The sequence below is a fragment of the Moschus berezovskii genome, chromosome 9, assembly GCF_049115385.1.
Source record: "Moschus berezovskii isolate FMDL1 chromosome 9, NW_MosBer_1.0, whole genome shotgun sequence".
Taxonomy (NCBI): domain Eukaryota; kingdom Metazoa; phylum Chordata; class Mammalia; order Artiodactyla; family Moschidae; genus Moschus; species Moschus berezovskii.
Window position 1 is genome coordinate 758946 of NC_142468.1, and position 288358 is coordinate 1047303.

A 288358-nucleotide genomic window follows, 5' to 3' on the forward strand; every position below is an offset into this window, starting at 1 on the left:
AACACATGAAACCAGAAATTGTATGAGTTAATCTTGGAGTGTTTCATGGGTAGCAGGCTCTGTGTCAGTCCAGAAATGTATCCGATTTTCAGAGGATGAGTTCAGTAAAACAGTCCCTTGACCATTGCTAACCCTTCCCTTCCCAGTGGGCCAGCTGTTTTCCCAGGAGGCGCAAGGAGGGAAAGTCCACCCAGTAAGCGGAGCTGTCATCAGAGCCAGCCCCAGGCTGAAGTCGTAAGCTGTGATCCTGGTGGCTGAAGAATTCAGAGACATGAGCCAGAGGGAGTGCCTACCCCAGCAGAGCCCTCAGGGTGGAGACCCAGAGCTTTCCGAGGGCAGACGGGATTCTCAGGAGAGCTGTGCTCAGTCCCCAGGTACTTCTGAGAAAGCCCAGAGCCCTGATGGCACACAGCCTGGCCGCTGACTGGCGGTCCTGGGAGGAATGGAGTGCGGGGCTCACTCCAGTTTTCAGCAGTGCGTTGTTCCACTGCTTCAGCGGGCTCCTTGTGCAGTTTCCCTAGAAGGCAAGGTGAAGACCTCACTGTCTCACAATGTGCTCACCACACGCCTATCATCAAGCTGTAATGGATTGCATTTCTAGGTGTGTAGAAAGTACACAGCCTTCTGGGCAGCACTAGTGGTAAAGAACCCACCTGCAAATGGAGGAGACACAAGAGACGTGGGTTCGATCCCTGGATTAGAAAGATCCCCTGGAGGAGGAAAAGGCAACCCACTGCAGTGTTCTTGCCTGGAGAATCCCATGGACAGAGGAGCCTGGCAGCTACAGTCCATGGGGTCGCAAAGAGTTGGACACGACTGAGGCAACTTAGCATGCACCAGCGTATCAAGCATCTGCAATTCCCATCATCTCTCTGAGTTAAGACATTACCTCCGGATGGTACAGGTGAGGCTCTCGTGGGGAGGGCCTGAGTGGAGCAGAAGGACAGCCGTGCCTGTGGGTACAGTGGCTCAGGTCAGGGTCTCAGGCCAGCAAGATTTTAGTTTGGGAGGCAGAGCCGGATCCGCATCCATGGGTCATTGGGACCTGAGGTTTGGGTTGCGGAGGCAGTGACAGTTCTAGGTTATGAAGATAAGAGGGTGTGGGACTTGCCTGGTGGTCCAGTAGCTAAGAGTCTGTACTCCCAACTCAGGGGGCCCGGGTTCAATCCCTGGTCAGGGAACTGGATCCTGCACGACACACTGAAGACCTAGTGCAGACAAATAAAAAACGAATAGGTAAATATTAAGAAACAAAAGAGAAGAGGGTATGTTTGGGGGAAACATGGGCCCAGATGAGAAGCTGGGGAGGGCAGTGTGAATCAGTGGGGTTGTCCCACTGATGAGATCCAGAAAGGAAAGGGCCCAGCATGTAAGGAAATACCGGGGCGCGTGTGCTCCCCCGCCACGCCCCGTCCCTTCAGCCCTCATTTTCTGCTGTCTCCACGCCCGCCCTTCCCGCTCTACGAATAACTGCCAGGCTTCGTTCTTTGCCTTTGTTCTCCAGCTGTTGCCATATTTCTGAACTGAATAAAGCCTCTCTTTTGAAATCCACAAAAGAAATTGATTGAATCACGTGTATTTTTGATGAGAGGCTTGATTTCATTAGGAAAAAAAAAAGGTACTCCCTGGAGAAAGAAACAGCGTGGAGTTTCCTTCCTGCGGATAGAGGAGCCGCGAGCCCACTCTTGCCTTGTCCCGGGGAGGGGAGGTTAGGTGTGCTCTGGGGAGCTCAGCCCACGGCCCGAGAAGCAGCCTCACCTCCTCCTCTCCCTGCAGGAAACAGTATTTCCCACCCGGGCGTCTTGGAGGCTCCTCCAGCAGCGGTGGATGGATTGCTTAGGAAGGCAGGCAAGGAATGCCATCTGCTCTTGGCTGCCAGGAAGAGTGAGCGTATGAACTAGGTGCTGTCAGGGCCAAGGCCAAAGGATTGGAGGGGATCTCGTGGAGCCATCAGGGAGGGGAGTAGGTGGTGGGGATGGGGGAGGGGGAGGGGAGAGGGGAGGGGGAGGGGCGGATGGGGGAGGGGAGAGGGGAGGGGAGGGGAGGGGGAGGGGAGGGGAAGGTGTCTTGAGTTTTGTGAGATGAGAGGTGACCAGTGACCAGGCTCAGAGTGAATGGATTTCATTCACTACAAGTTGTGGTGGGTGCTTGTACAAAATTACGCATCCTTTATATCATGCCCAGATGACAGCCCAGTCTCCTGAGATCACGGCTTGAGCTCTCACTACCAGCCTGAAGAAATTCCAAAGCACTCTCAGCTGTGTCTGTAAGCTTCCAAACGGCTCTTTGCAAATGGTCGCCCCCGTCTCTGGGATCCTGGTCATGGGCTGTTGTTGCTATTTTTTTTTTAATTGTAGTAAAGGTAGCTCAGCAGTAAAGAAATCCACCTGCCCGTGCAGGAGACGTGGGTTCAATCCCTGGGTTGGGAAGATTTCCCTGGAGAAGGAAACGGCAACCCACTCCAGTATTCTTGCCTGGGAAATCCCATGGACAGAGGAGTCTGGCTACAGTCCCGAGGGTTGCAAAGAGTCAGAAATGACTCAGTGACTAAACAACAACACAATATTCATAACATAAAATTTGCCACTCTTAAAGTTTCCAATTTCAGTGGCTGTCAGTGTGTGCACAGTGTTGTACAACCACCAGCACTCGTCCCAGAGCTCATCGTCTCTCCAGATGAAAGCTGTGCAGTGACTACGGAGCACTCCACACACACACCTGCAGCTGCTGCTGCTGCTGCTAAGTCACCTCAGTCGTGTCCGACTCTGCACGACCCCATAGACGGCAGCCTACCAGGCTTCCCCATCCCTGGGATTCTCCAGGCAAGACATACACGCCACTAAATATAAAATAAGTCAACGGCAAGGACCTAACGTACAGTGAAGGGAACTCTGCTCAACGTCGTGTAATAACCTGTCCTGGGAAGAGAAAGAATAGATATGTATGTATAACCAGATCACTTCGCCGTACCCTGGAAACTGACACAGCACTGTGAATCAGCTATACTTCAATGGCAACAAAAAAAGCACCTCCATTCCGCTCCTCACAGCACCTGGCAAACACTACTCTGCTTTCTGTCTCTACAGATGTGCCTCCTGGCTCTTTCACGTAAATGAACACACACGCTACGGCCTTTCGTGTCTGGCTTCCTTCACTTAGCGTCCTGCTGCAAGGTTCCTCCTGTTGTAGCATGGCCTGCCTTCCTTCTTATGGCTGAGTAATATTCCATTGCACAGAGAGAGCACATTCTGTTTACAGGCAGTTGCTGCTTTAAATTTCATCTACCCAAATGCAAAGCGTGGCCTCTTTCCGTATTTCCAAACAACCCCATTCACAGTCTCCTTGTGGAACTAATGCCGGTTCACAGCATTCTGTGAGGGTTAAATCATGCACAGTAGATAAAGTAACCAAAGGCACCCAGCAATTAGCGCTCAATAGCATGTTATTACGGAGAAGGCAATGGCAACCCACTCCAGTACTCTTGCCTAGAAAATCCCATGGACGGAGGAGCCTGGTAGGCTGCAGTCCATGGGGTCGCTATGAGTCGGACACGACTGAGCGACTTCACTTTCACTTTTCACTTTCACACATTGGAGAAGGAAATGGCAACCCACTCCAGTGCTCTTGCCTGGAGAATCCCAGGGACGGGGGAGCCTGGTGGGCTGCCGTCTATGGGGTCACACAGAGTCGGACACGACTGAAGTGACTTAGCAGCAGCAGCAGCATGTTATTAATATTATTATCATGACCGTATGAATTCCTCTAACCTCTTTTTTGTTGCATCCGTCCATTTGTTTTATAAAATACCTTAAATGCAATCAGGGCTTCACAGCAGCCCAGAGAAGATGCCTGGGTTAGGTACTTGCAAGGACTGTGTTGAACGCATACCCCAGTGGTTCCCACACTGGGTGCCATGAAGCCATGGGGTCTCTGCTATAGAGTTACAGCCAGGAGTTCCTGAGCTGTATCTGCTGCAAGCATTCTCCAGCACTCTGTGGCCACTCACTCCCCCGAACATGTAGGTGTGGCTGTTTCTCAAATGTGTATAGTTGTTGGAATGAACAAAAGGTTCAGTTCAGTCCACAGTCGTGTCTGACTCTTTGCAACCCATGGACCACAGCACGCCAGACCTCCCTGCCCATCACCAGCTCCCAGAGTTTACTCAAACTCATGTCCATTGAGTTGGTGATGCCATCCAACCATCTCATCCTCTGTCGTCCCCTTCTCCTCCTGCCTTCAATCCCTCCCAGCATCAGAGTCTTTTCAAATGAGTCAGCTCTTCGCATCAGGTGGCCAAAGGATTGGAGTTTCAGCTTCAGCATCAGTTTTCCCAATGAATATTCAGGACTGATTTCCTTTAGGATGGACTGGTTGGATCTCCTTGCAGTCCAAGGGATTCTCAAGAGTCTTCTCCAGCGCCACAGTTCAAAAGCATCAATTCTTCGGCGATCAGGTTTCTTTATGGTCCAACTCTCACATCCATACATGACCACTGGAAAAACCATAGCTTTGACTAGACGGACCTTTGTTGGGAAAGTAATGTCTCTGCTTTTTAATATGGTGTCTAGGTTGTTCATAACTTTCCTTCCAAGGAGCAAGTGTCTTTTAATTCCATGGCTGCAGTCACCGTCTGCAGTGATTCTGGAGCCCAGAAAATAAAGTCTGTCACTGTTTCCACTGCTTCCTCATCTATTTGCCATGAAGTGATGGGACTGGAGGCCATCATTTTAGTTTTCTGAATGTTGAGTTTTAAGCCAACTTTTTCACTCTCCTCTTTCACTTTCATCAGGAGGCAGAACAAAAGGTAGGTCGTGCAAAAGCCTTTCCTCATCCTGTGTCTTCGTGACCCAGCGACACTCAGCCCACCACTCACTGCATGTGGCAGTGCTCAGAGAGCAGAAGGTTAGAAACCACCAACGGACAGCACAACTAACAGAAGCCAAAGCGTCTCATCTCAGTGTGGAAATCGAACCGTTAACAAGAGTTCACTGGATTCATACAGCGAGTTTGGTACTACCTTAAGCACCACTTAGGATAGTGGGGAGTAGGGATATGAACGCACAGAAGGCAGTTTCTGTAGCTGAGAAACTACTGGATCTGGGAAGATTAGACCTGTGGACCAGTGTAATCGTAAAGAGTGTGTCCACATCAGGGCTTCCCTGGTGGTCCAGTGGTTGAGCCTGCTCTGCAATGTAGGGGACATTTGTTCGATCCCTGGTCCTGGAAGATCCCACATGCAATGGAGCAACTAAGCACGTGTGCCAGAACCCCTGAGCCTGGGTGCTGCATGCAGCAAGAGGAGCCACCGCAGTGAGAAGAGCCCCACACTGCAGCTGGAGTAGCTCCCACTGGCCACAGCCAGAGAAAGCCCTCGGGCAGCAACAAGACCCCATTGCAGCCAAAACTGGATAAATAATTAAATAAAATTATTTTAAAAAATGTGTCCACATGAAATTGATCATTAAATTAGTCATATGGATAATAAATGAAATCAATGTGGATAGAAGTCCTCAGGAAAGCTTCAAGGAAGAGTCTGTCTTGAAGGACAGCAAGTTAGAAAGGGGAGGGGCTCCAGGCAGGGACTCCAGGCAGGGGACTCCAGGCAGGGGACTCCAGGCAGGGACTCCAGGCAGGGGCTCCAGGCAGGGACTCCAGGCAGGGGCTCCAGGCAGGGACTCCAGGCAGGGACTCCAGGCAGGGGACTCCAGGCAGGGACTCCAGGCAGGGACTCCAGGCAGGGACTCCAGGAAGGGGACTCCAGGCAGGGACTCCAGGAAGGGGACTCCAGGCAGGGGCTCCAGGCAGGGACTCCAGGCAGGTAGAGGCAGGGATGAATGAGGAGAGCAGGGTGACGGCGATCAACCTGCCTGGCGGCCGGTGGAGGCCTCCTGCACTGCAGGCGGCTTCTCTACACGCTGAGCCACGAGGGGAGCCCTCTACTTGGGAGACATGGCAGTCGGTCAGAGGACAGGGCACTGGAGTTGCAAGGGTGCCTGATGGGGCCAAAGCCACTCAGGCTTCAGAGCAGAAGAGGGTTGAATGAAAGTTGTGTCCAAGGAAACTCAGCCTGGCTGAGGCCAGAGCGCCTGGAGCCTGGGGACCCGAGGGCATTTATTCCGCAGTGCAGTCACTACATGGACCCCACCAAGGACGGAACAGAGGTCTAAACTGAGAGTGGTCTCTCACGACAGAAGCTGGGTGTCTTTATCTTCTGCCCTGGACACGCAAATCTGAGTTGTCCAGGCAGGCTGTGGACCTTTGCCAAGCTGCCAGAACTTTTTGCACGATTTCCAGGTTCAGGAAAAGGCCTCTGCCCTCTGGAAATGGACACGTGGACTGGAAATTTACCAAGCCGGTTTAACAGATGTCTTCCCACGCTCAATACTCCTTAAAGCAAAAGCCCCTCGTGTGGTGAAGTCCACACTGTCCCTACCTTCCTCCCAGGCTCACTGAGGGCAAAGGGTAGAGGACTAAGATGCGGGGTTGCTTAGAGAAGCCAGAGTCATTGGTGGAATTACACCAGAGGGTGCAGCCGCCGGGGCTCACCTGGACCAGTCCCTGACAGCTCACCCTCCCTGACCCTGGAGGATGTGTGCACACCCCCAGCACATACACTTCCTGGGATTCTAGTGAGGACAGCCTGGCTCCATAAGGAGGGCACGGGCACCTCCCAGGATCTCCCTCATGCCCACTGTCCTCGAGGACTGACCTGAGCAATTCCCCAGCGACAGCAGATGTAGTCTCAGGGCTGAGTCATGCACCCCAGCACCCGTGGACTCTCTGCAGTCAACAGCCTTGCCAGTGGCTCCTTGTCTCCTAATTAGGACAGACCTCCCCCCAGAGACCAGGCAGGAGCCGCCACCCGACCTTCAGGACCTCCTTGTCACCCTCGGCTCAGACGAGAAGTCAGAGCTGATGGTCCAAGGAACTGGGAGGCAAGGTTTCAGAAAGGCAAGGCAGGTGGTGGCTCACGCAGCATCTGAAGCGGAGGGCCGAGGCTTGGGGAGGACAGTGTGGTCTCCCTCCGGCTCCTGCCCCTCAACGTCTGCTGTCATGGGAACTGGGGTCCAGAGGGAGTGAGTGGTCTTTCCCAGGACACACGGCTTGGGCAGAACCAGGCTAGCTCCCAATCTGCGAGGTCCCCTACCCCCACAAGCGATTTCAGAAGGCGCTGGACTTAGGGCTTCCCTCTCCAAGCTGAGTGAGTGTGGTCCGCAGTGGGGAAGGATGAAGAGCCCCTGGGGACCCCATCTCACAGCCCCCCTGCACTCCCACAGGGACTTCCGGCATCACCGATCGGTGGGCGTGAGCAGGGCGAGCAGAGTCCCCGGCTTACACTTGTCGTCCCCCTCAGTTCCCACCATGGGGTGTCATTCACCTGGGGGTGCGGCCCTGGAGACGAGGGGTTCGGAGGGCGGGGGTCCCAGAGTGCATGTGTCCTTGGATGAGGAGCCCCCCGCCTGGGTGTGCCTGGGTGTGCACCCACATGCGTGCGTCTGTATTCACGGGGCTGAGCTCTGGGGGCTGAGGTCCACTGTGACCACAGAGTCCCCGCTGGGTGTGACCCTGCTGAGCAGGCCTGCCCTCATCCCTGGCGGCCCTCCCTTGCGCGCTGGAGGCGCGGCCTGCCTCGGAGGGGCCCTACCCCAAGCGCCCACGAGCACCAAGGTGCTGCCCACTGGTCACAGCAGGGACACAAGCCCCCGGGGCTCCTGCTCCCCAGAGCCGCAGAGTCACCGTGGCTCCCAGGGACCCGCAAGGCGCTGGGGTTGTGGGCTTGTTGTGGAAGGAGATGCCCCCAAAGGGAAGAAATGCACCCTAAAAGCAGTGGGCTGGGGCTCAGAAGGAGACCAGATTGTCATTTTATGAAGTGCCTGCCCACCCCACGGGGTCGTAAAGAGTCAGACACGACCGAGCCACTGAACTGAACCGAACCCCACCCAAGTCAGTCGGAACACAACGCGCAGATTGTGTTTCTGCACTTTTCGCAGATCTTTTACTGTGAATTCCTCGTGGGCAGGGTCCTGTTTTCCACTCTGCTGGAAGCCTGGAGCTGGGAGCAGCACTCGGCACACACGTGCAGCTCTCAGGTCATTACTAGCAGCTCCGGCGGGGCCTGGGCTCCCTGGCTTCCCGCTCGCCGTCTCCTCCCAGGCCCCTCGTTTACTCAACTCCTCCTTGTCCTTGGAAGCCACTCAGAGGTCCCCTCTACCCAGGTCGCCCTCTCGGACCACTGGGCTGGGTCAGAGGCTCCGCCAGAGCTGGCAGGAGGTGCAGGCCTCTTTGCCCCGCTGTGACTGTGGGTACAGGTCCCCCCACACTGGGCAGGGGGCATCTACATGCCAGTGCAGATCAATAAACGCTTTCTGAATGGATGAAGATGATTTTGTAAGCAATGTTCTAGGCACAGATCAGATGAGTAAGACACCAACCAAGTCCCTTGAACTTCTTTGGAGCATAACCTTCTTGACCCATGAAAAGGACTCAAGTAAGACTGGCTTGCATTAACACTGTCAAATTGCTGGAGCCCCTCAGAGCCTCTGACTTTCAAAGGTGGCCCCCAGGAACTGCAGCCCCCTCTTGGTATAGCCCTGCATTGGACCCTGGGACCAATCCTGCCCCCGGTCATGGGGAATTGAAGGAAACCTAGGTTTATGACTTGTTTAAAAAGTGTTTACTGAGGGGGACTTCCCTGGTGACCCAGTGGTTAAAAACCCACTTTGCAATGCAGGGGACATGGGTTCAGTCCCTGGTTGGGGAACTAAGCTCTCACCGGCCACGGAGAACTGACCCCTGAGCCTGCACCGCACCACTGGGGCGTCCGCACGGTGCTGGGAACGGTCCACATGGTGCGTGGAAGACCCCGCGCGCAGCTGACACCCAGCGCAGCCAAGTAGATGCTTAAAAACGTTTACTGAGTTTTACATTCCAGTCCTATAATGAAAAGGACATCTTTTGGGGGTGTTAGTTCTAAAAGGTCTTGTAGGTCTTCATAGAACCGTTCAACTTCAGCTTCTTCAGCGTTACTGGTTGGGCCATAGGCTTGGATCACCGTGATATTGAATTGTTTGCCTTGGAAACGAACAGAAATCATTCTGTCGTTTTTAAGACTGCATCCAAGTACTGCATTTTGGACTCTTTTGTTGACCATGATGGCTACTCCATTTCTTCTAAGGGATTCCTGCCCACAGTAGTAGATATAATGGTCATCTGAGTTAAATTCACCCATTCCAGTCCATTTTAGTTTGCTGATTCCGAGAATGTCAACATTCACTCTTGCCATCTCCTGTTTGACCACTTCCAATTTGCCTTGATTCATGGACCTAACATTCCAAGTTCCTATGCAATATTGCTCTTTACAGCATTGGACCTTGCTTCCATCACCAGTCACATCCACAGCTGGGTATTGTTTTTGCTTTGGCTCCATCCCTTCATTCCTTCTGGAGTTATTTCTCCAGTGATCTCCTGTAGCATACTGGGCACCTACCGACCTGGGGAGCTCCTCTTTCAGTATCCTATCATTTTGCCTTTTTGACCCAGATAATCATGATGGTGCGATCACTCACCCTAGAGCCAGACATCCTGGAATGTGAAGTCAAGCGGGCCTTAGAAAGCATCATTACAAACAAAGCTACTGGAGGTGATGGAATTCCAGTTGAGCTATTTCAAATCCTGAAAGATAATGCTGTGAAAGTGCTGCACTCAATATGCCATCAAATTTGGGAAACTCAGCAGTGGCCACAGGACTGGAAAAGGTCAGTCTTCATTCCAACCCCAAAGAAAGGGAATGCCAAAGAATGCTCAAACTACCGCACAATTGCACTCATCTCACACGCGAGTAAAGTCATGCTCAAAATTCTCCAAGCCAGGCTTCAGCATTACGTGAACCATGAACTTCCAGATGTTCAAGCTGGTTTTAGAAAAGGCAGAGGCACCAGAGATCAAATTGCCAACATCCACTGGATCATGGGAAAAGCAAGAGAGTTCCAGAAAAACATATATTTCTGCTTTATTGACTATGCCAAAGCTTTTGTGTGGATCACAAAAAACTGTTGAAAATTCTGAAAGAGATGGGTATACCAGACCACCTGGCCTGCCTCTTGAGAAACCTATATGAAGGTCAGGAAGCAACAGTTAGAACTGGACATGGAACAACAGACTGGTTCCAAATAGGAAAAGGAGTATGTCAAGGTTGTATATTGTCACCCTGCTTATTTACCTTATATGCAGAGTACATCATGAGAAATGCTGGGCTGGAGGAAGCACAAGCTGGAATCAAGATTGCCGGGAGAAATATCAATAACCTCAGGTATGCAGATGACATCACCCTTATGGCAGAAAGTGAAGAACTAAAGAGCCTCTTGATGAAAATGAAAGAGGAGAGTGAAAAAGTTGGCTTAAAGCTCAACATTCAGAAAATTAAGATCATGGCATCTGGTACCATCACTTCATGGGAATAGATGGGGAAACAGTGGAAATAGTGGCTGACTTTATTTTTCTGGGCTCCAAAATCACTGCAGATGCTGATTGCAGCCATGAAATTAAAAGACGTTTGCTTCTTGGAAGGAAAGTTATGACCAACCCAGACAGCATATTAAAAAGCAGAGATATTACTCTGTCAACAAAGGTCCGTCTAGTCAAGGCTATGGTTTTTCCAGGAGTCATGTATGGATGTGAGAGTTGGAGTATAAAGAAAGCTGATTGCCGAAGAATTGATGCTTTTGAACTGTGGTGCTGCAGGAGACTCTTGCGAGTCCCTTGGACTGCAAGGAGATCCAACCAGTCCATCCTAAAGGAGACCAGTCCTGGGTGTTCATTGGAAGGACTGATGCTGAAGCTGAAACTCCAATACTTTGGCCACCTCATGCAACGAGTTGACTCACTGAAAAAGAGTCTGATGCTAGGAGGGATTGGGGGTGGGAGGAGACAGGGACGACAGAGAATGAGATGGCTGGATGGCATCACAGACTCGATGGACATGAGTTTGAGTGAACTCCGGGAGTTGGTGATGGATAGAGAGGCCCGGCGTGCTGTGATTCATGGGGTCGCAAAGAGTCGGACACGACTGAGCGACTGAACTGAACTGAACTGAGTTTTACAAACTGAGTGTTTGTGCCCTCCCTCACCCCCAGATTCAAAAGTTGGAGAAGTGCTGTGGGGAAATAATCAAGATGGTGGGCCCCTGGTCTGATGGGATTCGTGTCTTCACAAGAAGAGAGCTTTCCCCTTCTCTCCAGCCTGTAGGACACAGCAGACAGCGGCCTCTACAAGCCAGGAGGAGAGCCCCCACCCAACCCCAGACCTGCTGGCACCCTGGTCTCAGATTTCCAGCTTCAGAACTACTAGAAAACAGACATCCGGGTTTTTTTGGCCATACCACATGGCAGGTGGGCTCTCAGTTCCCCAACCGAGGACTGAGCCAGTGGCCCCTGCGCTGGAAGAGAGCACAGGCTCTGAGCCACCCCCGGGAGCGCCCGAGGGACCCAGAAAAGACACGTCTGTTGTTTAAGCCATTAGTGCAGCACTCTGCTATGACAGCCTGCGCTGACTAGGGTTCTGAGTGCCTTGCCCTCATGCACCCCACAGTCTGATGGAATCTGAACCAGCTCAAAGTAATGACCCATCAGAGCTGTGGATGCCCTATGGGGCTTCAGGGGTGGGCAGTTCGCTCTGTGGGGAAGAGGAGAAAGGTGGGCAGGCGTCACAGGAGCGGCCTTTGACCTGGCCCATGGAGAGGACTGGGAGGCCGGGAAGGCGCGTCCACATGGGGAGACACAGAGGAGTGGAACCCGTGACCTGTCTAGGAGAAAAAGCAGCTCACCCCTCTCTCAACTTTTAAAAGCCACACCCTCACCTCCTCAATGAACACAGAATCTCGGGCCCTCCCTACATAGCACTTGATGGAAAAAATGAAATATTTTGAGTACGGAACAGAGCAAAGCTGGTGGGAAAACCGCTGCTTTGCTTTCAGTCTGAGCTCTCACCCCCAATTCCAAGGTTACCCCAGGGTACCCCTTTTCTTCCGTCACACTGGAAATCAGCCCGTGGGTTTAGGGGGGAATGAAGGTGGGCTATACACGGGGGAGCAGCAGGCTGCGGTGCAGGAGGGACCCTGGGCAGCAGGTAGGGCAGACTGCAGCAGGTAGCCGGGGAGCCCGCAGCTGTCTCAGGAGCTGAAGGCTGGGGCCGCGTGAGGGAGAGCGGAGAGGCAGAGATGGTCGCAGACAGGCCCGGAGGACAATGGTGCGCTCGGCCCTGGGGGGCTCGGGGCGCAGGGGTCGGGCGCTCAGCCAGCCCTTGTCATCAGCTCCACCGTGCGCCCGCAGACTGCGCTGAGCAGCGGGCACACACAGGAAGCTCCCTGCTTCCGTGGAGTGTGCACTCCAGAGGGGGAGACGGGCCGCAAACAAGCAAGCAAGTGTGTGAACACGATCACGTTAGCCAGTGGCTCTCGCCAGGGAGGCAGCAGAGAGGGTGAGGAGCTGCAGAGCGAGGCGGTGGGCCGGAGGAAGGCTCGGGGTGGTGGGCGTGATTCTACATGACAGCTGAGCTGCACCCTGAATGGGAGCAGGCCAGGGAAGATCTGGAGACAGGCAGGTAGGAACACATGTTTCTCACGTGCTGAAACGGAACACACACACAGACGAACACGGCTGGCATTCCCGTTCTTAAGACGACGGAACGGCAAGGGGGTGCTCCCGCTCCCGGGGAGGAGCGTCCGGGCTCCCGCGCACGCAGTGCGGCTCCTTGCTCTCTTGCTCGCCCACAGTAGGGTGTCGGGTGGGGCCTGGACGCCCACCGTTTCCGGGTCTTTGCCTCTTTGCTCTGCACGTGTGAGGCAGACCACAAGCCTGCGTGTGGCGAAGGTGTGAATGTGCTCGGGGTGGGGGGCCCCACGAGGAAGGCCCTCTCCCCTGTTCTGCTCCTCAAATGGAGGTTCCGTCGAAAGCGGCGACGAGGCATACAAGGCCTGCAGATCTTTTCAAATAAGCACAACCCGTCCCTGTAACCGATCCACAGAAGGCCTGTGCTGGGGACAAAGAAGCCTGTACTGAACACGAACTTCCCTGGGCTCCCCCAAGTATGTTAGAAATAAAAAACATAGGAGAAAATCACTAGGAGAAAACATTCCAAAATAGTAGCAGAGGCTGCCCTTGGATGGCTGGATACAAGGTTATTTCCTCCATTTCTTCATTACTTCTCTGTACTCTCCAGTGTTCTTCAGAGAACATGCTTTACTTTGAAGACCAAAAACCAAAACCCCCAAATGTTGAAAACCCCAGAACTTCAGTGTGGCCCAGTTCTTGCTTATTTGGGGCTGTCACACCCTCCAGGGTGTAGGTGACCTCCTTTCCTAACAACTGCTACTCGAATCCTAGCTGTTGAGGTCAATCTAGTGTTTTCGAAAAGAGGCATCTGTTTGTTGGCAGAAAGGCAGACTGACCAGTTCAGGGAATGAATGGATGAAAAAGATTGTCAGAGAAAAGGACTCAGAGGAAGAGACCCACAGGGGCTGGAGAGGGTTGGTGGGAGACAGGGCAAGCTGTTTCATTCTCCCCACTGTGGCCTCACCATAAAAAATTAGGTTCTAAAACACTTGTTTTCATGTTCAGGATAAAAGCAGACAACCAAGTCCCTTGAAAGTAAATGTAGGTCAGCGTTATTAAATTCGGTTTTCAAGGGGAACTGAATTTAATTGCTCATTAGCATATCCTTCAAAGTAGCTTTTATTGACATTGATATTACCTTTAAAATTAATTAAAATAGCTTAGTCTTTTAAGGCTCGCCAATGTTTACGGTAACCAGAAAGGCAGTAGAAACAGGCTCTGTTTGGCAGGATGTTATGAAAAAGAAATTTATCTTATTCTGCCATCCGTGGTTTCCCAGCTTCTGGGGGGTGACCCTGGTCCTGTGACCTAGCACGTGTCTTCTCCGCCTGCAGCCTTGCTGGCTCCGGGCATTTGCAAAAGCCTCAGGCTGCTCTGCTGTCTCCCTGCTTTTGCCCTCAGTGTTGCCTTTCCCTGGAATGCCTCCTCTGTCCCTTGCCTCCTCATCTTCCAATCTCAACCCAGGTGTCGGCCCCTACCTCTCCCAGTAGAGGGACGTGCCTGGTTTTGCCTCTGTCAGGCTCTAAACCTAAAAAGGCTGACTGCCCAAGAGCTGATGCTCTCAAACTGTGTGCTGGAGAAGACTCTTAAGAGTCCCTTGGACAGCAAGGAGATCAAACCAGTCCATCCTAAAGGGCATCTACCCTGAATATTCATTGGAAGGACTGATGCTGAAGCCCCAATACGATGGCACCAGAAGAGCTGACTCATTGGAAAAGACTCTGATGCTGGGAAAGATTGAAGGTGGGAGGAGAAGGGGACGACAGAGGATGAGATGGTTGGATGGCATCACCCACTCAATGGACATGAGTTTGAGTGAACTCCAGGAGTTGGTGATGGACAGGGAGGCCTGGCATGCTGCAGTTCATGGGGTCACAGAGAGTGGGACACGACTGAGTGACTAAGCACAGCACAGCAATCACTTTTATTTTCTATCCAACTGGATTACCAGTATTCCTCGGACATTTTCTGGTTTCTCCTGAAAGGTCTGATGAAAAGTAGAACAAGCAGGAATCAAGAAAATCTGGGTTCAAATGTGGATTCCTTCCCTTTACAGTTGTATGCTTTTGGGCAACTGATTTAATCTCTCTGGCTCAATTTCCCCAGCTGGATGTAAACTGGTTTTCAAGTCTCAACATGCTGTGGGCAGAGACGGAGTCACCGGTTTGCCTAGTGTTCGTCCCTACCTTCTCATTGGCCCTTGTTGTTGTTGTTCGGTTGCTAAGTCGTGTCTGACTCTTTGTGACCCATGCACTGCAGCACGCCAGGCCTCCCTGTCCATCACCAACTCCTGGAGTCTACCCAAACTCGTGTCCATCCAGTCGGTGATGCCACCCAACCATCTCATCCTCTGTCGTCCCCTTCTCCTCCCGCCTTCAATCTTTCCCAGCATCAGAGTCTTTTCCAGTGAGTTGCTCTTTGCATCAGGCACCAGAGTGTTTCTTACCAAAACTTCCCTCAGCGGCTTCTGGGGTCACGCTGGGCACCCCCATCATCCAACCAGGCATCATGGCCTCTCGCTGATGCCCTGAGTCCAGACCCCACCCGTGATCAGAGCGGTTTGGTCAGTCGTCTGGATGGCTTGGCAGGGAGGTCAGCTTGTCCCGTCCACAGTTCACTGTTAGCGGAGCGCCGAAGCCATCCACGTCTGGCCCCATACGGGAGAGCGTTTCTGGTAAAACGAATTCTCTCGTGTCAGCCTCCGCCCTGTAGAGCTCAGGGAGGATATCACTGGGGGCTGAGCCAGAAAACGCCTCAAGGCTCCAGCCAGGAGACCAGCGTCAGAACTGCTCAGCTTCTCGGATGACCCTGACATTCTTATCAGGGAAATCTCTTTGTGCCTGGCTGGGCTGCTGCTTCTCCTGGGATCTGCACTCCCGAAGGCTCTTTAGCTGGCCCTGAAAACAGTCCTCTGTTGAGACGTTCCAGACCATCAACTCAGATTTGCAGTAAGACCGTCCCCCACCCCCGGCCCCACGACAAGTCCCAGGGTCAAGAATAAAAGCAATGACTCAACTCAACTTTCTTTTGCACTAAAGGACATCTTAAACTCAAGCTCACAGAACTCGGCTTCCCCTGACACACAGAACTGAGCTCCTTCTGGATTTCATTCCACAGTGACCTGGTTCTTCTCACTCGAGATGAGAGTCGCAGACGGGGACTACATCCCCACACGTAGCCTTCTCGGAAAACATGCACGAGTGGCTTCTGGGATTTTCCCAAGTGCAGGTGTGTGAGGTTAGGCAGTGTCTGTGGCATCCACTTCCCCTCGAAGGTGGCAGCTGTGTCTGCCGCTGTGAACAGCCAGCCCTGCACAGCTGTGCTGCAAGGTTCAAAGTCATGCTCCCATCTGGTTTCAGCTGGCTTGTCCTGGGAGAAGGGGGTACACCCTCGGTCCAGGTTAGTACCACCACATCTGTGCCGTTACCATTCCCCAGTGCGAATCACTCTGCAAATACACTCGTTAATAGCTGCACAACCCTACATAATAAAAATATGATTTATTTAACCATTCTATTGTTAAGCAAATACGTCATTTTCAAAGGGTTTGCTCTTATAAAAATCGCTTCTATCGTATTTGCACAGGAACCTTTGAACCATTCAGTATGAAATGTACACAGGAATCAGGAAACAGTGATAAAGCCGACCCTGCCTGGGGAGGAGGCCATAATCCCTCAACCGAAAGAAACTTAGAGGTTCCTGGTCTTCTGACAGCTCAGTTGAATTAGAACTTGGTGTAACCTCGATGCCACAGCTCTCCATCAGTTTCCCCAAAGATTGTATGGCCTAAAGGGGATTTTTCTGACCAGCACATAAATGGAGTTACTGAAAACTAAGGAGGATCCATGTCTTCTGGAATTGTTTCCTCAGGTCATCCTGGGAGGATGACGGAGTCGGGATAGAGGAGTCATCACATACCCAGGCTCACCTCCTTTCTTGATATTTTAGGTGTCTTGTTATTTAAATGTGTTTAATAAAACAAAATAAACTGCAATCCATTGTGTCAGACGGAATGACATCAACCCCAAAACGCCTGGCAGGCAATTTCATCACGAGTAACCTTGGGAGAAGGCAATGGCAAGCCACGCCAGTTCTCTTGCCTAGAAACTCCCATGGACGGAGGAGCCCGGTAGGCTGCAGTCCATGGGGTCGCTACGAGTCAGACACGACTGAGCGACTTCACTTTCCCTTTTCACTTTCACACATTGGAGAAGGAAATGGCAACCCACTCCAGTGTTCTTGCCTGGAGAATCCCAGGGACGGGGGAGCCTGATGGGCTGCCGTCTATGGGGTCGCACAGAGTCGGACACGATTGAAGTGACTTAGCAGCAGCAACCTTGGGATATTTCTAAGGCTTGTTTCCGGTCCCTACCTGGTACCATTCAAGTACATCCTTAATCTCTCCAACCGAGGCGACAGTTTATTTGCAATCACAATGCCACCCCCTTGCACATTACTTCACTTGGTTCTTGGAACACTACTATGACGTACAAACAACTGTTTCTATTATCTCAGTCTCACAGAGGCAGAAGCTCTGGCTCAATGACGTTACGTGGTTTCTGGCTCCAGGGAGGCCTCTGGCTAAGTCTGCTGCCTTGTCCCTAGTCCTTGGGGTTTGGGAATGCAGCCTCCCTCACCACCCTCGCCAAGGCCAATATCGAGTGTTCACGAACCTTTCTGCTGTGCTGTGGGCTCTGTCAACCAAAAGGAGGAAGATTCTTTTGAGCAAACTGACTTGAAAGAAGAAAAGGAGAGAAACTAGCTGGCCTGGGCTCTAAGAGAGGCCATGGGGCTGTGAGTGTTAAGAGGAGTGGAAACTGCTCCTGGGTCGGGCTCCCAGAGCACCCAGGGCTCAGGAAGGCCCAGCGCCTGGCGTGGTCTGCAGTGGGCCTCTGTGACTGGTGGGACCCTGCGCTGGGTTTCGCTTAAGTGCGATGTCTAGAGGCAGCAGACTGGTCACTGCAGTTGGTCTACAGTCACAGCTGAATTATTTGCCAACATTTCACCTCATTACCCAGTAACACCTATTACTCAATAATCTGAATTTTGATATTTCTTGGAAAATTGGAAGGTGAAGCTAAGGCTGGCTAGCATGCTTGTGTGGCAGCAACTGGCCATGGCTGAGGAGTGACGGCCACCTTGAACGAGGTGGGTCCTCCTCCGGCCCCCCCTTTATTTCTCTAGCTTATGTTAAGCATTTGAGCTGGGAACCTTCAAAGAAACGAATATGATCCTCAGATACTATGAGCACTTAAAAGCAAACAAATGTATTATCATGTTTGTTGAAAAACAGGCCCAGGTTTCTCATCCTCTTTCTTTCCTTTAAATATTTATCTAGCTACACAGGATCTTGGTTGCGGACTGTGGGATCTAGTTCCCTGACCAGGGATGGAACCCAGGTCCCCCGCGTGGGGAGCTCGGAGTCTTAGCCGCTGGACCACCAGGGAAGTTCCTCTCTTCCTTCCCGATCGACCCTAACCACGCAGTTGCTAGGATGCTGTCGTGAGTGCAGGGACCTCGGCTTTGGAATTCAAGGGAGGGTTTGTGTCCAGGCTCTGCATTCATTGGCTCTGTGACTCCAGGGAAGAAAAAGTCAGGGTCTAGATGCATGCCACAAACCACAGAAGCGCAGGAGGCTCGGGCCACAGTCTGGAGGGCACAGAGGGCCGCAGGTGGGGCGGCTGGTCTTCCCAACCAGATGCCAGCGAAGCTCAGATGCAGCACCATGGGAGGCAGCGGGTGTGAGAACAGGGCGGTTAACTGCAAGTCTGCATATGGAACACGGTCCTACCCATCTCACCCCATCCCTCAGGCGAGGTCTCTAGCACCCAGGAAAGTAGTCAGACTGCACTCTCAAAAAAAAAAAAGGACCTCCCTGGGGGTCCAGTGGTTGGGCATCTGCCCACTAATGCAGGAGACGCAGGTTCGATCCCTGGTCTGGGATCCCACAGGCCTGAGGGCAACGAACTGTGCCACAACCACGGCCTGTGCTCTAGAGCCACGCTCTGCAAGGAGCAGCCCGCGCGGCCACTAGAGACCCAGCGCAGCCACAAATACGTAGTAAACATTAACAAAGAGTATCTACGGAGTGGGGAGCCAGCACAGCCCAGTACTCAGGACTCCCAGGCACTGCAGCCTTCCTTCCAGTCAGCCAGCCCAAGCACACAGGGCTCCAAGTCATGTTTCTGGGCTTCATTGTTAATTAGAGACGGACAATGGAGAGTCTCTGGGCATTTCAAGAGAAGACTTACAATAAAAGAGAGGGACTAAGGTAAAGAGGGGGAAGAAAACCCAGGCCTGGAGGAAACAGTTGTTTTGAGGAAGAGAACCCAAAGTAAAAGCATACAAAATGAAAGCGGTCCAGTTAATTTATTCAGAAGGACTCAAGAAGCAATTTCATCCATAAAAGAAGAATAGGATCCTCTGACAAAGGACACAAGATAAGCTCTTCTAAGTTAAAAACACAACAGAGTTACAAAAGGATCAACAAAAATTTGGAAGATAAAAAAATTACGGCACTCTGTCTGAAAGTAGAACCAAAAAGCAAAGAAATTTTTAAAAGTAGAAAATAAGATGTAGAAAATAGAGAAGTTCTAACATCCAATTAATAGTAGACATAGAAAGAGACAGGAAGGAGTACCAATGGAGAGGACAGGGTCAGAGAAAGGCCACGAGAGCTCTGCAGCACTGAAGGGGACACGGCTCCAGACAGTGTGTCCCCTGAGGGGTACATGCAGAGGTTGAAAAAAAGACCCACCCAGTCACATAATCTGATTTTAAATACCAAAGAAAAAGAGAACAATTTTAAAAACTTGCAATTAAAAAAAAAAGGTCATTGATAGAGCAGTGAAAATAATAATGAAAATAAAATAGACTTCTCGTTAGCAGCACTGACTGTTAGAAGGTAAGGGTGTGGGGGATTCCCTGGCGGCCAAGTGTGAGTGCAGAATAAAGATCTTTTGGGACAAACAGGGCCCCAAAAATTGACCCCTCATACATCATTTCTTAGGAAGGTACAGGAAAATGTGCTGCAGGAAAAGAAAGGTATCATCTAAGAAATGGGGGAACGTGGATCTTGGAAAGCCTGGAAACCCGTGGAGGCAACCATGGAGGAAAACCCCATCCCATCAGCCATGCTGTCTGCTGCAGGAGGATATCCGGCCTCAGAAGGGAGGGCTTACAAGCTCAACAGAACGCCTGCTTGGATGAAATCGCAGGGGAAAATGAGCCATGGCAAAGAAAAATGTAACAAGATAAAAGAGAAGCAAATAGAAAGTTCAGGGGAAGAAACTGCATCATAAGAGCAAGGGCAAGCTTCATAAACATTTGCTTCTTCAGAGAACAGTATGTACTGAGTCGCAATGTAAACGCTATTAATTTTCATTGTTTAGGATCTGTTTGTGGGAGAGTTAGTTGTAATTAAGAGTAGAGTGTATCTGTTCTTATCCTTAGAACTGTAAATGGCAGAAGTTGGGAGGCAGATGTGGAAGTGAAGTGTGGAGATGCTGTGACCTTCACCTTAGAAAGTGAGCAGTCAGGAGACACAGTCCTCGTTAATGGGGCAGGAAATAAACGCCTAACACTGTAACACAGGTGACCTATAGAAAAACAAAGGAGTCACACAATTGTATAAAGAGAGGGGGGGTCCTGGTGAACATGACCTGCTGCTGCTGCTAAGTCGCTTCAGTCGTGTCCGACTGCGCGACCCCATAGATGGCAGCCCACCAGGCTCCGCCGTCCCTGGGATTCTCCAGGCAAGAACATTGGAGTGGGTTGCCATTTCCTTCTCCAATGCATGAAAGTGAAAAGTGAAAGTGAAGCCGCTCAGTCATGTCCGACTCTTCATGACCCTGTGGACTGCAGCCTACCAGGCTCCTCCGTCCTTGGGATTTTCCAGGCAAGAGTACTGGAGTGGGGTGCCATTGCCTCCTCCAGAAAATGACCTAAATCTCTATTTATCATAAGGAAAAAAATAATATATGAAACCAATCATAGTGACACAAGCATATTATTTACAGATATAGAGATAACCCCAGAAGAAATATCTAAAAGAGCTAAAATGATTGTTTCCAAGGGATGGAACTGGGAGAAAAAGATTGGGTGGGGAGGGCTATTTTCTAGTTCTTGTCTACTGGCCTCCCACCACGTTGCTTTCCTACCCACTACCCTGTGTGTTCCTAAGCCCTCCCCTTCACCTCCAGCTTCCTGACTCAGACTTGTCTATTTATCCATGTAAAACCAAATTTTTGTTTGTTGTTTTCAAGTCAACTGGTGCAAAAGGCAAAATCTGATCCAATGCTTCCACAAACATCGAATCCCAAACTGGAGTTTTCTGGCCATCGTACAAAATGGTCCATTTCTCACAGCTCATGTGGGGCTTCCAGAGGTCCTCTGAGCTCTGGGGATGCAAAGGAAGGCCCTGCAACAGAGTGAGGATGGCATGGGGATGGGTGGGGCTGAGGATGGGGACTCTGACTCTGTATGTGTGGCATAAACATGCACTACTTTTATTTGCTTTGCTTTCTCTTTTTAACAGGAAGTATAGCGGCTTTGGGTTCCCCAGGTGGCTCAGTGGTAAGGAATCCCTCTGCCAATGCAGGACATGCAGGTTCGATCCCTGTGTATGGAAGATCCCCTGGAGGAGGAAATGGCAACCCACCCCAGTATTCTTGTGCGGAAAATTCCATGGACAGAGGAGCCTGGCAGGCTACAGTCCATGGGGCCACAGAGAGTCAGATTTGACTGAGTGCACACAGACACACACACAGCTGCTTCACAATGCTGTGCTGGTTTCGGCTCTACAGTGAACTGGATCAGCTCTGAGTACATACATACACGTCCCCTTCCTCTTGCACCTCCCTCCCACCCCCTTCCCCCCTATTCCTTCCATCCAGGTCGCCGCTGAGCACCAAGCTGAGCTCCCTGCAGGTTCTGAGCGATGTTCTACACAAGGCAGTGCTACTTTCTTCATTACTGTGTAACAGATGACCACAGACCAGCAGCAGTTATTCTCTCATGGTTCTGCAGGTCAGCACTTGCCAGATCACATGGGTTAGGGTCTCACAAGGCTGAAATCAAGGTGCAGGCCAAGCTCGGATTCTGCCCGGGGGCTCCGGCAAAACACCTACTTCGGAGTTCACTGAGGCCGTGGGCAGAGCTCAGGTCCCTGCAGTCCTAGGGCCGAGTGCCTGCTTTTCTTGGTCATGGTTGGCAAGGGCTGCTATCGGCTTCAGGAGGCTGACTCAAGGCAGGGCCTTTTCAGGTGCCCGCTTCCATCTTAAACCCAGCATCAGGATATCTACTGGCATTGAAGCCTTTCCATTCTTTGAATCTTGTCTCTTCTGCTACCAGCTAAAGAACACTCCCAGCATTTCCGAGCTCACACGACTAGGTTAGGCCCACCCTGCTCACCTCCCTCCCAGAGTTAAAGTCAACTGATTAGTCACCGTAACTGCATCTGTGAAACTCTTTCTTGCCATGAAACAGACCCTAACCACAGGGGTCACACCTCAGCACAAAGGCCACGGGGGCCGTTTACTGTTCCACCACACTGCTTGGGAGTGACCACACTGCTCGGGGAGTGACCACACTGCTCGGACAGTGATCACACTGCTCGGGGAGTGACCACACTGCTCGGGAGTGACCACACTGCTCGGACAGTGACCACACTGCTCGGGGAGTGACTACTACTTTTATGTGTCATGTGTTTTCTGATAAAAATAATGCAAAAGTACAAAGAGGAAGTTGTTTTAAAAAACATGCCCCAAATCTCACTTCCTAGAAACACCACCAACATTCGGAAAACATCATCTCAGCGGGTCTATGTGCTCAGAAATGGAGGAGAGAGAACAGCAGACGACAGCAGGGAGCACTGGAGAATCGATGCTTTGGAACTGTGGTGCTGGGGAAGACGCTTGAGAGTCCCTTGGACTGCAAGGAGACCCAACCAGTCCATTCTAGAGGTCCGTCTAGTCAAGGCTATAGTTTCTGCCGTGGTCATGTATGGATGTGAGAGTTGGACTGTGAAGAAAGCTGATCGCCGAAGAATTGATGCTTTTGAACTGTGGTGCTGGAGAAGACTCTTGAGAGTCCCTTATACTGCAAGGAGATCCAACCAGTCCATTCTAGAGGAGATCAGTCCTGGGTGTTCATTGGAAGGACTGATGCTAAAGCTGAAACTCCAATACTTTGGCCACCTATGAGACAAGTTGACTCACTGGAGAAGACTCTGATGCTGGGAGGGATTGGGGGCGGGAGGAGAAGGGGACGACAGAGAATGAGATGGCTGGATGGCATCACCGACTCGATGGACATGGGTTTGGGTGGACTCCGGGAGCTGGTGATGGACAGGGAGGCCTGGTGTGCTGTGGTTCATGGGGTCGCAAAGAGTCGGACATGACTGAGCGACTGAACTGAACTGAAAATGATGAAAATTAATTTTCTAGGAAAAAAATGAAATAAAATTGAAGGAATTGCTGAACTTTGGCTAAACGTTTCTATACCACATTCTTGAGGTATCCCCTTGAAAGATAAGCAACATTAATATAAAAATCACCAAGAAGTTGGAATCACGCTTGCTGAAAAGGCTGCAGTTCATGCATCCCAGTTTTTAGAGTGACAATTTCCTTGCCATTACAGATGAGTGAATTTACATACTTGTAAGTTCTCCCACTGCCTTTTGTCCCAACATCCACATTTTTCTTATATAGTTATTTTTATACTGTAAGCGTTTGGAAAATTTACATTTTTCTCTTAACCTTCAACCCCATAGCTGCTGAATCAACTCCACAATTAAAATCATTCAAAACTCATCTTCAGCAGTTTTTCTCTATCCTCAGTTCTCGATTTGATTCATTTTTCAGTTAACTGGGTTTAAGTATAAAGAACTTTCAAGAATGTGCAAAGCCTGAGTTTCTCATGTGCAAGAATGACTGCCAATAGCCTTTATACTTAAAGGACGACTTGGCAGAATATAAAATTCATGAGTCACATCTTTATGTTCTTGGCTTCCGTGGAGTTGCTTTGTTGTCATTAGTAGGTGTTGCTTTTGATTTTTTAACCTGATATGTGCCATCACTGATCACTTGGTGACACAGTGTGAGCTAGATACATGCTGACTCAATTCTTTCTTCCAGTTCAGTTTCTTCTATTGCTCCAATTATTCTGAGTGCTTTTCCAGGCATGCCAATTATTCATAGATTGGGTCTCCATTGTTTATTTTCTATAATCGTCAAGTTTCTGAATGATGTAAAACATTTCTCTGTCCTTTTTCATATTGTTCTACTGTGCTTTTACTTGTTCATTTTATTTTTGGTTGATTCTAAAGCGGCTTTCCACTCTATTCTTTCTTGAGTTCTGCCACTTGATTTTATCCTCTTTTGTTGCTATGTAATTCCTTATTTGTACCTTGGAACCTCCTCTTTGGGACTTCTAAAAAATTCTGTTAATTTCTCCAATGAGATGGAGAATTACTTGTTAAAGAATAGCATGGGACGGTAGAGAATCTGTCTGCAATGTGGGAAACACAGGTTCGATCCCTGTGATGGGAAGACCCCCAGAGAAGGAAATGGTTACCCGTTCCAGTATTCTTGCCTGGGAAATTCTGTGGACAGAGTAGCCTGGTGGGCTACAGTCCATGGGGTCACAAAGAGTTGGACATGACCGAGTGACTAACACTTCTCAATAGCATGGGAAGAGGTAGAAGAAGGCCATAGAGACACTTGGTAGCTTTACTTTGGTGTGATTCCAAGTCTGTTCATTTCCTTTCATAAAGAATGTCTCTTGGGTTCTGGTTTGGGTGCTGTGGAGGCTCCTGAGACCCTCAGCAGGGCCCTCTCCATCTAGACTCTTGGCAACCATCTAGCAATTCCCTCTCCATCACCTTCACCTTCTGCCCTCCAGGAGATTTCTCTGGCTTTGGAGGCCAGGTCACATATAATAGAAATAAGTAAATGTCACCCTGGTTTCTCCTTAATGTCAGCCTTCTATGCTATCATCCTGCTTTTGCTTCTGTAAGAACACTACCTGTTCATTCTGGGGCCCCTGGATCTTGTTGAAAGAAAAGAAAGACAGTGAAGTCTCTCAGTCGTGTCCGACTCTTTGTGACCCCATGGACTGCAGCCTGCCAGGCTCCTCCGTCCTTCGGGTCTTGTCACTCAAATGTAAATCTCAGTCATTGGAGCATCACTTCTCAGTTTTAGCCTCATCTGCACATCACCTGTTACAATAAACGTTCTTCTTTGAACCAATTCCCAATTCTTACTTATTTAAAATGGAAGCATACCATTATCATAAATGGAAAGCCAATATCACTGGCTGTAAATAGGAAGTAACTATCATAAGGCAACGAAAACACAGCAAAGACAGTAAGTTCTAGCTAGATACACGTGTCTGAGGTCTATATTTTTCTAGTTAGAAAGAGAGATTAGTACAAATGAGAAATAAGTTAAAGGCCATTGGCACCAAACCAAGACTGTCTTCTTGATATAATCACAAATGAAACCTAGCTCTAAATGAATCACTTTTTCATTACACCATTCGATATAATTAAATGACTCTCCATGTATCACCTAGACTTACCTCCTGTTCCCCCAGTAACAGAAGATCCCCCTTGGCTTTGGGAAATCCCACCCCAATTCAAGGATCAATGATTTGGTCCCTTGGGTGTATGACACCAACATCTAAGAAAATGTGTTTCCGGCTCAAGGCTGGAGGCAGTGTACATAGGCTCTCCACATTTCACCAGTTTCAGTGCAGAACTCTACAGTGTTTGGCAGGCACACTTCACGGTTTGTGGTTTGAGGTTTTGAGAATTTCCTTCTTTCATTAAAAGTGGGGCTTTTTCTGTGCTTTTGCTTTGCTTTGCTTTTTGTTGCTTCCGGATTTGGGGGTATGTGTATGAGCAGGAAGGGAGTGAAATGTCCTGGCTAACTTTAGCTGGATCTGTTTGTGATGTGCGTGCCTCTACGGCCTCTCCCAGCTGTGCATGGGTTGGCACAGGTCCACACAGTCGGATCTCAGACCTGATCCTCACATTCAGTCAAGGGCTCCGTAGTGGCCTCATTCAGAGGGTTCACTATGGGTCACCCGGAAGTAGAACGAGAAACTGTCTAAATGCTCTTCCCCCATCACAGGATCTCCTTCCTAGCTGTGAACTCCAGGGGTGTGTGGCTTCGCAACCTCCTTGCTGAGAACAGTGGCAACATATCCATTCCAGTGGTGGATGGCTGACTTCTGAGAGTATGAAAGTCACACTGCCTGACTCTGTTGGCCTCTGCGCGTACAGAGAGCCCCTTAAATGTCCTGAGTCTACGTCACACAGGGAGGTTCTGACAGAGCCAAAAACAGAATCGAGATGATGACAACGCCATTTTTTGTTTTTGTAAAGAGGTTCTTCCCAGGTGGTGCAGTGGTTAAGAATCCACCTGCCCATGCAGGAGGTCCCAGAGACGGGGGCTCGATCCCTGGGTTGGGAAGATCCCCTGGACAAGGAAACTGCAACCCACTCTAGTGTTCTTGCCTGGAGACGTCCACAGACAGAGGAGCCTGGCGGGCTACAGCCCACGGGGTCATAAAGGGCGTGAGGTGGTGAGACTGGAGAACCCCAGTTCTTACAAAGTCAAAGATGATGAGCTTGCAGCTCACACCGCGTGAAAAAGGGCTCACTAGCTCTCGGGGGCTTACACAAGCCAGGCCCTCCGCCGCCGCTGCGCTTCAGTCCTCCCCAGAGCCCTGTCTAAGGGTAAGAGGCCCACACGGCAGGATGCCATGGATGCAGACCCACGAGACAACCAGCTGAGCGGGGAGCCCCATTCCAGCACCGAGTACCAGCAAGCCTGGTGGAAGGCCATTCCTAGGGGGGACAATCCTGTTTTCAAGCTTATTCCTCTGTCACTCTTCCCAGCCTTGGCAGAAACTTGACTTTCTCCTGGATACCCTGTCCTTCCCAGCCCTGTCATGGACGGACCTGCTTTCCCTACTTGTCCGTCTCTCAGGGCAGGAGGGAGAGCTACACTCAGAGCCCTGCCCACCCTCTCACTCCTCGTCAGCGTGCTTCCTCCTTTGACTCCAACCATCTGCTGACCATGTGAGTGTGCCGAGTCGCTCAGTTGTGTCTGACTCTGCAACCCTATGGACTGTAGCCCACCAGGCTCCTGTGTCTGTGGGATTTTCCAGGCAAGAACACTGGAGTGGGTTGCCACTTCCTCCTCCAGGGCATCTTCCCGACCCAGGGATGGAACCCGAGTCTCCTGTGTCTCCTGAACTGGTAGGTGGATTCCTTACCACTGAGCTGCTTATGAAGCCTCTCACGACGCTGCCTCATCAGGAAAACCCCACCCAACCACTTTATTTGGCATTTTCAACCACTGATTTTTAATTTTCCTTCCTACTCTGTCTGGCATCATCGCTATTTGTGAAAAGTTCCATTGTTTCCAAACTTCAACTTGTTCTTACTTACCATCCTCTGCTCTAATGGCTGCACGTTAGAGTTGCACGTTGCAAAATTGGTTCTACATTAGAATCATTCGGGAGCTTATAAAAAAGTAATAGTAAAGTCCAGGCTCTGCTTCAGACAAACTAATTCACACTTTTCAGGGATGGAAATACATACATGTATTTTAAGTATCCCAGCTGACTCCAGTGTGCGGCCAAGACTGGGAAGCGCCGTCTCACTCCTGTCCGTCAGCTCCGGCTCCTGGACTCCACCTTGTGCTCCCAGGTGAGCAGTTCAGCGCTGGCTGCACTGCCCTCTCAACCAGCTTGGGCCCCAGGGTCACTCATCTCAACCAGGTTGTCGCCCAGCTGCTCATCTCCAAACCCTGCCTGAGCCGCCTGGGCTGGTCAGCGGTCACCCAAGCTGTCCCACAGTATCTACTGCTACAGTGACTGCTCCAAACTGTTTCCACTATCCTTAAATCCCAAATCCATCTCATCCCATCTCCCCCACCCCTCAGCACAGGGCTGGACGGTCTGAATTGTCGGTCTGAGATTTTTGCTACATGTGTGTACGTTTGTATAGTTTTTAGCTATTTACAGGTGGGATCAGCTCACAGAGTCTATTCCTGCTTCACTGAGATTATATCCACAATTAGAGAGCCTTTTTATACCTACTCTTTATTTTTAAAAATTTATTTATTTTTAATAGAAAGATAACTGGGTTTTCTGACAAACATCAACACGAATCAGCCACAGTGTACCTACTCTTTAGAGGTATGTTTCCTGCTTTCTCTCTTATTCACTTAACAAACATTCACTGAAAACCTCCGTTGGGTTTCAGCCAATGTGAGATGTCAGGGACACTGAGATGAGAGGACCGAGATGCCCTCAAGTCCACAAGCTGGTCCAGGCCTGCCTCTAGCCCCGCTTCCCTCTGCCTGCCACAGTGAAGGACGTGACACCTCCTCCCATCAAAGGCGCACCTCACAGAGAGCTCAGGCTCCAAACCCCGTCCACTCTTAGAGAGATTTTCTTTATTGGTTCTCCAACCTCTCCTCCATGACCATCCCACCACCATCCAAACATATTCCAGTACTTTTCATCTTAAAATACAACTGAATAGAAAATTATCAATAGACTATCATAGTCATAATTGCTATAAGCAATGTCTACCAAAAGATGTTAAAATCAGTGGGCAGAGGTTTAAAGAGAAACTGGATATTTGGATAGTCTAAAAGTATCTCACTCACCCTCCCAATATTTATTAATTACAACAGGAAAAGAACAACTTCAGAGAAATCTGGCAAACACCACCCTTAACTAAGTGTTCAAGGGTGACGTCACAAATAATAAGAATATAAAGTTCTTGTACCCCTGATTGGGCTTTCTTGGTGGCTCAGATGGTAAATAATCTGTCAGCAATGCAGAAGATTCAAGTTCGATCCCTGGGTACCCCTGATATGATGAATTGACACAGCAAGTCCACCTTGGTGGGACTCTTGCCAAAAATGTGCAACCTCAATTCAACTATAAACAAAACATCAGATAAACCCAAATGGAAAGACATACTGCAAAAATACGTAACCAGTAGTTTTCAAAAGTCAAGGTCATGAAAGGCAAGAAAAGACTAGAGTCAAGACTTGGACAGCAAGGAGATCCAACCAGCCCATCTTAAAGGAAATCAGTCCTGAATATTCACTGAAGGACCGCTACTGAAGCTGAAACTCCAATACTTTGGCCACCTGATATGAAGAACTGACTCACTGGAAAAGACCCTGATGCTGGGAAAGAATGAAGGCGGGAGGAGAAGGGGACGACAGAGGATGAGACGGTTAGATGGCATCACTGACTCAATGGACATGAGCTTGAGTAAACTCCGGGAGTTGGTGATGGACAGGGAGGCTTGGTGTGCTGTAGTTCATTGGGTCGCAAAGAGTCGGACACAGCTGAGCGACTGAACTGAACTGAACAGATTGGAGAAGACAAAGAGCCAGGACCACTAAATGTAGTGTAGGAAAATGGATTGGATTCTGGCACAATGAAATATAAATCTCACATAATCTTCCTATGTCATGGCAGTCCCTTCTTATTTTAATTCTTTTTCAATCATTAAAAAATATGGAAACCGTTTTTATGAAAAAAGTGAAATCTGCAGTCTATAGTGTATTTAACAATATCGTACCAATGTTAATTTCTCAGTTTTGATGACTGAATTATTGCATGTAACATATTAATCTCAGGAAAAGCCAGGTGGAGGGTATGTGGAAACTTTGTAATATATATATATATATATATTTTTTTTTTTTTGCAAAGAAGTGAAAGTGAAAGTCGCTCAGTAGTGTCCGACTCTTTGTGACCCCCACGGACTATACAGTCCATGGAATTCTCCAGGCCAGAATACTGGAGTGCTGTTCCCTTCTCCAGGGGATCTTCCACCCCAGGGATTGAACCCAGGTCTCCTGCACTGCAGGCCCCCGAGAATAACCGGAGTGCGTAGCCTATCCCTTTTCCAGCGGATCTTCCTGATAAGCGATTTGCAATTTAAAAATTATCTGAAAATAAAAAGTTAAAAAAAACAAATAAACTCCCTGGATCCCTCCAGCGAGGGTCTTCCTTATCTCCCTTCAGAAGCAGGTTCCTTGAAAAACATGTTCACGCGCAGTTTTCACTCCTTTACCTCCCATTTGCTTTACCAAAACTGCTTAGGAAATTGTCACCAGTGGTACTCAAGCTGGCAAATTTATGAAATCTTTCCCAGATTTCACCTTATGTGACCGCTCAGGGCATGGAACCCACCTGACCACTCCCTCCTCCTTGAAACACCTTGGCTTCCAAGATAGAAAGCTCTCCAGGTTCTCCTTCTGCACTTCCGCCTCGTGCTTTTCAATGTCGGTGCTGCAATTCCTAGACTTCAGTCCTGGGCTCCTCTTCTCTTCCCTTCACATTCTCTCCCTGCTTAATCTCACTGATGCCTCTGGCCTCAAATACCTACAGGCCAGTGACTCCTAACTTTCCACCTCTGCCCTAGACCTCTCTGCAGAGATGCAGACTCACACAGACACATAGCTACGTACTATAGGCATTGACTGTCTCAAAATTAAACTCTTTTTTTTAAAATTAGAATTCTTTATTTTTTAAACTGTGGTAAAATACACCCAGCATAAAATTTACCATTCTACCTATTTTAGGCGTACAGTTCAGTTGCACTACCACATTCACACCGTCGGGTAAGCGTCCCCACCATCCATCTCCAGAACTCTTCATCTCACAAACTGAAGTGCTGTCCCCGTTCAGCAATAACTTCCTGCCCCTCTGACCCCAGCCCGGTGACCACTGGCCCACTTTCTGTCTCAGTACCTCAGATAAGTAGAATCATACAGCATTTGTTCTTTTGTGACTGGCTGACTTCACTTAGCGTAGTATCTTCAGGGTTCATACACGTTGCAGTGTGTGTCAGAATTTCCTTATTTTTCATTAACTAATTTTTATTTGCAGTATGGTTGCTTTCAAAATTAAACCCAATGTTTTCTCTGTGTGCCCTTCCTTTAATTCACCCCCTCACTACACAGTACCACCTTTCTCTCCCATCCATGCTGTTGCACCTGCTAGAAACTTTGATGTCATTGCAGACATCCCTTTTATCCTTGTCAGTGAAATCAATCCTCCATGAAGTCTAAGATATGTATCTGGACACCTTCCCTTTCTTTTCCTTCTCTACAGCACCGGCTATCATCTTCCACCCCAACTACTGTGATAACTTCCTAACTGGTCTCCCTGTATCCCTCCTAATCCCTCCAGCCCACACTCCAAATACTACCTTGTGGAAATACTTCCTCAACTCTGTCACTCCCCCTTTTGACTTTACATAGGAAAAACTCCCAAATTATTAACAGGCTTGCCACAAACTTTACCATCAAGTCTCTTTCTGCCTCCCTCACCTCATCTCTTGCTTACCATGTCAAGTAACACCCATTTGCCTTCTCTCAAGTTCTAGAATACAACTGGCTCTTTGTCAGTCTCAGAACTTTGCATCTGCATCTTCCTTAGAATGCTCTCCCCGTAGTGATTCCCTTCTGAAATTGTCAGGGTAGGCTGGCTTCTGCTTTGGGAGCAAACAACCCCATCATCTCAATAGGTGATGCCTAAAAAGATTTCCTTATTGCTCACGTCTCAGTCTGACGGAGATCAGGACGGCTCTTCTTCAAGTGGAGACTCAGGGGTTCGGGGCTGGTCTAAATTGTGGAATGCCCACAATTCAGTTGCTGTGTAAAGAGAGTAGAGCATGAACAACTATGGATGGGGCCAGGACTGGAATGGCACACATCATATCTGCCCACACCCCACTGGCCAGATCATAGTCACATGACCCTAGCCTCACTGCAAAGGGAAAAAAAATACACTTTTCCTGTGTGTCTAGGAAGAGGAAACGAGATTGGTGAGCATCAGGCTAGTCTCTGCCACATCCTGGTTAAAATCTACTCATCGTTAAATAATTAGTTTAAAAGATACTTCCTTATACAGGCCTCCAAGCTCCTCTAACCTAAATAGGTCCCCCCAATGTACTCTATTGTAGCATGCTATAATTTTCCTTTATAGCATGATTGAATTGGAAAGTTTACATTCCTTTATGTGATTATTTAACACTCATTTCCATTTTCAGACTATATGCTCTATGAGAGCAAAGACTGCATCTGTTTGGCTCCCCTTGTGTCTCCAGCATCCATCACAGAACTTGGTTCATAACTGGCGTGAAAGTTGCTGAGTGAACAAGTGAACAGTCGCACAGTCATTTCCTGGCTCCAAAGAGCACACCACGGTGGGAGAGAAAGACAAGTAAGCAGACAGTCCTGTTTTAGTGGAAGGAGTGTTCCATGCAGGTAAGCCCGGGAGCTGAGGCAACCACCCGAATGAGCTCCTGAGGCGTCTGCAAACTATGGCCTGCAGGCAAATCTGATTTCCTAAGAGCCAAGAATTGTTTTTATATTTTTGGATGTTTGAAAATAATTAAAAGAATATATAATCATGTGAAAATTATGTTAGATTTAATTACAGTGTCCATAAACACAGTCACATCCATTTGTGTGCTTGTTTATGGCTGCTTTCACACTGAAAGAGCAGAGATGAATAGCTGTGAAAGAGACTGTGGCCAGCAAAGCCTAAAATAACTACTTACTATTTGGCTTTTTATAGAAAAAGCTTGCTGACCTCCTAATCTAATTTCTGCCTGGTTTAAAAGTCCACTTTTATGTGAATCCTATCTAAGTGTCCATCTTTAATTCCCTCCTTTTCCTATTCTCACGCCCACAGCCAGAAATCCAGGTAAGCGCTAACCTTGAGACAGTATTCTGCTGTGCCACATTTCTCCTCCTCCCTCAGGCCATCTTCTCACTATGACCGAAGCTAACGTCCAAGAGAAGAGCTCTGGCATCACAGATACCCTTTGAGGTTCCTCATCCTGTCCTAAACAAAATCTGCCCTGCCTAGTATTGTAGCCAAGATTCTCCATTATCTTGCCAAGGCTTATCTTTTCAACTATGTTCCTAACATCATACCCCCCCCAGCATTAGCAATCATAACCCACCCTTGTCTTCTCCACTTCCAAGCCTAGCTCACAGGTACTATCTCTGTATGAAATATCTGCAGCTGGTGCTTCTATTTCATCCATTCTTTAAGTCGGTTATCTCAAGTGCCTCAGTGCCCTAAAAGCCTTCCTCAGATCTTCTATGGAGAACAATTATTGGCATCTGTGCAAGTCTCTAGGGTTGTATATTTGTATATTTGTTTTATTTCAAATCCTGCTTTAAAGTTTCCTGTGTATACACACAGATTGTTGCTCATGTTCTACTGGAAGCTGCTAAGGGGCAGGACTTGTACTCTATTTCATTAATTAATGAAGCCTTTTGGTGCCTGAAAAGAAAAATTGTTACTTGCTCAGTCGTGTTGGGGACTCTGTGCAACCCCAGGGCTACAACCCGCCAGACTCCTCTGTCCATGGCATTCCCATGCAGGAATACTGGAGTGGGTTGCCATGCCCTTCTCCAGGGGGATCTTCCTGACCCAGGGAACGAACCCAGGTCTCCTGGATTGCAGATCGATTCTTTACCATCTGAGCCAGTACAAAATGAAAATGTTTATCCACTGCAAAAGTCCTCAAGGAGAGCTGGGATTGTGAATTTTTGAAATGTCTAAGAATTACCTGTACTCAAGCACGAACTCCACCTAACTTTGTTCAGAACTCACTAGGACGAGCAACATCTTTTAGAGACACACCGTCGTCCAGCGGGCGCACACCTGGGAACGCTTGGGGTCTTTAGGTTCGAACACCTGCAAACACGTGCGTGAGAGGCGCTTTCTTCCAGGCTCCGCCTCTGTCCATGGTGATTGGCGGACCAAACAGTCCAATCAGCCCTCCCCGCCTCTTTCGGCACCAGCCAATCACAGGCCCCGAGCGCCTAGAGCCTACTAGACTGTTTACTAACAGATCGGAGCTGGGGAATAAGGGGCGTGGCCGTCCTGGGAACGTCGGGGACGGGAAGGCTCCGACCGCGCGTGCGCAGCAGCGGGGGTGGGCGGAGCAAACGCCGGCCTCACCAATCGGGTCGCTGGCGCTCGTCCCTCGCCTGCCGCCCGCCGAGCAACAACAGTTGGAGCCGCGGGGCGGGGCGGCTCGCCCGCGTCAGAAGGCGCTGCCCAACGAGGCCCGGCGCTGGCGGCGGCGCGCGCCCCGCGCCCAATCGGCGGCGGCGACTCGCGGGGCCGCCGACCTGCGGGCTGTGGGCGGGGCGGCCCCGGGGGAGGCGGGGAGCGCGCGGAGTGGCCGCGCCGAGCGAGCGGCGCCCGCCGAGGGGACGCGGCGGCAGCGGGGAGGCGGCTCGCCGCGGCGTCCGGGCTGCCGAGCGGCCGCGCCCCGGTCCAGGGCCCGCGGCGGGGCCGAGGGGCCGGGCGCCCGGGAGCAGCCCGCGGGCTCGGGCGGGCAGAAGATGGAGGAGACGGGCGGCAGCGGCGCGGCCGCCGGCGGAGGGCAGCTCCGCGTAGTCAGGCACGAGCTGCGGACGGGTGAGCGGCCCGCCCCCTGCCGGCCGGGCCGGGCGCGGGGTCCGGGGCGCGGCGGGCGGCGGGGCGCGGGGTCCGGGGCGCGGCGGGCGGCCGGGCGCGGGGTCCGGGGCGCGGCGGGGCGCGGGGTCCGGGGTCCGGGGCGCGGCGGGGCCCGGCGGCGGGCGTCCGGGGTCCCCGGCGGCCGGCCCGAAGTTCCCCGGGGTGAGCGGCGGGCCGGCGGGGCCGCGGGGCTGAGCGACCCGGCTGTGTTCGCGCGCCGTCCCGCCCGGGGACGCACCTGCCCCTCAGGCGTCTGTGAGGCGCGCCTTCCCCGCTGCGGGGCCGCGACGCTGAGCCCGGAGCGCGGCTCCCCGCCCCGCCGCCCTGGAGGGGCCCCGGAGGCGCCGGCGCCCTGGGCGCGGGGAAGGGGCGGCTGTCCCCGGCCGAGCGGACTGCAGCCTCAGCGCTGCAGGCACCGAGGGCTTCGCGTGCCATCACAGTCAAGTTCTGCGCCTGGCCTTGAGTCTCTTTCAAAGGTCTTTTGAGGAGGCTCAGTAAATTCGAAGCTCCAGGTAAAAGCGGCTGACTAGCCCCCTTACGGCGCTCACGCGCTGATTGTGGGGTCTCTCGAGTCGACTCAGCTTTATACTTGTTACTTTATTCCTTGTAGGTCTGGGTTGTTACTTACGGGAAACGCTTTTTCCGACTAATCAGTGTAGATTGGGTTTATATTTGTGGAGTCCAGTCCCCTGTTAGAGATCCTTTTTCATTTCTGAACAGATAATACATTTTAACGACTTGTTCATTATTTGCTATTAAATATTTCTGTGACTGTTTGTGAAGAATTTCGATTCAGCTGCTTTGACATCTCGGGATATTCTTTTATTGTGCGGGGACAGAGCTTATGTTCAGATTTCAGGTGTGTGCCTAGCACACCTTGTTATAATCTTGAACAGACTGCAGAGTTATACCTGTCACTGGTTCTTTTAGTTTTTGGTATTGCTGGTTAGCATTCCATTGAGCGCCAGTGTGGTGACTGAAGAGAGATGTCAAATGCATGTTTGCTTATTTCAACATTAACATTGGCTTAAAACAAAAATTTTTTATTTTTTGGTCAATATGAGTTTATTATGTATCTTGAGCCAGTTACTCCATAATTTTTTGGAGTTCCTAATGTAACTTGTGTGGGCTTGTTTGGTTTGGTTTTCCTCTCTCAGTTTAATAGACAACTGATGTTTTCAAAGGGCTATTCAATAATTTGTTCCATAAACATTTCATTTGTGTTAATGTCTGATCTGTGCCAGGCTCAGTGTCAGGTGCTTTCTGGTGTGGAGATTTTGAATTTCTTTTCCTTTTCTTACATAACGATTCACTGATTGACATATGTAGACTAGTGCTGTACAGCGAAAGCTGCTCAAAGTCGTGTGTCCTCCGCCACTGACCATGGTGCAATAAGCAGCTTTTTGCTGAATGACCAAGGAGCAACCTACTTGATTAGTAGTCAACCAACTGCTCAGTTTCTGGGTTTTGCAAACAATGCTAGTTTTGTAGAAAACAATGAGTACTGCTTTATTTTCCCTTCTCTACTAACTGTGTGAATCATCAGCTTCAAGTTTGCATTTTTAGAAATTTTTCTGATGGATGGTGAGATTATATTGAATTCATTAGTACTGTTAACTGTGAAAGGAACAGAACAGTCACTTTGATTTATTGCTGAATATTGAAACAACTGACCGGATACAGTGGTCAAAAACACTTAAAATACAACTTGAGAGATTCAGTCATCTTCTGCCAGCTGGGCTCCTGTCAGCATACACTGCTGTAAAAGGTGCTGCAGTAACTTGATCTGCCGCGGTCCCTTGCTTCTCAAGATGTGGACAAGCATATAGTCATATCAGGTCAGCAGTTGGTGATTCCTCGATTGTGCTCAACACCGTATTGTCTGCTGTAGGATGAACAGAAAGGCAATACAAGTCACGTGGAAAGACACGGAAAGTGCCTCAGTGGTGTAGACCAAGTGGCATAGCACAGCTGGATGCGGGATTGGAAGGAAAGACTCTGTGCTCAGTCGTGCCGCCTCTTTGGGACCCCGTGGACTGTAGCCCACCAGGCTCCTCTGTCCCTGGGATTTTCCAGGCGTGAATACTGAGAGTGGGTTGCCATTTCCTCCTCCAGGGGATCTTCCTGACCCAGGGATCAAACTCAAGTCTCCTGTGACTCCTGCACTGCGGGCAGATTCTAGACTTTGTTTTAAATCTGAGCTCTGCTAGTTACTAGCTGTGTAGACTTGGGCAGGTCACTCACTCTTTCAGACTCACTTCTCTCACCTACAGAATATGAAAATTGAAGGAGACTGTTGGGAAAGTGGTAAGCAGTTTGCTTGGTGCATCATAGGCTCTCAGGAGCTGTTGGTTCATGTAGGTCCAAAGATCACCCAATAACAGCATCTTTTCTTGAAGCGTGAAGGTTACTCCAGTGTCCCAAATCCTCATGTGGCGCTTGCCCTCTGCTGTGCTGCTCGGCTGTCAGCTCTTTCTGTAATGTCTTGCTGAGTGTAAACCCCTGTGATCCCCACTGCTTAGCAGTCTGTGTGTGTCTCTTCAACAACATTTAACACACAGAGCTGTAATAATTTGTCTGTGCTGGACTGTAAAGTCCTACCGTGTCCTTTATCCATTTTCAGCCCCTGGCATATAGTAAGTACTCACATGTTGGGTGAATTCACTGAATGCATGAAAATCCAGAACAAAATCTAAGTTTATTGTAGTCCCAGTATCCTGTAGATGTTCAGTTCAGTTCAGTCGCTCAGTCGTGTCCGACTCTTTGCGACCCCATGAATCACGCCAGGCCTCCCTGTCCATCACCAACTCCCAGAGTTCACTCAAACTCATGTCCATCGAGTTGGTGATGCCATCCAGCCATCTCATTCTCTGTTGTCCCCGTTTCCTCCCACCCCCAATCCCTCCCAGCATCAGACTCTTTTCCAGTGAGTCAACTCGTCACATGAGGTGGCCAAAGTATTGGAGTTTCATCTTTAGCATCAGTCCTTCCAATGAACACCCAGGATTGATCTCCTTTAGAATGGACTGGTTGGATCTCCTTGCAGTCCAAGGGACTCTCAAGAGTCTTCTCCAGCACCACAGTTCAAATGCATCAATTCTTCAGCGATCAGCATTCTTCACAGTCCAACTCTCACATCCATACATGACCACGGGAAAAACCATAGCCTTGACTAGACGGACCTTTGTTGGCAAAGTAACGTCTCTGCTTTTTAATATGCTATCTAGGTTGGTCATAACTTTCCTTCCAAGGAGTAAGCGTCTTTTAATTTCCTGGCTGCAATCAGCATCTGCAGTGATTTTGGAGCCCAAGAAAATAAAGTCTGACACTGTTTCCACTGTTTCCCCATCTATTTCCCATGAAGTGATGGGACCAGATGCCATGATCTTTGTTTCCTGAATGTTGAGCTTCAAGCCAAACTTTTCACTCTCCTCTTTCACTTTCATCAAGAGGCCTTTGAGTTCCTCTTCACTTTCTGCCATAAGGGTGATGTCATCTGCATATCTGAGGTTATTGATATTTCTCCCGGCAGTCTTGATTCCAGCTTGTGCTTCTTCCAGCCCAGCGTTCCTCATGATGTACTCTGCATATAAATTAAATAAGCAGGGTGACAATATACAACCTTGACGTACTCCTTTTCCTATTTGGAACCAGTCTGTTGTTCCATGTCCAGTTCTAACTGTTGCTTCCTGACCTGCATACAAGTTTCTCAAGAGGCAGGTCAGGTGGTCTGATATTCCCATCTCTTTCAGAATTTTCCACAGTTGATTGTGATCCACACAGTCAAAGGCTTTGGTATAGTCAATGAAGCAGAAATAGATGTTTTTCTGGAACTCTCTTGCTTTCTCCATGATCCAGCGGATGTTGGCAATTTGATCTCTGGTTCCTCTGCCTTTTCTAAAACCTGCTTGAACATCTGGAAGTTCACGGTTCGCATATTGTTGAAGCCTGGATTGGAGGATGCCAGTGACCATGAAAGCTAAAAATGAAGAGAAAGGGATTGATTAGATCAGTTAAATGCACATTTCCTGACACTCTGTTTTCTAGGCTAAATGGTACTAATACAAAAAAATGAGAAAATATCTTGCCCTCTGCTGGTCGGGGAGGAGGCAGTGTAAACCAGTAATTAGGATATATTGTCATACTATAGTAAGGGAAGGACGTACAAAGTATAAAGATAGCGAAGAAGAAGTTTAGGGCTTTTAGGTTTCAAATAATCAAATCTAACTGTCGAAGAACAGCAGCACAATAGAGGGATTATTATTGGAAGGATATTGGCTTATCTCATTCATGTATTCCTTATTTCATTACCTCTTAGGTACTGAGTTCCACATTATGTACTGGGGTTCCAGGACACGTGTGGTCTTCCCCCTGAAATGACAGGGTTGCGTCAGACATCGCTGGAACCAGGGACTGATGTTGCCTCTGTTGTCTGCATCTTGAATCTTTGCTTGTCTCTAGGTAATGGCTTCACTGCTGTTCTCCCTTTTCCACGTGGACAGAAACACAGCTGTTGACTGACCCTAAGTTTTAGGTCTTACAGCTCTAGGTACTGGAGAGACTGCCTTTTTTAATCAGCTTCAGGTATACAGATCTTAGGGAAGGACTTCAGTAGCCTGGCTTTGGTCAGCTGCCTACTTTCGGATTGTTCAGCTAAGGCCAGGGAACGGTGTCCTGATCTGCTAGCATGACAGCTACTCCGGGGAACATATGCGTGGGGGTGAGACTAGATTCTGACGTTTCCTTAGATGTTCATCGCTAGGAGAGAGAGCCTAACACTGAGGAGAGAGTCGGGAAAGGGGTATTAGTTATCTCTTGCTGTACAATAAGTGGTCCCAGAACTCAGTGGCTTAAAGCACCGGGATTCCGGTGGTTCCGGAATTCAGGAGTTCCTTAGCCTGGTGGTGTTGGCTCGGTCTCTCGTGAGGCTGTAGTCAGGGTTTTGGCCAGGACCGCATTCACCTGAAGAATCGTCTGGGGCCGGAGATGCCCTTTCGAGACTGCTCACTTGCATGTTGTGGGCAGGACGCTTCAGGTCCTTGCTCTGGCCCTCCCTGCGCAGCTGCCTGAGTGTCCTGCTGAGTGACAGCCGGCTCCCCTGGGACAGGTGATCGAAGGGAAGGAGCAGTGTGGAAGCTGCAGTGTCTTTTTTGTCGTTCTTGTTAAACAGCTTTTTTTGAGATATAATTTACGTACTATAAAGTCTACTTGTTTTTAGCGTACAATTCAGTCATTTTAAGTATGTTTATAGTTATACAGCCACCACCACAGTCTAGTTTTAGGGCTTCCCGTCACTTCCCGCCGCTCTGAAAGGAGACTTCTTACCCATCGGCCGCTCCATGTTCTTACCACCAGTCCTCCGTCCCGGGCGTCCGCCAGTTTTGCTCTCTGTCTGTGTGTTTGCCTAGGGATAGTTTATATTATGGAATACAATATCATAAAGTGTGATCTTTTTTAAAAAAATGTGTATTCGCTTGTACTTGGCTGTGTTGGATCTTCGTAGCTGCCCCGTCTTTCCTTTAGTTGCGGAGAGCGTGGGCTTCTCACTGCAGTGCCTTCTCTTGTTGCAGAGCTCTGGTTCTGGGGCACGTGGGCACACAGGCTCTAAAGGACAGGCTCAGTGGTTGTGGCGAATGGGCTTGTTGCCTCGTGGCATATAGGACCTTCTTGGACCAGGGATCAAGCCACATCCTCTGTGTTGGCAGGCGGAGTCTTAACCGCTGGACCACCAGGGAAGCACAGTGTGTGATCTTTTATGACTGGTTTCTTTCACTAAATGTGATGTTTTCAAGATTCATCAATTTCTAGTGTGTGTCAGCACTTCACTTTTTAAATTGACAGATAATATTCCATTGTATGGATATATCTTGTTTTATTTGTCCATTCATCACTTGATCGACATTTGGGTTGTTCCGACCTTTTGGCCGTTGTGAATAATGCTGCTGTGTACATTTGTGTACAGATTTTTGTGTGGACCTGTGTTTTCATTTCTTGGGTAGATATTAAGAGTGGACTTCCTGGATCACGTGGTGAGTCTCTGTTAAACTTTTAAGTTTTTCACCGTGGCTGCCCTGCTGTCCAGTCCCGCTCGCAGTGGACGAAGGTTCTGATGTCTCCACATCCTTGCCGTCACGTGTTTGTCTTTTTGCTTATAACTGTTCTCGTGAGTGTGAAGTGGTGTCTCCCTGTAGTTTTGATTTGTGTTTCCTAATGACTAAGGATGTTGGGCATTGTTTCATGTGCTTATGAGTGCTTTGTATATGTTTGGAGAGATGTCTGTTCAGATCCTTTGCCCATTTTAAAATTGGTTAATTTATTATTGAGATACAAATTCTTTATGTTTTGTAGATATAGATCACTTATTAGTATAGTTTAAATATTTTCTCCAAGTTTATAGGAGAAAATTATCTTTTTTTTTTTGGTGATAACCTTAGAAGTAGTACAGTCTCTTAATTTTGGTGCAATCCAACTTTTTTACTTTGTTTCTTGTGCTTTTGGTGTTGTATCTAAAAAATCATTGACTAAGATTACAAAGGGTTATATGATTTTAGCTATTGCATTTAGATTTTTGATCTATTTGTTGAAAGGCTGTTCTTTTCCATTTTATTTTCTCGGCACTCTTATCAAAAATCAATCAACTGTCAATATATGGATTTCTTTTTAGACTCTCCATTCAGTTCAGATGATTTTTTGTGTCTGTTCTTATGCCATCACCACACTGTCTTGACTATAATTTTTTGCTAAGTTTTGAAATTGGAAATGGTCATTTTTCCAACCTTGTTCTTTTTCAGAATTATTTCGGCTATTTTGGGTCCCTTGAGTTTCCATATGGATTTTAGAATTAGCTTGTCAGTTTTCATAAAGAAGCCAACAGTAATTCTGGTAGGGATTGCCTGAAATCTGTAGATCAATTTTGGGAGTATTGCCAACTTAGCATATTGAATCTTGTGATCCATGAACATGAAATGTTTGTCCATTAATTTAGATCTTCTTTCATTTTTTTAACAACATTCTGAAGTTTTCAGAGTGTATATTTACACTTCTTTTGTTAAATTTATTCCCACATACTTTATTTTTTTTGGTGCTACTGTAAAAATTATTTTCTTAGTTTAATTTTTGGATTGTTCACTGAAAACATATAGAGATACAACTTATTTTTATTAATCTTGTATCCTGCAACCTTGCTAAGCTAGTATATTAGCTTTAGTCTTTCACCATTAAGTATGAAGTTAGCTGTGGGATTTTCATAGATACTTTTTGTCAGATTGAGAAAATTCTCTTCTTTTCTTAGTTTGGGTGTGTTTTTCCTCTTTCCCAATGTAGCTTAAAAAAATATTTTTTTTAATGAATTTTTATTGGAGTATAGTTGCTTTGCATTGTCGTGTGAGTATTTTTAATCATGAAAAGGCATCTGTTTTTGCATTTATGGAGATAATTGTATGTTTTATTTTGTTTTATTGATAAGGTATATTAATTTTGGGGTGTTAAGCCAACCTTGTATTCCTGGGATAAATCCCACTTGAGTAATGTGTATAATTCTTTTTATATACCACACTGGATTCAGTTTGCTAGTGTTTTGTAGAGGATTTTTGTGTCTGTATTCACCAGAAGTATTTGTCTGTGTGTGTGTTTGAGAGAGAGCGAGCGCGATGTCTCTCTGGTTTCCCCAAAATGTGTCTGATTGGTTTCTGCCACCCGTTAAAGATTTTACCTATTTGGTTGCTGTCATTCACATTTAGAGCCTTCTAAGTAAAGGCTAAGAGAGGTCGAGTAAAGGTGTTCTATGGAATTTCTATGGAAATCTTGGTATAGACGAAAGTCAGGAGTGGTGATTTACTTTAAAAGATAATTCTGTTTTGTCAGAGGACTCATGATGGAATCCCATTGAAAAATAATTCTCTGATGCTCTTTAAATATGATTCCATTTATAATGATTTAATTTATACTTAGCTTTTTAGGAACATAATGATTATCTCCAACAAGATACTTTAAAACATTTGACTGACAGTCTTGGTAACCTGTGAGAACGGTGTGGCTCTCCTTCTGTATCATAGGTGTGTAGCTATATATCGTGCTTGTGTGTCCATATGTTTTTGACAGTACTTTCCCTCCACCTTTTCTTTTTTTTTAGTTTCCTCAACTTAAGAAGAGTAGGCATAACTTGTGCTCTATCTTTAGCTTTATGGGGATACATTGGGAAGGTCAGAAGTATAAATAGGATATTGATAGTACCCTAACTTAATTCCCTGGAGCTTAGACCTTACAAGAAAATCTGTTCTTAAGTTTCTATCACGAGTTTTAGAGACTAAGAAAATGATCTGTTTGGGCAAAGGAAGTGGAATCTCATTCCTTAAGTCTGGGGGGCTTCCAGTGTATTTTGTATTTGCGGGCCATAGGGAAAACCTTCTTAGGTGGCAAATCAGCTGTTGTATCAGACCTACCATTAATCTGTATACTGCAAAGCAGGAAAGAATCCTGAAACCTCAGATTCCTGGAGACACAAATGATCTGGTGGGCAGGATTGAATTCCTCCCCTGAAAAAGAAGCTGATGCTTGGTGAAAATTCCTCTGGGGGAGATCTGGCATAGTAACATCATGTGTTGACTGAAGCTTCACAATTAAACACGCTTTTAAGAGATGTCAATCCCAAACTGCAGTGGGAGGGAGGGGTTGTCACAGCTTTCTCCTTTGAGCTCCTGGAATGATTTTCAGACCTTGGTGCACCTCAAAGGTAGGAGTGCTCCTACATTGCTCTTGTTTTTCGGGGAAGATGAATTGAGTCTAAAATAGAACCTTGCCCTCACTATGTTTGTCTGTCGCAGTGCCCCTCTGGGTTCAGCTGTAGCTGTTCTTCCGAAAATCAGGAAAGTTCTCTGGACTTTATACTTCTTAAAGTTGTGAGTGAGCTGGCTGTCTCACTTATTTTTTTTTTAAATACTAAGTAGGCATCCTGCCCTGTGGCAGCAGGAGAATAGGGAGGTGAAGTTCCCAGATTTAGCCCAGGACTTGGTATTGCAGTTTTTAAATTTCACACTCAGGTTTTGGTATAGGTGTGCCTCTTTTTATATAGTGTGTTCCTGACAAAAAACTGTGTAAATAATATTTTTATATATCAAATTATTTGGAAGATGGGTGAACTTAGTACTTAAAACAATTCTATGATTAACTTGAAATTAAAGAAAAAACTTTTGAGTTTTCCATTTGTGGTTTTACTGTTCCTGTGTAAATTTGGTCTTAAAATGTTATTTTTCTGACACCATCACTACAGTGTGTAAATTGCCAGTAGCTGCAAACAAGTAAATTGATGGAGTCTTGTGTGGTAGACTGAATTAATACACCTCCTCCCCCTAACCTGCAAATATGTTTCCTCACATGACAAAGAGACCTTGCAGACTTAGGGGTGGGGAGTTCTGACGTGGGCGCAGTGTGGCCATAGGTCCTTGGGAGAGGGAGTAGGTGGATCCCAGAGAAGGTGTTCAGTTCAGTTCAGTCCAGTTGCTCAGTCGTGTCCGACTCTCCGCGAGGGTGGAAACAGGCGGGAGAAGGAGGTGTGGCAATGGCAGCAGAGACTGGAGCCGTGCCACTGCTGGAGGGGCCGGAGCCCAGGAGCACAGCGGGCGCTCCGTGAAGGACAGTCAGGCCCCTCGCGTGTCCAAGAGGGTGCAGCTGTCTGTCACCCGGCTGCTCTGGGGAGGCCAGCTTGAGACTTCTGAGCTCTGGAGCTGTAATAAGACACATTTATATTGTTCATAAACCATGAAGTTTATGTAATCTTTTACAGCAGCAATAGGAAACCAACACATCTTGCTTAAGACTGGATGAACCAAGAGATAATTTTGCCCCAGGCTTGGGTAACTGAATAGGATAACAGTGTGAAGCAATCAGTCATTTAAACAACCATTTAGTAGAAACTGGTAACAAATGTCTACACTTCTTAGAAGAAATCGGATGGTGTCCCCTCTAGGGAATCCCCAAGAAGACATTCCTTTCTGATCTGTTCTGGTTTTCTTGGAAGTGCTGTGAAGTGGACCCCCGGGGCAGGCCTCTTCCATCAAGTTGGTGGCTAGAAAGCTTCACTTCTCAGGGCTATGCCACATACAGCTGTGGCCTAGCGTGCATCTCGAGGCCTCTTCCTAGCGTCATCTTCAGCCTTCAGTCTTTCTTCCTTTCTTACACTTTAGTTACTTTCAATAATTTGTCCTGAGTCTTTTCTGGACCAAATTAGGTAAATATCTAATTAAATAAATGCATTTATATACAAACCATGAATAACACGGACAATGTGGAAAGACATTTGACTTTCTATCCAGTATTTTGTTTCTTAAATCTTTGTCATGTGCTGTTTGTGCTATTTTTATCTTTCTCCTAAGAAGGAAGAATTAGGTCTCTCATTAATTAATGGCATTTTAGAGTTTTTGAAAAGTATGTAGTGAGAAATCAGTAAAATTGAGGCATACTTTAAAAAACAAATGTTATTGGCAAAATGATGGAGGTCGTACACAGGGCTCTCTTTCCTATGTTAGTGGAATATCCCCTCAGTAATGGGAAAATTCAGGCCACTGAAGCAGTCTGTCCTCTAACCACATCAATACTGGATTGGAATGACATGTTTTTCCTACAGGAAAAACTATTTACAACATGCAATAAGGAAATGTCCTTCATATCTGAATGAATGATGTTGCATTGAAAGGGTGTGAACACTGAGTCTGAGCGGGAGATTTGCATTGACCCTTTCCCTGTGAATGTGCTCCTGCTTTTTTTTTTTTTTCCAAGGTTATAGATATTGTTTTATTTCTTTTATTTTTCCCTTGTTGTGATTTTCTGTTCCAAAAGTGCTAACTTCATTCTCACTTTCCATTCTCCCATTTTTCACTATCTCTTGCTCTCTCTTTCCTGGTTTCAACTTTCTCTTCATCTGAGCAATGTGTAAATTATTTTTCTTAGGTTCTAGATATCTGAGTATTTTTTTAATATCTATTTGAATTTTTAAAGTTACTGTATTGTGATCTTAAAGTATTCTCTATAAAACTTCTGCTCTTGTGTTTATAGATATGATTTAGTATGTGATCTTTTTTTGTTTGTTTGTTTATAGACCAGGTATATATACTTCAAAAGAAAAAGTAATCCATATTTGTGGATTACGAAATTTAGTTTAAGTCTGTTAGATGGACTGCATTCATTGTGTCTCGTTTTTTTCTACATCTTTATTTAATCTCTGTCTACTTGAATCTGTAACAGACTGATAAAGCTAAATTACTTTCTTCCTCTCAACAAAAACAAAAAAGCTTGTCTTTTTTTCATTTCTTGTGTATTTTTATAGTTTTTCTCTTTATGTGCTTGCAAGTCTTAGGTAAAACTTCTACTTAACACTGTGCTGTCCAGAATTAATCTGACTATTCCTTGGTTTGAATTTGACAGGTGTTTTCTGGTCCATGAATTCATTTTTAACTTCTAGAATCTTTCTGCTGAAGAAACATATCTTATGGGCAACTTAACAGAAACTTTAAAAAAAAATACAACCTTTAGAGAATTCCCTGGCAGTTCTGTGGTTAGGACCCTGCACTCTGCCATGGCCTGGATTCAATCACTGATCAGGGGACTAAGGTCCCACAAGCCACATAGCAGGGCCAAAATGAGGTGGAAAAAACACTTAAATAGCTTGGTAGGCCACTTCTTTTTTTGCCATGCCACGATACATGTGGAATCTTAGTTCCCCAACTAGGGATTGAACCCATGCCCCCTACATTGGAAGCATGGAGCCCTAATCACTGCACCGCCTGGGAAGTCTCTACTTACATCCATTTTTATAAACACCACACTGTGTTTACCGTCTGTCATCCCACTTTATGTCTGCTTGTCCTCCTTTTGATTTTTGATGTGTGTTTTGATAAATAATTGTTTTATACTTCATTTTCTGTCTTATAGAATTTTAAAAAGTAACTCTGATTCTTAAAAACTCATTTACAATCAATGACTGAGACATTCCATAAACCTTCTTAAAGCTACAATCATCTTTTTTTTTTTTTTACAGTTCATAACTTTTATAAATAAAATAAATGTACAGTGAATAAGTTCTCTGAAATATTTCAATATTTCTGCAGGTTTAGTAACATTGTAAAATACATTTCAACTAAAATTCACAAATCTAAAAACCTGTTAGGCATTTTTAGGCATTTTAAGATGGAAATGAAGACCAATGTTACATCGTAATATGCCAATTACAAATAGTACTTCAAATAGCAAATACTACAGTTTGTCCCAAACTTTAAAAACTATTCATGAACTCAACACTGAACTATTGATGGCTATGAGAATTGTTTCCTAGCCTTTTTGAAAATTTCAACCCATTTACGTTTAAGGTAATTATTGATAAGTACGATCCCGTAGCCATTTTCTTTATTGCTTTGGGTTCAAGTTTATACACTCTTTCTGTGTATCCTGTCTATAGAAGATCCTTTAGCATTTGTTGGAGAGCTGGTTTGGTGATGCTGAATTCCCTCAGCTTTTGCTTGTCTGTAAAGCTTTTGATTTCTCCTTCATATTTGAATGAGATCCTTGCTGGGTACAGTAGTCTGGGCTGTAGGGTATTTTCTTTCATCACTTTAAGTATGTCTTGCCACTCCCTTCTGGCCTGAAGAGTTTCTGTTGAAAGATCAGCTGTTATCCTTATGGGAATCCCCTTATGTGTTATTTGCTGCTTTTCCCTTGCTGCTTTTAATATTTGTTCTTTGTGTTTGATCTTTGTTAATTTGATTAATATGTGTCTTGGAGTATTTCGCCTTGGGTTTATCCTGTTGGGGACTCTCTGGGTTTCTTGGACTTGGGTGATTATTTCTTTCCCCATTTTAGGGAAGTTTTCAACTATTATCTCCTCAAGTATTCTCTCATGGTCTTTCTTTTTGTCTTCTTCTTCTGGGACTCCTATGATTCGAATGTTGGAGCGTTTAACATTGTCCCAGAGGTCTCTAATATTGTCCTCATTTCTTTTAATTAGTTTTTCTCTTTTCCTCTCTGTTTCATTTATTTCTACAATTCTATCTTCTAGTTCGCTTATCCTGTCTTCTGCCTCTGTTATTCTACTGTTTGTTCCCTCCAGAGTGTTTCTGATCTCATCTATTGCATTATTCATTGTATATTGACTCTTTTTTATTTCTTCTAAGTCCTTATTAAATCTTTCTTCCATCTTCTCAATCCTTTTCTCCAGGTTATTTATCTGTAACTCCATTTTGCTTTCAAGATTTTGAATCATTTTCACCATCAAAATTTGAAATTCTTTATCAGGTAGATTCCCTATATCTTCTTCTTTTGTTTGTGTTGGTGGGCAATTATCTTGTTCCTTTACTTGCTGGGTATTTCTCTGCCTCTTCATCTTGCTTATATTGCTTTGCTTGGGGTGGCCTTTCCCTCTTCTTGCAGTTTGTGGAGTTCTCTTTATTACGTAGTTTCTTCGCTGTGTGTGGGGTTGGATGGGTGACTTGTCCGGGTTCCCTGGGTAGGGAAGCATGTGTCGGTGTTCTGGTGGGTGGAGCTGGATTTCTTCTCTCTCCTTTAGAAGACAATGGGCTGCTTTTCTGGGAGCCTGATGTCCTCTGCCAGCATTCAGAAGTTGTTTTGTGGACTTTGTTCAAATGTTCTTTTGATGAATTTGTGGGGGAGAAAGTGGTCTTGCCATCTTATCCCTCCGCCATCTTGTTTCTTCCTCCCCAGAACACTGGATTCTTATATTCCACTTGGTCGTGGAGTATCTCTTCCCAGCTGCTCCAGCAAGGCGCAGCCGCTGTACCTTACCTTGGACGAGGGGTATCTCCTCAAAGCCGCGCCTCCTGCTTTGAATGTAGATCAGCTCCTCTCGGCCCTCCTGTGCCCAAGCAGCCACCGCCTCCTGAACGTGGTACAGCTCCTCTCGGCCACCGCCCTAACCCTGGGTGCGGGGTAGCTCATCTCAGCCACGATTCTGCACGTGGTCGGTTGTGCCGGAGCCGGGCGTCTCCCGCGTCTGCGCCACCGGAGCCGGGCGTCTCCCGCGTCTGCGCCACCGGAGCCGGGCGTCTCCCGCGTCTGCCTGCCCCTGCTTTTCCTTTATACCAGTGTCCTTTGTAAGGAGACATCATAGTTAGGACTGGAGTAGGACAGATCTAATGGATGCATAAATCAGATGCATAACTGTGATGTGGTTTTGTTGTGTACAAACTGGGCAAACCAGCCGCAGCTTTATGCATCCATTAGGGGCTTGCTGCTCCTTGTGTGTCTGGCACTGTAACAGATGCTGGATTTTTGCAGGGAAGAAATTAGACACAGCTGCTCCCCTTGTTGAACACATCTAAGAGACAGACCTTCCCCTCGTAACCACGCGGTTGACCATAGGCTTGCAACTGTGATAAGCCATGAGGTCGTGCGGATGCTGTGAGAGGGTCTGAGGGCGGCCGGCCTCCTGCGGGGGGGAGCGTCTGTGTGTCGGGAGTGTCCAGCCAGCCCTGCTGTCGTGTGGCGCTGCGCGAGGGGCGGGCAGCGAGGTGTTTCTGCCCGAGGCAGCGGCAGATGGCCCTGGAGCGGGGAGGGCTTGCAGCCCAGGTACCAGACGGAAGGCCGTTGTGGCCCGAGCTTGTGTCCAAGCAGTAGAGCCGCAGGAAGTGCGCTGAGAAGGTATCTAGGCCGGTGGGCGGGCTCTGTGGGTTGTTCAGGTGTCACCCTGACTGCAGGGCGAAGCTGCTGAAGGATTTTTCAGTGGTTAGTTTTGCACTGTTAAAAAAATGGCTTCCTCGTGTGAGGAGCATGGTAGGAAAGAGTGTCTGAGGGGAGACCAGTTTGGAGGCTCTTGCGGAAGTTCAGGTGCAACTACAAGTTGGGATTGGGTAACGATTAGAAATTAAGAATTGTGAAAGTATTTGAGATATGTTTAGCAGAATATATCAGCAGAACTTGGTGTGGTATTGATATGAGATTTTCGGGCTGGAACAAACATATGTTTGAAGGCACGGTTTGTTCAGATGGTGTATTAATTTTCAGTTGCTCATGACATATCACTACAAACTCAGTGGCTTGTAATAGCACTCGTTCATTAGCTTACAGTTTGGTAGGTTAGAATTCTCCACGGCATGGCTAACGTCAAGATGACAGGCAGATGGGACTTGCTGGTGGTGCCGTGGTAAAGACTCCACCTTCTCATGCAGGGGGCACAGGTCCAGTCCCTGGTTCAGGGGCTGAGATCCCACATGCCTTGTTGCCAAAAATACCAAAACAGAACAGAAGCAATAGTGTAACAAATTCCATAAAGACTTCAAAAGTGGTCCACATCAGAAATCGTAAAGGAAACAGATGGTAGCCAGCCAGAGTTCTTGTCTGGAGGCTCTAGGAAGAGACCCACTTCGAAGCTCGTTGCCGTGGTCAGCTGCCTTTGCTCCCGGCGTCTGCAGTCTGCAGTTGCAGTGTCCTCAGTGGCGTCAGCGGGGCCTCTGTCAGCCGCAGAGTCTGTCTGCACCCACTCACCTGGCCCCGCATCTTCAGGCCCCAGAGCTGGTGACACGCTTCCGGCTCCGGCACTCTGACGTCCAGATCTTCTGTCATCTCTAGGCTTCGTGTAATTAGGTCTGACCTCCCTGAACAATCTTCTGATTGTTCAACTGATTTGGAACCTTAATTACATGAGCAGCAAAATCCCTGTATCCCAAGAGTGGTGTCTCCTTATGCTCAGGCACTCAAGGGGAGGGACTGCACAGAGGGCCACGGAGGCCTCCTTGGGCAGAGGCCGCATTGGAATTCTTCCTTAGAGCTCACAGAAGGTGAGCCGGGGTGATGCTTGTGGGTTGGGCGGAAAGGATAGACCCCAGATGTGTACAGATCAAAGTTTCAGATGCCTCTGACATACTCTTGATAGACACACGTGGCGATAGCAGTCGTGGGTAATGAAAGCTTGCTGTGTGCTGCCGAACTGGTGCTTTTATCAACTCATTCAGTCCACGCGGTAACCTTATGAAGTCAGTACCATTTTTATTATTCCAGTTTTACAGATGGGGAAACTGAATCTTAGAGAGGTCACCGACTTGCTCAGGATGACCCAGGAAGTAAATAGAAAAATTAGTTTTGAAACCTGAGCGGTCTGGCCCCCAGGCTCACCTCAACTGTTGTGCTTTCATTCATCAGTGGGATGTGGACCTGGAGCTTGGTGAAGGTGTCTGGGCTGCAGGTGACAGTTCTAGCATCACTGGCATGTGGATGGCTTTGGAAGCCCAGCTGTGGCTGAGGTCATCTCAGGAGAGCTTGGGGAATGGAGAGAAGGGGACTTGGAGCTGAGCCTGACGAGCTCTGGAATGCAGACGATGGGCGAGAAAGGAGCAGCTAAGCAGGAGTGCAAAGGAGGGACGCCCGGCGCGGGTTGGGTGGGAGAGACCCTTGAGAGCTGTGGCGCTGGGGAGGCAAGCAGAGAAAGTACGTCAAGGGGCCTGTCAGAGCCGGCTGAGCAGCTGATGACCTTATCAAGAGCAATTTTAGTGGAGGTTTGAGGGGGAGGCCAGATTGCGATGGACTGAGGCGTGGATGCAAGTGAATACTTACAAAAAAATTTTTTTTTTTTACATGTACAACATTGCTTTATTTATTGATTTAATTTATATTTGGCGGTGCTGGCCGGGCTTTCCCTCGTGGCACAGGCTCCTAGAGCCCGGGCTCAGCAGCAGTGAGGCACAGGATTCATTTCTCCGCTGCACATGGGCTCTTCCCGGGCCGGGATCACACCTGTGTCCTCTGAATTGGCAGGCGGATTCTCCTCCATTGTGCCGCCAGGGAAGTCTGCAAGTGGAGCCTTTAAAGAGGCTTGGTTCCAGAGGGGATTAAAGAGAGAGCCTTAGCCAGAGGGGAATGTGGGGTTCCACTGGGGCAGGGGCAGCTATTCTTTGTTATTTTAAGAGGAGTGATGCTAGCATACGTTCAGTGTGAATCCATTACAGGGAGAGAGCGGGAGAAAGAGAACTGTTGAAAATACACAAAGAGGGGGGTAGCTGCAGGTGTGATAAGAGAAGGCCTGTCACTTCTTCTTTTTTGAACAATTTCTTTCTTTCTTTGGCGATGCTGGGTCTCAGTCGTGGCACCCACGGTCTCTGTTGGAGCACACGGGGTCTTCAGTCTCCATATGTGGGCTCTAGTTCCCTGACCAGGGATTGACCCCGCGCTCCCTGCTCTGGGAGCACAGAGTCTTAGCCACTGAACTGCCAGGCAAGCCCCCTTATTGCTTCTGTTATTATGAGAAGCAGGAACGGATACAGATTCTTTTGTAGATTTGGTGGCAGGAAGATATGGGAGTTTCCAGTCCATGCTTTTTTTTTTTTCCCTTCTCTATGAATTGTAAAGAAAGGCAGTTTTTATTCAAGAAGAGAAAAATAGTTTTATTGTTTTAAAAATTGTTCTTTTGGTCTTTAAAAATTCTTAGACCATTCTTTTTGCATGGAAAAACATGCAAAAAGTAGAGTTCACATGCTTAAGATGAAGGTTTATTGGGAGCGTTGTGGAAGGACACACAGAAAGAGCTTTTGGATGCAGCCACTGACGTGCTTCTGTGCTGTCCACAGAGGTCATTCCCTGAACGTGTTTTCTGGATCATGCCAGAGTTCTTCGTAAGCATAATGTTCTTTTTCTTCTTTTTGAAGTGCTATATTTAGTTCCGCTCTTCTAAGTTAAATTTATTTGGTACACGTATTGGGAAAAAAAGGCTGTTTGTTACTGCTTTATAAGCATTTGTTTTCTTACTTACTCAGTTTTCACTTTGGCTCCATCGTGTAACTCCAGAATCAGCTGGATCAGTAAACACTGCTGTCTTAGACGCTGAAAGCACACCGAGTCGTCAGGGTAAGTGACCCCGGCAGTGAGAGAAAAGTGGGCAGCATTGTTTCACAGCACACAGATATTAAATATAACTTTGTTCTGCCTCCAGCAGAACGTTGTCCAGAGAGATGGTTTGAGGCCCAACCACAAATCTAAACAGCTTCAGAACAGCTTACCACCTGGCACTTAAAAGGAACCTAATGTGCTAGCTGTTCAGCTTAGTTGCCAGCTCTCACATCGTCCCCAGAATCAGACTACTCGACTCTACAGACGAGGGGTCAAGATATTTAGGTTTCAGAGTTTTTTGCATGCTGGACACCCCCAGAATTAGAGTTTATCTGGTAAATTGTTGTATAAATAATTTATTTCCCCTTGACAAAAAGAAAAAGAACCGAAATAGCAGAGAACAAGTTTTTTCTCACTGCATACAATTGTCACCTTTTGATTGAAGCTAAATTAGGCCAAGAAGCTTATGTTTTTGCAACGTTGAGTAAGAAAAGGCAAGGTTTTACAAGAAAAGTTCTTTTACAACTTCTTCGGTCTGGTTGCAGTGAAATAGATGCTAAATCTGTGCTTCTCAGTTGGTAGATCAAGAACAGATCCAGGCGTATTGAGTAAGGATGCTTGAGTCGTGGAGCTCTCATGCCTCTGTTTGAGATACTTCACTTCCTCAGAGAACTTGCTCCATTTTCCCCATCTTCCCCGGTCCTCAGGCTCCTCTTCCCACAAACATAGTTGAACCGTCTTATCGGGGGAAAAACATTCCTCTGTGGCCCTCTAGTTTTTGCTGTCTTTCCCACCAGATGTTGAAAGAGCAGTTTATGCCAGCTGTTGCTGCGGCTTTCTCTCCTGTTCAGTCTTGGATGTCCTCCAGAAGCGTGCCCTCTGCAGTTGCTCATGTCCCCTGTTCTCCTAATCTGGGGAGAGCCTCCGTTTAATGCTCCTCGGCCCCATTAGGGCCGTAGGTGCGCGAGTGTGGGCTCGGTGTGGCCTCGCTCTCCCTGGTCCCGCCTGCCCCTGACCGCCTCACCGCCCTCTTGCCCTGGCCTCCATGCCTCTGCTTGTCCCTTAAGTGTTGGTGATCTGCCGTCAGCCCTCTTTCCTCTAACTCTGCACAGTCTTTCTGGGAAATCAAGTATCACGGCTTGAACTACCAACAGAGTCTCTCTCTTACGCTTGGATCTCTTTCTGGGGTTCCTTACCAGTTACTCCCAACCGCCCCCCGAGCAGGAGGCAGCTGGGCAGCCCTCGGGGCCCACTCATGCTCATCTCGGAGGCTGCCTCTTCCTCCAGCTGGCTGTGGTTTATTTAGGGACATTTCCCACCTGCCTGGACCCCGGCTAGAAGCATCCTGGACGTCCTCTGCCTTCGGTCCTGCCCACCTACCGGTTCCTTCCCCCAGTGTGTCAGCTCTGTCTCTGCAAGGGTGCCTTCGTTTCTGGCTCTCTGATGCCACTGCGGGGATCTTAGTTCAGTGTCTGACTGAAGATGGTGGCTGTCGTTTACCGAGCTGTGTTGGGTCCTTTGCTGAGCATCTTAAGCGTCCCATTTGGTTCTCACACTGTGTGTGTTTGGGATCGTTTCTGACCTCTCTGGTCGCCTCGCTTCCGTTGTCTGCCCCTCGCTGGAGTCTGGTGTGGCGGTGACAAACAGTTCCTGTGGGCCTCAATGCCCTTCGAGTTGGTGGCATCTAATTTCAGGCATGGGTGCTGCACATTTTCACTTTCTGCCCCAGGCTTCTGACTCCTGCTCACGTTTTAGCAGCCTGGTGGGAGCTGGCTCGGCGAGCATGCAGACCCCAGAGGCGAGAGGCGCAGTGCCCCACCGGGCAGCTCTCGCTGGAGCAGGTGGAGCCGATCTCACAGGCGCCCCGCGTGCTCGGGAGTCCCAGCGTGTCTCTGGGACTCCGATTTCTCTGCTGCTTCCCGTTTTGTGTCCATTCTTCCTTTGCAGCTGCCTGCCCTGCAGTCCTCGGGCTCAGCTCCACGTGCTGACACGGCAGTCTTACACAGACTTTGTGCGTCTCAAAGCTGTGTGAGGTCAGCCGCCTGTCTTGACGTTTCAGGGCTCAGCCTCTCTTGGACCCCCTCGGGAGGTGTTCAGAATTGAAGCCCAGGCCCCAGTGAGCAGAGAGCCCTCAGACGGGACACCAAGTGCAGGAGCCTGAGAGTGCCGCGCCCCAGAACCCCCGAGTCCTCGGGCCAGGCAGGAGGAGTGCAGCCTGCTCGTTCGGAGCTTATCCGGTGGTCCCTCTGGGGTGGACGCCTCTCAGAGTGGTTCCCGTCCTCCTCAGACTGTCCCTGGAACAGAAACTAGACACACTCGTGGTGTGGTCTAATCAGGGCGAGGACACTCAGGCAGGTAGCCCGGGATCTGGCTAGTGTGTGTCCACGGGGCCAGGAGGGGCACTGGGGTGCCGGGGGTCTTGAAAGGGTTGGAGTGGGTGTGACAGAGTAGTAAGGCTAGAGAGGGGAGAATTCACTAACGTGGGCGCTCCAGTCACAACTCAGGACTTAACATCCTGGCAGCCTCCTCCGAACATACTGCTGGGATGGTTCTAGAAGTTTGGACGTGACTGTGACCTACACAAGTAGGTAAATAAGCAGGAACTTTCTTGGCAGAGTATTGAGATCAGAAGTTTCAGAGAAGAGAGTGTTGGAGTGGATTTATTTTATGAGGCTGGAGAATACACTTTTTGACTTTTGGATCCTTTGGTTCAGTTCAGTTCAGTCTCTCAGTCGTGTCCGACTCCGCAACCCCATGAATCACAGCACGCCAGGCCTCCCTGTCCATCACCAACTCCCGGAGTTCACTCATAGAAGGGTCCAAACAAAGCCTCTCCTTGCAGGTGGTTCAGAACGCCCCGGTGAAAGGATGCTGCCTGAGTGTGGTGGGAGAGGCCTCTGTGGGCCTGGGTTTCCTTGTGTCCATGGGAATGGGGGACTCTGGAAGAACATGGGCCACACAGTGTCACCGTGTAACTGTCACTGTCACTGGGCGCAGTGGGTGTAATTACCGCCGGGGGCCAGAGTGGCATTCAGGGTGCCCTGGCTCACCCAGCCCTGGGGTGCTGGCGTATAGGTGATGTTATTGGCCTTGTATGATTTAAACCGTCATCTCTGAGGGAGCTTCGCCTTAGGTTGCCTTACCCTGTTGGACAGTGGCTGCTGCAGATGCTACTTTAGGTCTGTTCACTAGGTGGGCAGCAGCAAGAACACATCCAGTAAAGCCCTCGAGCTCCGAGTAAACTCTCCCCTGCCACTGTTAGGTAGCAGCCGCGTTCTCTCCTTCTCGAGGACTCAGTGACCCATTTATTTATTTTCCAGCTTTACTGGGCTGTAATTGACGTATAACATGGTGTAAGTTTCAGGCGCACACATGAGCTGTGTGTCTTTGTTCAGTGACTGATTTGACGGCAGCAGGAGGCGTCTGAGCGTCCTTCTGTCAGCGGCCCATGAAGCGTCACTGCGCACCCTCTCCCAGCTCTTCTGTTCTGGCCTTGACTCCCTTCACTGGACAGGGTCTGCCTCAGCCTGCTCCCTTTTCCTCTAGTTTGCATTGCTTCCTTTTGGCTCCAGGGCTTCTCCAGAGTCTACCCTGGGGGAGATACAAGTAGAAGGGTGCTGCGGCTGGTTCAGCCGGAAGTTCGTGCTCCCCGAGGGCGGCCCTAACCAAAGAGGGGACATGTTTCTCGGTGTCCCTGCAGAGAAACGCTTCTCCCCGGCTTTGCAGAGACGGGCTCGGCGCTTTCCGGTCATCCCCGAGTTTTGGCGCCATGGAGCTCAGTTGCCTGGCAGTGGTGAGCGTGTCAGTGTCCCTGCGGAGGTGGGCGTGTCAGTGTCCCCGCAGTGGTGAGCATGTTCGTGTCCCCGCGGCAGTGAGTGTGTCAGTGTCCCCGCGGAGGTGGGCGTGTCAGTGTCCCCGCAGTGGTGAGCATGTTCGTGTCCCCGCGGCAGTGAGTGTGTCAGTGTCCCTGCGGCGGTGGCCGTGTCAGTGTCCGCGTCCCCGCGGCGGCGGCCGTGTCAGTGTCCGCGTCCCCGCGGCGGCGGCCGTGTCAGTGTCCGCGTCCCCGCGGCGGTGGCCGTGTCAGTGTCAGTGTCCCCGCGGCGGTGGCCGTGTCAGTGTCCGCGTCCCCGCGGCGGTGAGCGTCCCTGCGGCGGTGGCCGTGTCAGTGTTCGCGTCCCCGCGGCGGTGGCCGTGTCAGTGTCAGTGTCTGCGTCCCCGCGGCGGTGGCCGTGTCAGTGTCCGCGTCCCCGCGGTGGCCGTGTCTGTGTCAGTGTCCCCGCGGCGGCGGCCGTGTCAGTGTCCGCGTCCCCGCGGCGGTGGCCGTGTCAGTGTCCGCGTCCCCGCGGTGGCCGTGTCTGTGTCAGTGTCCCCGCGGCGGCGGCCGTGTCAGTGTCCGCGTCCCCGCGGCGGTGGCCGTGTCAGTGTCCGCGTCCCCGCGGTGGCCGTGTCTGTGTCAGTGTCCCCGCGGCGGCCGCCGTGTCAGTGTCCGCGTCCCCGCGGCGGTGGCCGTGTCAGTGTCCGCGTCCCCGCGGCGGCGGCCGTGTCAGTGTCCGCGTCCCCGCGGCGGCCGTGTCTGTGTCAGTGTCCCCGCGGCGGCGGCCGTGTCAGTGTCCGCGTCCCCGCGGCGGTGGCCGTGTCTGTGTCCGCGTCCCCGCTGCGGTGGCCGTGTCAGGATGGTCGGCTTGCCTTGTCCTGCCTCTTTCCAGTCTCTGCCTCTTAGGTCTGTTTCTTTTCCTTCCGTGCCGTGACTTGTTTACAGGTCCTTTGCGGATGCTCTCCTTTTGGGAGGTGCTAAGGCTCAGGCAGTGGCACCCCACTCTAGTACTCTTGCCTGGAGAATCCCAGGGACGGCGGAGCCTGGTGGGCTGCCGTCTGTGGGGTCGCGAAGAGTCGGACACGACTGAGCAACTTCACTTTCACTTTTGACTTTCATACATTGGAGAAGGAAATGGCAACCCGCTCCATTGTTGTTGCCTGGAGAATCCCAGGGACGGGGGAGCCTGGTGGGCTGCCGTCTCTGGGGTCGCACGGAGTCGGACACGGCTGAAGCGACTCAGCAGCAGCAGCAGGCCCAGACGAGTGCAGCTGTTGTGTTGGGGGGTGTGTGTTTGTCTGGCCGTCCGTCCGTCTGCCTGTTCACCGCCCGCCTGCCCCAGGATGGTAATGCGAGTTGCTCAGCTCAGCCCTCCTTAGTGGTGGGGTCTGAAGCCAGAGCAGCTTTCTTCCCCCTTGATGTGCCGCCTTTCCCCTCTGAAGATGCCGGCAGCGGGCCTCAGGGGCTTGTCCGGCCTCGGCCTCCGGGAGCTGCCCCTCTGCAGTGAGACCCCGTCTGCGGCGTGCGGGGAGTGCACCCCTCTGCTGTGCGTCCTCCTTTCCCTGCGCCTCCCTCGCTCTGGGGCGCTCCCCTCACGGCCTGTTATGCAGAGTGTGTCCTTCTTGCTGCTTTTCTGAGTTCAGGCACCTCTTGTTGCCTTTGCTCCTTTTTTGGTTGTTTGTTTGCTCATTTCTGTTCTTTTTGTATTTCTGCTTCAGGACTTTTTTTTTCTCTCCTCATATCTCAAATACTTGTGTGAAGATTTTAAGTTCAGTTTGGAGTGTTGTGTTACTGTTTTCTTCAGCTTTGTGGCTTTTCTTTTGGAGGGGGACGGGTTCGTCCGTGGCAGTGCTTTTATTAGCAGTTTCTGATTTTTTTCTTAAACAGTAGTCTCTGTGTCTGTGGCCTGCTTTTTGCATTTTTGCGTGCCTGTCCACCCCTTCTTAGAGGGTTCCATAGTACCGTCCTCCCTGCTTGGTGGGAGGTGCTGGGGGCGGGGAGGGTGCGTCCTGTTCTCTGTGGGACCCTTGCCTTCCCTCCTCTCGGCCCCTTTCCCTTGACTGCAGTTTCAGAGGCGCCCCCCCTTCCCCAGCGGGTCTGCCCTCAGGAGCTGTGCGTGCCTGATTTCTGTCGGATCCGCTGGCTCTCAAGCCTCTTTCCCAGCCAGCCCTTTACAGCACCGAGTGCTGGCTGTGTGCAGCGCCCCAGCCTCGTCCTTGGGCCCTTTCTGGTGTGATTCTGCTTTGTCTGCCCCTGCTCCTTTTCAGTGGCTCTCACATGTCCCTCCCACTGACTCTCAACCTGCAGAATTTGCTCTGTTTTTCAGTCCCAGGTCATTGGAAACTTGTAGAATTCTGTCTCCTGATACTGCTCCAGGCGTGGGTCATGTGTGGTTTCAGTTCATCTTTGTTGATTTTGTTTATTTTTTATTGTGGACCTGTTTTTAAAGTCTTTATTGAATTTGTTGCAGTATTGCTTCCATTTTGTGTTTTGGTGTTTTGGCTGCCAGACCTGTAGGCTTCTAGCTCCACAGCCAAGGATCAAACCCACACCACTTGTGCTGGACGGCCAAGTCTTAGCCGCTGGACCGCGAGGAAAGGCCCTATTTTGTCTTTTTTGTTTATTTTTGAGGGTAAATGAGAAAATTTGAAATCTGGTGCCTTCATTGTCCCCTTAACCCAGAAGTTTCTCTGTTCTTTACAGACTCAGCTCAGGCTTCACCACCTTCTCTTCTTTGACGTTTTCCAGTTCCCATGCTCTGATATTTGCTACTTCCTTGTGTTCCTAACCTTTTCCCTCTCTCTAATTGCATGTGTTTTATTGCATTGTAATTATATACTTCTCTCCCCTCCCCCATCAAATTGTGAATGTCTCTTCACAGCAAACCTTGTATTTCTTTTTTGTGATAGGTAGTGGCGCCCACTGCTTGGATTAATTTACTTAAAACAGAAGCACAGTCAGTGGATGAAAGTCAGCTCTGTCCACTATGAATAATGTGAATATTTTTGGATCATCAAGTAAAGAAATATGAATAATGATCAGGTTTATATTATAATCATTCAGTCGTGTCCGACTCTGTGTGACCCCATAGACGGAAGCCCACCAGGCTCCCCCGTCCCTGGGATTCTCTAGGCAAGAACACTGGAGTGGGTTGCCATTTCCTTCTCCATTATATTATAATCAGTTCAGTCGCTCAGTCATGTCCGACTCTTTGTGACCTCATGGACTGCAGCACGCCAGGCCTCCCTGTCCACCAACTTACAAAGCTTGCTCAAACTCATGTCCATCGAGTCAGTGATGCCATCCTACCTTCTCATCCTCTGTTGTCATAATACTAAAGTTTAAGATAATAAGATTACCACTTTTTCCCACAGAGCTTAGAATGTTAATTGACTTTTGAAAATAGAAATATCTTTAATAAATACTTTTTCTAATATTGCTGAATAGTTAAAAGTCTAGAATCTGAAATGATTCATGGTTTCTTTTTGTTAAAAAAAGTGTGAAAAGATTCTGCAAAATCAGTGGGTTTTAAAATTTTTTTAAATTATGAAACTTTGATAATACGTTTATAGGAGGTTTGGAAAATACAGAACAAGATTCCATATAGTTCAACTATATATTACAATTATTTCTTTAAGTAGATAAGTTAAGATTTTTAGTTGGAGTTTCAATATCAAACTCTCAAAAATTAGTAGAATGGATATACAGAGAAGTAGAAGAATATAGTTGACCCAAAATTCCAGTTTCTAATGGATCATTTTAATGTTCAAGTGACTTTCTACCTTTCTGCTATGCAAGATGTGTTTAGGTGCCATGTGGCTGAAATTCCACGTGCTAGTGGGAAAGACAAAATTGCATTCCTAAGTGCAAAGTGCTGAGTTACCTGATTGAGTTTGGAAATAGGAGTGTCAAAATTCATCTTCTGCTCGGTTTTTGCTAGTTTTTAGCTCCGTGTAAAGACCTTGATTTTGCTTTTTTTTAAAAAAAATTATTTATTTTTAATTGAGGGATAATTTCTCTGTGCTTTTTTTTAATTGGTTTTGAAATAAAGAATTTGACAATATGGGTGTACATCCTTAAGAAAACTAGGTATGTGAAAATGAAGACCCTTTCCCTAATAATTAGTAAGTATTCTAATGATACACATTTGTTCTTTTTTCCTGCCCAACTGTAAACATTTTTATAATGAGGACTATTTCTTCTCAGACCAAGAGATTCACTTAACCCATGTGTTCTACATTTGGTATTATGGGCCATGATTATTAGATACAAAAATCAAGTAAGATTTTGAAGATTAACAAAGAGATCTATAGGACTGCTTTGTAGGAATTCCAAACAACCCGTTTCATTCAGAATTCTCTGTAGAGAGGTATTGCTGTAAACAGGCGTTGGTCAGCATGGTGCTGCGTCAGTTCACTCATGTACAGGGCAGAAGGGAAACTTGCCTCAGTAAATGCGTTTATTCAGAAAATGGATTTGTTGTTTTTTATATTCTGAAACTAAAAAGGAAGAAAGACAAAGGGAACATAATTGACAGTCATCTGATGTTTGTGTGCCGTAAGGAATAGTATTCTTTTCAGTGTTTTAATCGCAAGATCATTTTCTTTAGTTCTCTAATTGTGTGATAATTTTTGAATTGTGCTGGTCTGTACTTTGACTAATGTATTTGCTCTTTTCAAACGAAATGCTATGCAAGCCACATGGCCCTAGAACTATGGAGTAATTTCTTTGGAAACGTTTTGATTTCAGGTGGACATTACAAGAAGGCATTTGACCCTACTCTTCTTGGCAGTGCTCCCTGTAAGCCATTCAAAAGGTTGTGAGCACACATATGGAGAACAGACCAGTGGCTCCCAGTGCGGAGAGGGATGGGGAGGGGCAGGAGACGGGCATCGGCCTTAGAGGTGCAAGCTGCTGTGTGTGGAATAAAGCTTCAAGGACGCATTGTACAGCACAGGGAGAACATTGATAGTGTTTAATAATAAGTGTATATGAGTATAATCTAGAAAATTTTTGAATCACTGTGTTGTACACTTGAAATTAAATCAATTATGCCTTAATTAAAAAATGTAAATAAATATGTATCCATCTTATTAAAAATTTTTTTTAAAGATTTGAGAGCAGACCACTTCGATCTTGAGGCCGGTCCTGAGACTTCGATGCTTCAACTCAGTTATGATCACTGTTCAGTTCAGTTGCTCAGTCGTGTCCGACTCTTTGCGACCCTATGAATTGCAGCACACCAGGCCTCCCTGTCCATCACCAACTCCCGGAGTTCACTCAAACTCATGTCCATCGAGTCGGTGATGCCATCCAGCCATCTCATTCTCGGTCGTCCCCTTCTCCTCCCACCCCCAATCTCTCCCAGCATCAGACTCTTTTCCAGTGAGTCAACTCTTCGCATGAGATGGCCAAAGTATTGGAGTTTCAGCTTCAGCATCAGTCCTTCCAATGAACACCCAGGACTGATCTCCTTTAGGATGGACTGGTTGGATTTCCTTGCAGTCCAAGGGACTCTCAAGAGTCTTCTCCAGCACCACAGTTCAAAAGCATCAATTCTTCGGTGCTCAGCTTTCTTCACAGTCCAACTCTCACATCCATACATGACCACTGGAAAAACCGTAGCCTTCACTAGATGGACCTTTGTTGACAAAGTAATGTCTCTGCTTTTTAATATGCTATCTCGGTTGGTCATAACTTTCCTTCCAAGGAGTAAGCGTCTTTTAATTTCATGGCTGCAGTCTGTTAGCAGTAGTATAAATTCAGGTGGGTGCTTTACCTGTATGCTCTGTTAAACCGCCAGAGACCCTGAGTGGCAGCGCTGCTGTTTCTGTGTGCCGCAGACTGAGAGGAGTCCAGGGTGAGGGGCTTCGCGCTAGTTCACACGTCTTGCAGGTGGCAAAGTTGGGTGTGAACCTAGATATTTGCACTCCAGGAACTGCCCTGCCTAAATCTTTGTTTGTTTGTGACTGATTTTTCACCCTGCCTGAGAAGAAGGTGCCTATGTACTTGTTCTTTTATTTCCCATTGGGGGGGTGTAAGGACAAGGGCGATGACAGTGAGGGTGGCAGCTGAGGAAGAGAAGCGAACGCTTTTTTATTTTCAGCTGTTGTCAGATCCTTTAGTTGTTGAAGAGGCCAGTTTTAAAAGCATGGGTCTTTTTCTGGTGTGTGTGGAGAGCAGACATCCATGAACCTACCCGCCAGTGCTATCTGATCTTACTATTTTGTGATACTGGGTTCATATCTGTTTCTCCTTTTTTTAAATGTATGTATTATTTGTTTATTTACCTGCTTAGCTGTAGGTCCTAGTTGAGGCATGAGGGATCTTTACCTTTCTTGTGGCATGAGGGTCTTCAGAGGCAGCATGCGGGACTTCAGCTGAGCCGCACACACTCTGCGGTGCGGCGCGTTGGCGCTCCTTCCTCCACCTGGACCACACCCAGGCTCCGTGCACTGGGAGTGTGGGGTCTTAGCCACTCACCACCGGCAAGTCCCATGTTTTTCAAGAAGTTGTTGCTGATTCGGTGGTGTCGCCACTACCCTGAATGCAGTTTTTGTCGCCCCAGTTGTGCTTTTATGCTTTCACAGCATCCGTGCGCGTGCGCAAGCAGCAGCGTCTAATAATACTTGGCGTGTCTTTCTCTTTACATGTGTGTGCTCAGTCTGTCGTGTCCAGCTCTGCGATCCCATGGGATGTGGCCCACCAGGCTCCTCTGTCCGTGGGGTTTTTCCAGCAAGAATGCTGGAGTGGGCTGCCATTGGCTCTTCCAGGGACCGCTTTACATAAATATGGCATCAAATGATGCACACAGTGAACACATGCAGGCCTGTTAACGTCTATCCTTCACTGCTACATTAAAAGTGAGTTGTTTGTATGGCCATCTATAACTTTTATCAATTTATTTTCATTACTCTGTGATGTTCCATTGTATGATTATATCATAATTTCTTTATTCATTGTCCTGTTAATGGGTATTCAGGGTTTTAACTTTTTCTGTCATGCAGTGATGTTGTCTGTGGCATTGTTTATGTATCCACTTACATATCTGCAAGTTTCTCTATAGTGTATACCTAGGAATAGAATCACTGCTCTGTGGGTATGCACAGCTTTTATTTTATTCAGTGTTGCCAAACTGCTTTCCACATTGATTGTACTGGCTCATATTCCCACCAGCAGGACGTGAGAGTTCCTTTTATTTGTCGCCTCTTGGTTTTACATTTTTAAATTGATTTGATAGGGGTAAAGTTGTCTCTCTTTTTGCAGTGTCATTTCCCTGAATGCTGATAGGCTTAATAGAATTCTTGAAAAATGTAAATAAAAATGAGACAAAACAAAAAAAATATAAGATTTGTTGACCATTTGTTTTCCCTCTTTTGTGAAACTGCCCTGTCATTTACCCCCTTACTTAAATTTTTTTAAAAAATTGGATTGCTTTTCTTTGTTTGAAAGGAGCCCATTTCCTGTGATTACATGCCCTGTGTCCCTAACTTCTTAGACAGATATAGTTTAACCCTTTTAAAAATGACGGTGAACAACATTACTGTGCTGTTCAGATAGCAGCGCGGAAGGTGTGTGAGACTACTGGTGGTCTGGTCCACAGCGGCTGGACTGCGGAGCCTTTTAGAATTGTTGTTTACTTTCGTCAGCACTTTCTCTTCTTCTGTTTCCCATCTTGATGCCTCCAGTGCATTTCGTTGCTTCTCTGCTGTCTGGTTTTAGATAAAATTGTCCGAGAGAGGCTCCGAGAATTGTGTTGTCTTTTGGGAAGTGAATATGCTGTGATGCGCTACTGTCCTCATATCTGGAAGACCCCTGAGGTTAGTCCCAGCTGTGTGTGGGCTTGTACTTGGACTCTGGGTGATGTACTTGCTGAGCAGTGACCTCTGGGTTAGTGTGAGCATGGCTCCATTCTGGCAGAAGTGATGAGCTTTTGAGACTGGCATGTATTACTGTAAATCCACATGAAAATTATCTTTAAAAATTCTAGATTACAACTTTCCAGAGTAAAATTTTTTTTCTCTTTTGGGTTTCTCAGTGTTGCTAGAGCAGTATTGAAATCTTTCAGACGTTTATGTATTTGGTTGGGCCTCCACTTTGCTTAACGTTGCTTGTTAAGTTTTTAATGTTCCCACTGGCTAATCTGAAACTTTTTTATTCCCCTATTGCTTTGGCATTAAAATTCTATGAGGACAGAGATTCTGTCTGTTCTTCACAATTGTATCTGATCACCTAGAGTAGTCTGGAACATGATAGATACTCAGATATTTGAGGGAATGCACAGTGGAGTGAATTCCACTTTCCTTATTTTTTAGTAACAAGCCCAGTTCAGTTCAGTTGCTCAGTCGTGTCCGACTCTCCGTGACCCCATGAATCACAGCACGCCAGGCCTCCCTGTCCATCACCAACTCCCGGAGTTCACTCAAACTCATGTCCACAGAGTCGGTGATGCCATCCAGCCATCTCATTCTCTGTCGTCCCCTTCTCCTCCCACCCCCAACCTTTCCCAGCATCAGAGTCTTTTCCAGTGAGTCAACTCGTCGCATGAGGTGGCCAAAGTATTGCAGTTTCAGCTTCAGCATCAGTCCTTCCAATGAACACCCAGGATTGATCTCCTTTAGAATGGACTGGTTGGATCTCCTTGCAGTCCAAGGGACTCTCAAGAGTCTTCTCCAACACCACAGTTCAAAAGCATCAATTCTTCAGCCATCAGCCTTCTTCACAGTCCAACTCTCACATCCATACATGACCACGGGAAAAACCATAGCCTTGACTAGACGGACCTTGGTTGGCAAAGTAATGTCTCTGCTTTTTAATATACTATCAAGGTTGGTCATAACTTTCCTTCCAAGGAGTAAGCGTCTTTTAATTCCATGGCTGCAATCAGCATCTGCAGTGATTTTGGAGTCCAAAAAAACAAAGTCTGACACTGTTTCCACTGTTTTTCCATCTATTTCCCATGAAGTGATGGGACCAGATGCCATGATCTTTGTTTTTTGGATATTGAGCTTCAAGCCAACCTTTTCACTCTCCTCTTTCACTTTCATGAAGAGGCTTTTGAGTTCCTCTTCACTTTCTGCCATAAGGTGGTGTCATCTTCCTATCTGAGGTTATTGATGTTTCTCCCAGCAATCTTGATTCCAGCTTGTGCTTCTTCCAGCCCAGCGTTCCTCATGATGTACTCTGCATATAAATTAAATAAGCAGGGTGACAATATACAACCTTGACGTACTCCTTTTCCTATTTGGAACCAGTCTGTTGTTCCATGTACAGTTCTGAGTGTTGCTTCCTGACCTGCATACAGGTTTCTCAAGAGGCAGGTCAGGTGGTCTGGTATTCCCATCTCTTTCAGAATTTTCCACAGTTGATTGTGATCCACACAGTCAAAGGCTTTGGTATAGTCAATGAAGCAGAAATAGATGTTTTTCTGGAACTCTCTTGCTTTCTCCATGATCCAGTGGATGTTGGCAAGCCCAGTTAGTTGACTTAAAAAGATTAATAAGATTATTTTATATTTGTTTCAGTTACTTTCTTTCTGCCTCAAATTATCTGCCTGTTTTTCTGTCTTTTCTGTTTTGTTTTGTTTTTTGTACTGTGTTAAAGGAGGAATCTGATCCAGAGTGTACCCTATGTGGTTAAAAAAATTATGGAATAGACTAAAAAATTAAAAAGTGTATGTAAAGTATCAGGAATAATACTGCAACAGTCATCCGAGAACGTCTGTCTTTTTATCACAGGTATTGGGTTGGCCAAAAACTCTGGGTTTTCATAAGATGTTGCAGAAGAACCTGAAGAAACTCAATACAGTATCTTCCCCAAGGTCACAAATCTGGTAGTGTATGTGCTTGAGATTAGAAAATAGGTCTTTTTAGCTCAGGGGCACTTGCTTTACTTGAAAATTCTCTGTACTTTCCCTTCACGTTTGCTTGTACTGTTTCTCTTTTGTTAAATTGAGGTATAGTTGATTTGCACTATTGTGTGAGATTCAGGTGTACTGCATAGTGATTCAGTACTTTTTGCAGTTTATGTTCCTTTCTGGGTGATGACGAGATACTAGGATAAAAGTCCCTGTGCTCTAAGGTGTGTCCTGATTGCTTATGTGTTTTATACCCAGTAGTTTGTATCTGTTAGTATTGGCATTGTTCAGTCACTAAGGCACGTCTGACTCTTTGAGACCTCACGGACTGTAGCCCACCAGCTCCGCTAACCACGGGATTTCCCAGGCAAGGGTACTGGAGGGGTTGCCGTGTCCTTCCCCAGGGCACCTTCCTGACCCAGCGCTCAAGTCTGTGTCTCCCTCATTGGCAGGTGGGTGTCTTGCCGCTGAGCCGCCAGGGAAGTCCGCATCAGTTAACCCCTCCCCTTAATTCGTCCCTCCTTTCTTCCCTCTCTCCTTTGCTGACGATGAGTTTGTTTTTCTCGTCTGTAGAGTCTGTTTCTGTTTTGTGTGGTAGTTCTTTAATGTGGAAGGAACATTTTTGTTAAAACTCGCCCAGTTCTGCAGGGCCCATGGCAGTCAGTGGAAGCCGTCCCGCGTGTTTCGGCTAGATGTAATCTCTCCTTCCTCTGATGTCCCCACATTTTGATGGCAGTGCGTTTTACTGGGTGTTATGGTTCTTCTTTCGCAAAGTTTACTGTTAGATAATAAGCTTTGGGGGAGCTGTTTTCTTCGTCTTGGTTTCCTAGTGCCTATCATAATTAGCATGAGAAGACTGGTTCCCAAGTCCTCTTGTAATAACTGGTAAGAGAAAACTCAGTGTCAGTGGTTTAAGTAAAGAAGATTAAAAAGAAGACACCATGTAACGAGGACTCTGGGGCCAGGCAGCCTGCACCCCTGCGGGTCCAGGCTCCTGCTTGCTGCTCTGCTGGCCTCAGTGTGTGACTTCTGTACTCAGTGCTGACAGCTGGCATTGACTGTCCAGACTCAGACAGGAATGTGGGGCAAGAGGAGAATACTTTGTCTGCGAGGTGTTTGCTTCCTATGTAGGATTTGAAATCCTCCTCAGGAGACATTTTTGTATGTTTTCAGCTTTGGCTACACAGTGTCATGTGGCCATCCTTTCTTTGCAAGAGCGGCTGTGAAATTGAATGTGTATTCTCAGCCTCTCAAGACAAGTAAAATGGTGATTGAGGATAGTGGTGAGTGGACTAGTATATAGTATCTGCCATAAAGAGGACTTGCTGAATACTCTTTAGTTAATTTAAAAAATTTTATCAAAAAAAATCCATGTATGTACTTAGTCAGATTATAGAGTAAGATCCGAAGCCCCTGACCCTTGTCCGCCATTCCATCTCTGGTTTCTGCTTTCTTCTATCATACCATGGCCTGCCAATTGAAAAATGGCACTGTACAGCTCTTCAGTCAGCAGTTTTAGACTTCCTTTATTTATTTGTTCATCTGTTTAACAGGCTTCCCTGGTGGCTCAGGTGGTAAAGAATCTGTCTGCAATGCAGGAGACCCACATTCTTTCCCTGGGTCAGGAAGATCCCCTGGATAAGGAAATGACAACCCACTCCAGTATTCTTACTTAAAGAATCCCATTGACAGAGGAGCCTGGTGGGCTATAGTCCATGGGTTAGCAAAGAGTCAGACGCGACTGAGCGACCAACACTTTCACTTTCACTTAATGAAGTTACAGTTCTGGTTGAATCCATATTCAATCTTTAATTCTATCTAAATATTCATAGCTGAGCCAAGTATTTCTTTTTTGTTTTTGTTTCCTTCTTTGTATAATTTTTTTTCCCAGAGTTAAATTACCCGTCTTTCCGTTCACTTACTTTTCTTTGAGTCTCTAAGTGCGCCCACCTGTTTCAGCAGCTCTGTGAATTCCTTTTCTGTGTGATTTTATGTAGATGAGACAACCCTTTTTGCTGGAGACTTTCCTTCTGAGCCCGCTGCCCTCTTCCATGTGGACTAGTTACTCTCAGCTACTGTGTGATTGTCGTCGTGGGACTTCCCTTCACTGTCATCTCGAGAATGATGTGCTTAATCCTTGTTTTTTCTAGATCTTGTGGCTTTTCCTTAACGATTTTCTTGATCTTCGGATGTCTTGATTATGTTCTCGTATGTGTGGTAACATTACTTGTCTACCTGCTGTTTGGGAGCATGCTTTTATTTTGGAAGACTCGGGTATGGGAACGTTTTTACTCTCGTGGACTTGGGAATCCACGGATGATTTCTTCCCAGCGGCTTCCAGCAACAGTTAGTATACGTATCGTGCACTTACACTTGTGCTCAGTCGCGTCCGACTCTTGAGACTCCACGGCCTGTAGCCTGCCAGGCTCCTCTGTCCGTGGAATTCTCCAGGCAGGAGTACTAGAGTGGGCTGCCACTTCCTTCTCCGGGGGATATTTGTGACCCAGGACAACGAACCTGCATCTCCTGCTTTGCAGGTGGATTCTTTACCACTGAGCCACCAGGGAAGCCCTGTGTGGCATCATTCTAAGTGGTATACATTCATTGTCTTGTTTAATCTGTACAGTATCTTGTTTGGACCAAACATTGCGTTTCCTAAGGATTTTGAATTTTTTAACTCTTTTTATCCCCAGAGCAGCTCCTATAGGGCCAGTACTATTGATGTCCTCACTTTATAGATGTAGGTTCAGGGGTACAGAGAGAGGAGTCAGGCACCTTGTCTGAGACGGCACAGCTGGAGATGGTGCCTGAATTCTAACCTACACAGTGAAATTCTAGGCCACCGCTGTTCTAGATAACTCTACGCAGTGCCTCCATGTAATTAGAACTGGTTAGATATTTGTAGAATAAACATTTTAAAGTACACTCTGGGTTTTCATTTTTTAAATTAAAATTATTTTTAAAGATTTACTTTCTTGCTTAACTGTTGACTACTTCTTTTCTTTGTGAAATTTTAATATTTTTTATTTTCCCATTATTTTCAGAGTCAATTTCAATATAATAAATGAGGACAGCTTCATAAAGTGGAAATCTACTTTTTAAAAGCTAGTATGTTCTCATCCACATTTTAATGGTTATAGAAAATGGAAGGCAATAATAAAGCAAATACTGGGAAAGCAAAATTGAATTTTTTATGTCATTTCCCATGAGGAACATATGGGTGTTCAGTTTTTTTATTCTTGTAATATTCCTTTAAAAGGTCCTCTTACAGGCATACAACAAAGAACAAGTAACTCTTTTCTATGGTTAATCTTTCACTATGGATGTCCTTGAATTTTTAAAAAAATGATTATGCTTATCAGTGTACTATTGTTCAGATACTATAGCTACTTTAAAACTTGCCTTTTTATCTTCCAGGTGTATAAGCCAAGTTAGAGAACTATGATAAATACAAATTAAATAAGTATCCTACTTTTTACTTACCACCTCATCACCTGTGCTGATGTATTTGTGCTAAGTAAGAAAGTAAATTCAGTTCAGTTCAGTTCAGTCTCTCAGACGTGTCCGACTCTTTGCGACCCCATGAACCGCAGCACTCCAGGCCTTCCTGTCCATCACCAACTCCCGGAGTTTACCGGAATTGAGTTGGTGATGCCATCCAGCCATCTCATCCTCTGTCGTCCCCTTCTCCTCCTGCCGCCAATCCCTCCCAGCATCAGGGTCTTTTCCAGTGAGTCAACTCTTTGCATGAGGTGGCTAAAGTATTGGAGTTTCAGCTTCAGCATCAGTCCTTCCAATGAACACCCAAGACTGATCTCCTTTAGGATGGACTGGTTGGATCTCCTTGCAGTCCAAGGGGCTCTCAAGAGTCTTTTCCAACACCACAGTTCAAAAGCATCAATTCTTCTGCACTCAGCTTTCATCACAGTCCAACTCTCACATCCATACATGACCACTGGAAAAACCATAGCCTTGATTAGACGGACCTTTTTTGGCAAAGTAATGTCTCTGCTTTTTAATATGCTATCTCGGTTGGTCATAACCTTCCTTCCAAGGAGTAAGCGTCTTTTAATTTCCTGGCTGCAGTCACCATCTGCAGTGATTTTGGAGCCCCAAAAAATAAAGTCTGACACTGTTTCCCCATCTATTTCCCATGAAGTGATGGGACCAGATGCCATGATCTTAATTTTCTGAATGTTGAGCTTTAAGCCAACATTTTCACTCTCCTCCTTCACTTTCATCAAGAGGCTTTTGAGTTCCTCTTAACTTTCTGCCATAAGGGTGGTGTCATCTGCGTATCTGAGGTTATTGATATTTCTCCCAGCAATCTTGATTCCAGTTTGTGCTTCTTCCAGCCCAGCGTTTCTCATGATGTACTCTGCATGTAAGTTAAATAAGAAGAGGTGGCAAGAATACACAGAAGAACTGTGCAAAAAAGATCTTCACGACCCAGATAATCACGATGGCGTGATCACTCACCTGGAGCCAGACATCCTGGAATGTGAAGTCAGGTGGGCCTTAGAAAGCATCACTACAAACAAAGCTATTAGAGGTGATGGAATTCCAGCTGAGCTGTTTCAAATCCTGAAAGATGATGCTGTGAAAGTGCTGCACTCAATATGCCAACAAATTTGGAAAACTCAGCAGTGGCCACAGGACTGGAAAAGGTAAATCTTCATTCCAATCCCAAAGAAAGGCAGTGCCAAAGAATGCTCAAACTACCGCACAATTGCACTCATCTCACACGCTAGTAAAGTCATGCTCAAAATTCTCCAAGCCAGGCTTCAGCAATACGTGAACCGTGAACTTCCAGATGTTCAAGCTGGATTTAGAAAAGGCAGAGGCACCAGAGATCAAATTGCCAACATTCGCTGGATCATGGAGAAAGCAAGAGAGTTTCAGAAAAACATCTATTTCTGCTTTATTGACTATGCCAAAGCCTTTGACTGTATGGATCACAAAAAACTGTGGAAAATTCTGAAAGAGATGGGAATACCAGACCACCTGATCTGCCTCTTGAGAAACCTGTATGCAGGTCAGGAAGCATCAATTAAAACTGGACATGGAACAACAGCCTGGTTCCAAATAGGAAAAGAAGTGCATTAAGGCTGTATATTGTCACCCTGCTTGTTTAACTTATATGCAGAGTACATCATGAGGAACGCTGGGCTGGAAGAAGGTAAATTAACAACATCTAAATATATATTTGGACCTCCCTGATAGCTCAGCTTTGTAGAGAACCCACCTGCAGTGCGGGAGATCTGACTCCCAGAAACGTCTGAGTTTGTGAACATAAGCCTAAGTGTGCACATGTTTGTTGTTCCTTTCATTAAAATCCAGGCTTTCCTGGTGGCTCAGACGGTAATCCGACTGCAGTGTGCAGACCAGCTGTGATCCCTGGGCCAGGGGATCATGTGTGGATGTGAGAGTTGGACTGTGAAGAAAGCTGATTGCCGAAGAATCGATGCTTTTGAACTGTGGTGTTGGAGAAGACTCTTGAGAGTCCCTTATACTGCAAGGAGATCCAACCAGTCCATTCTAAAGGAGATCAATCCTGGATGTTCATTGGAGGGACTGATGCTAAAGCTGAAACTCCAATACTTTGGCCACCTCATGCGACGAGTTGACTCACTGGAAAAGACTCTGATGCTGGGAAAGGTTGGGGGCGGGAGGAGAAGGGGGACGACGGAGAATGAGATGGCTGGATGGCATCACCGACTCTGTGGACATGAGTTTGAGTGTACTCCGGGAGTTGGTGATGGACAGGGAGGCCTGACGTGCTGTGATTCATGGGGTCGCGGAGAGTCGGACATGACTGAGCGACTGAACTGAACTGAACATCCTCTGAGAGACTTGCAGACCAAGCTGGAAACTTTGTTTGCCTTGAGGACTTTTTGTTGTTTTTTTTGAAACTCCAGAAATGATACTTTAACAGTGAACAAGAATAGATATTCTCTGTCTGGTAATGACAGTTGCCTGATTCCAAGTCTCCATATACCCCCCACCCCCACCCCCTCTAATCCCCATATCAGTAAGAAACTCAAATAAAGCCACCTGTGAGTGCACCTCTGACTTTGCTGGGAAACGGAGAAGCCGTCATCTTGAGGTTACGTCACAGTCAGGTGGGAAAACAGCGAGTCCCAGTGGAACCCCTGTTGCTGCAGTCCCGTGGGGCATGGAGTGGGGGAAGGTCATCTCGAGAGACTCTTGAAAGAGAAAAACGGGCACAGAAAACAGACAAAACACAGGCAAAAGGTAACCCTCACAAAGAGAAGATGTCAACAGCATGTGCAAAAATGCTGCTTCCCATCCTGCGACTTTATAGGCCCTGGCTCTGGCTCAGAAAAAGGGCTTGAAAGTGAGCAGGATCAGAAGGGCAGTGTTAAAGAAGCTTTGCTTCTAGAGGAGAATAAATATGGAAAGGTTAGTCACCTTGGGAATGTGGCCAGTGAAGAGAAAAAAGAAATGGAGAAAATTACAGATCTTGCAGAAGCAAAAGTTGCCTACAGTCCCTTCCTATCATCGATGAAACAAAGTGATCCTCACTAAGCTGGTTGAGAAAACCTGTACCTGAAATACATCGGAACTGAAAAGAGGAATACAAAGCTTCTGTGAAAATAAAATGCAAACTAAATGTCCAGATGGTGCAGGGTCCCCCCTAAATCCATATTATAAAATGCAAACTGAATGTCCAGATGGTGCAGAGTCCCCCCTAAATTCACATTATGCAGAAGGAAATTGGGGATGAGCACTCCCGACTGAGGAAATGGCTTCAGAAAAGCACCAGGGGACTTCCCTGTGTGTCCAGTGCAGTTAACATTCCTGCTTCCACTGCAGGGCCAGCTTTGGCTGCCGGTTGGGGGAACTAAGATCTCACACGCTGCACAGCACAGCCAAAAAAAAAAGCCTTGGTAATGTTGAAAAAATACCTTGAATCAAATATTCAAAAATTAAGAAAGAAATGGACCAGAAAACAGAAAACAGGAAGTACAGTGAGAGTTGATTGAACTCAGGGGGAAAAATGAAGAAAAAAACAGAATCTTGGCAGAAATGAAGACTAAATAACCAAGTCCTCAAGGAAGACTAGATCACAGTGAAAATTTAATAAGTATTAAAAAAAAGCAAGGAAGCAGATTTTTAAAGTTAGGTACAGAAAGAAAAAGGGGCCTGAGAGAAAGTAGTTGAAGTGCAAGACAAAGTTGTAACATGTACAACTGGCGTTCTTAAAGATAAAACTAAACCATATAAGAAACATAATTCCAAAAATAAAAGAAGACTGGAGTCTACACACTGAAATGACCACTGGGAACTGGGAAAAACTGATCAGCTCTGAGACATATCCTAGTAATACCATTACACTTTAAAGATACATGCTCAGAACTTCAGTCCAAAAGATGAACTGAATCGTACAGCGGTAGGAATGTTCAGTTCAGTTCAGTCGCTCAGTTGTGTCCGACTCTTTGCGACCCCATGAATCACAGCACGCCAGGCCTCCCTGTCCATCACCAGCTCCCAGAGTTCACCCAAACTCATGTCCATCGAGTCGGTGATGCCATCCAGCCATCTCATTCTCTGTCGTCCCCGTCTCCTCCCGCCCCCAATCCCTCCCAGCATCAGAGTCTTTTCCAGTGAGTCAACTCGTCGCATGAGGTGGCCAAAGTATTGGAGTTTCATCTTTAGCATCAGTCCTTCCAATGAACACCCAGGACTGATCTCGTCTAGAATGGACTGGTTGGATCTCCTGTTCGTGGTAGGAATGTTAGCTGATGTCAGACTTCTCAAAAGTGGCATCAAGGCAACACTGAAACAACTTTCTTTACTTTTAAAGGAGCTTAAGGAAAGAAGGTGTGAATCAAGAATTATATTCAGCTTTAAGATTAAAACTATAGAAAAGTTTTGAGTATTCAAGAACTCAGAAAAAACCTTAGATAGGGAGTCTTCCTGAGGGATGTGCTGGACAGTGGGTTTCATCTAAAGAGAAGGAAAAGGCTCTGAGTAACGAGTCCTTCATACTCAGTCATAGAGCTGCGACTGAATCAGAGATGGGAGCCACAGACGGAGTGGCTCGCAGGCCCTGATTACACTGTTTACGTCACACTTGTGATTTGTCTTGCGTATGCAGGCTTAGACCGCACGTATGTGTGACGGAGCGGCTAGCAGGCCCTGATTACACTCTTTATGCCACACTTGTGATTTGTCTTGCGTATGCAGGCTTAGACCGCACGTATGTATGCATGTCTGTTCCCAGTTTGAGATTCAATTTCAGTTTCACTTGAGGTCACAGTAAAAATACAGTTCTTTGAGTTGTAGCAGAACTCAGAGCCCCTCACACCATGGAAGCATGTGCCAATGAGCTGTAGCACAGAGAAGTGGAGCTCAGAACCCCTCACACCATGGACACGTTCGCCGATCCTAGCCTTTACTTCCAATCGTAAAAGCTGGTGGGAAAGTGGTATAGGACCTGATTCCTCAAATTTCTTAGCCTCTTCTCTGCTTCAGCTGCCACCAAGTATCCTGTAGTTGCTGACATCCCGATATTTATTGGAGGACACAGGGAGGTGAGTTGACGGGTTGTTTGAGGACAAGTGGCTCAGTGATGGCATGTCAGTCATCTGGGGACGTGGGCATCATTGATGTGCTTCCCATTCCATCCGTTCAACACTGACACTTGGGTTTCATCATTCAGCGTTAGGTCACTGCTCTTTTACTTCCTGTAAGTTGACTATATGCTTTTTGGTTCTTTGTGGTGACTTAAACTAGCTTTTGAACTGTGGTGTTGGAGAAGACTCATGAGAGTCCCTTGGACTACAAGGAGATCAAACCAGTCCATCCTAAAGGAAATCAGTCCTGAATACTCATTGGAACGACTGATGCTGAAGCTTCAATACTTTGGCCACCTGACGCAAAGAACAGACTCATTGGAAAAGACCCTGATGCTGGGAGAGATTGAGGGCAGGAGGAGAAGGTGACGACAGAAGGATAAGATGGTTGGATGGCATCACTGACTCGATGGACATGGGTTTGAGCAAGCTTTGGGAGTTGGTGATGGACAGGGAGGCCTGGTGTGTTGCAGTCCATGGGGTCACAAAGAGTCAGACACAACTGAACAACTGAACTGACTGACTGAAACTGGTAAATAAGAAATAAGCTCAAATAATTTCACTTTTAAATAATTCTTGCAGTTGGAGGTTGTAAGGAAATGATCATACACCAGTTGAATGAAGAATCTCTCACAATATTTTGAAACACACATGTCACACATGTGTAAAACATAAGTCTTTGTACAGTATAAGTTCTTATAGAGTGTATTTGTGCAGCAGATTAAATATGTGTGTATATCCATATATATCAAATGGTATAAGCATTTATTTCCTAGTTCTGCTCATGAAAGAGCCCAGAAGGCCAGAGATTCAGGAGCAGTGAGCACAACTGACACCCCGATCTGGGTCTCTCACACCGTGCCCATTGAAGGGGGTCGGGGCTACTTAAGAGAGTGCAAGCAAGTGCTTAAAAGGGAGGAGAGAAAATGAAGGAGTTGTGTCTAAAGGGCAGAGAAGCCAGCTTGAAGCTGTTTCCACTGACCAATTATGGGTCAACAGGGCAAGAATGAATTTTTAAGTCATGGAAAAAACAGTAATCCATGAAGAGTCTTGGTGATAGACAGGAAGAAGGGAGGATTCTTCTCAGTCTGCTGCTGACTGATAAGTGTGGAAGGAGTAGAAGGGTGAAAACTTGTGATTTTGTAATGATGATAGTGTGCAGGTCAGGAAGCGACAGAACTGTACATGGAACAACAGACTGGTTCCAGATAGGAAAAGGAGTGCGTCAAGGCTGTATATTGTCACCCTGCTTATTTAACTTGTATGCAGAGTACATCATGAGGAACGCTGGGCTGGAAGAAGCACAAGCTGGAATCAAGATTGCCGGGAGAAATATCAATAACCTCAGATATGCAGATGACACCACCCTTATGGCAGAAAGTGAAGAGGAACTCAAAAGCCTCTTGATGAAAGTGAAAGAGGAGAGTGGAAAAGTTGGCTTAAAGCTCAACATTCAGAAAATTAAGATCATGGCATCTGGTCCCATCAATTCAGTTCAGCTCAGTTGCTCAGTCGTGTCTGACTCTTTGCAACCCCATGAATCATAGCACGCCAGGCCTCCCTGTCCATCACCAACTCCCGGAGTTCACTCAAACTCATATCCATCGAGCTGGTGATGCCATCCAGCCATCTCATTCTCTGCTGTCCCCTTCTTCTCCTGCCCCCAATCCTTCCCAGCATCAGAGTCTTTTCCAATGAGTCAACTCGTCGCATGAGGTGGCCAAAGTATTGGAGTTTCAGCTTTAGCATCAGTACTTCCAATGAACACCCAGGATTGATCTCCTTTAGAATGGACTGGTTGGATCTCCTTGCAGTCCAAGGGACTCTCAAGAGTCTTCTCCAACACCACAGTTCAAAAGCATCGATTCTTCGACGATCAGATTTCTTTACAGTCCAACTTTCACATCCATACATGACCACGGGAAAAACCATTGCCTTGACTAGACGGACCTTTGTTGGCAAAGTAACGTCTCTGCATTTTAATATACTATCTAGGTTGGTCATAACTTTCCTTCCAAGGAGTAAGCGTCTTTTAATTTCATGGCTGCAATCAGCATCCTCAGTGATTCATGGCAAATAGATGGGGAAACGGTGAAAACAGTGTCAGACTTTATTTTTCTGGGCTCCGAAATCACTGTGGATGCTGATTGCAGCCATGGAATTAAAAGACATTTACTCCTTGGAAAGAAAGTTATGTCCAACCTAGACAGCATATTAAAAAGCAGAGACATTACTTTACCAACAAAGGTCTGTCTAGTCAAGGCTATGGTTTTTCCAGTAGTCATGTATGGATGTGAGATTTGGACTATAAGGAAAGCTGAGCGCCGAAGAATTGATGCTTTTGAACTGTGGTGTTGGAGAAGACTCTTGAGAGTCCAGTGTACTGCAAGGAGATCCAACCAGTCCATCCTAAAGGAAATCAGTCCTGAATATTCATTGGAGGGACTGATGGTGAAGCTGAAACTCCCAGTACTTTAGCCACCTGATGCGAAGAACTGACTCATTGGAAAAGACCCTGATGCTTGGAAAGTTGAGGGCAGGAGGAGAAGGGGACGACAGAGGATGAGATGGTTGGATGGCATCACCAACTCGATGGACATGAGTTTAAGTGAACTCCGGTAGTTGGTGATGGACAGGGAGGCCTGGCGTGCTGCAGTCCATGGGGTCACAAAGAGTCGGGCATGACCGAGTGACTGAACTGAGCTGAGCTGAACTGAGGGTACCTTAATGGCCCCAATTGTTACCTGTATAATGGAGAAACTGGACAGCTCCTTGACTAGGTGAACAAAAATAACGTCACCGGTGAGAAACAGGCTGACCGCACATGCTTCTGGTCGTGATACCTGAGAAGCGCACGATCTAAGTAGTGTCCTGGTTGTCACACAGAACTTGAATCATGAGGAAGTATCAGTCAAACAGAAGGTTCTATTTAAACAAACACCTTTGTTCTTCAAAAAGTCAGTTATAAAAGACAAAGGTTGAGGACATCTTCAAGATTAAATCAGATTAAAGAGACAGATAAAATATGTGATTATATACTGGACTTTGTATGCAAGAAAAAAATGCTATTAAAGGATGTGTTAGGGTTCTCCCAAAAACAGAGCTAATAGAATGCGTGTACACAGAGAAAGAGATTTATCATAAGGAACTGGCTCATATGACGTGGAGGCAAATCTAAAGTCTACAGGGTAGGCCAGCAGGCTTGAAATCCAGAAGAGGCTCTGTTCCGATCAGAGAATTCTCTCTTCCTTACGGGAGGCTGGTCTTTTTTGTTCTATTCAGGCTTTTAGTTGATTGATTGAGACCCATCCACATTATGGAGAACAGTCTGCTTTACTCAAAGCCCATTTTAAATGTTAATCAAAAACATCATCATAGAGACGCTCAGAATCACGTCTGAATGGCCAGATATCTGACATTAGTGTGTCTCCTTAAACCAGGCTTAATCCCCAGATGGAACAATAGCAAGGTCACACTTGCTGCTGCTGTTTTATACCTGTCCTGTGTACAATGAAAACACCAGAAACCTTTCCTCAGAAGAGGATTCAGAGTCCCTGCTGCTGCTGCTGCTGCTAAGTCACTTCAGTCGTGTCCGACTCTGTGTGACCCCATAGACGGAAGCCCACCAGGCTCCCCCGTCCCTGGGACTCTCCAGGCAAGAACACCGGAGTGGGTTGCCATTTCCTTCTCCAATGTGTGAAAGTGAAAAGTGAAAGTGAAGTTGCTCAGTCGTGTCCGACTCTTAGCGACCCCATGGACTGCAGCCTACCAGGCTCCTCCATCCATGGGATTTTCTAGGCAATAGTACTGGAGTGGCTTGCCATTGCCTTCTCCGTCAGAGTCCCTGAGTGATGTTTATTCTACTCCTTGCCATCCTGTAACTTAAATACTGTGAAATTAATACATATTACATAAAGGGGTTAAGAGAGGGAAGAGAATAAAGATACTTGTTTTATACACACACACTTCCCCACAAACATGTTATTAGCAGGATAACGAAACAAGAAACAACATATTACTAATCAGAGAACAAAACAAGACTGACGATTACAGTCGTTATGTCTGTAGCTGGTCACGTGGTCTCATCACCACTGCCTTAAGTTGTGTCCCAGAAAGGAGCCGTAGTGTTTTTGTGACTGTCTGTATGGCACAGAACCATCTGTAAAGCAGGCCTGAGTCTTGTGTTCTCTGTCTGCTGATCTTCGGGGGCTCCCCGTGGGCCAGCGCTGCAGGCTGAGAGAGAGGGTGGTGGGGCAGGAGGGGGACACAGGCGTGTGAGCTGCCTCGTCACAGAGCATAGCTGTGCCTTCAGCACCTGCTCAGTCCCAGTTTCACGCTTGTCACTTCCTTTTGATGATGGGGTGCTGCTGTGCGCTCGTAACTTTATGAAGGGCAAACTGCTTTACCCAGAGTTTACCGGTTTAAATAGTAATCTTATTCTCCAGCACCGTCACAGAAACCCTCGCAGTAGCGTTTGGCTTAATATCTGGGCGCTCCATGGTCCAGGCAAGTTGACACATAAAATGAGCCATCATAAAGGACATCAGACGGTTGACACACCAGGAAAGGGACCACGCATGCATGCTCAGTCACTCAGTCGTGTCTGACTGTGCGACCCCGTGGACTGCAGCCCGACAGGCTCCCCTGTCCGTGGGGCTCTCCAGGCAAGAACACGAGTGGGGAGCCATTTCCTCCTCCGGGGGTCTTCCCAACACAGGGATCGACCCATGTCTCCAGCATTGGTAGGTGTTCTTTACCCCTGAGCCATCTGGGAAGCCCAAAAGGACCGTAGATTATTTTATCAATATCAAACTTTCTGAATTTGATAACTGTACTGAGCTTACTTAAGAGAATTTTTAGGAAAAGCACTCTAAACTACTAGGGTTTACTTGGTGGCTCAGACAGTAAAGAATCTGCCTACAGTGCAGGAGACCTGGGTTTTATCCTTGGGTTTGGAAGATCCCTTGGAGGAGGGCATGGCAACCTGCTCCAGTATTCTTGCCTGGAGAATCCCGTGGACATAGGAGCCTGGTGGGCCACAGCCCGTGGGGGTCACAAAGAGTCAGACATGAGTGAGCGACTGACACCTTTTTCACTCTGAACTACTAAAGTGTAGGGTGCATGATGTGTGCAAACTACTCTGAAGTTGATCATAAAAGAATAAGTTGTGTGTGTGTGTGTGTGTGAGAATGTATGAGAAAGAAGACAAATGTGGCAGAATGTTAAAAAGTAGTGATTATGAAAATGGGAATTGTCTGTTTTTGCAGCTTTGGATTTTGAAACCACTTTAAAAGCAAAAATTTAAATGATAGGGTACATTATTAAGAAGCACAAACAATCTGTACCTTTCTCATGGCAACATAATTGTGGTCATACCCTTGTCATAATTGCTCAACTTGGCATCAGGAAAATAGGATACACACTTCATCGTTGAAACAAAAAGAGGGGACACAGGGGCGCACCTGCTCTCGACCTGTAGTGTATTTGAGTACCTCCAGAGCCCTCCAGGACCTTTCTTCCAAATCACAGACGTAGGGTCAGGGCGTGGCTGTGTTGAAGTGAAAGCTGAAATGGAGGGAGGCTGGGCCAAGGCAGGATGACTTTAGTTTCTTTGATCTCCAGTGTTCATGGCATTAAATTAGACAGTTCATTATGAATTAAAATTAACATTTTTAGAAGGTGGGATTGTGCTTGAAAAATGAGTTGGCAGCAGCCCTGTGAAAGTTTATAGCTGTAAGCACAGATTCCTGCAGTCTGATACGTGATTCAAGGCTGCTGCATTTTAAGTGCTAATGGAAACCAGATTGGCACTCTTAGCAGCATGTAGTCTGGAAAATAGAAAAAGGAAAGGTGTTGATAAAGTCCTTTCTCACAATAGAATTAAAAGCAGAGGTGATAGTAGACTTCTCCAAAGATGGAGAAGCTCTAAACAGTCAGCAGAAACAAGACTGGGAAATGACTGTGACTCAGATCATGAACTCCTTATTGCCAAATTCAGACTGAAATTGAAGAAAGTAGGGAAAACCACTAGATATTCAGGTATGACCTAAATAAAATCCCTTAGGATTATACAGTGGAAGTGAGAAATAGATGCAAGGGATTAGATCTGATAGAGTGCCAGAACAACTATGGACGGAAGTCCGTGACTTTGTACGGGAGGCAGGGATCAGGACCTTCCCTAAGAAAAAGAAATGCGAAAAGGGAAAATGGCTGTCTGAGGAGGCCTCACAAATAGCTGTGGAAAGAAGAGAAGCTAAAGGTAAAGGAGAAAAGGAAAGATATACCCATTTGAATGCAGAGTTCCAGAAAATAGCAAGGAGAGATAAGAAAGCCTTCCTCAGCGATCAGTGCAAACAAATAGAAGAAAACAATATTTTGGGAAGGACTAGAGATCAAGAAAATTAGAAATACCAAGGAAACATTTCATGCAAAGATGAGCACAATTAAGGACTGAAATGGTATGGACCTAACAGAAGCAGAAGATATTGAGAAGAGGTGGCAAGAATACACAGAAAAACTATACAAAAAAGATCTTCATGATCCATATAATCACGATAGTGTGATCACTCACCTAGAGCCAGACATCCTGGAATGTGAAGTCAACTGGGCCTTAGGAAGGATCACTACAAACAAAGCTAGTGGAGGTGATAGAATTCAGCTGAGCTGTTTCAAATCCTAAAAGGTGATGCTGTGAAAGTGCTGCACTCAAGATGCCAACAAATTTGGAAAACTCAGCAGTGGCCACAGGACTGGAAAAGGTCAGTTTTCATTCCAATCCCAAAGAAAGGCAATGCCAAAGAATACTGCACAATTGCACTCATCTCACACACTAGTAAAGTAATGCTCAAAATTCTCCAAGCCAAGTTTCAACAGTATGTGACCGTGAACTTCCAGATGTTCAAGCTGGATTTAGAAAAGGCAGAGGAACCAGGGATCAAATTGCCAGCATCTGTTGGATCATGGAAAAAGCAAGAGAGTTCCAGAAAAACATCTACTTCTGCTTCATTGACTATGCCAAAGCTTTTGACTGTGTGGAGCACAACAAACTGTGGAAAATTCTTGAAGTGATGGGAATACCAGACCACCTGACCTGCCTCTTGAGAAACCTGTGTGCAGGTCAGGAAGCAACAGTTAGAACTGGACATGGAACAACAGACTGGTTCCAAATCGGGAAAGGAGTATGTCAAGGCTGTATATTGTCACCGTGCTTATTTAACTTATATGCAGAGTACATCATGAGAAATGCTGGACTAGATGAAGCACAAGCTGGAATCCAGATTGCTGGGAGAAATATCAATAACCTCAGACATGCAGATGACACCACCCTTATGGCAGAAAGTGAAGAACTAAAGAGCCTCTTGATGAAAGAGGAGAGTGAAAAAGTTGGCTTAAAGCTCAACAGTCAGAAAACTAAGATCATGGCATCCAGTCCCATCACTTCATGGCAAATAGATGGGGAAATAGTGGCAGACATTATTTGGTTCCAAATGTTGGTTTGGAATACTGGTTCCAAATATTTGGTTCTAATTTATTGGTTCCAAAATCTCTGCAGATGGTGACTGCAGCCATGAAATTAAAAGACACTTACTCCTTGGAAGGAAAGTTATGACCAACCTAGGCAGCATATTAAAAAGCAGAGATGTTCCTTTGTCAACAAAGGTCTGTCTAGTCAAGGCTATGGTTTCTCCAGTAGTCATGTATGGATTGAGAGTTGGACTATAAAGAAAGCTGAGCACCAAAGAATTGATGCTTTTGAACTGTGGTGTTGGAGAAGACTCATATAGTCCCGTGTACTATAGGAGATCCAACCAGTCCATCCCAAAGGAGATCAGTTCTGAGTGTTCATTGGAAGGACTGATGCTGAAGCTGAAACTCCTATACTTTGGCCACCTGATGGGAAAAGCTGAATCATTTGAAAAGACCCTGATGCTGGGAAAGACTGAAGGTAGGAGGAGAAGGGGACGACAGAGGATGGTTGGATGACATCACCGACTCAATGGACATGAGTTTGAGCAAGCTCCAGGAGTTGGTGATGGACAGGGAGGCCTGGCGTGCTGCGGTTCATGGGGTCGCAAAGAGTCGGACACGACTGAGAGACTGAACTGAACTGAACTCTGCAGGTTCCCAGACAGGCCGTGCTCTCCATCTTCCTGGTAGACTGTGTGCTGCCCATCGGTGCCTGGCCTCCACAGGCGTTGAGCTGGGGGAGGTGCTCCCTCGTGCTCCTCTGCTCCTCTCCCTGCCTCTCATTACTCTGCTGGGTCTGGCACCCTAGGCTGCTCCACCTGCCCGAGTGCCCGCACTGGACCCTGTGCTCCTTGATTTCAGAGTGGATCTTCTCGCCGGGCTTTGTACAGTATTGGCTGCAAATAAACATTCAGAGTGTTTCTTCAGTTAGCAGACTGTGAGATCCCCTGGAGGAGGGCATGGCAATGCATTCCAGTGTTCTTGCCTGAAGAATCCCATGGACAGAGGAGCCTAGCATGGGGTCACAAAGAGCCGGACACACCTGAAGTGACTTAGGACACAGGCACTCACAGAGTGTGGTGCCTGCGTGACAGCCTATGAATAAGCAAGGAGAAGAGAAAGGTCTTGCAGTGGGCACCAGCGTCCTGGGTGTGGCAGTGAGTGCCCTGAGGTCGCCTTCTGGTCGGGCTCGCCAGGGCTGTGAGTCGGGCTGTTAACCGGGACCGAGGGGTTCAGAGTGGAGGAAGCTGCCTGATAAGAGACAAGGGGCCCGATTTGTTGGTTTTGTTCCTAATGAGGGAGGAGCAAGAAAAGAGAATCAGAAAGCTGATGTGAGACCAGGGAACAGGTGAGATAATGGCCTCCCGAGGGGTGGGGGTGGGAGGGATCCAGGGTGTTCCTGCTTCCAGTTCCCTCTCTGTTGCTGCCATGCTTGCTGTCCTCTGCCTTCCCCAAGTCTTTGCTCAAGTCTCTTGTGCTAAGGAAGGCTTTTTGTGTGTGTTTGGGTTTTGCTTTTGTCTTTCATTCCCTCGTGACGGTAAAGCATCTGCCTACAATGTGGGAGACCCAGGTTCCATCCCTGGGTTGAGAAGATCTTCTGGAGAAGGAAATGGCAACATACTCCGGTATTCTTTTTTTTTTTAATTTATTTATTTTAATTGGAGGCTAATTACTTTACATTATTGTATTGGTACTCCGGTATTCTTGCCTGGAGAATTCCATGGACGTAGGAGCCTGGTGGGCTATAGTCCATGGGTTTGCAAAGAATTGGACACAACTGAGCGACTTCACTTTCACTTTTGTCTTTCATAAAATGCAGAAAAGGACCCAAGCCTTGCTTGGTTGGTTGCAGTTACAGAACTGCGATGACCCTCAGTGCCTCGGAGGAAGCTGAGGGTGTCTGCTGAGGACCTCATGGAGCCCTGGGCCAGGGGGCATCTGACTTGCACAGGCTGAGAGTCTGCAGGAGTCGAGCCCGTCGGTCTAGATTCTCAGGAGCTGGCAGGCCCCTGCTGGTAACGGGGATACCGCCATACACCAAAAGAGCAGAAATGAACACAAAATGTGAGTAGCTAGTATTAGCATGGTGGGGTTACAATCGTCCCATCCCTGAGCCTTTCTCTGTCACAGGTCATAATAAAAGAAAAGTTGTAAAAAGAGGAAGGTGCCCACAATGTTGTGATGTGATCTTGCTCTCACTGGTGCTTGGAAACTAGAGATGAATGTTGATGTCTTTACTACTGAAGGTGCTGGAAAGGGGAAGGCGAAACTAATTATTGAGGAATAGGGAATTTGTGCCAGGTCTGAAACTCCTTTCTTTACCAAAAACAGGAACTTTTTCATTAACTTGTTAGTTTTTGTTTCCCTCTTTTTTTTTTAATGTCTCACAAAAAAAAATCAGTTAAGTATCTGAAAATTGGCAAAGTTTTGTGTTGACCATGTTTAAGTTGTAGAAGTTGATAGTATTCTGTAGATCATAGATTTATAACAAATTATAACTTCATTATTTGTTTCATCTGCAGTAGACTAGAAGTTTCTCTGCTTCCTTTTGCATTCACAACTAAATATCAACTAAATGTTGCTTTTTATAATTGTTTTCCTTTTCTTCTGAAATGAGAAAAAGTCAGAAACCGTTGACAGGGGCATGGTATACCACTGCTGTGTCTTGTATGAATGACTGTTAAGTGTTCCTTGGCGGCAGATAGGATTCAATGTTGGATCTTTATGCTGTTTGTGTTTTCTCTTCATTCTTCGATTTCGTGCATGTAGTTGTAGTTTTAATCACAGAAGCCTGATGTAAACCCCGGTGACATTTTACCAGCTTACAGTGGGCATACAACTCAACAAGTGTGTGAAATATCTGTGTGTCCTTAATTAGTGCATTTTTCTTTTCGGGTAAAGGTATCAAGTGAAGATTGGTTTGCTTGGGGCAGCATGGAATTAGGAAGAAAGGGGAATGGTTGTGTGTTCTAATAGCTAAAGACAGAAAAGCTCAAGAGCACCACACAGCCACCTTGAGGATAGGGGTGTTCCTTCCTTGGGAGCCTGGTGTTGGAATCTGTTGATCAGGTTGTTCACAGGAAAGTGCTGGAAACCACTGCCCAATCCGGCACTGCTTTTCGGTTTTCATTTTGTCCAGGCTCTTTCTTTTTTTTTCAGTCTGTCTTTGTTGCCCATTGTTTAAACATTTTAGTTCTTTTGATTGTCGTGTGCTGTGTTCAGTCGTGCCCAACTGTTTTGCCACCCCACGGACTGCCGCCCGCCAGGCTCTGCCCGTGGGATTTTCCCAGCAAGAAGACTAGAGTGGGTTGCCGTTTCCTCCTCCAGGGGATCTTCCTGACCCGGGGACTGAACCTGCCTCTCTCACATCTCCTGCGTTGCAGGTGGAGTCTTTCCCTCTGAGCCAGTGGAGAAGCCTTCAAATCCTTCTACCCTACTCACAGTTATTTTTCGTAGACCTCACTTGATTGTCTGTTGTACGTTCTAGCCAAGCTGATTTCTGAGGCTTTTGACTCTTGTTTGAGGGCACTGCTTCTCTGGCAGAGGCCGTTTGTATCCGTTAGGAGGCTACACGCGGTCTTTGTTCCCAACCATAGCGCCTGAGCATGTCCTGTCTTCACCTCTGTCCTTTAGTCCTTCTCTCTGACCCTCTCTGGCCAGCATCCCATTGTTGATCACTTTCTGAGGACCTGCTCCCTAAAACACCCCCAGCCTTTCCCGTATTCCCTTTGTCCTTGGGCTTTCTCATTCATCTGCCTTCCAACCTGGAAAAAAGTTTCATAGGATTCTTTCCCATTTGCTCGATCCCTTCCCTTTATCTCCATTTCTTGACTAAAACTATCTGTATCCATTACTTTTCAGGATATTACTGTGTTTCTCCATCCCCACCTTTGTACCTTGACCTCCTGTGCAGACTGGAGGCTCGATTTATTTGTTTTACTCATACATCTTTCATTTGTTCATACAGTGGCAACTCAGGATCACAGGGAAGAGATTCGATGGGCTGGGTATTTGGAATGGCGGAGGTGCTGGGAAGTGTGGAACTTTCTAGAACTCTCAGGGAAGACTGCTGTCCCAGCCGCTGTGTGTGTGCTTCAACCCAGAAGCTCTCTGACCCTCAGGCCCTGTTGTTTAGGGGTCTTTATGGACGTTTCTTTACCGGCATGCTGGATTGAATAGTGGCTGTTGGTGATTAACTGTCCAGCCCATCTTCCCTCCTCTGGGGTGGGAAGGCGGGCAGAGGGTGGAGGGTGGGGCGGGGAGTCTCTGGTGTCTGGCACCAGCACCATCCCTCAGTAACTTACAAGAGACTCTTATCACTCTCAGGAGATTCCTAAGCTTTTAGGACTAAGACCAAATATATATATTTATCAGTGTATCACAGCGTGACTACCCTGATGATCAGTTTTCAACTGACATTTGTCTTTCCGTGGATTTTACACATGGTTCGTTTTCTAGCCCTTTCTCTGGCCCTTTCCTCCTTGTGTCCTAACTCTTGGTTATCATCAAGACTTGCCCTCTTTTTGTGATCTCCTGAAGCGTTTTCTTCTTAAAACTTTAGCCCTTGTCCCCTTCTAAAAACCTTGGGCATTGTAGGGGAGGAAAGAAAAATACTTTTTTCTTTATTCTTCTGAATTCTCAGCTTGGATTCCTGTAACAGAAGACAGTTAACAACAGAGAAGTATATAAATTGATTTCATGTAAGTTTTATGTTACTTGGCGGCCTTCATGAGGAAATAAAGACTTAGAGAAATGGTTAAACCTGAGATTTTTAATGTTAGGTTTGATGAAAAATGGAGCCTCATGGGAAAAGGGTGTGTGGGTAGTGAATTGGGGGAAACTTGGCAGATCCTGTTTGTTCCGATTCCTCTCTGTGTCCCTGACTTGAAAGGGAATGATGCTCCTTTCCTCTGGGTATGGGTGGAGGGCGCCCTTGCACAGGAGGGTCTGTGGCTGACTTCAGGGGAAGGTCAGAGAGTCCTTGCATGCGCTGTTTCTCAGATTCCTTCAGCTTAAAATATTCACTCTACCAGGGAACTGTGCTTTGGGGTAGCACGTGCTCTCTGTGCAGAGCTGCGGTTCCTTGTCTAGAGCTTCCCACATGATGGCCCTTGGGATGGCATGCCGTAACTTCAAAATCAGTGTTGAAACCCCAAACCTCTCCTTCCAACTTTCCCTTTTAACTTCCCCTTTCAGCAAGATGCCGTCAGTAACTACCATTCACCATAGTTTCTTATACTTTAGATACGGGGCCACCGGGGGAAAATGGAGCAGAAGTTCAGTTAGTTTATCTCTGAAAGTGGGGAGCCCTGTCCTGTTTGCTTTTGTAGCCTCAGCTCCCAGGTCAGGTGTTCAGCAGCTGCTTCTTGAAGGGAGTATTTCAGTGATTCTTTGTACACACACACTATTTTACTTGCTTGTTTTTGACCGTGCTGGGTCTTCCTTGCTGCGGGCTTTTCTCTAGTTGCGGTGCGTGAGCGTCTCATTGCCGTGGTCTGTCTGGTTGTGGGCCACGAGCACCAGGGCCCAGGGGCTTCAGGAGCTGTGGCTCCGGGGTGAGTTGCTCTGCGGCAGGGGTGCCCTCCCGGACCAGGAGCTGAAGCCTGTCTCCTGCGCCGGCAGGCGGGCTCTTCACCACTGAGCCGCCAGGGAAGCCCTGCCTCAGTGAGTCTTGGGCTCCTTTCGGTTTCTGTCAGCGCTTGGTGGGTCCTCGTCGGCACACACCGCGTCTGTTGCAGCCCCCCAGCTTTCCGCACTCGCCCCCTGCTCTGTCCACACGACAGCACGCTGCTGCTGGGTGATTTCCCTGAAGCCGCACTTCAGTCTCCTCAAGAGCTTCTCCTACTTACTGATTCAGTATTTTTGATTTAGTTAAAACTAGTCTGGCATTCTAGGTTTGGAATCGGCTCATTTCTTGTATCTATTTTTTGTCATGCTTTTATTGTTTTTCACACATGTTTCTTATAGCTAATATTCTCTGGTAGGAAAATACTTATTCCTACTTATGCTTTTGTTCCACCCCTTCTTCTGGTCCAGAATCTCCCAGCTGGTCTCTTGTTTTGGCTGGTTTAAGTTCTGTACTTGTTGACTACAGACCTAGCACTTGGTTCAGGTGTGGGGGGCACTTGGTACACGTTTCTGCAACGAGCGAGTGAGGACCGGTAATTCTCAGTAAGGCAGCTTCACGTGATGCTGGTATTCCCTTTAACATCCACAGACTCTGTAGTCTTTTCTATTAAATTCCATTTCACAGCTTATTGCAAATTTAATAAGTAAGTAATTCACTGAATAAAATCTAGTATATGAGTGCCTTAGTCGTATACCGAGAAACCGACTTGAATTGGCTTCAGAAGCATTAGTCTCTTTATTTCTACTTTAATTGTAAAAGTGCTTTTAAATTAAGCCTTTCACTTTAGCATAAGTGAATCATTGGATCTAATAAAATGATTTCAGCACATGCTGTGTGCAATTACATGTGTGCAGCTTGGCAGAAACTATGGCAACAGAATAAAAAAATGTGTTGTTACTGATTCTTTTCCTCTGTGAGAGTGGGATGTTCCAAGTTAAATATCTCACAACCTAAAAAAAAAATTATAGATTATGTGCTTTACAAATTACATTTGATAATAGAATTGCCTAGAAAGTTAAGAAGCATTTATCAATCGTTTGTGGCTAAAATCCTAGAAAAACATGCCAAAGATTAACGATAATTATCTCTGAATGGTGGGACTGTGGGGGGTTTTCAGGGTCTCTTTAGGCCTATTTATACTGTTTGTCTTCTTAAACTTTGAACATGGATTATTTTATAGTTAAAAAGAAACAAAAATGCTCTTTGAATTTGGGAGAAAAGACAATGATCTTTTTAGTCTAAATTTATTATTTTAAAAGTTAGTCATATTTTCCCACAGTGCACATATCTGCATTAATATTATAGAAGAAGCTGGAGGAATCCACTTACAGTGTAAAGAATCAAGTATTTTATAGTCATTGTATAATATAAGGTTTTTCCTTTAAGAACTATTCATCAAACTTTTCTAAAGAGAGTTTTTCTATTGAAATTTATTAGAGTTGCAGCAAACATATTTTTGAAAAATCCATTGACTTCTTGTAAAGGGTTTAGTTAAATTTAGTCTTAAAAGTGATTTCCTAACCAATAAGAATACATTATAGGATAATAACATAATCAAGAAGGAAAGGATTTTCTCTTTATAAATTTATTTAGTTTATCCTCACTATGTCTTGCAGGACCTTTCATTGTGGTGCAGATTCCTTAGTTGTTGCACGAGGCAGGTGGGCTCTTAGTCCCTCACCGGGGACTGAGCCTGTGTCCCCTGCATTTATAAGGCAGATTCTTAACCCCTGGGCCACCAGGGAAGTCCCAGGAAGGGAAGGATTTTCAGTGGGAGGGTTCCCAAAATTTTAATAAGAAAAAAAATGGTTAAAATTGTTTTGTTTTGAAACATTAAAATTATTCACACCTGTCCTTTCTAAATGATTAATGTTGTATTAATGTAAAACATCTTCAAATTCTTTTGATGCGTGAGACTACCTAAGCTGATTAATAAGAGATAGGCCTAAAGTAGACCTTGAAAAGCTTAGAAATGTTTATTGTTTTAGTGGACGTTTGCTAATATTTAATAACTCCTATGATTTGGGCATCAAAATGGACTGCAAGGAGATCAAACCAGTCCATCCTAAAGGAAACCAGTCCTGAATATTCACTGGAAGGAATGATGCTGAAGCTGAAACTACAACACTTTGGCCACCTGATGCGAAGAAATGACTCATTGGAAAAGACCCTGATGCTGGGAGGGATTGAAGGCGGGAGGAGAAGGGGACGACAGAGGATGAGATGTTCGGATGGCATCACTGACTCGATGGACATGAGTTTGAGCAGGCTCCGGGAGTTGGTGATGGGCAGGGAGGCCTGGCGTGCTGCAGTCCGTGGGGTCGCAGAGAGGCGGACACGACTGAGCGGCTGCACTGGGCTGAATGAGCGATGGTGTGACCACAGTACGCACCAACTAAGTAGCTCTTCACTGCAGTTTTGTGTTTGTTGATACTGTTTGTTGTTTTATGTATTTGTGAAGAGTTTCCATAGGCAGTGTTTCTGTGGGAAGGTAATTCTTTTACGTAGGATTTAGGAGCTGAGGATGAGATTTTGGTAATTAAGCTATTACAGCTGGAAATCCAGAAATGCCCAGAGTCTGCTCAGTCATGTTCCTTTTATCCCTCAAGAGTCATGAGGGAACTGTCTGCAAGGAACAGTAGCTGGTGGGACTGACTCAGTACCACATTGTCTGTAAAAGCTGAGCAAGCTTCCAGCAGGCCAGAGCAGAACTCTTCTTAAAAACGGCTTTGGTGCGTGTTCTTTACTAAGTGAGAACTCCTACCTCCCTCCCAGACCTGTCTAATCATAACCAGCACGTTGAACTGTGTGACTCCGAAGGTTTAGAGGGGGAAACACACAATGAGTGAACACCAGGTCCCAAGGGAACCTCCACATCCACTTGGTAACCATTATATATAGTGAAAGGAGGCCTGCAAGAGAATGGCCTTCTCAAGAGGCCAGGCCAGGAGTTTGAGGCAAAAAAGGAAGAAAGAACAGGGCTTGGGTGGAGACTGTTCTTAGCACAGAGACTCCGCTTGCTACTGCCTGTCCCCAGTCAGAGTTTTTGACTCTTGAATAATGAGTAACTTCTTTTTATCTTCAGGAAGAGCTAGACAGTCAGGCAGGGGCGTGCCTGGCACAGGTAAAGCACAATAAGAACCACCTCCTTTCGTACATGAGGAAAGGCAGTGGACAGTTCTGTCTTTGTCAGGTACAGGTCTGTTTCTGGTACAGTCTGGTCCCAGACATCCAGGTGGCCTCAGGTCACCTGACTTATCACTCTGGACTTTGCCGAGGCAGGTCGATGACTCAGAAACACAGGTTCCTTTAAGGGGCTGCTGTTCATTGCGCCTCTAGGAGGAAGTAAAATGTGTGAATATTTAAGTCTTGTTCTAATGAATGTTCGTAGCATTGCTGGGAAGGTTGAGCTCTTGCTCTTAGGTTAACAGTTTAATTAAGAGAAATATAGTTTATTTTTAGACTCTGATGCTCAAAGACTTCTGATCACAATGAAAAATAACAGAGAAATGAGAACCATTTAGACTCTTAGACTCACACGCTTGAATATATGTTTGTCATTGCTTGGATTCTGTATAGCATCATATTTTTGCTTTTATGTGTTTTGTCAACACAATGAAAAACATCTTTTTAATTAACAGTATTCCCCAATGCCTAAACGGGATAGAACCTCCAGTAGATTTGCTTCCACATGTGTGCTCACTTACCGGGTCTAACAGATATGATATAAAAGATATGAAGTTCATGATCCCTGAGATGGGCCTATATTGTATCACCTTTAAGATTTTATTTGCTCTTTGAAGTTAATTTCCAAGGGTAGTAGTTGAAGTGAAAATCAGAAACTGCTATTTTATTTGAATGTTGACTTAGGAAACCATCACTTCTTGTAGTGTCAAAATAAGACCACCTACTAGAGAATTACTTTGCAGAAAGTAACTCTGAACACTGGACTTAATAGAAAAAGCAATGTTTAAGGCACTTGAGAGCGGACAGAAACAGGCTCTTAGGGAGAGTTCACAGTTGGAGGAGGTGCCTTTTCACTAATTTTAGCTTCAGGGTGAGTATAGGTCATATTCTTTGGACTCTGATGAAAAAACAATAGTCTCTCTGGTCAGAGAAACTGGGAAACTAAAGTCAGAGAACCTTGGCCACTGAAGATAGTGGAGGAATCCCTGAAAGAGAGGAGCTTCAGAGGAGGGAGAGTCCTCAAATTTTGTGTACGAAAATTTGTGCATTTACTTCTGAACCATGCATGAATACAACAGTCTCAGAACAGCTTGACTTAAAAAATAAATCTGAAGTGGCCTAGAGCTGCCTTCTAAGAAACTGATTTGTAATTCAAGTCAGGCCAGGGAAAACCAAGATATTTGCCGGCTAAAACAAAAGAAACTCTTGCTGGAGAAAAATAACAATCTTAGAGTTTTCACAAGTTAGCATTTAAGGGTTAATGTTGAGAGTACAATAAAAATTATCCTACATAGGAAGGATCAAGAAAATGGAACGTATCCCAGGAGGAAATAAAAACTGAATCCCAGCCCGAGATGCACGAGATATTGGCAGTAGCAGACGAGAATTTTAAAGCAGCTCTTAAAACATCCTCAGTGAAATAAAGCAACATGTTCTCTGTGAGTGAAAAAGTGAAAAATCTTATCCAATAAATAGAAGCAATGAAAAAGAACCACATGGAATTTCTAGAAATGATAAATGCAATGTTTGAAATGTAAACATCTATTGGATGGAGTTAACAGTTGAATAGAGATGTTGGAAGGAAATGTAAGTGGACTTGAAGATAGAACAATGGGAATTAATGTGAAGAACAGAGAAAACGTTAGAAAAAAATGAATAGAGTCTCAGGGACCTCTTGGTATCAAACAGTCAAACATACGTGCAGTTGGAATCTTAAGAAAGTGAGGAGAAAGGGAATGGGATAAAACAAACATTTGAAAAATTAGGGCAAAAACTTCTCAAATTGGATGAAAAACAGAAACTCACAGGTATAAGATACTCTGTAAATGCCAGGTTGCTGTTGCTGCTGCTGCTAAGTCACATCAGTCATGTCTGAGTCTGTGCGACCCCATAGACGGCAGCCCACCAGGTTCCCCAGTTCCTGGGATTCTCCAGGCAAGAACACTGGAGTAGGTTGCCATTTCCTTCTCCAATGCATGAAAGTGAGAAGTGAAAGTGAAGTCGCTCAGTCATGTCTGACTCTTCGTGACCCCATGGACTGCAGCCTACCAGGCTCCTCCGTCCATGGGATTTCCCAGGCAAGAGTACTGGAGTGGGGTGCCATTACCTTCTCCGAAATGCCAGGCTAAGTGAACCCAAAGAAAGTTATATCATGTCTGGAAGCAACCTAAATGTCCATCAACAGAAGAGTGGATAAAGAAGATTTCATGCATATTTATAATGGAGTATTACTTAGTCATAAAAAAGAATGAAATAATGCCATTTGCAGCAACATGATGGACCTAGCGATTTTTTCAGGCAGAGAAGTACAAATATTATATGATATCACTTGTATGTGAAATTTAAGAAAATGGTACAAATAAATTTATTTATAAAACAGAAACAGTTATAGGTGTAGAAAAAAATCTTATGGTTACTAGGGGCAAGAGGGGGAGGGATAAATTGGGAGATTGGGATTGACATACACAGACTACTATATATAAAATAGGTAACTAATAGGATCTGTTGTATAGTACAGGGAACTCTATTCAATACTCTATAATGACCATTATGGGAAAATAATCTTAGAAAAGAGTTCAGTTCAGTCGCTCAGTCATGTCCGATTCTTTATGACCTCATAGACTGCAGCACGCCAGGCCTCCCTGTCCATCACCAGCTCCTGGAGCTTGCTCAATCTCATGTTCATTGCGTCGGTGATGCCATCCAACCGTCTCATCCTCTGTCGTCCCCTTCTCCTCCCGCCTTCAATCTTTCCCAGGATCAGGGTCTTTTCCAGTGAGTCAGTTCTTGCATCTGGTGGCCAGAGTATTGGAGTTTCAGCTTCAGCATCAGTCCTCCCAATGAATATTCAGGACTAATTTCCTTTGGGATGGACTGGTTTGATCTTCTTGCAGTCCAAGGGACTCTCATGAGTCTTCTCCAACACCACAGTTCAAAAGCATCAATTCTTCGGCTCTCAGCTTTCTTTACAGTCCAGCTCTCACATCCATACATGACTACTGGAAAAACCAGGGCTTTGACTAGATGGACCTTTGTTGACAAAGTAATCTCTCTGCTTCTTAGTATGCTCTCTAGGTTGGTCTTAGCTTTTCTTCCAAGGAGTAAGTGTCTTTTAATTTCATGGCTGCAATCACCATCTGCAGTGATTGTGGAGCCCCAAGAAAATAAAGTCTCTCACTGTTTCCATTGTTTCCCCATCTGTTTGCTGTGAAGTGATGGGACCAGATGCCATGATCTTAGTTTTCTGAATGTTGAGCTTTAAGTCAATTTTTTCACTCTCCTCTTTCACTTTCATCAAGAGGCTCTTTAGTTCTTCTTCACTTTTTGCCATAAAGGCAGTGTCATCTGCCTATCTGAGGTTATTGATATTTCTCCTGGCAATCTTGATCCCAGCTTGTGCTTCCTCCAGCCCAGTGTTCCTCATGATGTACTCTGCATATAAGTTAAATAAGCAGGGTGACAATATACAACCTTGGCGTACTCCTTTTCCTATTTGGGACCAGTCCGTTGTTCCATGTCCAGTTCTAACTGTTGTTTCTTGACCTGCATACAGATTTCTCAGGAGGTAGAAAAGAGTAGTTATGTGTATTTGTATCTGATTCACTTTTGGGTACAGCAGAAAGTAGCACAACATTGCAAATCAACAGTACTCCAATAAAAATAAAAATTAAAATAAAAAGGACACATCATGGCAAAACTGTTGAAAGCCAAAGATAAAAGCAATGTCGAAAGCAGTAAGAGAAAAATCACGTTTCAGACAGAGAAGCAATAATCCCCGTAATGACTAACTTTTACTTTATAAACCAGAAGAGTGGAAGGACATGTTTAAAGTGCTGGAAACAAAGGGAAAAAAGCCTGCAATGAAGTATTCTCTGTCAAAGGAAAATATCCTTCAGGAATGAAGATGATTCTGGTGGTGATGATGGCACAACCTTGTGAACACACTAAAAACCACTGAATTATATTCTTTAAAAGGATGAATTTATGATATGTTAATTATGTTTCAATAAAAATTTAAATCAAGGTAAAAGAATGTCTCTTTCAGATAAAGTAAAACTCAGAAAATTCATCACTGGCCCTACAAGAAATGTCAAAGGATGTCCTTCAAGGCTGAAGAAAAGTGGTACCAGATAGAACTTTGAATCCTTGAAAAAGAAAGGTCATCAGAAACTATAAGTATCTAGAGAAGTGCAGAAGCCTTTCTTGGTATTCTTTATTTCTTTATAAATTATATAAGCAAAACTCGTAACACTGTGAAGTTTGTAACATACGTGGAAGATATTATAAATCCCATATGATGTGTAGTGGCTATACCAGGAAGGATGTTGAAAGTTTGTGTATTTCATGTGAAATGGCACTTTTTTCAATTGCCAGAGATGTGTGAATAGTTAGAGATATATATTGTACTCCTTAGAGCAATAACTACACAAATAATGAAGAGAAGTAAAGCTAAAATGTGAGTGTGAGTGTGAAAATTGAAATGAAATTCTAAAAAAGATTCAAATAGTTTTTTCAAAAGTCAGGAAAATAGAAAAACGGAACCATACAGCAAAAGTGACAAGTTAAAAATTAATAATAAAGTGATAGACCCAAACCCAACCATATCAATAATTATATTAGATTGTTAATAGATTGAACTATTAACCCACTAGTTTAGATGAAAATAAGTGTTATAGATTAAACACTCTAGTTAAAATCCTAGCAGACTTTTTGGGGTAGAAATTGAAAACCTAGTTCTAAAATTTATAAGAAAACACAAGACAATCTTGAACATTGTCTAGACTGGAGCATTTGCATTGCCTGGTTCAAGTCTTATGGTGACTGGGGCAGTGAGCTGCTAGCATAAGACTGCACACAGAGCCTGAACAGAAAAGAGTCCTGAAATAAATCCACACGTAAATAGCAAGCTGATTTTTGACAAATGAACCAACCTAAAAAAAAGTTTGGTTTTTTTGTTTGTTTGTTTTTAAATGGTACCAGAACAATTAGATATCTTTATGAGAAAAAAATGAATCTTGAACTTTACCTCACATTAGACAAGAAAGTTAACTCAAATTGGATTATAGACTTAAATGGAAGAGCTAAAACTACTAAATTTCCAGAAGAACATTTTAAAGAACATCTTTGTGACATTGAGTAGGCAGAGATGTTTTAGAATCCAGAAAGCATAGACTATAAAAGAAAAAATTTACAACTTGATCAAAATTTTAAAAATTCACTCTTAAAAAGGCACAGTTAAATAAAAAGCCAAACTATAGAATGGAGAATACCTTTGCAAAATGTGTGTCTGGCAAAGCACTTTTACTTAAAATATGTAAAGAACTCTTACAACTCAACAGACAAATAGTGCTACAAAAAATGGGCAAAAGATTTGGACAATTCACAAACACAGAAAATGCAAATGACCAGTATATCCATGAAAAGGTATTCAACATGTCATGAAGAAAATGCAGATTAAAAGCCTGTTGAGAATGTGGAAAATTTGAAAAAAATCAATGTTAACAGCAACAACAAAGTCCCTCCAGAAACTAATAAGCAGCTACAGTTTTATTACAGTTTTAGGACACAGGATTAATATCCAAAAGTCATCTGCTTTCTACCAGCAATAAACACGTCAGATTTGAAATTTAAAACAATACTGTTTAAATTTGCACACACACACCACAAAATGAAATACTTAGGTATAAATCTAACAAAACATGTATGACACCTCTGTAAGGAAAACTTCAAAACTCTGTTGAAGGATACCAAAGAAGAGCTAAATAAATGGAGAGATATTCTATGTTCATGGATAGTAAGACTCAATATTGTTGAGATATCAGTTCTTCCCAACTTGGTCTACAGATATGGTCTATAGATTCAGTGCAGTTGCTGTCAAATCCAAGTATACATTATTTTGTGTAGATCAACAAACTGATTCTAAAGTTTCCGTGGTTAGAGAAAAGACCCAGAATAGCCACCACAGTATTAAAAGGAGCAGCACAGTCAAGAGACTGACACGTGCACTACTTTAAGGCTCACTGTCAAGCTTACAGTAACCAAGACAGTGTGTTATTGAGGATGGAATAGGCAGATATAGCAGTGGAACAGGCTGGAGAGCCCAGAAATAGACCTATATAAATATAGTCAAGTGGTCTTTGACAGTGGAATAAAGACAATACAGTGGAGCAGTAATAGTCTTTGCAACAAATGATGCTTAAACAGCTGGACATCCACATGTGAAAACTGAATCTGGTGAGACACCTTCCATCTTTCACAAAAATTAACTCAAAGTGTATTATAGACCTAAATGTAAAACATAAACCTTTTTAGTCCTAGAAGATAGCAGAGAGACAGCCTCGACGGCCTCGGGTGTGGTGTTGACTTTTAAGGTGCAACACCAAAGGCATGACCTGTGAAAGAAAGAATTGACAAGCTGGACTTTGTTAAAATCATTAAAATCCAAAAATTCTGCTCTGCGGAAGACAGTGTCAAGATATGGAGAAGACAAGCACTGGAAGAAAATATATAGAAAAGATATTATCTGATAAGGGACTTATCTGAAACATACAGGAACCTCGCACAACTCAACAACAAGAAAATAAACAACCTGACTTTTAAAAATGGGCCAGTAACCTTGACAGACATCTCACTGATGAAAATACACCCATGGCGAGTGAGCCATGAAAAGTTATGAAAAGTTATACCACATCATGTGTCATCAAGGAAATGCCAATTAAAAAAACAGTGAGATAACTGTCGCACAACTGTTAGAATGACCCAACCTCAGAACACCAAGAAAACCAAATGTTAGTGAAGATGTGAAGCAACAGGAGCTCTCATTTGCTGCTGGTATACACGCAGAGGTGATCCAGCAACTCTGGAAGGCGGTTTGGTGATTACTTTTAATACGAAATACACGTCTTCCACGTGGGGCGTGTCGTCTCCTGCCGAGGGTGGTGTTTCTTGGGTGACCGTGGCATTGCTGATGGAGCTGCTTGCTCTTTTCTGGTTTCATGTTGGCTCATTTTAACAGACGGAAGTACCTACATTTGTTGTAAGGTATATGTCACTGCGTTAGCTTCATGGTCTGAAGTGTTTAGCTATAAAACAGATCCTTTAATAAACCAAGTCTTTTGTCACTGGAGTGTTCTGAAGTGTATACCTTGGTGTTAAACACTCATTAAAGCAGCTTTTCATCTTCTGCGATCTACTCTTTAAACCTTTCATCCCCTGTAGTTGCTGACTGCATGTGCCAGGCCTCTAGAAATGAAGTGTGTTAAACTGAACCACCTTGATGGGAGTCCCTGTCCATACATCAAAGTGAAAGTATTGGTCACCATACATCAAGGTGAAAGTGTTGGTCACTCAGTTGTGTCTGACTCTTTGTGATCCCGTGGGGTGTAGTCTGCCAGGCTTCTCTGCCCACGGTATTCTCCAGGCAGGAATATTGGGGTGGGTTGCCATTCTCTTCTCCAGGGGCTCTTCCTGACCCAGGAATTGAATCCAGGTCTCTTGCATTGCAGGCAGATTCTTTACTGTCTGAACCACCAGGGTTGTCCATACATAGGGCTTGTTTTTCAAAGAAAAGTGTTTCAGTTCAGTTGCTCAGTCGTGTCCGACTCTCCGCGACCCCATGAATCACAGCACGCCAGGCCTCCCTGTCCATCACCAACTCCCGGAGTTCACTCAAACTCGTGTCCACAGAGTCGGTGATGCCATCCAGCCATCGTATTCTCTGTTGTGCCCGTCTCCTCCCGCCCCCAACCTTTCCCAGCATCAGAGTCTTCCAGTGAGTCAACTCGTCGCATGAGGTGGCCAAAGTATTGCAGTTTCAGCTTCAGCATCAGTCCTTCCAATGAACACCCAGGACTGATCTCCTTTAGAATGGACTGGTTGCATCTCCTTGCAGTCCAAGGGACTCTCAAGAGTCTTCTCCAACACCACAGTTCAAAAGCATCAATTCTTCGGCGCTCAGCTTTCTTCACAGTCCAACTCTCACATCCATATGTGACCACGGGAAAAACCATAGCCTTGACTAGACGGACCTTGGTTGGCAAAGTAATGTCTCTGCTTTTTAATATACTATCAAGGTTGGTCATAACTTTCCTTCCAAGGAGTAAGCGTCTTTTAATTTCATGGCTGCAGTCAGCATCTGCAGTGATTTTGGAGCCCAAGAAAATAAAGTCTGACACTGTTTCCACTGTTTTTCCATCTGTTTCCCATGAAGTGATGGGACCAGATGCCATGATCTTCATTTTCTGAATGTTGAGCTTCAAGCCAACCTTTTCACTCTCCTCTTTCACTTTCATCAAGAGGCTTTTTAGTTCCTCTTCACTTTCTGCCATAAGGGTAGTGTCATCTGCCTGTCTGAGGTTATTGATATTTCTCCCGGCAGTCTTGATTCCAGCTTGTGCTTCTTCCAGCCCAGCATTCCTCATGATGTGCTCTGCATATAAGTTAAATAAGCAAGGTGACAATATACAGCCTTGACGTACTCCTTTTCCTATTTGGAACCAGTCTGTTGTTCCATGTGCAGTTCTGACTGTTGCTTCCTGACCTGCATACAGGTTTCTCAAGAGGCAGGTCAGGTGGTCTGGTATTCCCATCTCTTTCAGAATGTTCCACAGTTTATTGTGATCCACACAGTCAAAGGCTTTGGCATAGTCAATGACGCAGAAATAGATGCTTTTCTGGAACTCTCTTGCTTTCTCCATGATCCAGCGGATGTTGGCAATTTGATCTCTGGTGCCTCTGCCTTTTCTAAAACCTGCTTGAACATCTGGAAGTTCACGATTCACATATTGCTGAAGCCTGGCTTGGAGAATTTTGAGCATGACTTTACTAGCGTGTGAGATGAGTGCAATTGTGCAGTAGTTTGAACATTCTTTGGCATTGCCTTTCTTTGGGATTGGAATGAAGACTGACCTTTTCCAGTCCTGTGGCCACTGCTGGGTTTTCCAAATTTGCTGGCATATTGAGTGCAGCACTTTCACAGCATCATCTTTCAGGATTTGAAATAGCTCAGCTGGAATTCCATCACCTCCACTAGCTTTGTTCGTAGTGATGCTCTCTAAGGCCCACTTGACTTCACATTCCAAGATGTCTGGTTCCAGGTGAGCGATCAAACCATCGTGATTATCTTTGTCGTGAAGATCTTTTTTGTACAGTTCTTCTGTGTATTCTTGCCACCTCTTCTTAATATCTTCTGCTTCTGTTAGGTCCATACCATTTCTGTCCTTTAGAAAAGTGTTTAGAGTAGCAGAATTATAAGCCTGTCCAGACATGTTGTAAAGCCCTTGAAAAAGTAACTCAGAGCAAGTATTGTGAACAGAAATGTGCTCAAGTCACATTCTGCTTTAAAAGTTGTAACAGATTCAGATGAATTTAAAAAAAGAAAACTTGAAGGTGCCCTTACACCATGACCCAGCGGTTGTACTCTTTGATATTTACCCAGAGGAGTTGAAGTCTGATGTCTGCACGGAAGCCTGCACGGAGGATTTTTAGGACAGTAACTACTCTGAGTGACACTGCATACTACGCAGTGGACACATTTGTCCAAAGCCATAGAGTGAATATACACCGAGGATGAACCCCAATGTAAGCTGTGAACGCTGGGTGAAAACCCCATTGCAGTTCCATCTGCTTGGGCCCCAGTGGAGGTTAACACAGGACAGGGGAAAGCGTTTTGATGAGCTTGATCTCTGGTCGTTACAGTGACTCCTTGACCTGGGTGAGCTCCCCTGGGCCACGGGGACTCTTCTCTGAAGCAGATATTACCTCTAAGTTTGTTCACTGGAATCTGAGCATTCTTAGTTAAGGAAAGGCCAGGAAAGATAAATTCCCAGAGAAACTTAAGGTGGATGAAGTATGTTATTATAAGCCTAGGGCTAAATGCTTTTCAATAACCTCAGATATGCAGATGACACTACCCTTATGGCAGAAAGTGAAGAGGAACTAAAAAGCCTCTTGATGAAAGTGAAAGAGGAGAGTGAAAAGGTTGGCTTGAAGCTCAACTTTCAGAAAATAAAGATCATGGCATCTGGTCCCATCACTTCATGGGAAATAGATGGGGAAACAGTGGAAACAGTGTCAGACTTTATTTTCTTGGGCTCCAAAATCACTGCAGATGCTGATTGCAGCCATGAAATTAAAAGACGCTTACTCCTTGGAAGGAAAGTTATGACCAACCTAGATAGCATATTAAAAAGCAGAGACATTACTTTGCCAACCAAGGTCCGTCTAGTCAAGGCTGTGGTTTTTCCCGTGGTCACATATGGATGTGAGAGTTGGACTGTGAAGAAAGCTTATCGCTGAAGAATTGATGCTTTTCTGTGGTGCTGGAGAAGACTCTTGAGAGTCCCTTGGACTGCAAGGAGATGCAACCAGTCCATTCTAAAGGAGATCAGTCCTGGGTGTTCATTGGAAGGACTGATGCTGAAGCTGAAACTGCAATACTTTGGCCACCTCATGCGACGAGTTGACTCACTGGAAAAGACTCTGATGCTGGGAGGGATTGGGGGCGGGAGGAGAAGGGGACGACAGAGTATGAGATGGCTGGATGGCATCACCGACTCGATGGACATGAGTTTGAGTGAACTCCGGGAGTTGGTGATGGACAGGGAGGCCTGGCGTGCTGTGATTCATGGGGTCGCGGAGAGTCGGACACGACTGAGCGACTGAACTGAACTGAACTGAATTGCTTTTCAAGCCCGGCATTGTTGGGTTTTTCTAGAACCTGGGGCTTGAAGTGTGAGGGAGGGGAGACCCTCTCCCAAGTTTCGCCTTAGCTCACCAGGCACACAAATAGTAAATAAACTCGTCAGCAACTAAGCCCAAAAGAGGGGATTCTGAAAAGAACATCCCTTGAAGAAGCAGAGCTGACCTCCACCTCGTGGGGCACCTTTATCACGGTGACCACTCCTCCCCAGTTCAGAGGCATCTGTGGCGTTCATTCATCTTGAGCTCTGTCAGTTCCTTTTCCCCCAGGATTGGAGACTGGGGGGCCTTGAGCCCTCTTTGCAGGCAAAGTGTTAATCTCTGTCAGAAACCAAAGAATAGAGACAGTCGATTACGAATAAAAACAAGCCTTCACAGATTATCTGAACCATCTCTGTGAAAGATCAGGGTGTCCTGGATGGTATGCTTTGTAGAATTAACTAATTAATCTATGATCTCTTCTGATTTCCTATGAGAAAAATCCTGTGTTTAGTGAAAAAAAGGCTGAAGTGACTGTGTATCAAAAGATAGTTCCTTATCTCCCTTAGTCCAGCTACAAATACAGATATGGGAGAAATAGTATATGTTTTGCAGGAAGGGGAGCCCCTTCCAGGGCCCGAAACTGGGCTCTTGTCTAACACTCGGAAATGAATTGTTCGAGGAGACACATGTGCTGACCGTGCAAGAGATTTTGTTAGGAAGGGGCGCCCAGGGGGAGAGCAGCAGGGTGAGGGGACCCAGGAGGTCCACTCTGCCACATGGCTTGCAGGTTTTACGGTAATGGGATTAGTTTCCGGGTGGTCTTTAGCCAATCGTTCTGACTCAGAGTCCTTCCTGGTGGTGCATGATGAAGGCCAAGGAGAAGGATTCTGGGAGGTGGTCGGACATGTGGTGTCTCCTTTTGACCTTTCCCGAACTCTTCCGGTTGGTGGTGGCTTGTTAGTTCCGTGTTCCTTACCAGGACCTCCTGTCGTAAAACAACTCATGCAACATGTGACTCTTTAATAATGTCTTCAAAATTTTTTGAATAACAGAACTTAACATTCAGTTAAGCAATAAATAACAGAACTTTTATTGTTCATTTTCAGCCGAGTCATAATTTCAGAAGTGATGGTTTCCTGCGAGCCTGCTTTTTCTGTAGTCTGTGTGACATACTACTGGAGGTTATGCTATTTTATTGTATTGATTTTAAGATACTACCTGTATTTTGGGCGTTCGTTCACTTTAGGTTTATAAGGAAGCCAGTGTGAACTTGAGGCATGGACCATGTACACTGTTCTAACTGTGAAAGTATGCGCTAATAGACTCTCAGGAACTGAAAATGGGATGGTGGTTTCCGGAAGTCTGGAAGAGAGGGAGAAGAGTCATTGTTCAATGAAATTTGTTTTGCACAGTGAAAAAATTCTGGAGCTCTGTTGTGAACCATGTACCTAGAGTTAACACAATAGTACTGTGTTGTATGCTTGAAAATGGTTAAGATGGTAAATTTTGTTCTGTGGTTAACTGTGACCACAATTTAAAATTTTTTTTTTAAGTTAACACATTTAGTTAAACTTTGGAAGGATGCTGAAATTGCTTTTCCCTCTGAAACTTTTAATTCTAGTTAAGAGTTCTTAGTCTAATTTTTTTAAAAATTATAGTCCCAGAAGTGAAAGTGAAAGTTGTTCGGTCATGTCCAAACCAACTCTTTGTGACCCCATGGACTGTAGTCCATGGATTCTCCAGGCCAGAATACTGGAGTGGGTAGCCTTTCCCTTCTCCAGGGGATCTTCCCAACCCAGTGATCGAACCCAGGTCTCCTGCACTGCAGGCAACTTCTTTATCAGCTGAGCCACCAGGAAAGTCCAGTAGTCCCAGAGCATAAATTTACTTACAAACACTAATAGTCTTAGTTGAACACAGCAAATACTGTGTGAATTAAGCTCACAGAATCATCACAAGGCCTTATTTTATCATTTGCCATTTTATTATGAACATTTTCTTTTTTTTTTTTTGAACAGAGGAAAATTTATGCGTCGAACCTGGACTGGTCACTTATGATAATATACATGCTACAATTCCATTCTCTCCAATCATTCCACCTTCACCCTCTCCCACAGAGTCCCAAAGACTGTTCTAAATGCCTATGTCTCTTTTGCAGTCTCTTATACAGGGTTCAGATTACCATTTTTCTAAATTCCATATATATGCGTTAATATACGGTATTGATGTTCTTCTTTCTGGCTTACTTCACTCTGTATAATTGGCTCCAATTTCATCCACCTCATTAAAACTGATTCAAATGCATTCTTTTTGATGGCTGAGAAATACTCCATTGTGTATATGTACCAAAGCTTTCTTATCCATTCATCTGCAGATGGACATCTAGGTTGCTTCCATGTCCTGGCTATTATAAACAGTGCTGCAATGAACATTGGAGTACATGTGTCTCTTTCAATTCTGGTTTCCTCGGTGTGTATGCCCAGGAGTGCGATTGCTGGATCATATGGCAGTTCTATTTCCAGTTTTCTGAGGAATCTCCACACTGTTCTCCATAGTGGCTGTACTAGTTTGCATTCCCACCAACAGTGTAAGAGGGTTCCCTTCTCTCCACACCCTCTCCAGCACTTATTGCATGTAGACTTTTGGATAGCAGCCATTCTGACTGGTGTGAAATGGTATCTCATTGTGGTTTTGATTTGCATTTCTCTGATGATGAGGGATGTTGAGCATTTTTTCATGTGTTTATTAGCCATCTTTATGTCTTCTTTGGAGAAATGTCTGTTTAGTTCTTTGGCCCATTTTTTGATTGGGTCACTTAGTTTTCTGGAATTGAGCTGCAGGAGCTGCTTGTATAATTTGGAGATTAATCCTTTATCAGTTGCTTCATTTGCTATTATTGTCTCCCATCCTGAAGGTTGTCTTCTCACCTTGCTTAGAGTTTCCTTTGCTGTGCAGAAGCTTTTGATTTTAATTAGGTCCCATTTGTTTATTTTTGCTTTTATTTCCAATATTCTGGGAGGTGGGTCTTGGAGGATCCTGCTGTGATTTATGTCGGAGAGTGTTTTGCCTACGTTCTCCTCTAGGAGTTTTATAGTTTCTGGTCTTACATTTAGATCTTTAATCCATTTTGAGTTTATTTTGGTGTATGGTGTTAGGAAGTGTTCTAGTTTCATTCTTTTACATTTCAAATATAATGCAGAGAATTTGAAAGAGTTGTATGTTGACCACCGTTTTACTCACTGTCTAGATTCTGCAGTTGGCATTTTATTGTACCTTCGTTATCACATGTGTGTGTGCTCAGTCACGTCTGACTCTTTGCGACCCCACAGACTGTATCCCACCAGGCTCCTCTGTCCATGGGATTCCCCAGGCAGGAACGCTGGAGTGGGTTGCCGTGCCCTCCACCAGGGGGTCTTCCTAACCCAGGGATCAAACATGCGTGTCTTGTGTTGCAGGTGGATTCTTTGTCACTGAGCCACAGGCAAGCCCTTCTTTATCGTGTATTTATCCATACCTGTATTCTCCCATTAATCCATCTTTTTAAAAATACATTTGAACGTAATTTGCAGGCACCAATATGCTTTGAGGGCAGGCATTTTTTTATTATCACCATTTTACAGTAGAGGGATCTGAAACACAGAAAAGTTAAGTAATTTGTTTAAGATTACAGAGTTTTTAAGCGGTAGAACTAGGATTTGAACTAAGCCTTTCTTAATCATGTCTTTCTAATCTGCTGGTTCACACAGTATGGATAGGTATTACCATAAAAAGTAACTTGTGGCCCAATAAATTTGACAGTTGTAAGTATCTCAGTCTTGAAGATCCACGTGCATATTTTCACGGTGTAGTACTTGTGAGGTTCGGCATTAAAGAAACTTAGGAAACTTTAAGCTAACTATTTCCAGGTTGGTTCAGCCTGAGCACTCCTCCCCACCTTCCCCCAACATCACACTTCTTAACTTCTCGTAGAGTGGGACCGGAATTCAGTGGGGTACACTGGAAGATACTCATTATAAGCTATCCTCATTTTGTTTATTCCAGAATGTGTTTTTGAAGAGTTTTTCTTTTTCGGCTTAGTTCTAGAATTTTAGACTGGTAGAGGTCTTAGACTTCACCGAGATCAGCGCTTGCACGTCAGGGATGAGGGGGCTGAGGCTCAGCATGGTCAGCTGCCAGTGCAGGCTGCTCGTGTGCTTGGGGGCTGCGGTGGGAGTGGAGTGCAGCCTGGGGCCTTGGAGGGGCGTTTGCAGACGGTAGATGCTTGCTGAGTGAATAAATGCATCTTCTGAATGTGTCCAGCTTTCTTTCTGCAGATCTGTCTACATGTTAGAATTGGTGTCCATTTTCAGTTTATTTGGTCAGTAGAAAGTCATATAGGGCTTCCCTGGTGGCTCAGAGGTTAAAGCATCTGCCTTCAATGCGGGAGACCTGGGTTTGATCCCTGGGTCGGGAAGATCCCCTGGAGAAGGAAATGGCAACCCACTCCAGTATTCTTGCCTGGAGAATCCCATGGATGAGGGAGCCTGGTGGGCTACAGTCCATGGAGTCGCAAAGAGTCGGACACGACTGAGCGACTTCACTAGAAAGTCGTATAGCACTTCATTTTTTTGGTTGACCTTCGATGCAAATGATATATAGTAACAAAACTCTAAAAAAAAGTTGTAATATACGAGATACAGAAAATTACATGAAGCATACCTGTGCTGTTGAACAGTGATCAAGTGAATCCTTATTTAACGTTCCGACAGAGGAAGCACTGCAGTACACCAGAAGCCCCGTGGACTGCCTCCTGTTACTCATCCCCTTAATTGTTTGTTTTTTCTCTTTCTTTTTTTAGCTAATTTAACAGGACATGCAGAGAAGGTGGGGATTGAAAATTTTGAGCTCCTGAAGGTCTTAGGAACTGGAGGTAAGTCTTAATTCTTTTTTTTAAGAAGAAAAAGGAAAAAATCATACCCCATGACAAAGGATTGACATCCCCAACATAGAAATCATTCAAATTTTAAAACAAGAAAGAATCCATTAGGAGAACTGTCAGAGAATGTGAGCAGAGCATTCCTAGAAGAAACGCGCGGTACAGATGCCCTTATTTGCAGAACAGATACAGAGGCTCAGGTGTAGAGAACAGGCGTGTGGATGCCAGAGGGGGAGGAGGGCGCAGTGGGCCTGACAGGTGTGTGTGAGACAGGCCTCTCCTGAGGACCTGCTGTGTAGCTGAGGGAACCTGCGCAGAGCTCCGTGGTGACCGCAATGGGAACGGGCTCCAAAGAAGAGGGGATATGTGTATACGTATGCCTGATTCACTTTACAGTAGAAACTAAATTAAAAAAGAGAAGACATACAAAAGGCAAAATTTAAAAGAATTGGTAAGGATCAAGAAAAAATAACTCCTCTTACCCCGCTGTTGGGAGTGTAGATGAATTCTGTTTTTACACAAGACATAATATTTTATAAAACCACTAACGTTTATGGAGAATTTGTTACTTGCCAAGTACTCTGTGAAATGTGGTTTGTACTGATTGATTCATTCAGTCCACACTCAACTTTATTGATAGTCCATGCTCATCACTTTTAAAAATGAAAAACTCAAGACTCTTCAGAAACCTAACAATATGAATTTGCTTAAATGACCGTGTACCTGTATGTTCTGTTATCTGTACAATAGGATTGAAGTGACCTGTATTTACTGAAGTTTTTGAAAGCTCTCCATAATATAGTAAATTTGAAAAAAGACTATAGAAGAGAATGTATATCATTTCCATAATATAAAAATTGTGGGACTAAAATATCTACATGTAAATATATAGACAAATTTCTGATCTCTGCATCAAAATGATAAGTGTGGCTGTCCCTGGGTGGGAGATGTTTCTTGGTTTTCTGATTTCTACTTCCGTCTGCCTTCAGGATTTTTACTCTCACTATCCTGGCTTATCTGAGGTCAGGGCCTCACGGGCATATGACTTGTGCAGGTGCAGAGATCCTTACACTAGAAGAGCCTCATGTTTGATTTCATGCTCTACTTTCACCCTTCTGAAATTCTAAATAACTTGTGAACAAGGCGCCCCGCATTTTCCTTTTGCACTGAACCTGCTAGTTACGTGGCTCATCTTTTCAGCATGTAAATTTATCTGATCAGAATCCCAGAAGGAGCCAATAGAATGGGGAGAGGTAAATATCCAAAGAGGTAATAGCTGAGCATTTTCTAAGATTGATTAAATATACGGATTTGTAAATTTCGGAAACGGAAAATCTCAGACAAGTGTTACTATAAAGGAATTCTTACACAGATACAGGAGAGAAGCTGATGAACACCAGAGACGGAGAGACACCCTAAAAGCTGCCAGGGAGAGAAGACTGACTTTTGGAGAAACAATGAATCGATGAACAAATGACTTTTCAGCAGCAACCACGTGAACACTACAGACGTGTGGAAGGGTATCCACACAGTCCCCAGAGAGATAACTGTCAGTTTAGAGTTAGATTCCCAGCAAAGCTATTTTACAGAAGTAAGGGCAAAATAGACATTTTCAGACTTAAGAAAGCTGGATTTGGTGTTTCCCACCAATGCATCCTCGCTAAAAGATAGAATTTTAGGGAGAAGGAAAGTGATCTCAGGAGAGACTCTGAGATGCAAAAACTGTTGGTGAATAAAGATCTAAACAGTGTTGACTGTGTAAAACCGTAGTCAGAATGTCTTAATCTGTAGGGTTAACAACCAGAAAACTGAAATATTGGACAAAAGTGGCACATAATTTGGGAAGTGATAGGAATTTAGTGGTCTGAGGTAGTGTTTCTCCAGTTTTTACTCGCACGTGAATCTTGAAATGTGTAAAACACCAAATTGATTGAAGAAAGAATAGAAAGCCTGAGTAGTCCATTCTTTAATCCTTAAAGAAACTGGTCAGTGAGTAAAAATCTTCCTGCTGGGAAGACACCTGGTACAGTTTTTATATTTGTTTGCTCACTTCTGTGTGGCTGCTCTGGGTCTTCACTGCCCTCTCCAGTTGCAGCAGGCAGGGCTCCTCTCTGGCTGCAGGCCGTTGGCTTCCTGTTGCCGAGCGCAGGCTCTGGTGCTGAGGCTCAGTGGTGGGGCGCACAGGCCAGGTTGCTCCGTGGCACGTGGGAATCATCCCAGACCAGGAATGGACCCCTGTCCCCAGCACCGGCTGGCAGATCCTTAACCACCGGACTGTCAGGGGAGTCACTTGGTAGTTTCTAAAGTGAGTTCTGCCAAACATTCAAGGCATAGATAATGCTGACCTTTCACAGATTCAGAGAACAGAAACTGGAATTATTTCTTCCAACTCATTGTATAAGGCTAGCATTACCTTGATTCCAGAAACACACAGAGTATGAAGAAGAAAAATTATAGGCCAGATTTTAAAACAAACTTTGGGTGGATTTTCTTTCAACATATTTAGTGCTTTGTCTCATTATTTACCTCGGTTTTTTTGGAGCAACTTGACGGTAGACAGGTCTTAAGATAATTCTGCAAAGGTGATAAGAGAGTTTCGTGTAATGCTTTACTTGTGTTTCCACTTGACGCTTCTTCCTGGGTAACACAGTTACTGGGCTGTGTTAGCCGTGGCTTCTGCTTTTCCTTTTTGTCAGCTGACCGTCTCCTGCTCTTGGGAGAAGATGGAATCACTGCTGAGTGTCACTGTAGGTATTTCTGTATTTAAAATCACAGTTTTGATGACTAAATGGAGTAGGTGTAAACTTTTATTATGATTATAATAAAATCTCAATTTTTATTCAAAAATTTTACCACTGATCTTTCAGTTTCATTACCTTTTTAAGATAATTTTTCCCCAGAACTACTTAGGATAATAGAAAAGCCTCATCAGATGCTTTTAATGTGTCCTGTCAGGCTTTCTTTGGAAGTGGAACTGAGAACTCTTGTGATGATTTAATTTTTATGTACTTTGAACCAGGAAAAATTCTATTCATCCACTATCTTGAAGACTTCGTGGAATATTGGAAAATGAAAGATTTACTTTTTGATCTCATATTTAAATACATGTGATATTTATGAAAAAAACAAAACAAAACTTTTACTCAGAGGATTGATTTCTGTTTTCAGCTATCTTATTTCTTTTGATCTATTGCTAATCTGCTGATCGGTATCCTAAGCTAGAAACTTGCAAATAATACTTGATCCTTCTCTATTTTGACTTTTTTATTTCTTATTTCTCACAAAAATCCTGTAATTTTTCTTTCAACATGACCCTTGTGTTTACCTTTTCTGTTCTCAGTGCTCTGACATATATTACCTTATACATGGATTGTTGATAAGGTTTTTTTTTAAACTGGACTTTCTGCAAGTTCTCTCTCCCATTTTATGCATTTTATACATATCCTGTTATAAATAATGTGCAGCCTCATTGAAATTCAACATTATTGTGCTATTCTTCTGTTTCAGAGCTTTTAGTGCCTTTTTTTCTAGTTAATTATTCATGTCCAAATTCTTTTCTTGCTTTCAGGCTTAGCTCTGTTTTCTCCTGTCTTTTTCTCCAGTTACCCCGATATTCCCCCTACTTACAAGTCTGTTTGGCTTTTTACTCCCCTACAGTTATGTGTCTTTCCCGTTCCCTGAGGCCCTGCCTTACCTCCTTCCCCACCTTGGTACTTTTTCTCTCTCCCACCTGTCCAGAACCTGTGCAGCTGCTTCCTTCTCCGAACTGTGGCCCTGGAAGTCCTTGGTAGGGAACACGGCCCTGATCCGTTCTCTGCATGTTCGTTCACGGCTGCTGTTTTTCTTCTGGATTGTGGACTCTTTGGGTCATGTCGTCTGTTTCCAGCCCTGTGGCCCTGCTCCCTCCCGGCAGTGGGCGTTCACCCAGCGGAGTTCAGCAATAGCCTAGTAATGACGCCCTCCATGTGTTTGTTTCTGCTGTTCTGGAGATTGATACTTCCAGATTCAGGAAGTATCTTTGTTTCATTGTTTAGAATTACTTTGTTTCATGATGAAGTTTTGGACTGTTTGTGGGAGTAGTGATTGTAGTTTTTCTTTTTACCTTTTCTTCTGCCTTCCTTTTGACAATTTTGCTCCATCCAAGTATAGAAGAAAGTCTTAAATGGACTCACTGTGCATTGTTAGTCATTCTGGTGTTTAATGAAGTGGAGCATGTATTCTTTTTGAATTTTCTTTATTCATCATGGATGATCTGTATTTCAGAGATTTTTTGTCATTATGGCAAAAGATAAATTTTGTCATGTAACTATAAAGGGTACATTTGAATTGATTTCTAATTGTGGTGCATTCATAGTTGCTAGGTACTTGGCTATTAATGATGACTTGGAAGACTCAGGTTTGAATCTTGACCTAACTGTTGCCTACTTGTGTTCCTTGGGTAAATCATAAGAACTCTGTGAGCCTAAGTCCCTATTGGCCAAAGTTAATGGTACCTATCCCACAATGCTGTTACAACATCAGTGAGATAATCAATATGAATCGTCAATTGCCAGATAACCGCCAGTTATGATTATTTATTCAACAGGGGATTCTACTGTAAAGCTGTACCCTAAATTAGAAAAACAATTTTTTGGGACTTTCTTCGTAAGGACAGATTATTAGTTCTTTCTTGTAGTCACTTTGTTAGCATATCTGGGAGTAATTCCAATTAAAGTTATATTTCTAATACTAAAAATCTAACAACAAATATTTCATAAATGTTATTGGTAGTTGAAATTTTATTAGCATTTCTAAAGAGTTGATTTGTGTGTTGTGTGTACATGTGCTTAGTTGCTTAGTCGTGTCCTACTCTTTGAGCCCCATGGACTATATGCCCGCCAGTCTCCTCTGCTCATAGAATTTTCCAGCAAGAATACTGAAGTGGAGTGCCATGTCCCACTCCAGGGAATCTTCTCAACCCAGGGATTGAACCCATGTTTCTTGTGACTCCTTAAAAATAACATGCCAAATGAAGATTGTGTTTCTTTGTTTTCTTCTTTAACTTTTCAAACATTCTAGGTTCTGAACAGCCCCTCTGTATGTTAGGTTAACAGTATTGTGCTAAAATATGCACATGTGTTCAGTTGCTCAGTCATGTCCGACTCTTTGTGACCCCATCAACTGTAGCCAACCAGGCTCCTCTGTCCAAGGAATTTTCCAGGCAGGGATACTGGGGTGGTTGCCATTTCATACTCTAGGGGATCTTCCTGACCCAGGGATCGAACCTGAGTCTCTTTCATCTCCTGGATTGGCAGGCAGATTCTTTGCCACTGTACTACCTGGGAAGCCCCAAAATATGCATAAAATATGCATAAAATGAGTAGTAAAACATCTAGATTGCCTGATACATAGTAAATGCTATATAAACTATATATGTATCTGAAAGGGAAAGAAGCCTAGATTCTAGAAGAGCTAGTAGAGTGCATTATCAGTGTCTCAGATTAGTTTGATATATAAGTGATTGTCATCTCTTAACAAATACTTTATTGTGAAACCCAAATTATGTCCAGCAATAAATAGGGACACGTAACCACCAAAAGATCTTCAAGTTTCAGTCTGTGCTTTCCTAGTCTTTCTCTGACTACAGCCAGAGTCTTCTTTCCTAAGTGTAAGTTTGATCATGTCACTTTTATATTCAAAACCTTTCACTTCATTCCCATTGCTCTTGGGGTTCATTCATTCACGTGCATTTGTTAAGAGGCAGGTACTGTTTTGGGGGCCGGGAAAAGAGTAGTGAGCATTTTTTAAATTGGAGTGTAATTGCTTTATAATGTTGTCAGTTTCTGCTGTACAACAGAGTGAATCAGCTATATGTGTACATACATCCCCTCCCTCTTGAGCCTCCCTCGTGAGCATTTTTTTAAAAAGTTATATTACGTACAGACTTGCAAGTTGAATAAGGTGATCTTCATTTAATGTTTGTTTCTGGGTTTATAAGATCTTCAAATGAGTGCTGACTGAGTACAGAGATTGAAAATGCCTTGCCTCCAGTAATATCTAATGAGCAGCATCCATTTCTGTCTTCCTCAGTCCCTGGCGCCTTCGTGAGAAGGTTGCTTTTCTCTTTCACTTTTTCTGTTCTGGGGGTGAGGGGTGGGTGGTCTTACAGGCTGTCCTGTGGGAACCGTCCTGTGGACAGACGGCTCTGCGCTGTTTACGCAGCCGTCAGTGCCGTCGCCGGATGCTCACGCTGATCGTTCTTTGCTCTTTGGTGTCAGACTCCGGGCTTCCCAGGTAGCTCAGTGGTAAAGGATCTGCTTCCCAGTGCAGATGTGGCGACCCCTGGGTGAGGAATATCCCCTGGAGAAGTAAATGGCTACCCAGTCCAGTGCTCTTGCCTGGGAAATCCCATGGACAGAGGAGCCTGGTGGGCTCCAGTCCATGGTGTTGCAAAAGAGTTGGACACGACTTGGCAACTAAAACAACAGACAAAACCCAGGCTCTGTGAAAGTCATCCCTAACAGGATAGCCTTGTAAAATATATAGGTATTTATATTTTTTTATTGCAGACTTTTCAGAAACACATCTCATTTATTAAATAAGAATGCATTTCTTTTTCTTCTGGGTAATTTGCCACTAGATGGTGCTAGGAATTGCCCCAGGCAGCTTGAAGACACAGCTACTTTTTGGCCATATGATGCAAGGGAGAAATACTTGATTGAGTCATGTGCAGACTGTTTCAAAAGTGATGACTGAGTCATCGTTTGTCATTTAGTTCCCTTTAGGTGTTTGGAATGGCACCCCACTCTGGTGTTCTTGCCTGGAGAATCCCAGGGACGGGGGAGCCTGGTGGGTCACACAGAGTCGGACACGACTGACGTGACTTGGCAAGTGTTTGGAAAGTATTTCTATCAAAACAGTGCTTTTAAAAGCCTGCATTCGTTAAATTGTCAAATCGTCATTTGGAAAGTTTATAATTTTGCGTCTGTGTCTGCCCACTGTTCCTTATGTTTCACTGTAAGCCTGCGGTGCTTAAGGAAATCTTAGAGGTTAAATATTTGTGATGTTTTATTCTAAAATCAAAAGATGGCTCCACTTAAGGATGTTGGTTGACATTATCTCCCTAGTGTAAATACAGTTTGACTCATTACTGATGCTGTCCTTGGTCACGTTTGCTAGAGGGGAGTGCGCTTGACTTCCTGCAGGAATGCTCAGAGAAGAGTGAGGGGGCGGTAGGGGCAGATGAGGAGCCTTGGCAGCGTGTGGCCAAGGCTCGCTCGGGTCTGGGTTCAACCTGAACCCGGGACATTTTGGAGCAAGAGAGAGGAGGCAAGCGTTTTAAACCCAAACAGCTCATTTGTGGTGATTTCCGGTATTTCCTTTGAGTGGGTCCTTTGGCAATCAGAGTCCAGGGGCAATCAATTCTAGTCCACGTCTCACAGTGGAACATGGCTTCCTTTGCAGCTTTTTCTCCTTTCCTGGGACCCAGGCATCTGGGACCAGGGATAAGAAATGCCATGTGCTTTACACGGGTCATCCATAGGAGATAGTCAGGAGATGACCACGCCACATGCTCACGTGCGGGATGAGTGCCCATGGTGTCGAGTGCTTTCTCTGATATTAAAAAGTGCTTATCTAGCAGATATCATGCACTCAGCCTTTATTTATTCAAGCTAATCCAGTGTGCATAAATGGAATCCATAGATGGTCATTCCTGAAACTATTTTTTATTGTCAACTTTCTCACATATTAAGTCTCCTTTTTAAGAAGCTAACACCATCCATGAGAAAATGCATTGGTTTTGTGGTCTTGATTTCAGCTGCGCAACTGTTTTTGACCATTTAAAGTAATTAACTAAATGAGTCATATTTGACCCTGGTTAGTTTAAAAAAGTAATTGGATTATATGTAGAATGCTGTTGCTTTTATTGTCTTCCAGGTTGTCGGTGTTTTATATCTTCTAGAGAGGATATACAGGTTTATACCTAAAACAAATAGCCTATCTCAGTCTCTTGCACAAAAAATGACTGCCTATGATTTCATGTGCTTTTACCATGTATCATGTTTGCCTTTAGCATCTGTTCATGTGTGCAGGCATGTTTTGGGTTTATAGCTCTTTGTATGTTAGAAGAAAAATCTGTTTAATCAGTCTGCCTTTATTAGTCTTAGACATTTTGTTTTTATTTTAAAAATCCTGGCAACAGTGACTAACTTTAAAAATGATTGCTCAAATTCTCTGTTTCTATTTTAGAATTATGTTGAAATACTAAGTTTTATAGTTGCAATATTAAGTTTTATATAGTTATGTGTTTTTTAATATTTGGAATTTAGTGTGCAAATAAGGTATCTGTTCTATAAAGGAATTTAGGAATCAGTGCTTCTGTTTGATAAAAATGTAAAATCAAGTGCATTTTATTTTAAATGTATCTTAAAATATACCAATTTTCAAATAGAGATTTAAGGGTATTTTCAAAGATAGAATAAAAAAATAAGGAACTTAAAAGATGAAAATAGAGCAAAAGTCAGATAACAGGAAAGTGAAATAGATGATGTGGAAATCTGGGCTGAGACAGTCATCGTGACTGTGCCTTAAATTTAACCCTGAGGCTACTAAGAGATAGAGAGGGAAAAGTCTTTGGCCTACATAATTTGTATTTTTTTTTTTTAATGAAAAGCATGTAAGTTCATCTAGAGCTGTAGCTTTCAAGCTTTTTGAACTATTATGCATAGGACAAAATAGGTACATTTTTGTATGGCAATTCAGTGTGTGTGTCTATGTATGTATATAGACACAGACACAGTATACACTGACACACACACTTTCCGCACTGACATCTGTGCTTATTTGTTATCTGCCAGGGCTTCCTTTGAATCCTTCCCTTAATTTCTTTAATCCCCAGACCATATGGTGTGAGAACTGTTACTGTCCCTAATGACGGAGTTTAGGCACAGTTGTTGTTACCTGTCGTGCCCAGGGATACACAGTTTGGGCTTCCCTGGTGGCTCAGATGGTAAGGAGTCTGCCTGCAGCGCAGGAGACCTGGGTTCACTCCCTGGATTGGGAAGATCCCCTGGAGAAGGGAATGACTACCCACTCCAGTTTTCTTTCCTGGAAAATTCCATGGACAGAGAAGCCTGGCGGGCTACAGACCATGGGGTTGCAAAGAGTCAAACATGACTTAGCCAATAAACTTTCACTTTCTTTCACACAGTTATTGAACGGCATCAGTTCAGTTTAGTTGCTCAGTCGTGTCCGACTCTTTGCGACCCCATGAATCGCAGCACACCAGGCCTCCCTGTCCATCACCAACTCCCGGAGTCTACCCAAACTCATGTCCATCGAGTTGGTGATGCCATCCAGCCATCTCATCCTCTGTCGTCCCCTTCTCCTCCTGCCCCCAATCCCTCCCAGCATCAGGGTCTTTTCCAGTGAGTCAGCTCTTCGCATCAGGTGGCCAAAGTATTGGAGTTTCAGCTTTAACATCAGTCCTTCCAATGAACACCCAGGACTGGTCTCCTTTAGGATGGACTGGTTGGATCTCCTTGCAGTACAAGGGACTCACAAGAGTCTTCTCCAACACCACAGTTCAGAAGCATCAATTCTTCGGCACTCAGCTTTCTTCACAGTCCAACTCTCACATCCATACATGACCATGGGAAAAACCGTAGCCTTGACTAGACGGACCTTTGTTGGCAAAGTAATGTCTCTGCTTTTTAATATGCTGTCTAGGTTGGATATAACTTTCCTTCCAAGGAGCGTCTTTTAATTTCCTGGCTGCAGTCAGCATCCGCAGTGATTTTGGAGCCCCCCAAAATAAAGTCTGACACTGTTTCCCCATCTATTTCCCATGAAGTGATGGGACCAGATGCCATGATCTTAGTTAGGAATCAAAGCTGGGCAGTCAGGCATCAGAGTCTTACGTTCTTAACCATTGTTCTGTACTGCCCTCTTTTTCCTCTCTCATGTCCTTAGACTTGCTTACATTCACGTATACCTAACACAGTAACCTCAGATACGCAGATGTCACCCCCCTTATGGCAGAAACTGAAGAAGAACTAAAGAGCCTCTTGATGAAAGTGAAAGAGGAGAGTGAAAAAGTTGGCTTAAAGCTCAACATTCAGAAAACTAAGATCATGGCATCCGGTCCCATCATTTCATGGCAAACAGATGGGGAAACAATGGAAACAGTGAGAGACTTTATTTTCTTGGGGCTCCACAATTACTGCAGATGGTGACTGCAGCCATGAAACTAAAAGACACTTGCTCCTTGGAAGAAAAACTATGACCAACCTAGGTCATATTAAAAAGCAGAGACATTACTGACAAAAGTCCGTCTAGTCTAAGCTTTGGTTTTCCCAGTGGTCATGTATGGATGTGTGAGATGGACTATAAAGAAAGTTGAGTGCTGAAGAATGGATGCTTTTGAACTGTGGTGTTGGAGAAGACTCTTGAGAGTCCCTGGACTGCAAGGAGATCACACCGGTCAATCCTAGAGGAAATCAGTCCTGAATATTCACTGGAAGGACTGATGCTGAGGCTGAATCTCTAATACTTTGGCCACCTGATGTGAAACACTGACTCATTGGAAAAGACCCTGACGCTGGGAAAGATTGAAGGTGGGAGGAGAAGGGACGACAGAAGATGAGATGGTTGGATGGCATCACTGACTCGATGGAACTGAGTTTGAGTAAGCTCCAGGAGTTGGTGATGGGCAGAGAGGCCTGGCGTGCTGCAGTCCATGGGGTCACAGAGAGTCGGACACGACTGAGCGACTGAACTGAACTGAACTGATACGTCCACATGTTCATGAAACACTGTTTAGTATACTCAGTTCTTTTTTTACTACTTTAGTTTCAAAATGCCCATTGAACCCAGTCAATTGGTATCATCCACTAACAGGTCATAGCCCACAGTTGAAAAGAACTGGTCTACAGAGACTGGAGTGGGGAAGGCAGGTGGATTGATTGTCAGTGTCTGGGACATGTCACATGTGGAAAGGTAGAAATCTTTTCTCAAATCACATATGAGGAAGGGATGGGGCCAGGCATTGTAGTCAACTCTTATGTATTTGAGACAGGTTACAAAGCAGTGGCCAGAGAGAGATGACACCATGTTAAGATACTTTCCTTTTCCACAGTGGTGGCAGCTAAGTTTCTTGAGCTAGTGTCCCTAGGGAATGTTGTCAGGCGTCATATGTAATCCCCACCTTAAAAAGACTGGGGATTTCCCTGGTGGCTCAGACGGTAAAGAAAGTGAAAGTGAAGTGAAAGTCGCTCAGTCGTGTGCCGGCTCTTTGTGACCCCATGGACTGTTCAGTCCATGGGATTCTCCAGGCCAGAATACTGGAGTGGGTAGCCTTTCCCTTCTCCAGGGGATCTTCCCCACCCAGGGATTGAACCCAGGTCTCCCGCATCGCAGGCGAATTCTTTACTAGCTGAGCCACAGACGGTAAAGAATCTGCCTGTAATTGAGAAGACCCAGGTTCTATCCCTGAGTCAGGAAGATCCCCTAGAGGAGGGCACGGCAACCCACTCCAATATTCTTACCTGGAGAATTCCATGGAGAAGCCTGGCAGGCTGCAGTCTTCAGGGTCACAAAGAGTCAGATTTGACTGAGTGACTAACACTGCTTTCTTTCCTCAAAGTGATTTCTGTGTGAAAGCCCGCTCTTCCCTCTCAGGGGAAAGGGTTGGCGCGCTGTCACTCTGCAGTGGACTGGCACTGTTGGTTTCTCTCCCTGAAGACTCCCTTTACCTTTGGGTCAGGATTGCTGACGGGGAAGGGTATCTGGCCGTGTGCTGCAGGGTTTGCTTTGTTTGCTCTCTGTTTTCGTTTGTCACACATTCGACGCTGAGTTTCTCCAGTGTACCAGCTCCAGAATTTGCTAATGATGCAAAGTGAGCAAAACCAGACATAGTCCATGCATTTGTGGAATTTGCAGTCCAGTGAGAACTACACAGTGAGGCAGTCACACAAATAAATGAAAACTCTTGTTTCTGACCATTTCTGTGACAGTGTTAGGAGAGTTTAACATTAGAGGAGCTGTGCTGGTCTGGGAAGTCAGGAGAGGCTGTTACGTCTGAAGGAGAGAGTGAATGATGGTGAGAAGTGGAGAGCAGGGAGGCAGGTGGTTCAGGCGGCATTAAGGATTCTCGTTACCTTAGGAGCCGTAGGAAACCACGTGTTTTCAGCCAGAAGGGTTATCTTTTTTAATCAACAATTCAGATGACAACACAAAAGGCATGTTTGCCAGATGAGGATGAATGCGGACTTAGAGGAGGAGTTGGTGTGGTTGGTGGTTAAGTCACCGTCTAGCAGGATCCAGTGTTCTGGAAGAGGGAGAGGGGTGAACTCCAGGAGCACGGACTGTGATCGTCGAGTTAGTGGGATCTTTCTGTGATTACATCAGTGGTGCTTGTGGTTAATCAGAAAAAGCCTGTTCAAGTGGAAAATCATTTTAAAAGGATATATAAATATGTACTTTGAACATACTACTTTCCACTTAAAACATATAAATACATATTCATTTTGCGTGCAGGCACAAGAATCTTTGAAAGTCAGTTCTTATACAATGCTTTTCATAAACCACACTCATAATGCATCATCTAAAATCAAGTCTCCAGTTCTTTAAAGTGAAGTGAGAACCAGACAACAGTTGAAGTCATCTGGGTACAAAATTTTTTCCCTTAGCCTGTTATAGTTGTTTCACCCATGCCTACTTTTTTGACAGTTCTTTGGTTTTTTTCCCCCCCACGTGTCTTGCTTTTTTGTAGTTCTTTCAAAGCTTTTAACCTCATTTTTTCCCCTTTTCTTTCACATTTACACTTCCATGGCTTATGTAATATGTGATTAAATTATGTAAGAACAACTTACACCGCAGGCACACACCAGTAAGGCAGTGACTGTCAGGGGCTCGTGGGAGGCAGAGCAGCACTGCAGACGGCAGTGCATGGAGAGCTGGTTATGGGCGTCGGGCCGCAGAGCTGTCTTACGGGTGGAGAGGCAAGCGCCACGAGTGTTGGGAGCTGTTTAAGTGGGAGTCACCAGGAGCGCTTCTGCCATATACGTATATTTTTTAAAGCAATAGTTCCAGTACAGAAGTTACAAGATTGAAGTAAACCCAAAGTGTGGCATGACTGGTCAGCCAGAGTGTACAATGTATAGGGTTTAAAGCAGCGTTAATAGAAGTTTGAGTGGCAGAAAACAGTGATCTCACAGAGGGCAAGCATTCGGATCCCAGTGGGAACAGTGTGTTCTGGGTGAGCATGCGACTGAAGGAGTTAATCCAGAGGCCGTCTAGTTCTTAACCGTTTTCTCCAGAACAATGCACGTAAACATAGACAGATTCTCCTTGCATTTAATCATACGGCATTGTAAACTGATTGCAAAAACAGATGGACCATAAAAATGTTTCTTTCTAAAAACAAATTGATCACATTTTAATGCCAATACTTCATGAAAAATTTTAATGAATTCAGATTTTACAAATAAAGTGAAGAGAGCTGTTTAATTGTGCTCAAGATAAATTTCAGCAAGAAAGCTGCTTTTGTTTAGCTTGAAAAAGTAGTTGAATTTATGCAGCAGCTTTCGATGTGACAGCATGCATGTCATCTTGTTTTAAAACCATCAGTCTGCTTTAACTTCTGTTTGTCATGACTCATGCCAGAAGCCTGCTTCATCATGACTACTGTGGCCAGTGGAGTCAGAGTCACACCTGTGGAAAAGCAGACTGAAGCCTAGTCTGGGGAACTAGATGTTCCCCTCGACACTGCGCTTAGTTCATCTTGCATGATTCCCTTTATCATCAAGCAGCTGAGACCTTTGTCAACAAGGTTTGCAACATTGTACTGTCTGTGTCTGGTAGAATAGGGTGCTGAATCCATATTTCAGTTTGAGCAGAAATGACCTTCATAATACATCTGTAGTTTGCCCCCACGGAGAAGGCAATGGCAACCCACTCCAGTACTCTTGCCTGGAAAATCCCATGAACGGAGGACCCTGGTAGGCTGCAGTCCATGGGGTCGCTAAGAGTCGGACACGACTGAGCAACTTCACTTTCACTTTTCACTTTCATGCATTGGAGAAGGAAATGGCAACCCACTCCAGTGTTCTTGCCTGGAGAATCCCAGGGACGGCGGAGCCTGGTGGGCTGCCGTCTGTGGGGTTGCACAGAGTTGGACACGACTGAAGAGACTTAGCAGCAGCAGCAGCAGTTTGCCCCCAGCCTATGGAATTCCTCCTCCAGCTTGGAAGAAGCTTATGTGGTTGTCTTGATCCAGTCTTCTCCTTGGAAACGGCTACTATAACCTGTCGGTATGGGAGCACATAGCAATGTCTGTCGAGCCTTGAAATGAAAGATATACCTCATTCATATGGTCATAGGTATCTGTCAAGCAAAGACAGGAATTAATCCTTGTCACTGTTTCTTTTTTTGACCATGCAGCTTGAGACTGAACCCAGGGCCTCAGCAGTGAAATCTCAAAACCCTAACCATTAGACCACCGGGGAGTTCCCATTCCTAGTTGTCATCTGTCTTTTGAATGTAGTTAGTTGGTTGGTGTAGTCTCTCAGTCGTGAGACTCCTTGCAAACCCGATGGACTATAGCCTGCCAGGCTCCTCTGTCCATGGAATTCTCCAGGTAAGAATGCTGGAGTGGGTAGCCATTCCCTTCTCCAGGGGATTGTCCCAACCCAGGGATCGAACCCAGCTCTGCCACATTGCAGGCAGCTTTTTTACCGACTGAGCCACCAGGGAATGCTTTTTAGAGTTTGCTTTCCCTCAGTCTAATAAGTAGAACTTCAACGTCGTCTCATCAAGCGCTGCTAGACTTGATCTCTGGAAAACCAGTGAACTCCATGTCTTCTTGTGCTGACATGTGTTGACAGAGTATCTTGGAAAGGCCCTTTCACTGGAGAAGCTGATAAGATCAGAGCACTGCACAGGCTTCTGTGAAGATTGCTGGCAGGGTATCTGAAGCCGTTCCATGCTGATGCAGAGATTAGAGTTATGCTGAAGCCTGAAGCTTTGTCTCTTGACCCAAGCTGCAGATTCCAGCTGTGTTGCCAAGCATCTGTTTTAGGGGCTACATCTGAGCAGGAAGTACTATTGTTTACCTTTTTTAGCCAGAAGAGTTTTTGCCATTGGTTGCTTTTTACAGTTTCCAAAAGGTGCTTTCAAAATAGGCTTCACTACAGGGCAGTCATTCATCTCACTGGAAACTAAAAGGGAATTGATATTACCACCAAGTTCAGTTGCAGTGGCCACTCTTAAAACACTGGAAGACACATAGGCGGTTCTGGACTGGATAGCACTCTTCCATAGGAGGACTCCTTCCCTCCCTTCCTCGGCACTGCAGGACCCACTCAGTCAGGGTAGGTGGCTTCTTCAAGGTCTCTCCAGCAGTGAATGTTTTCTTCCTCCTTTGCAATGTGATCGGCAGCCTTATGGCCACTTCAGAAAGCAGGGCTGTTTGGAGGCAACTCTATTTTTCTTAAGCAGCCTACTCAAAAATAAGATCCTGTTTGCCTGAAATATTTGTTGTTTGAAACATTGTAAGGCACTTCTTGAATTTTATTGCTGTAAGCATCTGTTGTCACGTAACATGTGATAGAAGGACCATAGCTTTAATTAATCATGGCAGTTATAAAAGTAAAAACTGAAGACTTGTGAGCATCAGCATACTTTTTTCCCCTGACAGTTTCCTGATGGATTAAAAATAATGCTAATGGCAGGATATGTCTTTAACTCATTGGAAAACTTCTGGATATCATCACATGGCAAGGAGGATGACTGTTTATTATTTGACCATGCAGTGTATAACGTGGCATTAAGGATGATTTTATATTATTTGCCCACCTACATTAGTATCCGATGCTATCTCACTTTTATTTGAAGTGAAATATGACATTGTTTAAAGGAACAAAAAAAAAAAATCAAAGAAAAATTATTTGCTAATTCACAGTACACCTCAAGGGAACCTCCTAGTGGTACAAAATCTTAACATCATTTACCTTTAGATTGGCTTAGCGAATAAGGACATTTTGCTTAGATGAGATGGTATGACTGTATTTTTAAATATTTAAAAGATTATTTTAGAGAAGATGAATAATATTCTGTTTTGTAAGTCCAGAAGGTATAAGAACTAACTGATGAATATTGTAGAAAGGCCTGTTTCCACTCAAAGTAAGGCACATTTTTTAATATTTAGATCCCCCTATCCACAAAATGGTCTACTTTACAAAACTTCCTCCACTTGGAAATATTAGTACTGTGTCTTTGCCACCATGCGAACAGCTGACCTGTGTTGTGACTTCTGTTTAATGTCTGGTTCCTCATTTCTTTGGCTGTGAGCTCATTCACTTTAGGGAGGTGCTGGAGCGCTGCTCGGAGTAGGGTCTTAGGAGTCGGGCCAGAGGGGCGGCTGTGACCTTGAGCCAGGGGCCCAGTTCTCTGTGCTCCATTTCCTCACCTGTAAAGTGGGGGTCACCCCTCACCCCCTCGTGGGGGTGCAGTAGGGATCTCAGAGTTTGTCTCTGAAGTGCGGACCCTCTAAAGTGGGGCTCACCCCTCACCCCCTCGTGGGGGTGCAGTAGGGATCTCAGAGTTTGTCTCTGAAGTGCAGACCCTCTAAAGTGGGGCTCACCCCTCACCCCCTCGTGGGGGTGCAGTAGGGATCTCAGAGTTTGTCTCTGAAGTGCAGACCCTCTAAAGTGGGGCTCACCCCTCACCCCCTCATGGGGGTGCAGTAGGAATCTCAGAGTTTGTCTCTGAAGCGCACTCTCTCTAAAGTGGGGGCACCCCTCACCCCCTCGTGGGGGTGCAGTAGGAATCTGAGTTTGTTTCTGAAGTGCAGACCCTCTAAAGTGGGGGTCACCCCTCACCCCCTCGTGGGGGTGCAGTAGGGATCTCAGAGTTTGTCTCTGAAGTGCAGACCCTCTAAAGTGGGGGTCACCCCTCACCCCCTCGTGGGGGTGCAGTAGGGATCTCAGAGTTTGTCTCTGAAGTGCAGACCCTCTAAAGTGGGGGTCACCCCTCACCCCCTCGTGGGGGTGCAGTAGGAATCTCAGAGTTTGTCTCTGAAGTGCAGACCCTCTAAAGTGGGGCTCACCCCTCACCCCCTCGTGGGGGTGCAGTAGGGATCTCAGAGTTTGTCTCTGAAGTGCAGACCCTCTAAAGTGGGGCTCACCCCTCACCCCCTCATGGGGGTGCAGTAGGAATCTCAGAGTTTGTCTCTGAAGTGCACTCTCTCTAAAGTGGGGGCACCCCTCACCCCCTCGTGGGGGTGCAGTAGGGATCTCAGAGTTTGTCTCTGAAGTGCAGACCCTCTAAAGTGGGGCTCACCCCTCACCCCTTCGTGGGGGTGCAGTAGGGATCTCAGAGTTTGTCTCTGAAGTGCAGACCCTCTAAAGTGGGGCTCACCCCTCACCCCCTCGTGGGGGTGCAGTAGGGATCTCAGAGTTTATCTCTGAAGTGCAGACCCTCTAAAGTGGGGCTCACCCCTCACCCCCTCTTGGGGGTGCAGTAGGGATCTCAGAGTCTGTCTCTGAAGTGCGGACCCTCAGGCAGGTGCTCACACCCTGCTGTTTGCCTTGTTGGCAGCAGCTGGGCTGAAGGACACACATGAGCACTGGGAAGGAGTTCATGGCTGTCTTCCCGTGATGTTGTAGAAAGATTTTCTTTGTTGGAGAAGACAGATGGGTAGCAATTTCTAAGCCCCATAACTGTCTGGAGATAGGAATCCCAGAATAGAAATTTAGGGCAGGTGCCTTGTGTGTGTAGGGGAACACAGAAACCTTGCACTTGTGGAGGACTACACTAGACTTTCTTCTGGATTTCTGTGGAACCTTATTCCATGGAAGGGTTAGTAAGTACTCTTTGTTAGAGTATTTTCCAGCTTCATTTCACTGCTTCTGAATAGATGGTTCGGTTCAGTTCAGTTCAGTTTCTCAGTCGTGTCCGACTCTTTGCGACCCCATGAATCGCAGCACGCCAGGCCTCCCTGTCCATCACCAACTCCCGGAGTTCACTCAAACTCATGTCCATAGAGTCGGTGATGCCATCCAGCCATCTCATTCTCTGTCGTCCCCGTCTCCTCCCACCCCCAATCCTTCCCAGCATCAGAGTCTTTTCCAGTGAGTCAACTCGTCGCATGAGGTGGCCAAAGTATTGGAGTTTCAGCTTTAGCATCAGTCCTTCCAGTGAACACCTAGGATTGATCTCCTTTAGAATGGACTGGTTGGATCTAGGTTCTAACAATCCTTTGACTTTTTTTTTTTTTGGTTCACTTCTGCCTTACTGAACTCTCACTCTGTAATCATTTTATTTTCGATACCAGACACAACCCATTTGTTAACTGTTTCCACAGTCCAGAGTATGTTCAGTATGTGTACGGTGTAGATTTTATTAAAATCCACGCCATCCAATCTCTAGTGCTCATGAAGAACGTCTCTCTTTAAAAAGAAATCACTTGCAGTTAATCGTGTAGTCCTCGGGGTCACACTGCTTTCATTTGAATCAGTTCTGCCACTTTTACCCAAATACTGTGGCCACTTCCTTTTGGTAATTCCATTTTGCACTTCCATCTGCAGAATGGGGTTACTGAAAGTACCAACCTCACTGGCTGTTTGAGAAGCGAGCGAGCCACTGTGTGGAGTGTGTTTCGCACAGAGCCTGCATCGCCTAGCCCTTCGTGCGTGTTCTCCCTCCCCTCAGGACTGTGACCACCACGCTGTCCGTTGTAACCCGTAACGCCCACGGTGTAACAGCCCATCCCTTTGCTGCTGCTGTTCAGTTGCTCAGTCGTGTCCGACTCTCTGTGACTCCATGAACTGCAGCACGCCAGGCCTCCCTGTCCTTCACCATCTCCCAGAGCTTGCTCAGACTCATGTCCATCGAGTCAGTGATGCCATCCAGCCATCTCATCCTCTGTCGTCCCCTTCTCTTCCTGCCTTCTGTCTTTCCCAGCATCAGGGTCTTTTTCAATGAATTGGCTCTAGCATCAGGTGGTCAAAGCATTGGAGCCTCAGCTTCAGCATCAGTCCTTCCAATGAATATTTAGGCCCTTCCCTTAAAACTGCCTTATTTGTGGGTAGGTTAGAACAGGATTATATGCTAAACACTGTTGAGGTGTGTGCAGAGTCTGAGGAAGCACGGGTCTGGTTCAGAACTCAGACCGGCTCCAGAATGGTCTTGAAAGCACTTCAGAAGTGGGACTGGTCTCAGCCATCCCAGGAGGTGTTTGCATTTTGAGAAGGAAAGAGACTTTATACCTTGTAGGGGTGAACTGGGGACCTGCTCCTTTCCTTTATCAGTTTTTTGGTCTGCCTTCTTCCTGCTCCTTCCTCCTGCCTCTACCTGGCCTTTCCCAGCTTCTGTAGGTAAATAAGCACAGATATCTGCTCTGGGCACAGTATCCAGTATGGCCCCAATGCCTCCACCTAGAGCGGAGTGGCCCTGTACACAGGATTTTCCCAGCTGAGCGCAAACTTAGGGAACATGCAGCAAGGTTCACCTGCTAACTTGTGAACTGCTGTCCAGAGCTGTAAAGGGGATTCTGTTGGTATTGCTTGCTGTTTAGAGTCTTTTGCATGTTTCTCTGGTGGCTCCGACGGTAAAGCATCTGCCTGCAATGCAGGAGAGAGACACCCCGGTTCAACCTCTGGGTCGGGAACCTGAAGATCTCTCTTGTTTGTACAAGGTCAGCTTATGTTGCTTTAGACTTTTTAGAATAAGTATAGAGGAACACTTGAGATCCATGATTCATATGTGTGTATGAGGTTTTTTTTTAGATTCTCGTTAAGAACTATTTGTATTTGTTTACAGCAGTAGCAAAACCTAGAGGTTTTATGCGATGTCTACAACGTCCGGGTTATTCAGAATTGGACTGTGGTTAACTGGCCGTGATAACAGTAGTTTCCTACAGCTAAACATACTGAGGCGAGAAGAACAGTAAGAGGGTGAAAGCCTCCGTTCGTCAGCAGTGGTGGGATGCCTGCATTTGAGGGTTAGACCTCGAGAGACGTCTGGCATGATCCTGAGGAAATACGTGAGAGCAAGAAGCAGCACTCAGGTGCTTCTTCGTCCAGAGAGTGCTCCTCTGTGCGCTGTTAACCTTCAGTCTGCACTCAATTATCACGCTGCCTGGGGCGCCTCTTAATAACTCTTCCGATTGTTTTCTTTCCATTTTCAGCTTACGGAAAGGTGTTTCTCGTGCGTAAAGTAAGTGGCCACGATGCTGGAAAGCTGTATGCCATGAAAGTTCTGAAGAAGGCCACCATAGTCCAGAAGGCCAAGAGCGCGGAGCACACGCGGACAGAGCGGCAGGTGCTGGAGCACGTCCGGCAGTCGCCCTTCCTGGTGACGCTGCACTACGCCTTCCAGACGGAGACCAAGCTCCACCTCATCTTAGGTGAGTGTGCTTCTCGGCGGCTGCGGCTCGCCACCACACTCTGGGCCTTGAGTTGTGACCTACCCAAAGGGCGGCACACTTCAGACTTAGAAGACTGGAGTCTTGGGACTTCCTGGTGGTCACGTGGTTAAGACTGCCTTCCAAACAGGGGGCGAGGGTTTGACAAACCCTGGTCGGGGAACTGAGGTCCCACGTGCCTCACGGCCAAAAAAACAAGGACATGAGCAACAGAAACGACATGGTGACACGTTCAACACAAGCTTTAAAAATGGTCCTCATCAAAACAAAAAAATCTTCAAAAAACAAAAGAAGAGATGAAATCTTTTGACTTCCGTTCTTCTCCCCTTGGTGGCATTTCCTTGAACATCTGGAATTGCTCTGGATTTGGGACCTCCCGGCCTGAAGAAATTTGTGTGCCTCTTTTTCACACTCCTTTTTAATCTTGAACACAGGAGTCATTTGGGTGGCTGCTTCCCTGGGCGGTAAATTCCATTCAAATGTGAGGAGCTGAATGGGGAAGTGGGCCACAGTTCTGAGGAACATACAGGTTTGGGCCAACAAGGGTATATTTATGGAAATCAGTAATTAGGAGAAAGAAAAAAAGATTTTTCTTAGAGATGCTTTGCTTTTCTGGTGAAAAGCCTGGTTTTAAGGGAGATGCCCACGAGTCAGTCAGTACTCTGCTCACTCCCATTCCCACCCACAGACGCTATCTGAATCCTTTCCTTCGTGGACTGCAGCCTGCCAGGCTCCTCTGTCCGTAGAACTTTCCACGCAAGAATACTGGAGTGGGTTGCCATTCCCTTCTCCAGGGAATCTACCCAACCAGGGGATTAAACTCTGGTCTCCTGCATTGCAGGCAGATTCTTTACCACTACAGCTGCCGGGGAAGCCCTATCAAATAGATTTTGACTGCTGTGAGTATGTGGACTTCATGAATGTCCTCTGTGCAGATTGGAAATCTGGCCAGATTTCTTTTCGGAAAAGTTGTACCGTTCTCTCTTCTACCGTTCTGAAAGGTAGTTCTTCCAGTGTCACGCTCCTCCATCAGAGAATGTCTTCTGCCCCAGTGTTAGTCCATGCTTGTGAGCACTTGCGCTATGTGTTATAGTACCCTGGTGCTGGCGTCTTGCAAGGATTCGGTGAGGTGGGCTTCCACACGCGGCACCCTGTGAGCGTTCGCTGGCCCTCCGCTCGATGCTGCCCAGTTGTCCGCAGCCCCCGCCGCAGCACAGCCTCTCTTCAGAGGTGGCGAGGCCCTGGGAGCTGCGCTCCCTGCAGTCGCCTGTCCTGTGAGAATGAAGGTCGGAGCTCAGACCCGCATCGCTGCAAAGTCTGCCCTGCGGTGCCCCTGGTTTTCTCTGGGTGTCAGTGGCACAGACAGGCTCCAGTGTGTATTTGCAACTGTATCAAATGCTCTCACTTGGAAATTATACTTGTATTAATGCTGCTTATAACTGCATTCATTTTTTGAGGCCCAGTTTGCAGTGCTTAGCATCTTCTAGTACTCTTGCCTGGAAAATCCCATGGATGGAGGAGCCTGGTAGGCTGCAGTCCATGGGGTTGCTAAGAGTCGGACACAACTGAGCGACTTCACTTTCACTTTTCACTTTCACGCATTGGAGAAGGAAATGGAAACCCACTCCAGTGTTCTTGCCTGGAGAATCCCAGGGACGGCGGAGCCTGGTGGGCTGCCGTCTGTGGGGTTGCACAGAGTCGGACACGACTGAAGTGACTTAGCAGCAGCAGCAGCATCCTCTAACGATCCCAGATCTTCTGTACACATCGGCCACAGTCTCCCTGTCTGGTCAGGGTCCCAACTCAAGTTACCGTCTGCCTGGTGTCTCAGGCCTTCATTCTCCTCCTGTGTGTATGTGTTCAGCTTTGTTGTTTACTGATTTTTAAATACAATTCCTTCTGTATTTTCCCCTAGTAGCATGTAGTGGACAGGGCATCGTAATACAATGGTTTCAACATTTTTAGCAGTGGAACCCTTCCCTCAAGTGCAGGTTCAGTTCAGTTCAGTTCAGTCGCTCAGTCGTGTCCAACTCTCCGCGACCCCATGAATCACAGCACGCCAGGCCTCCCTGTTCATCACCAACTCCCGGAGTTCACTCAAACTCATGTCCACAGAGTCTCTGATGCCATCCAGCCATCTCATTCTCCGTCGTCCCCTTCTCCTCCCGCCCCCAACCTTTCCCAGCATCAGAATCTTTTCCAGTGAGTCAACTTGTCGCATGAGGCGGCCAAAGTATTGCAAACCTTCAATTGGAAAACAGATAGAAATGAGGAGCGGTGCTTGAGTCTTAGTTTCAGGGCACCAAACCCTACAGTTTATTTCTGGTCCTCCCCCAATCACAATTGCCATGGAAGCCTCAGGGAGTCTAGGAAGACTCGCTATAAATGATTCTCTTGTTCAGCGAAGAAGATTTTACAATAAACTGGCTCATGACAGTTAAATCAGATGCCTGAGCTCATACAACCAGTGCGAGCCCTGAGCAGGAGAGCCGGACTCCTGGGCTCTGCGCCCTCTGCTCGCGCCCCTGCCTCTCCTCTGTTCCCTGGCCGTGCTGTGCTCCATCTAAGGTGTTTATTGTAAATAGTGCAGTTTTTATAAATAACACTTTTAACCTCAAAGTAGAGTGGAATATTTTGGTTTTGATTAAAAACAGTCCTTGATGACGCTGCTCTTTTAGTTGTTGCTGCTTTGTTGCTTTTGCTCTGTGTCATTGGCCCACAGATAAATAAATACAACCCCAAATGAGAAAGCCCATCTTTCTGGCCTCTCAAGAGTAGAACGTGGGCTGGACCATGGACTTGCTCCCTTGTGGGTGAGGCAGGCGGTGCGTTTGAAAGGCCTGCCCTCTGCCTCCTGCTTGTGCGTGTTTGTGGTTGCTATTTGGCTTTAAAGACAACACTTTTCAGAAATCACGAAAGGGGCTTTGTTAAACTGTTCTTTTGTTTTTTCTGGTTGAGTTGTTTGTTTGTGGTGCTTGGGACACATGCTAGGTCAGTCCTCCAAGTGCTGTCTCAGTCTGCCAGGGCCGTCATGATGCAGTGTAAGACCAGGTGGCTTATGAAGCGGGAGTTGCTTCCTGCTCGGGTCCGGTGCCTGGGCGTCCAGCACCACGGCGCCAGCGGGAGTTTGCTGTGTGGGCCGTGAGGAGGGCCTGGCCCAGCCTCGCCCCGGCTCGCGGAGGCCCTCTGACCGCCTCTGCGCATGGCTGACCCTCTGCAGTCACACCTCTAGTGTTGCTTTCTGTGTTCAAATGTTCTCTTCTGGTGAGGACACGAATCAGATTGGATTAGAGCTTACCCTAATGGCCTCATTTTAATAACGTAATTACCTCCTTAAAGGCCCTGACTACCAATCCAGTCACATTCTGAGGTTCTGGGGCTAAGACTTCAATATGCAAAATGTGGGGGAGACAGTATCAGCCCCTAGCTGTCTTTAAAGGTGTATTGATTAACTTTATCTAGGTTTTGTGTACTCTTAGAGATTAATAGCAAGAGTTCGCATGTCAAGCAAGCTTTTCAGGGATCCAGCTGGCTGACCTTTGTTCTGATGGATAAACAGACATTACAGACTGTTGTTACTACAGAAGCAGATATATGCACACAGAATCTGTAGCAAAACAAAACCAAGAAGACATGTTCAGGACCCCGAGTTTGCTTCATGACACCTCCCTCTGTCTTATTACCTTAGTATATTCTTCCAGACCTTTCTGTCTGTGCATCTTTATTAAGATGAAGTTGTCCTGTACAGAGGATTGGTAACCAGCTTTTTTTCCTTTCGGTATAGTGATGATGTCTCTCTTTCGTGGTTAATGAGTTTTCATTTCACTTAATATCTGGTAATACTCATTGTCTGTTGCTGCGTAACTCTAAAATTTCGTTGCTTAAACAGTAACGTGTTCTTTCGTGATGCTCTGGGTTGGCTGGACTTGCTCACGCGGTAGAGAGTGGAGGGCTGGCTGGGCTTGAGGGCTGCGCTGGTGTCATTCCTGTGCCTAAAAGTTGCTGCTGCTCTGGCTGAGACCCTTTCTTCCTCTGCACGTGGCTCTCACCCCCCAGCTCAGCAGATCAGCTTCTTCCCATTGTGGCCGCCTCGGGGCAGCTCGTGCAAGCTGCCAGGAGGGTGAAGGGAGGGGTCGCAAGGCGCTCTGAGGCCCTGAAGCTCACACAGCCTCACTTCCAGCACAGAACCAGCCCAGGTCTAATGAGTGGGGAAGCAGACTCGGCTTCTTGTCATGTCTTTTTTTTAATAATATTTTCTTGCACACATATATATAATTTACATACAACATTATATAGTATATATTATAATTGGCATACAGTATTACTGTAAATTAATTTCAGATGTGCAGCATAATGACTTGATATTTGTATGTATTGCAGAACAGTCACCTCAGTAAGTCTGGTTAACACCCATCACCACTCATGGTTATAGAATTACTTGTTGTTGTGACGAGAACTTTGAAGGTCTTCTCTTTTAGGAACTTTCAAATAGGCAATCCAGTGTTATTAACTGTAGCCACTGTGCTGTACATTGCATTCCCATAACTGATTTATCTTATGACTGGTGGTTTGCCCTTTTGACGGCCTCCACTCGTCTCACCCACACCCCAGGCTCCCACCTCTGGCCGCTGTCAGTCTGCTCTTGTTTTGTTTCTTCATTTTGGACTCTGCATATAAGTGAGACCATGTGGTAGCTGTCTTTCTGTTCGCCTTATTTCACTTAGCATAATGCCCTCAAGATTCATCCATGATGTCATAAATGGCTCGATTTCATCTTTATGGCCAGATAATGTTCCATTTTATGTACGTGTAGAAATACATGCAGACACGCACACACGCACAAACTGCATTTTCTCTGTTCGGTCATTCATTCGTTAATGGGCACATAGGGTGTGTCTCTGTCTCCTGTTACAAGTAACACCGTGGTGAGCATGAGGGCACATGTGTCTTTTCAAGTTAGTGCTTTTGTTTTCTTCAGATGAACACTCAGAAGCGGGGTTGCAGGATCATATGGTGGCTCTGTTTTTAATTTTTTGAAGAACCTCCATACTGTTTTGCATCGTGGCTGCACCAGTTTACATTCCCACCACCCGTGTACAAGGGTTCCCTTCTCTCTACATCCTCAGTAGACTTTGCTTCGTAATGTGGCGACTACAAAGAATTTGTGGCCATCTACCACACAAGTTTGTATTCACATTTCACTCATTGTCCCGTAAACTCCTTTGCAGCTGGTTTGTTCAAACAAGGAGCACTCACTCGGTTGCCTGCTTGAAGTCTCTTAATCTGGAATGCTCCCTTTTTTATATCCTTGGTTTATTAATCTGAAAACATGTAGTGACTTTAGCTTATTCCTCTGCTGAATTCCAATATTTGGGAAATCGGAGCTCAAGTCTTGGTAAATGGACATTAGATATTTTTGCTGGAACACACCGTATCACAGTGGAGAAACCGACAATCTGGTTGTTAGTGATGCTCAGACTAAATTACAGAGGTGATCATCTGATCTGTTTCAAATAGAATTATATTTTTTTCCCTTAAAAGTGAAAATAATCTGTGATGTTTTGGTACTTTATGGTTTTAACATTTAGCACTTAATAACTCATTGCTTAAATCAACTGTTTCATTGTGAGTTACAGAATTGTTTGTTGTGATGAAAATGTTAAAGGCTTACTCTCTCAGAAACTTTCAAATATGCAATCCAGTGTTATTAACTGTAGTCACCCTGCTGTGCAATATATCCTCATGACTGATTTGTTTTATAATTGGAGTTTTGAATCTTTTGACCAAAGGGTGATTTTTCTAAATCTGTCATTTTTTCTACATCTGTTAGTTGGCATTCTTCTGAAAAAGTACAGCTTTGTTTCATCCAGTGTAATTTTTTGTTTACCCTGAGATCCTGAGATAGTTTCTAATGGAAAGATCAGATGCAGTCCCTTTAATTGCCAGTATTCAAAGAAAGACGTTAAGAACAAATTCAAGTGGTACTATGTTTTAGGATCCCTGATAATCATTTGTCTTCAGTCATAACCAGAGGTAGCCTGCTCTATATACTCTTCTGACGTTTCTTGTTTTCACTTAACAATGTATCCTGGGGTTTGCTGCTACTGCTAAGTCACTTCAGTCGTGTCCGACTCTGTGTGACCCCATAGACGGCAGCCCACCAGGCTCCCCCGTCCCTGGGATTCTCCAGGCAAGAACACTGGAGTGGGTTGCCATTTCCTTCTCCAATCCTGGGGTTTACTCTTTATTAATTTGTGAAGATCTTCCCCATTCTTTTTTATCCCTGCATAGTTTTCCATTCCATTCCATAGCACACCTAATCAGTTCTCTAGGATTGGATCCTTGGGTTGTTTCCAGTCTTACGCTTTGATGATCCAGAGTACACAACTTGTCCATGTCATTTCCCACTTGCACAGAAAAAAAAACTAGCCTTAATTCATGGGAAGAGGTTGCTCGGTCTATATTTTTGCCATCTGTAATTTCACGTATACCTTCCCACAGGGGTTGTGCTATTTACAGTCCCACTAGAATTGTGTTAGAGTGCCTGTTTCTCCACACAGCATGTTCTCAACTTCTGGATATCTGTTTGTCTCATAGATAGCTGGTGTCTCAGTGTAGAGTTAATTTGAACTTTTTAGTGAGGGTGAGTACATTCTCTTATGTTTGAAAGGCCGTTAGCCTGTTTCTGCAAACTGTCTGTGCCCCTGCCCATGTGTTCTCGTCTCAGTTCTCTAGAAGCGTTCAGATCAGTCATGTGTAATGTTCACGGTAAATCCTTCCCTGTTTTCCACTTTCCTTTTGACTTTATGATGTTTTACCATGTAAAACTTAATTAAATTTATATGGAATAGAATTTGTTTAAAAAGATCTTTATGGCTTAGGGAGTTTAAGTCATAGTTAGAAAGATCACACATTCCTGAGGTTATAAGGAATTCACCGGTGTATTTTAAGTGCTTGTATGGTTTTATTTTTTGCATGGAGAACATCCCAACACCATATACTGAAATGTCCAGGTTTACACTGACTTGAGGTGCTGCCATGATGGCCACTCCGAAATGCAGTACTTGGATGCAATCTTAAAAATGACAGAATGATTTCTATTTGTTTCCAAGGCAAACCATTCAATATTACAGTAATCCAGGCCTATGCCCCAACCAGTAACGCTGAAGAAGCCGAAGTTGAACAGTTCTATGAAGACCTACAAGACCTTTTAGAACTAACACCCAAAAAAGATGTCCTTTTCATTATAGGGGACTGGAATGCAAAACTAGGAAGTCAAGAAACACCTGGAGTAACAGGCAAATTTGGCCTTGGAGCACGAAATGAACCAGGGCAAAGGCTAATAGAGTTTTGCCAAGAGAACGCACTGGTCATAGCAAACACCCTCTTCCAACAACACAAGAGAATACTCTACACATGGACATCACCAGATGATCAACACCGAAATCAGATTGATTATATTCTTTGCAGCCAAAGATGGAGAAGCTGTATACAGTTAGCAAAAAGAAGACCAGGAGCTGACTGTGGCTCAGATCATGAACTCCTTATTGCCAAATTCAGACTTAAATTGAAGAAAGTAGGGAAAACCATTAGACCATTCAGATAGGACCTAAATCAAATCCCTTATGATTATACAGTGGAAGTAAGAAATAGATTTAAGGGTCTAGATCTGATAGATAGAGTGCCTGATGAACTCTGGACGGAGGTTCGTGACATTGTACAGGAGACAGGGACCAAGATCATCCCCATGGAAAAGAAATGCAAAAAAGCAAAATGGCTGTCTGAGGAGGCCTTACAAATAGCTGTGAAAAGAAGAGAAGCGAAAAGCAAAGGAGGAAAGGAAAGATATAAGCATCTGAATGCAGAGTTCCAAAGAATAGCTAGGAGAAATAAGAAAGCCTTCCTCAGCGATCAATGCAAAGAAATAGAGGAAAACAACAGAATAGGAAAAACAAGAGATCTTTTTAAGAAAATTAGAGATATCAAGGGAATATTTCATGCAAAGATGGGCTCAATAAAGGACAGAAATGGTATGGACCTAACAGAAGCAGAAGATATTAAGAAGAGGTGGCAAGAATACACAGAAGAACTGTACAAAAAAGATCTTCACGACAAAGATAATCACGATGGTTTGATCGCTCACCTGGAACCAGACATCTTGGAATGTGAAGTCAAGTGGGCCTTAGAGAGCATCACGACGAACAAAGCTAGTGGAGGTGATGGAATTCCAGCTGAGCTATTTCAAATCCTGAAAGATGATGCTGTGAAAGTGCTGCACTCAATATGCCAGCAAATTTGGAAAACTCAGCAATGGCCACAGGACTGGAAAAGGTCAGTCTTCATTCCAATCCCAAAGAAAGGGAATGCCAAAGAATGCTCAAACTACCGCACAATTGCACTCATCTCACACGCTAGTAAAGTCATGCTCAAAATTCTCCAAGCCAGGCTTCAGCAATATGTGAATCGTGAACTTCCAGATGTTCAAGCAGGTTTTAGAAAAGGCAGAGGCACCAGAGATCAAATTGCCAACATCCACTGGATCATGGAGAAAGCAAGAGAGTTCCAGAAAAGCATCTATTTCTGCGTCATTGACTATGCCAAAGCCTTTGACTGTGTGGATCACAATCAACTGTGGAACATTCTGAAAGAGATGGGAATACCAGACCACCTGACCTGCCTCTTGAGATACCTGTATGCAGGTCAGGAAGCAACAGTCAGAACTGTACATGGAACAACAGACTGGTTCCAAATAGGAAAAGGAGTACGTCAAGGCTGTATATTGTCGCCCTGCTTATTTAATTTATATGCAGAGTACATCATGAGGAACGCTGGGCTGGAAGAAGCACAAGTTGGAATCAAGACTGCTGGGATGAAATATCAATAACCTCAGATAGGCAGATGATACCACCCTTATGGCAGAAAGTGAAGAGGAACTCAAAAGCCTCTTGAAAGTGAAAGAGGAGAGTGAAAAGGTTGGCTTGAAGCTCAACATTCAGAAAACAAAGATCATGGCATCTGGTCCCATCACTTCATGGGAAATAGATGGGGAAACAGTGGAAACAGTGTCAGACTTTATTTTTTGGGGCTCCAAAATCACTGCAGATGCTGATTGCAGCCATGAAATTAAAAGACGCTTACTCCTTGGAAGGAAAGTTATGACCAACCTAGGTAGCATATTAAAAAGCAGAGACATTCCTTTGCCAACCAAGGTCCGTCTAGTCAAGGCTATGGTTTTTCCAGTGGTCATGTATGGATGTGAGAGTTGGACTGTGAAGAAAACTGATTGCCGAAGAATTGATGCTTTTGAACTGTGGTGCTGGAGAAGACTCTTGAGAGTCCCTTGTACTGCAAGGAGATCCAACCAGTCCATTCTAGAGGATATCAATTCCGGGTGTTCATTGGAAGGCCTGATGCTGAAGCTGAAACTCCAATACTTTGGCCACCTCATGCGACTAGTTGACTCACTGGAAAAGACTCTGATGCTGGGAGGGATTGTGGGCAGGAGGAGACGGGGATGACAGAATGAGATGGCTGGATGGCATCACCGACTCGATGGACGTGAGTTTGAGTGAACTCTGGGAGTTGGTGATGGACAGTGAGGCCTGGCGTGCTGTGATTCATGGGGTCGCAAAGAGTCGGTCACGACTGAGCGACTGAACTGAACTGAACTGAGGTGCTGCCTTTTACATATCTTAAATTCTATATATATTCATGTCTTTCCTGACTGACTGACTGACCTGTTTTGTTGAATCATATGCCATTACCACACTGCTTAGTTTATCGAAGTTTTACAATATGTTTTAATACTCAGAAAGGCTAGACCCCCCTTTGTCTTTCGTTTCTGTTATTTTTCAGAGTTTTGGGGGGTTCCATCGTGCTTGTTTACTTTTGATGTGAACTTTAGAATCAAGTTGTCTAGTTTTGGAGGGGAACTTGTTCGGGTGTTTTTAATTGCAGTTGTCTAAATTTTAAAAAAGTAATTTTGGGAGAATTGGTATTTGTATGGTATTGGTTGTTCCTGTTCAGGAACATGCTGTGTCTTCTCGTGTGCTGGAGTCTACTTCTGACACCTTCAGGAGTGTTCTGTTATTTTTCTCCTGTGCACGTTCCCTCCGTCAGCCTGTGACAGTCCGTCAGCTGCTGCTGTTGTCAGGAGGGCCTTTTTTCCCGCTGACTCTTCCAGCTGTTCACGCTCACACGCTCGTCAGTCTCTTGGCTTTTAGCTGTGTCTGTGCCCCTGCCCATGCTGTTTCTCCGCCTGCATGCAGCGTGCTGTCTGGGGGTGTGGGCTTTCTTAGGCTCGGAGTTTTACTGAGGGAGTAGGTCGTGGAGATTTACAGTCGTTCTTTCTGTTCTTTATGAAGTTTTGGGAGCAGACATGGAAATTCAGGTCGAGGTTGCCATCATGCTCCTACTAGGATTCATGGCTCACTGGAGATTACCAGGCATGTTCCTTTGGGATAAGATTTGTCTGCTTGGCACAGGCTTCTCGAAAGATAGGATTATTAAACGTTCGTGTCATCTTGACGGATGCCGTTGTTGGCCTTTGCCAGATGTGGTGCGCAGCGTTTCTTTCTGCACTGCCCTGTGCCTTGTTTCCCACAGTGCACTTTGCTTTCTTGTAATTGCCTTCCGTCCGTTTGTACGTGTGCCGTCCTCTAAATAAGGGCTCATTTGGTCTCTGGACTGTAATTTGTTGACCCCTGCAGTAAATGCATCTAAGTCACACCTGTGTTTTTTCTTTAAATTCTACATCGTTAATACCAGTTAGGCTTTGTTTTAATTTGTGTCTAATGGCATCATATAGATTGATGGATTTTTTCTTTATATTTTTTTAGCTTCTCCAAATCTTACAACATATAACTTTTTCTTTATCTCTCTCTGCCTGCTTACAGCAAGAAATATAAACATATTTTCATCTGTTCTCTTTCTCTCTCTTAAAACTCATATTCATTTCAGCTGTCAGTGGGAGGGAATTCTATGTAGAAAATAATCTGGGAAAACAATTTTTCTTTGTCAGTTAGTTATAATTTTGTCAAAACAGCAGCTGATCTGTGACTGTGTAAACTGTCAGATTAATCAGTAGCATTCACAAGGCACTGAAGAAGCAAATCACGAAGGTCTTTATAAAGGTGATGCCCAGGAGCATGCTCAGGAATGGACGCCCCCTCCCCCACTGCTTTCCGATAGTTCTGCCGCTGTGAGTCACCCTTTCGACAAGAGCTCAAAGGTATTTAAAACGTTAAAGTTTCACTTTCGAGTATTTATTTCATCTCAGAAATTGCAGGGGTGAGGATACTTGCTGAGATGGTGACAGTGAGAATGGTTCACGATCCACTGCCATCTCCAGCATAAGCAAGACAGACGGTAACTGAAGGAGCTTCCTCACTAGATATGACTGACTCATAGCACTGATAAATAGCTATGCCTTCGTCACAGCGTTATAGTGATCTTGATGCCCTGGAATGCATTTGCAAGAGGTAGCATTGGAATGTTGAGCTAAAACCAGAAGACAAACTGAGCTGACTCCGGCATGACATTAAACAGAAATTGCCTTCGTCTGTGTGATACCTGGCCAGACGCCTGCTCCTGAGAGTCAGGGGGAGTGAAAGGAGCAATCAGGCGCCGTTCGGGGAGGAAGCGCAGGGGCAGTGCGGACCGGCCGCGAGGGGTCCCAAAGGAGGAAGAGAAGCTGCATGAAGAAAGAAGAAGGTGGAGAGCAGGGCTGGGCTGGGTGAGGAGGCCCTGAACGATGGGGGATGCGAAGTAATGGCAGTTGGCTCCTTGGAAGTTGCTCCCATAAGAAATATGAACCAAAGAAGTTCTGAAGAGAATTTGAGATGAAAAGGCTAGATGACTGGAGATGGGTCAGAGCATTACTAGGTTTAAGTAGGTGTTTGGAGGGTGAAATGAAGCAGAGAAGCTTTCTTTGGCCGCAGGAGACCCAGGATTTAGCCCTTCTTTCTGTTGGTTTACCGGCCGCTTCCTTTCCTGCCAGCACGTTTCCATGCGATCGGAAAGCGGGCCAGGACCTTCCCTGGTTACCCTGTGTCCTCAGTGGAGAATGATGGCATCAGGTCGTGTCTGCAGTAGTCAGTGACACTCCAAGGCTCAGTGTCTCCAGTGGGCTCCGCTTTCTCCATCTGTTAACAGAAGCACGTGTAACTGACAGTAGGGCTTCCCTGTTGGTCTGGGAGTTAAGAGTCTGCCTGCCCGTGCAGGGTCAGGGGTGCATCCCTGGTCCAGGAATGCACTGTATCCACTGACCCCGCATGCTACAACCACTGAGGCCTGAGTCTGGGGCCCATGGGCCGCAGCAGGAGGAGCCATCATTCACCACAGCTAAGACCCAGAGCAGCCAAAAATAAATACGTTAAAAAAAAAAAAGAACCACGGCCAGTAGAGAGGTTCAACATGAAGTCAAGTTAGATACGCAGAGGTCTTAAGTAGCTGAAACTATCCTCAGCTAACTAACAATGTATGTTTCTTCTCGATAAAGTGCATTTTTCCATGTTCTTAATGCCCTAATACAGTGATGTTAATAGTGTGATTAGAAAAAGTTGTTGCAAATACTTACAGGTGGCTTTGAACTCCTAATATTTTGTTTTGAAATGTAAATAATATGTACTTTAAAATCAATAATTTTGATTGGAAACAGATGTTGTTTGTCCTAATATTAATTCCATAAGATATATTTGCCTTAGTCCCTTGGACTGCAAAGAGATCAAACCAGTCCATCCTAAAGGAAATAAGTCCTGAATATTCATTGGAAGGACTGATGCTGAAGCTGAAGCTTCAACACTTGGGCCCCTGATTCGAAGAATTGACTCATTGGAGAAGACCCTGATTCTGGGAAAGATTGAAGGCAGAAGAAGAGGGGGACGACAGAGGATGAGATGGTTCAATGGTATCACCGACTCAATGGACATGAGTTTGAGCAAGCTCTGGGACTTGGTGATGGACAGGGAAGCTTGGTGTGCTGCGGTCCATGGGGTCTCAAACAGTTGGACACTACTGAGAGACAGTGCTGAACTGATATTTGACATGTTATGTTAGTTTAAGGTACCCAATTTTGTATATGTATATAGGGCTTCCTAGGTGGTAAAGAACTGGCTTGCCAGTGCAGAAGACATAAGAGACGCGGGTTTAATCCCTGGGTCAGGAAAATCCCCTGGAGGAGGGCATGGCAACCCACTCTAGTATTCTTGCTGAGAATCTCATGGACAGAGGAGCCTGGTGGGCTACAGTCCATGGGGTCACATAGAGTCAGATACAACTCAGCAACCAGGCACGCATGCCTGCAAGGCAGGTCATACAGGGTCTTTAGATACCAGACTCAAATGGACTTGGATTTAAATTTCAGCTTCATCTCTTAATAACTGTGAGATCTTGAGCAAGTCACTTGGTTACAAGCATGATCTACAGATTACTGATGTATCTGTTGGCCTTTTCCGCATAACAGACTACCCCAAATTAAATGGCTTTGATGTAGCCGTTTATGGGGACTCACTCCTATGCTGGACTTCTGAGGTGTCTGCTGTGCTAGTCTCACTTTGCTCTTCTTGCAATATCCTTTCTCTTGGTTTGCAAACTGAAAAATGTTTACTTTAGTAACGTAAGGTTGTTTTAAACCCTAGACTATGCTGTTATGGGGGTGGAAGTTGCACTGCTCTGTTCAGAAGTGATGGGAGGCTCTGGTAGGCAGGATAACAGCCATCCCAAGACACTGAGATTCTCTTCTCCAGAACTTGTGAGCATGTTGGGTTACATGACAAACAAATTAAGAGAAGTAAGGTTGCAGATGGAATTAAAGTTATTAGTCAGCTGACCTTAGAATAGGGAGATTATCCTGGATCATCTGGGTGGGCCCAGTGTAAGCACAGGGTCCATAAAAGTGGAGAGGAAGGGAGGAGAGGAGTCAGGTGGAGATGTGCCTGCCGGAGGGGTTAGAGTAACACTGGGCGAGGCATGATTCAGCCACCTTGCTTGCTTGGGCGATGGAGGGAAAGGGCCGTGAGTCAAGGCGCGGGCCACCTCTTCAGTGCTGGGAAAAGCAAGGAAGCAGACTTTCCCCTGAACTCCCAGAATAGATGCAGCTCTGCGGGCACCTTGATTTTAGCCCAATGATACCCACACCAGACTTCTAATGTACAACATAAAATAATAAATGTGTCTTATTTTAGGCCACCAAGACTAGTAATTTGTTATAGCTGCAGTGGAAAGAGAACAGAGAGTCAGCAGGGAGCGAATTAGACATGTAGACCACTCTTTAAAGAACTTTTACCGGGAGAGGAAGAAGAAAGAGAAGACATGATAATGCGGGATTTAGGGAGGATGCTCGTGTTTTAAAGTGAGTGAGATTTTGTGACTTTGAATTTTTACACTATTTATGTGATTTCTGTGTTATTTTTATGCTTCTTAGAAACACACTCCAGCTACTGTCACATAAAAATCTTTAAAGGCAATTTATTTGCATTTGAATAAAAGTAAGCTATCTCTGCAATTTGAAAACTTGAGGATTGCACTCTTTTGCTTAATACTGACTAAAACTAATTAGACCCTGTAGTACTTTCTAGAAATATATGTTAAACATTTATAAGCTTTGAAATTACGCTTACATTGAGAGAGCAGAGGTCAGGACACCATATATTTGAATTTAAGTTATTATAATTAAATGTCATTGTTTTTTAGTTCTATAAATTGTAACTTAGGTCTGTAAATAATAACTGTAGTTAATAATCATTTTTAAAAAAATGCTCACTGTATGTTTGGCCCAAGTTTAACTCTTAAATAGCTCATTTAATCCCCATAACAGTCTTATGTGTGATGGAATTATTTGTATTCATATTTTATAGATACAGAGTATGAGCCATTCTACATATAAAGATCATCACTTAGCAACTACAAATGAATTGAAATATAATCATTTTCATATAGGAAGTTCCCTTTAGTTTAATCAAGGGACCAGTAGTCTGTATAAGCATCATATAAGGTATTCCATTGTATGGGCTGTAAATAAATCTCAGTATAATTTTAAGTTGGTAAATGTTATATAAAAGTTACCTTGATGAAATGTGCCTCACCGCTCCAGAGAACATATCATATTTATTCACTGGTTTATTTATAATTATTGTCACGAAGACATGCTGTTGATGGTCCCCTTCTTTTCTTCTGTTATGAACAGAAGGTATTTTGAGACTTATTCTGAACTTTTCTAGGAGGGAAGAGATCAGAATTTAAAGAGAGAGATTCAACAGGAAATGTGTTTTTACCATATGATTGTTGTTGTTTAGTTGCTAAGTCATGTCTCTCTTTCGGGACCCCATGGACTGTAAGCCCACCAGACTCCTCTGTCCATGGTATTTCCCAGGCAAGAATGCGGGAGTGGGTTGCCATTTCTTTCTCTAGGGGATCTTCCCAACCCAGGGATTGAACCTGAGTCTCTGGTATCTCCTGCGTTGACAGGTGGATTCTTTGCCCCTGAGTCACCAGGGAAACCCTGTAAAGTTATTATCGGTTCTGTTTTCCTTTTCCAGGACAGTGGTCCTGTCCACTGGTCCATCTAAATTTCAGTTTTTGGCTATTATAATATGTAACTCTTTCTTTCTACTTTTCCTGTTAATAAACTCAAGATGAAAAATCTATCCTCATTCTCCTGTGTGGCTACAGCAGCCCGTCAGCAGAGTATTGCATGTTTATTCAGTTCCTGCAACCAGTATTAATGAATGCTTGATATTTGGTGCCTGGCAGTGGGGAAATTGCCCTGGGACTTTGACCTGTCTCGTTGATACTAGGTTGCAACTTTGGTTTCTGTCAGGATACACTGAAATTAGCTTCTAGAATGAAAAGTAAAACACGTCGTTCAGTCGCTCAGTCGTGTCTGACTCTCCGTGACCCCATGAATCACAGCACGCCAGGCCTCCCTGTCCATCACCAACTCCCGGAGTTCACTCAAACTCAGGTCCACAGGGTCGGTGAGAAGTATGAATCTATTTGTGGACCATGCTCTCTATAAAGCTTAAGTTTGTATGAGTGCTATTTTAGAGGCTTTGGAGGTTTTCTTTAAATATCCTCAGGGTTTTAGAATTATTCTTCCCCTACTTCACCCTCATTCCTTCCCTCATCCTCCTCTGCTAACCCCTCCATTGTGCTCTGTGAATAACCCCCTGTGCACAGGCTCCCCAAATCTTAACTAAGTGTGCCTTATTTATCTAAAATCAACCCTCCTGTCCTTGGAGGATGGCACTTCTCCAGCAGGCCCTTTCGCAGAAGACCATCCACTTCCCCATCCAAGTCCTTAATATTCAACCAAGTGATGATAGTCAGACGTCGTTTAAGAGTTAACTGACTCCTGGACACACGCTTGCCTTTTCCAGTGATTTATTCATCAGGTTTCGCTTGTCTTTCCTGCCGTCTCCTGCCATCCTCTCCACAGTTTTGGGAACTGAGTTGATAACCAGTTCCTCACCGTGCCAGAGCTCTTTTTAACAAACGCACTTGTCTCTGGCTGTGCCGGTCTTTACGCACGCTTTCTCCAGTTGCCCCGAGTGGGGGCTGCTCTCAAGCTGCGGCTCGTGGGCTCAGTTGCCCCACGGCATGTGGGGTCTTTCCGGACCCGGGATTGAACCCGTGTCCCTTGCGTTGCAAGGTGGGTTCTTAACCACTGGGAGCCTAACCACACATTGGGCCGTATCACTCACACCAGTCGCCCTTCTAAGACCTCATAGTCCGATGTCTGCCTTGACTGTCGTCTCCATTGCTCTCTTCTCTCACACTCCCTGAGTCTGTTCTCCAGCCCCCATTGACTCTGCCTTCCCTTGAGTCTTTCCTGCCAGTTTTCCAGCACCACCTTTGGGTGGTGGGCGCGTCCTTACTGGCCTGAGGTCTGCCTGGTCTGGCACACCAGCGTCATTTGCTGAGTTACCCTTCCTCCTGCCTGGTCTGGAAGTTGCTTTTATTACTCGGCAGATTTTTTCCCAGTGCCAGCTTTCTAAGCTTTCCTCATGTGTCTCCAAACTGTGTCAGCGGGGCCTGGCGCAAACTTCATGCTTCTGTCTCAGCAGACTCTCACGGGGTCAGCCGGGGTCACGCACCCCTCCTGTGTTTCCTCGCCTCCCCCACTTCCCAGCCCCCCAGCCCCTGCCGCCGTCCCCCTGTCCGCGGCTCCCCCCTGTCTGACTGACACCAACAGGGATCAGGGCTGTCTGCTGCACATGCTCAGGTTTTCTTCCCCTCTCCTTCTGCACCTTCAGGACTTCTGTATCTTGGAGTATGCCTGTCAGATTGGTAGAAATTAAAAATAACTGTACTATTAAGAGTTGATGAGGGACTTCCCTGGTGGTCCAGTGGTTCAGACGCCACGCTTCCCGTGTAGGGGACGTGGGCTTGATCCCCAGTCAGGGAACTAAGATCCTGCGTGCAGCGCAGCCAAAAGTAATCATAAAATAGTGTTTAAATTTTCTTTTTTCAATAAAGGTCAGTTTTAACAAAAAGAGTTGATGAGAACTTTGTTTTCTAAGGCATCCATTTAGTGTTGGTGGGGAATATAAATAACCTTTCTGAGGAAAGTGCCTGTAACAATTGGCAGCAATTATTAAAATTAAATTGACTTAGGGTCAGAGACTAAAGCGCTCTGATATCTAATGTATGTGTGATCAGAAGCCAGATCCCGGGCTGAGGAAGAGTAGTTACAAACAGCATTAGTGGGGCAAGTGACAAATTTTGAATAGAGAGTATAGATTATAGTATTTTTATCATTAAGTTTCTGATATTGATAATTGTCCTGCAGCTATGTGAAGGAGCGTTCTTCTTCTTTTTTTTTTTTTTTTTAGTATTTGCACCTTGAAGGATTTAGGAGCTTGATGTCTCCAACTTATCCTCAGTTAGTTCAGGGACATTATGTGCGTGTGTAAAAACACGCAGAGAACGCTAAAGCAAATGAGCAAAATGTGAACAATTGATGGCATTGCGTGATGGACACATAGGGATTCCTTTTGCTGTTCCTGCAAGTATTTTGTGTAAGTTTGAAGTCGTATCAAATATTTAAAAAATAAAACCCACAGGGAATGCTTTATGGTCGAGGAAAAGCTTTATAAATCAGGCCCAGATATAATGGACAATCTTTACCAGCCTTCCTTGACCAAGAATGTAATTCCAAGTCACTCTTCCTTATGATGTAAGCCTCTGGAACAATATTAGAGAATAACTTTTCCAAAACTGCATTATCCAAGTTTATACCTTTGTGTGCTGCAAAGTTTGCTCTTTGTCTCATCATTATAGTGTAGTGAGAAAGATACATAGATTACGTTTATTGTCCTGTGTATGTTATTTCTCACAATTGAACATATGAGATTCGGACTGCACACAGTTGGAGGTTCTACCCTCTGGCAGGAACCTAGAGTGTAGCTCTTTGTTGCCAAATTCAGGTCCATCTGCTTTAACTGGCAAAAGGAGATGGTAACTGCGGGCAAGGGAGGCCAAGGACTTGTTTGGAGAAAACAGGCCTGGGTCTGGTCCTGCTGCCGCTGCTGCTGAGTCACTCCAGTCGTGTCCGACCCTGCGTGACCCCACAGACGGAAGCCCACCAGGCTCCCCCGTCCCTGGGATTCTCCAGGCAAGAACACTGGAGTGGGTTGCCATTTCCTTTTCCAATGTGTGAAAGTGAAGTCGCTCAGTCGTGTCCGACCCTTAGTGACCCCACGGACTGCAGCCCACCAGGCTCCTCCATCCATGGGATTTTCTAGGCAAGAGTACTGGAGTGGCTTGCCATTGCCTTCTCCGGGGTCTGGTCCTACAAGATAGCAATTGACTTTCTTAAGTTCTGTGTCAGAAGTATATCAGTGATAATCTTAGCTTGGCACGTTCTCAAAAAAGGTTGAAACTCATTGTTTACTGTGGCCATTGAAAAGCAGTCTTACTACAGACTCCTAGGAATGTCTCCTTTTGAGTACTGTGACATTCCAAAATTTAACCATGAAAAGCATGTAAAATGGAGAAATTTTATGACCAAATATATAGAATTATGGGACCCTAAACCTTTTATATATTTGAAGGACAGATTGGGTGATTTAAGACCGTTTTTCTGACAGTGATTAGCAATACCAGTTGCCTGATGGGGCTTTCCCTAACAAATGACGGTAAAAACCATATCAGGAGGGAAAAGGGCAGCTCTATGTAGCATTTGAAAAAATTCCTGTTTTTAGATATAGAGAATAGACTTATGGACATGGGGAGAGTGGAGGAGAGGGCAGGATGCAAGGAGAGAATAACACGGAAACTTACACAACCGCGTGTAAAACAGACGAGAATGTGCTGTACAGCTCAGGGAACTCAAACATGGGCTCTGCACCAACCCAGAGGGGTGGGATGGGGAGGGAGGTTCGAGAGGGATGGGACACAGGTGTGCCCAGGTCTGAGTCATGTGAGGCTTGACAGAAAAATTCTGTGAGACAATTATCCTTCAATTAAAAAATAAGTAAAATTTAAAAAAAAAATTCCTGTTTTTAGAGTCAGACTGCCCATGTTCATCATTCTTATTCTTTCACTTAAAAGGTTATGCAGCTCTGGATAATTTTTTTAACCCCTCTGAGTTTCACTGTTTTCTAGAGATTAACTTACTTTCTCTGGGGATTATATTAGTATTTAATAGCACCAGCTTCACAGCATTGTTTTGAGTGTCAGATTTGTTATCGTATCTAAATAGATCAGGCACATTGGAAGTGCCCAGTGTCTCTAGCTGTTCCTGTGTCATTGTCTAGTCTCAAAAGCAGTGAGCTGTGTTAAGATACAGATTTTAAAGGAAGGCAGCCAAAACTCTGTTTTACATCACTTTAGTTCTTATCTGCCAGGAGCCCTTTCCCACTTGCCGTGATGAGCTGGGGTTACTAAGATGCAGCTTCTACACAGAGAGCAGTGGCCAGCAGTGTAGATCGAGCCAGCACCACTTAGGCCATTTTCATTGTTTGTCCACAGAGGCAAAAAGCCTCAGGGATATCAGTAAAAACTGAACATTCTCATGCTATTTGTTCCCATAAAGAGAATAAAAACTGTCAGCATTGGCTTAAAAAAAAAACAGCCGTCATGCTTGCAGTTTGTTGTGGAAGAAATTGGCAGACACTTGAGAAATCTAATTTCTAGAATTCTAGTGAATGCATAATTTTGAAAGGAAAGTGATCAAGGTAGCTGAGTTGGCATGGACCAAGGCCCACCAGGCAGAGTAGATCTTAAACGAGTCTGATAGTAGACACTTTCCACTCAGGTGCTTTATTCCGTCTGAGCTTTTCAGTGCTTTTTTTTTTTTTAATGGAGGAATGTAATTTAGGCTCAGCTGGCAAGGGGTGGGAGTGGAGGAGGGGAATGGAGGGGCCCCTTGAGTTATAAAGCTGAGAAGAATCTTCCTCTCAGACATCAGTAACCATTTGGGTTTTCATGATATCTCTGACCATATTCCCACCACTGCTAACTCTCCCAGAATCTGCCTGCATTCCTGATTCCACTGTTCTAAGAGAATGAAAATTTTATAATTCAATTCAGTTTAATAATAATCCTCGTAGTCTTTTCTAAAGTTTGTCTTATATGTTGTCTCACTGCCTGGCTAAGTTGTTTTGAGTCTCCAGGGCAAGCGTCAACATTCCCCTGTCCAGAGTTGCTGGCTCTCTGGATAAACAGAGGTGTGAAGACACCAGAGTGCAATTCCAGCGTGCCGTCGGAAGTCAGAGATCCTGCTGACAATGGAAACCCATGCTCCATTTCACTGTGTAAGCTCTGAACCTCATCAGTCCAACCCCAAGTACAAGAAGCTCCAGGACAGCTAATGCCAAGCTAGGCTGGAAGTCAGGGATAAGCGATCTGAATGCTCAGAAGCAGTGGTGCTGGGTGTCTACGCTGTGAAGATGAGGCGTCTGTCGCTGGCGAGCTGGAGGACACTCCTCTCAGATGTGTCCCGTGTGCCGGCAGTCCACCTTTTGGTTCATTTATAAATAAACTTGACTGGCATGTTCCCATTCAAATTTATAATGCTGTCTTAAGAGTGATGTTCTGAGAACTGTTTTGGCTTGTAACTCCTTGTAGAACCTGATAAAATCTGTGGCCCCTCCCTTCTCAGTAGAATGCATATACACTTACATATACTTGAAAAAATTGTGCATAATTTCAAGGAATTTACACGGAAACTCCTCTTAATTATCTGAAATTTACCTTTCTCTTCGGCAACCCACTCCGGTATTCTTGCCTGGAGAATGCTATTGGACAGAAGAGGCTGGCAGGCTACACTCCATGGGGTTGCAAGAGTCTGACTCGACGGAGCGACTAAGCCACCACCTTCCTGAAAGGATTCCAGAAGGGCTCTCTTGTCCCTTTTCACAGTCTGACAATGTGTGATTCAAGATGGCAATGCTGATAAGTACCGTTTATCGAGCTCTCACTGTTGGTCAGACACCCGTGTGTTCTCATCTGCAGACGTGGGCTCTGAGTCGCCCCTGCCATGTCTGTCCTTGCCGTAGGCCTGTGCACTCGGGTGACGGCCCGTCCCCTCTGCTCATGCACGCGGGCAGGCTGGACCCTGACCACCGCTGCTCTCGCCTCTCTCCCAGGCTCCAGCATCTCTCCTTGTTCATTGCAGGGGACTGCCCTGCCTCTACTCTTACTGTTCTCAACAAAGTTCATTGCTCTGTCAAAACGGAAGCCTTGTCATACTGCTGTTGTACTCAGAATCTTCCTGAGGCATCTTATGTCATTCAGAGTGAAAGATGAGATCCTTAAAATGACCAGAACCTCTGTGCTGTCCAGTGCGAAAGGAAGGCCGTAAGAACAAGTAAAGAGAACTGAAAAACGATATAAACAGGAAAGCAGACTAGATATGTACTTATTCTCTCTCCTTTCAGCCTCCTTGAAAAGCATAAAGCTATATAAGGTAATAATTATAATGTATTGTTGAGTTTGTAACACATATAGCTGTGCTATATATAACAGTGATGTCTCAGGAGGAAGAGAGAGTAGGCGATGTGGGAGTAATGTTTGTATATATCACTGGAATTAAGTCGGTATGAATTTCACACTGTTTATGATAATATATGGTAAGCCATAGAGTAACCACTAAAAAAATAACTTTTAAAAATGTTTATGTAATGCAAAAGAAGTAAAGAGGAATAAAGGAACAAAGATATAAAATATATAGAAAATAAAAAAGTAAAATAGCAGACGTAAGAAAAGCAATACAAAAAAGATCTTAATGACGCAGATAACCATCCTGGAGTGCAAAGTCAAGTGGGCCTTAGGAAGCATCACTATGAACAAAGCTTAATGGAGGTGATGGAATTCCAGCTGAGCTATTTTAAATTCTAAAAGATGATGCTGTTAAAGTGCTGCACTCAACATGCCAGCAGATTTGGAAAACTCAGCAGTGGCCACATGACTGGAAAAGGTCAGTTTTCATTCCAATCCCAAAGAAAGGCAATGCCAAACAATGTTCAAACTACCGCACAATTGCACTTATCTCATAGGCTAGCAAAGTAATGCTCAAAATTCTCCAAACTAGGCTTCAACAGTACATGAACCGAGAACTTCCAGATGTTCAAGCTGGATTTAGAAAAGGCAGAGGAACCAGAGATCAAATTGCCAACATCCACTGGATCATCGAAAAAGCAAGAGAGTTCCAGAAAAACATCTATTTCTGCTTTATTGACTGTGCCAAATCCTTTGACTGTGTGGATCACAACAAACTGGAAAATTCTTCAAGAGATGGGAATACCAGACCACCTGACCTGCCTCCTGAGAAACGTGTATGCAGATCAGGAAGCAACAGTTAGAATTGGATTTGGAACAACAGACTGGTTCCAAATCGGGAAAGGAATACGTCAAGGCTGTATATTGTCACCCTGCTTTTTAAAATTACATGCAGAGTACATCATATGAAATGCTGGGCTGGATAAAGTAGAAGCTGAAATCACGATTGCCAGGAGAAATACCAATAACCTCAGATATGCAGATGACACCACCCTTATGGCAGAAAGCAAAGAGGAACTAAGCCTCTCGATGAAAGTGAAAGAGGAGAGTGAAAAAGCTGGCTTTAAAACTCAGCATTCAAAAAACTAAGATCATGGCATCGGTCCTATCACTTCATGGCAAATACATGGGGAAACAATGGAAACAGTGAGAGACTATTTTCTTGGGCTTCAAAATCACTGCAGATGGTGACTGCAGCCATGAAATTAAAAGAAGCTTGATCCTTGGAAATAAAGCTATGACAAACCTAGACAGCATGTTAAAAAGAAAAGACATTGCTTTGCCAACAAAGATCAGTACAGTCAAAGCTATGGTTCTTGGAGTGAAAGTGAAGTGAAAGTCGCTCAGTAGTGTCTGACTCTTTGTGACCCCATGGACTATACAGTCCATGGACTTCTCCAGGCCAGAATACTAGAGTGGGTAGCCATTCCCTTCTCCAGGGGATCTTCCCAACCCAGGGATTGAACCCAGGTCTCCTGTATCGTGGTCGGATTCTTTACCGGCTGAGCCACAAGTTGAGCCACAAGGGAAGCCCTCGTGGCTCATACTGGCTTTTCCAGTGGTCATGTATGGATGTGAGAGCTGGACCATAAAGAAGGCTGAATGTCGAAGAATTGATGCATTTGAACTGTGGTGTTGGAGAAGACTCTTGAGAGTCCCTTGGACTGCAAGGAGATTCAACCAATCAGCCCTAAAGTTAATCAATCCTGAGTATTCATTGGAAGAATTGATGATGAAGCTGAAGCTCCAGTACTTTGGCCTCTTGATGCGAAGAGCCAACTCATTAGAAAAGACCCTGATGGTGGGCAAGACTGAAGGCAGGAGGAGAAGGGGACGACAGAGGATGAGATGGTTGGATGGCATCACCGACTCGACGGACATGAGTTTGGGTAAACTCTGGGAGCTGGTGAAGGGCAGCGGAGCCTGGTGTGCTGCAGTCCATGGGGTCGCGGAGAGTCGGACACAACAGAGTGACTGAACAACAATAAATCCAGTTGAACCAGTAATCACACTCATTGTGAGTGGATCGATAGGCACAGTCAAAAGACAGGCGATTGCCAGATGAGGGGAAAGGTTCAACTGTGTACTGTTTATCGTAGACAGACAGGAGATTCAGAGGTATGTTGTTGTTCAATTGCTCAGTCGTGTCCAGCTCTTTGCGACCCCACAGACTGCAGCATGCCAGGCTTCCCTGTCCTTCACCATCTCTGGGAGTTTATTCAAATCCATGTCCATTGAGTCAGTGATGCCATCCGACCGTCTTGGCCTCTGTCATCCCTTCTCCTCCTGTCCCCCGTCTCCTGTAGCTCCACATAGGGAGCTTCCTATTCAGAGGCATAAATAGGTTAAAGAGAAAAAAGGATGGGAAGAGATAAGTCGTGCAAACAGCAACCACAAGAACGCAGGAGCAGCTATGCTAATAACAGATAAAATGTACTTAACAAAACTGTTAGTAAAAATAAAAAGGGTCACTTCACAGTGGTAGAAGGTCCTATGTTTATGGATTGAAAGCCTTTATATTATTAAGATGGCAGTACTCGCCAAATTGATCTGTAGATTTAACAAACCTCTCTCAAAATCCCAGCTTATTTTCTTATGAAAATTGACAAAGTCATTCTAAAATTTATATGGGAAAATCAAGGAACCTTAGAATAGCTAAAACAGTTTTGACAAGGAAGAATTAAATTGCAAAACTAACACTTTAAAAACTTGCTACAAAGCTACAATAATCAAGAAAGTATGGCACTGGAATAAAGATAGACATAGAAATAATAGAATTGAGAGTCTAGAGATAAATCCTCAGGCAGTTTTTAGACAAGGATGCCAGTGAGGAAAGAAGAGTCTTTTAAACTAATGGTGCTGGGACAGCTGGATAACCATATGCAAACGTATGAAATATGTTTGCAGTGAGCTGTGGAAAGATACTGAATAATGTTTTTATTCAGGAAAATGCAAATTAAAACCATAATGACACACAACGACACACCAAACAGACCTACCATAACTCACAGCATATACAAAACATAACTCAAAATGGGTCACAGGTGAAAAGTAAGAACTAAACCTGTAAGTCTCTTAGGGGAAAACATAGGGGTACATTTTTTGACATTGGTTTTGGCAGTGATTTCTTAAAAGTGACATCAAAAGCAAAAGCAGCTCAAGAAAAACAGATAAATTGGGATTTCTGGGAGGGAGTGTGTAAAAATATTTTAAATTTGAATCTATAGTGATGGTTGCACAAGTCTTCATATGTGAAAAACCACTGAATCTTACACTTCAAACTGGTGGATTTCACAGTATGTGAATTATACTTCAGTCAAAATAGAAAAAACCAAAAGGGGCAAGAAAAAAGCCCTTAATAGATATTTCACAAAAGAAGATATAGAAATGTCCAGTAAGCCATGGAAAGACACTAAATAGTGTTGTCATTCAGGAAAATGCAAATTAAAACCATAATGACACACCACTACCCACCAAACAGACCTAATATAACGACTGACGGTACCGGATGCTTATCTTATAGAGACTCCTGCTGACTTCACATCCCTGCTGTGGATGAGGGCATCTGCTCTGTAACGAGAGTCCAGACGTCATCGCTCCTGCTGTTGTAGCCCTTTGGCTGCCTCTCTGTCTGCCTTCCCAGTGGTGAAGCCTGGACCACTGGATAGAGGTGGTGGTTCTCCTTATAAAGTGTGCAACCCTGTACCTACAAATAAAGCATATTTTATGGATGTCACGTCTGCTCCTTGGGCTATTGGCCTGTTCTACTAGTAGGAAAGCTACTTAATGTTGTTTTAGGTTTGTCTTCTTAGATCTGTAGTTCATTTTTCTTAGTCTCCCCAGTAAATGAAAGTAGAACCGTTTTTTTTGTGCTCTGAGCAGCAGTAATCTAGAGTAGCTCTGATTCCCATTTTATAAAGAATTGGCACCGAGGGAGACTTCACTTGCTCAGGTCAGGACACAGTGGAGCCATTGTCTGTGTTAGTCACATTGGGTGTGTTAGTCACTCGGTTGAGTCTGACTCTGTGACCTCGTTCAAGTCTCTTGTTTATAAAGCCTAAGTTCTTTGGATTATATCAAGTTGCCTCAAAGACAGGAGTACATTGAATTTTTTTTTTTCCCCACAACCCACTTGCCTTTGAGTTTCAGAGTGATGTTTTCAGACTCCAGTATTTATTCCAGTATAAAGGATTTGTGTTCAGTTAATAGAGCACTAAGCATCTGTTGAGTGCATACTGCATGGAAGCACTTGTTGGATTTTTTAAGATGAATATATTGGTCGTGACTTTAAAGGCTCGTCAGCATGTAGCAGAGAAAGTATGCAGATATTTTCAGTGCAGCAAGGTCATTGATGTGGTGTAAGTCTTACTAAGCACAGTGGGTAACACAGGGGGAACTAATCCACTCTGCCTGAGTGGTGATTGAAGAGATAATGGAATAGGACATTCACGGATGCGTAGGAGTTTGTCATTTGGTCAGCTGACCTGTGAACGCCTACTTCTGGGCCATGACCAACTGTGGAAACCAGGTTTAAATAAGTAAGTACTTAAAGGTAGAAAATATTCATTGTTAGTTTGCAGGAGTGCTGTGTTCCTTTACACCTTTTTAGTCATTAGTTTTGCGTTAGGATATAATTAAGTACAGAAATCCAGAAGTACCTGGCAAAATGCAGGCATCCTGGAAGGGCAGTGCTTTCTGCCCTCTTGTGCTTTGTAAAATACGTTGCGACACAAGTAGCTTTTAGAGCACTTTCATTCTGTGGAAGCTGCTGTTCGGAATTTAAAGTTAAATGGGCGAGATAAAAATCTGTGAGTTCGTGAAGATTTTCCTTTGGTCTTTGATCAGATTGTGGTCAGCTTGACGAACGAGCACCCCTGGGACGTGTGCTTCTTTCCGTCGTGTCTTTTCCGCGTTTGTAGTCCACGTCTGCTTATCGGTGTGCGTTGGTTCTCACACACGTGCTGTCTAGGGCAGCAGTGGTTAGTTTCTGATCAAACTATTTGCAGTTTATCAGTAAACGTCATCTTAGAGGCGGTTATGAACTCTGCTGTGGCTTATTGTTAGTCAGCTCCTTATTTATTTTTCACTGTAGCTTTTTTGTCTCTTATTTCATTATTCCTTGTGGGATAAAAAGGGCAAATTGAAGGGGAAATGGGCGTCTTTTCATGTCAGGTTTTGAGTCAGCTGTGCTCTCCTACTTTTACTTTTGAGTTACGTGACACAATAAGAAGCTTGCCTGCTACTTAATACACATATTTGGAAGGATTCTCCAGACAATTCTGAAAAACAGGGACTCTGCTTTAAAACAGTGACTGGTCATGATGACAAAGCAACTGCTGGGGTTTCTTTTTGCTTCGTTTCACTCCGTTCATTTTACTTTGGTTACTGTAGTGGTTGGTCATAACTTTCCTTCCAAGGAGTAAGCGTCTGATGGACAGGGAGGCCTGGCGTGCTGTGATTCATGGGGTTGCGGAGAGTCGGACACGACTGAGCGACTGAACTGAACTGTAGTGGTTGGTGATTTGGTACTCTACAGCACGTTAAGAATTGTATGGTGATGGCAGAGGTTTCTGATATGCTGCATTTGGGAAGACTATTTAAATATATGCAGATTTCACATAATAGTTTAGTAGCAATATTCTATGCTAATTCATTTGATCTCATTTTAGGGTAGTCATTAACTTATAAAACTGTATATAAATTTAGTAATATTTTCTATATGAAACTATATACTAAGAATTCTGCCAAAATAATATATGAAAATTAGTGCCTTATGGTTAATCCAAAGTGATTAAAACGAAATACTTCCTTTAGTTTATGAATACAAGTCAAAGACAGAAAAACTATATTTCGTTTTTAGATTATGTAAATGGTGGCGAGCTTTTTACTCACCTTTCTCAGAGAGAGCGTTTCACAGAGCCCGAGGCGCAGATCTATGTCGGAGAGGTCGTGCTCGCCCTTGAACACCTCCACAAGGTAAGACGCTTCACTTCCGGGGTCTGTCTTTTGAAAAATCTGTTAACTGAGGTGGTGATGGAATGAAGAGAGCTGACGTGTTGACATGTCGATGTCTTACAGGAGTTGGTAGAGGCACACTTTACAGACCACAAGCAATTTTTCAGTTTCATCCTTCCCTCTTTAAAAGTCTTTCTTTCCTTTTGTAGTTCCCGGGATGCAGATTAAAAAAGTAGAACCTGAGCACTTTTTTTTTTGTTTGTTTTGTTCATGAAAAATCCTAATGCTTATTGCACAGTATCATTAGAATTAAAAAAAAAATTATTCTTAAAGTAACCTTTAAGACGAAACCACAAGTCATAGTATGTACTTCCTTCTTTGCCTGTATCTCTTCAGGGTGTGTTCCCTGTTAGCTTGAGATAATTGAGAGAAGCACTTACCTACAGACCCCGCTATCCCACTGCCGACTCTGGCTCTCTTTTCCGTTTGTTTTGCCCCGAGGTCCTCTCTTGCTCCCTCCATCCCTCCCGCTCCATGACCTTCATTGACATGAGCTCAGTTACTAAAAACTTTAAGTGGTATTCATGTATGTATGTTATGCTGTTTGAATTCTATAAAATGAGCTTAAACTTTTAAAAAAATATTATTTCAGATACTGTTAATCTTGATCCAGGATATTTTGACTAAAAACATTTTTTTAATGAGAACACATTATTGTAGAAACAAACAGTCATTATGTGGATTAGGTTTGTGTGTTGCCTAAGAAACAAAGTGCTAGAATATTTTTATCATAATTGTGTGAGACCACAAGGAGCATGACCTGAATCACTACATTTGGGTGTTATGCGTACGTCATAAAGTCACTGTTTTTCTATGTTACAAGTTCATGTTCTAAACTAGATGACAGATAAAAAGAGATGAAAGCTGATTACGGAGCACAGGAAAGAATGGAGGGAAATGAGGGGAAAGGATGAGACTTGAAAGGGGCAGGAGGATTGGGATTGCAGGATGGAGGCAGTGGGTGGGGGAGGCTGTGAGGAAAGGTGAGCGGATACGGGAAGCAAAGGATGAGAGATGGGCGGGTCTGGGCCAGACAGTCGGGCATAACGGAGGTGGAGGCAGGGCTGGAACAGGAGGCCTAAGGGAGTGAAGGAAAGGGTGGTGGACAGGAAGGGAAGCGAAAGTGGCTCTGGGGCGCAGGGCTGCAGGGGCAGAAAGCAAGGGGAGCGCCAGGAGGGAGCTTAAGCTTAACTGAATGAAGTGTGGGGAGAGGCACCCGTGTTCCTTCTGATGGAATCTATGGTGTGGGGGTGAGCTTTGTGCCTTTAGTTATTTTTTTGGGATATATACACACACACATGTTATTATATATATATATATTCTACATGCATCAGATTGGGCCTAGGAATAGGCTGAAAAGCTTTGCTTTATGCTTAGAGGAATCAGATGTAATTTTTATAACATAAAAATGATGGTGGAAATCACCATAAATATAAGTGTAAACACAAAATGCAAAGCTCCAACAGATAAGCTAGTAAATTCAGTTTTTAATTTGTATGAAAACTGTTAATTCTGTTTATTAAAGGGAAAATCCATCAACTTTCATTATTATTAAAACAGGGTAATCAGAAACAGAGAAGTAGAGAATATGACAATACCAGATATAAATATAATTGATATGGAAAGTGTATACAGGTTAGATCTTCGTTCAGTTTCTCTTAATCTTACCTTGTAAAAAGAGAAATACAAAGAAATATAGCATGAAGCCAGAAATGTTAATCTTGGTATGTCTACTAACACTGAATTTCTCAGGAGAGAAAAAAACGGGGAGTTTACTTGGAACTGATGTGGTGAAGCAGGTGATAAATGACTTATTCCTAAAATCTTTTCCAAAGAGGTTGTTTGAAAAAAAAAAAGTCATACTGGTTGTTAGGTGCTTGTAGGCTTCAAGTCAAATATCTCTTCAGCAGACAGTGCATTCACAATATATAGTCATGTTTTACAATATGGTGGGGGGGGAGGGTTCTTGAAAGAAAATGCCTAGTGTTTTTCCTTGTATAATCTTTTAAGAAAGTGTTAAGAATCTTCTTTTTCATATATTTAGTGTTGATGAAAGCACACAGTCTTAAGGTTGCTAATAATGCTCAGTATAAAAAGTTTAAAAACATTTAATCCAGGCTGACCTAGCATGAAACGTGGGGTTCGTATTTGTCAAGTACTGCTTGTATAACTTGGGTAGATTTATTTATGTCATACAGTTAACATGTTTTACTATAAAACTTACATGCAAAACAGAATGGAGGGATAGTTAGAAAAGTACAGTGTGACTGTCGGTGCTCTATGGGAAGAAGAAGCCAGTGCAGGAGCTGGTTAGCCTGGAAGGCATCCTGAGGCTGCTAAGAAAGGACGGATGCGAATCGGCTAAGAAAGCGCCTGAAGAGCCTCTGGAGGGAGGATGAAAGCCATCACGAAGAGTCACCCAGGAAAGCACAGTCGTCAAAGTAGACCCCCGAGAAGCTCGTCCAACAGAAATGTTCCCGCATTACGGGGAACATGGTTCCAGAGGCCCAAGGAGCCCAGCAGATAAGCACGGAGATAGAGGGACTTAGATCTGTTCTGCCTATGACAAGAGTCATCACAGCACTCTGAGCAGGGGAATGCCTTTTTTGGTTTGTTTTTAAGGTTCATAATAAAGACTTTCCTCATTTATTTTTTGAAAATTGTTATTTTAAAATGCATCTTTGTTTGTTTTTACAGTTGGGGATTATATACCGTGACATTAAGCTTGAGAATATTCTGCTTGATTCTAATGGCCACGTGATGCTGACAGATTTTGGTCTGAGTAAGGAGTTTGTGGCTGACGAAGTGAGTATTATATTTTAATTTGAAGTTAGTAAAGCAGAATGTAAACAATGATGAAAATTAGCTTTAGAAGGAACATTTAATGGGATAGTACTAAACAAATTATGGACTCTTGTACAAGTTTGCCCAGAGGAACATTTTGATATGAATGACTGTAAGGTTTTTAGTTTGAAATTACCATGGAAGCATCCTGTTAGAAGTAACCCTTTCATGGATGTATCAGAATTATAAAACCAAGTTACACATTTAACTTTCTCCATAAAATATGATTGAAATTTTTAAATAACCCTTTGGGCCTTTAGGAGAATCATAGCTTAGATAATAGCCAATGAAAAATTACAAAACGGGGACTTTCTTGGTGGTGCAGTTGTTAAAACTCCCTGCTTCCAATGCAGGGGATGCAGTTTGATCCCTGTTTTGGGAACTGAGACCCGCATGCCCGCAGTGTGGCCAAAACAAAAGAATCACAAAACAAAGCACACACAGTGTACATTACACTTACAAAGTAGGACGTGTCACTACGGCCCTGTAAGCTCATTTGACAAAAATAGCAAGGATCTACTTACTAGACCTAAGTTTTTAATAAACTTGCTGGGGTTTTTTGCTCATACAAATTAAAATGTAATAATTGATGTACAGATTTTAAATATGGAGGACGCTCCATTTTCAGTATTGATTAAAACTTGTTTATTATCACAGATTTACTCAATAGCATTTAAAATTATACATTTTTAGTTGTAGCTAAATGCTATTTATGTAGCAGTTATAAATTAAGAGTACGTTTTATACTACTAGTCTTTCAAGAGAACTAAGTACATTTGGATGCCAGTTCTTTTCTGTCCAAGAAGTTTTGTTACAATACACACAATTCTAGTAAAACTTTTGTAGTAAAGGGCTTTGTTGCTGTGAGACACACTCTTGGACTCTAGTTGTGTCCATTTCTGATTGTTTACTTTTTAGAATATTTCCAAGATAGTTTTAGGTGAATTAGATAAGTACTAAAAGTATGAAAACAAAGGATCCCAGTTTTTTTTTTGATCATATCTATCTCATTCAATCACTTAGGAATAACTTTTTCTTGACCTCCTCTACTATGCTAGGTATTGGATAATACAGTGACAGATTAAGGGGAAATGGTCTCCACCTTCATGAGCCTGAGGATATAACAATATATTAGTTATCTTTGATAGGAAAATCATAGTTATAAAGCAGATGAGATGAACTTTTGAGGAATTTACTTCAAAGTTTGGTTTTTCAAACTTTTCTTCATTTAAAATTTTAGTAGCAACTTAAAAAAATGTGACGGATGAAATATGTTCATGGTTGTTTCCTCAGTAAACCCTGCTACAATTAAAAGTAAAGGAGTGATATAGGCGTGCAAGCAGCAGGAAGAGCGGATCACTGAGCAGAAAACCTGACGATCAGTGGTGCTTTCAGGAAAAGGTCCGACTCAAGAGGGGGCAATCTCGGGAAAAAAAGCGCCAAGAACCTCAGTTAGGTCCTGTTAGGAGGCCAGAAGGGGGAGTTTTAAACAAAGACCAAGAGGAAGGAGGAGATGCTTCTGTTTTCTTAGCAAGAACTCAGCCCGTGAAAAGCTGTGGACACTGGGTTCTCCGTAGCTCTCAAAACTGCCTTTTCCCTCAGTGAACACGGTCTGTTCTACCCTTTCCCTGAGGGTTTTCTTGTGGCTCACAATAGGTATGGATGCCAAATTGCAATTCTTTGTTGATTCCCAATAAACCCTCTTTTGTAGAAGAAAAAAGGTGGGAGGAAGCGGGAGGAAAACAGCAACGAGATTCTGGGAAGTGGATTCCGACTAGTGTTTCTGACACGTGCCCCGTGTCAATTTCCACCCCTGAAGCATCTGAGTCCTAAGCCAGTGACGAGGAGAAGCCCCAAAGCAGGCTGATCGGCACCTCTAACCCCCAGGAAGGCTCAGGGGTTCGTCCTCATCGCAGGCGTGCGGGACACAAGAGGATCTCCTGAGCCTACGTGAGACCCCTCCCCTCCAGGGCCCGTGTCTGCACTACTGCACGGGAAGCCTTGCCCTCCGGACCCTCGTGGGGAGCTGCGGAGGGTAAACAGACGGACTGTGGACTCGGGGACGAGGGCCACGGGGAGGGCGAGGACACCGTCGATGCCAGGCGGCAGCTGGAGGACGGCCCCTCATGTGGGACTGCCCTGGCCTCTGCTGCCCAGCACTCCGAGACGAGTGGGCAGGACTCCTCCCTGAGAACAGCCGTCTGCAGGTGCTGGCGCCTGGGGTGCTGCCCGTGAGGTGGTCCGGCCAGACCTCCCGAGTGACACCTGAGGCTTGTCCACAGCCGGGGCCGCGGAGGCGCACTCGAGGCGGCGCTGCGCTTTGCCTTTTGCTTTGGTTTCGGTGTTTGTTGTAGTTTGCTCTGCCCTACCATATACTCAGGAACATTCTGACTTCAGGAGACCCTCCGAGGATCCTGGCGTGAAGGTGCAGGCCCCCCTTTCCCCCACAGAGACGTCTGGTGATCACTCTCTCCTCTCCGTGGAGCCGTTCACGTCTTTACTCACTCGCCCCGTCAGTATTTGTTGAGAGCCTTCCGTCTGCTGTCTTCAGGCTGGGTCTGCCGAGACAGTGATGAGAGTGCCACGGACTGCACCCTGTGTTTCTGGTCATTTGGCAGAAACAGACTTGGGCCCTTTCTGTTAGAAACCAAAGCAAAAATAAATAAAAATCAAGCATGATCAGAGTTACTGGGCTTTAATACAGACGAGCCAGAGCTGCTGAGCAGCTGCATCAGCTGTGTCACTTCTCACAAGGGAGGCTGTGTTTTTTGCTGGACGTGTCAACAGCTACTCCTCAAGGGAACGAAGGGAATTCTTACTGGATGTCAGTGTTTGAACATTTGGTTGTTTAGGTCCAAAAATGAAATAATGGGATTCAGTCTGAAGTGGAGAAGTAATTTATGGATTCTCTGGTTATTCACCGAATGCAGCCTAGCTGCATTTTGTGTAGCTATGTGTTATTGTCATATGTTACTAAACCTGACAGGTCCATCTCTCTTTTCCCCTCAGACGACCAGCTTACTCTTGCTCTTAGCTGAAGAGGACAGTACCACTCTGCTTAGGCTTAATTCTCAGGGCTCAAGGAGGAACCTTTTTTTCTGAGTCCCCTAAACCTCAGTCGAATGAGCTATTAAAACTCGATCTAATGATCCTGTGTTCTCCTGATTCCACCTGCATCTGCTCAGCAGGTTTCTCTGTCTGGACCTTTTACACTCAGCAATGTTCCCATCCAGCGGTTTCTGTTTCAGTTAGCTAGCATTCCTTTTTGGTTTCATGTGTCAGCCTGATGCGTCAAAGTATCATCTTTCTTGGAATGAGCTGCCTTTTTGTGTGTAGCTATTTAAAAGTTCTGTAGATTTTTTTCTTTCCAGAAAATAGAAAAATGTAATCTTTGCTCAGTTCAGATAATGTTATTCATTCATTAATTCTTTGAACGTAGAACAGGCATTTTCCGTGTGGTGGAAAGAGTGCATCCTGCAGTCTGAAGACCTTTCTCGGGCTCTGCTTCCTGGTCCTGTCACGTCGGGTCGGTCAGCAGCCCCTCTCGGTCTCCGTTTCTTCGTCTGTAAAATAGTATTTGTCATACGTAATTTATATGGTTTACATCTGGACACAGTGAGGTGATGCTCACGGAAGTACTTTTTAAAGTGTAAACCACGATATAAATTATCAGTTTCCACGTAAAGGCACGTACGTATTCAGATTTTAGATTACTGTGAGCAAAATCAAAACATACAGATGAGAATCGTACATTATTCTCCCTTAATATCCTTATTTGTAGGAAAGTTTTAAATGACCTCTTTCTCTGATAAACACCTAGTTAATTATGTCACTCGCGGAATTCTGCTGTTAGACCGGGCAGGTCTCAGGATGCCTGGGTGGGGTTCAGGGTTCATCGGGAGCCGCTCTGTGTGAGGGGTCAGACAGGCAGCTCCCCATCGCAGTTCAGTGACTGCTCCTGACAGGTCCACAGCGGCGTCCACTCAAGACTCCTTCCCCTTGCGTGTGCTCCCGAGGAGCCTAAGTCTCCGTCAGTGAGTCCTGTAGTCATTTGTCAACCTCTGTGACTCTTGGATAATTTTAGTTATTTTAAGGTAAATATTGAGATGCGTCTGCCTGCAATGCCGGAGACCCGGGTTCGATCCCTGGGTCAGGAAGATCCCTGGAGAAGGAAATGGCAACCCACTCCAGTATCCTTGCCTGGAGAATCCCGTAGACGGAGGAGCCTGGTAGGCTACAGTCCACAGGGTCGCAAAGAGTCGGACACGACCGAGCGACTTCACTTTCATTGAGATGGATGTGCCGGGAAAACAGGAGATCTAGAAACCAGAGTGTTCTTGTGGCCCCGTTGTTTCCTCTACTCCAACAATAGTACACAGTGTTCAGGTAGGAAAATGGAGCCTTTAGCTTTGTGAAGGTTTTTTACAGGTTTGTAAAGCAAACCTTTGTAAAGGTTTTATTCATCAGATGTCAGAGCAGGTCCCCGCCCTGAGACGGGAGAAGGGGGAGGGAGACGCAGACGGCTTTCTCCTCAGGTGTCTGCCTCACAGGCCCCTTGATAACTTTTCTTACGGTGGAAATTTATTGGCTCAGGTAAGATTTATTCACAGTACTATTTCTTATCTTAAGGCAGGTTCAGTGCACAGCTTGAGTAGACAGGTTTTGTGTAAAATTACATCACAGGGCTAGTGGGGACAGCTTTTGAGTTGAGAGTCTTTTCAGAGAAGCTTCTATTGTATATTCTGTTTGTTCAAACTGTGTTGAAACATGCTTCCCTGGTGACTCAGATGGTACACTCTGCCTGCAGTGCAGGAGACCTGGTCTGATCCCTACTCGTTATTTACTTGAAAACTATTTAGTCAAATTATTATCCTGTATTAGTATAGGATATATTTATCTACAGATATAACATATATATATAAAAATTATTTTCATCTATTTTCTAAATGTCAGGGACTTCCAAACCCCTAAGGGGAGTTTAGCAAAAGACACCCTGGAATATTAACATTGCATAAATGTGATTAATAAATGTTTGTATTTTTCAAATTTCATTAAAAATTTTTTATACTATATAATATTTCAAATATAATAAAAGTACAGAAGATGATACAGCAGAATCTGTGCACCTACTATTCACATATGCAGTTATGGACATTTTGTATATATATATTTTTCCTACTCACTCAGCAAGTATTGATTGAAGGTCTTCTGAGATCCAGGCACTGTTCTGTCTAGGTGTTGGAATCCAGCAAATTACCAAAATAGGCAAAAATTTCTCCCTTAGGGAGGCAGAGGACAACAAGTAAACAAGTAAAATATGTGTGGATACGTTAAACAGTGGTAAGTTACAGGAGGACGAGTGCAGCAGGAGAAGTCGGAAGGAGCAGGGTGAGAGGAGCCTGCACTTTTAAATCGGGTGAATCAGCAGAGGCCTCGCTGAGAAGGCAGCAGTGGAGTCAAGAGGGGAGGGAGGGAGAGCATGAGCTTTATCGATGTCCAGGAAAGAGGCCTCCAGCTAGAGGGCCAGCCGGTGGGAAAACTGCGGGTGGGTGTGTGCCTGGGTTGTTTGTGAACAGAAGGAGGTGTGTGTGGGTGTGTCGAGTGAGTGAGGAAAGAGTCGTGGGAAAGGGGGACATGGGACGGTCATCTGGAGGAAGGGCTGTGGCTGTGCAGGTCATGCCGGGCACGGGGGCCTGTTGTGAGGACTGTGGCTCCTCCCAGTGAAGCACGTGTCATTGGGAGCTTTGAGTGGAAGATGACATGGCCTGAGTTCTCTAGGAAAGGTAGTTCTCTTTGCCAAGCATGATAATCCTGTGGTGGGACAAGTCCCTAGAAATATGGAGATCAGTTAGGAAGCTGTTGCATTAGCCCCAGTGAGAGATGGCATTGATTTAGAACATAGGGTAGAAGAGTAGGTTGTTTGTTGTAGTCAGATTTTGCAATCTAGTTTGATATTAGTGCTGAGATTTCTTGATGGCCTGGAAGTAGGGTGTGTGAGAGCAGGAAGAACCTAAGGTCATGCCAGGGTTTTTGGCCAGAATCACTGGAAGGGTGAAGTGATGAAGACTTCCCTGGTAGCTCAGCTGGTAAAGAATCTGCCTGCAATGTAGGAGACCCCAGTTTGATTCCTGGGTCAGGAAGATCTGCTGGAAAAGGGATAGGCTACCCACTCCGGTATTCTGGCCTGGAGGATCCCATGGACTGTATAGTCCATGGGGTCACAAAGAATTGGACATGACTGAGTGACTTTCTGAAGTGACTTAGCAGTAGCAGTAGCAGAGTGACTTTCACTTTCAGTATGCCGATGGGGGGTGTTGGGTGGGTGGAGTGCAGTTGAACCAGCTGAGTCTGAGATGTCTGTTAGACCTACAGAGACGTTTAATAGGCAGCAGGGCATATGATGGAGAAGGAAATGGCAACCCACTCGAGTATTCTTGCTGGAGAATCTCATGGACAGAGGAGCCTGGTGGGCTACAGTCCACGGGGTCGCAGAGTCAGACACGACTTAGCGACTGAACCAGCACCACCACCAGGGCATATGAATCTGGACTTTGGGAGAGAAGTCTCACCTGGAGGTAGGAATTTGGGCTTTGGCAGTATATAGGTAGTGTTTGGGCTTCCCTGGTGGCTCAGAGGTTAAAGCGTCTGCCCCCAATGCGGGAGACCCGGGTTCGATCCCTGGGTCGGGAAGATCCCCTGGAGAAGGAAACGGTAACCCACTCCAGTATTCTTGCCTGGAGAATCCCATGGACGGAGAAGCCTGGTAGGCTACAGTCCACAGGGTCGCAAAGAGTCGGACACGACTGAGCGACGGAACGGAACCCAACGAGGTAGTGTTTAGAATCATGAGAAGAGTGAGGATACCTATAGCGTCAGTATAAATAGAAAAGGAAACAACAAAGGTTTGCACTCGGAGCTGTTGCGTCGTTAAGAGTCCGAAGAGCACGAGGAAGCACCAAAGAAGACGGACACAGAGGGACAAGGGGTTTGGGAAGGACACAGGCGTGCGCTGCCTCAGAAGCCAAGGGGCCAGCCAGGCCAACGCCTGTGGTGAGTCAGGGGAGGCGGGGCTGGGGGTGGAGCGCTGGCTCAGCTTAAGCCTGAGGGGAGAGGCTGGGAGTAGACGTATTGTCAGCAACAGATACGGAAAGAAGAGTTTTTTAAAAACCACACTTAGCAGCACAGGTACAGGCAAAGAGTGGATGGTGCACTGAATTTAATCTTGTTTAGTACCCTTACTTTGTATAATGTATTATACCTGTAAACAGTATATACTGTTAGCTTGTGTTTATAAAAGGCATATTGTATTGTGAATTGTTTTTATTTGACTTGTTTTTGAAATTTATACAAGTTGGTAAATAAGAATCTGTTCCATATATTTTAGCTGCTGTGTAATACTCTTGTATGTGAACTATCTCGTTGTTTATCCATTCTGCCTCTGAGACCCGTTTAGGTTCTGTATGTCCTCTAGCACAGTGTTGCAGTGATTTTCTAATGTTGCTGGCTTGTTGGCGTCCTTTAACTATTCTAACTACCCTCCTCCTAACCCCCAGCAGCCACCGTTCGTCTTTCTCTCTCTGTGAGTTTGACTACTTCAGATGCCTAATAAAAATGGGATCATTCAGTATTTATCTTTTGTGACTAGCTAGCTTCAGTTAGGGTAATGTCCTCAGTGTTCGTCCGTGTTGTGGCGTGTGACAGAATTTCCTTCCTTGTGAAGACTGAATAATATGTCATTCTGTGTCTGTACCATATTTTCATCCCCTGATGGACGCAAGTCGCTTCCGCTTACTGGCTGTTGTGAATGACTGCAGTGTGCGTGGTGTACAGATATCTCATTGACATCATGCTTTCAGTCCTTTTGCATATATGCCCAGAAGTGGAGTTTCTGGATCTTGTAACAGCTCTAGTTTCAACTTTTTGAGGAACCTGCACACTGTTTTCCGTTGTACGTGCACCATTTTGCATTCCTATCCGCAGAGCACAAGGGTTCCAGTTTCTCCACGTCTCACCTGTTCTTGTTAATTCTGCTTTTTGATCCTGGCCCTCCTCATGAATATGAGGGGCTGTCTCATTGTAGATTTAATTTGCATGTCTATAATAGTTAGTGGCATCTTTACGTATGCTCTTAGCCATTTGTATATCATCATTAAATGAATGTCTATTGAAGTCCTTTGCCTGCTTTTTAATCAGATTTATTTACTTTTTTGTTGTTGAGTTGTCGGAGTTCTTTATATATTTTTATTAACAGCCCATCAGATGCATGATTTGCAAACTTTTTCTCCTCTTCTGTAGGTTGTCTTTTTTGCACTTGTTTCCTTTGATGCAAGGAGGTTTTCTATTTTAATGTGAACCCATTTGTCTGATTTTGCCTTTGCTGCTTGTGCTTTTGATGTCAGACCCAGGAAATCACTGCCACATCCAGCATCATGAGGCCTTGCCTGTATGTTTTCTTCTAGGAGCTTTATAAGTTTAGGTTTTACATTTTGATTTTGAATTCATTTTGAGTTTGTTTTTGTCTCTGGCTTGAGGGAGGATCCAACTTCATTTTTCTGTGTTTATGAACACCCGGTTTGCCCAGCATCATTTGTTGCAGAGACTGTCCTCTTCCCATAGGCATCCTGCAAAGATAATTTGACCATGTGCCTAAAACTTTATTTCTGGGCTGTCTCTTCTGTTCCATTGATCTGTATGTCTGTCTTTATTTAAGTCAAAAATGATTTGATTGCTGTAGTTTTGTAATGTGTTTTGAAATCAAGAAGTATGAGACAACCAACTTTGTTCTTTCTTTTTCAAGATTGTTTTGGCTTTTAAGGGTCCTTTGAGATTACATATGAAAAAATTAAGATTTTTTTTTTTCTATTTCTGCAAAAATGTTATCGGGATTTTGATGGGGATTCTGTTGACTCTGTAGATCTGGGTACTGTGGATATTTTAACACTATTGTCTTCCAGTCTGCCAGCATGAAGTGTCTTTCCATTTATTTGTGTCTTTTTACATTTCTTTCATCAGTTCAGTTCAGTTGCTCAGTCGTGTCCGACTCTCCGCGACCCCATGAATCACAGCACGCCAGGCCTCCCTGTCCATCACCAACTCCCGGAGTTCACTCAAACTCAGGTCCACAGAGTCGGTGATGCCATCCAGCCATCTCATTCTCGGTCGTCCCCTTCTCCTCCCGCCCCCAACCTTTCCCAGCATCAGAGTCTTTTCCAGTGAGTCAGCTTGTTGCATGAGGTGGCCAAAGTATTGCAGTTTCAGCTTTAGCATCAGTCCTTCCAATATTTTGTAATTTTAATGGTCCAAGTCTTTTGACCCCTTGGTCAAGTTAATTTCTAAATGTTTTTATTATTTTTAGATGCTCATTTTAATGTGATTCCCCCCAATTTCTTTTTGGAAAATTTCATTGTTAGTACATAGAAACATAACTGATTTTTGTATGTTGATTTTTGTACACTGTAACATTACTGGCTTCTCTTATTCTTATGGGGTTTTTGTGTGTGCAGTTTTTAGGGTTTTTTCCATATAAGATCATATTATCTGGAAGCAGATACAGTTCTGCTTCTTTCTTTCCAGTTTAGATGTCTTTTATTTCTTTTTCTTGCCTGACTGCTCTAGGTCAGACTTCTGGTGCTGTGTTGAATAGGAGTGCTGAGAGGAAGGAACCTTGCTTTGTTTCTGATCTGAGAGGAAAGCCTTCGAGTTTTCACCGTTGACTATGGGGTTTGTTGTGGGCTCTTCACATGTGGCTTTGTTATGTTGAGGTGGTTTCCTTCTGTTCCTAGCTTGTTGTTAGTGGGTTTTTTTGTTTTTTTCATGGAAGGTTATTGAATTTTGTCAGATGCTTTTTCTGTATCAGTTGAGATGATAATGTTCTTGTCCTTCCTTCTGTTAATGTGGTGCATTGTATGGATCGATTTTTGAATCTTGAACCATTCTTGCATTCTAAGATCTTACTTGATAATGGTGTATAATCCTTTTTATGTGCGTTGAATTCAGTTTGCTAGCATTTTGTTGAGTTTTCCTTTTTATGTGCTGTTGAATTCAGTTTGCTAGCATTTTGTTGAGTTTATATCGGTTTCCATCAGAAATATTGGGTTATAATTTTCTTTTTTTTTTTGGTAGTATCTTTCTCTGGCTTTGGTATCAGGGTAATGCTTATCGCATAAAATTAGTTTGAAAGTGTTCTTTTCATTTTTTTAGGGAAAGTGTGAGGAGGAATGATCCCGGTACTCTTCTAGGTGTTTTTTAAGAATTACCCAATTAAGCCATCTGGTGGGTGGCTGCGCTTTTCTTTGTTGGGAGATTTTGATTCAGTGTTCTAACTGATTATGGGTCTGTTCAAATTTTCTATTTTTTCATAATTCAGTCCTGGCAGATTGTATGTTTCTATGAATTTATCCATTCTAAATTATTCAATTTGTTGGTGTATGATTTAGTTTCTTATAAGGCCTTCTCTTTAATTTCTGACTTTAGCTGAATCTTCTCTCATTTTTTCTTAATCTGAGAGTTTGTCAGTTTGTTGATCTTTTCAGAAAACTAACTCTAAATATGTTTTGTTAATTTTCTTTTTGTTCTTCTGTTTCATTTCTTTCTGCTTCAGTCTTTGTTATTATTTTTTTCCTTCTGCTAACTTTCGGTTCAGTTTGTTCTTTTTCTAGTTCCTTTGGGTTTAAAATTAGGCTGCTGATTTCTTTGAATCTTTCAAAATGAAACCTATTCCTGTCTCAATGCACTGAGATACTATCTTTTGTTTTCTTTTAAAAAATAGCAAATTGAAATATTTAATTTATTAGGAATTAATTTATATATATTTGTGAGGTGGGGATCTTATTTTTATCTCTTTTTATATAGATAACCCAGTTGACTAAACTATTCATTTAATAGTTAATCCCTTTCCTACTGATTTGAAATGCAACTTCTGTCGTACGCCAAGTTCCTGTGCATGCTCGTAAGTCTGTTTCTAGGCTAATTACAGTTCCGTTTGTCTGCTTGCCTCTCCCTGAGTCGAAACCAAAGAAGCTGAAGGACCATCGCTTTATGGTCCATCTGTAATCTGGAAGGTGAACTCTTTCTTCTCTTTGCGCTTGTCCTGTGTTTCTCTGTTTCTTATTCCCGGCTTCCCTCCTCCCTCACCACTGTCTGCTCCATTCTTGGTTTTTTGTTCCTCCATGTGAATTAAACTTATAAATTAATTTGGAGAAAACTGTGATCTTTGGATATCAAATCTTCCAATATGAATTTGCATAAATATTCATCTTTCCCATTTATTTAATTATTTTTCTTTCAATAATATTTTCTGATTTTGTAATAAATTTACACATGCATTAGATTTTCTATTTTTTAAAATTTATTTAGTTTAATTGGAGGCTAATTACAATATTGTAGTGGTTTTTGCCATACATTGACATGAATCGGCCATGGGTGTACATGTGTTCCCCATCCTGAACCCCCTCCCACCTCCCTCCCCATCCCATACCTCTGGGTCATCCCAGTGCATCAGCCCTGAGCACCCTGTATCATGCATCGAACATGGACTGGCGATCTGTTTCACAAATGATAGTATACATGTTTCAATGCTATTCTCTCAGATCATCCCACCCTCGCCCTCTCCCACAGAGTCTCCAAAAGTCTGTTCTTTGCATTTGTGTCTGTTTTGCTGTCTCGTATACAGGGTCATCGTTACCATCTTTCTAAATTCCATATATATGCGTTAGTATACTGTATTGGTGTTTTTCTTTCTGGCTTACTTCACGCTGTATAATAGGCTCCAGTTTAATCCACCTCATTAGAACTGATTCAAATGCACTCTTTTTAATGGCTGAGTAATATTCCATCGTGTATATGTACCACAGCTTTCTTATCCGTTTGTCTGCTGATGGACATCTAGGTTGCTTCCATGTCCTGGCTATTATGAACAGTGCTGCGATGAACATTGGAGTAACATGTGTCTCTTTCAATTCTGGTTTCCTCTGTGTGTATGCCCAGCGGTGGGATTGCTGGGTCGTATGGCAGTTCTATTTCCAGTTTTTTAAGGAATCTCCACACTGTTCTCCATAGTGACTGTACTAGTTTGCATTCCCACCAACAGTGTAAGAGGGTTCCCTATTCTCCACACCCTCTCCAGCATTTATTGTTTGTAGACTTTTGGATAGCAGCCATTCTGACTGGTGTGAAGTGGTATCTCATTGTGGTTTTGATTTGCGTTTCTCTGATAATGAGTGATGTGGAGCATCTTTCCATGTGTTCATTAGCCGTCTGTATGTCTTCTTTGGAGAAATGTCTGTTTAGTTCTTTGGCCCATTTTTTGATTCGGTCGTTTATTTTTCTGGAATAGAGCTGCAGGAGCTGCTTGTATATTTTTGAGATTAATCCTTTATCAGTTGCTTCATTTGCTATTATTTTCTCCCATTTTGAAGGCTGTCTTTTCACCTTGCTTTTAGTTTCCTTCATTGTACAAAAGCTTTTAAGTTTAATTAGGTCCCATTAGCTTTTATTTCCATTACTCTGGGAGGTGGGTCATAGAGGATTCTGCTGTGATTTATGTCAGAGAGTGTTTTGCCTATGTTTTCCTCTGGGAGTTTTATAGTTTCTGGTCTTACGTTTAGACCTTTAATCCATTTTGAGTTTATTTTGGTGTATGGTGTTAGAAAGTGTTCTAGTTTCCTTCTTTTACAAGTGGTTGACCAGTTTTCCCAGCACCACACTTGTTAAAGAGATTGTCTTTTCTCTATTGTATATTCTTGCCTCCTTTGTCGAAGATAAGGTGTCCATAGGTGCATGGATTTATCTCTGGGCTTTCTGTTTTGTTCCATTGATCAATATTTCTGTCTTTGTGCCAGTACCATACTGTCTTGATGACTGAGCTTTGTAGTAGAGCCTGAAGTCAGGCAGGTTGATTCCTCCAGTTCCATTCTTCTTTCTCAAGATTGCTTTGGCTACTCGAGGTTTTTTGTATTTCCATAAAAATTGTGAGATTATTTGTTCTAGTTCTCTGAAAAATACCGTTGGTAGCTTAATAGGGAGTGCATTGAATCTATAGATTGCTGTGGGTAGTATACTCATTTTCACTATATTGATTCTTCTGATCCATGAACATGGTATATTTTTCCATCTGTGTCATCTTTGATTTCTTTCATCAGTGTTTTATAGTTTTCTATATATAGGTCTTTTGTTTCTTTAGGTAGACTTATTCCTAGGTATTTTATTCTTTTTGTTGCAATGGTGATTGGAATTGTTTCCTTAATATCTCTTTCTGTTTTCTCATTGTTAGTGTATAAGAATGCAAGGGATTTCTGTGTGTCAATTTTATATCCTGCAACTTTACTTTATTCATTGATTAGCTCTAGTAATTTTCTGGTGGAGTCTTTAGGGTTTTCTATGTAGAGGATCATGTCATCTGCAAATAGTGAGAGTTTTACTTCTTTTCCAATCTAGATTCCTGTTATTTATTTTTCTTCTGTGATTGATGTGGCTAAAAGTTCCAGAACTATGTTGAACAGTAGTGGTGAAAGGGGGCACCCTTGTCTTGTTCCTGACTTTAGGGGAAATGCTTTCAGTTTTTCACCATCAAGGATAATGTTTGCTGTGGGTTTGTCATATATGGCTTTTATTATGTTGAGGTATGTTCCTTCTATTCCTGTTTTCTGGAGTGTTTTTATCATAAATGGATGTTGAATTTTGTCAAAGGCTTTCTCTGCATCTATTGAGATAACCATATGATTTTTATCTTTCAATTTGTTAATGTGGTGTATCACATTGATTGATTTGTGGATACTGAAGAATCCTTGCATCCCTGGGATAAAGCCCACTTGGTCATGATGTATGATGTTTTTAATATGTTGTTGGATTCTGTTTGCTACAATTTTCTTAAGGATTTTTGCATCTGTGGTCATCGGTGATACTAGCCTGTAGTTTTCTTTTTTTGTGGCATCTTTGTCCAGTTTTGGTATTAGGGTGATGGTGGCCTTATAGAATGAATTTGGAAGTTTACCTTCCTCTGCAATTTTCTGGAAGAGTTTGAGTAGGATAGGTGTTAGCTCATCTTTAAATTTTTGGTAGAATTCACCTGTGAAGCCGTCTGGACCTGGGCTTTTGTTTGCTGGAAGATTTATGAGTACAGTTTGAATTTCTGTGTTGTGATGGGTCTGTTAAGACTTTCTGCTTCTTCCTGGTTCAGTTTTGGAAAGTTGCGCTTTTCTGAGAATTTGTCCGTTTCTCCCGTTTTGTTGGCGTATAGCTGCTGATAGTGGTGTCTTACGACCCTTTGAGTTTCTGTGCTGTCTGTTGTGACTTCTCCATTTTCATTTCTAGTTGTGTTGATTCGATTCTTCTGCCTGTTTTTCTTGATGAGTCTGGCTAATGGTTTGTCAATTTTATTTATCTTCTCAAAGAACCAGCTTTTAGCTTTGTTGATTTTTGCTATGGGCTCTTTTGTTTCTTTTTCATTTATTTCTGCCCTAATTTTTATGATTTCTTTCCTTCTACTAACCCTGGGGTTCTTCATTTCTTCCTTTTCTAGTTGCTTTAGGTGTAGAGTTAGGTTATTTATTTGACTTTTCTCTTGTTTCTTGAGGTAAGCTTGTATTGATTTCTTCTGTGATGTTGGTTATTCAGAAGCGTGTTGTTCAGCCTCCATATGTTTGTATTTTTAATAGTTTTTTTCCTGTAGTTGACATCTAATCTTACCACATTGTGATCACAAACGATGCTTGGAATTACTTCAACTTTTTTTAATCTACCAAGGCTAGATTTATGGCCCAGGATGTGATCTGTCCTGGAGAAGGTTTGGGGTGCACTTGAGAAGAAGGTGAGATTCTTTGTTTTGGGGTGAAATGGCTATAGATATCAGTGAGGTCTAACTGGCCCATTGGGTCATTTAACGTTTGTGTTTCCTGGCTAAGTTTCTGTTCAGTTGATCTATCCATACGTGTGAGTGGGGCATAAAAGTCTCCCACTATTATTGTGTTACTGTTAATTTCCCCTTTCATACCTGTTAGCATTTGCCTTACATATTGCAGTGCTGCTGGGTTAGGTGCATATATATTTATAATTATTGTATCAATCCTTCTCAAAGGATTGGTCCTTTGATAAACTTACGTAGTGTCTTTCTTTGTCTCTTTTCACTGCCTTTATTTCAAAGTCTATTTTATCTGGTATGAGTATTGCTATGCCTGCTTTCTTTTGGTCCCGATTTGTGTGAAATGTCTTTTCCCAGCACTTCACTTTCAGTCTGCGTGTGTCCCTCGTTTCGAGGTGGGTCTCTTGCAGACACATATATGGGGTCTTGTTTTTGTATCCGTTCAGCCAGTCTTTGTGTTTTGGTTGGGGCATTCAATCCATTTACGTTTAAGGTAATTATTGATAAGTATCCCGTTGCCACTTACCTTGTTGTTTTGGCTTTGAGTTTATAAACCTTTTCTGTGTTTCCTGTCTAGAGAAGATCCTTTAGCATTTGTTGAAGAGCTGGTTTGGTGGTGCTGAATTCTCTCACCTTTTGCTTGTCTGTAAAGCTTTTAATTTCTCCTTCATATCTGAATGAGATCCTTGCTGGGTACAGTAATCTGGGTTGTAGGTTTTTCTCTTTGATCACTTTAAGTATGTCCTGCCATTCCCTTTTGGCCTGAAGAGTTTCTGTTAAAGATCAGCTGATATCCTTAAGGGAATCCCCTTGTGTGTTATTTGTTGTTTTCCCCTTGCTGCTTTTAATATTTGTTCTTTGTGTTTGATCTTCGTTAATTTGATTGATATGTGTCTTGGGGTGTTTCATCTTGGGTTTATCCTGTTTGGGACTCTCTGGGTTTCTTGGACTTGGGTGGCTATTTCCTTCCCCATTTTAGGGAAGTAAAACTGAATTTTGAAGAACAGCCCTAGATATATCTCATAAGTTACAGTAGATAGCACTCTTACTGTTCACTGTGTGTTTTTCCTTGGGCCATGAATTATTTAGGAATGGGTTCTTAAGTTTTCATGTGTATAGGGTTTTTGAGTTTTCTTTTTATAAATGATTTTTAGTTTTATTGCTTTCTGTTAGGACAAGAAAACATATATGGCTTTATTTCTGTGGTTTTTGAGATTTGCTTTGTGACCTATTATTTGGTTAATTTCTGTAAATTTGCCTCATATACCTGTAAAGACTGCTTTTTGCTTCTCTTCTTTTCATAGCTATTTGTAAAGGCCTTCTCAGACAACGATTTTGCCTTTTTGCATTTCTTTTTCTTGGGGAAAGGTCTTGATTCCTGCCTCCTGTACAGTGTCATGAACCTCTGTCCATAGTTCTTCAGGCACTCTGTCTATCACATCTAATCCCTTGAATCTATTTCCTGTTCTCGTGGGAAAGAATAAATATGGGTCCCAAATCTATAAGAAGCATAAGCCTCCGGGTTTCAGCAGAAGAACACTTGTTTGTTTTTAAACCTAGGGCTCAGACAGAAAGAAACCTGTGCTGCTGGATGAATTTATTTTTTCTAGACTTTGCTTTCACTGAAGTTTCAGCTTTCTCAAATTCCAAGGTTTACACAGGAGTGGTAATTCCAGTCCACCTCGTCTGAGCCGAGGGCCTCCTCTCTTGTCCGTTCGAAAGTTGAAGTTCAGGCTGCTGACCGTGGAGGTCTGGAACGCCTCCCGTCACTCCCTTTGCCGCTGCAGCCCGCCTCCTGGGCTGCCCTTGGTCCTCAGCGCCCGCTGGCGTTGGGGCTTCCCCTGTCTGTCTTGTGAGCAGAGACTTGGAGGATTAGCAATGCAGTGCTTCTTCTTAAAAGTGCAGCATTTCTACATACACTCCTTGTGAGGAGATGTATCGAAATTCAGATGGGAAAAAAACAGAGCATGGGGGAATCAGATTTTCTCTGGTAGCTGTATATTTTACTCACGAATTTATCTGTTATAAGCAGATAAGATCAAGATGAAACATTGGGAAATAAAAACTGGACAGGATTTCATCTAGTGTTTTCTGAGAAATACCTGAGAATCTGGCAGTTGAGTCCCTATTGGATTCTTCCTTAGAAGGAACCAGTCCTTTGTCCAGTGTCATCTGATACTTCTCTCAGGCCCAGTGAAGCCTCCTTGATCAGCTGTTACTTAAACCAGCAGTGCCCCGTGTTATACGCCAGGGTGGTGCACACACTGCTTTGTATTCTCACATCAGTTAAATTCTCCTTCACAATCTTAACCCTGTAGTAGCTTTCATTCTAATGTTGCTTATAAAATAGCATGAACTTAAATGCTAGATAGGCTGATTGCCTGTCTCCTTGAGAAAAATGTTAATTTTTAAATAAATAAACAGTATTCTTAATACAGTTTAGCTGTACTATCTTAGCCTTTTTATAAAATAGTTCACAACATATTACCTTGAAATCTTTTTACCCCCACCAGAGACCTTCCCCTATCATACTTCATCAGTTTAATTTCTGGGCATAGTTATTTGAAAGGCATTCAGCATACACTCTGGATAATAAGCACATTCCTAGGTAGATAAAGACAAATTCAAAAGTAAAATTGGGGCTTTTTTTTTTTTTATACCGTGAAAGATAGTCAGGAAATTCGGACTGACACATTAGAAGCTTGAACCTGGAGGGAGCAAGACTTCCATTTGGAGCAGAGAAAGAGAAAGCAGATACAGAATTGCAAGGGCTAAAATGGCAATGTTTCAAAGTAGCAGAGAGACTTAAGAAATGTTTTATCTTTGTTTACTGTTATTTCTCAAGGACTGGAAGTTCTCATCACTTAACCTTAATTTTTCTGTCTTAGAATTTTTATAAAATAAATAATTATCTCTTAATTATTAATTAGTGTAGACACTACCTACATCCCCCCCGCCAAAAATAGCTGAATTTTAAAAGAGCTCAGAAATCTAATGAAGAAGGTAGAAGAAATACCTTTGAGGATTTAATATGGTTCCGAGGTTTCTGTGCGTCAAGACATTGGAGAACTGAGCTACATTATGGCATATTTTTCATTGTCAGATAAAGAAGGAAAAAAACAAACATAGAAAGTGGTGGTGACTATCAGATCTTTCCCACAGTGATCATAAGATCCATACGTCTCACACTCATTTTACGTGAAACTGATGAATATCTAGCATTTTGTGGAAGAGTGCAGATTTCTATGACTTTTAAGTTTAAAATGTAAACATTGTCGCATACTTATATACATAGTTCCAGAATGGTTTGTAACATGATTGTTGTTATCATCTAGTCACTAAGCTGTGACCGACTCTTGCGACCCCATGGACTGTAGCTCACAGGCTCTTCTGTCCATGGGATTTCCAAGGCAAGAATACTGGAATGGGTTGCCATTTCCTTCTCCAGGGGATCTTCCCAACCCAGGGACTGAACCCACATTGCCTGCATTGGCAGTTGGATTCTTTACCAGGGAGCCACCAGAGAAACCCATAGATATACGAATCACTTTGCTGTACACCTGAAACATTGCGAATCAACTAACTTCAATTTAAAAATAATTAGTTAAACAGTTTACTGGAATTTGCAAAATAAGAGATGAGATTAAATGATAAATACTCTCACTTAGTAATTTTCACTTGTTTATTTTTGTCAGCTATATAATGATTTTTGCTGTATATTCCAAAAAGGGCTATTGCATACTAAATAATATATTACCTATTTAATAATATATTATTGTATAAATATATATTTATATATATTATATAAATATCAACAACCTCAGATATATGAATGATGCCACTCTAATGGCCGGAAGCAAAAAGGAACTAAAGAGCTTCTTGATGAGGGTGAAAGAGGAGAGTGAAAAGGCGGACTTAAAACTCAACATTCAGAAAACTAAGATCATGGCATCCAGTCCCATCACTTCATGGCAAATAGAAGGGGAAAAAGTGGAAGTAGTGACAGATTTTCCCTTCTTGGGCTCCAGTCACTGCAGACATGAAATTAGAAGATGCTTGCTTCTTGGAAGGAAAGCTATGACAAATCTAGACAGCATATTAAAAAGTAAAGCTGTCACTTTGCTGACACAGGTCCATATAGTCAGAGCTGTGGTTTTTCCAGTAGTCGTGCAGATGTGAGAGTTGCACCATAAAGAAGACTGAGCGCCGAAGAATGGATGCTTCCGAACTGTGGTGCTGGAGAAGACTCTTGACAGTCCCTTGGACAGCAAGGAGATAAAACCAGTCAATCCTAAAGGAAATCAACCCTGAATTTTCATTGGAAGGACAGATGCTGAAGCTGAAACTCCAGTACTTTGACCACCTGATGCAAAGAGCTGACTCACTGGAAAAGACCCTGATACTGGGAAAGGTTGAAGGCAGGAGGAGAAGGGGGTGACAGAGGATGAGACGGTTGGAGGGCATCACCAATGCAGTGGACATGAACTTGGGCAAACTCCAGGAGATGGTGAGGGATAGGGAGGCCTGGCTACAGCCTGTGCTACAGTCCTTGGGGTTGCAAAGAGCTGGACATGACAGAGCGACTGAACAACAATAAACTATTAATAGAAACACTATGTATTCATTTTTATGAAGTTTGGGGTTTTTTAAAGTAATTTTGTAATATTTGTTTTTTATTAATTCAGTGAAGAGATGAATGCCTCCTAATGCACACTTTCTTCAGTCTAAGCATATCTAACAAGATGTTTCCAATTATTCATCACTTTTTATATGAAGTCAGATTTGTTTAGCTTTAATCTTTAATCTTTCTAGTAGTTTGTTATGAAATTAATATTTGGTACTGAAGTGATGAAGCAGAGAGATAATGACCTTTGATGTCTGGTTTATATTAGCTGTTTAGTGAGATTTTATTCTGCAAGCTGACAAGAAAGAAAATTTTCTCCATATCTAAGTGTAACTGAATTATTTCTTTTAGTTCCTTGGGGAATAGTAATCTTTCAGTATATGTATTACATAAAAAGAAATGAGTCATAAACCATATAAAATTGTATAATTACTTTTATTTATATAAAATTATTGACCTTTATATATGTCATAATTAAGTAGTTTTCAATACATTTGTTATCACACGGTTTAAATAAATTCATTACAGTCATATCTCTGAGCTTAATGTTCAGCCAATAAAATTGGGAATTTCTATCACTTCTATATTGGAGCTTCCCAGATGGCTCAGTAGTAAACAGTCCGCCTGCAATACAGGATTCACAGGTTCAATCCCTGGGTCAGGAAAATCCCCTGGAGAAGGAAACGGCAACCCACTCCAGTATTCTTGCCTGGGAAATCCCATGGACAGAGGACCTGGTGGGCTGCAGTCCATGGGCTCGCACGACTCAGCACCTAAACAACAAGAGCCACTTCCATAACAGTACTGGGATAGTGTTCTTCACATTTAAAATTGGTAAGTAAGAAGAAGTTTTTGTGGAACCTTGCTGGTGGTAGAAGAATAGAGTGTAAATTGAAAAACTTTCTCTAAAATAGTTTTGTAATGTATTGTAATGACACCCAAGTGTAACCCAGGAAGCAATAGTTAGAACTGGACATGGAACATCAGACTGGTTTCAAATCAGGGAAGGAGTATATCAAGGCTGTATACTGTCACCCTGCTTATTTAACTTACATGCAGAGTACATCATGAGAAACACTGGGCTGGATGAAGCACAAGCTGGAATCAAGATTGCCGGGAGAAATATCAATAACCTCAGATGTGCAGATGACACCACCCTTATGGCAGAAAGTGAAGAGGAACTAAAGAGCCTCTTAATGAAAGTGAAAGAGGAGAGTGAAAAAGTTGGCTTAAAGCTCAACATTCAGAAAACAAAGATCATGGCATCCAGTCCCATCACTTCATGGCAAATAGATGGGGAACCATTGGAAGCAGTGACTGAATTTATTTTTTTGGGCTCCAAAATCACTGCAGATGGTGACTACAGCCATGAAATTAAAACACGCTTGCTCCTTGGAAGGAAAGTTATGACCAACCTAGACAGCATATTAAAAAGCAGAGACATTACTTTGCCAACAGAGGTCCATCTAGTCAAAGCTATGGTTTTTCCAGTGGTCGTATATGGATGTGAGAGTTGGATTGTGAAGAAAGCTGAGCGGCCAAAGAATTGATGCTTTTGAACTGTGGTGTGGAGAAGACTCTTGAGAGTCCCTTTGGGCTGAAGGAGATCCAACCAGTTCATCCTAAAGGAAATCAGTCCTGAATATTCATTGGAAGGACTGATGGTGAAGCTGAAACTCCCAATACTTTGGCCACCTGATGCAAAGAACTGACTCATTAGAAAAGACCCTGATGCTGGGAGGGATTGGGGGCTGGAGGAGAAGGGGACGACAGAGGATGAGATGGTTGGATGGCCTCACCGACTCAATGGACATGAGTTTGAGTAAACTCTGGGAGTTGGTGGTGGACAGGGAGGCCTGGCGTGCTGCAGTTCACGGGGTCACAAAGAGTCAGACAAGACTGAGCGACCAAACTGAACTGAACTGAAGTGCCTTTAAAATTTCAGATGTAGCCATATGAATGTATATTATTAAAGAATTATTTTCCCCCAATTTAATATATCTGCATAAGAATTCAGATAGTTTTCTCCTTTATTCCACTGAGATATGAAGCATTATGAATTACTTGATTTTTAAAAATTTATTTTCAAGTTGATATATTAAATTAGCCCTTTTTGAAGTAGTACAAAAGAGAAACAACTGTCTTTAAGAGACAGTATTCTTTTAGGACATCTCTGCTCATCAGCTCTGAACCCACCGTTGACAGTGCCAGACTGAAACATGATGATAAGATCGGAAAACTTCTTTACACCCTTTTCCATCTTTGGGTTCCCGTTTTCCCTTCTTAGCATTTGATCTTCCTTTTCCCTTAAGGTTCCCAGTGTTTTTCCAGTCTTGCTGATCCGGAAATAAAGTCATTCACACTAGAAGTTTTGGTGTTAGTGGTGAAGAATCGGCCTTCCAATGTAGGAGATGTAAGAGATGTGGGTTCAATCCCTGGGTAGGGGAGATCCCCTGGAGGAGGAAATGGCAAACCACTCCAGTATCCTTCCCTGGAGAATCCCACGGACAGAGGAGCCTGGCGCGCTGTAGTCCACGGTGTCGCAAAGAGTCGGACACGACAGCGTCTGAGCATATAGCTACGTCCATACAGTTCCCCTTCTAGGGTTTTTTGTCTTCTTACAAGAACAGTTGTAAAAAATCAGCGATTGGAATATATCCATGTACAGAAAAGAAGAGTGAGTGAATGGCTTCATGGATGGAAGTATTCATAAATGATAGTAGGGTTTCAGGGTTTAAAAGGTTTACCCGTGCCATTAGGGTGGCCAAAACGTTTGTTTGGATTTTTCCGTAAGAGAGTAACCCAAAAACCTGAACGAGCTTTTTGGCCAACCCAGTATACAGATGTGTATACACTGGTTTGTTCTGGTGAGAAGAGTCTGTCAGGTAGATTCTGCTACTTCTTTGCTACTGTGGTATATCTTGACATTGCCATGTGGTATTAACTCTTTTTGTCAATTTTCGTACTAGCTTAAATTTCTTTTTGTTTGTTTGATTGTTTTAAGGCTGAAAGAGCATATTCCTTTTGTGGAACCATTGAATACATGGCACCAGATATTGTCAGAGGGGGAGACTCAGGACATGACAAGGTATGTTCTGTGTTTGACACTTCCTGCTGTATCTCCATGAAATGTGTGAGAAGAATCCTACTTATACTGTTACTAGACCCACTCCCACAACAGACATCTTCACTTGACAAGATTAGGACTAACAGCAGAAAGGTCTTGCCAGGCCCACGCCCACAGTGTAGTCTCAGGACAAGTCCGCGAGGCCCTGATAAGGCCGGTGTGCGGGGCACTCTCCCTGCTGGTGTCTGAGTCAGAGGCGTTCTCTGTCCTTTTAACGCCTCAGGAAAGCTCTGCTACACACACACACACACACACACAGAAAGAGTCCTTCCTACCAACTTAGACTCTTCTGGTGGTGTTTGCTTTTTTTCCCCCTTTCCTTTGCATGCACAGGCATATTATGATATCTAGTATTTTGGAGGAAAAAGAGAACAGAAAGTTTAAGACATTCTAGATTTCCCTTTTTTTCCAAGTTTTGTTGATGAGGATAATTTTTTATTTTAGAGAGTAATACTCTTGTTAAGGGAAACCACAAAATTGACTAATTCTTGAAATAATAATTTTTCTGTTATTTCCATTAAGTGTCATGTCTTGAGCAAAGCATCATTTGTAACCCTGCTTAAAACAAAAATCACTTTGGTTGCATGTGATCTGGCCTTTTAGGACACAGCTGAGCCACAGTGCAGTGCAGAGGGGTCGTGGGCACCCAAACAGTCCATCCTGTTCCTGCTGGAGTCATGCAGCTTTGCATTCAGGATGCTCTAAGTTTGTTTTCCTAAGCCCTCTAAGAAAAAGCTCATTTTTTTTTTTTTTACCCTCCTCGCTTCCCTTTGTATGTGCAGAGTGAAAACTGTAGATGAGGCATTCTAAGTAGTGTTAAAATCTAGGTCAGATATTTTTTCTTCCTGTAATGGCAACCCACTCCAGCATTTTGCTTGAAAAGTCTCATGGACAGAGGAGCCTGGCAGGCTGTAGTCCAAAGGGTCGCAAAGAGTTGGACACGAGTAAGCACAGAGTACTTGTTAGATTTGTTCAGTTCCTTCTTGACGCTTTTGCTTTATTAATAACATTCTCGAAATAAAGACCTCTGTTTTTTTCACTCCTCATCTCCCCATCTCCCTCATCCCCTTTCAAAGTCTCACTTATGTGGTGGGAATGTCTTAAGGGTGGAGAATCAGTGGTCTCCTTGCTAAGGACCAGTCATGTATTTAAGAGCCCACAGGGGTTCTTTAAGTTTGTGTGGTATTGGCTTTAGTCCATGACTAGGAATCTGATGGTAGTTCTGTATCAGTTTACGGGCGTGGTTTATATCCAACGTTCTATGGATCCTGACTCAGATGACAGTAAAACTGCTTGTCTAAATAAAACAACTGAATTACTGATTTGGTTTATATGTTATTGTTACATATTTTCTTTAAAATAACTCTGGGCTCACCAACTTTACACCATCTCTCTGAAACCTTGGCCCTGAAATTTGGAAGCAGAGAGTTTAAAATTTTAGCTTCAGTTAATTTCTCATTGGTGTCAGTTCGTATATTCAGCAGTTATTGAACTTGATTTGCCTAATTGTCAAAGAATTAATTTTCAATATATCAAGATTCTTTAAATTTAGTAACTATATATATAAATTGCTATATGTAAATTAAATATATAATTTGCTTATGTTCTCAGTTAACTGGTTTTATAAATTGTTTTCTAAAGTAGACCACATTTTATGTTATTTTCAGCCTTTCTATTCCTCCCACAAACTAAAGAGCATTAGATTTATGTGATAGTGTCCCATAAGAGGAATTGATTTAGGTGGTTATGAAAAAGTAACTCCTTTTGATGGGTTATTTTTCATTTTCATTCTTTGACTTTAAGAAATTTCATATTTATCAGAACTGAATAATCAACAAAAATGCTGATTAATACGCTTTTGCCCTGTTATCATAAGTCTAAAGATTTTGCTTACTTACAATTTTAAAATTTCACTTTTAAGAAAATTTTTGGGGGAGACGGAGAGGATAGATTGGGAGTTTGGGGTTAGCAGATGCAAACTGTCACGTCTAGACTGGATAACAAGGTCTTACTACACAGCACGGGGAACTGCGTTCAGTACCCTGTGATAGATCGTAATGGAAAAGAATATTCAAAAGAATGCGTGTGCGTGTGTGTATACATATATATATAAAACTGAGTCACTTTATATAGCTTTGTTCTGTTCATTTTTCTTTTTTTATAAGATAAAATTAGTTAATATTCTAGAAAATGGAATGTCTGTTGTTTTATAGGCAGTTGACTGGTGGAGTTTAGGTGTTCTAATGTATGAATTGCTAACTGGAGCATCTCCGTTCACTGTTGATGGTGAGAAGAACTCCCAAGCTGAGATATCTAGGTAAGACCTGGCAAAATAAAATAAATGTGTTGTTTTCTCAAAGGACCTGATCAAATTTCTGCAATTTGGCTGATGGAAAAAATAATTTTTTAATGGCGTAGACAAAAATGGGGTAAGCAGTAAATTTCCAATTATATTTCCATAGGATGTAGCTTTGTAACCTTTATCTCTTTATCCTTTAGATGCCCAGTTAGATCTTACTTTTCATAGTGTTGTAACTTTGTGTGCTCCAAAGCATTTACCATATTGTCTTAAGAAAAGAAAGTGAAGTCTCTCAGTCGTGTCTGACTCTTTGAGACCCCATGGACTGTAGCCTACCAGGCTCCTCCATCCATGGGATTCTCCAGGCAAGAGTACTGGAGTGGGTTGCCATTTCCTTCTCCAGGGGATCTTCCTGACCCAGGGATTGAACCTGGGTCTCCCACACTGCAGGCAGACGCTTTACCCTCTGAGCCACCAGGGAACACAACCTAAGTGTTTATTTGCTGGGTACTTTTTCCCAGTGTATACATCATGTAATTTCTTTGTGACTTCAACATAAAGAAACAGTAGTTCTTTTTCAGATGATGGATATAAGCCCAGTAGAAACAAATACCCTGAGATCGCCGTCTCGTAGGTTATCGTGGCCGCCTTCTGCTCCTTTCCCTCCGAGCAGTCAGCGCAAGTGCAGCGCTGCGTGTTTGTTTGTATTGTGTAACGAGTGTGTCTCTCCCACTGGGTTGTGAGCCCTGAGCGCCGGGGCGAGTCTGGCTTTGGTTCTCACCACGGTGTGCTTGGAGGCCAGCACTGGGCTCACCACGCAGAATTCAGTGAATGTTTTTGGAATGAAATGAGTTAATGAACAAATAAACGAAGCACGATAAAGTAGTATACTGATTGCTCGTTATGTTTTTGTCCAGTTTTTACTTGAATTTTGTAACTTTGAGAACAGATTTGACATTAAACATTGAGACTTCCGCCTATTACCAAGATGTAATAACAGGACCAGGATTACTTCCCTTCCTGAAACAGTTTTTTAAATGGGCAAAAATATATGAAACAACAGTATTGAAGACGATGAATATCCAGCAGTGAAGCTCAGTGAACACTGAGAGACGGGAAATAAGTGAGCCCCTGTGACTGCTGAGCTTAGGCCTCAAGAGAGGATGCAGGCTGCAGTTCAGGGGGGAAACGCCGTGGAGCTGTGACGGAAATGACAACTCAGCAAGGCCGGCGAGGCTGGAGTCTGCAGAGCAGAGTGCTGGAGAGGAGGAGGCTGCAGAAAGAGAAGTCGGGAGCTCTGTGGGAGGAATCCTTCAAGTATTAGTTAGTTAAGCACTGATAAGGACATGTAGGAGGAAACTGCTCAATTTATTTGCCTAAGATGTTATTTCTCTCCAAATTGATCTAAGAGATTCAACACAATTAGAATCCCAGCAGGGTTTTTTTTTGTTTTTTTTTTTTCTTTTTAGTTGAAATTGACAGCTTGGGTCTAAATGCATAGGACCTAGAAGAGCCAAATCACCTTTGAAAAAGTAGACCAGATTTGATTTGAAGCCTTTAAGCTACAGCAACTAAGATACTGTAGTGTTTATATCAAGGTAGACAAATCACTGATGAAGCAGAGAGTCCAGAAATAGAACCACACAAATTTAGGTAACTGATTTTTTCTTTTATGAAGGTCAGTGTCAGTTTGGTGAAGAAAAGATAGGTTTTCAACAAATGATGCTGGAACCATTGGCTATTGTATGGGGAAAAAATGAACTCCGCTAAATAACTTCTTGCTACGGAAAAGTTTTAAATGGATCACAGGCCTAAAAATCCCCAAATTATAAACATTTCTGAAAGAAAAATCTTTGTGGCCTTGGGTTAGGCAAAGGCACAAAACGTGCAATCTGTAAAAGCAAACATTGATAAATTAGATTTTATCAAAATTAAGGGCTTCTGCTCTTCCAACGAAACTTTGAAGAGGATGGAAAGACACAGCACAGACTGTGATAGAGTTACAGGTTGTGTCTATTGACAAAGAGCTGGTGTCCAGATACATAAAGGACGCTCAAAACTCAAGGGGGGAACCTCCATTGTTTTTAAAGGGCACAGATTTGAACAGTTCACCAAAGAAGATATGTGAGTGGCAGATGAGCACACAACATAGTGACCAACATCATTAGTCTTTGCTGCTGCTGCTGCTGCTAAGTTGCTTCAGTCGTGTCCGACTCTGTGCGACCCCATAAACGGCAGCCCACCAGGCTCCCCCGTCCCTGGGATTCTCCAGGCAAGAACAGTGCAGTGGGTTGCCATTTCCTTCTCCAATGCGTGAAAGTGAAGTCGCTCAGTCGTGTCCAACTCTTCGCGACCCCATGGACTGCAGCCCACCAGGCTCCTCCGCCCATGGGATTTTCCAGGCAAGAGCACTGGAGTGGGTGCCATCGCCTTCTCCGTCATTAGTCTTTCAGTTCAGTTCAGTTCAGTCGCTCAGTCGTGTCCGACTCTTTGCGACCCCATGAATCACAGCACGCCAGGCCTCCCTGTCCATCACCAACTCCCGGAGTTCACTCAAACTCACGTCCATCGAGTCGGTGATGCCATCCAACCATCTCATCCTCTGTCGTCCCCTTCTCCTCCTACCCCCAATCCTTCCCAGCATCAGAGTCTTTTCCAGTAAGTCAACTCTTCGCATGAGGTGGCCAAAGGATTGGAAACACAAATCCAACCTCAATGAGATAGCTCTGTATGCTCCCTGGAATGACTGAAAGTAAAGTGACTGACCATATTAGGGCTCTCCAGGGAAAGAGTACCAATGGGGTATACATACACATAAATAAAAGGAGATTCATCATAAGGAGTTAGCTCACCCGGTGTTGTCCGCTCAGAGGCCCATGACCTGCCTCTGAAAGCTGGAGGTCCGTGGGAGCTGCAGCAAGTCTAGTCCAAGCCCGACAGCCTTAGAACGAGAGGAGCCAGTGGTGTGAATCACAGAAAGCCAGTGTCCCAGGCTGAGCAGGCAGGCCGGAGGGGGCCGGACCCTCTTCTCTGCTTTTCTTTCTGCTCAGACACCCATGGAATGGGCTGGTGCCGCCACGCTGGGAAGGGGATTCAAATAACAGTCTCATCCAGGCATGCTTTCTCAGACACACCCAGAAATAATGTTTACTTTCAACCAGTGACCCAGTCAAGTGACACTTGAAGTTAACCATCACAAGTCCATCCCCATCACCTTGACCGCCATTTGCATCTCCTTAAACTATGCTTGATCTCCAAATAAAGATAATAACAAGGTTGTAATTCCACCTAACATAATATGGATCTACCACCAACCAGTTTACCCCTTCCCCAAAGGAGAATGTAAAGTCCTTGAGTGGTATGGTGATGTTCGCTCTTCCCTTTGAAATCCCATAACTTAAATACTATAGTATAAATTTAAAATACTTAAATATCATGGTATGAAGTTAGCGCATCTTATCGTATATATGAAGGAATAAGGCAGGGAAAAAAACAAACATCTGTGTATACACACACATATTCATAACAAAACGGAAGAAATACTCCTGTCAGTAAGTCCTCATTTCTGTAACTGGTTATGTAGAAACGGGGTCTGTGTCACCAGTCTGTAGTCGGTGTAACCTGGGGTCATAGCTGGCATCTGTAACTGCCTCCTTCCACCACCCACTTTGTATTCCCTTTGCCTTCAGCAAGTACCTCAGATTGTGGGGTGACCCCAGCCTTCATTCCCAAAGAACCTGGGCCGTTGTAGTCTGCCTACATTGAGTTGTTGTTTTCAGTTGACCATCACAGGGCATGGTGATAGTAACAGACGTCCTAATGCGTCTCCTGTATCCCAGGCATGCTCTTCCTTGCCTCCCTTGGGGAACAGTCGTCCAGCGTCCCATGGCAGTAAGGACCATTCATCTGTTACAGCTGCTGCTGCTGTTGCTTCAGGAGCATGAGGAAGTGGCTCGGTGGCCATCTTGATTTCCAGTTCAGCGGAGTCACTGTTCAATCTCTTGGAGGAAGCATTCCTTCCCCTGGAACTGAGACCTCTAGTCCAGCAGAACGTAAAGCAAACATTTTGCTAGTGAGTCACTAAGGGTGGGAGTAAGTGGTCCCACTCCCGTATCTGCTTGATTTCTTGACCCGTGAGTCCTGGCTGTGAGAGAAACAGCACCGCATACTGGGTGTGGATTCTGAGGGTTCTCGCCTTCTGGAGAAACTTCGCACCCTAACTCGCACGGTAACTGAATCTTCAGATGATCATTCCACCGTGATGTCAAGCCAGCTGCCTCAGAAGGTTGCGGAACATGGTTGAGACCAGTGAATTCCATGAGCATGGTCTATTGCTGTACTTCTTTTGCTATGAAGTGAGTCCCTTGATCAGAAACCGTGCTGTCCAGATACCATGATAGTGCACAGGGAATTTTTTAAGCCTGTGGATCACAGTTTTGGCCGAAATATTGCTTGTAGGAAAAGCAGTCCATATCCATACTGTCTGCTCCAGTTAGAGTGAAACTCTGTCCCTTCTATGATGACAACAATCTGGTGTAATCAGCCTGCCCCCAGAAGCTGGCTGATGACCCTGGGAGTTGGCGCCAGATAAGGTACTCAGTGTTGGCCTCTACTCGGTGGCCTGAAGCCAGAGGAGCCTTGGTGAGTGGAAAGCCTGCTGCTGAGTCCACACCTCAGCTCCAGCCTTGCCTCCATGGCCATCTTGCCCATGAGTCCACTGGCTGATGACAGGGTTCGCTGGAGAGAGACTGACAGACCAGCGTATGCACTGGACTGTTAAAACCCTGCTCTGCACAGGTCATCCTGCACTGAGCACTCACATAGGACACAGATAGCTCACATTTTTGCCCAGAGAGGTCTGTCAGCAAAGCTTTTCCCCAGATATCTTTGTCAAGTAGATTTCCTTGTCACCAACTTTCCACTCATATTCCTTCCAAGTCCCTGACCAGCCAAATTGTTGGCCACAACCCATTAATGAATATAAAATTACGTGTCTGGCCGTTTGCCCTTCTAAGTGCAGCGAACAACCAGGAAGGTTCTGCCCACCGGGGAGGTTTGTGGTCACCTTTGCACATCGTGCGGAGCTGTTTGTGAGCCAAGCCTGAGTCTTCCGTCCCTCTTTCAGCCACGGTGGGCCTCCTGGTGTGGCCATCCATAGATGCAGACCTGTGGAGAGAAGGCAGCATAGCCGGAAAGGGGACCATGAGCATTTAGGCCACTTCTTCACGGAGCAAATGGTACCTTCAGCACCTGCTCAGCCCAGTCTTGTGTTTGCTGTTTCCATTTAATGGTGGAGTATTGCTGTGCGCTCCCAACTCCACAGCTTGATGGACCAGATAAACGGGCATTTCGGGTGGCATGTAACTTGGGGGCCCAGAGTTCAATGTTCAGGCCAAGTAACAGACCAAGAGCTCTTTCTCAAAAGGGGAGTAGTTACCCTCAGAAGATGGTAGGGATTTGCTCAAAAATCCTAAGTGCTCTAGTTCACCACTCAGGGCTGCCAAAGGCTTCAAACAGCACCTGTCTGGCACTTCCAGCGCCCCTGGACCTGCTGAACTAGAGGAACCAAGTGAGAGGGCAGCTTCACAGTGGCCTGGACCCTGCTCTTGTTCTGGACTCCACTCAACAGCAGCTTTTCAAGTCGCTTGGTAAACTGGCCGGAGTAACACACCCAGTGAAGAATATGCTACCTCGCACGTCCTGAGGCCCGCTGGGCATCGTGCCCCTTGTTCTGGTGGGAGAGGCCAGCTGCGCCAACATACCCTTCACCATGGGAGAGAGGTCTCGAGGTGCCCTGCACCACTGGACTCCTAGAAACCCACCAGGGTAGAGGCCCCTGGATTTGAGTGAGATCCGCCCCCACCCTGTGTCACACAGGGTCCCACCAGTAAGTCTCGCGTCATCACTACTTCTTGCTCACCAGGTCCAGTCAGCCTAAAGCCACCAGTGCAATGGGCCAGTGTGGTTGTCTGTGAAGAAGGAAGGCAATCAAGAGCTTTGTGAACTGAATTATGACACAGGGCTGGAGAAGGGATAACCCTGGTGGTAGGACAGTGAGGGTGCGTGGCTGGCTTTTCCAGCTGAGAGGAACTCCTTTTGGTGGGACTGATGGACAGGGTGGAGAAAAACCAGAGCTTGTGTTCATTTACTCAAGTGATGAAGCCACGTCTGGTCCAGCAGCCGCACCTGCAGCTCCCGCTTGGTTAAATCTGTCATGATCCGCGGTCTTCTGCTCGGGCCAGGCTGGCGAGCTCACGGGCGCTGCGGTGGGAAGCCGTACCGCTTTCTCGTCCTCGCTGGTAGCACAAGCCTCAGCAGCGCTGCTTTCTGACTCTCCGTTTCCCAGGCTGAGGGGGTTCCAATGGCCTCCGCTTGGCCCATCCCTCTGGAGTCGCCCTCACTCCTCAGGTCCAGGGGACACAGGGCCTTGGGGTTTGCGAGCATCAGGGACACCCTTCTGATGGAGCCGCAGGATGGCCTGGAGTGGATGAGGGGACAAGCCAGAGCCTGAAGGCTCCATGGAGTCCTCGCCAGCCTGTGGACGGGCTATCTTCGAGCCCGTGGTCTTGTAAATGAAGTTTGTTTTATTATCCCTAATCTAAAAGGAGTGTTCACTACAGTTTAAAGCATGCATAAGGAGAAAACAGTGATAAGAATACCCAGAGATGAACACTGCTAAAATATTTCCTGTTCATCTCTTTAACCTGAATAACGTTGTGTTCATACTAGAAATATGACTTCCCATTTTGCAGTTTTTGTGTAAGTTTATAAGCATTCTCTAATGACAGTCTCTTCATAAACATGATTTTGTACTGGCTGTGTATCATACCATGGAGTAGATGCTTTACTGTTCCACTCATGTTGAACAACAATTTAGAGTCAGTGAAGTGCAGCGAAAAGCCTTTTTGACTCAGGTAGGCAAGTAAGTGATTCTGTCATTTTGGGACCACTAGGGAACCAGAAAGTGAGACTCGGTGATAACATGGGGAAGACTGTGGACTTACAGACAGCAAGTAGAAATAATCAAGTGACGTCTTTTGCCTTCTGCAAAAACAGTGAAAAAGTTATCTGCAAGCATCGCTCAAGTGGCAAAGAATTGGGTTTGATCCTGGTTTGGGAAGATTCCCCTGGAGGAGGAAATGGCAACCCACTCCAGTACTCTTGCCTGGGAAATCCCATGGACAGAGGAGGCTGGCGGGCTATAGCCCGTGGGGTCACACAGAGTCGGACTTGAACATGCACACGCACATTGATGGAGACTGGGGAAGAAAGACCCTGCTTTAGTAAGTGGAGAACAGTCAGACAGCTGTTGATTCAGTGAGCATTTGTGGAGGACTTGCTGTAGGCCACAGCGGTGTTCTTGGCTCCACAGAACAAAGGGGTGAATGAGACTGCTTTTTTTAAAAAGAGAGAGACAGTGCCTACTCCCGTTGAACTTAGATGTTATTTGGGAGAGATAACTAATAGATAAACATGTGATAGTCTGTCAGTTCCATGAAGAAAGATAAAGGAAAAGTTAAAGAGTGTGGGAAAAGTAGCAAGTCTCATGGGTGTGGATGATGGGGGTGAGCATAAACCACCGTCCTACAGGTCACTGGAAACTTAACTGGGATAGTTCTTTGTGGTCATGTTTTAGTGAACATACAAAACATATATGCAAGCTTCATAGTTCTACTGCTTCCACCACGTTTTATTATGGGAAGTTTCAAATATTTGCTGCAGTGGACACCCACATATTGCCACGATTCTGCCATGAATATTTGACCATCCTTGTTTGTTGCATATCCACCCACCTCCTCCTCCATCACAGGTTTAATTTTAATCTTGATGTCTTCACCCTTTACTCTGTTAATTTTTCGGCTAATCGGTTGTGGATTTCTTTTACTATAGGGGTTTTCAGAAACTTAAACATCTATAATTGGAACAAATTTTATATTTATATATTGTTATAGATTTTAATGTTACTTCATTTGGTGTTCACATGTAATTCCTCAATCCATTTGGAGTTTATTTGGGTTAGGGTACAAGGTGAGGCCCTTGCCTTGTTGGTCTCCTTCCCAAAGAGCTGGTTCCCTGGGACATGTGTCAGGTCATGTCCTCCTTTCCTGTGTTGATTGGTCATTTTTTAAAAACAATGTAAGAAAAAACAAACAACGTAACTTTCTGTATCTGCCTGTTTTTTAAGTGGTGTCTTCTGTTCAGTCGATATGGCTGTTAATTTATTTTCCCACCATTTCATTTTCACAGTTTCATAATACATTTTAACATGTAGTTAGGCAAATTCTCGCACTGTTTTTCAAAATTTTCTTAGCTGTGTTATCACTTATTCTTGCAAATAAATATTAACATTATCCAGACTCTAAAATATCTGGTTGACATTTTAATTCATAGGTATATTTTTTCTTTCCTCATTTGAAAAAGAGGAATAATAAGAACTGTTTGATAGGATTGTTGCGTGGATGAAATGATAGTACACCGCACCTGAAGTGTTTGACGTGCTGTGTTGATTCAGAGCCAGCTCTGATTTTCCAGAGGGCTCTAAGATTCATTTAGGAGCAAGAGAAAACAGTCCTGGATTATTAACCAGTTGAGACACCCCAGGACCGGTCTGCCTGTGTCGGTCAGGCGGGTGCAGTTCACGTCTCAGGGGTAGCTTCACAGTAACCACACACCTGATGCTTCACGTCCGTCTTGACCTGAGCATTCCAGGGGAAGCTGTGTTAGAGGAAGGTAAATCCAAGATCATCCTCCCACAGGTGGAGAGTTGAGCCTTCTGTCTCCTTCCCTCCCCACCCCCATTTCTGGCCCTCTCCTGGCCTCACAGCGTCCCCGCCTCGCTGAGGAGCCCATCCCACTGCACTTCCAGTAGGAGTCGTCCTCCATGGTCTCCAGGGAGGCTCCCGCTGGCCCCGCTCCTCACCCGGCGGGTCTGCTCCTACTGCTTCCTGACCTGCTGTCCTCACTCGGGAAAAGGGAGGGTTTAGAGCGATCACTGTTCTGCGTATTTCCTCATCAGCTCTGTCTTCAGCAGGAATTCCGGCAGATTTCTACTCTGTTTCTTTCCGATCTGATGCCCTTCTCACCCACATCTAACCTGCTTCTTCCCTGCATGTGGACCCCTCCCCACCTGTCTTGGTTGTACACCATGCTGCTGTTTGTGTGTCCAGACCGCTGCCCTGAAGTGTGCACGTGTCTCCCGCTCCTCCTTACAGGCTGGGCATCTTGGTGGGGCTGTGCCTGTCTTTAGGGCTCACTCCCCTCTCACCAACCCTCTTTCCCTGTGAACCCAGCGCAGTCATCAAGACTGACCACTCCTTCCCCCAGCACCTGGTATGGAGCAGGCTTCCAGTAAACGTGGGTGACTACGGTATAAGAAGTACTAGTACAGAGTCAGGACCCTCAGAAGGAGTCAGCAGGGTGCTTCCTGCTGTACCTGGTTCACTCATCAGCAGGGAATCTGGAGCCTCATCCTTTCACGCGAGAACTTGTGGCTGCAGAGAGGAGAGGGTGGAGAAACAGGCAGGCTAGGCTTGCCTTCCCTGAGGGGCAGGGTGCCCACGCGTATGTCCTTCAGGGGACCCGCTGTCATGCTGCAGCTCTGACGGACAGGGGGCCATAAGAAATTGGGGTGCCTCTGTGCTTCTGAAATTTTTGTTTGGCTGTGTTGGGTCTCGGCTGCAGCTTACAGGCTCTCTTTGTTGCAGCCAGCGGGCTGGGTTGTTGCTCCGCAGCGTGTGGGATGTTACTTCCCTGACCAGAGATCAAACCTGCACCCTTGTGTTAAGAGCACCTTTAACCACTGGACCCCCAGGGAGCCCCTCTGCTGCATTCTGCTTGTTTGTTTTTTGCTTGTTCTTAGCAATTTTTTAGGTTCCCAGGATGGAGTGTTAGACGTAGAATGAGCTTTGAAATGAACAGCGCTGCTAGAATGCTTAGTTGGAAGCGACCGTCTCACCGACACTCCCCGAGCTCAGTGCTGCAGGCTGTCTGTTTCTCGGGGTTCCTTAGGTGAGGGAGGGGCAGGAGGAGCTCGCATCTGTCCGGTGTTTGCTTTGTTCCGGGGCTGCACCACGCACCAGGGCTGCACTCGTGTCGGTAGTGATGCCCATTTTAGGCAGGTCCTGCTGTTGAGAAAACAGTTGTGGAAGCTCTGGTACGAGGACATTGATGAACTATTCCAAGGTCACACAGCCCGTGCTTGAACCTGATCCAGACGGGCTCTGGGATTCCTGCTCGTGTTGCACTGTAGCTGTCTCTTTATTATCTTTTTGCTCCAAAACAGTGTTACTATTCTGATGCACGACAGGGGATCTTTTTCCAACCCAAGTAATTGAGAAACTGTTTATCTCCCCAGGTACTGTGCCATCAACCTCTTCCATTATATTTTTCTCGTTCAACTGTTGCTCCAGCTCTTAAGAGGGACAGAGGTACATTAGGATTGGATTGGTTTCTTTGACCTTAGAAGAATTTAAAATATGATCATGTTAATTTTTTCACTTGGCCGCACTGTCGGTAACAAGCAGAGCCCGCTGCGTCCTGGAGCGCCACGTGCCTTCCAGGGCTCCCTGATCTGTTTCATTGTCGCCGATAACGAGGAGGACGCTCTTGTTGGTGAAGAGCCCCCAGCTCTGATGCCCCTTTTCAGACACCGAGGCCGAGCCTCCTCCAGGTGGCTCTGCTCCTGTCTGGGGCTCCCACCCTCTGCATCCTGCTGGCACCTTCTGTTCGCTGGCACGTGGGGCAGGGGAAGCGAGGCGGGGTGCTTGGGGTTTCACTCGTCCTTGCAAACCTGAGTGCCGATTTTCTCTTCTCTGAAATTGATTAAAGTTGTTTCCGTTGTGAAAGCTTTCATCATAGAGTCTAGTCCATAGATAGGAGATCTAACCCAATTCCAAGCCTTTTTTATTTTCCTTCTAATTAAATATTTGAATAGTAGTTTCCCATGATGAACTTATTTTGTGGCTCAGGTGGTAAAGAATCTGCCTACATTGAGGGAGACCCAGGTTCAATCCCTGGGTCAGGAAGATCCCCTGGAGAACGGATTGGCTACCCACTCCCATATTCTTGCCTGGAGATTCCATGGACAGAGGAGCCTGGTGGGCTGCAGTCCATGGGGTCCCAAAGAGTCGGACACGACTGAGCAACTAACATTTCCCATTAGGATTGATATACTGGAAAATAATCCAGTACTTTTTGTTTCTGCTTCTTTAAGTTTCAGAAATTTGATTTCATAGTATCTCAATTTAAATATTTTTATCTCCATTTTTCACATATAGTTAAATTTCAGAGTATGTCGCACCGTAATTGTTTCTGCAAAGAATATGGTCACTGTAACGTCACCCTCTGGTTGTTTTAACAGCAAGTTTTATCTGCCTACAGGAGAATATTAAAGAGCGAGCCTCCATATCCCCAGGAAATGAGTTCTGTAGCCAAAGACCTGATACAGCGTCTCCTGATGAAAGATCCCAAGAAAAGACTGGGATGTGGTCCACGCGATGCAGATGAAATCAAGGAACATCCCTTTTTTCAGGTGAAACATACTGAGCAGATGGTTTTCTGTGCCCTGCTGTTTTCAGGGCACTTGGTGTTCCTGGTGCAGTGAGTGAACACGGGCATTTCAGAGCCAGTTTCTCTCTGCCTCCGTGTGTGTTCCCCCTGTTTAAAATGACAGAACCCTGTAAGAAGGATGAGGATTCTGCTTGTAAGGCCCTCGATAGTCGTTTTCTCTTTAAATGATGTGAGAATGGGGAGGATCCTAATAACAGTTGGTTTTCTACGTATTGATTGATTAGAGTCTCTGAGTATTGCTTTCCACTGGTCATTTGGAAATTCAGGCCTATAGACTGAGGAGACCTTCACTGAAGTGTTTGGTCTCAGTGAGCTGTTACCGCCACTGTGTTATGCTTTTTAGAAAGCGATTTCATGTCTTCTTTCCCAGGAGAAATCTTAGACAATTCAAAATCGGCCTCCTTCTCAGTTGAATATCTATAATATGTGAAGAATTATTCATTAATTTTCATTGTACTTGAGGCGGTGTTTTTCTTACTCTGCAAAAGCCTAATGAGACCATTCTGCAGAGCACCAACATGTCAACCGTAGTTTGCTCAGTGTAGTCAAAAAAAAAAACAACCACCACCATAGTTTTCCATAACTGGGAAAAAATAGACTGAGTTGGCTAGTTATTTCAATCTAAATAGTCAACGTGAAATATAATGACCTTGATTTCTAAAACTCTGAGCTTATGACTTTTAAATAATTTCATAGTATCACGAAACATGACCTAAGTATTTATGTCTAAAGGGACCATCAGAGTTTTATTTTGCAAACTGAACTTTCACATTATCACAAAAATGAATGAAAATATCATACCAAAACAAAGGAAAAACTACTGCAGAGTAAGCTCTCATGCTTAATAGAGGAAAGCAGATCGTAATTGAAAATAAGAATCTTAAATGCTCGAAAAAGGACATGTCTGTTTCAGTCTTAGCCATTTTAAAACGTATTACTGTACTTCTTATAGAGGTTCAGTAGCATAGTGAGAAATATATTTAGAGTAAAATTCTCAGTATGTACATTTCTTAGATTAAAAGGTTAACATTTGAACAAACTATTTCAGATCACTTGTTCAGAAATTTGGCTCAAAAATTAACAACAAACTGGAAAATTCTTAAAGAGATGGGAATACCAGACCACCTTACCTGCCTCCTGAGAAATCTGTATGTAGGTCAAGAAGCACAGATAGAACCAGACATAGAACAATGGACTTGTTCAAAATTTGGAAAGGAGTACGTCAAGACTGTATATTGTCACCCTGCTCGTTTTAACTTCTATGCAGAGTACATCATGCGAAATGCTGGACTGGGTAAAGCTCAAGCTGGAATCAAGATTGCTGGGAGAAATATCAGTAACCTCAGAAAAGCAGATGACACAGCTTTATGGCAGAAAGCAAAGAGGAACTAAAGATGAAGGTGAAAGAGGAGAGTGAAAAAACTGGCTTAAAACTCAACATTCAAAAAATAAGATCATGGCATCTGGTCCCATCACTTCATGGCAAATAGATGGGGAAACAATGGAAACAGTATTTTCTTGGGCTCCAAAATCACTGCAGACGGTGACTGCAGCCATGAAATAAAAAGACGCTTGCTCCTTGGAAGAAAAGCTATGACCAACCTAGACAGCATATTAGAAAGCAGAGACATTACTTTGCCAACAAAGGTCCGTCTAGTCAAAGTTATGGTTTTTCCAGTGGTCATGTGTGGATGTGAGAGTTGGACCATAAAGAAGGCTGAGTGCTGCAGAATTGATGCTTTTGAACTGTGATGTTGGAGAAGACTTTGGGGAGTCCCTTGGACTGCAAGGAGATCCAACCAGTCAATTCTAAAGGAGATCAGTTCTGAATATTCATTGGAAGAACTGAGGTGAAGCTCCAAAACTCTGGCCACCTGATGCGAAGAACTGACTCATTGGAAAAAACCCTGACGCTGGGAGAGATTGAAGACAGGAGGAGAAGGGGATGACAGAGGATGTGATGGCTGGATGGCATCACCGACTCGATGGACCTGAATTTGAGTGAACTCCAGGAGATAGTGAAGGACAGGGAAGCCTGGTGTGCTGTAGTACCTGGGGTCGCGAAGAGTCAGACACAACTGAGCCACTGAACAACAACTTAAGCAAAATAGCCCAAATCGTATTTTCCTGGAATCTTTTCCTCCACAGTGTGTTCCCTGTACTTACGAATATTGCAATATAGCTTTCATATTCTAGCAATTTTCTATAGCTTCAGTTCAGTTCAGTCGCTCAGTCGTGTCCGACTCTCTGCGACCCCATGAATCACAGCACGCCAGGCCTCCCTGTCCATCACCAACTCCCGGAGTTCACTCATGAGTCAGTGATGCCATCCAGCCATCTCATTCTCTGTCGTCCCCTTCTCCTCCTGCCCCCAGTCCCTCCCAGCATCACAGTCTTTTCCAGTGAGTCAACTCGTCGCATGAGGTGGCCAAAGTATTGGAGCTTCAGCTTTAGCATCAGTCCTTCCAATGAACACCCAAGACTGATCTCCTTTAGAATGGACTGATTGGATCTCCTTGCAGTCCAAGGGACTCTCAAGAGTCTTCTCCAGCACCACAGTTCAAAAGCATCCATTCTTCGGTGATCAGCTTTCTTCACAGTCCAACTCTCACATCCATACATGAACATGGGAAAAACCATAGCCTTGACTAGACGGACCTTTGTTAGCAAAGTAATGTCTCTGCTTTTTAGTATACTATCTAGGTTGGTCATAACTTTCCTTCCAAGGAGTAAGCGTCTTTTAATTTCATGGCTGCAGTCAGCATCTGCAGTGATTTTGGAGCCCAAAATAATAAAGTCTGACACTGTTTCCACTGTTTCCCCATCTATTTCCCATGAAGTGATGGGACCAGATGCTATGATCTTTGTTTTCTGAATGTTGAGCTTCAAGCCAGCCTTTTCACTCTCCTCTTTCACTTTCATCAAGAGGCTTTTTAGTTCTTCTTCGCTTTCTGCCATAAGGGTGGTGTCATCTGCATGTATGAGATTATTGATATTTCTCCCGGAAATCTTGATTCCAGCTTGTGCTTCTTCCAGCCCTGCGATCCTCATGATGTATTCTGCATATAAGGTAAATAAGCAGGGTGACAATATACAACCTTGATGTACTCCTTTTCCTCTTTGGAACCAGTCTGTTGTTCCATGTCCAGTTCAAACTGTAGCTTCCTGACCTGCATACAGGTTTCTCAAGAGCCTGGTCAGGTGGTCTGGTATTCCCATCTCTTTCAGAATGTTCCACAGTTTATTGTGATCCACACAGTCAAAAGCTTTGGCCTAGTCAATGAAGCAGAAATAGATGTTTTTCTGGAACTCTCTTGCTTTCTCCATGATCCAGCGGATGTTGGCAATTTGATCTCTGGTGCCTCTGCCTTTTCTAAAACCTGCTTGAACATCTGGAAGTTCATGGTTCACATATTGCTGAAGCCTGGCTTGGAGAATTTTGAGCATGACTTTACTAGCGTGTGAGATGAGTGCAATTGTGCGGTAGTTTGAGCATTCTTTAGCATTGCCTTTCTTTGTGATTGGAATGAAGACTGACCTTTTCCAGTCCTGTGGCCACTGCTGAGTTTCCCAAATTTGCTGGCATATTGAGTGCAGCACTTTCACAGCATCATCTTTCGAGATTTGAAATAGCTCAACTGGAATTCCATCACCTCCACTAGCTTTGTTCGTAGTGATGCTTTCTAAGGCCCGCTTGACTTCACATTCCAAGATGTCTGGATCTAGGTGAGTGATCACGCCATCGTGATCATCTTGGTCATGAAGCTCTTTTTTGTTCTTCTGTGTATTCTTGCCACCTCTTCTTAATATCATCTGCTTCTGTTAGGTCCATACCATTTCTGTCCTTTATCGAGCCTATGTTTGCATGAAATGTTCCCTTAGTATCTCTAATTTTCTTGAAGAGATCTCTTGTTTTTCCTATTCTGTTGTTTTCCTCTATTTCTTTGCATTGATCGCTGAGGAAGGCTTTCTTATCTCTCCTTGCTATTGTTTGGAACTCTGAATGCAGAGTTCTATAGCTTAGAATAGTAATTTTAGGTTATTTAATTGCCTTGACTTTGTAAATGACAGGGACACTTCAGGAAAGACCAAAATTCTAGTTGCAAAGGCCCAAATGGAGTGGAGGTGGAGAGGATTGTAATAGTACTCAACTTTCTACAGACTAAAGGTCGTCCTGCTAACAACAGATGTCTTTAAGTTACCCCTTTCCTCAAGTGGTACCTGTACGGTAGCCAAGCACAGATCGTATGGAGAACATACGTAGTCGAGAACATTCCAGCTGCAGAGAGGAAAGGGCACTGATTGGCACGCCAAGAGACTGGCCCTTCCACTAGGAATGTTTCAGTGAAAAGGACTGTTCTGATTCCCAGGCTTTAGTTTCCATCTGGATCAGATAAAGAGGGTGAGCTAAATGACCCTTAAAACCCGTTCCAGTGAAAAGTCTGAAGATCTGTAATTTAGTGATTGTGTCTCCATCGCCTCCACAAGAGGGCACGATAAAAACATTTCACGTTGTTTGCACTTACGGAATGTCATCAATGAGGTGCAAGTGTCATGGTGTCTCCGAAGTCAGTGTGCCGCTCACAGTGGGCAGAGCTGTGCGTTTCTGATTGGTCACGCGTTTTCTTTCCTAATGGTACGTAAAGTAAGGGTGTATCTTACTATCAAGGATGACATCTTAGATTATAGGAGAAATACATTGATATTATATATGTGTAATATCAAATACATTGATATATATATATAACGGTGGGGTTCAGTTCAGTCAGTAGTATCAGAGATTGTTTTCAGTGACAGAAGGAGAACAACAGGGAAAAGAACAGCAGGCTGAATGTGGCTCACGGTAGAGAGCAGTTATCAGACAGTGAGTGACTGGCGGGGAAAGCAGGCCTGGAGCGTGCCCTGGGGGGAGAAGAGGCCATGGGAAACCCTTGGATACAGCTGAATGAGAAAAGAATGGTTACATCAGTTAGACTTACAGACATAAACCAATGCATGGATTAGAGTTTATTTTCTAATCTGTCTAGATGACCAGGAGGAAAGCTAGTTAACACTGCCTCTAAAGGGCTGTTCCTTTAGAGTCAATAGTCAAATCCATTTTAAAGCCCTTTATTGTAGTCTAGGTTTGGTTTTGTTTTGGTTTGACTTAAACGCCTTTCTCGGGGCACATGACAATAATTCTTGATATCCCCAGGGTGAACTGGGGTGTCCTGGTGCCCCCTAGTGGCCAGAACGAGACCCCACGGCAGTGGGATGGAGAGTGGTCTCACCGTTCAGTCCTGGCATTGGCTGGAGCTATAAACTGCGCTCAGAAAACAACTGAGCTACAGTCAGTACCGTGTCTGAGTCAGTCAGCCTTGAAACATCCAAATGTTTTATACCAATAATATAATAATTTCCACAAACTGATCACATGTATGAAACCGTCCCCCCCCAAAAAAAATGCTCCTGTTTGTAAAGAAGAAATTGTTTTTAATTGTTGGTTGGAAATGTGTGCTTTTCTCTCTCTTGCTCCGTAAAAATTACCTACCTTTGTTATTTTTCAAAAATGTATTTCAACTTTGTTGATTTCTACTTTGTACCAATTTTCTTTCTGTTTTAGAAAATAAACTGGGATGATTTAGCTGCCAAAAAAGTGCCCGCACCTTTTAAGCCAGTCATCCGAGATGAATTAGATGTGAGTAACTTTGCAGAAGAATTCACAGAAATGGACCCCACCTACTCTCCCGCAGCTCTGCCCCAGAGCTCCGAGAGGCTGTTCCAGGTAATCGCGAAGGGCACACCTTGTTGCTTGGCCACAGGTGCTTTCAAAGAAAAGATTGATTTTCTCATATGAAATCTTTTTGGGATCTTGAAAAACAGGACTCTCTAATATCTTTAAAATGATTAAATACAGAGATATGACAAATCATTAACTGAAGCTTGTGATTTGTTAAATAGCAGATATTATTTATGTGTTTTATTTTTTAAGAGTTCTCTTTATATATTTAATTATTTTTGGCTGCACTGCACAGCGTGTATGATCTTAATTCCCACACCGCCTGCACTGGAGTCTTAACTGGACCACTGAGGAAATCTCTGTGTGTTTATTTTTTATGTAAATAACTGTTACACTTAACACCTGAGGTTTTATTTCTGTTCAGGCTCTTTTGTAGAAAATGCAGTACTTTACCTCTGTTCAAACAAAGTATTCTTAATATTGTATAAACAGTGTTGTCTGATTTTTTATCTTCAGTGAATAATGTGAACTGTTTCCCAACTCTTAAAAAAGATTTAGAAAGGATTTTGTACTTAGGAATCTTTTCTCAGACTTAAGATTAAATATTCCTACTATTAAATGGCATTGTAGCTTCATTTCTTTGACTCCCAGAAGCATCCCAATAGTATGGTTGGGACATAGTCTGGACATAGGCTTGCTGTTGGCTGGGCACATAGCAGATGGAAGAAATGTTTCCTGAGTGTTCTCGCTTGAACAAATTATCATCCATCATTATACAGATGGGTCCCAGTTTGCAGTAGTTCAACTTAGGATTTTTTGACTTTATGGTGGTGCAGAAGTGATCCACATTTGATACAAAGCACACTTTGAAGTTTGCTCTTTCCTGGAATGAGGGTGCGCAGTGGGATCCGTTCTCAGTGCTGGGGGCTGCAGTGAGCCCTGGCTCCCAGGCAGACACGTGGTCCTGCAGCAACCAGCCAGTGAAGCCAGAGTTTAGTGACACAGCGCCCTGTGACCAACCAGTGCGGCCAGCGTCCAGTGACACAGTGCCCTGTGACCAGCCAGTGAAGTCAGTGTCTAGTGACACAGTGCCCTGTGACCAGCCAGTGAAGCCAGAGTTTAGTGACACAGCGCCCTGTGACCAACCCGTGCGGCCAGCGGCCAGTGACACAGCGCCCTGTGACCAGCCAGTGCGGGCAGCGTCCAGTGACGCAGCGCCCTGTGACCAGCCAGTGCGGTCTATCCGGACACACAGCGTGGTGTTTCACGTGCGGCGCAGCCGTCAGTGGCTGACCTGAGACCGGCAGCACTTGCTGTAAGGCCGACTTTGTGTTCAGTGATTCTACCCAACTAGGTTTCGTGAGTGTTCTGAGCACGGTTACAGTAGTCCAGCCTAAGCTGTGATGTTAGGTAGGTTAGGTGTGTCAGATGCATTTTCAACTTGTAATATTTTAAATTTATGGCGAGTTTATCAGGACAGAACCCCGGTGTAAATCATAGAAGATCTGTACCACTTTTGGTTCAGTACATCATTCTGCTGTTTGATTTTATTGCTTTTCAATTTCAAATTGCTTCCCTGGTGACTCAGCAGGTAAAGAATCCGCCTGCAATCCAGGAGATACAGGAGATGTGGGTTCAATCTCTGGGTCAGGAGGGTCCCCTGGAGAAGGAATGGCAACCCACTCCAGTATTCTAGCCTGGAGAATTCCATGGACAGAGGAGCCAATTTCTGACTTAGAAGCTGACTGGAGTGAAACTTGCTGTTTTGCTAGTTTGAAAACCTAGTAGCATTTCAATCACATTTTAGTTCCTTAACTATACTTTTTTTGAGAAGTTAGTTGTGTTTAGAAGCAAATTTTTATCAGCAGTATTATAGCTGTAGGGAAGAAGTACTTTTCTGCCTTTCATTTTGGACCAGTTGGGCTCTACCAGAAGATGGCATTAGCGCCTTCTGAAAAGCATTATTCAGATTTGAAATGACCTTGTGTTTTGGATTGCAAATAAAGCAAAACTAGATTTGTCTTAACAGAAATCTGAGCGCTGCTCATTGGCCTCATGGCGTGTGGGATCTTACTTCCTCGCCAGCGATGGAGCCCACAGCCTCGGCACTGAACGCGGGAATCAAGGGACAGAAAGGATCGCTTGTTTAGTTTTCTTTTCTTTCAGGGCTACTCCTTTGTTGCCCCTTCCATTCTCTTCAAGCGTAATGCAGCCGTCGTGGACCCTCTCCAGTTTCACATGGGAGCTGACCGCCCTGGGGTGGCGCACGTTGCGAGGAGCGCAATGCTGAAGGTACAGCCGCGCGGTGGTTAAGTGACCGCTCGTGGTTTAAATACCAGCGCTAGTCACCTTTCTCAAGTCCCGTAAATGGAATAGACTTTCCATTTGACTCAAATCTAGTTTTAAAAAGCGAATAAATGGAAATAGCGATATTTGCCCCAGAAAATTACCAACGTCCATTTGAAGGAGCTCCTGTTTTACAGCAGTAGAAAATGGTGCATTTAAATAAGTGATAGAGATGTTAGCAACGAGCGGATGATGAATTTTTAAAGGTTATGAATGCATTCCAGTCCTGCCTATTAACATTCGTAACGTCCTGTTACTCAGCGGTTTCGTCCGCCCCTGTGTGTGACTGACGAGTTAAAAGGTGTTGGTTTCTCACCAGGACTCTCCATTCTATCAGCACTATGACCTTGACCTGAAGGACGCGCCACTGGGGGAGGGGAGTTTCTCAATTTGTCGGAAGTGCACACACAAAAAAAGTGACCAAGCATTCGCAGTCAAAATAATCAGCAAAAGGTATGCCCTCTTCTCACGTATTCTTCCTAGTCCAGGTATTCTCTAAGATCTTTATTGAAAAGGAGAGTAGCAGTACGTTGTAAGGTTTTTAACCAAGGTTTTAGCCATTCAGCTCATCAGTTCATCCATTATACTTCTAGCTCTGAGACAGTAGTCCACTTTAGACATAAATCACAGTGTGATACGCTTTTGAGGTTATTACGAGAAGACTTTCTTGTGGCAGTGTTATTTAAACAGACTTGCTTAGTGAGTTCAGCAGCTGTTGCCATTCCTCTTAGGTGTTATATTTGAAATATTTTTTCTGAAATTATTAATATTTAGCAATCCACAGGTAGCTTTGAGAACGAGTTGTTTTGGTGACTGACTGTTACCTCCGTGATGGTTTTCTCTTATGACCAAATTGTCCAGCACATGGTGCCTCCTCTTCATATGATGAAGCACTTTGCTGACTCGGAAATAATCATTTTTCTCAAGACAAGTGCTTTGCTTGTTCTAGTGGGTGTATGACTCAGTGCTTTCATGAAAGCCTCCTTCTGATACTTTGACACTCACATTCTGAACATTCTGTAAGTGAAAACAAAGTTAGGGCTGGGGCTGTACTTCCGAAAGCTTGGTGAAGAGGAGTGTATACACTGAGCTCTTTGTTTTTCAGGATGGAGGCCAGCACGCAGAAAGAGGTAGCAGCTCTGAGACTCTGCGAGGGACACCCCAATATTGTGAAATTACACGAAGTGTTTCATGATCAGGTATTCTGCTTTTTTTTTAACTCTGCATACTAATTCATGTGCAAGGGTCTACTTTTCACCAGTTTTGTCGGTGCTTCTGGCGCAGAGTCAGGGACATGGGACATGACGCAGCTGATCGAGAGGTGAAAACCCCCTCCACACACTCTCACCCACCCCAGGCAGCGCCGCCTCCGCTTCGCGGCCGGAGGGTGTGGGAGGGGGCGTGGAAGCCCCGCCCCCTGCGCTCACTGTGGTCCGGCTGCCGCCCCCCCCAGCTCGTCCCTGCGTGCCTCTCAGAGCTCAGGTGTATTCGCCTTCAGCCTGATGCTGTGAGTTTGAGAGTGGAACCTAGCCTGAAGCCTCATTGTTATCATTTTTGTTTAGTTGCTAAATTGTCTCTGACTCTTTTTGTGACCCTGTGACTGTAGCCTCTCTGTCCATGGGATTTCCCGGGCAAGAGTACTGGAGCGGGCAGCCATGCCCTTCTCCAGGGGTCTTCCTGACGTAGGGATTGAACCCGGGCCTCCTGCACTGGCAGGCGAGTCTTTCCCACTGAGCCACCAGGGAGGCCTCGTCAGTGCAAGGTGAAGAGCAAATGAGAAGCAGAAGAGCGGGGATGTTCACATTCCGGGGGCTCACACTGCCCTCGCTGTCCCCTCGCCAGTCCGGCTTCCGTCAGGACCCTCCCTCAGCGCTGGCATTTTGGACATGGGAGGGATGCTGCTGTGCCAGGTCCATGCCTCCCCCTCTGCAAACATTGCTCCGTTACAGTCATCTCTCCCCCAGGACTGGGCAGCATGCCAGGCAGCAGAGCCAAAACCAGCCCTGGGTGTGGTTGGCCCCGACTTTACCAGTGAAGAAACGGGTTCAGGAGGGTCATGAGGGTTTTCCCACAGGGGAAAAAAAAGAATCATGAGGCTTATCCAGCCAAAGCCATGTGGCAAGTCAGTGAAAATCCCACCGAAGAGCTGGTCTCTGGTTCTGGGCTCCCTCCAACGTTCTGCCCTGACGTGCACGTTGTAGGGAAGCTGTGGCCCAGCTCTCCGCCGCACTGACCTCCCCTGACCGCCGAGGGCTCGCAGGGCCGGCGGTGGGGAGACCAGCGGCGGAGGAGCAGCGTGACCGCAATAGCTGCTGCTTGTTGCCGGGTGCCTTACCCGGTCCAGGCGTTGCAGCTCTCATTCTACACGCATCGTCCTAATCAGTCCTTACAATGACTCTGAAGTGGGACAAGAAAAACTCACAGAAATTAAGTAACCGGGTTTGCCCATCTCTGAGTGGTACTTCTGGGATCGGAACCTACACAGTCCAGCTTCAGAGCAAGCATTTGATTTCCATGTCCTGCCTCAGGGGAGGCAGGCGCACCGTCTGGTTTTCGTGTCAGGTGAGTGAGCACCCAAAAAATGACAGTGTCCGCTTGCTCCCTGGTGCTTCTAAATCAGAAAAGGAAGACCTCTGAATCAAGTATTGGGGGAACTAGTCTCCCTGCTCCTTCGCAGCCTCCACCTCTTCGGGGTACTCAGCCGCAGTGCAAGAGGTGAGTCCCTGTCCCCTGGGGGTGCTTAGGAGGAGATGGGACGGCTTTCTGTTGAAGACGATTCGCACCTCTGGTGAGGGCTTAGTGGATGACCTTGACATGCCCCTCCATGGTTGCAGCTGTGCTCTGAGCTACTCCTCCCCTCTCCCCGCCACAAGACTTTGGATCCCTGACCTCCAGACCACCATGAGATCTCGGGAATTACACCCCTAGTATTGTTATTTGTGTGTCAAATTAACTTTATCATCTGCTGCTGTTATACTCAAGAGTTACTAGAATAGACACCGTCTCATGGGGAGCTCCCTTGGCGTACAGTGGTTGAGACCCCACCTTCCAGTGTGGGGGACGAGGGATCGGTCTCTGGTTGGGGCGCTAAGATCCCGCCTGCTCAGAGCAGCTGAGCCCGGATGCTGCAGCGAGAGAGGACTCCACACCCAAGCGGAGACCCAGCACGGCCAGAACACCCTCATGATGTAATCCTGCGCACACCCGTATAGAGTCATGTTGTTCTAATATAGGGTCGTGGATTACGTGGGTTGCTTTTTCCCCCATAATGGTGACACCGTTGCCTACATCATGCCACATCCAGCAGTCTGCTTTTCATCTCAAGATCCTTAATCACATCTGAGAAATCCCTTCTTCATACAAGGTAGCATCCGTGGGTTCTGGGGGTTAGGATGTAGACATCTTCAAAGGGCCATTATTCAAGCTACCATATACACATTTTTCACCATTATTTACATTTTTATTGGTAAGGGCGCTAGAGTTCATGGAGGTAAAGTAACATCCACTGGGTCATAAGTAAGTCACACAAATGGCGTTCAGATGCAGGCTTGACACTAAAGCCTATCTCTTAAATCACTCTAGGTTTGCCTCTCATTTGTGGAAAGCTTGCTGGCATAGGCTGTCGCATTTAGCTTTGACCTAATTTGGCTGATGAAGAAATTCAAGTTAGCATGCCTCTAGTAGCCTGGGAGCAATTCTCTTTTCTAAAAAAAGGGTTTTTCACCTCCTAGAATATGCCCATTGTGTGCAGGACAGTGTATTTGTAACCATCTTTTTTATGATGCAGTTTTTCCAGACTTCGCTCATTCAAAGGGTAGCATACTTTGTTTTGTTTGTGGAGTGACATTGGTGTGATAAGGCATAGCATTTGAATCTGATTATTGATAACTTTTATACCATTTGGAGAGCAGATATAATTCCTTTGTTTTTCAATAGCTTCTATGTTATTTTCTTTTTAGAAATGTATGCAAAATATAATAAATATGTAACTTTTGATACTATTTAATTAAGATAATGGCTTTGGGATCAAAAGCAATTTTGTCTTTAAAAAGCCCATAGTGAGTTATGGCTGTTTGCCGTGGGAATTAACAGGAACCCTGAAACTAATCTGTTGAGCCCTAAGAGAAGATTTAAAGTGACATCATCCAATAATGCTTTTTTTTAAAAGGTAAATTTGCCATTAAATGTGTGTGTCAGGCCTTTCGTGGGCAGCGTGTTCCATCAGTAATCTATATTATTTAAAACAGCCAATTTCACATTATTATCAGTGCGAGGTCACACTTTAAAAAGAAACATATGTAAACTCGATAGAGAGGGTTGGAATGCAATTCAGCTGAAAGAATTTGTCGAGGAAAGGAGACATAAGGATTTCACTGCAGTGCTTGAAATTTCCGTTACCGAAATAGAACTCTAAAAAAGACACATTATCCTTCAACTCTTTCCTCTAAAATGCAAGGATCACCGCTGATTATTTTAACAAGGGAATATTTAAATTTATCGGTTGCAGTTTATAGTCAGTAAATGTTTTATACATTGATCAGCTTCTCCTCTTCAATAAGGCCCTCCACATTGTTCTTCTTTCTCTTCTAGCTTCACACATTTCTAGTGATGGAGCTTCTGAACGGGGGAGAGCTGTTTGAACGCATTAAGAGGAAGAAACATTTCAGTGAGACGGAAGCCAGCTGCATCATGCGGAAGCTGGTTTCAGCTGTAAGCCACATGCATGACGTCGGAGTGGTACACAGAGACCTGAAACCCGAGGTACAGAGCCGTGTGGCGCCGTCATTCAATGTCTGCTGAAACGGCGGCCCACGCCAGTGTTCTTGTCTGGGGAATCCCAGGGAAGGGGGAGCCTGGTGGGCTTCCGCCTATGGGGTCACACAGAGTCGGACACGACTGAAGTGACTTAGCAGCAGCAGCAGCAGACACGTGTGGACTTTTTTTTTGAGGGGGGGTTGGTTTTTTATTTTCAGGGCTTTTTTCTAAATAGATACTTGCAAATACCATGTTTCTTGGATTTTTTTCCTTTTCTATTTCAGTCTAAAGTAAATCTGTCTTTTCTTTTTTTTGCCAGCTGATCATCTCGAGGTTATATTTGTAAATGTGAGAGCCTTTTATGGAAGAAATACTTTATGCAACAGTTGTGGACTAAAAATAGCAATGGAAATTTTTGTAGCAGAAAATAACATCCCTCCTATATGTAGACCATTTGAGAGGGTTTGTTTTAAGCGGTGTATTTTGAAAGCTTATCTTTCACTTTCGTAATCAAATTGATTAGCTCATGAGTAGGAACGTGTATAATCCTGCTTTGAATATTTAAAGCATTGTCTTGGTTTAATTAGTCACGCGATCTTTACATGTGCTTTTCTTGGCTCCTGTACTGCAGTATTCATAGAACTGTGCAGCAGTGCAGAAGTAGCAGCTTTTCGTATATTTTTTCTTTCAAAAGGTTAAGAAAGAAGGTTCTAACTCTAGAATAATCCCTTTTTAGTATCAAAAATATGAAAATTCTTCCCTTTTAGAAAATCATCAAAATAATAATGCAAATTGAAAAATAAAACCCAATACTTTATAAAAGGAAAACAATGAATCATCCTTTACCATAGGCAAAATTATATATATTTACTCTCTAAAATAGAATTTCAGTTTTAATTGCTATGTGATTTTAATGCATTTTCAGGTATATTTAAAATAATAATTTGGTGTTTATTTTTGTGTTAGACTACAAAAAAAATCTCTCAAAAAGCACCATGTATGCCTTTTGGTTAATAAGTACCTTAGATTACTGGCAGGAAGAGGATGTTTTGAAAATGGAATTCTCTGTCTTTGGATATAACTGACTGATTCCTAAAGGATTTAAACTTCTGTGTACTTTCTATTATTGTTATTCCTATTACTCGTAATTAATCAAAAGCGAATTGTGTTTTATGAGCTGGCAGCTATGATAGCTGCCCCTCTGCTTCCTGCATCATAGTTCTCACTCTCCCACACAACGCCCACTGAAAATATGGCGCTCCATACATTGGAGATTAGCTGTCTATTTTTAAATGTGAACACATACCACTTAAATGCTTTTTTTGATAGACAAGGAACAAGCATGTAATTTTTTTAATTGAAAAGATCTGTTCCATGACTGTCTAGAATTCATTTTCACATGTTTTATTCTTTGATAACTGGCCATCTGTCCCCTCATGAGTCTCAAAGGATGCAACTGTCCTCTCCAACATAATTTAAATTTGCCTTCCGATTTTACTGGTTAAAAAAACACTTGCATAGCTTTGTTCTTATCCGTTAAAAAGATTTTGTTTCAAGTAGGCATTTGAAAAGAAGAACTGTCTCATTATATAGGACATCCTGCTACTGTGATAGTCCTAAACCAACATGTGTTTTGGAGACATGAAAATGTACCTTTGTACTAACATTGTCATAATAAAATGGCTTTCACTTTGACTTTTAAGTGGCTGATTATATTATTTCCAAGCTAAAAGTTTAATCCCTTTCACATTGATAGCATTTTAAGATCTGTTTATGTCTCTTTTGATAGATATTTATGTGGTATTCATATTCTACACAGGCACGATAATTTCTAGGTGGTGAGAATCAAATAAATTTAGAAGCTGGCTGACATTCTTAGTAGGCTGCTTTGTATTTTTCAAACTGATCCCCATATTCTTGAAAGATTGAGAAATTGTATCGAATTAGTTCCTGGCACGGCTTGAGACAAGGACGTACGTGGTTTGCGTGGTGACTTCTGCCACTTGTGACTGTGTACGCCCAGCTCCACTGTGAGAACTGGGAGAGGAGTGAAGAGGGGAATGCCACACCTCCTCCGTTTCAAGATCTGCGAACAAGGGAGTCCTTAGCCAGTCTTGGTATAGGAGACACTGCAGTCCTTTCAAGAGGCTTGCAGGCTCAGTGGGGACAGGCCGGCTGTGCTGCAGCCCGGGGCCATCTGCTGGGCCCTCTGCCAAGTTCTCCTGCCTGAACTCCAGCGTGACTTCAGCTGTGGCGAGGCCTTCCATTGAATTATATTCACATTTAAATTCCATCAAAAATTCAGAATTAAGCATTTAGTATGATAGAAAATTTAAGAAACCCTTTCAGCTAATTTTTTTGGTTTCTTTCCTCCCACTTCATTCATTTTTAACTTTTGAAAGGGGGCCTAGAAGATTTTTTCTCTTTGTATCAGTGAAGCCTTCTATGATATATTTTCTTTGACTTTGAATAATATTAAAAAGCAAATGATGTTCCAGAGCTGGGGGAATAATTTAATGATCAAAAACGCCTACTAGATTTTGTTAGGATGGCTAAAGACACTATAATCAGATTCATTTACTGTGGGTACTAGCTTGATGTACTAATAAAAATGATGATTTGCACACCAGTACAGTTAGATTCTTTAAACAACTGGTAAATACAAAAGTAATCAGGGACTCCTCTGGCAATCCAGTGACTTCTCTGACAGTCCAGTGGTTAAAAGGGGAGCTCCCAGTGCAGGGAGCATGGGTTTGATCCCTGGTTGAGGAACTAAGATCTTGCATGCTGCATGGTGCAGATAAAAAGCAAAACAAAACTAATCAGTAAAAGCTTAGCGATTGAGAAGGCTTGGGAAATGATTCAAAATAACATTTTCTGAATAATAGAGGGATAATCTCCATAAACATCAAAAAATGTTCAAGTATTAACTGTTTTGGAAAAAATATTTCTGAAATGCATGGCTCCACCATGTATTCTTTAATAGGTTTTACTAAATATTGTTAGATATCTATATCTAATATAGTTAATATCTAACTGTTTTGCTAGATATTATATAACTATTTTATTTGACTTCATTCAACAGACAGATATTTGCCAAACCACCTGCTACGTGAGAAAATCATGAGTTAAGATAGAGTTGTTGGCCTCGTGGAATTATGGTCTAATGCGGGTGAACACATTGAACTAATATTGCAGAACTGATAAATGCCAGGAAGGAATAGTAATGGCTAGAAGAAGATATAATAGTGTCCAACTTTAGTTTGGTGACGTCTCTGAAGGAGGGTGGAGGGTTAGACGCCTGAGAGCCAGGTTGGAAGGGAGGTTAGGTGGAAGAAGCAGAAGACAGACACAGCAAAAGATAAAGAAGGGGCTTGACACGCTCGGGAATGCCCCTCGTGACCTGGTAAACTCGAGGTGGTCCAGAAAGCTAGAGCAGAGAGCAGCGGATGCTGGGATCCCGCTCCCAACCTCCGCGTCAGATCTCTGTGTCTGAGTCCAATGTAAATGTTAATAATGTAGCAAAATGCCTCTCCAAGGCCCCTGACATTTTAATGAGAAACTTGGTATCTTGCAGAATTTACTGTTCACTGATGAAAATGACAATTTGGAAATTAAAGTCATTGATTTCGGGTTTGCGCGCCTGAAGCCACCTGATAATCAGCCCCTGAAGACGCCATGTTTCACTCTTCACTACGCTGCCCCAGAGCTCTTGAGTCACAACGGCTATGATGAGTCCTGCGACCTCTGGAGCTTGGGCGTCATTTTGGTGAGTTCGTCTCAGCCACGCCGTTCAGCCCGGTCAGTTCCCTGTGTCCTCTGCGGGTCTCCCTCTGCTGTCTGTCTGTCTGTGTTTACTGGAATATGGTTGCTGTACGCTGCCAGGCTAGTTTCTGCTGCACAGCGAGGTGAGTCAGCTCTGTGTTACGAACAGCACCCCTCCCTCTCACGCCCCCATCCCCCCCAGGTTTCTCTTAAATTCATGAAAACAGTTGGCAAATTGGTTTCTGTACAAACAGTAAAAGGCCTGACTGAAGACTATTTCCCTTTCTTAAAGTTTATATTGGAGAAAATGTAGGAATTTTTATTTTGGTTTATTTGGAATATTTAAGGCAACTGTGTTTTATGTGAATTACAGTTATATATATATGTATTTTTAAAGAAGCAATAGTCTATTTTCATAAGCTATGCATATTAGATATAATATGAAACTAGCAGCGACTCATTAATGAAAAAATATTTAAGAGTATATTCTCTGAGATTGTCAATGCAAAAAGCAATTGAGGAATATCACTTAGGATAAATTAACAAATTAATAAATAAAATTTTAAATATTTATAGTAACTTATAGTAATCATGGTAAGCATGCTTTTCACAAAATCTCCTTGGCAGCCAGGATCAGAAACACAACATGAGCTAGAAAAATCGCAGCATGTTTTCTTTTTCCTCAAAATAGCTTTATTTTTTCGGCGTACAATTTTTAATGCATAATCATGGGGAGAGGTTTTCAGACAATAGAGAAAATACAAGGAACAAGGTGGAATCGCTCGTAATTGCGTCACGCAGAGATGGTGCTGTGTAAGCTCTTCGCCTCTGCCCACCCCTCCCCCATATTACGGATGCTGTATATCTTTCTACACATTTTTCTATATGCTTGTATATATTTTCAGGCTTTTTTTTAACAAACGAGATTATATGATATGTAGTTTGAGTCTCCAGAGTTTAACATTTCTTTACTAATGAGCAGTTAGCATTTTCTAGCCTCTCACTAATTATAAGCTACACAAATGAATATTTTTGATATATGTACTTTCATTGATCTCATATTTCCTTAGACTCGACTCCTAGGAGAAGGATATGTATGTCCTTATTTTGACATATATGCCTGTATTTCCTTCTGGAAGGTTTCCAGATCATGTTCATGTTCATGAATGTATGTGAATACGTTGGATACTATCAATTTCAATCTGAATTAATTCCTATGGTTATTATAATTTGCATGAATTTTCCTTGATGAGTATTCAGTGTGTGCATCTTTTCATGTATTTGAACATTTTAATTTTCTCTTTTATGAATTGCTGTTTATGAGCTTTGCCCACTTTCCCATGGGGAAATTTTTTATATTGAAACTTAAAGCTCTATTAAGGATTTTAATCCTTTGTCAGACATTAACATTGGAAATGTGTTTTCTGTTTTGTCATTTTTTTGAAAACTGTTCACAGTTATATGAGGTTTTAATTTTGTTTTTAGAGAGATTTAAATAAAGAAACTTTTTAAATTTTTATGTTTTAAAGGAGAAATTTGAAAAATTTTTATGTTACAACATAAAAATGAAAAAACATACCTATTAAACCCCTCTAAAAGCAAAATTCAAATATGTTGGGCTTCCCAGGTGGCACTAGAGGTAAAGAACCCGCCTGCCAATGCAGAAGACATAAGAGACATGAGTTTGATACCTGGGTGGGGAAGATCCCCTGGAAGAGGGCATGGCAACCCACTCCAGTGTTCTTGCCTGGAGAATCCCATGGACAGAGGAGCCTAGCAGGCTACGATCCATAGAGTCACAGAGTCGGACCTGACTGAAGAGACTTCACGCAAGATATGTCAGTCTTTTCCTTTATGGTGTTCTGGCTTTGGTGTCAGATTGGCACTCCACCCCCAGCCCAAGATTATGAAAATATCCTCTTAAATTCGCCTCTGGGGTTATATTGTATTTGTATACCTGTGTGCTCCATCTGGGGTTTGTTTTGGTGTCAGTTAGTTTCCCCCAATGGCAGGCAGCTGTCCTTGCAGGATGGTTCTTTTATTTTTAAGCTATAGGTTTTTATTTCAGCAGTTTTAAGTCATCATTTATAACTTGCAAATCAAATTACATATTTATGAGTATGATTTTTATTTTTATTTTTTTATTTTTTTTTGAACAGAGGAAAATCCATGCGTCGAACCTGGACTGGTCACTTATGATAATATACATGCTACAATTCCATTCTCTCCAATCATTCCACCTTCACCCTCTCCCACAGAGTCCCAAAGACTGTTCTAAATGCCTATGTCTCTTTTGCAGTCTCTTATACAGGGTTCAGGTTACCATTTTTCTAAATTCCATATATATGCGTTAATATATGGTATTGGTGTTTTTCTTTCTGGCTTACTTCACTCTGTATAATTGGCTCCAATTTCATCCACCTCATTAAAACTGATTCAAATGCATTCTTTTTGATGGCTGAGAAATACTCCATCGTGTATATGTACCAAAGCTTTCTTATCCATTCATCTGCAGATGGACATCTAGGTTGCTTCCATGTCCTGGCTATTATAAACAGTGCTGCAATGAACATTGGAGTACATGTGTCTCTTTCAATTCTGGTTTCCTTGGTGTGTATGCCCAGGAGTGCGATTGCTGGATCATATGGCAGTTCTATTTCCAGTTTTCTGAGGAATCTCCACACTATTCTCCATAGTGGCTGTACTAGTTTGCATTCCCACCAACAGTGTAAGAGGGTTCCCTTCTCTCCACACCCTCTCCAGCACTTATTGCATGTAGACTTTTGGATAGCAGCCATTCTGACTGGTGTGAAATGGTATCTCATTGTGGTTTTGATTTGCATTTCTCTGATGATGAGGGATGTTGAGCATTTTTTCATGTGTTTATTAGCCATCTTTATGTCTTCTTTGGAGAAATGTCTGTTTAGTTCTTTGGCCCATTTTTTGATTGGGTCACTTAGTTTTCTGGAATTTTTCTGATTTTTAAATAAAAATAAACAGCTAACTTCTGTAGATTTGAGTTTTGTTCAACTTAAACTGATTACAGTAGCACGCTCCTAAAAAATTCATTTAAATAAAAAAGAACCTTTCTTTTTTAGCAATAATACAAGATTACCCCCTTGTAAAAGAGCCTTTATTAAATACAGGCCAAATGTAATTATCATGCTTTTTAAGATTTTAAAAGACATTCTTAGACATGCAGACAGGTATTTTAGAGCCTCCAAATGCCTTGTCTATGGAAATAACCTCGTATAATGGCATGGAGAAAAGCCAGGCTTCTCTCTAGACGTAATTGTCAACTCTTAAACAGGAGCAGGGAACAACAGATTAAACGATACCACCAGTGTATAATCACAGTGTCCAGACTGCGGGAATTCTACGGGACAAACAACCCAGTTACTCCAGCAAATAAGTTGTAAGAAAAACTACCTTGGGAACCTATAGATCAAAAGACACTTAAGAAACGATGTCTGCATTTTACTTTAATTCATTTTACCTTAATTCAAACAAATTCTAATTTTAATTCTGTTTGTTAAATTCAAACTCTGTCATACAAACATGGTTATAATATTATACAGTGTGTATAACACAATTGGGGAAATTTGATTATTGACTGGATATTGGATGATACAAAGGCATTACTGCTAATTGTTTTTAAGTGCAGTCATAGGTTGTGGTTGCGGGATTTTAAAAATCCTTGCCTTTTAGAGATAGATACAAAATGAAATACTGTGTTGGCCAAAAATTTCATTTGAGTTTTTCTGTTACAGCCCATGGAAACCCTAACGAAGTTTGTGGCCATTCCAATATTTACATATGAAAAGCTAAGTTAGCGCCTGCATTAAACTGTCCAAGAAAAAAAAGAATGCCTTGTAAACTTTTCCATATAAATGAGTGCTTCTCTCCAGAGGATCTGCATTTGATCTATCCCATAGTTCCGTCCTTTCCGTTCCGTCGCTCAGTCGTGTCCGACTCTTTGTGACCCCGTGGACTGTAGCCTACCAGGCTTCTCCGTCCATGGGATTCTCCAGGCAAGAATACTGGAGTGGGTTACCATTTCCTTCTCCAGGGGATCTTCCTGACCCAGGGATCGAACCCGGGTCTCCCACATTGGAGGCAGACGCTTTAACCTCTGAGCCACCAGGGAAGCCCATCCCATAGTAGGCAGAAAATTTATTTGGAGTTGTTTGCCTTAGAAATCTGTGACCCTTTGACGTGTTGCCTGTGATGAGCACGAATGTGGATACTTTAATGTGAAGATGACTTGCGTTGTCATCACTGGGTAACACAGACACTTGAGAAAGGCGCGTCGCACCATACTTGTGGCTTGATTGCGACTCGGTGTCCTTCATGGACGAGCAGCTCATGGGAAACATTCAGGACTCTGGTTAACGCTGAGCTCACACGGTGTCTTAGCCTGCTCAGGGTCACCACGGTGAAATACCGCAGACTGGGCGACTTGAACAGCAGGAATTTATTTCACAGTCCTGGAGGCTGGGAGGTCCAGTTCCAGGGTGCCAGCAGGTTGGTATCTGGTGAGGGCTCTCCCCTTTGGTTGCAGACAGAACCTGTTCGTGGTGACCTCACATGGCCTCTCCTCGCCTGAGCTAAGAGTGAGCGGGCCAGCTCCCTGGTGCCTCTGAAAGGGCACCCTTGTGGATGAAGCTCCCCGTGCCCCATCACCTTTACCTCCGTAAAGGCCCTGTCCTCAATTCAGCCACAGTGGGGTGGGTGTGACTTTTCAGCACATGGATTTTTAAATACAGTAATTCAGAGCTTAACAGACAGTGTTTAGAAACTGTAGCATAGGATTATATGCTATTCCATAGGTATGTAGCAGGCCCGTGGGATGGAACATCATAGCGGTTAAAACATATTTCTTCCAAGTGTTTTATTTGGGATTTCATATTTTTTCACTTTATTCAGGATTTCGTATTTTTTCACTTTCTTCTCAAAATTTTATTTAGAAAATTTCAGACCTAGAGAAAATTTGGGAGAATAACACAGTGAACATTTAGCGTGTTGCCGCATTTACTTTTGCTTTCTCCCCAATTCCCTCTTGTGTGTACACGCACAAATACACACACACACATATATCTTTATAGATACTTTCTTATCACAACCTTTGCCAACAGTTTGCAGACACAGATTTATTCTTAACAGAAGTTGATTCCTGGATAGTCAACTAAATTCTAAGATCTTGGAGTTGAGAGGAGCCTAAAGTTGTCTAATTCTAACTCTTCCAGAAAAGGGATCTTTCTACAAAGTCCCTATCACCACTCTCCTTTAAATATTTCCAAAGATGGTGAATTCATCTTTCCACCCAACAGCTTGTTGAATTATTACACAGCAGAGCAAGAAAACTCGAATATAAAGGATACTTTTTTATATTTAGTCATCAATGTATGTGTTAGGAAGTAGGGTAAGATTAAGAAGGGGAGCAGATTTTCAAAAACTGGCAGTATCTACTGAACACGCAGAACAAATGACCCAGCAGTTTCCATCTCGGGGATGCAGCCAACAGGAATGTCTGTTTCTGTACGCCAGAAGAGACGTGCCCAGAGCTGCATACAGAGCCGCAGGCTTCATGGCACCCCAGATTGGAAACAAGTCAAGTGTTTTTCAACAAGAGAAAGATATTTTATTCTGGGTTCCCCCAGAAAGCAGAACCTGAACTGAAACCTTACGTTTTGTCATGTTCCTAAGGACCAGACCTGGTGGCTCAGCTGGTAAAGAGTCCGCCTGCAATGCAGGAGACCTGGGTTCAATCCGTGGGTTGGGAAGACCCCCTGGAGAAGGGAACAGCTACCCACTCCAGTATTCTGGCCTGGAGAATTCCATGGGCTGTATAGTCCATGGGGTTGCAGAGTCGGACGCGACTTTCACTTTCACTGAGGACCAGAATCCCAGGGAGGCAGGAGGGAGGCGGGGAACAGAGGGTGCACCGTGAGTTGCCACCTGCTGTCACCAAGTGGAACTGAGCAGGTGTGCTTGCAGAACAAAGACTTTTAACAGCAGACCGTAAGGATGCAGAAACAGGAAACGCGAATTCTGTGAGTCCTGCACCGACAGGTCCTAGGTATGGGGAACCCAGCACCGACGGACCGCCACTGATTCAGCACAGTCCTCAAGGACAGAACTCCAGACCCACAGGGTCTTGTCCTGAGCTGGTGTCCTCACCGAGCTTTTCATATTCTGACACTGCCCAAGTGAAAGAATGCCAGTCCATCTGACGAGCAGCCCCGATTTCCTTTCTTTTTTCATCAGCTGATCACTGGGATCCCTCCTCAGTGAGGTCATCGGTGTGAGTTAAGGAAGAGGCCTTGGTGCAGCAGAGAGAGGTGGTGTGCACCCATGCACTAACTTGCAGCACCTCTGGACTCCTCAGGTCAATTCTGAGCGTGCCGTGTGCATGGCACGGTGACTGCAGCAGCAGCTTTAGGAGTCAGGGCATCTGCTCGTCCCAGCTCACAGCTTTGTCCAAGCTTCAGGAAGCATTTCAGCTGACTACTCTCACTGGCTCCAGGCATCCTTGCCAGGATGTTGAGTCCTGAGTTTCAGATGAGTGTTTCCGTGGCAATAATTTCTCCATCAGGTCTCATGCCCCACCAACCCACCCTAGTTCAGCATCTTCAGGATCCGTTCTCTTCTGTGTCCCTGGCCCCTCCTGGGCCATTTTAGCCAGGGCCCGCGGTTCCTTTGGGATATGCACATTCCCTTGTTAATGTCATCTTTTGAAATGATTAGATTATCCTTTTTTTATTCTTGTCTTGAATATAGCTATAAGAATGGTTTTAAATCTTGATATCATAATAAGCCATTTCTTTTTATATACAGGTCTGAAATGTATTGGTTGTTTCAGTGATCAAAGTCATGTAATCTTTTAAACTTAGTAATGCTAATTGTAATATTTGAGAAATTATGCTGATGAAGTAATGAAATTACCAGAGTGACTTTGATGGTGATTTTGGCAGACATTCTGTTTTGCTCTTTTTTTCTTGGTAGTATACAATGTTGTCAGGGCAAGTTCCATTTCAGTCTCATGATAAAAGTCTGACATGCACCAGCGCAGTGGAAATCATGAAGAAAATTAAAAAGGGAGATTTCTCCTTTGAAGGAGAAGCCTGGAAGAATGTATCCCAAGAGGCTAAAGATTTGATCCAAGGTAAGAGTCTAATGAAAAATTTTATATGATGTGTAGCGATTAAAGTGGAACCATACCCGTGATACATACATTTGTTTGTGAATTATTCAAGAACCCCTGTGTGTTTAAGGATTCAGGCTACTCTGTTCAGCTTCAGCTTCGTATCAGGACACCCTCTGTCGGCAGTCTCACCCACATTCACAATCACACCTTCAAAGGGAACCGCTTCCTCTTTCCTCTTCTTTCCCCCAGGCACACGATGCTCCTCTTGTTTTCGTGGCCAGGACCCTCGACCTCCCCAACTTCCTCGCCTTCCGCAGCCAGGCCCTGGGTGCTGGGGTTCAGTGTCGCTGCCAGCCGCCCTCCTCCCCATTCTCACGGCTCTCATCTGAGGTCTGGGCATAGCTCTCTCCTAAAAGCCACAGCGTGCTTCCAACTTGCCTACCTGCTCTGGCTCTGTGTGTCTGCCATCCGTTGGCTCAGTGACCTCCCTAATATCCAGGTGCAGTCATATCTATTTTCTGTTACAAGTTCTGCAGGGAATGCCAGTGAGCTTCAGGTCAGACTCCCTAGTGGAGCCTTCACTGCCTGGTTCTGCTTCCTCTGCTTCCTGTCACCCTCACCCCAGCAGCTGTTGTCGTTGCTGTTCAGTCGCTCAGTCGTGCCCAGCTCTTTGCGACCTCATGGACGGCAGCACGCCAGGCCTCCCTGTCCATCACCATCTCCTGGAGTTTGCCCAAACGTATGTCCATCGAGTCAGTGATGCCATCCAACCGTCTCATGCTCTGTTGTCCCCTTCTCCCCCTGCCTTCAACCTTTCTCAGCATCAGAGTCTTTTCCAGTGAGTCGGCTTTTCGCATCAGGTGGCCAGAGTATTGGAGCTTCAGTTTCAGCATCAGTCCTTCCAATGAACACCCAGGACTGATCTCCTTTAGGATGGACTGGCACTGTGCAGAACACCTGAATTCTTCAAATGTGCTGAGTTTTTAGATTCTGTTAGCCTTTACTCTGGAGAAGGCAATGGCAAGCCACTCCAGTACTATTGCCTAGAAAATCCCATGGATGGAGGAGCCTGGTGGGCTGCAGTCCGTGGGGTCGCTAAGGGTCGGACACGACTGAGCGACTTCACTTTCACTTTTCACTTTCCACTTTCACACATTGGAGAAGGAAATGGCAACCCACTCCAGTGTTCTTGCCTGGAGAATCCCAGGGACGGGGGAGCCTGGTGGGCTTCCGTCTATGGGGTCACACAGAGTCAGACACGACTGAAGTGACTTAGCAGCAGCAGCAGCAGCAGCCTTTACTTGTGCTCGTCCTAATTCTGGGGCTCACTTTGTCATCGAGCCCTGCTTACCCCCCAGGACTCATCTCCTGGAAGCCCCCAGGATGCCCACCCCCCCGGTTGGGGAGCCCTTCCCCAGAGCCTGCTGTGCATGTGTCCTTGGACGGGATAAGACCTCACACACCGCTCCTCCCGGAGCCTCCATCTGCACGTTCCCTAACCTGTGGAAGATGTTTGTACATGCGTCAAGTAGATCTCAGCGCTCTTTGTTTGGAGGGGGTTTTCCTGGCCCCTGGTGGGAGTCCTTGTTTCAAGTGGTTATTTTCCCCAGATTGGAATGCCCCACTAGCCTGCAGCCTCCTGGAAACAGGCTACTGTGGGCTTTATTATTAGCAGCCAGTGTTCACCAGGGAATCTCAATGTAGATGAAAATGGAGGTAATTATCTTTGTAGGAGGTTGACGCCATATAGAAACCATCATGTCTTGTGAACATAATTGAGATCTCTGAGGTTGATTTTAAACTATGTTTGAAATGACAGCTCATGAAATAAAAATAACTTATTTATTCCCACAGGACTTCTCACAGTTGATCCAAACAAAAGGCTTAAAATGCCTGACTTGAGATACAATGAATGGCTTCAAGACGGCAGTCAGCTGTCCTCGAATCCTCTGATGACTCCAGACATTCTGGGCTCTTCAGGAGCTGCGGTGCACACTTGTGTGAAGGCCACCTTCCACGTAAGCCTCCGGCTCTGTGCTGCCGGGCGGGTTGGGAAGAGACTGGATGTCCTCACTCTGTAACCTCAGAGGCACACTCTTGGGCAGACAGTTTTTAAGATGGGTTCTTTTAATTTTAGATATGCTTTTATAAATCCCTTCATGACATAAACACATTTCTAAACAGAAAGGGCATAGGGACCAGAGTCACCACAAACCCACAAAATATTTATTTGACGTTTGAGATGGGTCAGTAGTCTGATATTTGAATAGCTGAAGTTTTTCAGTCGGTAAGGAAAGCAGTGTGCATATTATTAGAGCTTTTTCAAAAATGCTATTTTGTTGAAGGTTAGTTGATTTTACAGTGCTGTATTAATTTCTGCTGTACAGCAGACTGATTCAGTTATACATTATATAAATATATACTATATGTTCGTTTTCACATTCTTTTCTATTATGGTTTATCACAGGATATTGAATATAGTTTCCTGTGCTGTACAGTAGGAGCTTGTTGTTTATTGAATTCTATACGTATAGTAATTTGCTTCTGATAAACCAAAACTCCAGTCCATCCCTACCTCTCCCTCCTTCCCTCTTGGCAACCATAAGCCTGTACTAGCACTTTTTTTCTCTCTCAAATAAGCCAAATCACTGTCTGTAGAAACTATAAATAAGCATTAGAATTACGGCACGTGTGAAAGTCTGTCCCTTCAACAGTCATTTTGTGCATAGTTTTATTGTGCTAGAACCTAAGGGATAGGAAGTAAATTAATTAGTATTAAGTAAATATTGTGTACTTGAAAGGCTGAGACTACATAGTAATAAATGTAGATTCTGGCACACTCGTGCCAAACAGCTGCAAGTACATTAAGATAATTGTATAAGGAGCAGTGGAGTTAGAAATAACATTACTTCTGAGAGGATTATCTTGAGGAAGGAGACAGGATAGCATTTCCTCTTGGCTGCAGAAATGGATTAAAAAACTAATGAACTGGGATCTGGTGAGGCGTGAAGAGATTAACTGCAGGCGTTTGCAGATGATCCAGATCTTCTCAGTGGCATGTGAGGCAAGGTTGTCACCTCAGCAATGCCGCCGTCTGAATCTGAGAAAAGCAGAGATGGGCTGCTGGGAGGAGGAAGCCAGGCTGAGGTCCGTGGAGCTCATCTCTGTGTATTATCGTGTCCAGGACGCACCCAGACTGCCCTGACGTGGGCCTGGAGGTCAGGGGCTCTGTGCTGGGACTTTGTGGTTGGAATCTTAAAGTTTAGGAGTGAGATTGCTGACATTCTCCAGGAATTTCTAGTCAGTTAGTGGTTCCTTTAATTGAGAGGTCGCACTCCCCTCTTCAAAAGATTGATTAGAATTGGGACTCCTGGATAGCCTCGCTGGTGGGTTTCAAGAGGGCCCTCAGAAACCTTCCCCATCGACTTCTGTACCCCTCCTGGAGTTGTAGATACAGTGGTTTAAGGACAATGTTCCTAGGGCTTCCCTTGTGGCTCACCTCATACTCAGTAAAGAATCCTCCCACAATCCGGGAGACCTAGGTTCGATTTCTGGGTTGGGAAGATCCCCTGGAGAAGGGAACGGCCACCCACTCCAGTGTTCTGGCCTGGAGAATCCCAGGGACAGGGGAGCCTGGTGGGCTGCCATCAGTGGGGTCGCACAGAGTCGGACACGACTGACGAGACTTAGCAGCAGCAGCATGTCCATTGAGTCAGTGATGCCATCCAACCATCTCATCCTCTGTCATCCCCTTCTCCTCCTGCCTTCGATCTTCCCAGCATCAGGGTCTTTTCCAGGGAGTCGGCTCTTTGCATCAGGTGGCCAGAGCTTCACCATCAGTCCCTCCAGTGAGTGTTTGGGGTTGGTTTCCTTCAGGATGGACTGGTTTGATCTTGTTGTTTTCCGCAGGCCTTCAACAAATATAAGAGAGAGGGGTTCTGCCTTCAGAACGTGGATAAGGCCCCTCTGGCGAAGAGGCGGCGGATGAAGAAGACCAGCACGAGCACGGAGACGCGCAGCAGCTCCAGCGAGAGCTCCCACTCCTCGTCCTCCCACTCGCAGGGCAAGAGCACGCCCACCAGGGCACTGCAGCCCGGCAACCCCGCCGAGGGTGGTGCCCCCGAGAGCCTCTTCCAGTTCTCGGACTGAGCCTGGGGGCCTGGGAACGGAGCCAGGCTCCGCCGTGCCTTCAGCGCCCTCGGCCTGCCCAGAGGCTGGGCTCTGTGTCTGAGAAACCGCATCCCGTTGGTCCCGTTCCATCTGCCCCATAGGGAATTTTTCCAGGAAAACCCAGTTGGTTATCCTCGTCCAGAAGCACCAGGCAGAAATGGGACTGTGAATAGAGCACACAGTATGCTGTCAGTGACCTAGATGACGCCTGCACGACTGTTCGTGAGAGGGCACAGATGTCTCTGCGTCTGAGTGGAGACTGGTGAGGTTTGAGCCGCTGACAGTGTCACAGGGTTGTCAGAGGTCTGCCAGCAAGAGTTTCTAGGACTGTGATGATACCTGTTGCTTCGCCTTGTGGGTATTGTGGGTTTTTAAGAGATAACGCATTCTTTGAACAGTGATTTATCAGCAAAAAAAAAAAAGGTCTAACTGTTTTCCAAAAGATTCTGTCATGAATTTTATGTGTGGTGTATACTTATTTCTTGAGAGAGGATTTTAACTTATTGTTTTTATTTTATGGTTACCTATGACGATAACCTACTATTATTAATCTTTTTCTAAAAAGTGAAAAAAGAGGCCTGAGAAGGTCCCATGCTGTGTACTGGGGGCCGCTCTGAGGTGCATGCTAAGCTATGTGTGCTTTTAATTTTGCACTGCTCTTTCCTGGCAGTTTGTTTTCATGGTTACTGCAGAATGTTAAGGTACATGTCTCTGTTTTAAGTAATATTGCACTTTATAAAAACTATGAATAAAGCAAGCTGTTTTATAAAGTGCACTCTTTAAAGCATATGTACTGTAATTTGCTTTCTTTTTTTCCCATTATGTACTTTAAATTTGTCCTCACATGCCCCTTCTACTTAGGATGCAACATGGAAGGGGCTGTGTTGTATGACGTGATCATTAGCCACTGTGGCACGGATGTGAGGAAAACCTAAATGGAAATCCTGTTGAACACTGTGCTCATTGGTACACTGTGTTGTGCTGCAGTGAGGCTTTTCCTCCTGTAGTCAGATATTATGTACATAATATTTTAGAATCATATCTATGACTTGTTTGGAAGTTTTTCTGTTCAGTTTTCAATCCAGAAAGCATATTTTATAAACTTAGCAGAGCACTTGTATAGCTCAAAAGTTCTGAGTTCATAACCGAAAAGAAGCGCTGTGTGCTGAAGACATTTCACTGAATGATTGCTGCTTTTTAAAATGCGATTGATTTAAAAAAAGGCGATTAATTCATTCCCTATGCAAAAGAAGAAGTGGTAGGATTTGTGTGTTGCATTTTTTTTAAGCCATCACACGAAATGTCAGGACTGAGAAAAATGATTTTTTGCTGTTTACAGGAATCATGTTTAGAAAGGTAATGCCCAATATGTTTATGTTGTCAGTTTTGTTACCAGTAACGGCTTGAGCATTAGTTTGGAATTGGGCATGATATTTATTTATTCCTTTCTGGAGATAATGGCAGCATTAATTTCAGCCAGTTATGAATACTAAACCTTTGCACTCTGTGTAATAGCAGCATATTTATTACTGAACCAATGTACATATTAATAGCACAGGCAGCAAAAATGGCAAATATTAAACTATTTTCAAAATGTATTATCCTGTCCACATTTTTGTTCAACATGATTATTGGAAATAACTTTTATACTTTTCAGTGGCCCAAGTGGCTGCATAATTCTCGAGTCAATGAAAAGTTTGTGCTTCTAGCTTTTGGTCCTTCTTAGTAATGGTGGGAAATCTGAGGTACATTATTACCAGACTCTGAGGCTAATTCACAGACTATGATTCCATCAGGCACAGAGTTAAAATAACCAAGAAAATGTCCGTTCATATCTAAAGGAAGATTGACCATATCTGGAAATGTGTGAGTGAGCTCCATACATTTTTAAAACTGTGCATTCTAGGAGAAAATACTAATAAAGTGTAAACTATAGAGGCTTTGTTGCAAAGGAAAAATGATCCAGAAAGATAGTTGGTATACCCTCATGCCTGATGGCATAAGTGATGCATTGTGAATTTTGGAAATTCATGAGTTTCACCTGCATTTATTACCTTTGCCACGTCTGGAGGACTTGACAAAATGAAATGGTAAACTGGCGGGCAGAACATGAGGCAGGAAAGAAAGCAGTTTATGAGCTGCTGGGCTTCCTGCATAACCTCGAGTGGCCTTGGGGAGCGACCGGGGCAGAGCCCACAGGGCCCGTCCCCACCCTCGCTCCTATAAACCCGCCTGCAGGCCGTCAGTGTGGCACTGTAAAATTCACGAAACTTCCATGTAGTCACACCAAACAACCTGAAACTCACTTCACATGAAAGCGTTAAATGAAAGGACTCATCTTTGGTATTAGGAGAACAGAAGTAGATTGAAGACGAACAAACACGAACAGTGAATTCTCTGTGTGACAGCTTTGGCGAGAGAACCAGTCACCCCTCCCGTCTTCCTTCATCGGTGAGTGTGCAGTGTTCCTGTCATTATGCTCTGATTCTTGCATTCTGCAACCCCGTGGCTGAGAGGCGGGGACGAGAAGGCAGAAGCAGGAGAGGAAAGGCACGCTGAAAAGACAGTTTCTTCTGACTGTTGTGCCAGATCCTGTGCTGAATGAGTCAAATTAGCTGTTTTAAAATTCATTAATTCTTCCAACCCGTTGTAAAATAATAAACCACTGGAGCAGAAAATCAAGTCTCCAGAGTTGATTTCAATATTCTGGTCTGTCTTGGAGTTGCAGATTCACTTACCCATGAAAGACGGCCTTCTGTTTATTTTTTGGTACTACTGCTGATTTCTTAAATATCTGTGATACGCTGGGAACTTAAATAACTGTGTAGATGGCTTTGTGTAAGGTAAGTTATTAAAAAAAAAAAAAACCTACTAGGGTAGCTGTGACTTTTTTTTTAAATAAGAGAATTCCTTTTGTATCTCAGTTTTTTCAACTATGTTCTCAAATAGTTTATACCAGTATACAATTTATTGTCTACTTACTTTACCCTCATTCCAAACACCTGTTATTGTCATATTTGTTAAGAACAGGGTACTAAAACGGTGAAAATTTCTACATTATTGACCTTATATGTCTATGAGACCACCTGATTACTTTGTGTATTCTCCTAATGGTCAGAACATGGTTTGGTAATTGTGTGACCACATTTTTAATATTAAGATCTAAGTAAGTTAAATTCAGATATGCTGCTTACACCACAGCAGTATAATTATAGATGAGTTACTGTAATATAGTGAAATATCTTTTAATTGTTTGAGTTTTGGACCCTCAAATATCTTCCACTAGAACATCCCAATTTCTGGCCTTTAATTTATTTACACCATGCAAGAGTCAACCTTTATTTACTACCTTTATCTGGTATGAAAATGTTATGTGGCAGGCTTTAATGAAATTCAAAAATAGAAATTCAGGGTATTGGCAAACTCAAAGAAAGTAAAGATAGTCATAAAATAACAGATGCGTCAGAGTTTTTAAGTATGATCTATCCAAAGAAAATAGCTGCTTCAGCGGCATAAAGGTTTTATTTGCTATCATGTTAAGTAACTCCAAATTGTGATATTTCTTAGAATGTTTTCCTAAAGGGTAGTTATTTAAATTTTTTTTATATGGGGGAAAAGTGTGTTTTCAGGGACGCAACATTTTTCATCTTCAGAACATTTGCTTGTCTCCTTTCTTACCTTTGAGCTTTCCAGATGTTTCTTCTGAGTCGCTTTCTTTGTGTGCCCAGCTCCCTGTTATGTAATTAGGTAATTAATGCTTTCATTCCCCAAGGCAGTTGTCCACTTTTTAGTTCGTGCATTTGTGAATTAAGCAGGTGTCTGTATTTATATTTACCTGCTATTAGACCAAAGTGAAAGTGGTTCCCCAGTCTGTCTGTCTTGGCGTCTTCATATTAGTACAAAATAGGTACTGCTCGTTGTCAGCCATTTCCTTTCCATTTTTCCTTCTGAGCACGTGGTGAAAGCCTTGCTATTTTGTATCTAGAAGGAGACTTGAATTAAAAGACAGAAATCTTGGTGTTTATTCATCACGCTTAATTTTCCTGCTGTATTTCTGCCAGAATAGGTAGAAGGACATTGTGTGTTATTTTTCTACTTATTAATAGAATAGCATGTAGGCTGTCATAAGGAGTTGAATACTTCAGATCGGTCAAGTAGTATTTAATGCAGCAATTTTTCCCCAGAGCACAGGAAACTGGGATAATTCTGAGCATTATGTGGTTTCCATTAGCCTTTAACGTTGCATGACATTGTTAATTTGTACAGTTTTATAAAATTTGTCTTTTTACTTAAAAAATTAAAATTCCATTTTCAGTCTTGTTCCTTTCCATACAAACAAGAACAGTTTTGATCTTTTAGGTTTTGAAGTCCTCCTATGTAGAAAAAGAAGAATAAAACAAAAGAACAACCCTTCAAAATGTCGTGACTTAGAAAAGGAAATTTAAGTTGTATGCACAGAATGCTGCAGGTTTATTTCCTGGCATTTCTGCTTGTAGATAGTTTGGAAAATTGTTGTTGCTCATGTTTTATTTGTTTTAAAATTCAGTATGATTGAGGAACTTGGCATTCTTAACTGTGGTTTTATTTTTAACTTTGTAAGAGGCTGATCGTGTAAATTTGCCTAGAAAATCCCATGGATGGAGGAGCCTGGTAGGCTGCAGTCCGTGGGGTCGCTAAGGGTCGGACACGACTGAGCGACTTCACTTTCACTTTTCACTTTCACACATTGGAGAAGGAAATGGCAACCCACTCCAGTGTTCTTGCCTGGAGAGTCCCAGGGACGGGGGGGCCTGGTGGGCTTCCATCTATGGGGTCACACAGAGTCGGACACGACTGAAGTGACTTAGCAGCAGCAGCAGATCGTGTAAATGGGCGCTGTTGGGTTGGAGTGGATGTGTGATAATAATCCTTGTTAAAGACCTGTTGCCGTGGTAGACATTTGATTATTCATGACAGTTTATTTTAGGTCCTGTAATGATGCTCAGTCATGTCCGACTCTTTGTGACCCCATGGATATACAGTCCTTGGAATTCTCCAGGCCAGGATACTGGAGTGGGTAGCTCTTCCCATCTCCAAGGGATCTCCCCAACTCAGGGATTGAATCCGCATTGCAGGCGGATTCTTTACCAGCTGAGCCACCAGGGAAGCCCAAGAATACTGGAGCGGGTAGCCTAGCCCTTCTCCAGTGGATCTTCCTGACCCAGGAATCGAACTGGGGACTCCTGCATTTATAGGCGTACTCTTTACCAGCTGAACTACAATGGAAGCCCCAAATATTGGTAAAAGGAAAGATTAAATGCACAGTAACCCTCATACTCTGGTGGATAAGAAGGGGCGTGTAAGGTTCTACATCACATATAAAGTTAATGCTTTCGTACTAAAATTTTGAAAAATACCCTTAAAAACTAGGCTGCATGAATTTTAAAAAAGAAGAGGAAACCGCATTTACTCATACATAAAAGAATTTTTTAAAGGCTGGGATTTTAATTTGAAACTTTTATACTTCTGCCTAAAATGGTAATGCATCTTTAGGTGTGGAACTGAACACTTGTTGAAAATAATCTAAGCTGCAGTAATCTATGTAACTATGTAAATTCTTCCACAACTTTACATAAAGATAAGACTTTTTCTCCCTAGAAAGTAAATGGAAGAAAAAGATGAGAAACATTTTTCCCCCTCAGTTCTATGTGGGCACCCAAGAGTAAAAGTATTAACAACGCTCAAAGGAGCGACGTTCACACCTGCTGCAGCCTGTGCTGTCCTCATTCACTGCAGCACCTGTGCTTTGCTTGCGCTGTTTTTGTTTTCCAGTTCCCTGAAACAGGTACACATTAAGGTATCCCTCAGTTCAGTTCAGTTCAGTTCAGTCGCTCAGTCGTGTCCGACTCTCCGCGACCCCATGAATCACAGCACGCCAGGCCTCCCTGTCCATCACCAACTCCCGGAGTACACTGGTGTTTATTTTCTTAGGCTCCAAAATCACTGCAGATGGTGACTGCAGCCATGAAATTAAAAGACTCTTGCTCCTTGGAAGAAAAGCTACGACCAACCTAGACAGCATTTATTAAAAAGCGGGGATGTTACTTTGACGACAAAGGTCCGTCTAGTCAAGGCTATGGTTTTTCCAGTAATCATGTATGGATGTGAGGGTTGGACTATAGAGAAAGCTGAGCGCCGAAGAATTTATGCTTTTGAACGGTGGTGTTGGAGAAGACTCATGAGAGTCCCTTGGACTGCAAGAAGATCAAGCCAGTCCATCCTAAATGAAATCAGTCCTGAATATTCATTAGAAGGACTGATGCTGAAGTTGAAACTCCAATACTTTGGCCACCTGATGCAAAGAACTGACTCATTGGAAAAGACCCTGATGCCGGGAACGACTGAAGGCAGGAAGAGAAGGGGATGACAGAGGATGAGATGGGTGGATGGCATCACCGACTCAATGGACATGAGTCTGAGCAAGCTCTAGGAGTTGGTGATGGACAGGGAGGCCTGACATGCTGCAGTCCATGGGGTCGCAAAGAGTCGGACACAACTGAACTGAACTGCACTCATCTCACACGCTAGTAAAGTCATGCTCAAAATTCTCCAAGCCAGGCTTCAACAGTATGTGAACCGTGAACTTCCAGATGTTCACGCTGGATTTAGAAAAGGCAGAGGCACCAGAGATCAGATTGCCAACATCCACTGGATCATCGAAAAAGCAAGGGAGATCCAGAAAAATATCTACTTCTGCTTTATTGACTATGCCAAAGCCTTTGATCGTGTGGACTACAACAAACTCTGGAAAATTCTGAAAGAGATGGGAATACCAGACCACCTGACCTGCCTCTTGAGGAATCTGTAGGTCACCCTGCTTATTTAACTTCTATGCAGAGTACATCATGAGGAACGCTGGGCTGGATGAAGCACAAGCTGGAATCAAGATTGCCGGGAGAAATATCAATAACCTCAGATACACAGATGACACCACCCTTATGGCAGAAAGTGAAGAGGAACTAAAGAGCCTCTTGATGAAAGTGAAAGAGTGAAAAAGCTGGCTTTAAGTTCAACATTTAGAAAGCTAAGATCGCGGCATCCTGTCCCATCACTTCATGGCAAATACATGGGGAAACAGTGACAGAGTTTATTTTTCTGGGCTCCAGAATCACTGCAGATGGTGACTGCAGCCATGAAATTAAAAGACGCTTGCTCCTTGGAAGGAAAGTTATGACCAACCTAGACAGCATGTTAAAAAGCAGAGATATTACTTTGCCAACAAAGGTCCGTCTAGTCAAGGCTATGGTTTTCCCAGTGGTCATGTATGGATGTGAGAGTTGGACTGTGAAGAAAGCTGAGCGCAGAAGAATTGATGCTTTTGAACTGTGGTGTTGGAAAAGACTTTTGAGAGTCCCTTGGACTGCAAGGAGATCCAGCCAGCCCATCCTAAAGGAAATCAGTCCTGAATATTCATTGGAAGGACTGATGGTGAAGGTGAAACTCCCAGTACTTTAGCCACCTGATGTGAAGAACTGACTCATTGGAAAAGACCCTGATGCTGGGAAAGTTGAGGGCAGGAGGAGAAGGGGATGACAGAGGATGAGATGGTTGGATGGCATCACCAACTCAATGGACATGAGTTTGAGTGAACTCCGGTAGTTGGTGATGGACAGGGAGGCCTGGCGTGCTGCAGTCCATGGGGTCACAAAGAGTCGGAGACGACTGAACTGAACTGAACACTGGTGTTTCACTCGCTATTTCTTAATATGTTTTGACTAACTTTTATAGGTTATAATTAAGATCAAAGACATAAAGACTTGATTGGGGGAGAGAAGTAAATTTGGGGATGGAAATTGTAAAGGAATAGGACATGATGATGCTCCGTGAGAAAGTGAGCAACCGCACAGCTCTGAGACACAAACATTTGGTATGAACGTGGAGAGGGCTACTGCATAGTGGTGCTATCGATATTTCGGTGACCATATGGATAAACACCTGTTAATAAGTTTGTTTACTGTGTGGGTAAACTTATTTAACATGTTATGTGCAGGCTTTGTAAGGTGGCTGTTTTCCTTCAGGGGGCCCGTTGACAACTCAGGATTTCCTCTGTTTCCCTACCTCTGTCCTTCCAGACTTTTCTTACTGCCTTTTGCTCAGACCCCTGATATTTTGTGGCCAAAAAGATCAGTCAAAATGGAGCGCTAACTCTACATAAGTAGTGATCATAGTTTTAACATCTTTTAATGCAGTGTCATGGAATACCTTTTAATATATTTGTTAGCCATTTGGAAATTGACTCTTGTTAAGTGCCTGTTCAAGTTACTTGTTCATATTTATTGGGTTGTTTGTCTTTTTCCTACTGATTTGCTGGGGTTTGTTATATTTTAGTGATAATGAGGTTTTGGTCTGATATATTATTATAAATATCTGCTCTTTGGTTTGCTTTTCCACTTTCCAAATGGTGACCTTTGATGATCAGAAAGCACTAATTTTTATGAGGTCCAATATACCAATCTTTTCTTTTATAGTTAATGATTTTTGTGTCTTGTTTAATAAAGCTTTACACCAATCTTATGAAAATATTCTTAAATTTTTTTAAAAACTTGTTTTATCACTCACATTGGGCATACAATTAACCTAGTGCTGGCATTTGTATGTGGTGTGAGGAAATAGCCAAAGTTCATTTATTGCTGTAAGAGTATTCACTTGGCCCAGCCCAATATATTGAAAAGCTTGGTGCATTGCAGTTGGAATTGTTAAGTCTTTGTATATGATAATGTAAGACTTCTGACACCTCTGATCTTCTTCCAGATGGTCTTAGCTATTCTTGACCGTTTGAATTTTCATACACATTTTAGTAACAGCTTCTCAGTCTCCCTAAGGGACTGTGTACATGTAAATTAGGGTTTAATTGATACTACATTAAAAATATAGATCAATTTCAGGAGAATTTATATCTTCTCAATTTCGAGTTTGGCGATCCATAAACATGGTATTTCCCTCTACTTACTTAATCTTGAATTTGTCTCAGCAATGTTTTAAGATTTACATGTAGCAGTTAGATTTATTTCTAGTTTTTTTTTTTAATTTCAAGATGTTTGTTTGATGTTTGTATTTTATTTAATTCTTTTTGTTAGCATATAGAAATAAAATTAATTTTTGTATTGTCTTTGCATCCAGCAACCTTACTAAATTCACTTTATAATTCTGTAGATTTTTTTTGTATCTTTTCATGCACTTATACCACCACATCTATTATTTATAGAAGATATGTTGTATATATACATGAAGAGATACTGGAGTGGGTGGTCCTCTTCCAGGGGACTGTCCCACCCCAGGGGTCAGACCTGCGTCTCCCACGTGGGCCGGCGGGCTGCTCTTTGTTCAGCTTTGCTTCCTTTGTGAAGTTTCGGTTTCTCTAGAGAAGGCAGAATGAAGAGAGCTCACCCCCGTGTGCTTCCCTTCTTTTCGGGACCACAGCTCCTCGGGGTCTGCCAGCGTTGGTTTGTTCCTTGATGGCCATAAGCAGATTTTATGTGTTTTATCGAGCTTTCCTAGTTGTTTTCACTGGGAGAGGGTCCCAGTCACCAGCTACTCCACTGTGGCCAAAGCAGAGATCGGGTAACCATCGTTCTGACTCACTGTTGTCGCCTCCCCACAGTGGCTCCTGGCAGTGAGAACTCAGTCGTCACAGGCTCACGTGGGAGGTTGTCACAGGCTCACCCGTGTTCATTTTTTCCTTCATGCACTAGACATTTTTTGAGCTCCTGCTTCAGACCAGGTACTATTTTAGAAACAGGTAATATAAGGGTAAATTAGGTAAGATCTCTGCCTCTTGGCTTCTGTGTCATGCTTGTACTAATTAAAGACTTTTCTTACATGTAGGTGAGAGAAAGATAGACTGAAACCTTTTGGATGACAGCACCGTCCTATTTTACACAAAGCCTGGTGGGCTTCCGTCTATGCGGTCACACAGAGTTGGACACGACTGAAGTGACTTAGCAGCAGCAGCAGCCCTTTAAAAAGTCCTGCTGAGATTCACAGCAGGGTTTGTTCCACCTCAGCAAAGCTAAGACATCATGCTTAATTCTCTACCTGTGAGTTTTCACATCATGCAGACAAGATGAACATGTAAAACACTCAGTTTGAAACGTGATTATATGACAGTTTGAGCTGAAGCTCTAGGAATCGACTTATGGAGAACAAATTTAGCTCTGAGATTAAACCTTTCTGTGGGTGTCACCGTGAGTCTGATAAAGAACCAGCCACCTGTTGTTCTTCACTTCAGTTTTCACAGGCTGCAGAGCGCTCACGAAATGCTCTGAGAGACTGAGAAATGGTGTGGTGTTCTCAGTCTTCCAGAATAGCTTAAATGTCACTGAGAAAAATTTAACCTGGGCACATAGCACTGTTAGGATATTATGGTCAAATAAAAAGGGTTACTCTTCTGTCCTTTGCTGTTCTTTCCTGCTTCAGATATTTTATCTGATGGATTATTTTCTGTCCCAAAGACATGTTCCAGAGATGACCCTTTGTACCTCCAACTACTGCCTCTGGTGATCAGAGGCAGCCGAAGAACTAGAACATCATAACACAGAAGCACTAGAAACTACGGTGCAGTCGGGACAGGCCAAGAATCTTCAGCACCTTGGTTTAGTGTCCTCCGAATCGCAGCCCTTTTAGAGTGGTCTGAGAACCACCAGTTGGGTCCCTTTGCTGTTCATCTGAAACTACCGCAACACTGTTAATCCGCTGTGTGTGCTAAATCACTGTCATGTCTGACTGTTTGCAACCACATGGACTGTAACCCACCAGGTTCCTCTGTCCTTGGGATTCTCCAGGCAAGAATACTGCAGTGGGTGACCATGCCCGCCTCCAGGGGATCTTACCCACCCAGGGATCGAACCCTCGTCTCTTATGTCTCCCACATTGGCAGGCAGGTTCTTTACCACTAGCGCCACCTGGGAAGCCCCAGTACCCCAATATAAAAATAAAAAGGTTTTAAAAAAAGTAGAAGCCAGACACAAAAAGCCATATATTGTATAATTCCAATTATATGAAATGTTCCAAATAGGCAAATCCATAGAAACAGATCAGTGGTTTCCGGGGATGGTGGGGCGGGAAATGGGGAGTGACTGCTTGTGCATGGGTGATAAGATCTGGGGATGGTGAAAACGTTTTGGAATTAGATAGTGGTCACCGTTGCACACCGTTGTGACTACACTAGAAGACTGCCGGATCGTCCGCTTAGCACATTATTGACTGGAGATGTATGATGACCACAGGCATTAGTTTCTGCAAAACTCCCTCAGTCAATAATGTGTTTAAATGGTGAATTTTATGTTCTGTGAATGTTATCTGAATTTTTTCAAAATCACATACACCTAAAAGAACTAGCAGCTAGAGAGGAAATAGTTATTTTGAGGAAGCCAGTTCTAACACCTTGCTATTCAGAGAATACCCTTCCCAGCCGTCCTTATTTCAACAGCAGCTCTATTTAAAACACAACTGATACTATGTTTGGAAAGCCTCTTAGAACAGAATGTAAGTTCTTGGGTTCAAAGTGAATGTGCTTCTTGTGGAAAGCCTCACAAACCTTGCCTAACGGAGGGCACCTCCTTCGGACAGTGTCTGCCCAGCGTTGGGCAGCGTTGGACGGATACTGACGCGCCCTGTCTTACCAGCGATTGCATACAGCTTCTCGTTACTGTACTTTGTCTCCTCTGAGGGCGAATCCCTCACTTTTGCCTCGTTGTCATAAGGGGACCACCAGCCCCGTGTTTTACATACATTTTTCTTTGGGGAATGCTTTTCTCAAATATCTAACCCTACCTATGTTAGCTTTCTCTCAGAAGCAGATTCATTTGGGCAGCATTTTCTTGAACCATGAAGTCATTTGGAGCAGTTTTTTTTTTTTTTCCTCAAACTCAATTCCATTGAAGCACCAGAAAATTAGGTGTATACTCAAGACTGTGCCTTTTTACTGAAAGTACAGTTGACCCTTGAATAACACTGGTTTGATCTGCACGGGTCCACTTATATGTGGGTTCTTTTTAATAGTAAACCCTCACTCCAGTGTTCTTGGGCTTCCCTGGTGGCTCAGCTGGTTAAGAATCCACCCACAACGCAGGAGACCTGGGTTCGATCGCTTGGTTGGGAAGATCCCCTGGAGAAGGGAACGTCTGCCCACTCCAGTGTTCTGGCCTGGAGACTCCCACGGACCATATGGCCCACGGGGTCACAGAGTCGGGCACGACTGAGCGACTTTCACACATTGCAGCGCTGTCCTGTCCTACTTGCTCAAATCAGGACACAAAAGACCTTCCTGTAAAGGCAGGCCGGCCAGCAGTTAGACGCAGGTTTCCGTCTGCGTGGAGCGTTGGCACGCATAAACCCCCTTTGTTCAAAGGTCTACTGTGGTCAGAGGTTATACCGTCTCGACTCCACTGTATACATTTAAAATGTATTTAACCTTAATAATTTATTTATACTCAGAAAATGCAAAGATTTTATCAACATGAGAGTGAACCTTTTTATTCACCAATAGAGACAGCACAAGAAACTTTTCTTTTGTCTGAGCAAAGATATGAACTATTTTGAAGAAAATTAATTCAACTTTAAAAGTGTCAAAATCCTTTTATAGCAAATGCAAATAAAGGTGTTTCAAACCGCAAATTTTTTTACATATAATCTTCATGGGAAGAATATATATTGCAGCACAATAAAATCAGTACTTTTTATAAACTTTGAGTGGTGAATGTTTTGAAAGTATTTTTAAATGGTACTATTAAAATGTTTTTCTTAAAGTATTTTTAATAGAATAAAGCACACCTATAATGTAGTATGTATAAGTATTTTGTTTTCTCATTAATCTAATTGTATGTATGTTTTAAAACAAAAGTGGGCTGGGAAGATGACAATTATTTGTAATAAGTACACTATTATTTTACTGAGTGATTGATTCTCTTTTAGATATTTGAGTAAAGTCTACTGGCAAGGTAGTCCACATGTTTTTTAAATTTTTAGTGCCCTTGCTTTTGAGACTCTTACTGACTTTCTAATGTCAGAAAAACCCTATTCACCTAACAATTCAGAAAAAATTTTCTGATGGTAAATACATACAGTGAAAAACTCAAGTCTTTCAAAATTCTAATTAGTGTTTAATTTGGCTCATTTGAGCCATATGTGTGTTATGAAAGCTAACAAGGTAACTGTTTATGACTATTCTCCTTATTGTAGAATCTTCCTTCAGTTCAGTTCAGTTCAGTCACTCAGTTGTGTCCGACTCTTTGCGACCTCATGGATTGCATAATCTTCCTTATGTAGGCTCTTTAAGTTAGTTTCTACAGTGGTTTTATGTTAAGTTTTTCAAACATTAGCAGATCATGGTGGCTATAGTAAAGGGTTTTGTTTTAAATCTGGTAGCATATTTAGGGATCATTAAATTATAAATTATAATGTCAAATCTTCATACTTGCATTATAATTACTTAAATTTGTCTGTGTTAATAGTCTAAATAGATCCCTTAGTTTGGAGGGAAAAAATACTATTCTATTGTCTAGTTACTTAACAATTCACATGTCGCTAGTTACTTAATAGTTCAGTGAAATATATTTGGGGCTTGTAACACCTAATTAATAAGACTCATTCCTTAAATGGACTCTGTGCTCTGCTGTGATCCTAACCTATGCTGAAGTATTCTCTGATACCAATGATCAAATCAACCATCGAGTATGAGATATCTGTGCAGTATTTGTTTCTTAGTAACTGAAAGAGAAGGCTACACATAGTTAAAACTAGTAACACCAGCTTGGTTTCCTAAAGAACTAACATAGGGACTTGCATGGTGGTCCAGTGGTTAAAAGTCTGCCTTGCGATGCAGAGGACACGGGTTCAATCCCTGGTCATGGAGCTAAGATTTATGGGCGATTAAGCCCATGCCCTGCAAATAAACAGCCTGTATGCCACAACCGAGACCCGATACAGCCAAATAAATAAATAAAAATATATGTTAAAAGAAGAACTAATTGAGCTATAACAGGTAATAACATTCTAGAGTTCTGGGATTATTTTAACATAGCTTTAAAGATGGCTAGAATTTGGATTTAATACAACAACTTCAGAGTCCTAAACTTTGGTGTCTAAAACACCCAGAGATAGGTATTTGTTTTTTGAAGATTAGGTGAAAAATACATTTTGTTTACTTGGTTGGTTTTTATCTAGACTTTATAAATGTGATTTTTTTTTTTAGCTACTTCATTGTTGGTGCCTTCATGGGAAATTTTAGTTTGGTTAGTCATCTCTTTCCACTGAGTTTTGGGTATTTGAATCTTTTTTTTTTTTTTAATTTTTTGTTAGGGTGGTTGGTTTGGGAGTTTCTTGTGGGTGAGGTGGTAACCTAAGGAGTTTCCGCAGCAGAAATATCATGAAACTATACATGTCCCTTATAAAGTTGTGGCATTTAGAGGAGTTTTTCAAAGCCTATGTTGGGAGGTAGGCAAATTAAGCAGAGCATCATAGTGAATTCTTTTTTTTCACAGTGAATTTATCTTATGTATAGAAAGACAAGCATATTTGGCAGCTTTTGCTAATATTCTGGGATTCTTTTCATTGTCACTGTTTTGCAAACTTAATAATGTTCCTTTCTGATAAGAGGCTGGCTGGAATTTATTTGTATTTAAAGAAATATTTTTAATGTGGAGAAAATAAAAGCTGCACATACGCCTCTCATATACAACTCTAAATTATTGCTCCATCACCAACCATACTAACAGCTTGCAGATATACAGTTTTTCATTAAACTTAGCACTTTACATTGAGCATTTTCAAATCTTACTTGGGCAGATTTCATGATAGGAGTAATACATAAATATTTATTCCTTTTAAGGTATTTCAGTTCAGTTCAGTAGCTCAGTCGTGTCCGACTCTTTGTGACCCCATGAATCGCAGCACGCCAGGACTCCCTGTCCATCACCAACTCCCAGAGTTCACTCAAACTCATGTCCATCGAGTCGGTGATGCCATCCATTGGAAATTAATGGTTTGGTTATGAGCCATAGATTTAAGGAACCATTGTAGATGAAATTTCCATTCTTTTTTTGTAGATGAATTGCTTGGGTATAATACTCTGTTTCTATATTCTAGGACTCTTACCAAATAATAATAATTTATTAATATTGACCAACATGTTATTAACTTAGCTCTTTCTGTTCGAAAGAGCTCTGCAGTGATTGGGACGCTGTGTTGACGCTGGATGCACAGTTGACTGTTGCACACCGAGCCTCTTGGGAGAAGCGAAGTCACAGGACGCTGTGAGTAATGGCGCATAAAGCCCGTCGTTCATGTGTAGCTCAGTCAGGGCGCTGGCTTTGTTCCCAGTGTTCAGTTTTTAATAATTACACTTATCAGCATCTTAAGAAAAGCACATTTGTCCATTAAAGGAAAACTGGGTCACCAGGCAAGAGTTCACTGTCTCTTTTTCCTTTCTCTCTTTCCTGAACTGTTGGCTTTAACTGAAGAGTAAAATGTATTACGTGTGACTCTCCATGAGTATTGCTGATGTGTTTGCAAAAAAACAGGTGGGAAGGCGATTCAGTGCTAGATTTCCAGACGGCCAGACTCAGCCTCTGTGTGCCTTCTCCTCCTTCTGAAAAGTGAGAATAACTGTACTCGTCTGCCCCTACCTCTGCAGCACAGTGAAGATCAATTAAAGAAGAGGAAAAAGTCTCTAAGGTGCATTGATCCCAAAGATGGACAGAATACAGATGTAGCTGTTATTTAATAATGATGACTTTGTTGCATAGCAGTTAGGTTGTGTCTTTGCTTGATTCTGTATAGTGAATATCAGTGAGCATTTTGAAGTGGAAATTGATAATAGGGAGTTTTTTTAATTACATAGATTTTTAATACTTAAGGTCATCAAATAGTATTAGGGGGAAATTTCGAGTATATGCTGTAGATCTGAGTGTGGGTTTAGAACATAAAACTGCACCCAGCTAATTTGTAGACTGCCTTGCTATTTGAGTTGGCTTGGTTATCTCAGAGGCCTGCACAGTTGATCAGGTCAAACCATCATCACAGCAGTATTTTTAGCATATCCCAGAACCTTAGAATCTAGGAACCTTGGCACTCATCCAGTGCAATTTCCTGCTGGAACCCACACTCCTTCCTGGTGACCTCACTGATGCATGCTGAGGCAGCCTCTTCCTGAAGATGGTTTGGGGCAGGAGGGGTGTGCTGCCTCCTTACTGCTTTGACGTGCCCCTTTTGTTCAAGAATTTCCTAAAACTTTGGAACTAGTCACGTGTTACAGTACAATGCAGGCATTTACAACTTTGTATTGAACACCATCCTTATTTAAAGGGCCCGGGTTGGCATCATTTTCTGGGTTTTGTTTCATTTTTGTTTTCACCGTGGTTTTCCCCATTGTTTTCGAGCTGGTTTTATCGTTGATTGGGTGGTTTTCTCCATTTTCTTCATAATTTGACCATATTCTTCCCTTTTTATTTGTATCTTCTTCCGCTTGGCATTTATGGGGAGCAAGGAGGGAAGGGATGTCTGGTTTTTGAGTGGGCTAAAACCCTGACTTCTGTCCTTGGCTTCCTGTGGCAGTTGAGTATATAAGCACCTCTTATTTTAAAAGGTCTTTCAAAACTAGAAGCCGTGCCTTTCAGGGTAGTGCCTGGGAAGCAGCGTCAGGCACTCTGGGGAAGAGGAGCTGAGCGGACCTCAGAGTGGAGTGTCCAGCGCCCTGGAGCCGTACCTCCTCCCGGTTGCGCTTCCAAAGACGGGAGCAACGTGGCAGAGGCGTGGCATTCCAGTGCAGCACCCGCTGCTGGGTAGGGCAGCCTGAAATGGTATGTCCATCTTGCTTTAGCAGGTCAGGTTTAGGACATACCTAGTTTTGATACTTGAGTCCCCCTTTTGCCCCATCTTTGGGAAATGACAGCAGCTTGGCTTTGCTCTCCGGCCCCAACGTGCGTCGGTAAAGGAAACCACTTGCATCTTTCCCTTTGGTTTCACTTCTCTGTTCCCCTCTGTCCTTTCGCACGCTCCTTCTCTCTCTCCCCGCTGGGCCCCTCCGCTTTCTCCCGCCTTTCTAAAGGAAGCGGCGCTTGCTCTTGCTGGCGTCCAGGTCACCACCTCACCAGCCTCGGGCTCCAAACCCTCTGCGAGCTTGTCAGTGGGCAGCCACCAACTTAACTCCTTTAAACAAGTCTTTGCCGTCTGGTCACGTCAGCTAGGCCGCAGTCTAAGGTGGCCCTTCAGGCAGAAGACGTGCAGCCAGAGTGGGTGTGCTTCTAAAGTAAAAGACCTGTAGTAAGGACTTCCTTCAAAAAAACTTTTCTTTTCAGACATATGGGGGCACGTTCATCCCTGGCCAAAACTTTGTTTGCAATTTCAGAAGGGTTGCTTCTGAAGGTGTTGTTGCAACCTTTTGTTGCCGGCTCTGTCCGCTGCCTGATAAGCAGCGGCTGAGTCACCGTCCCCTGAACGCGGAGAAGCAGCTGTTACGTTCAGACCCCAGGCAGCCCACAGCCTCTCCAGCTGGGACCAGCAACTCATTTATCATCAAAGAGGGAGCTGCCCTATTTGCAGATGTCTGCTTGCATTTTTCTTTGCTTGATCTTTGTCCTGGTCTGCTTGCCTTAATGAGGTTCTTTACCTGCATATCTGTCTCTCTTTTTTTTTTTTTCTCTCTCTCACCTTCATCCCAATTTTCCAATATTAAAAATTCCTATTTTATGCTAGAAAGAAGCAAAAAGTCCTTTTGTGTGAAATCTATAAATAGGGTTTGCTTTGAGACTAGATAATTTCTTCTTTGGGTTGTAAACCTCAATTTGGATGGCAATTAGAATGGGTTTTTAACCTCTTTGAAAAAGCCCTTCCAGGGCAAACCTTTGACAGAGTTACTTAACTGGCATGCAATTACAATTTTATTTGCATGATTTTTTTCCTAAGACTCTAGAAGAACATAAGACATTCTGACAATGCAAGAAATAAAATTATCCTCATATCAAGGATCAGTGTTTCTCTTATATCTGCCTTTATGCCATTTTTCATTGTTTTTATTAGTATTAATCTAGTATTCAGTTCAGTTCAGTTGCTCAGTCGTGTCTGACTCTCTGCGACCCCGTGAATCACAGCACGCCAGGCCTCCCTGTCCATCACCAACTCCTGGAGTTCACTCAAGCCCATCTCTTTAGTCCTCCCTGAAGGGAGTGGTTGGATGTCTCCCACATTAAGTAGTAGAAGCTTTTCTGTAGCTGTTTTCCTGAATCCCATATAATACTTCATGGTAGGATTTTTTTTAATTGATTAATTCTAGCTGGGCTAGAATCTTCAAGTATTCATTTATAATGAACTTGCCCTCTTCTAGGATTATTAGAAGAACTAAGCATTACACGTTTCTTTTGTTGCTATAAATATTCATAGTTATTTGACTGTTATTTGAATGCTTTATAACAGTGATAACTGGTATAGACATTCATTAAAGATAAAATATAAGGAGTTAAGAATTTGTATACTGAGAGCTATTGACTGAGAATTTTCAGAATCCCATACTGCTTGTCTTTAAAACTTGTGTAAGAAGCGTGTGCTTTTTAACCCCTGGTCTCTCAGTTCATCTCCCCTCTGTTCAGGCAGGTCTGAATGAGTTGTCGCTGGAAGACACACAGGAATCAAAAAGTGAGCGCAGGGTGGAAATGTGGCATCATCTTGCCTTGGGTTCAGCCTGAAAGTTTTTATATGTGGGTTTTAATTTTAACAAAGCAGTAAGGGCTTACTTTCTGTCAACTTGTGTGTGTGTAAAGATGTATTTGTTCAACTTTAAGAAAAAGTAAACCTGTGAGTGTGTGAACTCCGGATTCCGGATTTGGATGTGTGGGGTGGCTTGGGGCAGACCATGTGGTTCATACACAGCGTGTTGGTTTGGAGAGCTGGGGCTATTAAAGTAGCCCGGCAGCAGCTGACAGTAATTCGCGGCCCAGGGGAGCGACTCTGGTGGACTCGCTGTGCTCAGAGGGCCTGCGGGCTCCCTGCACTTGGCTGTGCCGCTCCGCGCCCTTGACAGCGGGGAAGCTTCCACTGTACAGGGTTCCCTAAAGGTCTGGTCCGGCAGTAGCCCCTTCATTGCTCTTCTTGAAAGAACCCGTCAGGACCCAAAGACTCCAGGAGAGACAAGCCCCTGATAGATCTCAGGGAGAGAACGCCTGGGGCTTGGTTACCACAGCCCTTGGCGGTGGGTTCCCTGCCTCCCTGGCCCCCTCCCACCCAACCTTGTGCGACTCTCCCTGCTCCCTCGGCCTGACCCCTCCCTTTTGTCCTCTGAAACGCCTGCTACCCCTCAAGGCCAGCTTCTCACAGTCTTCCAAAGAAATGTCAGTAGCTCCTTCACTGGACTATCTTGGAGGTAGCAGCATATGATGTAATGGGCGTAAGCTCAGCTGCTGTGTCGGCTAGCGTGGCTGCGTAACAAATAACCCCAAAACCCAGTGGCATAAAAACAACAACTGTTTATCATTTCCCGGTCCCTATGGGTCAGGAATTCAGGAGCAGCTTACTGGGTGGTTCTGACTCACACCAGAGCCTTCAGGTCGGAGGATGGTGTCTGGGCTGCCATCATCTTATTGTTAATTAAACCGGGGCTGGCTGATCTTTCCCAGGATGGCTCACTCGGGCTTTCATCAGGGCCTCTTGAGTGTCACTACAGTATGCCAACTGGCTCCCCCTAAGCTCAGTACCTATGAGAGAGCAAGGAGGGAGTCATGGTTCCTTTGGGGTCTTGGTGTTGGATGTCAGGAATCACATTCTCTAGAAGCTGGCAGCCAAGTACAGCCACTCTTAAGGGGAGGAGAATTAGAGTCCTCTTTTGAAGAGAAGTACTAAAGAATTTGTGGACATATTTTTAAATCTCCCCTCTTTCACTAAGTGATGTTGGATGAGTTACATCCTGAAGCCTTAGTTTCTTCATCTTTAAAATAAGAACAAAACCGTCTCCTCAAAGGGTCATCATACAGATTCAAACCACGCCTGAGGCCCTGCACGTGGTCCGTGAGTGACAGTCACTGTTACCCGGGCTCGGGGAGAAGGCCAGGGCCAGTCTCTGCCGAGGGTCCAGGTAGGATGGGCCCCTGTCGTGGTGCTAAGCGAGTGCTCTGGAAAGGCGCTCCCCGGGGAGTCCCACAGCGCAAGGGGCTGCCCCCGCTGGTCAGCGCAGGAGCCACGCTGGGCCCAGGGTTCCAGAGCAGCTTGTGAGTGGGGCCCGCTTCATCCTCCTCCTACTGCTCACCCTGCGATAGGACAGTGGCATTCTCAGAATGGGGCTTCCCTGGTGGCTCAGACGGTAAAGGATCCTCCTGCAGCACTGGAGACCTGGGTTTGAGCCCTGGTTTTGGAAGATCCCCTGGAGAAGGAAACAGCTACCCCCCCAGTATTCTTGCCTGGAGAATCCCATGGACAGAGAAGCCTGGCGGGCTACAGTCCCTGGGGTCACAGAGAGTCAGACACGACTGAGCGACTTTCAGAAAATGGTTCCTTATGTGGCAAAAGGAAGCTTCCTGGTCTTGAAATGGAGAGCAACCCAGATGATCCAGGTGGGCCTGATGTCATCACAGGGGTCCCCATGGGAGAGGCAGGAGATCAGAGAGCAGAGAAGACCCTATGCTGCTGGCACTGAAGATGGAGAAAGGGCCCAAGGACATGGGCGGTCCCCAGAAGGACAAGGAAATGGATTCTTCCCAGAACCTCCAAGAAGAGCCAGCTCCGATGACACTTACACCAGCGAGACTGACTTTGGACTTCAGGACCCCCGCTCAGCAGGATGAGACCCCTCCAGAGCACAGGGCCCCTCTCCAGGCTCCAGAGGCTGTCTTCCCAGGACCCCCGCTCAGCAGGATGAGACCCCTCCAGAGCACAGGGCCCCTCTCCAGGCTCCAGAGGCTGTCTTCCCAGGACCCCCACTCAGCAGGATGAGACCCCTCCAGAGCACAGGGCCCCTCTCCAGGCTCCAGAGGCTGTCTTCCCAGGACCCCGGCTCAGCAGGATGAGACCCCTCCAGAGCACAGGGCCCCTCTCCAGGCTCCAGAGGCTGTCTTCCCAGGACTCCCGCTCAGCAGGATGAGACCCCTCCAGAGCACAGGGCCCCTCTCCAGCTCCAGAGGCTGTCTTCCCAGGACTCCCGCTCAGCAGGATGAGACCCCTCCAGAGCACAGGGCCCCTCTCCAGGCTCCAGAGGCTGTCTTCCCAGGACTCCCGCTCAGCAGGATTAACCCCTCCAGAGCACAGGGCCCCTCTCCAGCTCCAGAGGCTGTCTTCCCAGGACTCCCGCTCAGCAGGATGAGACCCCGCCAGAGCACAGGGCCCCTCTCCAGGCTCCAGAGGCTGTCTTCCCAGGACTCCCGCTCAGCAGGATGAGACCCCTCCAGAGCACAGGGCCCCTCTCCAGCTCCAGAGGCTGTCTTCCCAGGACTCCCGCTCAGCAGGATGAGACCCCTCCAGAGCACAGGGCCCCTCTCCAGGCTCCAGAGGCTGTCTTCCCAGGACTCCCGCTCAGCAGGATGAGACCCCTCCAGAGCACAGGGCCCCTCTCCAGCTCCAGAGGCTGTCTTCCCAGGACTCCCGCTCAGCAGGATGAGACCCCTCCAGAGCACAGGGCCCCTCTCCAGCTCCAGAGGCTGTCTTCCCAGGACTCCCGCTCAGCAGGATGAGACCCCGCCAGAGCACAGGGCCCCTCTCCAGCTCCAGAGGCTGTCTTCCCAGGACCCCCGCTCAGCAGGATGAGACCCCTCCAGAGCACAGGGCCCCTCTCCAGGCTCCAGAGGCTGTCTTCCCAGGACTCCTGCTCAGCAGGATGAGACCCCTCCAGAGCACAGGGCCCCTCTCCAGCTCCAGAGGCTGTCTTCCCAGGACCCCGGCTCAGCAGGATGAGACCCCTCCAGAGCACAGGGCCCCTCTCCAGGCTCCAGAGGCTGTCTTCCCAGGACCCCGGCTCAGCAGGATGAGACCCCTCCAGAGCACAGGGCCCCTCTCCAGGCTCCAGAGGCTGTCTTCCCAGGACTCCCGCTCAGCAGGATGAGACCCCGCCAGAGCACAGGGCCCCTCTCCAGCTCCAGAGGCTGTCTTCCCAGGACCCCCGCTCAGCAGGATGAGACCCCTCCAGAGCACAGGGCCCCTCTCCAGCTCCAGAGGCTGTCTTCCCAGGACTCCCGCTCAGCAGGATGAGACCCCTCCAGAGCACAGGGCCCCTCTCCAGCTCCAGAGGCTGTCTTCCCAGGACTCCCGCTCAGCAGGATGAGACCCCGCCAGAGCACAGGGCCCCTCTCCAGCTCCAGAGGCTGTCTTCCCAGGACCCCCGCTCAGCAGGATGAGACCCCTCCAGAGCACAGGGCCCCTCTCCAGCTCCAGAGGCTGTCTTCCCAGGACTCCCGCTCAGCAGGATGAGACCCCTCCAGAGCACAGGGCCCCTCTCCAGCTCCAGAGGCTGTCTTCCCAGGACTCCCGCTCAGCAGGATGAGACCCCTCCAGAGCACAGGGCCCCTCTCCAGCTCCAGAGGCTGTCTTCCCAGGACTCCCGCTCAGCAGGATGAGACCCCTCCAGAGCACAGGGCCCCTCTCCAGCTCCAGAGGCTGTCTTCCCAGGACTCCCGCTCAGCAGGATGAGACCCCTCCAGAGCACAGGGCCCCTCTCCAGGCTCCAGAGGCTGTCTTCCCAGGACTCCCGCTCAGCAGGATGAGACCCCTCCAGAGCACAGGGCCCCTCTCCAGGCTCCAGAGGCTGTCTTCCCAGGAGAAGCAGGGAGGCAGCCTTTCTCCACCTGCGCCAGCTCCGTGTTGCCCAGGCCGCGTTCCGGGCACGTGCAGATGTGAGCTGGGGCCTGCTCCTGCTCCCGCCCCCGCTTGGGGGTGGGGGCTCTGCCGTGGTCCTGGGACACGAGAGCTTCAGGCCTGGTCTTGCCGGACGCCTGGGCCGAGTTCCCTGCTGCAGAGGCTCGGAGGCCCGCGCCCTGCCCACCCCACCCCACTGGGCCCCTAAGCCGGACCTCACTCGGAAGGAGGCCCGCCGCAGTCCCCGACCCCAGACAGAAGCTAGGTTCGCAGTCGCCTCGGACCAGGGCGTTTAGGGATGGAAGGGGCTGGGAGAAAAGGGTACAGGGTTTCTTGCTGAGGCGATGAAAATGTTCCATAATTGGCTGTGGTGATGGTTGTCCGTGCAGTGAATATAGGGAAAGGCTGAGTTGTGCGCCTTCAGTGGGTGAACTGTATGATCTGTGAATTGTATCTCAACAAGTCTGTTTCTAAAAAGAACCAATGAAAGTGAAACTCGTGTCACTTGGAGCCGCTCTGTCGGTGACGGCTGTCACAGCGGCAATGCCGCCTCCAGGTCTCCACCGCGGCCTCTCTGCTCCGCCTCCCTGCTGAGTGCGCGCTCTCCCAGCGTCTGCCTCCTGTCTCCTGGGCGATGCACGGCATCTTGGAGGGGTGTCTTTTTCCTTAGCTTGGGTGAGACAAGCTTTCCTTTACACCAAATGAACACAGCACGCAGGAAGCTCCTTTAAAAACCGTGGACGAAGCAGTGCAGCACGCCCAGAGATGACAAAGCTCTCCCCTTCCCACCAGCCTCCGGGAAGGGCTCAGCTTGGGACACACCCTGGGGGCTTTTCTCAAGACTTTCCACTCTTGAGCTCAGCCAGCTAAAAACAAAATTTACAGGACTAGATCTGATAGATAGAGTGCCTGATGAACTCTGGACGGAGGTTCGTGACATTGTACAGGAGACAGGGACCAAGACCATCCCCATGGAAAAGAAATGCAAAAAAGCAAAATGGCTGTCTGAGGAGGCCTTACAAATAGCTGTGAAAAGAAGAGAAGCGAAAAGCAAAGGAGAAAAGGAAAGATATAAGCATCTGAATGCAGAGTTCCAAAGAATAGCTAGGAGAGATAAGAAAGCCTTCCTCAGTGATCAATGCAAAGAAATAGAGGAAAACAACAGAATAGGAAAAACAAGAGACCTTTTCAAGAAAATTAGAGATTCCAAGGGAACATTTCATGCAAAGATGGACTCGATAAAGGACAGAAATGGTATGGACCTAACAGAAGCAGAAGATATTAAGAAAAGGTGGCAAGAATACACAGAAGAACTGTACAAAAAAGATCTTCACGACCAAGATAGTCACGATAATGTGATCACTGACCTCGAGCCAGACATCTTGGAACGTGAAGTCAAGTGGGCCTTAGAGAGCATCACTACGAAAAAAGCTAGTGGAGGTGATGGAATTCCAGTTGAGCTATTTCAAATCTTGAAAGATGATGCTGTGAAAGTGTTGCACTAAATATGCCAGCAAATTTGGAAAACTCAGCAGTGGCCACAGGACTGGAAAAGGTCAGTCTTCATTCCAATCCCAAAGAAAGACAATGCCAAAGAATGCTCAAACTACCGCACAATTGCACTCATCTCACACGCTAGTAAAGTCATGCTCAAAATTCTCCAAGCCAGGCTTCAGCTATATGTGAACCGTGAACTCCCAGATGTTCAAGCAGGTTTTAGAAAAGGCAGAGGCACCAGAGATCAAATTGCCAACATCTGCTGGATCATGGAGAAAGCAAGAGAGTTCCAGAAAAACATCTATTTCTGCTTCATTGACTATGCCAAAGCCTTTGACTGTGTGGATCACAATCAACTGTGGAAAATTCTGAAAGAGATGGGAATACCAGACCACCTGACCTGCCTCTTGAGAAACATGTATGCAGGTTAGGAAGCAATAGTCAGAACTGTACATGGAACAACAGACTGGTTCCAAATAGGAAAAGGAGTACGTCAAGGCTATATATTGTCACCTTGCTTATTTAACTTATATGCAGAGTACATCATGAGGAACGCAGGGCTGGAAGAAGCACAAGCTGGAATCAAGATTGCCGGGAGAAATATCAATAACCTCAGATAGGCAGATGACACTACCCTTATGGCAGAAAGTGAAGAGGAACTCAAAAGCCTCTTGATGAAAGTGAAAGAGGAGAGTGAAAAGGTTGGCTTGAAGCTCAACATTCAGAAAACAAAGATCATGGCATGTGGTCCCATCATTTCATGGGAAATAGATGGAAAAACAGTGGAAACAGTGTCACACTTTATTATTTTGGGCTCCAAAATCACTGTGGATGCTGATTGCAGCCATGAAATTAAAAGACACTTACTCCTTGGAAGGAAAGTTATGACCAACCTTGATAGTATATTAAAAAGCAGAGACATTACTTTGCCAACCAAGGTCCGTCTAGTCAAGGCAATGGTTTCTCCCGTGGTCATGTATAGATGTGAGAGTTGGACTGTGAAGAAAGCTGATCGCCGAAGAATTGATGCTTTTGAACTGTGGTGCTGGAGAAGACTCTTGAGAGTCCCTTGGACTGCAAGGAGATCCAACCATTCCATTCTAAAGGAGATCAATCCTGGGTGTTCATTGGAAGGACTGATGCTAAAGCTGAAACTGCAATACTTTGGCCACCTCATGAAGAGCTGACTCACTGGAAAAGACTGACGCTGGGAAAGGTTGGGGGCGGGAGGAGAAGGGGACGACCGAGAATGAGATGGCTGGATGGCATCACCGACTCTGTGGACGTGAGTTTGAGTGAACTCCTGGAGTTGGTGATGGACAGGGAGGCCTGGCGTGCGGTGATTCATGGGGTCACGGAGAGTCGGACACGACTGAGCTGAACTGAACTGAACAGGTGAAACAAAGGTGTCCTCAACTTAGAAGCCTGGGTTCTTATTAGGCCCAAGAGTAAAGCTTCACGTGTTTAGAGTTGACTTTTGGATTCCCTGCAGCTGGGCTGTGTCCAGTACAGTATTTGTTTATAATTTGCATCAAGTTGAAAACTGCAGGAACTTTCTCCTAAGGTTTTGTTTTAAACTGGATACAGAAAAAATAAAAAGCCGTAGAGAAGGAAGGTTCTTATCAATGTTCCTGACTCTGGGGCACAGGTCTTTCCATACCTTAATCCTTTTTTATTTCTTAGAAATAAATCACAGCCCACCCTCCTGCTCGGAGCCCTGTTCTGCATTCCTATCTCCTTCTGCTCCCTTTATCTGGGCCCTGAAAACCCCCCTCACCAAACGGAAGCAGTTTCTTTTCATCACAAAGAATTACTAGAGAGCAGAGAGCGGTGAAGGCTTCCACTCCTGGAGGGGTCATAAAAACAGCTTTATATTATATGGGATAATATAAACAGGATTCCGTGTGTCAGGAAGGTCTCCTGGACAAGGAAATGGTAACCCACTCCAGTATTCTTGCTGGGAAAATTTCATGGACAGAGGAGCCTGGTGGACTACAGTCCATGGGGGTGCAAAGAGCCGGACACGACTGAGCACACGCACACACGTGTGAACAGGATCGCGTGGGGAGGGCTGGTCTCAGCACACTTCCCTCTTTGATCAGTTCTCAATCCAGCCACCCTCTCAAAACTAGACTGCGCTTCACATTCTGTGTGTGTGTGTGTGCGTGTGTCTGTGTGTGTCTCTGTGTGTGTGTCCATGTGTGTCTGTGTGTGTGTGTCTCTCTGTGTGTCTCTGTGTGTATCTGTGTGTGTGTCTCTGTATGTGTGTCTGTGTGTGTGTCCATGTGTGTATGTGTGTCTGTGTATGTGTCTCTGTGTGTCTCTGTGTGTGTGTGTGTCTCTGTGTGTGCGTCTGTGTTTTTCTTTGGTCAGCGCTGCTTTGTGTGCTCAATATGAGGAAGACGTGATTCTGAAATCTCAGAGCCAGCCTCGGGATTAATAACCTAGGCATGTGATTGGCTGTTCATAAAACAAAGAACTAATCCCCAGGTGAGTGATGCCAAAGGCTGGGGACTAAGCCACCAGGAAGAGGTGTGGGGCAGAGGGGAGCCCTGAGGCCACCCGATGGCCCAGACAGCGGCTCAGGCTGGCTGCCATCCTCATCCGCGTGATCACTTCCCAGAAGGTTTGACTGCAGACGATCCTGAGCCAAAGCAGGAGCCGAGTCAAGTTTATTATTATCTCATGTTTGTGAGAAAATAATGTATGTAAGGTATCCATGGGCTTCCCAGGTGGCTCAGTGGTTAAGAATTTCCTTGCTGTTGCAGGAGATGCAAGAGACACGGGTTTGCTCCCTGGGTCGGGAAGATCCCCTGGAGGAGGAAATGGCAACCCACTCCAGTATTCTTGCCTAGAGAATCCCATGGATGGAGGGGCCTGGTGGGCTACAGTCCATGGGGTTGCAAAGAGTCAAACACAGCTTAGCGACTGAGCACACAGCACAAAAGTATCCATGGATGTTTCTAGTAAACGTGTTTATTCCATCAGACTTTGATCTCACGGGTGGTCCATCAAAGGCAGCAGTCACTTCTCCCAGGTTGTACCTTGTGGTGCTTGGAGGCTGCAGCTCGCACTGCTGTGGAACCCACCGGAAACCCTGATGAGGGCCTCCTCTGGGTCCCTCCACTAAACAGTGTGGTCTGACCACAAGTGGCTAAAAGACAAGCAAATAAATGGACAGACCAGCCTGGCAGGAAAACACAGTCAGCCTGTGGTGGAAGGTCTGGAGAAGAACTGTGCCTCAGAATCCCACCCTCAGCACGTTTGAGGCGGCCCTTTGGTACTGTATTCCAAGCATTGCAAGGTCCAAGCTGTCTGGGCCTCAGTCTCTTCTCCTGCAAATGAGCGTTGACGCTGTGGTTGTCCTTTCATCCCAGAAAATGGGACGTTCTCTGAGGACAGTTCTTTATGCTGTAAAGTCTATACACAGTATCTGATATAGTTGGGGTGCTCAAAAGTTATGGCAGTTCTTAATAGCTGGTGACCACTGGAGGAGAGGCTGGGTCGACAGTATACCATGCTCTTGAGGAGGAGTCTAGAAGGAGAAGAGCCGGCTTGACCTGAAGTTGCTGGGCAGGGTAGCCCTGGCGGAGGTCTGGACAAAGTGGAAACTTGTGGGCCTGGGCGATATGTCACCATTCGGGCCTGACAGCAATGCCCACCTTGAGGCATGGTTATATTTAGGATGAAAAGGGGGCTCAATGGGCTGAAGTCAGAATTCCAAGGCCACACAGGCCTCCCCATGTTGATCTTGCAACCGGGGACCCGTTTTGGATGCAGAAAGATGCATGATTGTTAGCAACCTCCTAGGCCCAGAGCAGCTCTGCGGTGTCTTTCCAGATCCAATGCAGAAGCTGTGTTTCACTGTGGCCCAACAAACTGCTGTTGATCTCAGCTAGGAAGCAAATGGTAAAGCTCTGCTTTAGTGTTTGGGGCTCTTTAAGCAGGAGGCTGCAGTGGTGTTTCTGATGTTTTCTTTTTGGAGTTTAGGGGCAGCACACAGATGCTCACTGTGGTATTCCCTGTGCCCTTTTGTGTATTAGAAATACTCCTTAATGACTTTTTAAAGAACGTCGCACACCTTGTCCCACCAGCAAAGTACAGTCTGTTCTTCTTTAAAGATATATCTGTTCTGCAGAGTTGCTTGCATCTTGCTTTGTTTGCTTTTAACTTTTATTGGAGTATACTTGATTTACAATATTGTGTTTCTGCTGTACATCACGGAGAAGGCAATGGCAAACCACTCCAGTACTCTTGCCTAGAAAATCCCATGGATGGAGGAGCCTGGTAGGCTGCAGTCCATGGGGTCGCTAGGGGTCGGACAGACTGAGCGACTTCACTTTCTCTTTTCACTTTCACACATTGGAGAAGGAAATGGCAACCCACTCCAGTGTTCTTGCCTGGAGAATCCCAGGGACAGGGGAGCCTGGTGGGCTTCCGTCTATGGGGTCACACAGAGTCGGACACGACTGAAGTGACTTAGCAGCAGCAGCAGCAGCAGCTGTACATCAAAGTGAATCCGTTACACATACATCTACGAACACAGGTGAACACAGCACAAACTCTGATGTTTCCACAAATACGTACACACATAACTACCTATTTCTCCACCATCTATTAAAAGCTGTGTCTGTGTGTGTATACGTGTGTGTGAGTTGCTCAGTCGTGTCCGACTGCGACCCCATGGACTGTAGCCCACCAGGTTCCTCTGTCCAAGGAATTATCCCGGCAGGAATACTGGAGTAGGGTGCCATTTCCTTATCCAGGGGATCTTCCTGAGCCAGGGATTGAACCCGGGTCTCCTGCATTGCAGGCAGATTCTTTACTGTCTGAACTGCTAGGGAAGCTCAGATAGACATAAATCCACTAATTTTTAGATTCTTTTCCCATATAGATCATTACAGAGTGTTGAATTCCCAGTGAAAGTCGCTCAGTCATGTTCAACTCTTTGCAACCCCATGGACTATACAGTCCAAGGAACTCTCCAGGCCAGAATACTGGAGTGGGTAGCCGTTCCCAGAGATCAAACCCAGGTCTCCTGCATTGCAGGTGGATTCTTTTCCAGCTGAGCCACCAGGGAAGCCCCTGTGCTATAAGTAGGTCCTTATTAGTTATTCTGTGTATATAGTGGTATGGATATGTATATAGAGGCATGCATGGGTATATAGCGGTATGCGTAGTTATACAGCGGTATGCGTAGGTATACGGCGGCATGCGTAGGTATACGGCGGCATGCGTGGGTATACAGCGGTATGCCTAGGTATACAGCGGTGTGCCTGGGTATACAGCGGTGTGCCTGGGCATACAGCGGTGTGCGTGGGTATACAGCGGTGTGCGTGGGTATACAGCGGTGTGCCTGGGTATACAGCGGTGTGCGTGGGTAGACAGCGGTATGCCTGGGTATACAGCGGTGTGTCTGGGTATACAGTGGTATGCCTGGGTATACAGCGGTGTGCGTGGGTATACAGCGGTATGCATATGTCAGCCCCAGGCTCCCAATTTATCCCTCCCATGAGTCCCATCCGGATGTCATAACCAGGCAGACAGGGCAGAGCTGCCGTGGGAGGAGCGCCAGGACAGCAGACTGGCATGCCCGTGCTTCCTTAGAACTAGATTCAAAACGTTCCCTGAACAGCAGGTGAGGCCGGCCGTCTGCCCTGAGCATGACGGAGGTGAGCGGCGCCCCCCAGGGTGGCACTGTAAACCAGACCCCACCGGGGAGTGAGCCGCGGGCACCGAGTTCCTCGAGGAGCTGTGCATGCCCACTCACGCGGGCCAGCAGGCCTCTGGGGGTCGGGGGCCTGCAGCCGTGACCTGTGGCCTGACTCCATCCCCAGGCCCCTCTGAGCAGTGCGTCCCACCATGGGGGTGGCTGGCTAAAGTGTGGGGAGCGGGGGAGAGCAGATGCTTGCAAAGCGCCTTCTTTGCACTGAGGGAAAGCGGAGAGGAGTGAGGCGGTCAAGCCGGCTTTGTCTTCCGTAGCTCCGTTCTCCGCCCCCGCACCTTCGCTCTGCCCCACCCCGGGTTGGGTGCCTGTCTGTGGTGCAGAATGACCGTCAAGACGTTGCCTCCAACAGTGAGGGTTTTATTCTAAGAAGAGATTGAAAAAGGGCCCCACAGACACCAGATATTAATTTCCATCCTTGAGAAAGACAGGAACGCAAACTACAGCAAAGTCCTGTTGATTCGTGGGTCTGGTGACGCTCAAGCCCACTGCTCTTTGCCTTCCCAGCTTGAAAGAACATGACTCATTGCCTCAAAGGTCTCATCCCTTCTCCCAACCATTCATGCACTTTACTTCTGGAGGAGTGATTATGTAGCTCCTGGCCCACACTTACCCGCCGAGGAGTCCTCGTCTAGGAGACCCAGCTTCTCAGGAGCAAGCTGATCTGCTCAGCGTGGGCCAGGTGTGAACTAACAAGTTTTCCTAATTTCTCTGTGAAATCAAGGCCACTGCTTGAACATATAAACACGGTCTGCCTCTTATGTGTGAAATAGCTAAAGATCAAACTCAGACTACTGTCAAGAACATGAAAGAATAATTGGCAAACTCCTGAGTCATCATGCAGTTTTATAGCTTTCTTTTCAAAGGCACTTAAAAAAAAAAAACACTTCAAACAGACGAACAATACCCTGTTCCCTGATGACTGTCCTTTGATAAATGAATGTTTCCTGAGGTTTTAGGCTGGGGTCTGAGCTGCTCTGTGATGTCACCGAGGCAGACAGCCCCTCCACGTGAAACCTACCAGTTGACAGGGGAGGCTCCCAGACTCAATGCAGCTGAGTTTCTGGACACTGTGCAGCTGGCTGTTGAGCAGAAAAGGGGTGTCTGGACCCTCCTACTCTGAGGTACTTTGGGGTCAGGAAATATTTACAAGGGAACTGAAGCTCAGAAAGATTAATCGGCTTAGTCTGGTAGAAAGACGCGCAGAGACAGCGCCACTCTGGACATCATGTTGGTTTGTTGTTTTTGTTGTGGTTGATGTTTGGTTTTTTGTTTAGAAATTTTCCTAAGAGCGAGAAAAAAACAGACCTCATTCCCAGCCTTGTATACAGACATCCCGAATGAATACGCCAGAGAGGAGCGTGGGTGACTTAGAGCTCAGCTTCTGGACGAGGGGTGGCCCGGAGCTCATTCCGTCTCTTAACAGCTCCCCACGGTGCATCCTTTGGCCCCGTGCAGCTGGACTACACTGATTGGGGTGCCCACCCTTGTCAGGAGGGGGCTCTGCAGCTTTTCTGCGTTGGGACAGGTGGACAGAAGCCTGCACGAAAGTGGTACTTCTGCCTCCCGGCCGGCCCAAAAACCACCTGTGTGCTCTGGGGTCCTGGGTCTCCGGGCACAGAAGACCAGATGAGGGTGCCTCCAGGAGCCCAGGAAGCTTGGGATGCAGAGCAGGCTTCACGCTCCCCTGCTCAAAAGGGAACGCGGGAGCCTGAGCTGAAGTCTCTGTGCAAGGAGCACCAATAAGTTTGTGGAGGGGCAGCCGGGCCCGCAGGTTCCCGGGTGGTGTCGGCTCCTGGGTGAGGGCCTGGGCTCCAGCTGGGTTCATGGTCATCTGCATGTAATCCCTGCGTGTAATTCCCTCACACCACATACGAAAATGAACACAAAGTGGCTTAAAGGCCTAAACTGAGACATGACACCAAATAGCTCCTAGAAGAGAACACAGGTGAAAAAACATGACGTGAAATAAATTCTGGCAATATTTTCTTAGATCAGTCTCCCAAAGCAAAAATAAAACAAATGGGACTTAATCAAACTTATAAGCTTTTGCACAGCAAAGGAAACCACTGAAAAAAAAATGAAAAAAGGCAACAGCAAGTGAGAAAATACTTGCAAATGATGTGACTGACAAGGACTTAATCTCCAAACAGCTCATACAATGCTACAAAAAAAAATTTAAAAAATTTAAAAATGGGCAGATTTTAATAGCCATTTCTTGAAAGAGGATACACAGATGCCTTCTCCAGTAGGCACAGGAGAAGATGCTCAACATCACTAATTATTAGAGAAGTGCAAATCGAAAATACAATGAGGTACCACCTCACACCAGTCAGAATGGCCATCATTGAAAAGTCTACAAATAACAAGTGCTGGAGAAGGTGTGGAGAAAAGGGAACCCTCTTACACTATTGGTGGGAATGTAAGTTGGTGCATCCACTATGTAAAACAGTATGAAGAAAACTAGAAGTAGAATTACCCTATGACCTAGAACCCCCACTCCTGGGCAAATATCTGGACAAGATTATCATTCAAAAACATCCATGCCCCCCTGTGTTCTTCAGAGCACTATTCACAGCAGCTTGCTGCTGCTGCTGCTAAGTCACTTCAGTCGTGTCCGACTCTGTGTGACCCCAGAGACAGAAGCCCACCAGGCTCCCCCGTCCCTGGGATTCTCCAGGCAAGAACACTGGAGTGGGTTGCCATTTCCTTCTCCAATGTGTGAAAGTGAAAAGTGAAAGTGAAGTCGCTCAGTCGTGTCCAACCCTTAGCGACCCCACGGACTGCAGCCTACCAGGCTCCTCCATCCATGGGATTTTCTAGGCAAGAGTGCTAGAGTGGCGCTTAGATTATTGGAATAGTCTAATGGGAATAACCTAAATGTTTATTGACAGATGAATGGATAAAAAAGATGTGGTACATATATAAAATGGAATACTACTCAGTTAAAGGAGTAAAAGAACGCCATTTGCAGCAACATGGATGGAGCTAGAGATTATCATCCTAAGTGCAGTAAGTCAGAGACAAGTGCTGTATGACGTCACCTAGGTATGGAATCTAAAAGACGACACGAATGAACCTGTTTATGAAACAGAAACAGAATCGGGGACACAGTGAGCAGACAGGTGGTTGCCAGGGGTAAGACGGGTGGGAGAGGGTCGGACTGGTTGTTTGGGACGAGCAGATGCAAACTGGTGTACCCTGCATGGATGGATGAGCAACAAGGTCCTCCTGTACAGCACAGGAAACCATATTCAATATCCTGTGATAAGCCATAATGGAAAAGAATATGAAAAGGAACATATTTATGTATAACTGAATCACTTTTCTATATAGCAGTAATTAATACAACAGTGTAATTTGACTATATATCAATCAAAAATTTAAAAAGAATAATCACAATAAAAAAGATGTCTACGTACAATCGACTATTACTCAGCAAAAAAGAGAATAAAATGTCATTTACAACAACATGATTGAACCTATAGAATATTATGCTGAGTGAAATAAATCAGACACAGAAATACTATATGATATCACTTACACGTGGACTCTAAAAAAAATGCAAACGAATCTATATACAAAAAAAGAGACATGCAAAGACAGAAAACAAAATTATGATTGTCAAAAGGGAAAGGGAGGTGGGGCGAGACAAATTAGGAGTATGGGATTAACAGATAGAAGCTACCATACTTAAAATAGATAAGCAGCCAGGATTTACTGCATACCACAGGGAATTATATCTAGTGTCTTGTAATAACCCATAATGGAATACAATCTGCAAAGAAAAAAGCCCTTGAACCATTATGCTGTACCCCTGAAATGAACGTGATAGAAAAGAAAGGAAACCCATCCACAGTTAAATGACATGTCAGGTGAAGGGCTTAACTTCTGGGCTCTTCGGGCTGGAAGCAGGGGCGCCCAGAGGCTCCCAAGAAGCTGCCCATGAAAAGCTCTGAAAGCCTCAGCTCCCCTCCTGACCCGCCCTCTGCTTCCACAAAGGAAAAGCCCAGCATTCTTGAGTGAAAAGCTCAGAAAGCAGCACAGGAAAGAAGCCAGACTCGCCGGAAACCCTCCAGGCCGTTGCTGTGATCCCTGCTAACCCTGTGCGGGGCTCGGACCTGCACGTGACCCTTTGCTCTGCCGCAGAGACGCGGCCTGAAGGCCCATGCGCTGCCCCTTCCTGCTGCAGTGCCTTTCTTCCCCCTGGGCACCTGGCCCTCGTCCAGCGCCGCCAGGACCCGCCCTCCTTTGGGAAGCTTCATCCCTCAGTCCTGATCTTTGTTAGAAGCCACAGAGTGCAACCCTAGCTTATTTACGCAGAAATGAAATTAAGCTCAGGTGGCTCACAAACTCTGGGAGGATGCAGACCAGGCTGGGAAGTGGGGCCGCTAGCAGCAGAGGCTGGCAGTCCTCCCCAGGACCCGTCTGGCAAGGAGGAGGCGTGGCTGCGCTGCTGGGTGTGAGTGCCAGGTGTCATGGGACACCCCCCACCGCTGCCGGAGCAACCTCACAGAGTCAGGATGCCCCCTGAGCTCCGCAGGGCCTCTGCCGGGCAGAGCTGAGTTACCCCCTTCACTGTAGTCACAGGGGAGTCTGGCACCATGAGCGCCTGGCCATCTTCAGCCTCACCAGTGGGAGGACGGTTCCACCTCATGGGGGTGGGGTTCCCCCAATACAGGAAAGCACAGAAAGGTCCAGGTGGCCACAAGGCACGCAGAGGAGCTGTTCTGCCTCCCAGGAGCAAGGGCGGCTAGTAATTCTCGGCTTTTTGCTCCCTGCCTTCTCTGACCCGCACGATCTCTGAGTCTGATAACAGTCACTCAGGCAAAGTATTGATGAGAACTGTTTTCTTGTGACGAGAACTTTTAAGATTTACTCTCGTAGCCACTTGCAAATGCACAAACAATACTCACTGGATTCACCGTATCATATATTACATCCCATGGCTTACTTGTCTTATAACTGGGAATTTATCTCAAAGCCCTTCCCATGTCACCTGGTCCCCAGCCCTGCCACCACCCATCTCTATATCTGTGGGCTCTGTTTTGTTTTAGAGTCCACGTGGTAGTGAGACCATCATATGGTATTTGTCTTTCTCTGTCCGACATTTCTTTTAGCTTAACGCCCTCAAGGCCCATCCATGTTGTTGCAAATGGCAAAATTTCATAATTGTTTATGGCTGAGTAACATATATATTATATAACACACATACATCTTGCATTTTAAAATTTTCTTTATCCTTCATCTGTGTGTGGACACAGGCTGTTTCCATGTCTTGGTTATTATTGAAAATAAAGCTGCAGTGAACATGGGGTGCATATATCCTTTTTAATTAGGGTTTCCATTTTCTTCAGATAAATCCCCAGGAGTGGAATTACTGGATCATATCATGGTGAAATGATATCATCTGTCTTACAAAAGATATCTGGGTGGGGTGAAGACCGGGGTAACATCTGTCATGCTCCTTCAGTGACAGAAACATTCAAACCATCCATTCCCACTACAGTTCATCAGAAAATAAAATAACTTCGTAGAATAGACAGTGCAGTCAGCATCTTTTTACTGATCACAGACTATTCTGGGCAGTAGTTTGAAAATGAAACTGATTTATTAAAGCTTACAAGAGGAGGAAGAAAGGTCTGAGGTTGACTGCCTTGCTGTGGGGAGAGCCCTGGGCTATGACCCAAGGTCATGAGAGTGAGTCCCCTGCAGCAGTGGCCCGCAAGCTCAGGGCTCACATAACCCTGGGCAGGTCATTGAGGTTGCTTCCCTGCCTGTAAAACAAAGTTGAATCCCTCAAGAGTCCTTGGTGGCAAATCAGGAATCCACATGCATTAGCCAGGAGGATTTTATAGCAAAACAGAGCTGGTCTCTGTTTGTTATTAGAGAATTCAGGCTGGGACTCTCCTGCTCCCTGAGGGCTGGAAGGCAGCAGGGCCCCAGGTGGGCTGTGCAAGTGATCCCCTCTTTAGCTCACAGAGCCCCGTGAGCCAGCGCCAGTGGCCCAGTTAAGTCTGAGAGGGAAGCAGGGGTGGGGAGTGCAGGGCTGGAAGGACCTCGGGGATGGTTCCCTTCCAGCCTCCCATCCCAGGACCTCACTCTTCCTCCTGCAGACCAGCTTCCTCTGCTCCCCAGGCCATGGGGCAGGACAAGTCTGCCCTGGGTTCCAAGTTCACCTTCAGCATAGGATCACGCACAGAAACCATCTCAGTCAGTTCTGGGAAAGGACTGTCACCAGTGCATCTCTGGTCCAGTTACTCAGAGCCAAAACCACTGGAGCTGCAAGGAACCCTGGTGAGGAGCCCAAGAGTTTCAGGGTGAGAGCAGGGGAGGCATTCCAGAATTATCTCCCCCTAGAAGGACCAGACCCGGAGAAGGCAATGGCAAGCCACGCCAGTACTCTTGTCTAGAAAATACCATGGATGGAGGAGCCTGGTAGGCTGCAGTCCGTGGGGTCGCTAAGGGTCGGACACGACTGAACAACGTCACTTTCACTTTTCACTTTCATGCATTGGAGAAGGAAATGGCAATCCACTTCAGTGTTCTTGCCTGGAGAATCCCAGGGACGGGGGAGCCTGGTGGGCTTCCATCTATGGGGTCACACAGAGTCGGACACGACTGAAGTGACTTAGCAGCAGTAGCAGCAGAAGGACCAGACCACGGGACCGCCTAGCCCTAACGTTCTGAGGCCATGGGAGGGAGCGGATTGTAGAGCAGCTCTCCAGATTGTTCTGAGACCATCTCGAGGGTCATGATGAGCTGATTAAAGTCAGTTCTCAGGGAGGGGACATATGTACACCTAATTCATGTTGATGCATGGCAGAAATCAAACCAATATTGTAAAGCAATTATCCTTCAATTAAAAATATATAATTTTTAAAACATTAGGTAAAGAGTTAAAAAAAGAAATCATCAAGTAAATAAATTCTTAAACTTGAGGGCACATCATAACCATTGGGAGGACTTGTTAAAAAACAGAGGTTGTCATTAAGTTGCTCAGTCCTGTCTGACCCATGTGACCCCATAGACTGTAGCCCACCAGGCTCCTCTCTCTGTCCATTGGATTCTCCAGACAAGAATACTGGAGTGGGTTGCCATTTCCTTCTCCAGGGCATCTTCCCAACCCAGGGACTGAACCTATGTCTCCTGCTTTGGCAGGCAGGTTCTTTACCATCTGAGCCACCTGGGAAACCGCAAAACACAGATGACCAGACCCCAACTCAGTTTCTGATTCAGTAGGTCTGGAGGGGCACAGAATTTGCACTTGTAACAAGCTCTGAAGATACTTTCAATGTCTGGTTCCCAAAATGGGGTCCACATTGCTGGCCCCGCCAGTTTCTTCAACCTGCAGGTTCCAGAGTCAGAAGGGCCCCAGGGGTGGGGCCCATGTGTGCAACCAGCATTGAGTCCCTCCGTGCACCGCCGTTTGAGAAATGTCTTTGTTCCCGACCTTGAGTGTCACCATGGGGAAATAAAAGGAAATAAAAGGGTGTAAGGAGGCTGGGTGAAACTGTTAGTCGCTCAGTCGTGTCTGACTCTCTGCTATCCCAGGGACTGTAGCCCCCCGGGCTCCTCTGTCCAAGGGATTCTCCAGGCAAGAATACTGGAGTGGGTTGGTCTTTCCTTCTCCAGGGGATCTTCCCCACCCAGGAACTGAACTCAGGTCTCCTGCATTGCAGGCAGATGTTTTACAAACTGAGCTACAAGGGAAGCCCCAAGAATAATACTGGAGGGGGTTGCCATTCTCTTCTCCAGGGGAATCGTCCCCACTCAGGGATCGAAGCCGGGTCTCCCGCACTGCAGGCAGATTCTTTACTGTCTGAGCCACCAGGGAAGCCCGAGGATGTATGCTCAGTGTCATTAAACGGTTAAAGTGGTTACTTAATCATTGTGTTTGGATTAAAGCAAAACAAACTTTCCACTTTCACTAAAGAAAAGGCGGTTAACCTCAAGATGGTAAATCCAGCCTTTGGGGTGGATGAGAACTCTTTTTTTCTGGGCATTTTAATTTCTCCCTGGCTGCGCGCGAGGTTCGCTGGTAACTAAAGCCTGGACGGGGCTCGCGGGCCTCCGGCCGCCCCGCCCCGAGGTCTACAGCCCGGGGCCGCCAATGAGGAGCCGAGGGGCTCCGTGACGTCATCGGGAGGCCCTCTCATTGGCTGCCGCCGCGGCGCGGGCCCGCCCCTCAGCGCTCAGGGGCTGAGAGCAGCTTGACTCCTTACCCGGGTCCGCGGCTCCTCTGCCAACAGCTGGTCTCTCCGAAGGAAAGTCCTGCTTTCTGACAAAGTGCTGCTTTTCTGCGCTGACCTTCGACTGCTGTGCTACTGCTGTTCAGCCGGTGTCTTCAGCCTTTCCTAGGTACCTGGCCGGTCACACTCATTACCCATTTACTTTAATCATGGCTTAACGAGTTTTGTCTTGTTTCGCGGCGGATGAATTTCTCAAGCCCGAATTTACTGTGGCATGCTCGTGATCATCTGTCCCACACTTAACCTGGGAATTAACAAACTGATGCCCAGAGAGGGGATATGAGAAGGTCACACAGCTGCTTAGTTGCAGAGATGCAAGTCAGATTCAGGGCTCTTAACTCCAACTGCAGGGTTGCAACCCCCCACCCGGACCCACACCCACAGTCTGCTGCCGCAGAGCACGGAGCAGCATCGCAGTCCAGGAACCTCACCTACGGGGGAGCCACATACCAATAAGGGATGATCCGGGTTTCCTCACGTTGCAGCAACTGCTTAACTCTTCCTTTGATAGGATGGACTCGTGGATGGGAGAGCAGTGCGCTCGTGTTGCAAATGAAGAAATTGATGGGGATTTGATCATAAGCCAGTTGGTGGTGCGCAGAGGCAGGACCTGATGCAGGTCTTCTGCTCTCATCCCGGGATGAGCCCCAAACGCTGCAAAGAATGGCAAGCCCATGAGCCCCCAGGGAGAGGTCGGTGTAGCCCGCGTGCATTCAGTACTGTAAGCATCTGAGGGGTAAGGAGACAATGCTAAGCGCGTGTCTGCTTCTCTGCTGGCCAGCGGTTCAGGGAAAGAGTGCTCAGTCGTCCAACTCTTTGTGACCCCATGGACTGTGGTCCATCAGGCTCCTCTGTCCATGGGATTCTCTGGGCAAGAATACTGGAGTGGGTTGCCATTTCCTCCTCCAGGGAATCTTCACAATCCAGGGAATGAACTCTCATCTCCTGTCCGCGTCTCCTGCAGTGGTGGGTGGATTCTTAACCACTTGAGCCATCTGGGAAGTCCAGCCAGCAGTTCAGATAAGCCCTCATCCCCAGCCTCTCTGACCAACAGGTGCTTTGCTACAAGGAAAGGAGACCAAGCTGTGGATTTTTTTCCCTCCGACGGTGAGGGTGTTCCAGAGCTTGATGTATGTGAATGCCATGACCCTCTTTTGAGTCAAGGATCTTTGAAAACTCAGAACCACTGTTAGCTGGGGAGACTCGGCAAGCGGGCTGGACCTGAAATCCTTTTTCAAGACTTGGCTCCCTCCATGACTTCATGAAACCTTACCCCCCCAGTCCCCCACCCCCCAAGGTGGGTCAAAGGCTCTCCCAGCCCCCAGTGCTCATCTGAGTCCAACTATGGTGCTATTGTTCACCTTTTTGTCCCTTTTCTCAACTGATTATGAGTTCCTGAGGGATGGCACCATACTTCATATTACAGTTTTGTGTCCTCGGGGTCTAACACTGTCCGATACATTATAGGTGCTTAATAAATGTTGAACTGAACTGTGGAAACCTTGCATGCTAGTGGCCTTGTGCAGGAGACGAGTACTTGCAATTCCCAACAGAAACAGATTTTGTGTCTGTGAGACTCATTCACGCAGAATGAGAATTCTCATTCTTTTTTATTAGTAAAGTGTCTGAAATGAAAACTTCACAACTGTTTGCTAGTACAACTCCATGAAAACAACTGAGATCGCTTGAGCTACCTGATTCCTGATCGCCCTTTAAAACTCCTGAAGTGTGAACCAACCACATTATTCAAATCAAACCACTCCATATGTTTCCTTCTGTTCCTGGTCTGCTAGGAAGCTCAAAAGTCATCCCAGCCACACTCTTAAGGACAGTCTCCTCCCTGGTGATGGTACAGTGTTCTCCCCTATATCTGTGAAGTTTCTGATCTTGCTCTGCTGTTCATTTAGACATATAGGTGGGTATTTTAACATAAGCCCACTCTTTGCCTTTCTGGAAGAAGTTAGGACAGGTGATGCAGAGGGTAACAGGAGAGTGTCCCCAGAACTCTAAGTGTGGAAAAAACACTCAGGAAGACAAGCAATTTCTATCATACAGATTGAACCGAAAACCAACTTGATCTTTTATGGTGTCCAAAGCCTAGGCAAGGTCATCATGAATGGAAATGAAAAGTTGCAGAGCAGGTCCGGCCTTACCCAGGGCAGGTGTACGTGGCTCTGTGACACATGGATGGTCTCAGCCCTGGAGGTGGCTCAGGAATGGGACAAGAAGATGCAGAGCTTTTCCAGGCTTTGCATATTGACCTTCTTGAGGCTTTCCTCTCTCTCTTCCAAGTCCATTCTCACCAAGCAACCACTTCCACTTCACAAGCATCCTGGCACTGGGACCGGGTCCCTGGGTGAGGGGCGCTGGGGACAGCGTCCACTCTAAATGGAAGTTGGTGTGAAGTATAAGCCAGGGCCTCTGTGGGCTTAAAGAGTGGGAGGAGGTGGAAGGCACCCTAGAGCGCCCGCGTGTTTCTGGACTTGCAAAGCTGAAGCCCAGGCGGGCATGTGGTCTGCCCCTTGCCCCCCGCTTGCTGGGTCCTTCCTCCAGCAGCCGGCTGCTCCTCTCAGATGGCAACACGGTTCACAGGAAATATCGGCTTCTGTGCCTGCAGCAGAGCTGCCCAGCTAGGAGCCCGCCGGCTTGTTCCTGCAGTGGGACCACAGTTGCGGGCAGCAGCAGGCAGCCCTTGGGAAGAAAGTCAGAGGACCCCAGGGTACTTTAAGGTGGTGGGGGAGAGGCACAGAACCATCTTGGGTCATCCTCAGAAACCCTGTTCAAAACAGCAGCCATGATGCAGCTTTTCTAAACAGCAGCCTCATTCATAAAAGCAAACCTGAGCCCTAGAACCATGACAAACCCAGAGGATGGTAATACTGCATGCCATGGAGTTTCACACACCACAGAGAAGGAAGGAACCACAGCTGCGCTCGCTGAGGACAGGGCCAGGAGCACAGTGAGCAGCAAAACAAGTTACAGGACAGGATGCCCTGTCAGCAAATGTGGACCTGCACACTCATGGCCCAGGCGCAGGAAACGGGCTCGGCGATAAAACTGCTCCTCAAAAGACAAAATAAGCATGTAATGAACACAAAAGTCAGCCAAAGTAAGGGTGTAATAAACACTAAGGTCTGAAGAAGGAAATGGCAACCCACTCCAGTATTCTCGCCTGGAGAATCCCGTGGACAGAGGAGTCTGGCGGGCCACATTCCATGGAGTTGCAAGAGTCGGACACGACCTAGTGACTAAACCACCAACACAAAAGTCAGCCAAAATTAGGGTGTTCAGTTCAGTTCAGTCACTCAATCATGTCCGACTCTTTGCAACCCCATGAATCACAGCACGCCAGGCCTCCCTGTCCATCACCAACTCCCAGAGTTCACTCAAACTCATGTCCATTGAGTTGATGATGCCATCCAGCCATCTCATTCTCTGTCGTCCCCTTCTCCTCCTGCCCCCAATCCCTCCCAGTGTCAGAGTCTTTTCCAGTGAGTCAGCTCTTCATGAGGTGGCCAAAGTATTGGAGTTTTAGCTTTAGCATCAGTCCTTCCAATGAACACCCAGGATTGATCTCCTTTAGAATGGATCTCCTTGCAGTCCAAGGGACTCTCAAGAGTCTTCTCTAGCACCACAGTTCAAAAGCATCAATTCTTCAGCTCTCAGCTTTCTTTATAGTCCAACTCTCACATCCATACATGGCCACTGGAAAAACCATAGCCTTGACTAGACGGACCTTTGTTGGCAAAGTAATGTCTCTGCTTTTTAATATACTATCTAGGTTGGTCATAACTTTCCTTCCAAGGAGTAAGTGTCTTTTAATTTCATGGCTGCAATCAGCATCCGCAGTGATTTTGGAGCCCAAATAAATAAAGTCTGACACTGTTTCCACTGTTTCCCCATCTATTTCCCATGAAGTGATGGGACCAGATGCCATGATCTATGTTTTCTGAATGTTGAGTTTTAAGCCAACTTTTTCACTCTCCTCTTTCACTTTCATCAAGAGGCTCTTTAGTTCCTCTTCACTTTCTGCCATAAGGGTGTAATAAACACAAAAACAAAATAACGCTGTAATAAATGCAAAAATCAAACTCATGGTTAGCTCTGAGATGGTCAGGTGGATCCCTGGTGTTCACTTTATTATTTTATTATACAGGCGCCTCTTGATTACGTGTGTCTTTGTAGGGGTCAAACAACTCACACACTTAAAGGCATTCAGAGGCTGAGCTCGGCCCTGTGCCGTGGTTTCCCGTTGGTCACAAATGTTGCCAGAGTACCCGCCCGCAGGCCAACGGAGCGTGGCTCCTGCCCCAGGCTCAGGCAGGTCAAAGTTCAGCAGGGATTGTCCTGGAGACCCCCACGCCCCCAGCCTGCCTTCTCTCTCCAGCTCTCTCCTCTCTGCTCACTTCTTACCCTATTCCAATCGTGGGGGTATGTGTGGATTTAATTGAAATGTAGTTTATTTGCCCTATTCTCGTTCTCAAAGCCACTGCCAGGCCTTGAGGCTGGATTCAACCTACAGGCTGGGATTTTTTTCACTTCCTTGTCTAACCTGTAATATCAATGCCTGGTTAAAAAGATGTTGGCTTAATTACTATTATGAGCACAGGAGACTTCCTACTTCTGAGGTTCCCTGAGTGCTGCCTGCAAGTAAACTCACCTGGAAACTGTTTTTGGATATTCTCCTCCTCTGAACACCTGTGTGTCTCTAGGTTGCTGGGGCAGCTGCCAGGTGAGCTCAGACAATGAAAGTGAAAGGCACTCAGTCGTGCCCGACTCTTTGCGACCCTATGGACTGTACAGTCCATGGGATTCTCCAGGCCAGAATACTGGAGTGCGTAGCCTTTCCCTTCTCCAGGGGATCTTCCCCACCCAGGAATCAAACCAGGGTCCCCTGCATTGCAGGCGGATTCTTTACCAGCTGAGCCACTAGGAAAGCCCCCATACATTGTTTATTTCATTCAAAAGCTCCTCCTCTGTGCCAGAGCCTCTGCTGGGTGCAAAGGGTACAAAGACACGGAATGACAGGTCACATTTACTGCATTCTTGCTGACTCGGTTGACATGAGTCTGAGCAGGCTCTGGAGTTGGTGATGGACAGGGGGCCTGGCATGCTGCAGTCTATGGGTCGCAAAGAGTCAGACATGACTGAGTGACTGAACTGAACTTATATTCGATCAACACCCTTCTAAGTGCTTCAGGTGTGCTTCCTCCTTTAATTCTCCATTAACTCTATGAAGCAGGTAACACAGCTGGGGAACTGCCAGCATGGAAGGCATGGCATTAGCAAATGCTCCCCAGGCAGCATACACTGAGTCAGGGGTCAAGCTCCACGCTGCCTTCACGAAGACATAGGCCTTGTCTCGGAACTTATCAGCTGGCGGGAGCGTACAGAGGGATGCGGATAATCTGACAACCGGGGCAACTGGGGCGGATCAACACTGGTCACGACGCGAGAGCGTGGTTATCAGAAGCCCCATCACATCACCTGTCGGGGGTTGAGCAACGCTGACCTTTGGTCTGGGTCTCAGAGAACACGCAGGAATTCCCTTCCTGGAGCTGAGAATATGGAACACCCTGTGCAGGCCTCCGGGGAAGCAGAGCTCCAGCTCAGCTTCAGGGAGAAGGTGGGGGCAGGGGTGACGTGGCAGGGAAGACCACCTGTGGGGGTGCCTGTGGCTTCTTCCTGGTGGGACTAAAGCATCAGGGCCCCAGAGGGACCCCTGCTGAAACCCGGACATTCCAGCTCCCCTTCCCTGCGCTGTCCATGGCGACTGCAGCACCTCAGAGGCCCTTGGAGGTACCTGGGTTTCAGCTGGTCACATCAGAAGGCATTTCCCGATCTTCCTTCCTCGTATCAGAGAAGGCAATGGCAGCCCACTCCAGTACTCTTGCCTGGAGAAGCCCAGGGACAGAGGAGCCTGGTGGGCTGCCGTCTATGGGGTTGCACAGAGTCGGACACGACTGATGTGACTTAGCAGCAGCAGCATCAGCTTCCTCATATCTTTTAAAAAAAATATTTGTTTTTGGCAGCAGCGGGTCTCAGCTACGGTACCCAGGATCTTTGCTGCTGCATGCGGCTCTTCTAACTGCAGCCTGTGGGCCTCGCAGCCCCGAGGCGATATGGGATCTTAGTGCCCTGAGAAGCGATTGAACCCGCAGCCCTGCACTGAAAGGTGGGTGCTTAACCACTGGACCACCGCCAGGGGAGACCCTCAACTTCCTCACTGGTTACCTGGGCTCCATATCTTTTTATCCCCCAAGGACAGCCCCATGGCTGCGGAGGGGTGAGAGGAACCTGCAGATGAGCTAGAGGGAGGCTCCCCGAGGAGAGGTGAGGTCAGCTGCTGCTCCTCAGAGCTGGCATTCCAGGCGTCAGCTCCACCCTCAGACCCAGCGCCCAGCGTGTAACCCTCTCGCCGCCCCAGTCGCCGCCCTGCACCGTCTCCCTCCCCAACTGCTGTGGCCTCAGTCCTGCGGCCACACTGATGCTCCTAAAATGAAGGTCACGTCATGACTGCTGCTGCTGCTAAGTCGCTTCAGTCGTGTCCGACTCTGTGCGACCCCACGGACAGCAGCCCACCAGGCTCCTCTGTCCACGAGATTCTCGAGGCAAGAATACTGGAGTGGGTTGCCACTTTTTTGTTAAAAGTCCTGCATGGAGGCCCCATTTCACCAGAGGAAAAGCCAAAGTCTCCACAGCGGTCTGGAGGCCCAACATGAGCTGAGACTCCAACTCCCATCTCTGAGTTCTCCACCCCGCACCCCCCAACCCATTAAACAAGCCCCAGGCCTCTGCCCGGACGCTTCTGCCCGAGAGACTTTTTCTCACCTGCTTAGACCTTGGCCCAATGCCACTTAATTGAAGCCATCGTCCTGTTTAAAATCACAACACCCGCCACTCGCTCAAGTCTTTATTCTCTTTGGACTCTGTTCTGTTTCTTCATTACTTTGCCGACAAAGGTCCATCTAGTCAAGGCTATGGTTTTTCCAGTGGTCATGTACGGATGTGAGAGTTGGACCATAAAGAAAGCTGAGAGCTGAAGAACTGATGCTTTTGAACTGTGGTGTTGGAGAAGACACTTGAGAGTCCCTTGGACTGCACGGAGATCCAACAAGTCCATCCTAAAGGAAATCAGTCCTGGGTGTTCATTGGAAGGACTGATATTGAAGCTGAAACTACAACACTTTGGCCACCTCATGCGGAGAGCTGATTCATTTGAAAAGACCCAGATGCTGGGAAAGATTGAGGGCAGGAGGAGAAGGGGACGACAGAGGATGAGATGGTTGGATGGCAACAGCAACTCAATGGACATGACTTTGGGTTAACTCCAGGAGATGGTGATGGACAGGGAGGCCTGGCGTGCTGCAGTCCATGGGGTCGCAAAGAGTAGGACGGGACTGAGCGACAGAACAACCACCCTCTCAGCTCTGAGCCTGCAGGGTCAGGACAAGGAAACCCTACTGGTGATCCTGCATCCTTCTCCGAGGACAGGGGACCGGGCTTCTGGTCTGACGGTCCTTGCCTGGCTCAGTCCAGCTCGACAACAGACGTTTATGGGGCCCTGGGCAGCTGCGGGGCCTAGACACGTCTCCACCCGCCTGGGACCAGGTGCCGGGAGGCCGCCGGCGGGGAAAAGGAGCCTGCTCGGGGGCAGGAGCCCAGCCAGGCCCGGAGGGACGGCCCCCCAAACCTGAGAGCCAGGGCACGCCGGTGCCCGCGCCCGGGGCCCGCCCGCTCCGTGACCGCCGCCAGGGTCGCCGCGCCCGCGGGTCCGCGGGACAGCCGCCCTCGTCGCGCCTCCGCGGGCCCTGCGCCGCCCTCCCGGGCCTCGGGCCCCGGCCCCGGCCTCCCGCAGCCCGGCCCGGCGCCGGCTCCGGCCCTGGCCGGCAGGGGCGCTCCTCGCGCCGGCCGCCGCCTCCGCCCCCCGAGCGGCGCGCCCGCCGCGCCGGAGCCGAGCCGAGCGCAGCCGGGCGGGGAGGGCGGCGGCGAGCGCCGGCGGCCAGGCCGCGATGGCGACCAGGAAGGCGGGCTCGCGGCTGGAGACGGAGATCGAGCGCTGCCGCTCCGAGAGCCAGTGGGAGCGCATCCCCGAGCTGGCGAGGCAGCTGTCGGCCAAGCTCATCGCCCACGGTAGGCGCCGCGGCCTCCGGCCGGTCCCCGCCGCTCGCGGGGCGCGCGCGGCGCCGGGGCCTCCGCGGCCGGGTGGGGGGCGCGCGATCGCCGGGACCCGCGCGAGCGCTGGTGGGGCCGGCGGCGCCCCGGCCGAGTCGCGGTGCGGGTCTCACCGGGTCCCGGGGCCGGGGGCCGGCCGGGGCTTCAGAGGAGTCGGGTGTGGCGGGCGGGGGCGCGCCCCCGGGGCTCGGCTGCGGATGCAGGGGGTCCAGGCTGCGCGGGTGGCGTGCCCCGAGTCACGACGGCTTTAGGGGAGTCCTGCGCGTGAGGGGTGCTGAACCGAGACCCCTGGGGCACAGGCTTTGTAAACATATGGCGTGGAAGGGGCTCCAGGTGGAAGCCCAGAGTTGGGGTGTGAGTGGGGTGGCGGGAGGCAGGTTGAGACGTGTGTCCGCGGGTCCCGACAGTGTAGAAGCTGAGGGTCTTGGGAGGTCAGGTTCAGGAACACAGGGAAAGAGAGTCAGGCGTCAAGACGGAGAGTGTTGTGCAGAGAGGTGGGAATGTGGCCGAGGAATGTTGGGGAATGGGGAAACTGGGGAATGGGGGTGGGTATGTGAGGGGCCCCGGCCCAGAGGAAGAGCGGCTGGGACAGAGCCCCGAAGTAGCAGCAGCCTGGGGCCCCGAGTTAGTCTCGGACCCCTGTTGACTCAAATGGTTCTTGTACCTGGTGGAATGAAAATTGCACCCAGAATCCCATTTCCCAAGGCACAGCTCCACGTGGCCTTATTTGTTTTGGAAGCAAGCGTCCTTAATATTTGCTTGTCTTTTCGTGCCCGTCAAAACCACAGGCAGCAGTGAACTGGCAAGCGGGCAGAGGTTTTGTCCCGTTTCACCTCCGGCTTCCTGAGGCTGGGCAAGCACATGCTAGCCGGACCAAGAATGAATGACACTGTTCTCAGAAAGGGCATCCCCTGTTTTCAGCCGTCTCACCTCAGGCTGCCCAGAAGTGGAGAGTGACGTCACGTGTCCTCAGGGATGGTTTGTGCTGTCAGCGCCTCAAAGTGAGAACGTGGTTTTGCGCACTCTCAGCTACGGTACCAGCTGTCGGCAGGTGTTTCCCGGCAGGTGCCGGTGCCGTGATCACGCCAGGGGCACGGTGGAAGCACAGAGTTACCTGGGCTCAGTATTGGGGAACGTTCACTCTTCCCAATTAAATCAGCGTTTGAGGAAAAGGTGTTCAGTTTCCTGGGCCCCAGTGGCAGCTTGACCTTGCCGTCCCTGTAAGGGTCACCGCCCATGGACTGCAGCACGCCAGGCTTCCCTGTCCGTCACTGTCTCCTGGAATTTGCTCAGATTCATGTCCACTGAGTCAGTGATGCTATCTAGCCATCCCAGTCTCCGCCGCCCTCTTCTCCCTTTGCCTTCATTTTCCCAGCATCAGGGTCTCTTCCCTGTACCTGCAAAGTTTTCTTGTGTCTTCGGATTTAGATAGTTCTGGGTCTCCTTTATCACTTCCCAGCTGTGTGGACACATAATACCGTCAGGGCAGGTTGATTTTAGGATTAAACGGGTTCATTTCAGAGGCCTCTGGTTTTTTCCTTCAGAATCCACCTGTTTCCTGCTTTATTTACTCATTCAACCAATATTTGCATGCCCACCTGTGCCAGGTGTCGACAATGGCCAGCAGCCCCTACCCTCATGCACGGCCTCCTGGGGAGACAGATAGTAAGCAACTACAGTAAACCTGGTAGCTTCAGACAGTGAGCAGCGATTTGAGGAAAACAGTCATGTGAGCATGGTGGGTGGAGGCCGTGGGTGACTCCGACTACGGTGGTCTTTGGAATGAGAGGGTGGATGGACTTCCAGGGGCTTGGGCCTCTCTTGCCCTCACGGCTCCGCTAGGTTTGGCTCCTCTTCCGAGGCCTGGCCCCCGTGGTCTCAGGCCCGGTCACTAGCGGGGCTTGGCGAGCCGGTTGCACAGGGCACGGAGGGCCTTGTGTCTGTGTGCACGGTTTGGTCTGGGGACACTCAAGAGAGAGATTTCTGCCTCCAGGAACCGCATGGTAGACAGCGGTTGTTGATGGCAGAAAGTCTCACAGACGAGAAAAGGTCAAAGACATTGCTCAGGAAGATTAAAAAAAATAAAGCAAAGATAAAGGATGAAACGGAACTATTGTGGCTCTCCTTTGGGGTTCAGAGACGTGTCTGAAGGAGGGTCTTTCCCCTCGGCTGCAGTGGGACCTCCTCCTGTCTTTGGGGGAACCAGGCCCACCTGGGTACACCAGGCCTCACATTTGGGACAGATTTGGCAAAGTCCGTAAACTAAAACATTTGCTATTTGGAATAAGGACAGTGAGTTAATGTCATGTTTGTCATACCGAGACAGTTACCTTGACGGCAGCCACAGGCAGAAACGGGCACCGTCATCAGAACCTGCCCGACCGGTGCCCGAGTCCCGGGTGCGCCACTTCCTGACTCTGTGACCTCGGCCAAATTACTAACCACTCTGAGCATCCACTTTTTCATCTTGGATTAAAGGACTTACTGCAGGGGCCACTATGGGATTCAGAGGAGCCCACAGAGCCTCAGTAGGCAGGCTTTCCCTCATACACCGATTCACTCATTTCGCACCAAGTGCTTGCCATGTGCCTGTCGCTGTTTGAGGCCCTGAGGATACACCAGTCCAAATCAGACAAAAATGGCAAAGGTCCCTGCCCCTCTGTGACACGCACATTCTAAGGGGGAAGGGGTGCTATCTATGATAAATAAAATCAGTGAGAGGTGCGGGCTGAAGGACCCAGAGGGGAAGGGAACACCTGCTTTGCGATGCGGTGGGGCCGGGCTGCTGGCCTCAGCGGGCGGCCTGAGATAAGCGCTCGGCCGGCCAGTGCGGTCCAGGGAGGGGACTTCAAGGGCCGAGGGTGGCGCGCCCACGTGGCGGGGCCTCAGAGGTGCCGGCTCCCGCCCCGGGCTTCCTCCGAGCGGCGTGGGAACCACGGGAGGTTCTGAGCAGAAGCGTCGGGTCCTCCGTGCTGCCCTGGCCGCAGGCCGGTCGGCTCCGCGTGTCCGCTGGGGCAGGGCAGCCGCCCTCAGAGCCGCTCCGGCGTCTCCTTTGAGATAAACTGGTTTCACAGTTTTGCCAAGAGGTGCATTCCGAAGAACAGGGCCAGCGCCAGTCTGGAAACCGAGCCCCGAGGTCCCTTTCCGCATCACCCCGCACCACGGGCCGATCACCCCTTCGCGAGGAGCCAGCGCGCGGCCGGGCCCGGGGTTCCTGCAGGAGCGCGGGACGGCCCACGCCAGCCCAGGGCGCGGCGCGCGAGCCGGCCCGAGGGGCCTGCGGGGTCGGTGGCGGGCCGCGTGGGCCGGACTCGGAGGGGTGCGCATCGGCCCGCGCGCCCGCCCGGCTCCGAGGCTCCCGCGGCTGCCAGCCTCCCGACGGCCCCCCAGCCTCCTGTGAGCCAGGCCCGGGACCCGGCCCCCGCTTCATTCGGACGCTGCCTGCGGCCGCGTGCCGGCGAGCACTTCCCTGCCCTCCAAGCCTGCCCTTCCTCCGCAGTGACACTGGGTTAATAACCCGCTCCGGCCGGGTGACTGTGAGGATGGAGTGGGTTGCAGTACCTTCAGAACCGGGGTTCGTCCTCCCCGACCCTGGGCGAGGTCTGCCTGTCCCGGGTCTCCCCCACTGGGGAAGAAGCACGGAGACCCCGAGACACACGCCTGAGCGGTGCCTAGTCCGACCCCTGCTTGGCCAGGAACAGGGCAGCCACTCTGGAGCGCCCACTCCCCCAGACCGCGGGGGCCTCCCCGCCCCCCAGGATGCTCAGCTGCTCAGACAGCTTGGTCACTGGGAACAGCTGGGCCCTAATGAGGGTGCCTTCTCCACCGCCCTTCTGCTTAGGTGTGATCTTGAGATCCTTTAATTACCCCTTAGCGATGGACGGGTAGGGAATTGGTGCTGAAATAAACAGTATCGTAGGAGAGGGGGCAAAGTCTGGTCACCAAGTGCAGACCTTCGGGTGGCAGTGAGGGTCTTGCCTGGGCCCACAGCTGATGTTCCTGTGGTTCCCAGGGGCCCTGGGTGGCACTGTGGCTTCCTATTCCAGAGGCGGGCTGGCTCGCTCAGGTCTCTGGAGTATTCCCAGAGAGGGGGAGGTGTTGGTGGAGTGAAGGGGACTTCCTGCCGGCCCGAGGAGCTTCTTCGGAAACCAGGCCGAAGTGTAGCTGAGAGCCTGCTGTGGGTGAGGAGGTGGCCCTGGCCTTTAGGAGACTCCCGGGGTGCCCCCAACTCCCCGAGGTCCACCCCCAGACCCAGGGGAAGGGGCCTGCAGAGTCCCCTCCTGGCCCTCCCTGGCTGGCGAGCGTCTGTCCTGCTGTCCTCTGAAGCACGTGCCTTTGTGGAAGCCCACCTGTCCTGATTCTGGGACCCGGAAGACGCAGTTGTCCGTTGGTAGCGTGCCAGTGGCTCTAAGTCTGCACGGGCTCGTGGTTGCTGTGGTCGGGCCAGGAGGGCTTGTGGCTCCACCTGGGGGGCCAGGACTGCTGAGCTCCCCCCTTGACCCCTGCCCCCGCTGTCAGGGCGGGGAGCCTCAGGCTGGGGTGGTCAGGAGAGCGGTTTCCCTGTGTCCGCCCTCGGCTGCCTGTCCTGCATGCCTGGCCGTGGCGCCTCCTCCCTCGGCTGACTTGGTTCCTGGACCCCGCCCTCCCCTAGCTACTCCTCTCTCCCTGGAGCTCCTGGTGTTCGGCTCCGTGGGCCTCTCTGCAGCTTGGAAGCCTTCCCGTCCATCAAGATCCGTGTGCGTGCGTTTTCCCCCAGCTGTCTTTCCCTCCCAGAAAGGGGCGTTTGCCTCTGAGAAGACAGCACAGTGAGACCTGCACACATCAGTATTCACACTGTCCTGTCGCGGAAGCACCCTGGTGGCCCGCTGGGCAGGCTACACTCGCTGGAGCAGTTATACTTTCCCTTTAAGCTTCCTCTGAAGGAAGGGCTAAGGTGCTTAAAAAACAAAACAAACAAACACACACACACACCTGAAACCCACTGATCTGGTCCACCCTCCCCCTGTTCCAGATGAAGGAACAGACCCAGGGAGAGAGGAGTCTCCCTGAAGCCACCAGCCGGGTGTTGCAGAATCGAGCAGCGGCTGGGCTCAGAGGTCTGCACTCCGTCAGAGTGTAACTCCGCCTCAGGAAAGCCCACGTAGAGAGTGGGGACACGCACCCAAGCTTCCTCTTCTGAAGCCCTTGGGGCCAGGTGCGTTTCAGGCTGCAGAAATTCAGAATGTGTTACACATACTAGACCTTACATGACGGTCCTAGGGGGGTCAGGGACAGTACTTCATGGGGAACAATCAGGATTTCTGCTTCAAAACATATCAACTGTCATTGCCAAAGGGATAACCAGCCTCGTATTGGTTCAGTTTAACTGCTCAATAAGTTAACAGCGAAAATCAGCTTTGGGTTTGTAGAGAAGTCTGGAGTTTGGAAATTATACACACGGGATTGTAACCTGTAATGATAGTGCTAGACTGGGAGGGTGGTTGGTAGGACCAAACGAGAACAAAACGAAACAAACGAGCCGGAGGGTGGTTGGAAGGACCAAAGGAGAACAAAACGAAACAAACGAGCCCAGGAGCGCCTGGCAGTGCTTTGCGGGGGCAGCCCAGGGGGGCCCTCTGGGGACACCGCCGCCCTCCCTAGCGTCTCCTGCCTCCCGGCTCAGGGCCCTGTCCCTCCCCACGGCCTGCCAGGCATGAGCCCCGTCTCCCTTCCCGGCGGTGCTTCCAGAGGGCAGAGAGCGCAGCCCGCTGGAACGGCCATCAGCCCCGTGGCCGGCACTCTGCGTGCTCAGCTGAACAGACTTTCACACGGGGAGGCTCCTGCTTAATCGGAACGGGTCCTTCAGGGCGAACGGGTCCTTCAGGACGAACGGCTGAGGGCTTCCAGAAGGGCCAAGGAACAAGTGATGACCCTGTCTCCGGGAGAACTGTCCTGTGGTTACTGGTGTTGTGAAGTCGGGGCGGCCAGAGGCCCCCTGGCTGACAGTCCATTGTTTGTTACCTCCACCGTTTTCCTCCTTCCTGATTGAGCCCTGATTCCTTCAGCCCTTCTTGGCTCCTTCTGTTTACAGGAGCTGGGCCTTGGCCCCTGGGGGGTCAGTCCGGTCCCTTGTCACTGTGGAAAATAACCTTTGACAAGCAACCTTTGTTGACAAGCAAGCTCCAGCCCGTGAGATATCAGAGGCCTTTGCCGTCGACAGGCTTCTGGGAGGGATATCTTCACGCTGCAGGGTGACACACATGCTCCAGCGGGAAGAAGAACTTTACCGCGTCCTCCTGGACGTTGTTGCCTGAAAGCTGCGGCTGTCTTGCGCAGGGAGCACCCCGCCCAGGACGGAGGCCCACGGAGGGCGGGACGAGGAGGCGGCCCCGTCGCACTGCTGAGCCCCTGGCGCTTACCCCCCGCCGGCCCTGCCCTGGGCTTCCTGCCACGCAAGACGGCGAGCTTCCTGCTGAAGCCGTGTCGATGCGGCGTTTGGTCACCACTTGCAGCCTGGTGCCCCCTTCTCTCACCCAGAGTGCCAGTGCCGGCTCTGCCCAAGGAGCAGCCCCTGGAAGGGCCTTCGGGCAGGTGGGCTTCCGCCCTCTGGGTGACGTCACACTCAGCAGGCCGTGGAGGCCTCCAGACCTCTGCCTTGTGTCAAAGCCAGTTCTTCCATTTGAGCAGCCAGGAAGAGGGAAAGGCTCTTCTTTTTAATTTTGAATTTTTATACAATTTAGAAAGGTTACTTTCCATTTACAGTTATAAGAAAACACTGGCCACATTCCTTGCTTTGTAACACATCCCTGAATCTATCTTTGAGCCCAGTGCTTTGCCCACTTCCCCAGCCTGGCGATCACTGCTGCTGCTGCTGCTGCTAAGTCAATTCAGTCGTGTCTGACTCTGTGTGACCCCATAGACGGAAGCCCACCAGGCTCCCCCGTCCCTGGGATTCTCTAGGCAAGAACACTGGAGTGGGTGCCATCGCCTTCTCCGGTGATCACTGGTTTGGTTTCTTTATCTGTAGGGTCTTAGTGGCCCAGTTGTATCCGACTCTTTGCAATCCTGTGGCCTGTAGGTCGCCAGGCTCCTCTGTCCATGGGATTTCCCAGAAAAGATGTTGGAGTGTGTTGCCATTCCCTTACTTGTCTTTCTGTCTGACTTATTTCACCTGGAGGAGGAAATGGCAACCGACTGCAGTATCTTTCCAGGGAAATCCCATGGACAGGGGCGCCTGGTGGGCTACAGCCCAGGGGGTCGCAGAGTCAGACGCGGCTGAGTGACTAAACCACACATGCCCTCCACGTCCATCCGTGTTGCTGCAGACGGGAAGGGGTCTCTCTCAAAACCACCGCCTGCAGCCACCAAGACGAGGATGGGCAGAGTCTGGCAGGCCGTGAGCCGCGTGCCCCGTAGGCTGCAGAGGGCAGCTGCTCCCCAGGGACCCTGACGGCCGGGCCATCGCCCTGCCCCGCCCCCACTCCCCAGGCCTGTCGCCGTTTGTGGGGCGCAGAGCGGGGTGGAGGTGCCCGAACCAGGCGGAGCAGACGATGTTTGGCCCTTTCCTGGGCCTGCCGTGCGCGCAGCCAGAGTCCCGGGCCTTTGCCCTCTGGGCGACCTTGCGCACATGGCTTGAGCCACTGGGGCCTTAGTTTTCCTGACTCCGTGAGCGTTGAGACAGCGCGGGTAAGGAGGGAGAGTGAACGGGCATGTCCTGAGCTGCTGTTGTGTGCTGCATTCCGAGCGTGAACTTTTGCACGGATCCTGGTTGATTGTCACAATTGAGGGGAGTGAGGCCGGGGTTGTGATTCCCGTCCAGGGCTCAAGTGCGCCGAGGCGTGATGTTCACGAAAGGATTCTCACCCGCCTTTGACTCCTGTTCCGTTATTCGACACTAGTGTCTTTCTAAACGTTTCAGATCAGAGAATCACCAAGCTGGTGTGTTAGAACGCAGATTGCAAGGCCCCAAGACACACCTGGAAACTCTGATGCAGCCCGTGTGGGGAGGGGACCAGGCTTCTGTCTTTACAAGCCCGCGGGTGACACTCATGGTGCTGGCCTGTGGATGCGCTCAGGGGAGCCCTGAGTTACGGGAGCCGGGACACTGTGGTCCCAGACCCCTCCTGTGGGTGGTGATTCTCTTGGTCCGAGACGCAGACTTGGAAACCTGCCTTTAAAGTGGAACCTCCAGTGAGCTGCATCATCAGGCCTTGGAAGGCCCTGCCCTCAGCCACGATTCTCAGCATTTACGGAGCGCCTCCCCCGGGGGCGGTGGGCTGCCCCAGAAGAGGCCGGACAAGCTCGGATGCTTCCAGCTCGGGCAGCCACTCAGCCTCTGGGCGGCCAAGTCACCGGCTGATTCGCACCTCAGCGTCCCAGCTGGGCCCCAGCTCCTGCTCTGGGAGTCTTGGCAGGACGGGGTTCGGGGAGCAAGGCTGTTAAGACTGCAGCCCTGGGCTTCCTGAGCCCACGGGATCATCTGGGGTGGGGCCGGGTGTCACCTGGGCTGGGCGGAACCGGACAGTGTCACGGGGGCTCCTGGGAGCAGCTGGGGTCCCGGGTCTGTGCAGTGGCTGAGGCTGACGGAGTGCGCCTGTAGGGCGGGGACTCATCCCGGTCCGCCTGAGGTGCTCTTGGCTTTAGCAGCGGGGGTCCTGTGTCCCGGGAGCCCCTCAGTCCTGGGCAGTGGGCCGGTGGGTCAGCTCGTGAGGCGGATGCAGGTACTTTAGCAAGGAGGAGAGGAACCTTGAGCAGGAGACTGGTTTAGACCCGGGTTCGCTCCCGGGCTGAGGCTTACTGCTCCTCTGAGCCTCACTCTTTATCTGACAGTCGCTTTCAGGAGCAGATAAGACCGGGAAGTTTCTAGCATCAGCACCCTCTCGAGCTGCCTGACTGATTCACGAGGTTTGGGTGTGGGGGGAGGGTGGAAAGTTCCGGACACTCAGGCCTTTGCAGGGTGTGGCGGGGAGTGGGCAGGATAGCAGTAACAGATGACAGCAAGGTGCTTGGCGGGCTGGGGGAGGGTTGCTGTTGCCCTGGATCGTGGCTGAGGCATGATGCTGGGCCTCAGACTGGTGAGCGCCTCAGCCCAGCTCCAACCGACCGCAGGCCTCCTCTTCCAGCCGAGCCTGGCCGCCCCGGGGGGCACGGCCTTTGGATCTTCGGTTCATTGCTGTGCCCCAAGCACCAGTCACATGGCTGGCCCACAGCAGGTACTCAATGAATATTTTTTCTTTGTAACTTTTTATTTTGTATTGGGATACACCAGGGCTTCCCTGGTGGCTCAGACGGTAAAGAATCTGCCTGCAGTGCGGGAGACCTTGGTTCGATCCCTGGGTTCTCTGGGTTGGGAAGATCCCCTGGAGGAGGGAAAGGCTACCCACTCCAGTATTCTGGTCTGGAGAATTCCATGGACAAAGGAGCCTGGCGGGCTACAGTCCACGGGGTCGCAAAGACACGACTGAGCTCCTGAGTGCACACGCGTAACCAGTGCATTAACAATGTTGAGGTAGTTTCAAGTCAACAGCGAAGGGGCTCAGCCACAGTGGACATGTGTCCATTCTCCCCCAGACGCCCCTCCCTGAACTCATTACTGAGTGAACAGCTTGGCCTCTGCTCTGGAGGAGTTAACTTGGATGTATTTACTCATCAGGCACCTACTGAGCACCACCTGGGTCCCAGCCCCTGTCCTGAGGGCTCAGAACACAGGCCCAGGCACAGGGCGGTGGTGGCCCCGGGCAGGGAGCATCCCCGTGCACGGCCGCCTCTCTGCCTCCCGGGACCGCGCTGAGCTTGCCAGGGGCTGATGGGAGGCCGCGGGGACCGGGGGCTCCTCCCCATCTCTGGGGAAACTGCAGGGCAGACGCGTGCAGGGAGGCCCATCCCAGGGAGGGTCTCCGGGTGCCAGTCTGCCCCTGACCCCGCTCCTTGTCACACCCGGGCCGCCTCAGTGCCCGACTGCACGCTGGGCCCCGTCAAGGGGCTGCTATCCCTCACCCGTGAGGTCAGATCAGTCTGTCCAGGTGGTGAGCTGGGGAAAGGGGTGCCAAGGGCAGGACCCACGGGGAGCGCCACAGCCCCTTCCTGGCCGCAGGCACCGGGCCCGGTGGGTCGGCTCCCTGTGGAGCCCTGGGCGCTGGAGAAGTGGTGTCCCTGGCCCTTTGCTGACGGCCCAGCACACGCTGGTTGTACCCCATCACCTTCTTCTGGGAATCTCACCCAGGGAGAGCTCCCCTAGGCCCCTCAGGCCTCGCTCTCTTCTGACGCCTTCCTGGGAGTCCCCGGTGGTCTTTGCACAGCCCTGGAGGTGGTGTCCCCTCCCGCGCACGGTGCTCCGTGAAGGCGGGGACCGGATGGGTCCTTGGATCTGCAGGAGGAGCTTGTGGACTCTGTGAGGGTGCACAGCCAACGCGTCATGAGGGGCTGGCTTCCTGCGAGCACACCCAAGCCTCCTGTGCTGCTGTGATAACACCCCCTTCCCCGCTGGACTCACTTCCTGCCTGGCTGAGCTCTGGGGACAGGCCAGGCCAGCTTCCTACTCGCGACTTTCCGGCTGCCTTGTCTCTCCTTAGACGGGGTTTCTCTAGGGGAAGGTGTGCGTGTGTGTGTGTGTGTGTGTCTAGCATGCTCGTCGTTCTGCCAGCGCCGTGGAGGGTGGTCTCCCTGCCCAGACTGCGCTCCAGCCTCGTGTTGTGCACACAGGAGGCTTTGGCACGAAGCCTGCACTCGGACGCCCGAGGCTTCCCCAGACGCCGTTTCTGCCAGCCTCCTCCGCGCCTCTTCTTTGCCTCGTGCGCCTTGGATGTCAGGAGGAGTTCCGCGAGGCCGGGCCCTGAGCTGGCCACAGTTTCATCAGAGGAGGTGCAGAGCAGGGGCCTGGGGCAGCGGGAGATCCTGTCTCCATGAGCATCACGGCCTGACTCACTAGGCACCCCGGGGTGGAGGTCAGGGCACAGGTGATACGTTACCAGGTTCTCAGCATCTGATAAATCATCAATACAAAGATCTTAGCCATCGCCTGGGGTGAGGTGGGGAGCCAGTGCAGGGTTGGAGGCGAGGGATGATGATCTGACTAAATATTAAAAAAATAGATCACAGCATCTGGTCCCATCACTGCAGGCAAATAGAAGAGGGAAAGGTGAAAGCAGTGACAGATTTCCTCTTCCCGTGCTCCAGAATCACGGCAGACGGTGACTGCAGCCACGAAATCAGAAGATGATTGCTTCTTGGCAGGAAAGTGATGACAAACCTAAAGAGTGTGTTGAAAGTAAAGACATTACTCTGCTGACAACAGTCCACATAGTCAAGGCTATGGTCTTGCAGTGATCATGGTACAGTTGTGAGAACTGGACCATAAAAAAGGCAGAGCACCAAAGAATTGATGCCTTTGAACTGTGGTGCTGGAGAAGACTCCTGAAAGCCCCTGGAACAGCAAGGAGATCAAACCAGTCAATCTTAAGGGAGATCAACCCTGAATATTCACTGGAAGGACTGATGCTGAAGCTGATGCTCCAGCATTTTGGTCATCTGATGAGAAGAGATGACTCATTGGGAAAGTCTCTGATGCTGGGAAAGATCGAGGGCAGAAGGAGAAGAGGGTGTCAGAGGATGAGATGCCTGCACGGCATCACCAATGCAATGAACATGAACTTGGGCAAACTCCGGGATATGGTGAAGGACAGGGAAGCCTGGCGTGCTGCAGTCCATGGGGTCACAAAGAGTCGGACATGACTGGGTGAATGAACAGCAGCAAGAACATGACATGATCCGACTTGGATTTGAAACAGGTTGGGGCGTCCGCTCCGTGTTTTCTAGTTGAGGTGTGTGCCCTTCTCTTCCCCACCTTCCCGTGGGTCTGGCCGAGAAACGCCCTGGCCTTGCTGACCACGTGGCTTGGTGGCCGGTGGCCTCAGAGGCACCGCCCTCCTCCAGCAGCAGCTCTGCCTCCCCTCCCAGCCCATCCCCCAGGCGCGCTCTGCTCTGCTTGGGCCCTGAGCGGCCTCGGAGGCCATGCTCCCGCTCCTGGCTCCTGTCATTCAGGTGCCGAGTCACGTCTGACTCCTGGCGACCCTGTGGTCTGCAGCCCGCCAGGCTGCTCTGTCCCTCGCTCCTGGCCTGGCCTCATGCTGGTTGAGGGAACAGAATTGAGTGGGGGACCCGCTGGTCTCCTCCCCGCAAGGTGACCCACTTTCCCCTTTCCTGGCATCGCGGACCCCGTTCCTTCCAAGGCCTGCAGCCCCCTGGCCTCTGCCCCGAGCCCCTCCCGCCTCTGCCCCCCAGACCGGCCCCTGCAGGCCTCTCTCCACCCCCCTGGGCCCGTCCTCGCTCTGTCTGCTCCCCTGGGCCGTACCCTGTGGGATGCACCTGTCCCGGGACCCCCCGTCAGAGCCGTCTGCTCACGGCCCTCCCTCATCCGCTCTGCCCTCCCTGGCTCCCCGAGCCGAGCCGTCTCGGGTCAGGTCGCCAGTGTTGCCTCCACGTGGCCGAATATGTGGCTCTGTCGATGCCCTCGTCTTCCTGAATCCCGGCTGCTCTGACCCGCGCAGCCACGCCCTCTTCGCAGTGACTTCTGTGTTGGTCCCTTTCCCGCGCCTGCCTCCTCAGCCTCCCCCAGCTTTGACCGCTCATCCCCCTTCCTTCGTCCACTGACTTGATTTCTCCACTTGGGCATCAAATGCCCTTTAGCCTGGTTGACACAGAGCTCGTGGGAATGTTCTTCCTTACCCAGTAAATGCAAAGTGGTACCACGTTCCGCTTCTTCGTGCCGTCTAACATCTAGAAATGATCTCGGATCCTTTCCTTTCCTTCCCTCAACCCTCGCCCGTTGGTTTCCTGTTGCTCCTGTAGTGAGTAGTCACAGGTGTCCCGACGTCAATCCACGCACATTTGTTCTTTCAGGGTTCTGGAGGCCAGAATCAGGGGATGGGTCCCCTCGGGGCAGAAGCCAGTGTCACCGGGGCCGTGTCCCTTCTGGGAGCCCCGGGAGGAGCCGTGTCCCGCCGTCTCCAGCCTCTGCACGCTGCCACGCTTTTGGCTTGGGGCCCCGCCTCCGCCTTGAAACCAGCGGTTCAGTGTCCTGCAGCCTGTCTGTCTCTGTACCAGTCAGCATGTCGCCCCTCTGACTCTGACCCGCTTGCCTCTCTCTCCCAAGGGCCTGCCCAGGTGATCCAGGATAATCCTCCTCTCTCAGGACCCTTAACTTAATCACATCTGCAAAGTCCCCTCTGCCTCGCATGCTGACATTCCACAGGCTCCAGAGGTTAGGACGCGCTGGCTTCATTGGGGTGGGGCTGCCGTCCTCTCTGCTGTACATCCAGGCCTGTCTGTTAGCTAGTCTGGCCTCCAAGTTACACCCCACTTGAGTATTTCTCCCTCTCTGTGTTCTCATCGCTTTCCCTTGTCCAGGTGCCTGAACCCTCTCACCCGACGGCCGCAGTTAACCTTCTAACCGGTTCTGCCTTTGCCTCTGCTGTGCTCCAATCCCACGCTCACTCTCTGCACAGCAGACAGAGGATCCTTTCAAACCTGCATCAGATCACTTTACCCCCCTGTTGACCACCACCCCCTGCCCACCCCACACCCCAAGCCTTAGTGAAGGCCAGGCCCCCACGAGCCTCCGAAGACATACGTCTCTGCTGCTCACCACCCGATCCACGCCCTCTGCTGCAGCATGCTGGCTTCTTGCTCTTTCTAGAACACACCAGCTGTGTCCCCACCCAGGGCCCTTGCAGGCTCCGAGGATGCTGTCCCCTCAGCCGTCTGCATGGTGGGCTTCCCGTCATTCACGCCAGGCATCCGCTTCTCCGGGGCCCCTGCTCTGACCTGGTTTCGGGTGGCCACGCACACGCTCTCCGTGAGGCCACCCTGCACTCTCTGTGCGCCTCTCACCACCGTCGGGTCTTTTTCTGCTTTGCCTCATCTCTGTGCAGATGCAGAAGCTCTCCGGGGCGGAGGCGTCTCCCGTCTTGAGGCCTGCCCGGTGCCCCTAGCGCCGGCTGGTGTGAGCTCAGCCCACACACTGGGTCCTGTTTTAAACGCCTTCAGGTCTGGGAGCTGGGGGGCTTCTCCCAGGGGACCCCGAATGGTGCTCAGACACTGCCCGGGGCTCTGGCAGAGAGGGAGGCAGGCCCAGCCGTCGGGCGCCCTCTGGGGAGTCAGGCCCCGGAAGGACACTGGAGTGTGAGTGAGAGGGGCTGGCGGCCTGGGCAGGGGGAGACCCCCTCTCACAGCTGCGGACTCGAGGCACCTGTGGGGCTTCTCAGCTGCTGCGCGAGATCGGGGAACCCCTCTGTGGGGGACAGGACCCGCCTCTCGATTCAGAGTTCAGTGTCACACGGCCGTGTGTTTTCATTTGAAATGACCGAGTCATGCTTTGCGTGGATGACAGATGTGAGTGCTCCTTAAAACCGAATAGTTCAGAGGGGACACAGCGCCAGCGGCTGCTTCCCTGCGTGTCGCCCTGACATCTCACTCCCTGCCCCCGACACGGCCACGCCCAGGGCCTTGCTGGGGGTCCCCCCAGAAGCGCTCCGTGCGCCTGTGCATTTACTCGCGGGCCTGCCGGCCGCCTCCAGCTCTCACACGCAGGAGTGACACACGGTGCTCCGAGCTGTTATCTATTCAGTTCAGTTCAGTTCAGTCGCTCAGTCGTGTCCGACTCTCCGCGACCCCATGAACCACAGCACGCCAGGCCTCCCTGTCCATCACCAACTCCTGGAGTTCACGCAAACTCATGTCCACAGAGTCGGTGATGCCATCCAGCCATCTCATTCTCTATCTGTTACCGTGTGACAAACCAGTGGAACGCTTAGTGTCTTAAAACAACCCCTTTCATTATTTTTCATGACTGTGGGCTTGCCAAAGCTTGCTCCTGCCTCAGCGGCCGGGGGCCAGCTCAGGGACATTGTTGCCTGTGGCCTTGCAGCCTCCTGGGTCCAGACCAGCTGAGCACGTTCTCCCAGTGGTTGTGTGGCAGCAACATGGAGGTGCAAGGGAGGACGCCCCTTTCGAGCTTCTGCACAGCGCACTGGCTCCTGTCATATCAGCTGGAGCGAGTCGTCTGGCCGTGCCCGGGGTCCACGGGAAGGCCACGATGCGTGTAGACTCAGGCCTGAGGAAGGTCCTGGGACAGTTTGTGCGACCAGGCTGCTGCCAGCAATGTTTCCGTCTGTTCCCTTTGTTTACTGGCCGCCGTCTGGCCCACTGCCTGGGGCCACCGCCGTTCATTTATGGGGCGCTGTCACCTCCGTCCTCTGCCATTCAGGCCGCCGGTAGTAAGCACTCGTGCACGGACCTCTCTGTGCGCGGGAGTGCGTGCCCGTGGGAGAGTTTCCAAAGCTGCAGTTTCTGGGTTGTGCTGCGGGAACATACGTGGTTTCGCAGGCGTTGTAGGTGTTGCTGAACTGCGTCTGCAGACACACCTCAGCTCCACTCCTTCCAACACCGTCTGATGGTCCCTGTTTTCCCATTAGCAGGCTTTGGGAGGCAGGAGGGCCAGAGGTGCTGCGAGCGCTAAGCTCCCCGTACTGTACAGCTCACTGAGGGCACAGGGAGACAGCGGTGGGGAGCTCGGCCGTCTTTGCCAAGTCACAAAGGGGACAAACCAGTTCCTCCTTCAATAGGGGTTTGGTTTTCCTCTTGGATCTGAGTCACAGCAGAAGTACTATGAATAGACCTAATGCCTTTCTATTGACACAGAAACCGAGCGGATGAGATTTTTTGCATTGATATCAAGTGCTCCCTGGAGCAGAGTGGAAAGCTGATGTCTTTCCTTCCCCATCGGATCAAATCTCTGGGTGCAGCTCTTCACCCCGCAGAGAGAAGTGATGAGGAAGGGGCAGGGCTTCCGGGGCTCCTGGGGAGGGGCTGAGGCCACCTGGGCAGTGGGCTGGTCGGAACCAGAACCCCTCCAGGGGCCAATTCCCCAGGCTTTTCCCGGTGAGGGCCCTGGGGAATGGCTTGTTTGGCTTCAGGCTTCTCTGTTTACGTTACTGGGGAGCCAGTTTCTGCCACCTCAAAGCCCTCAAGCCGCCCGCAGGAAAGGTGAAAGGACTCCTGGCCCCTGAGCCCCCTCCCCTTGGTCATTCGAGACTCCCCAGGGGAGCAGGAGGGGACCTGGAAACTCCTTTCCCCGCTCACCCAGGGCTGGGGAGGAAGCCGGGCCCCGCGCTCGAAGCCAATGCCTGCTCGGTTTGTGCCGGGAGACCGGCTTCGCACTCGGCTCCAGGACAGAGGGGCTGGTGCGCGCGGGGCGGCTCGGCCGCGGCTCAGTGTCCGCGACACCGGCCGGACTGTGGGCCTCCCGAGACATGCAGAGGCCGTGTCTTGGAGAGCTCTGTAGCCCGGGCGGATCCAGCATAACCGTTCTGGGAAATAGTAAGTCCTAAATAAATGGAGAAAAATAGAGCTGGCAGCAGACACTTAGTCAGCACCTGCTCGGCACTGTATGCGTCACGCAGACTCTCTCTAGTCCGCACAGCTGCCAAAGGTGAGGAAACTGAGGCTCAGAGTGGCTAGTAGCCTGCCCAGTGCCTCACCGCTGGGAACAGAGGCGCAGGGCTTCAGGCGGGCCGCCGAGGCCTACGCTGTTCTCATGTCGTGCTCCTGGGCTCCCCACCTGGGAGCACAGCCCCGGAGGACACCCTGGGGAGCACACCCGGCCTGACCCACTCTGCAGTCCCGCTGCCCTGCCCGGGGGTGGTGTGAGTTTGGCAGGTGGGGGAGGAGACGGAAGTCTTTCGGGATCAGGATTCTGGGTCTTGAATGGGAGGCTCTCCAGGCAGCCGTGGGGAGCACCTTGCTTGCTGTCCAGTCCTCAGGGATCACTTTCCTTTGATGCCTGATGTCCAGTGTCTTGAAAACTATTTTTTTTTCAATGTAAACTATCTTGATTTTGTGGTTTTTTCAGATGGAAGGGTAAATTTTGTCCATCTTGTCTGGAAGGGAAAGTCTGTTTTTTAACATTTTGACCCTCCTTTATTCTGTATTTAATTCTTTAATCCAATGGAGTTAATTTTCTTGTGTGTCCTGAGGTGTCTTTCTCCCTTGTGCATCATCGCCCTGGCATGTAGCGGGACACACGGTTGGGCCATGGCCACTGGGTCAGGGCCGTCTGTTTCTTTTGTCCATAGTGGATTCTGAGTGGGATGCCGTGGGTCCTTGGCCAGCACAGGGGAGCCTCCTCCATCACTAGGACTTAGCCTTGCAGCCTCTGGCCTTGTAATTTCTGCATAATTTCTCAGCACGAGCTGGTTGATACTTGTAGGATTTCTGCCTTCCTCATGAGGAGAGTGAGGGGCAAGAAAGTCACCTTTTTGGAAGGGAAGCCAAGAAAACTTAAATTTGGCCAGGAGAGTAGTTATAACCTGAAAATGTAAAAAAATCTCAAATTGATTCTGTAGCCACCGGGCTACCTTTCAAATTGAATTTTTCTCTTTGCCCAGAATGTGCAGCTCCTTCTAGAGCGGAGGAACTGATCCTTGCCTACCTGACAGGAGACCCCCTCCCCAGCACCCACCCACTCTCCCCTCCCTTCAGGGTTCAGCTCTTGCATTTCCTCAAGCAGCAGGTCTGTGTCACACCTTTGCATACTCTATTCCTTCTGCCCGAATGCCTTTCCACACATTTTCCTCCTTGCCAATAAATGCCCGTAACACGCTTGGTGAAGGCTTTGTCTCCTCCTCCACCCCGCCAGGGCTACACACATCTTTGTTGGAACCCACTCCTTCAGTGGTCTTGAAGGATCGGGACCTTCATGAGAAAAGGGACACGCATGCATGTTCAGTTGCTTCAGTCGTGTCTGACTCTTTGTGACCCCATGGACTGTGGCCCGCCAGGCTCCTCTGTCCATGGGATGCTCCAGGCAAGAACACTGGGGTGGGCTGCCAGGCCCTCCTCCAGGGGACCTTCCCGCCCAGGGGTTGAACCCTCATCTCTTACGTCTCTGGCATTGGCAGGCGGGTCCTTTACCATTAGGCCACCTGGGAGGCCTGAGACAAGGGACTCTGTCTTGTAGTTCTAAGGACAGCCTCTTCTCTCAGCTAACCCCTGCCAGGGCCCCTCCCTGCTGCTCTGGGGTGCGGGGCTCTCTTCACGTCTTGCATCGAGACTCTGCGGACTTGCTGCAGGGTCAGGAGATCAGTGAACACCAAGGACGCAGGCCCTGCCCAGCAGTGGGGACTGGTTTTCACCCCCTTCAGCTGTGCAGCTCTGTGTTTACAGAAACATTTTTGCAAGCCTCGGAAGTAAACGGGACTTCCCCAGTGGTTCAGTGGGTAAAGAATGTGCCTGCAGTGGGATTCCATCCCTGGGTCGGGAAGATCCCCTGGAGGAGGAGAGGGCAACCCACTCTAGTATTCTTGCCTGAAAAACCCCGCGGACAGATTACAGCCTGGTGGGCTACAGTGCAGAGTTGCAGTCGCACACGACCAAGCATCTAAGCAAGCACAAGCACGGGGAAGTCAAGAGCCACCAAACAGGAGCAGTGAAGAGTCAGGGGTTCTTCCAGAGCCCTCAGCTGGGTTCTGTGAGGGTCTGTTTAGAAAGAAGTCATTTGGGGGTGGATGTGGCTAAGCTTTCTCAGATACTGGTTCTCAACGGAAAGCCTGTTCTGTGTTTGGGAGATCTAGCTGGGACACGAGTCTGGCTGCTGTAACAAAGGTCAGAGTAGCAGTGAAGGGAGGAGAACAAGCTGGAAGTTAATGTTTCTCTCTCGTGTCCCGGCTGATCGTGAGCAGCGACCAGGGCTGGGTGGCTGCTCGTGGGTGTCGGAGGCCGAGGCTCCCTGTGCCTTGCTATCACCACCCGCAGAAGCTGGCTCCGCCGGGTGCGCTGGGCAGGTGCCCGTGTCCCTTCGGCGCCGCCGGTGGGGGCGCCGCGGGCCTGGACGCAGGCTCGTCCCCCCTCGCCGGGCCGTGATGCTCGTGTGTCGCGGCGGCTCCCTGCAGCCCGGGAAGCTGTGTGCACCGGTGAGCCCCGGGCACTGATCCCACAGGAAGGAGGGGAGGCCGAGCGGACGCTGCCAAAGGCAGGCACAGGCCGACCCCGTCGGGCGCTGCACGCGCCGCTGCCGTCACCGAGGCGCCTCCCCGCGTCCTGCGGGCTCTTCCTTCGGGCCCCTCGGTGCGGTCCGGGGAGGCCGGGCAGCCGGGAGGCCCGGCGCGGCCTTGGAGGAGGTCAGCGGCGCGTTCTCAGCGCCCGGAGCCCCGGACGCCCGAGGCCCGAACCCGCGGGCCGGGGAGGAGCGTGGCGGGCGCGCCCCGGGCCGAAGGCTGTGCCGCGCGGTGCAGGGGCTGCGGAGCGGCCGGGCGCGCCGAGTTCTGCGCCCGCGGGGATCCGCGGCCACGCGGCTCTCGGCTCCCTGCTCCCGGCCCGGGGGCTGCCCGCGCGCCGTGCTGGGCAGGCGGCCCCTCGCCCGGCCGCGCCTCCTGCAGCCCCGCGCGGGTCGCAGTGCGGCCCCGCTCGTCCGTGGGGGAAGCGGTGCTTCGGCAAGGGAGCCGGGCCGCGGTCTCTCTTGTCGGGTCTGCTCTGCGCCCGGGGATTCCGCTGTGCGCGCTGTTGCCAGAGGCCGCGGAGGGCAGCGGCAGGGGGAGAGCCTGGTGATGCGGCGCAGGGTGGAGCAGTGCAGAGAGGGTCACAGCCTTTCCTAGAATCCCCCCTACTGCTGAGATTAAACCCCAGGGCCAAAGTCACAGGGTGACACACAGATTTAAATCTAGGACTCTGAATCCCATTTTACTTTCTTATTTCTTAGAAACTTAAAGTATGCAGTAAAGAAATTCAATGTATACTGAATGGTTTTACCTCTCAGAAATAACTGCTGTTAATATCCTGACATATTTTTTTTATAGTTTATAGAAGAGTTCATTTTTTCTAAAAGTAATAGGAAATAATTTTGCTCAATAGAAAGAATTCAAACTGTAATGTTATCATTCAGAGATTCCTATAATTTGCTCCAGTGATAATCATTCTGGACATCTCTCTAGGCCAATTTCAGGAGGAGCAGACATCCTTCTGTAAATAGTGCTCAGTCCTGCTCAGTACAGCAGCCACTGCCCACATGTAGCTCCTTGACTTCTTGAACCATAGTAGGTGTGAATCAAGATGTGCTACAAGTACAAAGAACAGACTGGATTTAGAAAAATTAACACGAAAAATGATGTAAAAATATCTCAACTTAAAA

The 288358-nt window shown here is 46.2% G+C and overlaps 2 protein-coding genes and 1 long non-coding RNA gene across 16 annotated transcripts in view; 2 read left to right on the top strand and 1 right to left on the bottom strand.

The window, feature by feature from the left end:
• The first annotated feature begins 33821 nt into the window (after positions 1 to 33821).
• On the top strand, positions 33822 to 223346 carry RPS6KA5 (ribosomal protein S6 kinase A5). Of its 7 annotated transcripts, none has more exons than XM_055437370.2 (17): positions 33822 to 34100; positions 106029 to 106100; positions 126274 to 126492; positions 154373 to 154488; positions 157225 to 157332; positions 179857 to 179940; positions 182193 to 182296; positions 193658 to 193808; positions 199449 to 199610; positions 201732 to 201857; positions 202231 to 202364; positions 203017 to 203110; positions 206502 to 206672; positions 210244 to 210435; positions 217437 to 217596; positions 219433 to 219596; positions 221488 to 223346. In XM_055437370.2, exons 1-17 carry the CDS (start codon positions 34025 to 34027, stop codon positions 221725 to 221727), a joined length of 2373 nt encoding a protein of 790 aa, XP_055293345.1. In that variant the 5' UTR covers positions 33822 to 34024; the 3' UTR covers positions 221728 to 223346. The 7 variants fall into 7 exon arrangements, with proteins under 7 accessions (XP_055293345.1, XP_088695490.1, XP_088695488.1 ...); XM_088839364.1 differs by lacking the exon at positions 33822 to 34100 and adding an exon at positions 34630 to 34651; XM_088839362.1 differs by lacking the exon at positions 33822 to 34100 and adding an exon at positions 38581 to 38600.
• On the bottom strand, positions 183444 to 195113 carry LOC148776387 (uncharacterized). The gene is made up of 3 exons (XR_016038149.1): positions 194977 to 195113; positions 185131 to 185358; positions 183444 to 183551 (listed from the first exon to the last, which is right to left on the bottom strand). It is a non-coding gene; the product is annotated as an uncharacterized LOC148776387 (long non-coding RNA).
• Positions 223347 to 267954: 44608 nt separating the features above from the next.
• The window catches only part of TTC7B (tetratricopeptide repeat domain 7B), a 270335-nt gene continuing 249931 nt past the window's right edge, over positions 267955 to 288358 (top strand). For 4 of the 8 annotated variants that reach the window (XM_055436427.2, XM_055436429.2, XM_088839369.1 and 1 more), the window contains exon 1: positions 267956 to 268158. In XM_055436427.2, the coding sequence (XP_055292402.1) occupies positions 268038 to 268158 (121 nt within the window). In that variant the 5' untranslated portion in view covers positions 267956 to 268037. Of the gene's footprint in view, positions 268159 to 288358 lie in introns of all 8 variants that reach the window. The other 4 variants (XM_088839368.1, XM_055436426.2, XM_088839370.1 and 1 more) reach the window with 2 other exon arrangements.

What these genes read in the sequence shown, in the direction of transcription:
- RPS6KA5 (XM_055437370.2), top strand. Translation starts at nt 34,025, where the DNA reads ATGGAGGAGACGGGCGGCAGCGGCGCGGCCGCCGGCGGAGGGCAGCTC. An exon ending in GAAGGTCTTAGGAACTGGAG is followed by an intron (nt 106,101 to 126,273) that starts GTAAGTCTTAAT and finishes TTCCATTTTCAG; the next exon opens with CTTACGGAAAGGTGTTTCTC. An exon ending in GGAGCTTGGGCGTCATTTTG is followed by an intron (nt 210,436 to 217,436) that starts GTGAGTTCGTCT and finishes TTTTCTTGGTAG; the next exon opens with TATACAATGTTGTCAGGGCA.